At 41.7% G+C, this 281,647-nt stretch overlaps 2 protein-coding genes across 14 annotated transcripts in view; both read left to right on the forward strand.

Moving 5' to 3' along the window:
- Positions 1-1,233: 1,233 nt before the first annotated feature.
- Positions 1,234-208,401, forward strand: UNC13B (unc-13 homolog B). Of its 11 annotated transcripts, XM_015653377.3 has the most exons (41): positions 1,234-1,326; positions 27,863-27,892; positions 30,933-31,032; positions 34,935-35,052; positions 35,970-36,093; positions 43,855-43,925; positions 47,035-47,092; positions 64,642-64,864; positions 79,669-79,995; positions 81,892-81,982; positions 123,627-123,673; positions 127,970-128,048; positions 128,818-128,823; positions 129,769-129,843; positions 130,475-130,694; positions 138,412-138,639; positions 138,945-139,086; positions 147,816-147,985; positions 148,847-148,962; positions 150,800-150,963; positions 152,975-153,125; positions 154,117-154,185; positions 156,450-156,539; positions 157,953-158,087; positions 158,890-159,023; positions 159,936-160,021; positions 167,400-167,526; positions 172,100-172,196; positions 173,002-173,145; positions 173,272-173,349; positions 173,881-173,958; positions 181,076-181,164; positions 184,244-184,396; positions 186,285-186,408; positions 192,962-193,018; positions 197,444-197,524; positions 197,827-197,974; positions 201,308-201,364; positions 203,918-204,010; positions 205,073-205,232; positions 206,421-208,401. In XM_015653377.3, the coding sequence occupies exons 1-41, from the start codon at positions 1,305-1,307 to the stop codon at positions 206,704-206,706; spliced, it is 4,848 nt and encodes a 1,615-aa protein (XP_015508863.1). In that variant the 5' UTR covers positions 1,234-1,304; the 3' UTR covers positions 206,707-208,401. The 11 variants fall into 11 exon arrangements, with proteins under 11 accessions (XP_015508863.1, XP_033376305.1, XP_015508864.1 ...); XM_033520414.1 differs by lacking the exon at positions 201,308-201,364; XM_015653378.3 differs by lacking the exon at positions 128,818-128,823.
- A 25,121-nt stretch (positions 208,402-233,522) lies between these two features.
- Positions 233,523-281,647, forward strand: part of LOC107216205 (phospholipid-transporting ATPase ID-like) — an 85,692-nt gene continuing 37,567 nt past the window's right edge. Inside the window, exons 1-9 of one of the 3 annotated variants that reach the window (XM_015652928.3) lie at positions 233,523-233,787; positions 253,064-253,142; positions 264,850-264,908; positions 274,544-274,657; positions 276,769-276,867; positions 277,756-277,817; positions 279,367-279,439; positions 279,609-279,679; positions 280,748-280,830. In XM_015652928.3, the coding sequence (XP_015508414.1) occupies positions 253,100-253,142; positions 264,850-264,908; positions 274,544-274,657; positions 276,769-276,867; positions 277,756-277,817; positions 279,367-279,439; positions 279,609-279,679; positions 280,748-280,830 (604 nt within the window). In that variant the 5' untranslated portion in view covers positions 233,523-233,787; positions 253,064-253,099. Of the gene's footprint in view, positions 233,788-245,342; positions 246,101-252,766; positions 252,874-253,063; positions 253,143-264,849; positions 264,909-274,543; positions 274,658-276,768; positions 276,868-277,755; positions 277,818-279,366; positions 279,440-279,608; positions 279,680-280,747; positions 280,831-281,647 lie in introns of those variants that run through there. The other 2 variants (XM_015652926.3, XM_015652929.2) reach the window with 2 other exon arrangements.

The raw sequence follows: 281,647 nt of genomic DNA on the forward strand, positions 1-281,647 counted from the left end.
AGTTGTTCTAAATATTAATGGCATAGCAATCACATCATATGACATTTTGCTGTTGAGCTTCAATTTCAGAAATTATTTACTGGATCTTTTGTTTCGAACTAGAAGCACATTCTGCAGTGTTATGGCTATTTATAGTTTAGGATGAAGCAGCACTAAAAGCATTAGAGGCAATCAGAGAAAACTGCTAGAACTGGGCTCAAGGGAAACCACCTCAGGAATCTTTTCTGCAACAGGCAGCTGACCTGTGAGCTGCTCAATCAGAAGAGGATGCCAGCTTTGGAGGAGTCTGAGACAGACTAGATAAGCAGATATAGACTATATAAGAGATAGACTAGATAAGAGAGATGGACTGGATATTACCAACCACACAGACATACCAGGTTCTGGAAACCCTCAGAGCTGGTTGGCCATTGTAGCTGGAAGGGGACTGAGGGAGAGCTTTAGGACACAGTAATCACATCTGCTTGTCCTGCTTTTCCCTAAGTGTTGGCTTATGGCTTTTTCCACGTGGGGGGATACAGATGGTTGTTGCTGTGCATCAGTCGAGATTCTTCATCATCAGTTGAGCTCCTTCATCAGCAGTGGAGATGGGGAAGGGCCTTGAGGGGAAGCCATATGAGGAGTGGCTGAGGTCACTTGGCTTGTTTATCCTGGAGGAAGCTGAGGGGAGAACTTACAGCAGTTTTCCTCAGGAGGGGAAGCAGAAGGGCAGGCACTGATCTCTTCTCTCCTGTAACCAGTGACAGGATCTGAGTTGTGTCAGGAGAGGTATCAGTTGGATTTTGGGATTAAGTTCTTCACCCAGAAGAGAGTGGTTGGGCACTGGAACAGGCTCTCCAGGAGAGTGGTCACAGCACCAAGCCTGACAGATTTCAAAAGGCGTCTGAAGAATGCTCTCAGGTACATGGTGGGATTTCTGGGTTGAGCTGTGCAGGGCGAAGAGCTGGACTCGGTGATCCCTAAGGGTCCCTCTCAACCTAACACGTTCACCATAATTCTTAGGTTAGCACATCAGAACCGGTCCGAGCACAGGACAGGTGTGAAACCCTCCAGCGAACACACTTCCAGGGCGTTCTTCTTCCATCAAGTTCCCTCACCTTTCGGGAGTGAGACAAAAGCCTGGAAAGAAGAGAGGCTAAACAGCAAAGCCCCGTGCCCGAGCGCAGCCCGCCGGCTCCCCCTGACGCGTCCGTCGTCACTCGGCCCTGCCCCGGCGGGACGGCCCCGCCCCGGCTGAGGCGCCGCCGCCGCCCGGTGTCCGCGGGGCGGCATGAGGAGAGCCGGGGGCGGCTGCCGGGGCCGCCATGTCGCTGCTCTGCGTGCGAGGTGAGCGGGGCGGCCGAGCGGGGGGACACGCCTGGGTAGGGTTTGGCTTTGTCCTGGGTGAAGTGGGTTTCAGGCTCCCTGGAGCGGGGACGGGCGTGCCGGTGCCTCCCGGCTGAACCGCTGGCGGCCGCGGCCCGGGCCGCCACCTGCACCCCTGGGCGGGAGGAGCCGCATGGCGAGAGAGCAGGTGCGGGTCCAGGAGCGGCAGTCCCGGCCGGGGAGGTCCGGAGCCCCCGGAGCAGTGAGGAGCCGTGGCTGACTTTGGGAGTTGGCTCGGACACGAGTTGAATCGCCCAGTGAACGGCGCGGGCAGGAAGCAGGCTGCTGTCACTCCTTCCCTATACTCGCCTTAGAGCATGCATTGTTATTTCACATACATTCCTAATTACCTCCTCATCCTGCTATTGAGCCTCGTCCCCTTGCTGAACAGGTTGCGGGAAGCCGGCACTTTCCCTGTGCAATGGATTATATTTCTGTCTCCAGTTTCCTATTTCTTGCTGGCTTGTGCTGAAAAATAACGATAAAGAAATCCCCGGGGGGAAACCATCTGCCAGGGCTCACGCTACTGGGACGTGTCTCCCTGCACTGAACGCCGTGGTCACAGGGCGTCCCCGAGCGCAGCCGTGCCCTGCGGCTTAAAAGTGTAGTTTTAATGTTCTCAGCTCCTTTGCCAGGAATGGTAAAAAAACTGGTACTGCTGGCAGTTCAGCTCTTCTTTCACACATACACACGGGGTTATTGGTAACAGCTCCTTATCCAGCTGTTCGTCACCCTTTTGAGTGAAAATCCCTGTGTCGGTGATGGTGTAAGATGTCCAGCTAGAGCATCTTGAGATGTGCTATTCTGGGGAGAACGCTGTTTTTGGGGAGTGTTTTTCTGAATTAAGTTCCAGCCTTTTATTAAACACATGTGGTGTTCAAGGGCTTAGGAGAGGTGCACAAGTGCAAAGTTTATCTTAAATACGCTTTTAGTACACTTCTTTGTAGACTGTGAAGTGCAGACCTGTCCAGCCCATTTTGAGGGTTTTGCCAAAATCTCTTCATTGAAGCTGGGTCCTATTAGTTGAAGGATGCTTATATGTGTTACAGGTGGTTTTTTAATCTTTCTGATGGTTCATCCTCAAAATGTTTTCAGTGACCTTTAAATAAACGTGGGTTTGATACACTTGAGGCTGATTGTCTTAAAAAATGTATTTACACACTGTTCATGAGTAATAGTGAAAGAACATGAACTGAATGATTGAGTTGCTGAAAGTGTCTTCTCTTTTCAAGGTGCTTATTCTTGATCTGTAGAGTTTTTGGGACAAAAGCATTTCAGGAGCCTGGAGTGATGCACTTTTGTTTGATTTATTCTTTGGTGTGTGAAGAGCTAAAGAAGAAACTTGAGGTGGCTGGTGCCTGTGTGTGAAGAATTACTGTGAAAATTTTATCTTCCATTTCCATCTGCTGTGTGAAGACAGTAGAAGACACCAGCATTCATTTAAATAGATGATACTGAGCAACTTTATTATAAGATTGCAGAATGTAGTCAATTTACTAAACATCAAGAAACATGTTTTCTGAAATAGGCATGACTGAAAGGATGAGCTGATGAGATAGCTGATGAGTAGCAACCATCTAACATGAAATGGAAGTATGTTGAGGTAAAGCAGCCTGAAAAACAAAACAGATACCAGGAGCTGAGATAAAACAACCGAGGCAAGAAGGCGGCTTTATTGTCACTTTTTAAAAAAAGCCAAACAAATGCCACTTTTCTTGGTTCTTTTATGTTTTCACTGAAATGAACTGATCTTGAGACAGCAGTTAGTTGTTAGTAAGAAAGTTGAAAAAGCTGTTTTTTTTCCTATTCAAAATGGTACACATGTAAGGCTACATAGTAGTGTGGGGTTGGATGGTGTAGAGCTGAGACTAACAAAGAAAGACAATAAAAACCCTCATGGAATAAATGTAGGTGATTGGGATGCTGTTAATAGCATCTGGATTGCAGTTTTACAGATAAAGGAAAATGTAGAAAAAGCCCTAAATGTCAGTGTCCTAAGAAGCCTGGCTGTGAGAAGGATGGTGCTTTAATTTATTGATTTATTTTGCACCCCCCTTGAATTATGCACATTAATAGTATTTTAATGAATTGCTAATCTAAAACAGTGCTCAGTGTTTGTGACCAAACATGTCTGAGTGCTGCCTTTGTTCCTGAAAGACCAGCTAGCATATATGGCTTCTTGATGTCATGTTGAGTGCTACATTTTTTTTTTACCTTCTCGGAGTGCAAATAATTTTCTCTGTGTGTGTGTTTTTTTCTTTTTTCCCCTTTATTTGTTTTGATTTGTTATTTGTTTTATTTGTCATCATTTTGTTATGTAGCATTTTTTGTTTGTTTCTTTGGTGTATTTTGTTTTCTTTGTTTTGTTTTTTTCCAGGATTATTGAGCTATATCTGCCATAGAAATAGGAAGCACCTGACAGAAAATCTAAGCTCAGAGGAATTGTGCGTCTGGGCTTGTCTGCAACTGTTCAGGGGACATGTGAAATAAGCCAGTGGTAACGGGCTGTTGTAGGAGTAAATTAAGGGATTCTTTGGAAGCAGAAAAATATGCAATGAGTGTAAGTGAAGTGAAGGAGAAAAAAAATCCTGAATATTACATGATCGAGGCTTTTAGGAGACTTCTTCGTATTTTGATTCCACTGCTTAAGCACAAGAGAGGTTGCATACATTCCTGTTCAGAGCAGCTGTGTCTGGATTATGTCTGATAATCTTCTCTTGGCATAGTTTGCTTTATTAGTTTGCATTTAGTGTTGTATTTGAGAAAATAGCACATATTAAATCAAACTAATCCCAGGGAAGCAGTCTAGTTTTTCACATCAGTCTTGCATTGTTAACTTTTTTGGCTTTCTCTTGTAACTGTTGATTTTACCTCACATCTCAACTAGATAAAATTTCTTTTCCTGATCTTTCCTGTGTCCTGACTTGGGAGATGGGAATAACTGCTGTCTCAGCACAGCTTGCAGGGGTCATAGGAAAGGGGACCCTTCTAAGGCTGGATCACCCGGTCACTGGCTCTGTTTGTCACTGTCCTGACATATATACTTCATGCCCTTTCACTTGCTTACTTCTATTGCACCCTACTTTGTCCCCAGCCCTTGATGTCTCAAGACTGATGGTTCTCTTCTAGTTTTTCTCCTCTCTGCTTCATAGCAGCTTAAGCTGTGTCTTTGCTGCCACTGTATTCCAAACTGCTTGACCTACCTGCTTTATCTGATAATTATTAATGCCAACGATGTTGGCAGTGGGGTTCTTCCCTCATCCCTGTGCACGTGATCCAACTTAGTCCAATGAAGTCATAGTGCTTTAGTGTAATGTGCTCTTGTCTTGAGGCTTTACCCACAGTATCTGTGAGTCTGGGCTACCAGAGTTATGTTGGAGAATGACTTGGGTGAGCTCTTGCACTCTAGAATTTCAGGTTGGCTGCTGTGTGAAATGACACTGTCTGGAGGTTAGGAATGATATTTTTTTTGTTTGCCTAATGTGTATCTTGTGGCTGCTCTGAAGAATTAGAAGAGCTTGTGACATTTTTGTCGAAACAGCTGAAGTGTTGGAATACTGCTCAGAGAACTTAACCGTCCATCCCTGTATTGCCAGCAAAATTTGAGTTCCAGTACTGAATTGAACTGTGTTGACATCAAAGTGAAAGAAGCAAAGAAGGAAAATAGAAATGGATGGTGATGGTAATGATAACAGAAATTAAAACATGTTCAGTCTTGTGGAATACTTAGAAATACCTATACTACACAAGTAGTCAAGTGTCAGGAACTTCTCTTTAAAGGATTTTTCCCCACCTGGTTGTAATGGCCTCAACTTACCTCAGTGTTCTCTGTAAGACTGAATGCAGTGCTGTTGCCCTGAAAACTCAGCTTCTGAGCTTGCTGACATAGCTCTCTGAAGACTTTCCCAGGACAGTAACTGTAAACATAGATATGTGTACATTCTTTCTGTTACATGTCTTGTGATGGGCATCTCTCATGGCCAGTGCAGTGGGAAAGTGTTATCCTGACCATCCAATCCCTGGCCGTGGTCAGAAACCTATAAATCCGTGGAGGAAAAATAAACTCTGCTCTTTCTTTACCACACCTCAACCTGTGTCCATGTGATCTGTTCATCTTCAGCAGCAACACAGTGCCTCCAGTTTTCTGTTGTGACAGTATTCTGAAATGGTTGTAGAACTGAAAAAAGAAAACCCTGCCCATCTTTTTGTAGGTCAAAGTGATGAAAAAGAGAATTGGACATTAAAAGTACTAGCAGTAATACAAGGTTATAACAGTAGGATATTAAGATAACGTGATTCATTTAGAATTTGCTGTGTGACTATTATGAACTCCATTTCTCTAGTTGTCCTTAGTCAGGAAACTACCACTCTAGGTAGCTTGTAGTATTGGAACAAAAGAGAGAGCATTAGAAATTTGGGTAATAAGGCTAAGATAGAAGTGTTCTCTACTAAAAGAGCATTTTTGTTTTAAGAGTTAAGTTTGAGCTTTATAAAGCTGTAATTGGAGAGAACTTTGAAGATTTCTAGCTTTTTCTGTTTTTCAGTAAAACCTGCAAAACATGCTGGCTTTTGATGCACGGATGATCATTTGATTGCCTGTTTAAAATCCTCACTATTTCAGCTTTGGGCACTGTTACTGCAAGTTTCAACGAAGAGTGTGGAATCTACTTTTTAGGTATTTAGGGGACTACTTGAAACCTCCCTGTATTTTGCAGTGGGATGAAAGGTACAGAGATGCTCCCTTAATTTGAATAGTGTCTGCTTCCTTTTTGCTCTCATGGTGTACTCTGAGCTGAGTCCTTCAGTCTGGGATCTGCCAGGCCTAACTTGTTAAAGTTGTTATTAGCATACTCTTTTAATATGCAGTGAAGTGCTGCATTTAATCTAAATGCTGAAAGAACCTAATTTTAAACTCCTAGCAGTCCAAGATCTAGTTGCAGCTTACACAGCAGCATTGAAGGTCCAAGCAAATTAAACTGCATTTTTAATCCAGGACCTTATTTCAAATACTTGACTTGAATGTATGTGAAATGTGTATGTCTGATGGCAAATCATCTTCCTATAAATTTCCTTTGAAATTTCTTCTTGCATATTTTTTTTGTGCCTCGTGGTCAAATTACAGTGGCTGTTTTGAAAAAATATTTTAATCACTTAGTAAAAGCTGTTCTTGCAGCTCTTCCAAGAAATCTTGGACTGGAGGGATGTGTCTAATAACTCTTTCTCTGTTGCTTTTTCATTCTGTTAATACCCTGTGTGGTCTTGCAAAGAGATTTGGAGCTGCTGTGAAAGTGTGTAAGGTCTTCACTAAGTCTCTCTCTTTTTTAATGTAGAGTTTACTGATTAATACCTGGCATTTTCTTGGTGTGGAAGTGTATGAAAGTAGCTTGCTGTTCTTTCCTCTTGTTTGATAGAACGATTTCTGGAATCAGGAGTTTAAAAGGTTTCTCTTTAGCACTTGAATTTGCTTTTCTTTGCTGCCTTTATTTTCTGACCTTACTTCTAAAGTTTGTATAGTAGTGAAAATTACCTTTAAAGTTGTTCTGTTAGTCTCATAATTATTAAATAGAGAGCTAAAATCTGCTTTACTTGCGTTGTTGGTGTTTGCTTATCTGTTCCTGCTTTAGCGATGTTTGTGAAGAGCTTTGATGAAGTGATGTTTTGCTTGTATACTGTCACCTGTAAAATTTGGCAGATGCTTTCTGTGATGTGGATTCCTATTCCACAGGAATATATCCTGTGTGTTTGGATCAGCTCTCTTTACATTTAGCAGAATTTCAGGTGTATCTTCTTTTCTCTTAGGTCCTCCTTATACCTGAGTAGGCTGGTGTGCATAATTCTGCTTTTATTATTTGCCGTTTGACTGCCTTCTGTATCCTGCTTTGTTTTTTATATAAATGGCAAATACCCAGTTGAGAAGGAGTGAAATATAGCAGGCATTTGGAACAGGAAACACCACTGATCATGGCCAGCCTCTCAAGTGGCTATCTGTTGCTGTTTAAGTGGATACCCACCATATGATGTCATTTTACACATTATTGAGACACTCTTCTACCCTAAGTAAGTTGTGTGTCTCAAAAAATCACTTGTGTGTACAGTTTGGATCAGTCCTTCCAAGCCAGTGCTGACTAGTAGGCATCTTTTTTTTTTTATTTCCAGAACTTTAACTGCCTAGACATTACAGATATTTCTCTGAAATGCTCTGTGGTCTGTAAGTACCTGACCTCCTACAGGTGTGCTCTGAGTGTCACCTTTGGTGTCATACTCTGCTCTTTTTGGAGCCTCTTTTCTAATCTCTCTGGATACATTTAAAACAAAAGTCACTGGGCTACAGATTAGTGACATATGAGTTGCAGTTTTCTACACCTTCTGACTTTTATCACTTGCACATTGAATACTTAACATTATCTTCATTTGTCATGAGTTGGAAAGCACCTGATCTCACAGGTGCATGCTTCGTCCTGAGCATGGGGCAAATGTTTATTGGATGCTTAATGCTTTTTCACCATTAGAAGTTACATCAGCTGATGAGTTGGGAGGGCAGTATCATTGTTGGTGTTTTGTTTCTACCCAGATTTTTTTGGTTAAGTTTAACTCTCTTGCTTATCCATGCATTTAACTTCCTACATCTTGGGCCACACAACCTGTGTCAATACAGTTTATTTCTTGTATTTTACCATGGCTTTATAGCTCTTTGAGGTGGAATGGAATTTAGCTGTCCTTCTTGCTTTTTGGTCCCTTGGAAAGCACCTAATAAATGATTCCTGAATCTGATTATGACAGTTTTGATTTGCATTTATTCTTCTCATTCAATTGGTAGTAATTACTCTCAACTTCATGAAATAAACTCCCTCTGAAATGTCCCTTGTGTATTGCTAGGGATTGTTTTTGGACAGTGCATGTTGTATTTGATTTGATCACAGCTACTGTGGTTAACTATCATTTAATAGTTTAATACTTTAATTATTGTTTTATAGAAGAAAATTGGAGTGGTGATCCAAAATAGTTGTTCTACTGCTTAACAGTTACTGAGCTGGAATGCTATTTGCAAATTTTGAAAGAATTGAAGAAATACTGGCAGGCATACGAGCTCTTCTGCATTTCTTTGTTTAACTGTCTTTATATGAGTAATGCTGTCTTCCATAATGAGCAGATTTCAGCTAAATACATTATGAAATACGTTACGTGCATCTCAATGCATATAGATATATGTCTATTTCAGCTGGGAAGAAAGCTTCAAGTCTAATCCAGATTAAAAAAAAAAAAAAAGTTAAAATGAGGAATCTCTGGTTGATAATTTCATGAAAAGATGCAAATGTGATTTACTTCGTGCATTGTAAACAGCTGAGACATCTGTCACAGGCTTTCAAAACAGATTTCTTACTGTCCTTTTAAGTTATTTTCTCCATTATGAACTTAGAATAATTGAATAATTACACTTGAAAATACCAAAATTTTGAGTACCTACAGGTCTTAGCAGCCTTTCCCTTCTTGTGTAGCATGAGTGCAAGAGACCAGCTCTGGTTAGATGATCAAGTTAGATGATGATAAGTCCTCAGCTGAGGAATTCTTTTGACTGGTTGAATTTACTAAGCTGGTTGAATTTACTAAGCACCATATAATGGTCTGGATTCATGTTCTGCTGTTGTGGAAAGTGGCAAGGAATCAGAGCACAGCAGTGGCAGGTATGCAGCTTCTTTGATAGCTAGATGTGGCATCTTAAAAATGAAAGGGAATACTGCCAGCCTATGGTTGTGACTTAGTTTATGTTCTCTCTGGCATACTGCTCTCAAGTGCATGTTCATCTTTTTGTTGGGTTGGGATTTGGACAGAACTGTATGGGAGGCAAGTCCATGCATTCAACATGGAAACGTACTGAGGGAGGTTCAGTTTATGAAAACCTGCTGCTGAGAGAAAATTAAACTGGGGCAGTGTGACGTATGAATAAATGTTGCATGCCTTGCTTGCAGGATTTACTTTTGCCGGCCACACTTAAATGTGTAAAATCTTAAAACTGCTGGACAGGGTGCATGGGATACGAGCTGTGTTAAAGGAATTAAAAATCCTGATTTTGTTCCCTTTTGTATTGCCTGCTTCTGTGGAGTCAAAGCATTAAAAAACATAAAGAAGGTGTGGTGTTTCAGCAGCTTCGTGCTGACTTCAGGTTCTTGATGCTCTTCCTTGCAGTTGAACATACTGTATAAATGGAAAGTGAATTGGACTGGGATGCCTTGTCTGAAGGATAAGAGGAGGTGTTGTGTTCAAGATAATCACTAGCCTAAAACTGTTGGCGAGTTTGGAAAGAAATTTGGCTTCAAGCCTTGACTGTGTCCCTTTAAGGAATACTGGTTTTAACCGTATTACTTAAAGCTCTTGTGACTTAACTCTCTTAAATCTTTACAACCTAAATGCTCTGCTAAACAGACGCCAACATTTCCACCATGGAGACCTAATTATTAGGTATAAAATAACTGCAGAATTATCCTTCTGAGTATTGGCACACTTATATTTTCTCTGCTCAGGCCAGTGTAGTAATACTTGGCTTAAAAAAAAATCATTAAAAAAATAAAAATAACATGCTTTATCCCTTCACTTTTGGGTTGCTACTCTGTTCAGACAAAACTGCACCATATAACCAACCTGCTGTTGTCTTTGCTGGCATCTGCTGAAAGGATTTTGGATCTGGACCTAAGTGTGGCAGTCCATGAAAGCCTTCACGTTTCTGAGCTGTTGTGGCAACACAATGCTGCAGTCCTTGTGCCAAGGATTCAGGCATGTTTGGATAAGGCAAAGAGATCTGTGAAGGAACTGCATTACCTCGAACCTGTTCTGAAGGATAAGTAGGGCTTTTGTCCAGTGTCATTACCAAACTCCGTTTTTCCCAATCCTGAAGTACTGGAAGGGCAAGGACTACAATCTAAGGAAAGGCACACCAACTTCTGCTGTTCTGATGCTGAAGTTAGTAAACCACTAAAGCATAAAAAGGAGAAATGCATCACATATGATAATCTGCATAAAGCTGATGAATATGTAAATACTGAATTTCTAGAAAAAAACCTATTAGAGATGTTTTCCTTTCCTAAAGACTTTTATAAACTTCAGGTTTTCAGAAAATATCCAGGGACTTCACATTTTCAGTACCTGTGATTATTCACTGTAGTTATCACACGCTCTTCTGTTCCAACAACCTCAGTCCTTAGCAAACAAAGTCCTTGTGGAGTGAGTGTTACGGCTGCAATTACACACTGGAGAGCTACAAACCCTTGTGGAAATCTTTGGTAATTGTTTCTTCCTATAGGACCAGGAGTACCAGACACATGGTGCCAAGGTAGTTTGTCAGCTTTGTGTGAGGAAGGAATTTGACTGCTGAGTAAACTATTACACACATTGTAGAAAATTGTTGTTCCTCTTTTGTTCCCCTTCCAAATTTCATGTGTTATTCTTTGTTGTAAGATTTCTTGAAAGGCAAGCAGGTGGTGTTTTTCAGGAGATTGTTTGGCCTTTTCATGCTTCATGCGGTTCGTCTTTGAGAGTTAGAGAGGTCATAAACTACTAGAAAGCCAAGATTGCCTTTGTTTTTGGATTTGGGATTTCTAACCTTACTGAAATCATAATGCCATTTTGTAGATTAGTAGTCATGGTTTTAAATGAAATTCTCAATATTTTGTGGTTTAGACATCCCTCAATCTTGAGCTCCTGATCTGAACCTGAATTTGGAGTGTGTAACTTGAATTTGGCATGCAGCGTGGATATGGATTAGTAGGGAGGGAAAAATGGACATGAAACAGAAGTTTTATCTCAGCCTTTCCTACCTGGTATAACTTGCTGCATGTGCAGAATTTTATTAGATTTTGACCTATCAAATTAAGTAAGTGGAGTCTGTGTATGCTCCATTTTAGTAGGAGATTTTTTGAGGAGATTAACTGCTTAGAAACTCCATGGTTATAAGGCCAGAATGGATTGTTGCAATCATCTAATATGACCCTCTGTAGTACATAGTATTTTTTAAATATAACAACCTAGAGTCTAACAGAAAAAGATCAGATTCTGAACTAAAATTGATGAAGGATTTTCAGTTCTTGGCAATTTTATGTTGATTATCATATGTGACAAATTTCTGCTTTTTATGCTGAAGTGGTTTACTAGCTTCAACAGCGGAACAGCAGGTTGCCTTTCTTTAGGTTGGAGAAGCTATTTATGAAAGCTGTACTCCTTAAGGATGGGGAAAAACTGAGTTTGGTAATGTTTGTTACTTGAGTAGAGGCAAGTGGATGTTATATTATGTGTAATCTGACTATAATGACAAGTGTTTACATATTTTCCACAGTTAAAAAGAGATCAAGACATGCCTATTAGATCTCAGTGTTAAATCATTATATTGTTTCACTCCTGTTAGGCGGGAGGAGTGTGGTTTAACAGAGCTTGGCCAACAGACCTTTTACTTCTGTTATAAACTTGAGTTTAAAGTTACTGTTCTGTATAAACCTGACACTTTAGTTAAAGAAACAGAAATGTGTTCAGGCTGTGTTGGAGGAGAGTAGCAAGTGACAGAAGTTTTAATATATATGAGTTAACTCTCTGCATGCTTCCTGGGGGCTTGCATTGTATATTTCTTTTTCCTCACAGAATGTCAGGAAGAGCTTGTGTTGCAGATGAAATAAGGGTTAGCTAATCCAGAAATGACAAGTGCTACAGTTATATAAAGCAAACAATATAAAACATTTGAATTAGTAGTAGTAGTAGTGTTGAGTTAGTTTTCCTAGAGGTGCAAACACATTAATGTTATAAGGCAAAATGGGAAGGTTGTGACTAAAGTGGTGGGAAAGGGGCTGTTAGTTTAGGACTCAGAACTAGCCCCCAAAAGGTTATCAGGAGTCATGATCAGTGGGGTTTATGAGGGAAACAGAGATGTTGGAAGGGCTGCCCTACTCTAGAAAGAGAGGAATAGAGGTGACTGGGAAAATTCCACTGTGGTTTGGTGATGCAAAATTGTAAAGCAGCATTAGTGTGGATAAAAGAGAACCAGCTGGGCTGAAATTGCTTTGGGAAGAGCAGATAAGAGATTTTGCTGTGATAGCAGAAGAGATCTACTGCACGTAGTCCAGGATTTAAATGTTGGTAAAAATCTTGTAACATGGTTAGTGCAAAGTATTTCTGGGTATTCTCACTGTGAAAAACTGCCTTCCCACACCAGAGAATATATGCTGTTGGTCATGGCTGGAGTACAGGGAGCTATGTTATCTGAAAGTTTCACCATGAGATGGTGACTAAAGCCATAAAATTTGTGGAGTGAACACTAGATGTGATTTTGAGAGGCACAGATGATGCTTCAGGGAAGTTGGATATGGACGTGAACTTAGTTTGAAAGAGCACAACTGAAACTAATTTAAGGTAAACAGATGAACATGTTGGTTAGCAATTGTCAAGCCTCCAGGGAAGTTGAAGAAGCTTTTTGGTGAAGCAAGGAGGTTGGATACAGAGGAGGGTATGAAATTCAGGGAAGCTACAGAGGTAAATATTAGCATCTCAAATAACAGAAAAGGCTCCACCTAGGAAATTACCCCAGAGCTGATGATTCACCTGTTCATTACGTCAGGATATGCTGAGCAAACAGAGAACCTCTGAGAGGTGTGGGCAAAAAACCAGTTAATAAAGGAACGTGTATGTTGAGGATCAGGAAGTCCAAGGCTAAAGAAGGGGGTTCCACCTCAGCAGACAGTGTGGCATCTTGCAAATAGTAATAAAACTATTAATAGTAAAAAAAAAAAAAAAAAAAAAAAGAAGGTACTTTGGTCACACAAAAAAGGGAAACAGCCAGCCTCCACAGGGGGAGGAGTCAGACTTCTGTGCATGGGGACAGAGAATTGTGCAAAGATGGGCTGGGTATGGTCCCTGGATTGTAGGAATTGTTTCTTATGAAACTGATGGTGGGAGGAGGAATTTTAATACCCTGTGTTTGAATCTGGTAGTCTGTATCCCAGAGGGCTGAAAGATGCAACACTTAGAATCTGAACTCTACCCACAGAAGTTTAACTATGGCTACAAACAAGCAGTGGCATCGCCAAACTGGAGAGGAATGGATGTGGTTTCTGAAGATAGGCAGCAAGATAAAGGAGATGAGTGCTAAATGTGGGTAAATATGGGTCCTGACTTCAAAAGCAGGCAGGACTGTGACAATATGGGATGTTTAAAATAAACTGTTAGGAGAGAATAATAAAAATTTTATGGCGATGCGGAAGGGTATCATATGAAATGTGACATGAGTTTGTGAGATGAAGATTGTTCTGGGCTAGCTTCTTTTTTCTAAATGAAAGCATGCATCTATTTGTACTTCTGTACTATCTCATAAACCCTATAGCAGACTTTTTTTAAAAGAAAATTTGAATAGGCAAAAGACCTGTAAAGAGTATAAGGAGCTGGCTGTAGCAGAAGCTAGTCATGTTGCTAAGACTAGTGGGAGAAGCCGATGTCTTCCACTTGTACCAGGGCAAGAAAGAATACAAATGTGTGTGTCAAAGCTGTTCTTTAAAAAGTCCTAATGACATAGTAAATTTTGAAGCAAATAAATATAATGCAGGAAGGTCTCAGTGACCCCTGAGGAGAATGAGAATGAAAATGAGTTGCTGTTCTGTAAAAAAACTATACACTTAGAGGCAAATGACAAGCATTGCTGAGAAATGTGAAACTTGGTGAACGGAGAGATGTTGGGGAGTCCTTGTGTCTCTCTGCAGCATGCTTAATGGGATCTCTGACTTGTGTCCATTAAAAACATCAGGAAATTAAACATGGAGTGAGGGGAAAAAACAGAGAGGGGGAGCAGTGTTGACTTAAGATACAGAAGGTATACGCATGCCATTAATTAAAGTGTTTTGTGGAAGGCAGGAATGATTTTTAATGGTGTAAATGGTCCAGGTGTTGGGAGAAGCAGCATTAGAGCTGGTGATCCAAAGGACCCTTCCAGTCTTGTGATCCTCACTACACTAACTTCATTGTGATGTTAGTTACTGTTCTGACAACTAATTGCTATAGACAAACTGTATATTAAGGTCAAATTTTGATGTAGCATCTTTTTTATTTATAAATATTAATAATAAGGAAAAGAACCTACATGTGAAGGAAATTGCTCGTAGTAGATTTTTACCTAAGGCTGTTTATTTTCATTAATGGTTTTGATTCATATTTAACCTGGTGGATTTTCACCTTATTTTTTATAGAGGTCCAAATGCAAGCAAGCAGCATGGCTTTCAGGAGAACAGTCTTGGGCACACTCCTTGTAGGAGTAGTAGGACCTTCTTATGATTCAATTATTTGTATACATGCTGTTTCAAAACAAAAGTATTGGCAGATGAGTGCTAATGTGTTTGTGAGGCGCAGTCTGACTGTCCTGTTTCTGCAATTTGTGGGTGTTCCTCCAGGAACCAAGTATTGTCTGAGCAGGTTGTGAATGTGAAGATTAAAATCAGAGTGCCAAAGGTATAGTTTGCCAGCAGTGTTTTGTTACTAGGTCTCCTGTTCCTGCCTGGAATCTCATTCAGTAACATCATAACTCATACCCTCACAAGTTATTTTACTCTTTCTTAATTCTTACAGTCAAACTTATTTCTGTCTCCTAGATATTAATATTTTCTCTGGTTTGTGAAGCCAAACATATTAAGTAACATAACATAATAATAAGATTTTATTAATATTTTAGTTAAAATATTTTTTATGCTAGACCAGTCCTCCTTCATTATTTGGTGTGGAAAACACCAAATAATGTGCTGTTTTTCTTGGAAGCTTATAATTTACTGTAGCATGATGGGATGTTTTTGCTTAAAAAAAAAATATATATATATATATAAAAAAAATTCCTGAATCCACCAGAAATGTGCTTTTTCTTTATTTTGAATTTCTCTTTTGATGAATATGCTAGATCTCTGAAGCTGAATGGTGATATTTGTTAGTATCATTTTTTTGTCATGGTGCCTTTCAGGACAAGCTTGTGCTCAGTCCTGCTTGACAAGTAGCCGTGTTCCAGTTGGCTGAGTGCTTGCAATCCTGTAAGTTGAATCGAAACTACCAGAAAATAGACCAAGGCTGTGACTAGGTGGCAGTCAGTACTGGTGTGGTTAGTCAGCAACTCTTTTTCCAGGGTGCATGTTGTTTACACTAAGTCTGAACAGGGAGTGTAGAAATCTGAGTCACAGAGGAGACTCAGGTGACTTTTGTTGCAGGAGAAAAGCACACGCCAAAAGACAAGCACACAAGTGGTTTTGTTCTGTCATTTCTGCTCTTTCCTCTTTGCTTCCATAGTATTTGTGTCTTCTAGCTGCTGTTACCTTGGCTGAGACTAGGCTGTGTGATTTGACCTAATTAATCTGGCAATATTCTAGTAATTTAAGTGGCCTTTACCTCTGTGTACAATGTCTGAGCAGAAGCTGCATGTGCTTTCTGTCTTGGAAGAAATGATTTCTGCAGAGATGTACCTTTTTTCAAAATAAATATACCTCCCCACCCCCTCAAAACTGAAGAAACCAATTTTTCCATTCATCTGGTTTCTGAATTACTATTAAGTTTTTTTTTGTTACGTGTGGAGTTTTAAAATAATTTTTATTTTTGCTCTTTTTTTTTTTTTCCCCCACTGGCACTTTTGTGATAAACTAGTTGAGCTGTTGCTTTGTCATCAGTTTACCAGCTCAGACTGGCTCCTAGCAGACTTGATACATTATCAGTCTGTCTCTTTTCCTGCCTTCTGGTGCAAGGATATGGCTTTCATTATGCATATTTCCTTAGTCTTTGGCAGCTGGAGGCATATGTGAGTTGCAGTCTGTTTTGTGTAAAATTAAGTAGTGTGGGTTTTGTTCCCTTAATCAATTAAGGCATTTCCAGTAACTTAATATATTTCTGCCTCTAACTTAAAATAATGTATTTCTCAAGCTTGCAGAATTTGAAAGAAGGGAATATTACGCCACTAAAAATTGAAAGCCTCCTTTTCTACTCTGTCCAGGATTAGGTGTCTTACAAATTTAAAACTCCTGTAAGATTTGGTGGATGTTCATTTTTTTTTGATGATGAAGCACGGGTTCATGAGTAAGATGCTGTCTTTTCTGATCATAAAACAGTTAAAAGTTCAGGAGAAACCTTTAACCTGTAGGGAACCCCTTAAGGCAAAATGACCACAGCACACTAACAGAATGCATCTTCTGAGAGAATCAGACACACAATAACTTGCTCTAGTACACTGCACCCAGGTTGCTTTTTGACGAGTAGTATTAAGGCTGCAGGAGAATGTTGGAGAGGCGTGGCAGCTTGGATTACTGTTCAGTTCACCTCTTGGTTGGGGAACCAGGTCGCCTGACAGAGCTGTCTGTGTTGCCAGCGTCAGGAGGATTAACCTCTTATAATCTCTGTGATTTGAATAAGAGATTTTGTTCCTGTTCTCACTGCTCAGTTCAAAGCAGCTGCTGAGCAGAAACTTTGGTGGATCTTCAGAAATGTATCTGTGTTGGTCAGCTAAAAAAGGAAGAAATAGATGTTGCAAGGATTTCTCCTAGCTGTGTTTTTTAGGAACTGATTTAATTATTTGTAGGGTAAATGAATATAGGTGGATTTAGCTGTCCTCTGGAATCAGGGAAGCTGGCTAAGTCCTCAGTTTCGTTTTTGTTTGCAAGGCGTTCTGCTACACAAATAGTATCAAATCCACTTCTCCATCACCATGCTCTGCTTCCCCAGTCCCTTGGAGAGCAAACTTCGGACAAAAGCAGATTCTTGTAAGCACATCATAACAAAACTTAAGTCTGTTTGTTTTCCCACTTCTCAAGAAAAGTATAACTCATCCAGACCAATCAGTTGGAGGTGATGCTCACCTGCCTGTGCTAAGTCAGGCCAAAGCTAGGATTACTCAGTCAGCTAAGGTGTATGTGTTTGCCCTTGAGGATTGGTGGTGGTAGTAATAAGGTACTTAGCTCTCTGCTTAGAGCCCCACTTACAATTTGATGAGTTTTCTTTTGTGTGTTGTGGTTGGGGGGGAGGCTCTTCAGTTTTAAAAAAAGCCAGACTCTGTTTGCTGTGTCAAAGAGGTAGCAAAGCATCCTGCCTTGCTTTGATAATCCCTTTCTTCTTGACGCAGAGTGATATGGGTTTACTTGTGTTGTCTACTTTAAAACATCTGATACTGCTGTCAAGTGACAACCAATACATATAGTAAAAAGGCTAAACTATGAAATAAGGTGTCTGAAGCATGTATTCCTCCTAGGTTTTGAAAAAATAATGAAGTGGAGTTCACCTGAAATTGCTAGCACCTGTAAGCATTGATTATAGTGGTGATGGAGGAGATCTGGTGGTAGACCAGAAGCTACTTTGTCACCTCTGCATTCTAAGCCTAGAGGCATATTAATTTGTGGAGCAGCAACTCCTGTATCATCACGTCATGCTCTTTTCTGGGAACCACCTAGATGTTTGTATGGATACAGGCTAATGGGCTTGTTCTGCAGCCCTCACTCTCATAATATATTATCTCTCTTAGTACAAACTCCTGCCAAAGGTGTGGAAGGAGCCACTTGGTCTGCAGGGCAGAAGACATCTGCTTTGGGACCCAAGTGCAAGATGTTAGTGGTGTCAAAGTGTTTTTTGGGAACTCTAGCATCTAATTTGAGCAGTGAGACTGTCAGACTTAGTGAAGCAACTGATGTTTTGGGAGCAATGAATTACAAAAACTGACTGGCATCATCATGGTGCTGGTAGGGGGAGAGGCATTGACTAGAAGGCAAACATCTGTGGGAGAGCAAAAAGGGTCTCTGTGGCACCTGCTTGTGAAAATTCTTGTGTTACTTGGTTGTGGTTCTTCATGGAGAAATAGGATTGACGTTTCAGACCCTTTTCTCAATGAAGAAAACCATCTGAAGGTAGTTTGAATGCTCCACTGAGTCTCAGAGATCGGGCTTTTGGCTCAGGCCAGTGGCTGTTGAGGTAACTGCTATAGACCAAAGTGAAATTTCAGGTAGATATTAATATGTTTGTGGGAACATTATGAAGGAGCAAAGCACAGTTCTGAATAAGCATCTGGGGATGCTGATTCTTGCCTTGCTAGAATTAGCTTGTCAGTTTGCACTGAGATTATGATTGTTGCCTGTTAAGTTGAAAAGGTTGGGACAAGGTAAAGGGCTCTCTGCAGAGCAGCATGCAGGCTGGAGGCTCCTTGTACTCCAGCACTAGCTGTGGGGCTCTTGAGAGCTGGTGCAAACACTTTCTGCACGGCCTTTAAGGGTGATATTGAGATGCATTTTTGTAGAGGAAACATTTTTGTCTAAGCACTGGGTGGCTGTCATTTCAGTGAGTTCCAACGTGGACCAAATGATTGGCTTATGATTCTCGATTATTGTTGTAATTAACTGAAAGATGACTTGAACTCAGGGGTTTAATCTGTTTTGTGCTAGCTGGAGAAGTGTCCCAAGACTACCTGCATGCCAGCTGAGCTGGGGGACCATGCAAGCAGGAGAAGAGGGGTTAGATACACTCAGAGTCTGGAAGAGCATCTGCATTGATGGGAATTTCTGAAAGAGTGTTCTGATGTTGGGAATTCCACTCCTCAGTTGCCACCTTCTCCTCTCTCCTGTTCAGAGTTTTACCACACAAGCTGTCTGGACTTTTTCTAGTTCCAAGTAAATTTAATTTAAAATCTGGAGAATATTTAATGGTCTCTTGATGCTCTGGACTCACTGGCAGTGCAGATCTGTTTCAGAAGGTTGTAAAGTTCAAGACCTGTGTGTTCCAGTTTCTTTACTGCTTCCAGATTCTGATTCTAGCTTTCTTGGCTATATGGTTCATGAGTACTTCTCCTCCCTGCCCCCCTTCCTGGACAGAAAAAACAATAATGTCAAGCTTATTTCAGCTGCTCTTTATCTGAAATCAATTGAATGCTTCCTACTGCCTTTCAGGAAGCTTTTTCTTGGATCGGCTGTGAGTAAACTTCTTGCAGTTTCTATTGCAAAGCAGAAGTTCCACTAAGTGCTAATGTTTAATGTAATAAAGATTTGAGCTGTGGTTTACCAAATAGCTTATCAATGTTTTAAGCATTTTATTGTTACGATCTCCTGAGGCTTTTTTGGATAAAATGATCTGCATGTTTTAAAATGCTGGTTTTCACTTGAAGTACTGAATGGTCATGGTGTATTGTACATATTTTGGCAGTGTAGATCCTGTTGTGTGCTAGCTTTTTAATAAAATCAATGTATTTACTTAAAAGCTCAGAGATGAGGGGTACTTCTGGGTTTTGGGACCTGTTGTTTTGTGAATCTCCTCCCTCCCTTCCTCTCTGTGAACCCTGTCCTAGTTGCTCTACTTCAAATACTATTTTCAAGCTGACAAACAACAGCCTGACCTTGCATCCTGATACTATTTTCCTGAGAAATGCTGGTGTAAGAATTTGGAAGAGCAATCTGATGTCTGTATCAAGGAAGGAATCAGTTGCAGACCACTTTAGTTTTCCTTTTGCATTTAGTCCCATCACAGTTGCCTTCTACAAGTTGGATATGTAGTTTAAGTTCCATTTTTCCTGTTCTGCAGTTCCGTAGTAAAATTCAGTTTGTGTTTGAGACACGTTTCATTTTTCTGACCAAAACTGTTCGCAACTGCAGTCCCCGTATCTTCTGCAGCACTATTTTTATTATTTTTTTTTAAATTTCCGTAGTGTTTTCTTCACCTGTGAATTTCTGTTGGTGAAGTAGTTCAAGGAGTGTTCCAGACAGATGAGTTCTTCAGCTATGCACAAAGAAGAATACATGTGAAACCCTTCAATTCAGGAAGTTGAAAACCTGTGTGATATTAAGTCAGTGTGTCAAATCAGATCTGGTAACAGATTAACCTGTAAACAGGACCCAGATGTGTCTCTTAACTGTCTAAATCTGTTTTGTCATTGAAAGTGTTCAGAAGTCTACTTGCATTAACTGCCTAGTACATTAAACCAGTATAGAAAGTAAATCGTCACCCCTTTTGTTGCATGAAATACCTTTAAGAGAAGTAGAACCTTTTAAAAGAAGGCTTCTTTTGCTGATGAGGACTGACTTTTTTTATAAAATAACCCCCACAGCTAAACAGCTCTTGCCAAAAGATTTGCAAAGTTTATCTGCTCCTCCAGGTGTACTGTGAGAATGTGGGGAGTATGTGCAAATGCCAGAAAGGGTTTCCTACACAGTTTTTAAATTTGTTCTGTTTACATTATCTAGTAACTTTGATAGGGATGGAAGAAATGGAATGCCATGAAGCTATGATGCAAGCTTAGCTGTGCTATATACATTTACAAGGTTATCTGCAAAAGCTGAGTCGAATAGTGACAATATTTGCAGAAGGTATGAAATTACTTGCTTTATGAAGGGGATCAGACTGGATGGTTGAACAAAATAGCTGTATATATATCCTTAATTTTATAACTGGACCAGCACAGTGTATTAACTGTGGGTTTGCTCATGTTTGTGTAGATTTGCCGTTACATTGTCCTGCAAACTCTCCCAAGTTTATGTGCATGAAGTACTGGGAAGTAGTCCAGATATCCAGTCACTGTGCTGTGTTCCTCTGATGTTTATGGGTTATGGCAGTAATAGAGATTTAGACAAGACTGTAATATAGCTTTTTACCTATAAAAGCTAGATATTTTCTGCTTATGTTTCAATACTTTGCTCACCAAAATTCATGACATACAAGTGAAAATTCTGGCAAGAAACAAATGTTGGGGTTAAGTTTAGTAACCAGAAACAGGCAGCAGTATCCCCTTGGGACATAGCTGTGAGCCCCCAAGTTGTGGAGTGTCCGGACTACAGAAGGGAGCAAGTGGGTGCTGTCTTCAGCAGGTTGCGACTCTTGTGTGCATGCAAGGGCTGGATCTCAACAGATCAGAGTATTGACAGAGGAACAGGGGAACATCTAGTGAGGTTTGGCAGTGTGGGGGAGTCACTGGGATGTGTACATTATGTAGTGCTGAACCTTGAATGGGAATACTGAGTATGTGTCTCTTTAGCATAGAGATTTGGAAAACCCTGCAAGCAGTCACATGTCCCACCTGCTATCAGTCACTGTCCAGTGAGCAGGAAGGGTGGAGTGGTTGGTAGAAAGCTGATTGTTGGAAATTGTATTGTAAATCAAATAAACTTAGTAGCTTTGTGTGCCTCTGGACAGGGTAATGAATTTGCAGATCATCTGAGCAGGAAGATGCTAATTCATGTGAATTAGGAAGGATTCTAATTCATTTTCAGGACATCTGGCAATACAGAAATCTCTTGGGTAGATCAATTTGCTATCACAGACTACAGATTAAAAACTCTCTTTAGCCCACCCCCTTCCTGAGAAGAATCCTTGAGTCATGTGAGTAATGGATGGTTGGTGAAGGGAATGTGTCTTCCCTTTGTTTGCTGTGGTTCCCAAAGCCTTGGGAAGGGCAAGTCAATCTGTCCTGTGGGCATTCAGAGTGGTCAAATTGAAGAAAGCTCTTTGCTACATGATTGGAAAATACAGTATGTAAGTGCTTTGTGGTATATTGGGCTTTTTAATTTTTTTTTTATTTCTTCAAACTATTAAAAATTAATGAGCTTGTATCATGTCTATTCCATTTATTTTGGACTACTTATTAAAGCAGATCGATCCCTCAGTTCAGTTGAGGTAAACTTGGCTATCTGCGTTCCCCCCCAGTTGCCTCAATCAAAGAGGTAATGGATTTTTGAGGACTGTTTCAAGTACTACGTCAGAAAAATTCCGTCCTTAGAAGGAACCTTAGATCTTTGGGCACTGTTGAAAATCTACACTATTTTCCTGTTCTCTGCCGGTTACCAAGCAGAGTGGCATTTTGCAGTGGCTCTTCCTTCTGGCAGCAGAGCAGTTCTCTGATCAGCCCAGCCCTTCTTTCACATGAAGCAATAACAGAATGTTATCCCCTGTGTACTGTGAATTCAATCTCAGCTTTTAGGACTGTTGGTCCGTGAAGGTACCCACTGTGTTTTCATCACATCATTCTCAAAGAGAATGCTGAGGCATGGAGAACTCTCTTCCTGGTTGAGTGGAACAATGTTTATATGTAAACCAGTGGTTTGTTTTGCTTGGCAGAAAAACAAAGTATAAAGTAGTGAATGTAGCTCAGGTCCAGTGTCGCTGCAGACCCTGAGACTGCTGGAGCCTTGTATGCAGTAACCACCCCAGCTCTGCAGAGCTCTGCTAGGAGAACTTGGAGACCCTGCTCTGGGCACTGCAGTTGCAGCAGAAGCTGTTGGGGTACTGCTGAATGCTGGTGGGTCCCCTGGGACCTCATGTGCAATTATCCTTTCTCTGAGCTAGTTCAGGGAAATCTCTTCCTTCTGAACACAATTTAACTCTAAATGTATGAGGATGCAGTGGAGCCTTTCTTATTAGGCTTTTCTCAGGCCAGGAATATCAAGGTGGCTGTGTCACATTGAATCTTTGTAGCAGACTTGGAAAAACACTAAACTATCTTTTATCTAGCTTTTCCTTTCTTAGGAATTATGAAGGGAGGAGAAGAGCTTCATAGTGCAGTCAGTACTGCTTTCTGCTATGGCACTTGGAATTGCAGTTAATGGCATAACTGATGCTCCTGGGCTTTAATAGGGATTGTGTGAAACAAAATAGTGACTGATTTAAAATCACTGGTGAAATCACTTCATTGCCCCTGTTTCCTCCAGGCTGGAGCACCTTTTGGGTTCAAGTAGTGGGAAACAAAAGGTTTCCTCACCCTCAGGTGGAAGATGAGGGTGTGCAGAGACAGTGTAGTGTATGTTTTGATCTCCAGGGGAGGCAAACAGCCTGGGGAGTCTCCCTCCTTGGAGGTATTGAAGAACCCTTTGGACACAATCCTGTGCTCTGTGCTCTGGCCCTGCTTGAGCAGGGAGGTTGGACCAGATGACCCACTATGTTCCCTTCCAACCTGACCTATTCTGTGATTCAGTGAAAGGTCCTTGTGTGTCAGGGTGGGATCTCCAGGGACAGGGCAGTCCTTGTTAAAAGTGCCAGTCTTGAGCCATTTGCCAGCCTGTCATGTATTTTATCAGTGACTTCCAAGGAGTAGGAGGTGTTGAGTTTCTGCCTCTGTGATGAGGTACGTGTGCTATAACTCTTGGCGCAGGATTCAGGCAGCAAAATCGTTTCCAAAGACTGAGTTGTAGAAAATGAGGGGCACTGCCTAGCCATTGCATCCTTCACAGAGGGTTCCCCTTCCTCCTGCATGCCTGCTGGAGGGCACATGGGTGTGAATTTGGTGTGTTGACTTAGTCTTGGGTAGTATCAGCAACTTGCTGTGGTCTCTTACTTGTGTTGTTTAAGCAACCTTTGCACCTAGTGCTGCATGTTGCTGTACACTGAAGTCTGACCACCTGGAAAAGGTGAGAAAAGCAGAGTGAAATGGAAATATGTATTGATTCTGCTGTTCAGCTGGGGAAAGTTACTGTAGAAGTTAGAGTGCTCTTGAAAATGCATTAATGCTGCATTTGTGTTTCACAGGGACAAGGAAGCTATTTATCAAGTTGCTGATCAGGAAATGCATTTTGAAAGCTCTGCTTTCAGCACTGTATTTCTTTTTAAAAGTGGTAATTAAAACTGCGCCCTTCCATTCTTCTAATTTCTCCCACAGCCCCTCCATGGCACTTTATTGTCCCCTGCGAAGGGATGTAGGTTTTGTTCTAGTGTGGGGAGTGACCGGGTGATAAGTCATGTGCTGGATTTAGTTAGAATGTAATCTTTTGGCCATCTGCTCGGGCACTCCCTGTGCTGCATTCCTCTCACTTGCAAGCAAGTGTTAAAGGTGATCCGGGATGTACAGGTGTTCAGAACACCTGGGCTCCCTTTGACTGCATAAGACCATGTGCCTACATAGGAAGTTTGAAGAGAGTGTTTTCTGAGCCTTGAAGTAATTTGGCGTGCTTAATTTTAATTATCTCAGTGGTGTATGTAGCACCTGCTTAGAAAAACAAATAAAAAACATTTAGACTGTTTGAAAAAGATGTGGATAACAAGGCTTTCTTCTTAGAACTGAGTTTAAGAATAGTCTAGTGTGTACTCTGCTATTGTTTTTTCATCCTCCCACAGTGATGGGGGACATTTTTTTTCAATTTCTGGCTTGTGTTTTCCTTTTCTTGTGTTTGTCTTTAGAGTTTGTCTGACCCTCCAGTCCTTTGTTAGTGATGGCTGTAGAGCATCTGGGATCTTGCTGTGGCATTTAAAAAATCTTAGTTTAGTTTAGTTTCATGAGTTGCAGGCAAAACTTCCAAGTTTCTTTTTTGTGTCTTCATTAGAGTAATGCCAAAATGGTGAGAGATTCTCAGAGACAGGAAAAAAAATCTCTATGAATTTAATGTTTACATCAAGGTTTGTCTGCTTTCTAATAACTCTGTGGAATAGCTGTATCTCCAATATGCTCAAGTCTTTCTTGGAGATTAAATGAATATTTGTGTGCAGAGAGAGCAGGTGCATCTCTGTGCATCTCTTTAATGAAGTGCTTGCACAGGGCAGTGCAAAGCACTAGGTCTTGCCTTCCTTTCTAATTTTCTATAATTTTCATTCCTTCCTTGCTCATCCTGTGCAGTGGCATAGGATCAGCATAGTTCGATGTTTGCATCTGAATGGATGGACTTAGTGTGCTGTCCAGTTTGCTGAGAGCCATTTGAAACTGAACAGAATTTGACATCCCCAGCTGGTTTAAAAATGCTCATTCCCCAGAGACCAGGAGTACTGTGGGATAACAGAGTGAGTCAGGAAATACCTAATCTACACTGTTAACTTATATTATGTTTTTGCTTTATGGCAACGCAGGAGCAACTGTACCTGTAAAGCCTGGTCTTGCTGGGTGCTCTAGCGAATAGTTTTGTTTTGTGGTACAGGTTTTATATTATAAAAATTGGATTTTATATTGTAAAACTTAGATTTTATATTATAAAACCGTGCTGTTACACATGGCTTGATTTCAAAGTACTTAATGCTGCATCATGTAGCAATGGCTTCCCAGCCTTTGCTGTAACACTGAGTAAGTGATGCATCAAGTTTCTCTAGAGCTTCAGAACTCAACTTTGAATCCATCCTTAAGAGGCTGACGTAGAGGAGCTCTAACAAGAGAGAAGGACCAGGTGTAGATACAAAAGTTTTTTTAGTAGCGTTTCTTTGGAAAGCTGTGGTCCTTCTTGGCATAATGCATGGTGTTTGGTGCAGTGCATCTGATCTGCAGATTCCCTGGGCTGACAAACGGGCTGGGCCTTAGCCCAGCAGCCCTAGCAGCCCATTCCAGTTCTGAACTCAAAGAAATTCAAGCTCTTATGTGGGGAATCCTGCATCTCCCTGTCCTGGGAGATGATCTGGGAGCTGCACCTTTGCAATGCTTTCTGCACACCCCTAGGAAGTTCTTTCTTAATGGGCTAACAAAATAAAAACCTGTCGAAGTAACTTTTCTTGAGAACTTTTAGGACATGCTATGCAGGCTTACAGGTAGAGCAAAGGAATTACTGGTGAGATGAGACTCCCAGGTTTGTCATTCAGCTCTTAGTTATAAATTCCATTTCTGCAGCTAAAGGCACAATTTATTACATGCACTTTGCTAGAGTCATGGTGCTCATTCCTGGGAGTTGCTAAGGATTCCATTTTTGCCATGTGGGTCTGTAGCAGGCTTGTGATTGTTGTTTAGTCTGGCTGCTTCCCTTGATATCCCAGGGACAGCTCTTGCAGGAATCTCACACAGGTACCCCTCTCAGCTAATGAGGCAGTGGAGGGTTTGCTGCCTTTCATCAAAAGAACCTCTGAATATTTAGAGGCTGTGACCGCAGTGTACAAACAGCATCTGTCTCTTAGTTTGCCTGTTGCCACTGCAGAGGCTGTGTCTCTTCCCTGTGTTTGGGATCCAGTGGCCCACTCCAGCTGTTTTTATAGCAAATAGTACCACATTTCTACACTGGGGTTGCCTCTGCTTCCCAGCTAACAGTAGTTGAGCTTGTTAGAAACAGGGAGAGGCCAGCTGAAGCTTCCTGTCTGTCCCCTGCCTTCCTTTTTTTCCCCCGAGCACATGCACTTGTTTCTTTGTCTCCTGCCTCTTGCAAAGGACGGGAACGGGGAGATTCAGAGATAAGCTGGTGCCTGCCCACTCCAGGGCAGTATTTAATGGTATATCTGCTTTTGTGCGGTATGCAATGGAACCTAGAAAGAGGGTAGATTGTTCTGCATATTTTTCAGTGGTTAAACAAATTGATTTGGAGATTTAAAGGCATGTGTATCTTCAGTCAAAAATGCTGGCCCACACTATTGTATGTTTTGCTTGCGCCATTAGGTTCAGTGTCAGGAATACTTCAGGCCCTGAATCTGGGAGAAAATTACCCAATTTATTTTGGACCTAAAGGCTTGTGGCCTTGTCAGTCTAGGTGAAAGCTGCATCCTGCAATTAATAATGTACCTGGTGCGCATTTTCCTTTGTGTGAGCATCTACCTGGACTGTAAATGCTCGCAAAGGAGAATTTCTCAAGTAGCAAGACTGTTACCACACTCTGTTGCAGCTCTGAGTGTAATGATGTCAGGACTTCTTTTTTTTTTTTAATTGTTTTAATTTTTTAATGTTTTTTTTCAGAAATTTTATCTTGAAAGTTGGACACTGTGAGCCTCTATTAAGTATTGGCAGCTCTGTTTTCTGGACAAAACTTCACTGCACCAGCTTTTAAATATTTTTGCTCTCTGGAATATCTTGCTTCCTATCTTGTTAAATATGTTTTCTTCTTAGTGTTAGTTTTCCACTGGGAAAACTAGCTGGAGCCTAGAGATGTCTTCTCTTAGTGCTTACATGTAGCAATTCTAGTGAGGATATGAGCTTGCAAAAGGGAAATGTAAACAAAATCTCCCCTAGGTAGACATGGACCTTCTCCATCTGGTGAGATAAGAGCCAATACTGTTTTATGTTTTAACAATTCTATTTTTATATATAAATACTGTCCTGGAATTAAATTAAGAGAGTAGAGCTTGTAAAAATGACATTTGAGTTTACACTGCTGTTTGTTTGGCTTATTTAATTGACAATGTCACAGTATAGAGCTACTTGTGGAGCTGCAATTCAGGCTTGATTATTTTCAATTTGTAGTCTGTTATACAGTGTTAGGAGAATTTCTTTGTTTATAAAGAAATGTTTATTTATTGCAGAGTGTTTTGTAAGTAACTTTATAATTGAGGTGGTATGAAATGACATCTTGCTAAGCAGCAGTAACCTCTGGTTGCAAACGACTGGTGTTTCGATTGCTTTGCATTAGACATATCACATTGCTTTCCAAACATTAAGCCTGTGATTTTTTTTTTAAGTGCATCACTTACAGAGGTGCCATGGTCTATAAAGGAGTTTTTGTCTCCAGATCTGTTAACTCAGTGTGAATTTCCAGCTACCAGGACTGTGCAGGGGATGTTGTTCAGTTAATATGATGCACTGTGATGCTTTAACTCAAAGAAACTTCAGCAGGATAAGGTCACTGACAGTCTCTTATTTTGTTCTTTTCCTTTTTTCTCTTTACAGTAAAAAAAGCTAAACTCCATGGACCACCAGGTAAGTCATGCTCTACTGCTTGTTTGCAGCAATGGGGACCCCTGCTCTCTCACTGCTGTTTGTGCTGTTCCCTCCAGTTTTTGTTCACCTCATCTCAGTTTCTTCATGTTTTCCTTAGGAGTGACCTAATTTACCTTGAGAATCCCGGCAGTCTGAGTTAGTAGAAAACTTGAGGCTGTGACCTGGTGTCACAGTGGTAAGAAACCTCTGTCTACTCAACCTGTCAGGTTGATGACAGGTGATGAATGAGGAAATGTGTTCTTTACTGTCACCCTTCCCCACTCTCTGGGCCCTTCCATCTCATCCTGCCTCCATCCCTGCTCAGAACAGGATATGAAAACGTCCAATAAGCAGAACTGGTGTCTGCCTCTGTGGATTTAGTGCCTTCTCAATCCTGACTGGAGTTGCTGGATGGAACTGCAGAAGTGAATAATTCTCTTATGTGGCAGTCCGTGATGGCTGTGCTTGGAATGAAAACCCCATCTGCTAGGTTTTGTGTCTGTGTAATAAAACAAAAACAAACAGCTGGTGATACCCAGAATTTACAGTCTGGGCAACTTCTTTTCACTGTGGTTTGGAAGCTAGCAAGGAATCTCTTAGAAAGCAAATAGATTTATCATTTGAAATTTGATGTACAGTTTGCAAAAGAATAAGCACTTATATAAAATACTTAAAAATAAAAACTTCTGAAATAACATCTGTTCAAGTGTTTAGCTCTGAAACAGTTGCACAGCTGTATTCGTAATTTATTTGTTCAGCTTAATTCTTTGGATATAGCCATCCTCAGATTATGGCAGATTATGGCAGAAAACTTTGCAGGATTCATCTGATCTGTATTCCACAGCAGATCAAGATCTGTCTGTGCACCAACCTTTCCTTCCAGGGAAGGAAGACTTGAGTTCAAGGCTGGAAAGGAGACACTGTATGCTTTATCTCTTCCCTAAACAATAAGCCTGCTCACAAATGCAAAAGATTTGTCCTTTAGTCTAGGTTTAACTCGGGCAAGGTATCTGGCTTCTCTGACAAACTCAGTGTCCCAGAAGGATTCAGAGGGACCTAAAGAGTCGTCTAGTTCCATGCCATGGGCAGGGACAGCTCCCACTAGACCAGGTTGTCCAGTGCCTTAATCCAGCCTGGCCTCAAACACTACCAGGACTGGGCATCCACAACTTACTTGGGCAACCTGTGCTAATGTCTCAACACCTTCACTGTAAAGAATTTCTTTCTAATATCTAACTAAATTTCCTCCCTTTCAGTTTGTAATGATGATTCCCTATCCTTTCTATGGTCCCTGATGAAGAGTCCCTTTCTGGATTCCTTGTAGCTGCCTTCGGATATTGGAAGATTGCTGTGAGCTCTCCACACAACCTTCTCTTTGCCAGGCTGAACAGCCCCAACTTTCTAAGCCTGTCTTCATGGGGGTGGGGGGGTGCTCCACTCTTCTTACCAGCTTTGTTTCCTCCTCTGCACTTGCTCCAACACTTGTCTGTCTTGCTTATGTTGGAGATGCCAGACGTGTAAGCAGTAATCCAGGTGGGATGTCAGAAGAATAGAGGGGATAAATTGTGTTCCTCAACCTCCTGCTCATGCTCCTTTGGTTGCATCCCAGGATACTTTTTGGCTTTCTGGGCCGAGAGCACATGCTGCTGGCTTATGTTGAGTTACTCATCAACCAGCTTCATGAGGTTTGCACAGTCCCACCCCTCCAGCCTGTCCAGGTCCCTCTGGATGGCATCCATTCCCTCCAGAGCATTACTATGCCACACATCTTGGTGTCATCAGTGAACTTGCTGAGAGTGCCCTCAATCCTCCTGTCCCTGGCACTGCCAAATGTAATGGACAGTATCAGGCCCAGTTCTGACCCCTGGGGGACACCACTTGTCACTGGTCAACAGGTGGACAAGTCTTTGGGTGTAGCCAGCCAGCCAGTTACTTATCCACAGAGTGCTCCATCCATCAAATCCATGGCTCTCAGGTTTGAAGATGAGGATGTTGTGCAGGTCAGTGTCAAGTACCTTGCACAAATCCAGGCAGACAATGTCAGTTACTCTGCCCCATCCACTCGTGCTGTAGCTCTAGAAGGTCATCAAATCTGTCTTATTTCCCCTTTGTAAAGCCACATTGGCTGTTATATCTTTGTTTTCCATGTGAAATTTTGACAGTATTAAAATGGACTTGATTGATATCAAACACTGGGAATATATGCTGTTTGAAACTACTAGATAGGCCTGAGGTGATAACTCCCCATAAAAAGGAGTTTGTTCATTCTTGGATGCTGATATTCAAACTTGGAATGTGTCTGTGCTTTGCTGCTTTTGGTTTTATTAGCAAAGAGCAAAAACTAGGAAAAAAGTTCTTCCAGGATTTTTCTTCAGATTTGAAATAAAAAGCAAAACATCTAAACAGAGACTGTCTTGTGTAGATGTGAATATGATGTGGTTTTCCTAGATCAGGTTGGCTTCAGCACACTTAGCAATAAATCTGTATTTTTCTTCTGGCCCTGGCTGGCCTGTAAAGTTCTTTGCAGACTCATGGGTAGAAAGCTGAGTTGGGACTAGGAGAGCAGTTGGGTCAGAAGGGGAGATGATATGACCAACCCAACCTCCTGTTTGCATGTTTTGCAAGTTTGTTTTTCACACTGCTTCATGTTTATGATGGGTCCTGTGCCTTCAGGTTATCTGTTCTTCCTCTTGTCTGCGTTTCATACAGCATCATACTGTCTGTGTTCTTTAGGTTTTTACGCTGTTTGTCCCTGTCTCAATGCAAGTGAACAGTTGCGTGTTTTTGTTCATTTGTGTTTAGATTTTAAAAAAACCTATGATTGAAAATTTGTTGCAGGTGGAAAACATCTTGAACATTTGGCTTCTTAAACCGAGTGATATCTTCCCATATAAGCATTTCAACTTAGATGAATATTATATTTCCCTTATAGCATTTCAACCATGGATGTACTGTAGGAACTGGAAATGCTGCAGTGTTGCAGGTGATGTGATGAAAAAGGTATGATGATGGTGATAACATTTTGTGTCTCATTCCCCAGATAAATTCAATACGTATGTGACCCTGAAAGTGCAAAATGTGAAGAGCACGACGGTGGCTGTGCGAGGTGACCAGCCCTGCTGGGAACAGGATTTTATGTTGTAAGTATGGTGGTGCAAAGCATGAGGTGCTCGTAGTTGAGTCCTTCTGCAGCGCTGGTGTTCATACAGAGCTGCTAGTGTGTTTAGGATTTGAAGTGTTTGGGTAGGTAAAATGCACAAGTGTGGTGACAACTAAATAATTTCCTTTCCTGTTGTTGAAGGATGTGTGTAGTGGGATGTCTGCTGCTGCTATGGACTGGCAGTTGCCAGTCAGGTCTGTACTGAGAGGCCAAGTCTGAAGCTGAACTGGGAAGTTACTGCGTGGGTTGGGCCTGGATTGATGCTGTCCTTGTCCTGTGTGCACAGCTGTGCCTGTAACCTCGGGACACACACAAACACACCTACAACATAGCTTAGCCAAGGACTAAAGGCCCATAGCTGAGCTTAAATGGAGCTCCTGGGCGTGGGAAGAGAGTTGGGTGTCCATGGCTGGAGAGGCAGGTCTGGGCAATTAAGGGCTGTTGTTAGTGCACTGAGATCCTCTGAGATGTGATCCTGGTTACCTCAGTTGGGAACTGCTCCATGAGCAGCAGAACCAGTTCACACCAGCTTTTCCAGGGCTTCTGGTGCAGTTGGTGCTTGTGATTTGCTTTGGTTCTCGTAGACTTGACACGTAGCCAAAGATTTCCCAGTATCTTTTAGAATGGTGTTTTGTTTTTCGTTTTTTTTTTTTTCTGGTGGATGAATGATTTATTTATTATACTGCATCTGCTTCTGTTTCTGTAGCTTTCTAAGGAAAATTTAACTAAATTTACTAAATGGGAGGGAGTAATGTTGTGTTCATCTTATTGAGTCAAAGCTAGTGCTGCTGTTTGAGTGGGTTTGAGGTGTTTACATCGTGTCTGTAGTAAGAGACCTCCGTGGAATTTTGTGAATGTGTTCCCTAATCCAGCAGCAGTTTATTTCTCCTCAGTTGAAAGTGGGAGGTTGTTGCCTCAGGTTAAGGAAGTCACCTGGGTCAGTGCAGTATTTTCATCATAGCTGTACTGCCACCTCCCTTGTTTGGTGATACTCTGCTTCTGGAGCAGCGCAAGAAGTTTGTGCTTCTGCATGGACAGCCTGGAGCCTGTCCTTTGGCATCTGGTGAAACTCACACGCACCAGGAGCTGCAGAGCTGAGGAGACCAGTGCCAGTGTCTCCTCAGCTCTGCAGCTCCTGGTCAGACAGAGGCCATGGTTGTCACTATGTAAAACATTCTTGACTGGATAAGGCTGGGACAAGGAATTGAATCTATCCTCCAAGTCACATGCCCATACTCAAACTACTAACTCTGCTAGTGATTTGTGCTTATCCTGTGGGCAGGAGCTAGCTTTAACCACAGCCAGTTACAGAGGAGGCTTCTCAGTAGTGATTTAAGAAAGCGCTTGAATGTGTTGGATGAAGGCTCCTGTGACTGCTTCTCCTCCCTCCCCTCCAGCAGCTCCTGGAGCTGCACTCTGGTATCAGCTGGGAGCTTAGCTAGCATTCTATAAGGTCACTGAGACGCTCTGTAATTAGTTGCTAGGGAATATGGAAGCAGAATATTAGCTGAACTACCTTGCCATTATTCTTCCTGCTTTAGCCAGGCAACTCTACAGTAGTTCTGGTGTCTCCTCATAACAGAAATATTACATGTGGGAACGAATGTATTTTGCATGATCCTGTGTACAATAAGTTGTCCTAGGGGAAATAGTGCTGGTCTTCCAGTACTGCTGTTCTCTATTTTTTTCTGTATCTTTCTGGAGTTGGAAAAGGATTTTGAGCACAGCAGTTTTTTCCCAAGGGAAGGATGCTTTTATGTCTGCGCTGTGTTTACCTTTTTCATGAGGCATAGTAGAAGAACAGATCACAAGCAAAAAAAATACTTCCTGTCTATGTTTGTTGGTTTTGCTGCCAAACTCCTTGTGATACATAACCCTGCAGAATTTGGGGCTCTGGGGTTGTTTGAGATTTGGCTATTTACCAGACCAGTGAAGCACTTCAATTTATTCCTTGGGGATGTCTTCAGATTTTGAAAGAGCTTTAAAAGAATTGTGTATTTACTGTGTATTTGCAGGAAACACACCTCAAACAGTGAAAGTACCCACTGATGTTTATCAGAACACGGTGTTTAAATTTGTGTTGAAGTTGTGAGAAATGCCTTTATTTAAATCCTGTGTGTGTCTGGAGAGGGAGGAACACCAAATTTCAGTCTCAGCTCTTTTGTTCTTAGAAGCTGTTCTGCGTCTAACCAGAAGGTGGAGGAAGGGAGACACAAAGAAAATCAAAGCCACTGTACAGAAATACTTTTTATTTATTATTCTTACTGAGAATGGTGACCTGTCCTTCACAGATCTGTAGAGGAGCCCATTGGGTGTATCATGACCAGTGTCCTGCTCTGACAGTGTATGTTGGAGCAAAGTATGTGGTTTTACACTGTGGCTGAAAATAAGGGTATTTCTTCCTTCCCTTTCTGGCCTCCCACTGTTTCAGCCAGCAGTCAGCCAGTCATCATCAGCCTGCAATCAGATGAATATCAAGCAGGGTGAGGGCAGAGCAGTGCTGGTACAGCTGTTGGCCATCCTGACTAACCCTATGAGAACAGAGGATGATGGAGACTTGATTACAATATGCTAGCAGTAAATTCATAGAAGGCTGTTTAAGAGCTTGATTTTGAACTGTGGCAGACTGAGCCACTTAAGTATTGGACACTTCTAACGTCAGTTCCTGTGTCTCAAAAAAGATCAAAATCACTTGGATTTAAAACAGACATTTATATGCTTTACTGTACATGTGGGGTCTGTCTTGAACCTTGAAGATATGATGTTCTCTTTCAAGAACATCATCTCAGCTTTTGCAAGAAGGAGGCAAAGTTCAAGTGGATGCTTGGATTTGCAGCAGCATTTTTTTCTTTTTTTGGCCGTGATGGCAATCTATAGAAATAAGACAGAATTTTGCTTTTAAATTTCCTTGATTGCTGTAACATGGATGTATTTGGGCAGAGGGCAGCAGCACTGGCTGTCCAAGACACCTGCTTTTGGGAATTAACAGCTGCAAAAAAGAGAAACCCTGAGCTCAAAAAATTATGGGTTATGGCCTTCCTTCATGGTAAGTGTGAGACAGCTGTGGTATCAACAGTCAGCTCAGAATTCTTCTCTATTGTTTTTACCAATGTCTGCTGTGTATGTGTTAGGGTGTTCTGCAGTAGGTACATTATAAATCAGCATGCAGAAGTGAGGCATAAGTGCTATAAAACATTGAGAAGAAGCAAATTTGAGATGTGTTCTTTTGTTAATGGGAGAAAAGATGTTTGTGAAAACCTTCAGATCAGTACATTCAAGAACTTGCCACTCAGTGGCCATGTGGAGGTAGCTGGTGCTAGAGTGGAAGTGGTGCCACATAGCCATGAGCAATAGGTAGTGCTGCTGATGCAGCTGTGCTGGATTTGGGACTGTTACTTTTGGCTAGGAGTACCTTCACTCACAAGTAAGTATTGGCAAGTTTGCACATGCCAGAGTACACTTGTGTTGCTGTGCTGCCAAGGGAGACACTCACTTTGTTAGAAATGGGGTGCCTGATGACAAAGAACTTCTCACATCTGGGTTTTGACACCAAGTGTCAAAGTACACCAAGTGTACTTCCTCCTCCTGTGTACATAGCTGCAGAGATGAGTTCCTACTGGCAGTTCATGCATGACATAGTTCAGGGTTTTAGTTTGCACTCTTTGTGTAATTAGTATTAAACTGTGAATTACTAGAACCTGGTGTTCCCTGTATGAGCTGCCTCGGCCGCACACTTCCAGGAGCTCTCTGTAGCTTGACACAACTCTGTGTCAATAGTGAAATAGTTCACTGGTATGATCATGGTGTTAATGCAGAACATAAAACAAAATTTGATTGTATCCTGCTTTTTTCTCATCTGTGCTGCATTTCTTTTTCTTGCAGTGAGATCAGTCGGCTGGACCTGGGCCTAATTGTGGAAGTATGGAACAAAGGACTGATATGGGACACCCTGGTTGGGACTGTGTGGATTGCTCTGAAGGCCATTCACCAATCTGATGAGGTTAAACTGACAGAGAACCTTTATTTGCTCTAGTGTTCATAATTAATGTATTACAGATCTGGCCTGGTGCAGCCCAGACTAAGCTTCTCAGTAAAACTTCCACTTGCGAAGTCTGGGAGGCTGAGTGAGCAGAGAGTCTCTCATCACATTGGTTTTGATTTTGTAGTGAGATCACAACTGAGTTTAGAAATGGCTCTTTGGTCTCATTTCGCTTGTGTGGACTCAAGAACTAGGGCCTAATCTGCTAAGAAACGCAGACAAATGTTTGAAGTCTTAAGGACTAACTGCTTAGTCTGATGGTCAGATTGTTATGATTTACTTCTAAAGACCTCTGTTTTGTCCAGCTGACAAGATAGACCCAGAGTACAACTGCAGTGTTTTATTAGGGCATCTGTTTTTAGTGTTAGATGTACATTTTGCTAATATATATGGACAGAAGTAGGAAGTCAGATGTGCCTATGTCTGTAACTGCCCTAACTACTGAGCTTGGCAGCTTTTGCACCTAAGCATTTTTAGCTCAAATTTTAGGGCATTTACTTAGAAGATTATTGGGTTGGAGCAAGGAGAAATAGATTATATTTTCCATAAAAAGAAAAGAGTGGGGATGCCCTGCAGTGTGGCCATGTCTGGCTAGTACTCAGTTTCTCTCATTGTCCAGTCACTCCTCAGTCCTGCCTCTGAGGGTTTACTTCTGCATCTCCACTGAGAAGGCAGCATTTCTTTTTGCTGCTTGCCTTGATAGATGCCTCTGGGATTTTGAAGAAAAAAGCAGTGCATGCTGAATTGGTGTCATTTGATGTCAACCCCATGGATAATGCCCTAAAGCTCTTTTTGGACTGTTTTAGCAAAATGTGAGAGTTGGTGCATAAAGTTCTTCAGACTTCAATATTTGTTCACTTAAGACATCTGATTCACAGGAAGGTCCTGGGGAGTGGTCTACGCTGGAGGCAGAAGTTGTAATGAAACATGATGAAATATGTGGAACCAAAAACCCAACTCCTCATAAAATTTTGCTGGACACAAGATTTGAATTACCTTTTGGTGAGTGCATTTCCATAACTTACCCAGGGTGCTGACAGTGGAGAGAGAGTGGGAACAGCTTAAGATTTGTAATCAAGTTGTGTTTGTTCTCAGTTCAATGGAGGTCATATGACTGGTATTCATTTTTTGTTAGGCTTCTTTCTGACAAGGTCTGAATAAGTATGAAATATTTGAAAGTCCCTGAGTGCTGGAATATGTACACTAACAGTAGTTTTTCTAACAGTGTTTCAGGATTGTGTAGTCACGCATTTTTTTCCTGAGCAGGGAGAATTTGCTTCTTTGAACCTAGACAAATTTGGTTCTAGAAGAGGTTAAGTGTGTTGTTGGAGCTGTTCTGTGGTGAATGCATGTAGCCCTCTTAGATGTGTGCAGTTCAGTTAGTGAAACATTAATGCTTAGTGTGCTCCTGAACATTATCATTAGCAGAGTATATAAATAACTTAATGTTGTAAGAACTGCCTTTCTGGCAATTACTTTTGGTTGAAAAATACAGAATATGGAAAAGCAGCTAATTGGACCAAACTGATCTCAAGTAAAATTGCAATTTTAAAATTTTATTTTATTTAAGCAAACAAAAATAAACCCCAAACCAAAGAAACCCCCAAAGTAAGGCTGTAGCCAGAAGGCATCCTAGGCTTACATAACTTCTCTTTCCAGCTCTTGCCTGATGCTTCGGATCAAGAACATAAATTATGTTTTTGGGGTTTGTGCTATTTTTTTAATGCACTGAGCACTGAAGTGTTTCAAAGTGTTCTGCCATTGCAAGGCTCATCCCTCCCCCTCTCTCTGTTGCATCCTTTTTACTGCAAAGCTCTAGTCAGTGTGAGCAATTTGTATCATGCTCACAGTGAGTCTCATACTCTGCTTCCTGGTGCAGGGGAGGATGTAGGCTTGGCCCTGCAGCTGAACAGTCAGTACAAATTGTGTTTTGTGTTGTGAGTGCATAATCCCATGGATGGTTGTACTTCTGGGTGGGCACAGTATTCTGTAGATGCAGTGGCACTGCTCTTTAACTACAGGCCAGTGTGCAAAGGGGAAGAGTTACCTGACACCTCTGCTGTCCTGACAGCCGTCTGATTTTGGTCAGGAGCCATCTCTCTTAGCCATGGAAATATTCTGGTGTTCAACTGCTTCTGTCCATAGGAAGTTTATTAATGAAGTTACTTTTTATGCAAGAGGAGGAACAAGCCTGTTTCACCTCACCAAAAATTTTGGTTCTTTGGTAGAAGTGTTGAGGTTTCTGGGTGGGACAGAGCAAGCACACAGAGCTGAAGGCAAGGCTTGTACCCACTGCCTTCTCATCTGAATTAGTTCTGACATGGTTGTGAACTATCACTGCTTTAAAAGAAAATGAAGTTCTGATGTCTCCCTCTGTATTGAGAGTGTCCAAAAGAGAATTTGTTTTTTTCTGCTGTACATCTTATGGACTGCATTGCATTTTGAGGTACTTTTTTCAAGTCTAAGGAAACAGACTCCATGTAGACATGTTAGAACATCTGAATTTTAAAAATCAAAGTATTTCAGATAATAATGTGTTTTCTCCCTAGCACTAGACTCAGAGGAGTTTCTCTTTGTTTCTTCTGGTTTGATTTATACTATTCTAAATTTTTACATTTGGAGAAGTGGAATTTCATGCAGAGGAATAAATAAGTTAAAAGATTTTTTTTAATTCTTCTGTTTTTGACACAATGTAAAGCACTTAAAAGCATTTAAAGCACACCTCTTACTTATTTCTTTTCTTACTATGCCAAATACTGAAATAACAGGGGTTCTGCACCGTTGCGGTTTTTGTGCTAGGGTGTGAAAAGTTGTCTGCCTGTCCAGGGTTTCATAACGGCCAGGAAAAAATGCATGCATGAATTGGCTCTTCAAAGGCTGCTCTTCCCTAGAAGAGTGCTGCAATTTTTGCTTTGATCTCCATTTTCAGTCTGAGGTGGCATGGCAAGGTCAGAAGCAGGTTGAAAAGCAGGAGGCACTAAGGGTGCATCTTACTGCTCTGGAAAGTAGCATCTACCTATGTCACCTACTCCAGTGGTGCTTCCCCTCACACCATGACTGACTGTCTCCTGCCATCACCTTTGGGACAGAGAAGGACTCTGCACCATGGATTAGGCTCTCTCTCCTTTCCCAGGTACTGTGAGACTTGGAGGGGTGCATGGAGCTCACTCCTCTCCATCTCTCCCGATGGATTCACAGGTCAGTTTCCCTTCAGCTGGATGGCAGCAATATGGATTAACTCCCTACACATTAAGATTCTTTGTCATACGAGTTGGGAACTGCTGCTTTATCCCTACGCAGAGAAGTAAATGGATCACTGATGTGCTCTGGAAGTTATTAAGTCAGCAGCTGGGCCATAGAGGGAAGATTTTAGTAACAGCAGGTTTGGAGTAACATTTAGGAACATTGTGTACCATGTTTTGTTTCCCAGGTGAAGATCTCCTGGCTATTGAAAGTGCATGAGAACCTGAGTGGTGTGTGGGCTCATGCATAGATTGTGCTGTTTTCCAAGTTGGGTAAAACACTGCTGCTTGGAGTAGCAGCTTTAAAGAAACATCTGTTTGGCTGTGCTTTTTCTATCATTTCTGGCTCCTGTCTCCTTTAGTTTCACACAGGTGCAGTACCCCAGGTTATTCAATGTATTTAAAATATTTCATTGTATTTAGATGGAGCTTGAGAAGTTTTTAAGGATTTGTAAAGGAGAATAAATGAATTTGAAACCAGAAAAGCTGAAGTCCTTGATGTAATGATTGTGTATGCAAAGAGGTTTAGAAACTGGTTTGTTGTTTGCACTGTATTTATCCTGGATTAATTTGCTGTTTCTGATTCCACCTGATACATTCAAGATTCTTCCTTCCTGGTGTCTCTTCTTCTGGTACTCTGAAGACTGGCAGCTGCTAATGTTGAAATAAGTGCAAAATGTGCTGATGCTGAGAGTGGTAGTTTGTGATGAAGGCAACTTAGAGATTTTCTGATTATATATTTTTTTTTAAATTAAAGCTGTTCTCAAGTGTTTGCCAGGCTTGGAGTGTGGAAGCAGTTACCTCCTAACAAAGGCTGGTGGGAGTTTAATCTCTGCTTCTGGTGATAGAAGATAAGCTTTTTTGAGTTCATGCAGAAGTGAAACTTTGTCAATGGCCAGATCTGTAACAGGACAAAGGAACACTGATGGTGGCTTTCACATGTCCCCTGTGTGTCCCATTGTATGTTCCAGATGCAGCTGTTGCCTTGTGGTCAGTTAGTGTGACATCAACACATGCTGTACAGGGGAGGGCAGCTCTGTGGGCCCTCCTGTGTTGCACATCTCTGCAGTTCTGGGGACCAGGCTGTCATATGATGCTCTCTGCCAGCCCCATGTTATTGAATGTTCAGTCTCAGAAAAACAGGGACTGCAAATCCTCTACTACAAAAAATGTAACAAAGAGTGAGGATGGGAAATGTGAGGTGTTATATTAACCTGAAGGGTGAGAAGTGTTTTTGTGCTTGGTAGTCTATTAAAAATGGCAATAAACTGCCTTCTTCATGGCAAGAAGTGGTTGTTAGTCAGGACAGGTTGGAGCCACTTTGTTCTCTGATCGTATCTGTTCCCTCTTTGGAACAAGACAGACAAGGGAGGATACAGCTTTCCTTGGCTGGTTTGGAAAATTATCTGGTAGGGAGAAGGCGATCTTGCTATTATTGTTTTGATGCAGTGAGTGTGTGCTGGCACAGACTTTTCAGGATGCTGCTTTTCAAGTGTAAAAGTGTTCTGCATGATAGCAATTTTACTCTGTCCCCCTTTTTTAGAAGTGCAGTGACTGTGCAAATCCCTCTTAGGATGCAGTACTCAAAAATGCTTTTGGCTCCCAAACTATAGCAGTTTGGTTCTGTGCCAAGCAGTTTCTAGTTCATAATTGGAGTGAAGATGCTTTTAGTGTTCTCAGCACTCCCAGGATAGGAGCATGTTGATCTGCATCTAGCCATGAGGTGGGGTAAATGTGCTTTGTTATTTTAGTGTCTTGGGAACTGAACAGAAAGAAGAACTCAGCTCAGCAAAGTCATTTCACTGAGAACTTAGGAAGATGAGATACATTGGAAAAGGGAAGAAATTCGGGCTGGGAAGAGGGGAAGAGGGGAAGCCACTTAAATGAGGTGGAGAGAGAGAGGTTATCACTTTTGGTTTCAGCATTTCTTCTCACTCCTGCCAAGCTGGGTTTTGTCCCAGCCCAGGACTTGCTACCTTGGAAAAACTCAGAAGGAACAAGGTGATGTGCAAGGTTCAGGGCAAGGACCAGGAAACCTGAGAAGAAAAGCTTTAGGGCTTCAGTGCCTGGTTATTGCCAAGCTAGAGATCTCTAAGCAGGAATGCAGTCATGTTTAGCTTCCTGAGGGGTTTAACTGAGTGAAGTGGTCTGTATGGATGCACCAAATTCTCCTCTTATTTATTTCCTCATTCTGACAAGTCACTTTACTGCTGTGTGTCCATTCCAGGTGTTAGGGCAGTTATTTGTTGTGAGGAGCCTCACCTGGGACTTCCACCCACACCCCTGCTCATGTGCCCCGGAATCCCACATCAGCTCAGCTTGGAGCCTTCAGTCCTGAGTGATGCTGTGGGAGTTGCTCATCCCCCACCCTAGCCATTGCCATGTCTGTGCCTGCTTATGGACCCTGCATATTCAGGCCCAGAAAAACAGGACCTTAGAGAAAATGGGGTTCAGCTTCCAGCTGAGGATGGCAGTAAGAGTAAGGACAGTAAAGCTTGCAGTGTTTCTGTGTTGGTTTCAAATTAATAAGCACTGAAAGCTATTGAATATACCTGCCCATCTCCTTTCTGTTGTTTTTCAGCAATTTCGTTTCACTGACATGTGACCTTGCTCCTTGTGTTCACCATGCATGATGTCAGTGGAGTCCTGAAATCAGGTGGCCTTTCTCTGGACCAGTTCATCTTTTTATCTTTTAAGCAGAAATTAATGTAGTGGAGTAATTTCCATTGTAGTCAAAAGCTTAGTAGTGATGCAGTAGCTGGCCAGTGGATGTGGTCTTGCAAGGAGTCTGTGATCTCTGTGCTAGGGATTTCCACTCTGTGCGTTGCAGAGAAGCATCTTCAACAAAACTGCTGACTGAGGCAAAACACAACAGAAGCTTCCTCAAAAAATCGAAAATTCTATTTCCTTGGGATTTCTTTTGAGCAGGTAATTCGACTCAAGATCATAGGCCAATTGCTTCTTGTTTAAAGTTTGCTGTACAATAATTTTACTGATATTAGTGTTGATGACAAGAGTTTCTCTGAGATCGGGAAGATGTCCTTACAGCAGCTGTTATCTGGACAGTAGCTGATTTTTATCTCTGACTTGTATATGAAGCTGTTTCAACAGAAGCAGCAATCATGTAGTAAAAATCTGACATCTCTGTTTATGAACTGGGCATCTGGGCTGTAAGATAGAACAGTAAATCTAAGAGACCTTGATGCTCCATGATGCCTGGGCATGCCACTACACCATGGTGTATAGGAAGGTATTGAGGCCTGCCCTGAGACATCCTCAATGTCTGCAGTGCTGATGGTAGTCATTGCTTCATTCCTCCTTAGTCTTTTTAGTCTTGATTTCAGGCTCCAGATTTGAGTTGTTGGGCCTCTGACTTTTAGTCCTCATTTCATGAGTTTTTCTTCACTCATGAAGAAAAAGTGATGTCTTTCCAAGGCAATTCCATGGACTTTGCTGTAATTTTTGGATTTTTTCATGCCATTGTTGGAGTTTGTCCTCCTAAACCTCATCAGATTGTATACTGATAGGCATTCAGTTCACTGATGCCTTCTTTCTACATCAGTTCTGTTCAGATTTGCTTTGAATGCCAGCCCTAATTTGCACTGAGATTGTCTAATAAATCTGTGCAGCTGTGATCCACAGCCCTGATGATCAAAAACAAATACGTGTTTCTACAACTCTTTTAGTTAGGGAAGAGTCTCCCATGTTTCTCTTATTTTGTTTTCTAATAGGTTTTAAAAACACAGAAATGTACTGTACATCAGAAAGAGCAGGTGGCTTCATGTGCTTTAGTTAAAATAAATTTGGTGTCCCTCCAAGGAAGGAGAAATGGGTTGTCTTTTTTCTACTTAGTGCAGGTTTTTTTGAGTCAGATACTAAGCTTCCATAAAACTTTCTCAGGTGTGGAGTATTTTAACAACTTCTGTGGGTAAGGCTAGTTGCATAAAAATTCAGTGGTGTTTCTGTTACAAAGATGTGAACGTGAGTTCATAGTCTAAGGAAATACCTACTGCTGAAACTTGAAACTCCACTAAATCTGGCATGTACCTGTTAACAGTGGTTTGTGTTCTGTTATCTGCAGTGTTTGGGCTTGTTGCCTTTGTAAGATGATGGTTTGTGTGGCTGAGAGAGGACACATGTAGAACAGACATTCTCTCAAAGTACAAGAAAGGTCTTAGTCCTTTCCAAAAGCATTGTGGGTTCCAGCGGAATGCTCACCTGCCAATAAATCTTGTTTTTTTTTCCTGTGAGGAGTGAGAGTGGATGTAACTTTTAAAATCACCTTTTCATCAGGAAACTCTTAGAATTACCTTTTCATCTACCCCATCCTACTTCTCCCATTCTTGCCAGTGCATAACTTGATATATCACTGTGGTGGTGACCATGGAGTACAGTTCATTGCAGGGAAACAAACTTCTTGGCTCCTTTTGAGGCCACCTGAAAGTGTAAAGAGTTACAGGAGAGGGAAAAGCCAGCTGAACTGGTATAGCACTATCTTCCTGTCAGCTTGCAGGGCTGGTGTTTTTAGCTGGAGCACTCCCTCCATTTCCTTCCTCTGTGAGCTTTGAAGTTTCTGCAGTGGTGGAGATTAAGGCCATAAACAGCCAGATTTCAGAAGTTGCTACATTCAAGGATGTTGAGGGGCTAGAAAAAAGCCCAAACAAAACAAATCCAAATATTTATTTATTTTTTTTTTATCTTTTTCAATGTTTTCACACCACTCCATCCCTAAATAATTTTGTGTTAAGCTTTTCACAGCAGGTTATCTGCATCTCTGAGCATGTGCTTTGAAAGGTGAAATTTTGAGTGACAGAAGTCAATGCTTCATTAGGACGCTATATTACTTCAAAGTGTGAAATGGAAAATAGGTACCACAATAAAAGTGATAATGCTTGTACTTGCTGTCAGCTCTCAGGTAACTCTAGAAAGTAAAAATGTTCATTTCACAATGAAGCTGCAGTGTGGTGTAAAAGTAAGAATGTGCTTTCATGTGAATATGACTGCCTGTAACACTGTTTATTCCCTCAAAATATTTGGCTTATTGCTGGCAAAGAAATAAGAGATCATTTATTTTTTGGTACCTAATCTGTGTTACACCAGGTGTGCTATCAGTGTGCATAAGGTGTGCTATTCAAGGGCAGCCTTTTTTCTGCTGGGGTTATAAAAAGCCTTCAGAAGAGGCTCTTGTTATGTGTTATCAAACATAAGCAAGTGTATTAAAATACTGTTGTGAAATGGCTCTCCATCAAACTAATACTTGAATTAAGTGTGAACTGGTCTGTCTTTCTCTTTCCTACCTTTGTCTAAGTGTGCATTTGGTTAATTGTCTTTAAGCAAGAAAGCTGTGTAAGCCCTTGAACTGTGCTAATATTTACATTGTTTATTTTCCATCTGTGTGCTAACATAAAATGGTAAGATGGTCCCATTTCTTCAAAATCGCATGTGGGTTTTTTGTGTGTGATCTTTATGAATGCAAAGTTGCATGGTTAATAAGGTGGTGTGACTTACTCTTTTGACTTAGATATCCCTGAAGAGGAGGCCAGATACTGGACCAGAAAATTAGAACAAATAAATTCACTGGGAGATGATGAGGTAAATATCTAAATTGAAAGAATAAAGTATCCCTGAATGTCTTATAATTAGTTTTTATTCTTTTATTCTGTGATTAGGGTAACTACTAAATGTTGATCATGTACAAGTCTTCCATGAACTGCTTACAGAACTCTTTTTTTCAAGTGTACTGTTTAGTGTTAAGGAGAGAAATATTTTTCTCCATGTTGGAAGTGCTTGAATAATGTTTTGTTGATATGAATACATTCAAAGGAAAGGCAACACCATGCTTTACCTGAGCAGAGAATGAAACCATTTTTGACAGGCTGTGGTAGATTCTTTTTGCAAAATCAAGTCAAAAAGGACACTTTTTGCAGGTGACTGTTTCTTTGAAGAAGACAAAGCAAGATACCCGAATCTTTATTTGAACTGAGGACTGTTGGAGATGTTGGCTTTTGTCTTTATGCAGTTGTTAATGGCTCAGTTTATATGAATATTGTATTAAATATGTAGTAGCTTTGGTTTCTTGGCTCTAGTGTGTACTTGGCTAAGCAGCTATAAAATAGAGGTTACTTTATTTCTAAGAGAGACTGTTGCATGACTAAAATTTTGTTTACTGTTCATGCAGTTTGCAGAATAAGATTTAACATGTTGATGCCTGTACCAGAAAGTATTTAGAAAATCTCAATACTTATGTGTTGATCTGAACATCATTGAATAAGAACATAGTGCTGGTGAAGGTGACAGATCTCCTTCCATAGCAAGAGTTTCCATAGCCAGATAAGTTGCAAAATACTCTGACAATGCAACGACTTCAGATTTTTGTTTGGGCATCCTTCATCTATTCTTTTCTGTTCCTTATATGAGTGATTTGGTTTACTGTGCAGATGAAGGACAGTAAAGTGCATTTTATTTTTGAGTGAGTACAGACCAATATTCCAGTGGATAAAAAATTTAAATACTTTAGGGCAGCCTCTCCTGCCTTCCTAGAACTTTGAGAGCCTCTAAGAATGGATGAAAAGCTCAGTGTGAGTGCTGTCCTGTCAGTGATGCTGCTGTGGTTCCTCCCTGCTCCCGTGCTGGAGCAGCAGTTCAGGTACTTGAGCGAGGCACAGGTGCCCTCTAGTGCTTTACTGAGCTGGTACTTGCTGAAAGATATCCTGAACTTTCTGAGACTTCCCCTTTTCCTGCAGTGCCATGCATCTGCTTGCTAACTACATGCTCTTATCAAATACCAGTAACAAAGTAATATCTCCATATTTGTGACCTAATGATCTTAGATTTATTATGGATGTTCCCTGTGACCAGAGAGAAAAATACAAACCTGCGCAGGGCCTGACCTCAGGTGGTTCTTCTAAAGTTCTCCACATTTGTGAGCCACCCAGAATGGGGATGAGATTTTCCTTATGTGTTACCCTAATTGGCACTGACTTGTAGCTCATGAACTTCTGGAGCCAGAGGCAGTATCCTTGTGCTGAACTGCACTCAATGGATTTCTCTTTTGTGGATGCCAGTTTCCCTTTAAGTTCACCCGGGTCAGTTATGTTTTCTGCAAAAGAATTCAGCACCTTAATTGTGCATTGCCTGAAGCAGTATCTTAATTGCTCTGAGCAAACAAACCCAGTGTTTGAGAAACCAGCTTGAGGCAGGTTTGTTTGGAGAAATTAAATGACTGATCCTCATCCATCTAGTCTCTGCCACTCAGCTTTACAGACCTCACCTTTTGGGCTGCAGAATCCTGGCTTGCACAGTGTTTTTTAGCACAAAGCAACTTTATGTCTTTGTCCTCTTTGTTTTAAGTTCAGCTGTATCTCTGTTTGAGATGATGAATGAACAGACTAAAGCTGCACAGGAGCGTTAAAGAAGCAGGTTCATTTGGAGTTCATATGGTGTCATAGAAATGTTTTCCAGCCTCTCTTCCTACGAACACTTAATATTCCTTTTTTGCTTTGGGATTCCTGATAGCCATCGGGCTGATGCCTTAAAAAGAACAAACTGCTGACATTCTGGGATCTCTGAGGATAATAATTCAGAACCCACTGCTGTCCTGTGCTACTGAGATTGCTCATCAGCAGACTTCCTTTCACCACTTTGTCAACCAGTCAGTGCTGTGAGATCCGGCAGTTCTTGTTTTCACAGTCCTGATTAACTCAGTGGGTTGGCAGTTTGCTGATGATAAGACTAACCACCTTTCAGAATCCCTTGTGCATTTTAAGTAGCACGGATTGGAAGATAACTGCAGCGGAAGTCTGTGGGTTGTCACCTTCCATGCACAGAACTGGTCATTAATCCCTTCGAAATCCAAAGAGAGACTGTCTAGTGGCTGTGTTTTGCATAGGCTGCAGCACCAGCTTGCTAAATTTGCCACTTCCTTTGTTGTCAGATTTTTTTTTCCCTAGCAAAAACTGTTCTCATTATTTTGGTCAATTGTCCTAATTTTCTCATCTCTCTATGTAATACAAGATAGAAGAGAATAACAAAATAAAACCACTGGCATTCCCCATGGGAATGCTTTGATGTTGTAACAAACAGATTTATAAAAAGTCAAAGCTGGCTAATTGAAATACCTCTGTGTTCTTTAATTTAGTATTAAATTAGATGAAAAATTCTTCTCTTTGGATGTAAAGTGGATCACAGGAGACTTTGCAAGTGTTGGTTGGGCAAACATTGTTCTCTTGCCTTGCCAGGCACATTAATTACCTTACTGCTGCCATCTCCTACTCCAGAGTTGCTGTGAGCCCACATGAGTTTTGAATTGTTGAAGCTGTGCTGGAGTGTCTAAATGTGTAAACAGGCTTATTCCCAGTTTGGAGCTCTCTGTCAGACTGATACTGTGGTGCAGAGAATCAGGTGTTTTCAATGTCTAATTGGATGTCTCAGGATTGGTCATAGGGCCTGTGCTTGTTCTAAAGCAGACTTGACCCTAAACAGAAGTGCACTTTGTAATGTGATTTTGGCATGAAAAAAAGAGGAGACGTTTGTGAGTGTGTTTAAATACAGATATAATTGAGTATATATTACAGCAATTACAGATGTTCTACTGTGATAATACAAGGGATATTTTCTCTTATGTGTGACATGCTGTCATAGAGTTACCATTTGCTTTCTTCTCTGTCTATATTCCTTCCTATTTTTTTTTTCCTTCCTTTAGTATTCCTTTCAGGAGGAAGTCCAGAAGAAACCATTGCCCAGTGCTGCCTCCCAGTGTTGTAAGTTAGACTTAATTCTTCTCAATACTTTTTCCTCTTTCAATGTATTTTAATTTCCTTTTGTGGTTAGATGTCAAGTGATGGTACATCTGAACAACATTTTCATATTAGAAGTACTTAAATTTCTGAGCAGTTATAAAAGGCTGTGGTCCTCAAAATATTTCTCTGCAGTTTCTGATGCCAGGAAGTGAAATCAAGCATTGAGTCTTACACTTCCTCTTGTCCTTGTGTGCAGTAGGAGTAGAAAATATATTCAAAGTCACCAAGATTGTCAGGCCCTTGTAATATTTATACCAGTAAGAAAATTATGTCTTTTTTTCATGTCACTATATTATGCTATGTTCTGATAAAACTTCCTGTGCTAAATTATAATTTATTACTGTTTAATGAATTTGTAAGAGGGAGAAAATAGATGGAGACAAGTACTACTGCTAGGCTTTTAAAATGCACCAGAAGTTTGTGTACTTGATGTCTAATTTCTTCAATATTACTTTTCAATGCTGCGTTGATGGATGGAAAAAATATTTTTACTAATTTCTGCTTATCTTGTCTTGCATTTTTTATGCTTCTGAAAACATGGATGGAAAAATAACTTAGCATTTACTGTATCTGATGATCTGCAAAATTAGATTACTAAAACACTGCTTTTAACATACAATAGATGAAAGCTCAGTGATGTCTCTTGTGAATGTGTTATCTACTCTTGGCAACAACATTAATAAAATTCAAGTCTCATAATTTAAACAAATCTTTTATCCTCTACTTCAAATCCTTTAAGATGTGCATATTACACATTTCAGGCTGTTTATCCATTAGGCTGATTATAGGATCTCCTGAAAACTGATAACATTAGGAAATGCTAATTACTGTTTACCTTTCTTGAGTAGAATTAATTTCTCTGTGTACTATTGTTACGGTATCTTAAAAGTGTCTTTAACCAATTCTAGACCCTAACCAATTGTCTAGGAAATCTGACTGTGCTGTGTAGCTGGAATGTGTACAGCTCTCTACATCAAAGTATTCCAGTAATACTTTCATTCTAGTTCATTCTAGGTAACACTGAATGTGTCCTCCCTTTTTTGGTGGTGGGGAGGGAGTGTATGTAAAGAATAAAACAGTGGTTTTATGTTTGGTGGTGGTTTTTTTGGTTTTTGTTGTTTTTGTTTTGGGGTGGTTTTTTTTGGTTTTTTTGTTTGTTTTGTTTCTTGGTTGTTTTTTTTTTTTGGTTGCTGTTGTTTTTCTGTTATTCTGTTTTTGAGTTTTTTTGTATGTTTTGTTTTGTTTTTTAAATGGTCAAAAGGGTACAATTGATTTGTTAAGCCTATAAATAAGAAACATTTTGGGAGAAACTAATATTTGATTAAATCATACTAACATAGTATGCAGAACCTATAATGTCAAAAAATCAAAGAAAAACTGCTGTATGAATTGTCCAAGAAATTAATGTGTTATTTACTGAAATTATTTTCCTGTGTCTGTGCTCTGAGCTTTGCTTTTGTTTGAGGGAGGCTGGTTTGATTGAATCTCCTAAGTATTGAGAAAATTAGAGGAAATGTTTCTGTGTGGGGAAAATAGCTGCACCTGTTCCCACAGCAGGGTGCTTTTACATCCCCCTGTAGCTGGTTAATCCCCTGCAGAACCAACTGGGCTCTTGCAGACAGACACAATGAGAAGCAGCACTACAGCTGCTTGTTAACTTGTGCTGCTTGTTAACAGCCTGCATCTTGCTGGAAAGTGGCCTTTTGCAAAATTCAGTGAAGGCCCTGTGGTTTGAACAATTAATGTCACATAAGAATTAATATAATCATTCATGGGATTAAAACACTCATTAGAATGGATGTTAAACATTTCATAGCAGTCTGTTGTTAATGTATTTAATAATTTTCAATAAAGCTGATAGCACTGCATGTACTTTGGCTTGTTTACTGCCTGCAAGTATCTGATATCTATGAACATCTATTTACATGGAAAAAATACAAAAGAGACATTTAATATAGAGGTACTTTTGAAAAATGAACTCTGCCTGCATCAACTTTTGCATAAGAGTTGTCAGCTTGCCTCAGTACAGCACTGTCCTTTGAGACTCGAGAGTTCAACACAGAACATGCACAGATTGTATCTTTATTGAAAGCTGACCTGACCTTTGCATGTGACACAAGAGCTCAACCCTTTTTACATAGGAGCATGGTGGGTGTTCTTCACCACACTAAAACATATTCAATATGGGATGTTCTTACTTACCATGTGAGTAAATAATTTATAGGTGTATTTTTAGATAGAATAAAAACATCCTCAAGAACGCTTTGAAGATTCATCCAATTTTCCATCACATCATTTTTCATTTTCATCATCTAGATGTGCCAGATGAAGTATGGTCACTGTTGGGAGCAGGACACAGTCTGCTGGACAGCAGACTATTTATTTAGAAGGAGGAAAAAAACATGCTTGGTGTGAGAAGGTTTTACTCCACGAGAATGTTTTCCCAGTCCTTCAAAAAATACAAAATTATCTTAAAACCTGATGCACTATAAATCAAAAGTTATGGAAGACATTTCATGTAGCTTGCACTTAAAAAAAATAATTTTACATAACTGCATGTGCCACTTGTTCCCTGCTTAGCCACTCCAGCAGCTCTCAGAAGACCATTTTGATATCCTTGTTGCAGCTATCCTACTCCAGCAGGCTGGATCAGGTTCATTAATTAAGAAAATACATGTTCTTGCATGTTAAAATTAGATTGCACTTCTGCCCTCTTTTTCATCTGTACTTTCCACACATCTTTTACCTTTTCCAAACCAGCTTTTCTTCTGGTGGTATCCCACTTCCTGCAGGGATGCAGCTTATTGTATTATTTCTCCTGAGTAAAGGAGGGGGAGAAGGATGAAGCAGGGTGTGAGAGAAGAGAGGTGGCCCCATCTGAAAGCCAGACTCTGATCTGAGGGTGGGTTTTTGTCCCTGGGCATGTATGGGCTGCTGCCTTGGCGTGATGCCATGGGAAATCTCAGCCCACACTGGGAGCTATAATTTTTCCAGAGATTATTTAGCTTTCAGGCCCCCTTTCACAGCCTCAAATGCTGTTTTGTTCTTAGAAGACTCTGACCCATAATTGCTGAGGTAATGTGGGATTTGGGCTTCCTACCTATTCTTGAATGAGGCAGGTTGCATACACAGTCTTTCTAAGCCTTGCTGATTTTGGCACTTCCTGCCTCTTTCTTTCATTATAATTAACCATTTCATTTTTAACTTCCAACTGCTGTGCTTCCCTGTATATTCCTCCTGCCCCAGAAAGATCACATGTTTCCAGTTGATTTAACTTTCAGTGATTTCAAGCAATAAGCAAAGCACTCAAGTGTCCATAGGTCCAGTTTTATTTGCCTTTCTATTAAATGTAGTCATAATTATTAATGTTTTGATATGTCATTGTTACAAAACTGCAGCATCTCCATATTGGCTTTTACCCACAGCCTGAAATTAAATGTAAATTGTAGAGAAAGCAAGGTTTTGTTGTCTGGAAATGAATGCACTTTAAATTATACAGATTGAAAGCATATTATTTGATTACTTTGGCATTGAGTCAATAAGCTCTAAGTTATTTACTGTGAGGAGTTACAGATATGTTTTCTTGTATGCTCAAAATAATTTCTGGACACATAGAAGCCCATTATAATTCACAAGTGAGTCACACTGAGTATTTTAAATGCAGCTCCAGCTTGGATCAGTTACAGTGCAAACTGGGATGAGAAGGATACTCTGCATCTTTGCAGAATTGGTTTGGCAGATATCAGCTTGGTTAATATCAACTGCTGTAAATACTGCCCTACACCATTTGTCAGGGGGTTTACAAATCTGGAAGAGGGCATGTTTGTTCAGTATGATTGGCAAGAAAGATAACCTGAGTGCCACTGAATCAACCAGTTATGTCTGTCCTCTTAGCATTGACTGATAATCTTTCTGAAAATGCCCTATTATCCCTTTTCTGCTTCAGTGTTTTTGTTCCATTTCCTTTAGTCTTTTGCTCTGTGAAATCATTGGTTATCAAGGGTGTGGTGGGTGTTAACTTGTTTTGTTTAGTTGTTGGTTGGTTGGTTTGGGTATTTTTTGTTTCTTCATTTGTTTCTTTGTTTTGGTCTCCTTTTTTTTTTTTTGTTTTGATTTTTTTTTTTGTGTGTGTGTAATTTATTTTTTTTTGTGTGTGTGTTTTATTGTTAGCTTTGTTGTGCTGCTTTTTTATCAGAAGGAAAATTTTTTGCTTGCCTCTGGATGTAGGTTGGTACTGGCAACAAAAGAAGCAATGGCTTTTCATATACTGTTTTACCAGTAGGAAGAACCAAAGCGAGCCTGTGCTTGGTCTGCCATAAGACAAGAGAGAAAAACACAAGATTACATCTCGTAATGCTCTTTGGAACGTGTGTGTGCACATGCATGCAGGAAAAAAAATTCTACAGTTGTTTTAGGTACATAAGCAGCTTTTTATCTACTTAAAATCTGGCAAAATGTTTTATACACATTATAGGAATGGATGTCATTTGATGCCAAATCAATTTGTTTTGGTGACCCTTCTTTGCCACTGATTTGAAGAAATCAGATTTTGCAAAATTCTTCTAATACTTATGCATGCACTACTATTTGAAAGGTACCAGAAAGGCTGACTTTGAGGGGTTTCATTCCTGATGCTCACTAGTTTCCTTTTTGGGAACTCAAAATCCACTGGTACATTGGGAAGGCTTGTTCATTCCCCTGAAATGACTGAGTCTAATGCTGAGATGATGATGCTTTACATGGCACTGATGAGGAACTTTGTCTGCTTAACAGCCAGATGATTACTTTCCCTTCCCCTTACTCCCCAGCAAGCCCCCAAACACTGATTTTGTATTTGTGCTGTACTGTGGATGTACTATTTTCTGTTGCCAGTAATGTACCACTGGGTTGGGGGTATCAGGCTCTCCTGTGGGGTGAGCTGACCCTGAGGCAACAAATGGCAAGAGAATTTGCTTCTTTTCTTCTTTGGTAATAGTATATAAAAAAAGTGATCTGCTCTACCAGTCTCTCAAGGGCAGGCAGCATCAAAACACTTAAAAAGGCCAGAACATGCCACTCCTAATTGTTCATAGAGGTCCATGATCTGCGGTAGTGAGGGTCAGGCAGTGTTGTTGTCTTGAGAATGCTGGGAGCTGACACTGCCCTCCTTGCTGAAAAGCTCTGTGCTATGCATCAAGATTCTTGCTGGGTTTTTTCTGGTTATTAGCCTTATTCTGCACTTAAACAACAGAGGTCAGCAGCCACCTACAACATCTCTAGTCTGCACTAGTTTGGGAAAGGTAAGGAAGAAATCAGTGATTATTATACCCTTCTCAAGGGTAGGTGACATTGATCTGCAGTCATTGTAGTGCTGCAGTCATTGTATAGCTGTGCTTTAGTAAGAATAGGACTTCTGGCTACAGTGCAGTTACAACTCAAAAGACTGTTCAGTGTAAGTGTAATTCAAAACAGCACACATGAATGCCTTTATTTATTTATTTATTGATTTAAGCTAGGCCAAGGGAAAACTGCTTTAGTCCATACAAGGGGAACTATTGTATGAGCTTTTTTGTGGTAGTTTACTGATGGGCTGGGAAAGCTAGATCCTTAGCCTCTCTGCTTCTGGGTGACTGGCAGCTCCTGTTTCTCTTAGTTTAGGATAAATCCCCTCTGGGATACTTGTTTTCTTGTGGCTTTGTGGCACTCACTGTCTGGGCTGGCTGAAGGCATGACACATCTGCTGAAAGGAATGCAGATTCAAGGTTTTACTCTAAAAGTTTAATCTTCCTGCAATTTTAGGATAAAGCTGCTACTTCAGGACTGGATACGTCTAAGGAAGAGTACTCTGCATATGGAATTTAAAAATAAGACTACTGGCTATATTGGAAGATTATACAGTAACAAAGTTTCATGTACTGCTGAACTCTAGAGAACTCTAGGGCTTTGATTTTGCTGCTGATCCTCTAAACATGGTTTTTAATTGTTGTTTTCCTAGAGTATGGGCTGCATTCTGAAAGGTGGTGACAAGGAAATAAAGCTTTTACTTTTAAATAAACCCCAAATGTAAAGTTTTTACTGAAATGCTGAGCACTGCCAGTACTGACAAGTGTCTCTATAAGCAGTGATCAGACAAAGCAAATGTTCATTTAAACACTCTAGCTTTCATAATTTGTCTAGTGCTCTTCATGAAAGCTGCTATTTTTTTTTTTCTATTGTGGTTTTCTTAAGGACTTTAAACTTCATTAGTCATCATTTAATATCATAGCAGTAGGAGCAAATGAATTTGAATTTTGTTATGACAGTGAAATACAAACTTTTTAATTTTTTTAAGATTTTAAACTGATAGAAAAATGATTCTGCAACTTTATGCACAAGCCATAAATATGTGTCCTCCAGCAATGAGGCTTGTATTTAAAGTACAAGGTTAAAAATCAGAAGGAAAAAAGGCACCCAATCTTTCATCTCAGCTGGTGTAGGACATTATATTCCTCTTTGCTATTATGCATATATGTCATGTTAGGGGACCAACTGTAGTCTAAAATTATATCTCAGGAAGGGATATATAAATCTTCTTTCTGTGTTTAAATCTCTTAGCCAAATAATTTGTGTGACTTGGTAGCCTGGAAATTTGTAAGACAGCTGTGTTAGGCATCAATAAAGTGGTTGAAATGTTATAATTTTCCATTGAAGATAAAATTAGGTGGCACTCTACTGGAGCCATTTTACTATGGTTACTGATGACTTGCACAAGTTTGTAATAACTTAGTGGGTACACTTGATGATTTGATGGGGATTCAATCCCTGCTTAAATTCTCAGATCTCTGATTTTTTTTTAGCCAAAGTAAAGGTGGCCAGAAGGGCCATTTTGTTTAGGTAAATAAAAATCTCAAAAATTTAATCATAAGCTGAATGTGGTGATCTGGGGAGCAAGGAGAGCACTTCAGTGTCACACTGCAGTACCTGTCCATGTGTCTGTCAGATCCTTTTAGCTTATTTGCCTTTTGTGCTTTCTCATCTCCTTTTATGCAGAGGCCTTAGTCCTCATCTGGAGTGTTCCAAAACTGAGCTGGAAATGGTGGTACTTGTTATGAAACCTTCTTTGGCATCATGCTTGCTGAAAACTTGACTTCCTTCTAAAAAGCTATTCAATGTATGTTTTCTATTTTAGAAACTTACTCCACTAAAATACCACCTGTTTAGTTTTGGGAAGTACATTGAACACCGGAAGAATGTGGGTATTTATGGAATCTGAGATCTGTTCACATTTTGCTGAGGGTATTAGCCATGGGAAAAGGAGATTGCTTAATCATAGGAAAAAAAGGACTGACAAGAACATTCTGCAAATGGTACTTTATCAGAACCATACATACTATCTGGAGTTTAGTTTGCTTTTGTAAACTTACTTAGATGATTTCCATTTGTGCTAAGCATGGGGTGCAACAGGAGGATTAAATAATTCCCCAGAGTGACTATGAGCAGTGGTCAGCAGCAAATGATAATGTTCTGACAGGGATGGTAGGTCCCAGCCAGTGTCAGAGGCTTGTAAACAGAAATGGAACAAAATGGCACACAGACAAATTAGATAGCATTAAAAACTTGGAATATTCTGCTTTTTTTACAGTGTCCCTGCTGATCCAGGCTTGACAGTGTGAAGTGGGGAGGAGGAGCTCCTCCTTGAATAGTTGCATAACTGAGGCATAGAACAAGCATATGTTATATTCAGCCAACAGTGGGAACTTAGATGTGCTTTATAAAATGTGTTAATGACAAAAATGGTTTAGCTTCCAAGACACCAGGCTGCTGGCATTGCTTAGTCCTTAATTGGAGGTTTATATGAAACCTCATTTTTTGAGTACTGAAACTTACAAATACAAAATAATGTGATAACCAAGACACACACTGTTGGTATTTAAGAACACATGGAGTGACTAGTCTGACTTGTCTGTATCATGTATTCCATTGTTGCTGTTGTATGGTTTTGCAATTACAACTTTCCATCTTCTACCTGTCTGGACCTCATGTTTTTACTTTGAATTTGTACAGGTTTAAATTTCTTCCCAGAGGTGATCTGGAAGGGAATTTTTCTTAACGAATCATGGTTATGCATGTTACTTTTATGGAGTAGAAAAACAACTTGAAAAGGCTAAAAAGAAATTCTGTTTTCATTAACCTTCAAAATATCAAGACTGTCAGCCCAGGTCTTCAGCGATTATGCCGAAGGACTGAGATATATACTGCTAGCTCCTGAATCTTAAATGAAGCAGCATATGTGTAGAATCTTTAATAAATTCATATTTTTTCCAAAATGTTAGACACTAAAGTGAAGTGGGTGTTAGTAAAAACAAACAAAAGCAGAGTTTTGAGCTTCTGGCTGAAAATCCCTTATTCTCTGTTACTGCGTCTCTTTCTCTTTGCTCCTGCAGCATTGCTTTCTCCAATCTATAGCTGTAGCATACCCTGGTCAGCCAAACCCAGCTTAGTGTGAGAAAATGTGCAGGATAAGGAGTTTCTGTCTAAGGGCAGCTGCTCCTCTCCTTGCCCTGCCCTGCTTGGCATTGACTGCCATTTGCCTTAGGCATGGAGTGTCTGTGGGATTTTCATGCTGTTCATAAGGAACTTGGTGGCAATGAGGTGGACAGGTAAGTAGCTGGCTCAAGGTCATCACTGTCAGTTTGAGGACTCTTTTATCTGTGGGAGGTTTTAATGCTTCTCCTCCAAGGACAGACCTCATATCCATGAGGGTTGTCTTAGCATTTGGTGGTTTTCTCCTTCTTGCAGTTTGAAATGATGAGGAGTGTTATGCCAACCATCAGGCCATTTTCTGTCAAGGAAATAGTGGTTAGGAACATTCTCAGCTGGTTTCAGAGGTCACTCATTCTCTCCATGTAGATTGAGTTTAGTGGTTTGTGCAGAGGTTGGCAGTCTGGGATTTTTATCTTTGTGAAACCTGGAGGACAGATAAGCTCCATTTCCTCTGGGGTTTTTCTGATCTGCTTTTTTGTTTTTCTGTACCAGCTTTGGCAATTTATAGTTATCTTCTGGTGTTTCTTCTCCAGTTGCTCTGGGGTTTTACTGGGGTTTTATTCATTTGTGAATAATTAAATACATTTCACTAGCATGTAGCCTGACTGCAATAATGCCGTGTCACTACAGAGTTTTTCTGGATCTTTGATAGTAATATAAGCTGCAAATATTTGAACATTCCTTCCTTTGCCTCTTACTGTTCACTTGAGATACAGATGTATCAGATAATGGAAGGATGTGCTGGAGTTGCTATTTGTGTTAGTGTCTTGAGATTTTTCAGGAATGAGGTACACATAAGCTGTTGTACAACTTCTACATTAATAGGAAATGGTGTTTATTGGCAACTCTTGGTTACAGCAAATGAAAGCTTAGTGCAGAGCTCTGTCAACATCTCACTCTTTTTCCTCAGTCCTTTTCCTATGTCCCTCTATACTGTCTCTGCTCTTCCTGCCTCTGGTTTCCATGTCTTTTCTCCTGGTTGTCTCCCCTTTTCATTTCTTTGCTAGGTCTTTTATTTTTGTCGTCTTTGCCAGCTTGTTTGTGTGTTCTTTTTCCTCTCCTTCCCCCTTGAAGTAACACTCACACCTCTGTAAAACCTGGTAGTTAGGTTTTTTGTGGTTGTGAAAAACAAGCCTGAGGTGATAGCCCTTGGGCAGGGTCATACAAACAGTGCTGGGTGGATCCTGGCAGGTTTCTGATGCATTTGGATATATTTTCATCTTGCCAGCACACCTGGCAGAGGTGCATTGTCACTCTTGCTGCTGAGTGGCATCTGTTTTGTCTCAGGCTGTAAATTGTTGGTGCTTAACTTGATGGACTTCAGTTTTCCTCTCTTGTTAAATTCAGAACTCAGGAGAGGAATAAACCTTTTTTATACAGTATGGTGACTGCATGTGTTCAGCATTGTACCAGTGGTTCTTTCTAAATTAAATATAAAAATTGTCTTTCAATAGTTCCACTTAGGTGCTTCCTTTAATGACCAAAGCAAACATACATGTGGGGTTTTTTTTTCCCCTCTAACTACCACTATAGGAACCAGAAAGTAATGACCTATGTTTGAAATTCTACAAGATATAAAAGTGCCACTTGAACCTGAGCAATGCCTGTGCCTTTGCAAAGCACCACATGTGTTTGTCAGAGCCTAGTCCAGGGACCTTGAAGTACTGATGTGTATCTGAGGGACTGATGCTTTGTAGATCTTTTGTTCCTGAAGAGAAAGGAGCAATCTGGTTGAGCTCTGATGCATCTGTGTGCCTGGCTGGTAGCTAGAGATGGTAGCCAGAACAGGAAGCTCTTGCTTGTTCTCTGTCTGCATGTGATGAATTTGTGTATTGTCTTCTGCACTTGATGCCTCAACACTCCTGTAAATGTTACTTTTTAAAGTGTTTTTTACACTGTCTTCGAAAAATGGTGGTTCAGAAGCATTTTTTGGAGAGTTGCTAGTTGTGTGCTTTGCTGAAGTGCTTTGAGGATTGTATGTACTGGTCTGTTGCCTCCATGGTACTATGTATCACCTTGGGGTGACAACATGGGTATTGATAAGTATAAACTTTAAAGTCTTATAAACTTGCTGAGCAGCTTTAACATGAATTTGTTTTCACCTTCAATTTTAACATGGAAAGGTTTGCTTACTGTTGCAGAATTAACTTCATGGGTGTTTGCCTTAGAATGTCATGAGAGCCCTCAAGCTTTTCACCAGTGTGTGTATCTGCCTAACAAAGTACTCTTCACTTCACATTGTTTACATGCACACAGTTTTTCATGCTGTTATTATTAAAGTGATGCTCTCACCACTGGGCTAACTTTGTTCTGGAAAGGGGATAGAACTGGAAATGAAATGTGAAGTGACTTTTGCCACTAGATTTGCAGAATTTAGCCTGGAATCAAATACTGCTCTGAACTGGACTCTAGTTTCTGAGACATTGGCATATACTAGAGAATAACGGTGTTTAACTGCCTTTGCTAGGTTGACTGATAAGTATTTTGTCTACTTGTGTTAATAAATGCATGATTGCTTGTCAATTCCAAGAATTTATAATGATCTTAGTTTTCAGAATGTCTTAAAAATAAGCTGGACATGAGGAGTAAGCTCCAAAATAAACTTAATGTTGTGTTTATAAAGAAAAAAATCCCTTACATTTTCAAGCTCACAATCTATAAGGCATTTTAAAATACTTGAAAAGCATGCTTGTGGTTTGTTTTTTCTAAGCTTTCTTTTTCCATTCCTATTTTTTTCTGCCATTTGTGTTACATGCAGGCAACTGGAGTTATTTCGGATGGGGAGAGCAGCTGAGTACGTAACAGTTTGATTTCTTGCAAGCTTTCTGATCGTATAGTGATGCAGCATGCTCCAGTACAAGGAAAAGTGGAAATATTCATGCATATAGAATATCTGTTCTGTTGTATTTTTTTTTTACTTTCACTTAGTCTTCATATTTGTGTGGATGAATGGCTGTTCATTTCTTCACTTTTTGGCTTTGTTTTGCTCATGTTTTAAATGAGTTGCTTGTGCCTTCTACTGGAATTTGAGGACATGATGGTGGAACTGGACTATTATTCTTTTCCTGTAAAGGTGATTGTAGTCTTTTGCTCGTGTGTGTCTTTTGTGTTGGTCGTCATACCTATATAAGCCCAAAGTGTTTGAAGTAATGGAAAACCACAAGGCAATCTGTGGTCATTGTCTGACTAAGATATGGTGGGAATATATTTCAAATACTTCAAATAGGAGTAGATCTGAAAGAAGAAATGAGTGTTGCACACCAGTGGGGTCGTAGGTATCGTGTTATGTTCAACCTCAGTGAGACAGTATTGTGGCAAAAGTGGCAGGGCTTTGATATCACTAGTGCTGACCTGTTTTGGACAGGAAAAACTCAGGTACTGCAACTGTCTCTGATCTGTAAAGCTGATGCCACACCTGGAGACTGGCATGGTAACTTCTGGTTTCGGCAAAATTTTTGGTTTTTTCCTAGAAAATGTGCCTGAAAGAAGCTTTCCTTTCTCAAAGTGCTACAGATGCCAACAAGCAAGGCTTCTGCTCCAGACACAATGTATGGCTTCTACAGTATGTGGAACATACGAGGGTTGATCCATCAGTCTTAAAACAAAGGTGTTTGTTCCATGTGTGCAAGACAAGAATGAGAATGTTGCTTAGGGGAGCATGCAAAGAAATATCACTGTGGCTGCATCTAGCAGGATGGAGATTCTGCCTCGTGCTTTTCCATTTTTGGCATAATGGAATTTGGAGAGGATGCTCTTACTGCTTCAGAGACTAATATCCAGCTAATGTTACTGTGCATTTCATTATGTGGACCTGTTCTGCATTTTAGAAGTCTTCCACTAGTGACTTCCCTGTTTCTTCTCCCACAACATTTTTTGCTCTCCTTGTTCTCCTGTCTTTGATCAAACCTAAGTTCGTTGTGCATTGGCAGTGTCGACCAACTCCCTTGTGTTGTTAGTGTTGGATGTCTCAATTGTTTATTCTTAGAGGTGTGGTAGGATAACTGAGAGGTAACTAATTGACTTTTTTACACTGCTGAAAGCAAGACTAAGTGTCCAAAACAGCTTTATTTTCCATTTTTGGGTATTTGGGAGGGAAATGAGGTGTTTAAGCATTAGTCAGTGAGAGGTCTAGGAGGGCTGTGTATGTTTATTTCTCCTGTTTATCTGGAGACTCAATGTGTGGTGATTTTGCTTTAAAGGTACTTGTGTTCATGAGGCTGCCTCCTTCCCTCTCTTTCCTTCTTCCTTGCTGTGCTGTCTTCTTTGAAACAATTGAGCATCCTTACAGTTAGGCTTGGGCCAGTGTTACTGGTGTTTCCAAGTGAACTCCACTAGCTTGACAACATGATGAAGAACACACTTCTAACTGTAATGCTTAAACAGCAGTTGAGAAGGAAACAGCAGAAACAGCTTGTTGGTAGCTGGAAGACTTTTTCCAGTGAGAGCTTCATGCAAGAGGAATGATCCGAAGTAGTCCAGACCCTTGTCAGTTGGGCAGAGGGTGCTCTAGGAAAGAGACATCTTGTACTGCTGACCTAGTTTCATTTTAGGAAAGGGAAAGACTTGAAGGAGTAGGGTGGATGTTCAAGGGAGTCTTTGCACTTCAGCCTGTCAGTTCTTTTCTTGGCTGTTGAGTGTTTCAGCAGCAGAGTACTTTCAAGTGAGAAAAACAGGATTATGAAAGCGCTTAAACTGAAGACTTAGTATTGCAAACTTGCTGTCTTTAAAAATATGCAAATTTCTAATGTATTTTTAAACTGTGAGGGCAATACAATGAACTAATGACCTACAAAGTTGTATTCAAATCATTTCTCAAAGCCTAGGCTGTTTTAGCATATAAAGATACAGAAAACATCCTTGTGTACTTTTGAGATTTTTTTCTTTCCTTCTTACTACAGTGGTCCTCTTTAAGCTAGTGTGCATTTTGGTTATAGGATTTTATAAGGTGTACTTGTCAGAAGTGACCAGTGATTCAGTACATGATGGTGCAGTGGGATTGGAGACTTAATGAAAGAAGCTGTTGGCAACTATGATGAAAAGAAGTTTAAATGGATAACGAGTGGGGAAGGTGAATTAATTGCAAGACCCTTGGTGTGGAGCTGGCAGAGATTTTTGCTGACCTCAAAGTTACTCCTTTGGATAGTACACTTTATTTTCTTCTATCATTATTAAAACAGACAAAAGCTATGAAAAGCTCAGTGCTTGTTTTGGAGAACTTATGGGGGTTTTGCTTTTGTCCAAGATTTTTTTCAAGTTTCTCGAGGATAACTAAGTTTGGGGGACTGGATGTCAACTCCCAGGGGGCTGATGACACACTGTGCTAGAGAAGTGGGAGGCAATTTCAACTGAATACAACCTTTTGAGAGGAGCTCCTGCTGTGCCTTGGGACCTTAAACCAGCAAAACCACCTCAAGTGCATTCTTCCAGCCACCTGTAATAATACTGCTGCTAGTTTTCCTTCCTGTCCTGAGGTTTGGTTTAAAGAAAGCTGCCAGAGGCTAAAGGGGACTAGTTGAGCTGGCATAGCAGGACTGTTAAAGTGGTTTTGAGGTCAAAATATTAAAAATTATGTGTGTTCTACCCTGCAGCAGTCATTATAACTTCTGGGGGTGGGAGTTAGGGGGAGGAATAGCAGTCACAGAAGGTATCTCCTTCCTTGATTTTCCCCGCTCTGTGAAATCCTACTGTCTGATGTGACTGCCCCAATGGGTTTTCTTCTTTTGCTGCCTATATGCATGAATATTCAATAATGAAACACGAACAGCATGCTTCTGCCCTGCCCTTTAGCCTTACCCACAGCTCTCTGGGCAGTGGGTCCAATGACAAAGAAACAGCTTTCATCCCTTGACAGCTCTTGGGTATATGTGAAATTTTTCAAACTGGGGTAAAAAATTACTGTCTTTTTATGTTTATTTTTATGTGTCTTGTTACCAGTTTAACTGATCTCCCGAGACTGAGGCTAAGCTCCAACTTTGCTTGTAGAAGACTTGTTTTATCACTGGTTTGAAGAAAACACTACTTGAATTTATTCCACGATGTGTATTGTGAGGCATATTTTGCTGAAACATGGGCTGTAATGCCTCCATTTGAAGGGGCGCTGCATTCTCAAAGCCACTTCTGCAAGTTCTTGTCAGTCTCTTAATTAAAATTTAAGTGTCAAATATGTTAATGAATGGGATCATCACTATATGTTGGCATTTCAGAAAATGCTTTCTTTCAAAGGAAATGTGTGCTGTAAGCCACATATGGGCCAAGTTTTGATCAGGCTGAGCAATGTCTTCATTTGAGAACACTTCTGTTTAAAATAAAGTGAGATTGCTCATAAGGTACTTGCAGTTCAGCATGACTAGGAGTTTTTTGAGTTGGCTCTTATTTATGAGTCAGTTGAGGATTTCTGTCTGGTATTAACATTTGCGGATGCTGTTAAGTTCATGGGGCATACATGAGAGAAAAAACATGTTCCTGCCTCACGGAGCCTTGCATCCATTAAACATGCCTCAGGGAGGCATTTTGTGTTGTGACCTCAAAAAGACTTCCTCCTGCTAAAAATTAGTGAGAACTCTGAGAAATTCTGGTGTCAGCTTTTATAAATGTATATTTTCTAAATGTTTGATTAACATTTACACTAATCAGCTATTTTTGGATGTTGCTTAGAGATACTGTGGTTTATGTGGGAAATCTTTGATAGTGCAGAAGTGAGATGTAATGACTGGTTAACAACTCCAGACAGTGCTTCTGCAACAGTCTTGATTAATTTTGGAGTTCTCTGGCCTGTCAGCTGGTCAGGATAGCTGATCCATAGAAGCAGTGTTCTGTTTTCTTATAAGCATAACTGTGTAAGTCTTTGCACTCTCATTATTAGTGAGTCACTGGATTCAGATTTTTTCACCCAGGTAATTGTACTACTGATTTGTAATTTTTGTTATACATTTGAGATTAGCTAAATTGTTTATCCCTGGAGCTGTTGGTCAAGTAATTTTTACTAGATCCTAAACCTGTATTTCAGTTAGGCTGCCCTAAGCCTGTACAAGTGATCTGATGATTATGGAGCCACAGCTAAAGAACTTTCCATCATACCAGACTTACTTAGGCTTTACCTTAAATGACAGTTACATCTGATGGGATGAAGAAATTAGTTGAGCAGCAAAGTGAGGCATTAAAAGACTCTTTGGATCAGTGTGTTTTCTGTCCCAGTAGAAGTAATTATTGTTCATTAGATGGCAGTGGCTCAAGTGTTGAGCAATAACACTGACATTGCTCAGCTGAGTAATAGCTTGTTCTTGTGAAGTCAGTGTGAACCTTGTGATTGACAAATAGATCAGACCTTGCTCCACAGGCTGGAAGTTTGGTGCTCCTCAGTGGGGTTTGGCATATGAAATAATTTTTGTGTAGTAAATTCTGAATATTTTTCCTAAGCATTGAACTGTGGTAAAATTGATGGACACTGTGCTTTTAATAAAGCTGAGTACTGCAGCATGTGATTGCTATTCATTTCTATTCAATTGACTAGAGACTGACAAGAACCTTGCAGCACTTAAACTACTAAAAAGCAGGAGGCTTAACTCCATTTTCGCTGTGGACAATTAAATTGAATTGGTTCCACTTAAGAGTGTAGAGCAAGGCTTTTTCAAGCAGCCCATATCTTGCAGCTGTTTACTGCTGCTGTTCTTTTCTTCCATACACTTTAGAACTCTAATCTTACTATGTTTTGAAGGAACTGAAAAGATCACCAAGAACAAATGGTACCTCAGATTAAAGGAATAGAAATTGAGCTAGAGGTATGGGAAGCACCTATGGAAGAAAAAAAGGGTTCCCTGATGCTTCATTCCATCTGCTTGGAATTTCAGCACTTAAATGCAGGGCTCTTGAAGGATCTGGCATGTAAAGAGCCCTTTCACTTTATTGTTCAGCCTCATGATGAATGAGTGTGTAGGACACACACCATTGGATAACCTTCCAGGGAGGATTTTAATTTGATTATCCTTTTTAGACAGACTTGGTGGCAGAGAGAATGAATAATGGCTGATCCTTATTTTCTTTTGTTTCAAGCATGTTATTGGTGCACTCCACTGCCTTATGGTGTGTGTATTTCACTCTAAGCTTGCAAAGATAATCTTGCATCCTGCACAGCCATACACAGCTATATATTTTTGATACCTTACCTCACTATAACTTGGTATTGTCCTTTCCTGCAGGGTTATCAAGCAGAAGTGTTTCTGCAAGGAAAGGGACTCACTGGAAAGGAGCTTTTTCCTTTATGAGGGTTATTATTGGTGCTAAGTAGTATGCTTAAGCTGATTGACCTGTATGTGTTAAATGTGCAATTTTCCCCTTTGTAGTGTAATTGTTTATAAGCAGAACTGCTCTCCCAGTTCTTCTGATTTTCCTACTGATACTCTCCATTAATTTCTCTTAAGTTAAACTAATACTTCAAAATAAAAAAGAAAATAAAAGAAAAAAGAAGATGCATAAAAAAATTCCAGAAGCAAAAAGTTCTGGTCAGGAGTGCTGAGAAGAAAGGACAGTATTACAGCTAAAAGGTTGAATAGTTCAGAAAGAGCTCCTTTCCACAAAGAAGTGGTTTTTGGGTTTGTGGGGTTTTTTTCTTTTCAATATCTAAAGGTTCATTTTGGCAGCAGCAAAGTACCTGAAATTTTGAGTGCTGATGATTTGTTGTTGTTGTTTGTTTTGGTTTGATTTGGTTGGTTTTTTTTGGGGGGGGGAGGTTCTTTCATTTTAAATAAAGATATCTTAATCTGCTTATTAGTAATGCATAAAGAAAAATAAATTCCTGTAACAGGAAGAGAGAAAGGAGGGTGTGGATCTGATCACTGCAGATTGAGAGAACTGCACACTTGAGAGAACTGGAGGTTATAGACAGCTCCCAGATGGAGATACAGCCACAGCAGAAATAGTTTTTTTGTCATTCTTCCAAAACTAAACAGGCTCCACTGTCCCAGCAACGCAACTTGAGAGAGCTGTGCCCTTAAACTGCTTTTGTCTCTTAGCCTTTGAAGATGCTGACAGTGCTGTGGATGACCGGGACAGTGACTACCGCAGTGAGACGAGCAACAGCATCCCCCCTCCGTACCACACCACCGTGCAGCCCAACGCCTCTGTGCACCAGTTCACGGGCCCGGCTCGCCTGCAGCAGCAGGGAGTCTTGCGGGATTCCTGTGCTGACTCCCTCCAGAATTATGATCTGGATTATCGAGAGCATGTGGCTGTCAGGTGAGTGCTGTTTTATGGGTAGCTCTTCTTTCCCTATTGTTTTTCTGCTGCAGGCCATGAAGGTACTGTGCTGGCAGGGGAGGGCAGATCAAGGGCTCTTAAAAGTCTTCTGATAGGAAGGTGCTATGTGTGTTGTTGACGCTGGGATTCTGCTGTGAACCAGGAAGAACTTGTGAGGGTATGTATTATGCCAGATCTGGCAGTTTAGGGAGTTACCTTTAAAAGATACTCTCAGCTTTAGGTCATTTACTCTTGATTGTACTTTCTCTGTACTCTCTGAATACTATAGTAGTGGGTAGTTGCTTGTTCTGGTACCATGGTGTAGGTGTGCCTCCCAAGCCAGTGAAACACTTTCTAGCAGAGTTATCCTACTGGGAGCTTCTTTCTTGGTGCAGATTTATTTTCTCTTCTGGACTAGCTCCAGTTCTATTAGATCTGCCAAAACAAAGTATTCATGAGGAAAGTCGGTAACAGATTAGTTGAGGTTTTTTTCCTTCTGTTCCTGTTATCATACAAGACTGTTGAATGGTGTGCTTTCTCTTTAGATTTACTTTCAGCTGTATGAAAGATGGTTTGTTTGCTCTGAAATTTTTTTTTACCATAAATCAGTAGTTTCACAAGTATTTTTAACTTGTAGAAGTATTGAGCATTGCAGCACTAACTTACCAGGATCAATGGTTGTGAGCTAGAGCTAGCTGTGCAAGATGAAAGCAAAATATTTTGGACAGTGCTAGTCAGCTTGGTAAGAGTTGTTCTGTGGGACAGGCTGAGCTGCTGCTTCTGCCTTTGGTGAGGAAGGAAGAGGGAACTACTTTAGCAGTATCACAGAGGTGCAGTTTTATTCGTATTATAACTGATTTGTTCTGCCTTACCTCCCTTGGTGCGAATATTCTTGTTTTCTGAAGCCTGAACCTAAATTCAGTTATTGTCTTGGGTGGCTGAGGCTAAGTTCTGCAATTCTTGATATGTGGATCATTAATGGGAAAGGGTGAAGTTTAATGGTAACATCTAATGTCGTTACTGTTACCGAGGTTTCAAAATTAGAAACAAATGTGCCAACAAAATGCATTTACTGCAGTGTGATGTGTCATTCCCAGTGCTCTATTCCTAGTTCATTAAATGTCTTATATATAAGCAAGTTATTCCCTTTCCCATGTGAGTCTGTGCTGCTAGCTTGCAGTGGTAAAACTGCTGAAGATGTAACTGAGAAGATGAGATGAGGCTTTTTCTTTTTGATCAAGCTGAGCTGAACAGTGATGTTGGATGCCCAGTCAGGGGAAGCCAATGGTGGTGGCATAGTTTTGGAGTTGTGTGATTTCTTGGAGTGGTGTTGACAATAAAGGTGGTTTTTCATGGCTCACTTTGCTTGGAGTCAGTCCATATGTGAATTTCTATCTGTATCTAAAAAATAAATGTATTAGACCTTCCAAGAGCCACTGCTGGTTTGAATTGTTAGAGAATAGAGAAGCTGGAATATATTTCTTTTTTTCCCTCTGATTTCCTTAAGGTGTTGTTGTAAAAGGATATGGACTGATACAATCTACTAAAAAGTTGTGAGCTTTGTAGTTTGCTTTGTCTAAAATTACTTTCAGTCCAGAAATGAAAATCCTCGATGGTGATCTGAGCACTCCTGTTCCCATGTGCATTTTCCACATGCCCAACAAGATTCTTTGCTCCATATTTAATCTTAAAATATGCAAATAAGCTTTCTAAAGAAGCTACGTGGGATTCTCTTACTTACCAGAAAGGTATTTCTAACAAGCTGGCTGAAAAGAAGCATGTGGGTAGATCTTAAATATTTTCAAAACAAAGTTGTAGCTGAGCATTGCAGGAACAAATTGTATTTGACTTTTGTTCCTAGCAGCTCTCAGTGCTATGTACCAGGCAGCCACATGATGAAATCAGTGTTCCTGGCAGACTGCAGCTGATGGTTGCTGTGAAAATGAGGGCTTGTAGGAGGCTTTCCTGGGCAGACCCAGAGAACCAGACAAGAACTTGCTAAAACCTGTCTGGAACTGGGCAAAAGGTGGTCAGTGGCAAAATGCCTCCGTTGAAATTGTCTGTTCTTACACCTGGGTTTTCTTCTTACAATATATGAATTTGGATGAAAAAGATCGGCTTCTCTTTATTAGCTGTTACATGTGATCATATTCATTTGGTAGAAGGAATGTATTTTCTTCCAACCTTTCCTAAGGATGACAAGCAATATTGTTATTTGTCCTTGGAGTGTGTTTTGCTGCCAGCAACCAGTTTGGCTTCAGAAGGACAGACATCTTTCCCTCAGTTCTGGTTTTTTTTTTGGTTTAGTCTTTGTTTAAGCACTAACTTTCCTTTGCAATGCTTGTTTTCCTAAACTGTCCTCCATACCTCCCCAATCTTGCTCAATATGATAGCATAGAATCCCCTGTGAGAGGCCACACTGACCTAGAATATCCACATCTGAGTCTCTAGATCTGTCAGATGAGTGGGTTACCCTCTCTGTACCTGTCTGCCTGTCTTCCTGCTGTTGCTGCTTTGAAGTGTTCCTCTGGTGCATTTCAGGTGATACTTGCTGTTTGCCTCAGCTGATTTTTAGATTTGTAGTAGGTGAGTGCTGGGCTGATGTCTTTTTCCTGTCTCATGTGTTGGGTTTCTCATCATTATTTCTAGTAAAAGGGCTGCTTTGTAAAAGAGCAGAGGAAACACATAGAGGGAAAGAAGCTCAATTAGAAAGAGAAGTCATTTTCTTTATGCCTAAATTAGTAAATTTTTTGGTTCAGTGTTTACAGATAATGGCTCTTGAGACATTGATGAAGCTCCATTGTCTTCAGCTGAGTTTTGGAAAGGCTTGATCCAGTAACTGTGGTGGCCCTGGGAAACTTTTAAAAGAAAATTATTTCAATTACTGACTTAAAATAGTGAGCAAGAAGTGTAGTAAGTGTTCTAAACTGTGTATAACAGGACTCGTTTAAAGTAATGAGCATCTTTCCAATTGGTATAAGGTAGCAATACTGTTGGAAATGCAGCACTAAAGCAGCAGTAGAAAAAGCAATGACCCATCTCTCTCTCAGGCATACCCCATCTGTATCCTATGCTGGTGTGCTCCATGCAGCTCTCTGGTGAAGAATCTTGGATTAGCAGTATCCATAAAATGCCCGTGTGACATCTGTCTTTTCCCTCCTCTGGCACTCTGGGGACAGGAGCACACATGCCCTCATACTCCTTAGTTCTCAGCAGTGGGTTTGATATGAGGCAAAGCTGCATCTTTCAGATGATAATTTTTATGTTTTTACATCCACTTTCTACCTGTTTGTTTGTACATAGATTGTCAGAAGCTGTCCTTATGAGGTTTAGATCAAGAAGTTTCCTTGCTATTACTCTTGAAGCTGCTGAACAATTGAGATAATCTTACTGACCAAGGGATAAGAATTAATCCCAAAATCCCAAAGGTCATTTCCTTGGATTCTAGGAAGCATCAGATTGTTTCACAGCTTAATCCATTTTTCCACAATGTAAAAGTATAAATTGCTGGATCTGTTCAGATGCATTATAAATGGGAAGTACAGATCTTGAAAAGCATCTGAGGCTTATGATGGGCTAATATCCAGTGCCAGTGTTTTGTTTTACTTTCTAGTCCAGTAACAGCTCTGAGAATCTTAATTTTGTGTTGGTCGAGGTACCTTGAGGCCGTTAGCTGCAGCAAGAGCTCTCCCAACAGAAAGGAACAGTGAAATAGCTGAAACTCCTCTTGTTGCTCATCCCCATGGTTTGCATTTTGTCCTCTGTCCCCACGTGGCTGGAGTCCAGAGACTCTTAAGTGTCCAGATGAAATCTCTGCTCTGTAGCCACCCTTGGGAGATACAGGGTCCCTGTGTGCTTTATGAATACTGCAAAAACAAAGTCTGCAGTCCAGAGTGATCGAAATGCAGGCACAGCATAGTGGAATGGTGCGCGTGGGCACTGCATCTCAAAGTAGTCCTGTTGCTGCAATAAATTACTTCTTCTCAAGCATGCCTAAAAAAGCAACAGCAGAGTACTGGTACAGCCAAGGCTGTGTGCCCTCACTTGATCACAAAAAGCTGTTCTCCCTCAAAAAGGCATTTCTAAATTTTGTGCAGACATAACCGATGTATCTCATAACCCGTGCTGCTTCTTTTGACTATTTGATTGAAGTGTAATGGTGGTAGATTGGCAGGTTTTCAATTTTATTATTTCTGAATGTTTCTGATTCTAATTTTAGTTTATTTAATGCATGTTTCTCCATTGCTATTTTTTCTGTCCTTCCTAGCTTTTTTTAAAACTGTTGTTTTTCCCTTCCTATTTTTTTTCTGCCTATTTTCCTTTCCCTCCCACTCCCTTTATTTCTCATCTTAGACAAGGATCTCTAGCTAGAAATGAAAGAGTCAGGATCGTTCCATTTGACACTGAAGATGGAGAAGAAGAACAGGAGAGCTACGAAGAGCTAGGAAAACTATTAATAGAGGATTTCTTAGAAAAAACTCATAAAACTAGGAGTTGGCATGAGAAAAACATGAAAAAGATGCAAACTCTCTCAAAAAGAGAAAATTTAAATCACTTTGAAAGGTCAAGGTGCTGCCAAAATGTGTGTCTGGAGTCAGGGTCTGTAGATGTCCCTAGATATCCTCAGGAATATGATACAATTGATAGAAGAAGGAAAAAGAAGCTGCGATACAATTTTGAAGAGAGAGAACGACTAAGCCTGCAATGTAACGGAGGTTTGCAGTTTCCTGGGGAGAAAACAGTTTATTTCAATGGTGTGGCAGTTAGTTCTGAACCCATTGATGATTTCCCAGTATATGACAGAGTTGGAAAATATACCTGTAACTCAGAAGGTAAAGGGTTGCCTGCTTATCCAGTCCTGCGTCCATACAAAAATGGGTTAATGGTAAAAAGTGGCAAGTTGCCCAACAAACAGGGGATGAACCATGAGGGCTCACTTCACCTGAGTAAGATTGAGGACATAAAACACATGAGGATGCTAGAGAACACTTTTGTGCCCGTTGATGTCCTTGAGGAATTTGACAGCAGTGCTTCTGATGAGTTCCAGTACTCTCCTGTTTCAGATGATGAAATGGGGGAACTGGCTACACTTTCAAAAAGATGGTATGATTCTGACATCAGCCATTTGAGAAACATAACTGCTAATTTCCCTGAAAATACAGGCTCACAGTTAAAAGCTAGCTCTGATAAAAAACATAAAACTAAAGAGAGCAAGCATAGTCATCCTGTTCAAGACTTAACACTGTCTCCTGTTGAAGAACCCAGTGAGGAGTACATAGACACAATGGATGAACTTCAATGTCTGGTAGAATCAGTCTCTGAATACTTGGCTGAAAAGGAGGAAGAAATCAGCAAATTTGGTACATTGCCAGAAACGAAAAAAAAAGTTGAGAATGTACCACTGAAGCAGGATAATGCTGATAATTCAGCAGAAGCTAAAAAGTCTGAGCAGACCAAACATCTTGCTGCAGAGGATAGTACCAAAGGCAAATCTGAATCTCTCCCAGACTTGTCAGGTGTGAAAAATACAGTGAATTCCCTGTTCAGCTCTTTCACGGAGAAAGTGGGTTCAAGCACAAAGCACCTCACAGCATCTGTTGAAAAACTTGTGTCTTCCACTCCAGAGAATACAGAAAACAAAAACTCATCAGAAGGTGGACTCTTGAATGTATTTACTAGTAAGGCGAAAAGCGAGAGTTCATCTGGAGGGGCAGCAGATAGTAAATCTGATACCAAGTTCTCCATTCAGTCTTTGCTGCCGTCCCAGGTGAGCGGTGATAAAAGAGCCCAGAGCACAAATTCCAACAAGGCAGAAACCACTGAGACAGACAGTAAGGCTTCTGTACCACATCCTCCCCAGCAAACACAAGGAAATTCGGCTGACAGCCAACAGAACCAGCATTCAGTTGTGAATTCAGTTCTAGGCATGTTTAATCCTTTAAAGATCTTCTCTGACAAGGAAGTGCCAAAACAAGAAGTCACAAAAGAGGAGCACACCAAGGACAGCCATGCTGTGAAAGTTGAGGAGGCAAAAAGGAGCGAAACACTGTCTGGACAGGTGTCTACCAGGACCGGCAGCACTGTTCCAGAGGCACAGAAAAATGAGGCAAGAAGCGAGGCAGAGGTAAACGCAAGTAGCACTTCTGTGTCTTCAATCTTTGGAAGGCTTACAAACTCAGTCAGTTCCTTCAGTCTGAAGGCCAATTTTGATGGCCTCTTGGCTCCAAAGCAGCCAGATGTGCCACAGAAGCAACCAGATTTGCATCCTATTACAAGTCAGCCAGGTGCCACTTTGGTAGAGGGTGCACCTAATGCCAGGGAGCAGCCTCCTGCAAATCACTCAGAGGATCAGCATCCTGCAGGCCATGGACTGGCAAACAAGCTAAACAGAGGTAATGTGGAGCCTAAGTCACAGCCTCAAGGTCAGGGTACAGCATCTGAAAGCTTTTTTAGCCCACTCAAGAAGTCTTTCAGTCAATTTTTGCTTCCTTCTGCTGAACAAGGGAAGAAAGAAAGTACATCTGAAAATTTTAAAGACCATAAGTCTGAGGAGGATATAAGACAAAATAGTTCATCAAAGGAAGAGCACTTATTTCCTTTCACTGGAAAGCTTCCTTTTATCAGTGGGCTGGGTTCTTCAGCAAAGCAGGAACAGAGGAATGAAAAGGGAGGCTTTATGTCATCGTTATTTAAATTTTCTTCTGCAGAGAATCTAGCACCTACACAGGACCAAAAAAGTCATCAAGGTTCTAGTGGCAGTTCTTTTCCTGAAGGCAGAAAGAGTAATTCAGGAAATGCTGTTTCAATAAAATCTAGCTCAGTTCCAAATTTATCAGACAATAAGGAGGAACTTTTACAGAGGAGAAACATGAATAAAGAAAACCTATCTACTGTCCAGGTAAACCGAGAAAAACACCAGGATAGTGCCTCTGCTACCCTTAAGGCCAAAGAAGAGCAACAGAAAGCTAAAAGTGCTCACGAAGAACCTAGAAATGTAAAGGGAGGACTGATGATAGAAGGAGTAAGTGCAGCAGACTTAAGCAAAGGCTCGGTTGAATCCACCTCTTCAGCCAAAGGGCCAGAGGCTCCAAGTGCAGATGATACTCAGAAGAAGCACACAGCTGGTTTTCTTTCTGGCTTTCTTCACATTTCTTCAAATGAAAACACAGCCAATAATCAAGACTCGACTGCTAAAAGCGAGGGTGACAGCCAGAAAAGCGCTTCTCCTGGATTATTTTCTGGCTTATTTAGGTTTGCCTCAAGTGAAAACTTGTCTGAATGTAAGCAAGAGAAGGCAAAACCAAATTCTCTGGGCTTCATGAAGCTTTTTGATAGAGGTGAGGATTCAAGCTCTGAGACAAAACCCAGTAACTCAGGAATAGCTTCTGACAGTCAAAGCAGCACTGGAGAAAAGCAGGAAGCTTCCAGCTTCTTAAAAAATCTGCTGCCAAAACCAAAGGAGAAGCAGGATAATGTGAAAACAGCGGAATCTTCCACTACCAACCACCCCTGCAGTCCAAGAGTAAATGAAATAACTGAGCCTCATGTTCCCCATGGTGGGCATCCTGAGGCCCTAAATCTCCAAGCCAAGGTACAGGACTTGTCTGGAAAGCCTGTAAATAGTAGGCATATTCCTCACCCGGGTGCAGAATCTAAAGTTCTTCCAACTCCTTTTAACGAAGGATCAAGTGAATCTCTCAATTTGACTAATAAAAGCTATAACCCTACAGAGCAGTACTCAGCTTATCAGGAAACAAGGAGCCATTCTAGCTTTGAATGGGAATATGAAGTGGGGGGAATGGCTGACACTCATGGAATAGCAGTACCAGTTTACTACGTGTTAAACCAGAACCCTGTTCTGCCCCCTCAGTTCTTGGAATGGCCTGAAAATGATGTGGTAGTGAATCTTTGTAAAAAGGATGGGAATGCAAATGTGATGGATTGGCAAACTAATGCCAATTTTGATGGACAGAGTCTAGATTTAAGTGCGATCTCATATGAATCATTCGATCAATTGATGTTTCAAGACATTTGTTTGGAAGAAAATGATGCATGGACTGCTGATTCTCTCAACGAAAGTTACAGTAACTTTCCACCCTTTGAAAGAGATGGCAGTTACTCATTTGAAGAGTTGCCCATGGATTTGAGCTACTCTTCTGGCTGTGATGGAACGATGTGGACACTAATTGACCAAGAGACTTTAAGTATGGATGAAGGCTTAATGTACTCATCCTACAGCCAGGAGTATCAGGAGTGGATAATGATGCTTGAGCAGGGTGTGTGGTGGCCATCAGAAGATGGTGATTGTGGATACTACATGTACAGTGACAACCAGTATGTGTATTCCCTGCTCACTGATCCCACTGGACAGTATGTCTACGTGTGTGCTCCTGAAACTTACTCCTACATGGACTGCTGGGATTATAATATCCAGATGGATACCATTCCAAGAGCTATGCTGGAAGACAGCACAATTGCTGTTTGTGGTTTCAAAGTCCCTCTTGGCAGTGAAGATGAGCTGTTTTGGTTTGCTGAAGAAGAGTGTCTAGATGACTATACAACAAATAAACCCCTGGATTTGTCAGTAGCTTTGCAGAGGAGTGACCAGCTAATGAACATGAATTTGGAAACTTTTTCACAAATGTTTGAGGAGTCTATTTATTATCAGAGAGAGCAGCCATTGGACTTTTCAGGTTATAAACTTCAAAAACTCAAAGTAGATTTCAGACCCGAGAAGGAAACTGTGAATCATTCAGAGGAGCCTCCATTAACCCTTGATCTCAGAACACATTCCAGGGCAGCTTTCAATAAATCTCTGAGTAAGGAAGTCCACACCAAGGAATTCGATAAGGCTGTCCCAGTGACAACTTCTGGGAGTGGGTCATCAGGATTCTTTGGGTTCCAGCTGTTTCAGTCTACTACTAAAGCTGAAGAAACTGCAGCATCTACTGAAGGAGTAACAGAAGCAAAAAAGACTGAGGAAGATAAGAAAACTCCAGTGAACAAAGTTAGCTCCTTATTTTCTGCTTTGGGTGGATTAATTGGAAAGTCTACAAGCCCTGGCTCTGAGACATCAGAAGGTTCTGCCTTGAAGAGAGCAGACACACGGTCAGTATCATCAGAAAATAAGACTGATGTTTTGTCACTTACGCCAAATAAAAAATTGGATGAAGAACAAGCAGGTCAGAAGTTTCATGTTACATCAGAACCAAAAAGAAATACTTCATCAGAACTTAATTTGGAGGCTACTAGAAATGAAAAGCCAGAATTACACCAGACTGAAAACATCCATGTTAAAAAGCCAGGACTAACAAGATCTCCTTCTATACTGAGTCAGACTCCTACAGATGGGAGGCCCGTACGAGAAGAGAGACCTATTAAAGCAATACCAGCTTCCAGGCGTCTTGAAAGGCATGCAACCATTAATGAACCAAGTCAACCACAGCCAACTCAGAGCCAATCAGCCACTGAGCCTGAGGAGACATTATTTAAAAGCGCTCTGAAATTGTTCAGTCTTGGAGAAGATTCTCCTGCAACCTCAACTGCCAACAAACCCCAGTCTTCTGGATTTTTTGATTTCTTTAAAACACAAGTAAGTAAAGTGCCACAGCCATCACCAGAACTGGAGAAGAGGCAAAGTAATAAACCAGAAGAGGTGAAACAGCCAGAACAGAAGGAAAACTCTGGCATCTCATCTTTATTTGGATCCCTCGGAGATCTCTTCAAAGTGGAGTCTGTGTCTTCTCAACCAACCTCAAGTGCTACAACTCTGCCAAAACCCAACAGCAGAACTGTGGCTGAGCCAAGGCAGAAATCTGAGAAGTCTGGGGGTCTTCAGAGTGCCAGTATGCCATGTCTGTCCTCCACCCCCAAGGAAGGGGTGAAAACAGAAGGCATGGACAAGCAGGTCTCTCCTAGCCCCAGGGTGCAAGAGAAACAACAAAGCAAAAAAGCTGTAGAGGAGTCTCCTGAGAGTAAAAAAGTGCCTCCTGGAAATGTTTCACAGAAGCCAGTGAGCGTAGGTCCCAGAGGAAGCCAGTTGGGACAGCCAGCTGTGCAGCAAAGCAGCACACCCACAGTCACACCAAAGCAACAGGGAGGTCATGCAGGAGGCACAGCTAATCGGGCAAAACCAAAGCCAGACCAGACGCCCAAAGAGTCGGGTTTCAGTTTGCCATTCAGCTTATCTGATATTACTGCTCCGAAATCTCAGCCAGCCAGTAAGAGCCTATTCTCCTTCTTCACTGGATCAGATGAACCAAAGCCTTCAGCACCCGCTGCTGCTCCTGCTAGTGGGAAGCAACAAGAAACAGAGGGGCTGTTTCATCTGCCTTCCTTCTTCTCCAGTGGTCCAGCTCCTGACAAGAGTGTACCTCAAAGAAGTACTAGTTTTAGCTTCTTCAGTTTGACATCCTTTTTGGATGAAAAGCCACAAACTGCTCCAGGACAGGAAAAAACACCTAAACCAGCAAACTCTAAGCCACCAACTGCTCCTAGACAGGAGAGTAATACAAAGCCAGCTAAAACAGTGAATGCTAAACCACATATGGAGCAAAGTGTCTCCACCAGCTCTAATGTGAAAACCAGCAGTTCTACCAGGCAACGAGATGCAGACATTAAAAAAGAAGTTGATATTATTGCAGCAGTGACTGGAAAACAAATGTCTAATGACCTTATGATCCCAGAAAATAAATCAGAAAAGCTGTCAGTGGAAAATGTAGAAAGTATTGCTGTGGTAGCAGAAGAGAATGGTTTAGAAAAGCTTCCACAAAGCAATGGAGAGAGTGACTTAGGAAAACTTCCACAGGCCAGTGAAGAGGGTGGCTCAGAAAAGCTCCCACCAGCCAGTGAAGAGAGTTGCTTGGAAAAGCTTCCACAGACCAGTGATACTGCAGTAACCAATTTGTCTGCTCCTGGTCCTTGCCTTCAGACTCCCACTGTGCTGGAGGGTTCTCAGGACCAGCAGAGTATTTCCCCAAGGGCAGAAGAAGATGCTTTGGGTAATAGGGAGAAAATGGACAGGGTTGCATTTCCTATTGATGAAGGGCCTTATTCTTCCAAAGAGCAAACTTCTGAGAAGGTTGATCATAGCACGGCCTCAGGTGATAAGATGGATTCCCAGGGTATAAATGACTTAAATATTATGAGTGATATGAAAAATGAAGTGGCCTCTGAAGGACTACGTGTACAGAATGAGTTGCCAGAACAAAAGGTACCTGTACAAACTGACAGATTACAAAGGGCACAACAGCCACATGTTCCTCCTAAAATGCCAGAGACACCTAATTTGCAAAGCAAACCAAAGGAACCTGAGAGTGATAAATCGGTTCTGGATTCCTCAGTTGAAATGTTTTCAAGTTTCATGACAAAAATGAAACCACCTAAAACATTTTCTGGTTTCTTTTCTCAACCTCAAGGTACTGCCCCTCCACCTGCACAGAAGAGAAGCTCCTCTTTCTTTGGTTTCTCATCCCTTCCAAGTGGCCCAGCACCAGCTTTTACAAATGACATATTCGGCATCTTCAAAGGTCCAAAAGAATCTCCAAAAGAGATGCCTCCAAAATCTGCCCCAAAACCTCAGAGCACTGGTGTGAAAGATGTCACTGGGTCTGTTCCAGCAAAAGATTCTAGGGAGCCAGAAAATACAGCTGCAGCCAGAGAGCCTAAAGGAGATGTCTCTACCTCAGTGAAGAAGGATGTAGTACCTGTTTCAATAGAAGAGAACTCCACAAAAGAGTCTGCTATGAGAACAGAAACTGAGGAGAAAAAGAGCTTGGAAACCTCTAAAGAGGAACCTTTGAGTGCCACTCCAGAAACAGTCTCTGGTGAGAATGAAGCCCCTGAGGTGCTGCAGCAGGAGAGTGAAGCACAGCCCTCTGAGGTGGTAGATACTCAGCCATGCCAGCCTGATCTCAGTGGTGTAGTTGATACAGTGCAGGCTGAGGCCACTGACCAGTCTGGCATAGGTACTTTCCAAAGAGATGTGGGGCCTTCAGGTGTAGAAGAGGAATCTGCTCCTGCAGACAGAGCAGCCACTGACATCTTTCACACTGGCTCTGCTGATGAGCTTGCACTGGAAATAGAAGCCCAAGCTAACAGGGCAGACACAAACCTTTCCCAGTTAGATAAGAGTGCTACTCCAGAATCAGAGCCTGCTGTTACAGGAGATCAGGCCAGTGCTGATACTGATCAGCAGGACTTGATCAGTAGTAATGATAGCAAACCCACAGCTCCAGCTGATGAGCCCAGTGTTCATCTGCCTGAGCTGAATGAAGAGAAGACAAGTGAGGTAGAAAAGCAAACTGTGGAACAGGAAAAACATCTAACAACTGGTGAGGTGCCTGCAGAAGGGATTGCTTCCAAGTCTGACTTGAAGAAACAGGGTAAAGCTAATAATGTTGCTCCAGATACAAACAGTAGTAAACCGGTCTTTGAAATACCGAACATACCCAGTTTGCCAAAATTCGGCTTTATGTCATCTTCTGATAGTGGAAAACCTTTTGGGTCATTCTTCTCTCAACAGCCATCTTCTGTTAATAAAGCAGGAACAGATGAGGGTCTCGTGTCCAGTTTTAAGAAACTCTCTATGTCTCTGTTTGAAGGAGGTGGTGAGGAAAAGGTGAGTAAGCCAGAGAATGTCCAGGGAGCAGTATTTGGGAAAAAACTAGATTTCTCATTTCCCTGGCAAAAAGACATCAAGGAGACCTCTGCCAAAAAGGAACCACATGTACCACCACAGGCTTTGTCAAAACCAGATGACAAGGTGTTAGGAACAGTCAGTTCAGAAGAAAACTCAAAATCTGCAGTCTCGGATCAAGTGACTGACACAAATATAGAAGTGAAGTTGTCTTCAAAGCAGCCTGATGCTGAAGACAATGAGCGTTCTGAAGAGCCATCTGGTGCAAGCACTGTTGATGATACATCCAGCAAAGAGCTGGGAGAGAAGCTTGAGAAAGAGTCAGAAGATCAGCAGAATGTGATTTCAGGTGAACTTCAAAAAGAAGATCAGGCAGAGGAGAGTGTGACAGACAAGTCTGAGCAGATAGAAACTGGGCTTGATTCTGCTCCTGAGGAAGCAGTACTGCATCCTGACACACCGGCTGCGGATCTGCATAGTGTGGAACAACTGAAAGAGAAAAGGCTAGTTACAAATGAGGCATAATAAATGGGATTTGACCATTTATAATGCATTGCTGCAGCAGTAGAGAGTGGCCTTGGTGTCTGATGTTTGTGGCTCAGTCCCAGTCCCCTGCCTGTTGTCAGTGTTTGTGATGGTGGCTGTCACAGACAATGTGGCAAACTGCAGTCACTACTTACATACAAGCCTTTAGACCATTTCTCACCTTTTTCTATTTCTTTTCTGTAAGTGTTACTGAATTTCCCATGTTCATATAATGTGTCCCACTGAATGAGATGTTTTTAGTGATAATTTCATTAGCCTTTCAGAAGTTACAGTCTTTGTGTGTTAATTCTGCTGCACACAATTCGCTTTGATTTCTTTTTTAGTGATGGTAATACTGTATTTGCTAAGAAAAAAGTAACAGGTAGAATGTATTGGTAGGGAGGAACATTTTGTCCTCAAAATGCAAGGTAGAGGTTTGAAATTTTAGAGAGCAATTTAACTTGCTGATGATTCATTATAAACCTACTTCGCTTCACTTCACAATATTGAATATATGAAAACACTTTCAGAACTATCAGTGAAGGTATTCTAATGCTTGGTCTTCCTAAAATCAGTGCAAAATTTATTTCATGCAGTTATGAAAGTCCCTAGAGGAAGGTACTGGTATTTCATGAATGTAGTTAGTCCCGTGCATGTGCTAAGTTATAATTGCTCTTAAAAATCAAAACAGAGACCTGGTAAACTTATATTTAAGTATATATATAATTCTGTGTAATATAATTGAAACTTGTACCTCTGACCATACGGTTGCTACTCTGCACTCAGAGAACTTCCTGGCTCCAAATTCTTCTAGGACTGCAAGAGAAAAATACAAGTGTTGCTTAATTCTTGGTCATAGTTTTCCTGACTGCATGAGAAATTTCCAGCTGCTTTATTTTCTTGGAGGATTCTAGGAATTCAGTCCTGAAAGTGGTGTCTTGAATCACAGAGGTCACACCCCTGTGATGCTTTTTATATAAAATAAATTACTGAGAAAGCTCCTCTGGAGTGAGACATGTGGCTTTCATTTGGAAAATTGCTTCACTTTTGTAAAATATGTAAGTTGAAGGTCGTGACAACACATATTTTATCACATAAATCATCACTTGTAACATATAAAAGTAAAAGTAATATATGAAAGTAAAGTTAACTTTATTTTTTAACAATAGTCATCTTAAATGGATGTGATAAAGACCCCAGGTGCAGTAAAACTGCAGAAGACAGAAACACTTTCACTCTGAATTGCTGTGTTTCCATTCTTATTCCTGTCTGATTATTAGAATATCTTCACTGCAGTTTTTAGCTGATGTAAGGTGAAGCAGTAGTTGGTGCAAGACCAATGTATAGAGATCTATGAGTGTATGTGTATATATAGATATATATTTATATATACAAAAAAAGCATATATGATCTGTATGCTGGTAGACTGGGTAAGAAGTATTTCTATTACCTACCAAACTTTGGAAGTTCACAAGTCTATATTTACATAATAAACATAAGAATATAATAGTTAAGTATGGCTTCACAGCATGCCTTTTCAATAATATTTAGTGTCCTTCCATCAGTTTTTCAGATGTGCAGGTTGTTTTGTGTTTTTCCAAGCCACTGTTTTTTTCTGATGGACTGTCTTATTCTCTCATAGTCCTGCTGGCAGTAGTAGATACGGCTCCTCTTGCAATGTCAGCCAGGAAAGCTCTCACCTTAGTGAGCTGGAACATTCCCATGAAAGTGCCCATGGCTCTGAGCAGGAAGATGATCACCAGGAAAGGCAGTCAAGTCACTCTTATCACAGTTTGAGCAGCTATCAGAAGGACGGTCAGGCGTGGCTCAAGGAGCAAGAGGAGCCTTATGGCAAAGGAGAGGAGGAGAAGGTCTGCAAAACTGAGGAAAAGCCTGCAGACCATTCTGCAGCTAAGTTACCTCTGGAACTTGAGAAGCCCAAGGATGTTGATGCAGGAGTCCAGATGAGGTAGGTGAAACTATTACCTATTTATTTTTAACAAGTTTAAAAGAGGATTCTTTTATTTTCTCTTTCCCAGGGCAAATGATGTACCTTGTTCTTCCAGCCTTTTCTTACAATGGAGTTGATGTTGCTGATCTGTGAAACATCTGTTGTAGAGGACAAGTTACTTATGGGACATGGGCTGAGTTGAAGCTGTGTTTGTCTTGTGTGTAAAGAGGAACACTTGCTTAAACTGTGGTTTTTTTGTGTGTGTGTGTGTAAAGAGGGACACCACCTTGGAGCTCATTTCCTAGATTTTCTTTTTCTGGTTTGATGAACATACTCAGGCCCCAAAATATCTGCTTCTGTTGCTCATGTGGGATCAAGTTTGTGCTTGAGCTACAAGATTACGTGTTTTCACGGTCAGAACTTCACTAGTTTCATTCTTGTGTAGTAGACTACTGCCATTAGAGTTAGTGTTTATGTAGTTGTAGGTTGTAGAGAATTACAGCATGAATAGACATGTTGCTCTGACTCACTGTGACAGCTTTTCTTGTCCTTTTACTTTGGCTTTCCAAGCTGTCAACAGCATTGAAAACAGGCTTAAAAAGTATTTCATCTGAGTTTGGGGGAGTGGAGTACTGGGTTTTGCACAGGTTTTACAGAAATTTCAAATTTCACTCCTTAAATTTGGGAGTGACATTTTTCCTTGAAGTAATCACGTCCTTGCAGCCCCTGGATATGGTTTTACTTTCATAAGTATGAGGGAGTTTTTTAAATCTGGTTCAGTTTGATCCATGGGAAGATGTCTGCCTGTCTGTACCTTTTGGAGGGTACAGCTGGTGCCACTGTGCTTGGATGATAGAATTAACTACAGGAGTTCATGTGTAGGCAAGCCTTACACTAAAGATGAAAGGAGGAAAACAAGACGAGAAAAGTGTTGAACTGTTTTTAAACTCTGATTCACTTTCCTCTTTTCCTTACAGAGCAGCAGGAGTCTTGTCCCAGAATGGCTGGCCTATATTTGTTCACAGGAAAGGTTATTCACATAGTCTATTTCAGGCTAATTTAGGCATCTAACTTGGATGCTCCTGCCTCACTGGCTCCCTTTCTCTCCACCCTCTGGCAGTGCTCTCCTGTCTCCATGGAGTAGGCATGGAACTGAGCTCTGAGTGTTGATCCCTAGAGCTGACCTGAGCTAGACCTGTAGCATGGATGTGTGTTGGTCTCATCTATGGGGTTGTTTTATACAGTCAGCAGAGTGGGGTGGGTGCTTTGCAGGCAGGAAATGGTGTTTGTTTTTGTGATTTACACCTCAGCAACATACAAAAGCACGAAGGCAAAAATCCCAAGGTACCACTAGGTATGGGATTGCAAGATGTACTGTGGGGCACTGAGGTGGAGCGTTCCTGACAAATCTGCATGTCCTCCTGAAAAGCTGTAGGAAGGAGTGAAGTGACAGATGTTCAATGCACAGGGGAGTCTCATGGCTGAGCCTTGTTGCCAGTGTTTCCACTAAGGAGGGGCTATAAATTTGTAGCGGGAGGAGTAGGAAGGAGCAGTGGCCAGAAGGGAACTGCAACAGGCATGGTGATATAAAATATTCTTTCCACCTCTTTGTGTCTGTAATTACAATACCATTGTGTTCCTTTGGCTTGATCTGGTGTCATAGACTGCTTTCCTGATGTCCGCACAAACATCATCTTCCTCCTGGGCTTGGACGGTCTACAGGTCATATCTCTCAGCTCATCAGTTTCCAAGGTGGCTCCTGAGTTTAAGGAAACCTCTTCTTTAGCCTTACAGAACACATGAACAGATGTGCCTGTTGGTTCCTTCAGAGTTGAAGCTGTAATTGCAGTATGTGCTTGAGTCTTTGATGGTAAATGTCATTCATGTAGTGATTTCCTGTTTCTTGCTTTCAAGCTACCAGGGTGACATCGAGCCACCACTGTTTCCTCCAGCAAGAGCCCACTGGATTAGAGCCATTAGCAAAGTCCGACTGCAGCTTCAACAGGTAGGATGGAGTATTGCTTTGCTCCTTTTCTGACCTGCTGTGGCTCAAGCTTTCACTTCATCTTCATTGTAAGACACCTCTTCCGGTTTTGATGTTTTACAGACAAAAGTTTTTTCAAATTTATTGTGTAGGACTGCAGCATGTTGTGATGGTTTTAGAGCTCTCTAATTCTACCAGACATTTTTAACATCATTGTGTGGAAATAGAGATGAGTATCAGAAAAGATGCAGAAGCTGAAAAATGAGGTCTGAATTTGTAAATAATAATAATAATAATAATAACAATAATAATAATGGTCTAGGACTTAAATGGTTTGAAATGAAGACTTTTCCTCAAGGCAACTCGAGGATAGCTTGTTAATTTAGTAGGAGTTATCTGTATTATTTGTCGTGTGAAAATGTTCCTTGGGAAACTTTGCATCAAATATTTTTATATATACTTATTGAAAGTGGGTGTATAGTAAGTCTTGGTATTTCCATCTCATGAAAGTAAGATTTAAAAATATATAGTCTTGATTTGGGAAGTCAAAAGGAAAAGGTTGTGACATTTTCTATAACAGTATAAACACTCTTGTTTTAGAAAACAGCGTTTAAGAACGAAAAAGTTGGATTAAAAAAAAAATTCTTATGGTTTTACCCATCTGTATGCCCACAGAAAGATAACATATGGTGTTCATGTTCCCCAGATTTTGCCTGCTACTCCAAGTGCAAATTAATATATTTCACTTAGAATTACTGCTTTCTTCTACAGATTACTTGTTTTGTTTTTGTAAGAGATTTTACAGTATCACAATCAGGAGTTTCTCTTATGGATTTTTTACAAATTTTCCAGAGCTGATTGTTGTTGTTTTGCATCTGGGGAGGAAAAATAGTTTTTTTCTGTTATCTGGATTGTAAATGCTTTTTCATCTAACAATGGCTTTGCTTCTGAGCAGAGAGGATTTAGATCAAAACTCTAAGTATGGCATGGAAAATGAAGAACACTAGTATTTAAGAAGAAATGAGCTTCTGCTATGATTTTGTAGAGTTTGCAAACAGAACAGTTTAATTCTGTGCCTTATGGAAAGCAAGTGCACAGACAGAGATTGAACAAAAACTGTCCATGGATCTCTCTCTTTCTGAGTGGGTAGAAGGTCCATGAGGTGGTTCAGCATTGTTTTGTGATTCTGCTGAATTGAAAGGATGACATGCTTTGAGATGATTGCTATTGAAACAGTAGTTTAATTTTTATAGCAAAATGTCATTATGTACTTTGCCTTGACCACTGCTGACAACTAGTGATCAAAAATTCCCTTAAACCAAAAAAGGTAGGAATTGGAGCTTTCCAGGAGTCTGCTCTGGGGCTTAGCTGTCTTTTGTGTCCAAAGATGTTTTCCTTTCCTCTGCTCTAGGTCTCTCTTGTTCCATATAAAAACATGTCTCATGATCAGAACAAGGAATACTGGAAGTAAAGGGCTACTACAAAAAGAGGACAAAGCCCCACTTGTTCTTCTTGTATTAATGATCCTTTTCTTTTTTGTGTTTTCTTGCCAGGATTTTTAGGCACTCTTCCATCAGCCTGGCTTTTTTTTTTTTAATTCTATCTCTTACTAATTTCTTTGTTTTCCCTGAAGTGCAGTGTCCAAAGCTGAATGTAGAAATTCAGCTGAGAGCCTGCTCATATGTACCATATAGCAACCAATTCTCCTGCCTGTGGTCTTGACATCCCAAGATATACTGGCTATCCTGCTGTGATAGTGCTTTTTTTATCACAGGCCATCACTGATGCATAGTTAGCCTTTTACTCTTTCCAGAGCAGATATTCCATCTGAGAAAGGGTTTTGTCTGTTGTTGCATAGTCTATCTTTGTGTTGGATTACAGCTGAATATGGCTTTGCACTTGTTACTGTAGAGTTTGGTATTTTTTTAATTTTGTAAGCACTTTGTTGTCTGTCTCTTCCTTATCTTTTACATGAACAAATCATTCAAGTTGTCTGTGACAAAACTCTGTGGTACCAAAGCTGATGTCCTGTGTGCTACCAGAGTTGCCTGAGGGATCTTGCTTGATCTTTGAATTTGGCAACCATGATTATAATTTTTTTACCAGTATGTTTGCATCCATTTTAATAGCTTCATCCAGATCATAGGGTATAAAACTTCTATTATTCTCTATACCCCTTGGAATAATTTAGCTTGTCATAGAAAGAAATTAAATGCATTTGACACAGCTCTACTCTTGATGAAACCATACTCACAGTTATTTCTCTCCTTTTCATGTTCTAGAAGATTTGCAAATAATTTGATTATTTGTTCCAGTCTTCAGTCCTCGGGAACTGGTGTGTGTGTGTGTGTGTTTGTGTGTGTGTGTGTGTGCATGTGTGTGTGAAGTTAGTGCTTTTATAATTATCCAAGGCTTTCTCTTACTATTTTTTAAGCTAAATACTTGTTTTGCCTTTCTCAAATCTTCAAGTGCATTGCCTATTTCTCAAGTTCCTAGTGATTATCAGTGCTGCAACCTGTAACCTATAACCTGAGGATAAATATTTATCAGAGCCATCTGACTTAACAGACAGATAAGGTGATTATTTCTTTCATATTTTTTTTTCTTTACTGTAGCCTCTTTTTTATAACTTTCTAAACCTTTTTCCTTTAGTAACTCCTCAATAATACAGTATTAATTCTTCAGCTGCCTGACTGCACTTGTCGCTTTCACTGAAGACCTGAAGCAATTAAGGCATCAAATTTCCAGCCTTCTTAATCACGTGACAATACCTCTGTCTTCCTATGAATGGCATCCATCTTTTATTTGTCATATTGTGTGTTCATTGCTAGATATTTAATTCTGTGCTTTAGATTCTTTTCCTGTGCAATCATTTTTGTCTTTAAAAACTTCCTCAGGAAGAGAGTTCAAGCCCTCCTAGAGGGCAGAAGGTTTCTTGAATAGGGGAGGTTCTGATTTTTGTCTGGTAATGTTGTTTCATTAGCTGTTAACAGTTTCCTGAGCTCTCTGGTCCTTTAAGCTTCTCTCTCTTGAGCTCTGCACACTGCACTGACTTCCTGAATTTTTATTAGTTTGTATTCTTGAATCGCATAGTGTTTTCTAGCTTGTCTAGTTCATTTCCTTCTACGGTATCAGGACGACTCTCGCAGTTTCCTCAGATGCATTTGCATTCTCATTTCTCTCTGCACTTATGCTCAAATCTAGAAGAGCATCTTTGCTAGTTGCTTTCCGTGCAAGTTGAGTCATCAGCTTGTTCATAGATGTTGTTTGAAAGTCAGTGATACAAAGACAGACTTTCAGATGAGGATTTTAAAGGTCCCTGTGGTGATAGTCTAAGCAGGTGATTCTCTTGGCAGCTAGAAAAGATCATGTCTCATTTCTCTGGTCACTGTGTTAGTTTCTTTCCATCTTCTGTCATTACCTAGGAGCTTTCAAGCTTTTCATCCTTGTTTGTTCCAGCACTTCAGAGAGGAGGCTATGTCCGTAGTGTTTGAAGAGGTGTCCCCAGCACATTTCTGTGTTCCTTTTTCTCCATTTGCCATAACATTTCATGAATACACATAGCGCTCCACCTCACAGATTTGAGGGACTGGAGTCCCATCACATAGATTACTGAAATGATTCTTGCAACCCTTAATTGTTAATGATCTGACTGAAATTTGAAAGAATAAAGAAAAAGTCCAAAAAAGAAAAAAGGCACCCAAGAAGTTTCCATACGTGATGTGATTATAAATCCCCTGAGCAATTCAGCCTCCTACCTGGGAGAAGATTAATATTCATGTGAATAATGTACATGCATCCTACATTCTGACCATGAGTCAGAGAAATGTAGTATTTTAATTAAGACTTGACAGTTACAAAATGGCACAGGAATTTGTAACTGTACATGTTAAAAAAGCTTTGTTGTAGCATGCACGTACGTTTTGTTCTTCACTTCTGCTGTTTTTCTTGTTCTCTTTCTCTGTGAAGAGGAAACTTAATTATGCCAGAATCAACTAGGGTTTTCAGCCCTGCAAGGAATGACTCAGTAATCCTCACCTTCACACTTAGAACTTCGACTACAAAGAGGGATTAATTGATAGCTCATCTGCTGCAGTCCCTCAGTGGGAGCTTCTTTCCCAGAAGAAGAACAAACACATAGCTATTGCATCTTCAATTTGAAGCCCTCAGTAACTGAAATAGCCTCCAGCTAGGGACACAGCTGTGTGACTTCTAAAATGATAGAAATTTGAATCTGACTTTTGTATAACAGAAGAATTGGCAGACCAGAGAAGAGCAAAAATTCAGCCAAATCATCAAATTACCTCTCATACCAACTCTTTCATGTACATTTAAGTACTGGAAGAGGGTATGTGATCTGGGGTTTTCTCCACTGATACTGAATTTGTTGAAGTCTGATGCATAATTTTCCTATTTTATGTCAGCATATTAAATACATGAGTTGACTTGTTTTTGTTTCTGAACCAAAGTAACTGGTGAAGTGTTTTCTCCTTTTTTTAATAGTGCGCTTTTATACCAATTACTTAGATTTAACTCTTGTCTTTCGCCATTGAATGTCAATAGTCTGTTCTTTTTGACTGATACATTATCAGCTCGTATACTGAGATGGCAGATGTAGTTCATGACAGTAGTTTTCTAGAATATCATGATCACCTGCAGTAGTGGAGAATAAGCGAGGTTTTCCTTTACTGTTACAGATACCCAGTCATATCCTTAGTCTGATTTTCTCATGCTCTATAACTTTACCTCTGATCAAGCATGTGCAAAAAGAGACTGTGAGGGTCTCAGGGTTTTAAAGCCCTGGTCCTGGATGGGTTCTGTGTTACTGATTTTGTAGTGTGAAGATCTCTTGATTTTGAGAAAGCAAACTCTTGGTGCAAAGCACCACCATTCCCTTCATAAGCAACAGTATGATGTCCTAAGGAGTCCTTGCTGGACTTAAACTCATGGTGAAGAGATAAGCAGGGTCTGGTGCCAAGTTTTGGTTGCAACTTCGATTGTAAGTTATCTGCCTGTCCCTGTGTGATGGAAAGCAACCCCCACATGCCAACCCAAGCCCTCTGATCAGTAAAACCAGGTACTGTGCACCAGCCCGTTTGTTTAGTGGAGAACAAACTGTTTTGAGCCAGTCAGGAAAAGGCTGGAAGCTGTCCCTTTCCACCTCTTATGGATTTTGCAGTCCATGCAATACTTTACTTTTGGCATTTTATTTCCCTTAAGCTTTGTTGCCTAGGTGTCTCTTTATCAGTCCCGTGAAGATGAGTAAGCTCTGCATTTTCAAAGCCTCCCACGCAGTGGCAAAGAAGCAAACTGAAGCATTGTGACTCTAACTGATAGTTACTAGAAACTTCTCTTCATGCAGAAAAAGTACATCTCTAGTTAAATATCTTCCTTCTTTTCTATCTAATGATCTGTGAAGGTTGTCTTAACCTCCACCAAAATACCAACATTCCTGATCAAGTATCCTAAGGATCAGTTTTGGTGGGGATCTGTGGAACATTCTTGTGGTCATGAATTTGCTGTTCCTACCCTCAGGTGGAGATCCTGCTGGTCAGGCATGATCTGGGGTTGCTGCCAGCGGTCCTGCAGACGGTCTGCTATGTGTTGGCTGTGGTAGTCAAATCTTTCTCCAAATGCAGCTTTTAGATCTCTTAGGAATTGCACGACAATAGTTACTTAGAAAGCATTGAAATACAAAAGCACTGGAGACTGTCTCCCCATACCATAATCTTGGTTCTCTCTGTTGCATCTGAGTTTGCAGGCTGGCAAGTCTTGTGTGACTCCCCAGAACCCTTTGTGCCTTTCCAGCGGAAGCTTTTAGTGTGGGGTGATTGCCTGGTGCTTGAACAACTTGTGTCTGTTGTTGCCTCTCTGTCAGGAATGGTTCAGCTGATGGGCTGTACTCAGACAAGGAGAAGGTTCTTTCTTCTCAAAGTGTCTTAAACAAAATACCTCCATATTCACATCTGTTTGGGATAAACCGCATTTTTATTTATCCTTTCTAAGATTCTCTAAGAACTACTATAATTTCTTAATGTGCTTTACAATGAATGTTGTGTTAAAGCAAAGTGATAATTATTTGTATGCACACACCAGAAAATAGTGTTGTGCCTTCATTAGCTGCTGTTGTGATTTTTGAGCAACTATTTGATAACCTTGCCTCCAGTGGAAAAGATCAGCAGCCTTTCCCCTTTCAGAGCAGTTAAAAGAAATTCTCTCTTGTGAAGCAATGTGCAATGTTTTCCATGATGACCACAGCAGCTGGGAGCCTGTTCAGTTGCTATCAGGACTTTCTGCAAGCTTCTCTGAACATATCAATATACTGACACTCCTCTGCTAAAATCCAGTTTTGGTGTTGATGATATGTATCCCCTGGTACGCTGGGCAATGGTCCCCTTCAGTTTTCTCCATATCTTCTTGTTGCTGATTAGGAAACACGCCAAACAAATTCAGGGGGTTTTGCTTCTCTAAACTTGTGTTGTAAACATTACATATCTGTAAGTCAGAATTGTTTTGAAGCCTTTAAATGGGAATCCAAGATTAGTTTGCTTTTCTTCCAAAGTTTATTCTATTTATTTCCTTAAAAAAGATGTTTGTGCAGCATCTGGGATACAATATGCAAACAATGGTGTGTTCCACAATCCTGTGCATCTCCTTCTTTGTGCCAGTACTGCACATTATGTTCAGGTAATCCAATTTGGCTGAACTCTGTGCTTTTCTAAGGTCATAATGGCTCTAGCTGTGAGTAGACTGTCATTATACCTATTAAATTTTTTAAGGTAGGTATGTCTAGAATAAGGAATTAATAGGACTCTTGTTCCAGATCTAAATACTGAGTGACTCTGAAATTTTAACCTGAGTTTGCCATGGTTTTGCCAAAAGTGCACTGACTGCTAAGATGTAGCTGTCCTTCAGGGAATGACTCTTCTCTGCACTCCCTCAACTGTTTGGACGTCTTAGACCAGAGAATTAGTCTCATTCAAATTTGTTATTACCCTGTACAGCAAATTTTGACTGGGACTAGTTGGTGTTTTCAGAAGGAAAAGGTATCTTAGTCATCTTTCTTCCTCTCCATGCAAGTGTACCTCTGCTGATAAGAGAGCAACATGTGGGTGGCAGCAGTGTACTGGTGATAGATAGACAGATGACCTTTGTCTTGAACAACTCCTAGATTCTAGGTAAGGCTGTGTATCCATGAGTTCTGCCTTTTTTTCTCTGGCAACGTTTCTCTTAGGCTGTCAGGTCACAGCAGTTTCTGTGGTGCTTATGTCCAGAAGTGAACTGAGTGTGTCAGGCTGAAGGAGCTATCTGTGTGCACATAGCTCATCCCTCTGAACTGGAGTAAACTACAGTTGGCTCTTTTCTCTTGTCTGATGCTGCCCAGCTTGCATTCACATTTGTACCAAGACTCTTCCAAAAACCTTTTTGACCAAGTGATTGCCTTTTCTCAGGACCTTCTGCAGTGGTGAAACTTCCAGTAAAAATGAAACCCAGATTTGTATGAGGTGTGGACCAAGTCCTCTAAATAGTATATTACTAAAGGCTGTAGAAGAACACCAGAAATTTTCTCACAGTTCAGTTCCCAGTTCAGGAGCTGGGACAACCATTGCCACCTTACACAAAACTCCCCTCTTTGCTCCTTTTGGGGATATAATAGCAAACGGAATTACAGCAGTGTGCTCTGGTATCTGATTTGGGATGGGGCACAGAAACCTGTGGTGTCCTGATCACCTCAGCAGGACTCTCATGCGTGGTGCTAATCAGGAAAAACTGTGAGAGTTGCATCTGACACTGGAGTAAGCCAGTTGCTTCTGCTCAAAATAGGGGTGCAATGGGAGAGGTGGGTGGGGGGACTCCTACCTGCCACATACGCAGCCCTTAAAAATAGCATTGACTGTTGGGAGAGCCAGACTTCACACTCTTTATTTTTAAGGATCTGTGTGGGAGGAGGGGATATTTCCCAGTTCTGTGTATTACTTGAAGCAATCTGTACAAGAAATGCTGCACCAGAGAGATAGCAGTGGGCTTCAGCTTACATAGCACAAGAGTTGAAGAAAAGATGAGCTAACCAGCACTGGCTGATAGCATCATAAATGAAACAATATTTATTCATGCAATGTTAGCAAATGCATTGAATAATATCATAACTTCATAGGAAAAGCCAGAAGGTCAGAAAAAAGGGGCTAGGACTTTACAATTTTTTAGTTTAGTATTGCTTTTCTTTCAGTTGTTTCTTGTTTTCCAAGCTGTATCATTACACAACGTGTTTAGATGTAGGGCAAGGTTGCCTGGCATGCTTCTGAGACAATTTTTGGAGTCATGTTTGGGTTGTGTAACAGAAGTCTTCCAGTACTGTGCATCCAGATTGAAGTAAGGTGATTGGTTTGTTACCACCCATTGTAAAAGTGGTATTCTTAAGTCAAAAAGCTGTTAATGTTGTATAATAAAATCCTGAGGACATCAGTACTCCAGTTCTGCATGGTGCTACATAGTATGTAAAATTGAATCATAGAATTGTAAGATGGCTTTCATTGGAAGGGACCTTAAAGATGATCTAATTCCAACCCCCCTGCCATGGCCAGGGACAGCTTCCACTAGACCAGGTTGTAAAGCCTTGTCCCACCTGACCTTGAACACTGCCAAAGATGGGGCATCCACAGCTTCTCTGGGCAACCTGTGCCAGTGCCTCACCATCCTCAGTAAAGAATTTCTTCCTAATATCTAATCTAAATCTACTCTCTTTCTGTTTGAAAACATTTTTCTTTTTCCTGTCAGTCTTGAATAGTCCTTCTCCATCTTCCTTGTAGGCTCCCTTCAGGTACTGGAAGACCACAGTCAGGTCACCCTGGAACTTTTTCCAGGCTGAACAATCCCAGCACTCTCAGCCTATGAGATCCCTATGATCCATCCCTCTGATCATCTTGGTGGCCTCCTCTGTGCTGGCTCCAGCAGGTCCCTGTCCTTCCTGTGCAGGGACCCCAGCTCTGGATGCTCCAGCTGGGTCTCAGCAGAGCAGAGCAGAGCAGAGGGGCAGAATCCCCTCCCTCCCCTGCTGCCCACGGGGCTCTGGATGCAGCCCAGGACACATTTGGCTCTCTGGGCTGTGAGTGCCATGGCTGGGGCATGTCCAGCCTCTCACCCACAGCACCCCCAGGTCCTTCTGGGCAGGGCTGCTCTGGGTCTGTTCATGCCCAGCCTGTGCTGATACCGGGGGCTGCTCTCACCCAGGTGCAGCACCAGCACTTGGCCTTGTTCAACCTCATGATGTTCCCATGGGCTGCTCCTCGAGCTTGCTCTGGATGGCATCCCATTGTTCTGGTGTGTCAGCTGGAAATGGAGTAGCATTTTTACTTTCTGCATAGAATTCAAGCAGGTGTGATAATAGCAAATGAATGCTGCCTATTAGGATGTTGTTCTCACTGAGTTAACTCGTACTGAGTTAACAATGACTTTCTTTGCATCCAGATTAATTTCTTGGTATTCAAGTGGGATTTTTAAGCCATATGATAGACCCACACATGCTGTCCATTGTCTGCTCATATGTAGAGTCTGGGCAGTTTTGTGACATTGTGGAGGACCAATCAGATGAGACAGATTTGAGTCAAACTGTGGGTTTGTTACTACTGCTTTGATGGGTAATGGCTGACACTTTCAGAAGGGCTTTTCAGTGGATTCCCATTGGTTTAATTTGAAATCTGGAGGTGGTAAAGGTGAGACCAGTTCTTCTCCTTGGCTTTTGGATCCGTAAGAAAAGGCCTGCAGCCTTTCCTGGCAGTCTGTGAGCTGGGTTTGTAACACACCTCCTCTGCTGAAAGGCACTTGAGAACATTAGTGTATCAATATCTGTTCTGCAGGAGAAATTTCCTGAGGTTGTTGACAGCTCTATCCTTTGTGTGCTGTAAAACTAAAGATACTTAGGCATAAAGCTGGGGTGACATCCCAAATGTAGCTTGAGATTCTCATCTGTTACTCAAGTGTGCAGGTACCAGATGCTGGAAGGGCTAAGGCAAATCTGAGTGCCAGTTTACTGAGGTGCTCTAGGCAGGGAGTCTCTTGCTGACTGTGTGGTTTTTGCCTTTGGATTTGCAGAATGATGTGATACCAGGTGAGCAGTGGTGCTGCCCCTCTGGACTGTGGGAGTACGTGCTCAGAACAGGGGTATGTGTTTATGCATAGGATCAGTAAGAGAAGGAAGAGCTGTTCTGCGTAACTATAAACTCCTTTAGTCTGCCCTCTCTAGTAGGGCTGTAGAAATAGTCAAGAAAGCCTTACTGCCTGGTAAATGGGAAATTAGTAAAATTAATTGTGTTCTGCTCCATGGCACACTGTGGCAAACCACATAGGCAATAGGTGTCTTCTGTCTGTGTTTCTATAATATTTCTGTTATGACATGTAGGAAACCAGAAAATGCTTTGAAGAAAGTGGGGACTACTGCCAACATCAGAGAATACAAGTTGGAGAGGGGACATCGAGGCAGCCCAGGGAGGGAAGGTGCTGAGGTTGTGTGAGATGAGACCAAACAAGTATGGCTGAGCTTAGTAGACTGGAAACTGAGACCAGATGTTGCTGCCATGTACTAATAAAGCATGTGAGTAAATATTGGCAAGTTTACAGCTATTTAAGTGAAAGGTTAATGTTAGCACAAGAACAGAAGGGCATAGGAACCGTATCCAGGCTAGAAATCAGAAGGTGATTTTTCTAATTCTTAGTGAACAGGTTTCAAATTGGTTTCTTTGCCCTTTCTAATTAATTTTAAAACAGGTCTTTTTATGAATGCTATTATATGACAGTTGCCTGTGGGAGCAAAGAATAGGGACTTCATCATCCAGACAGCCTCTAAGTAGGCTGTCAGAAATGTCGATGGAAGCACAGCCTCCATCACTGTTCCTCATAGCATTGCCTCCCTGTGTTCACTGTGCCCACCTCCCTGCCTTTGCTGTCAAGCTACCACATTGCAGGACCCCCTGTGGGTTTCCAAACACAAACAGAGGTGTGTAGGAGAGGGTTTTGCTACTTAGAAGCTCTCACTTAAGTGAAATTGTGAAAATCATGTTGCAGCCCTTTCTTGGGTGGTGGCTTTTCCATACAGTTGCACAGCAGATATTAAGGATGCTAGGCTGTGTGAGGGGTTTCGTGAAGAATGGGTGTTCTTAGTGACTCATTCCTGGTAATGAACCTGTCATAGATACAGTTTTGTTTTCTGATGAATGTTCAAGTGGTAGTAGTTCAGAAAATATGGTATAGTTTGTAAACAGGTTTGTTCTTAAATTAAATTTTTAGAAATTCCCCATGGGACTTCAATTTCTTATTTAGGCAGTAAATTGCAATTGAACTCATAGTCATTAAGAGTTTTTTAAAAGCTAGCACTTGAAAATTATTTTATAGGAGACCTTGAAAAGCAGTAGAGACAAAATCAGAGACATGCACTAAAAACGATATAATAGAGCTGTCCATCTAGGAGCTAATTTAGATAAATCAGTTCAAGGCTCAATTAATTTAGTCTCTCTTTGGTTAATACTTTAGATTGTTGCGTACAAGAATATTTGAAATACAAATAGAAATTGCTTTATGTGAAAGATCAGTTTATTTTAACCATGTCTCCATCTGGGTTTTATTTTTGTTAATGAGTCAATATTCACCTTGTATTTTAAGATAGCAAACACATTTTTGAGAAACTGTTATTGAGAAACTGAGAGTGCTAAATTTTAGTGCAATTTATTTATATTTTTCTATTTTTATTCAGTGTATTATGTTAGTGCAGCAGATTGAAATGCAAGCAAGTTTTTTTGTGGTATCTCATGTAACAGTTACTTGAGGGATCCAGTTTTGTCTACACAAATACCTATAGATTGGCTGGTGTATTCACTCTGAATTTCATTATGCCTAATTTAAGGAACTCAATTTAAAGCAAGTGCAACTCTCCTTCATATTTTGTGACATGGATACATGTTACTTGTCCAAATTATATCACTCTATTTTTAGCTCGCAGTAGTAATAGCTTGTTAATGTACAACTGTTTACAGCTGCCAGAATTATCCCTTTTTAATCTTGCCTTTACACCGATTTCTCTGGGAGGGTGGAATGTTTTCTGTGACCTAGGAGCCCTGAGTAGTGGCAGCAGCTATTGGAATGACCCCACCATCCCTGCTCAGTGTTTTGAGTGTGTTTTGATCCAGCTGTGCTTATTCCTCCCATTACAGACTTTTCCAGAGGGGCTAATTGGCCTCTCAGTGACTTGACTCAGGTTAGCTGTGTTATCAAAGCCTGGTTTCTAGTGCAGTTTTCATTGTCTTGCAGAGGCTTTCTTCATCCAGGCATTTTTATTTTTTTACGTTAAATTTCTTCCTCTGCCCCTCCCAGTTAGCAGAGCAGGCTAACTGGATTTCCCGAGTCCCTTAATTCAGGCCCAATGTGAGCCTGTCAAGTGACTTTACTGGAAGTGTGAAAAGTGTGTCTGAGTTTATTAATATGGGGGTGGTTGCTGGAGTTGGCTTTGTCAGGCCTCTTATGTGGCAGTTCTTTTTTTCTTGTTCAGTGTCTATGTTAATGGTGTCCTCAGAGAATGGCAGAGGCTTGTATGGGGCTCATCACAAGTATTTGTGGGCCATTTGGGTTCACCAATCAAGTGCTGCTTTTTGCAGGGAGTATAAATACACAAGATTATTCCCACCAAGAGAAAAGCATATTAATTAAGCCAGGAGACCTAAAGGTGAAGGTAGGGTAGTAAAAAATGTTTTCTCCCTACTTTTTGAAAGCTGGGCATATGTAGCAATGAGAAGGAAAGTGCTGGTAGATGACACAACCTATTAGCAGAGGTAGCTGGGCGTTGCTTTGTAGGATTTTTAGTTGTTATTCCCCTGCCATGTTATTACACTACGCTGGACAAGCCACTGTGGCTTTTAAAAGAGTTTTTCCATTTCCTTGCTCTCAAATCCATGAATTGATTTCTGGTTATTTGAGTTTAGATTCTGGAAATGAGTTATCAGAGCAGTAAGTGAAGTAGCTGGAAAACCAGACTTTTTAGTGCTTGATACACTCCCAGCTTAATTACTTTGAGAAATGTGGGGTTTGTTGTTCTGAGATGAGTGTTCAGAGAAAAAGCTCTTGACCTGATACTGCCCTTGCTCTTCAGTTGTAATGGGGACTTTTTAACTTCACAGGTGTGCTGTCAAAACACCAATTAAGCTTGAATTACTTTAGTAATATGGTGAGGAGTGCCCCTTAGCTCACTGCATGTAATGGTGATGTAACTGCATGTAATGATAGGGCCTGCTTGTAACAGAATGAGTAAAGCATGCCATCATGCTTTGAGTAACATCAAGGAAACAATATTAAGTAGTTTCTTGTTCAGTGAGCAGAAGGACACACTCTTCTAGCTGAGAAAGGGGTTTACCTTTAACCAGAGAAAGAATTGTGGAAATTCATATAGAATGCTACCTTGTGGGATCTAGGCACTTACTTCAGCCAAATCCCATTGTATTGGACTGATCTTGCAGAATGCATGGACAGTTCTGTGAGAGACAGTTTTCATGTTCTCACTGTCAAGCTAAGGTAGGAAAAACTCTCTCTGCAGTGTTTGAGCTAAACTGTTGTGGTGTGGGAAGCAGGGTTGTCCTGCAGACCGTCTATGGGGAGTAATGTACCCTCACACCTCTTAGCCAGCTATATGTATTACCATGTAATTTCCTTCCTGAGGTAGGCTCTGAAGGATAAAGAACAATCAAACTGAGATGTGAAGAGATTAACTAGACCATCTATCTTCAAAAGCACGCCTTAAAAATGTGTGTGCGCTCGTTAAAACCTTCTGGGACAGAGATTTTTTAGCTTCCCTTGATAATCTATGCTTACTCCTGATTAAAAGCTGTGTCTAACCTAGCTTTCCACTGCTGCAAGTTAAGTCTGTTACTTCTTTGTCTGTATTTACAGTAGAAATGCTGAATGGTTTACTTCCCTTGCCTCAGCCAGTTCAGGTTGTTATGTCTACTTGAGGTCTACATTTCATATCGTCTGCAACCTTTCCTTACCAGGTTTCTTGATCAAAAAAGCAATTACAGCTCCAACTGAGAGTATAATTACAGGATTTTCTACCCACAGCACATGTCTGTGCCCAGATGCCTTTGCATTTTAGGGATGCTGATTATTTAATTAGATGTGCAATTAACGCATTGATTGTAATTTTCCAATTTTGTAGGATATCAAGTCCTTACATTTTTGATGCTGTTAGGAGGGAGAGACATGTAGTTTAAAGGAGGAGGCAGCAGAGGGAGAGTTTTCTCTGCTGTAAATGCTTCCTTGCTGCCTGTTGACTTAAGGTACTTAAGCTGACTCCAGACTAAAAACCAGCATAATAATTGGTGATAACTGTTTCCAGAATGGGGGCATCCAGCTGGTTAAAATTGTTGAGTCATCTGAGTTGCAGAGGGCATTATTTTTTCAAGAGCCCATCTTCTAACGGTACTTCATAATTAAAAGTAGAGAATGACCATTCAGCTAGAGAGTGGCTTCTGTGCTTTCAGAGCAGCCAAAACCCAGGACAAGAGCTTTGCAGTTATCCTGATGTTTTCAGCAGTACATTAAAGAAGGTTTTCTGTCTGTCGTTGCTGGGGCACAAGGAGACAACATGCTTCCCACAGCCTGTCACCTGAAACAGCTCTGCTTTTAAAGTCTCATCACCCTGATTTTGAAGGCTGGTGTGGGCTGTGATGAGTGGGACTGGCATTGTCTCGGCAGCAGCTTCTGAAGGGAGCGTGGTGTCTGGGAGCCAAGGCTTGTTTGTGCCCCAGCATGATTGGAGCCTACTGAATGAGGAATAAAATAGCTTTTTCTGTGAAGTATGCAGAGCTGATAGTGTTTGGTTTTTTTCTATCCCAAAATCAAAAGGGCAAACATCCTCATCAAGAAAAGAAATTAGCACCTGCATTTAAAGACTGCCTCACATCTCTGAAGAAAGACATTGCCATTTTGAGTAACAAAAATGGCTAAAAACAAATTAAATAGAGAATAACAATAGGAGAGTTTCTAACTTTATTACCAATATACCCTTAATGACTTTGCACCTTAAGACTTCCCATGTGAGACTCAGATCTGTTCAGCCTCTGGAGGAGTTTTCTGACTGATGTGGAAGCGACAGCCTCAAAGGGAGAGATGGGCGAATGCATTGCAGGCAACTCAAAGGTCTCTGATTACTCCCTGCCTAATCAAGATTGGCCTAAACTGTCGAGACGTAAAGTTTGTGGCTCTTAATTATTATTGCAGTGGTGATTCATTTTTTTCATTAACCTGACAAAAATCCTTCTTTTTGAATCTTACTACATTCTTGGCCATGGAAATACTCTTCATTCTCAGATATTCTCCAAAAGTCTTTCCTTCTGTTTGTTCAGATATGTTGATATCTCAGGGTTCAGCAGATGATATTAACATATAGAGTGTTAACATCTTTCCTATAGAGATGAGTCAGCCAGTGGTTTGGTCTTAGCCATTCACAACAAATGAACTGACGTTGCCTGTCTTTGTAACATAAAAAGTCCTAATACCTCCAATCTGTAGCATTTTTTTCAATGAACTAGTGCCATTGTCATTATCTTTCTATAAAGAAAATAATTCAACTTGTATGAGAGGAAAGAAAATAACTTTTTAGAGGGTGAGAACTTTGGAAACTTTGGGGAAGTTTGGGTAAGTAGATAATTCCTGCTCTTTCAATGTAATTTCAGGCCATTATCAGTTTTCATGGTGCTCAAGGTGCTGTGAGAGGTACCTGTGCCTTTCTTCACTTGCAGATTTGTATGTTGCCCTTGGCTTAGCCTTTCCTAGATGGAAAAGAAAGCCATTAGTGGTTTGAATGGCGCTTTAAGTTTGTTCTTTCGTCTGACAGCAACATCTTAAGTATATGTTTCATAAATGTGTTCTGGAGCTACTGTAATTACAGCAGCATCATTGAAAGGGCAGTTTAAAATACCTGAGAATATACAGTCTCATCTCTTCCAGGCTCTGTCTCAGCAACACTGCTTGGCTTGTGTGATGCACAGCTCCTCAGAGCTGGTATTCATTGAGGACAGCTGCCAAATAGCAGGAGGTCACTGCTTTTTCATTAACACTTCATCTTTAGACTGCTGATTGATTTAATCTTCTTGTGGCTTTGAAGAAGATAAATAAAAAGCTTATTTCCACTGCTGAATAAGGGGACAAACTTTACACTGTGTATTTGAGCTTGTGAGGTCTAGTGCAGCACTGAACTCAAGCTGCCTTACTGAGAACTCTGTCTTAAGGGAGATGCAACAGGCAGTGTCACCTGGGAGAGATGGTTCTTGTATTTTTACCAGTGAAATAAAAAACTTGTTTTAGAGAGCTCTTGGCTCAGAGATGTCTGAGGCCATTTGCGAGATGAATTAAACCCGAGAATGAGTTGGGCATTTTTCCCTGCTGTTCTAGACAAGTATTTCTCTATTGAGTTTTGTCTCTTGACTTACCCCTACCTTGTTTCTTTGTTTCATCTCTCTGTGTAACATTTTTTTCCTCTAATATCCTCTAATTTCCATAGCCATTCATTTTTCTACCTGCCCCAGACCAAGAAGAAATGTTCTTGCTTGTCTTCCTGCAGGGAGAAGGGATGTAAGGGATGAGAGGGAGGGGTAGGACCTGTGCTCAAAGAGTGCTCATTTTCCTTTGGTTAATCCACTCGTGCTCATGAAGGAATTGCTTACTTTTTACAATTTTATCAGCAATTCAGTACTTTACAGGAAGTTGGAATGAAATAGATAATGAGGATTAAAAAAGAAGAAAGGGTAACGTATACCTCGCAGACATCAAAGCATTTGGCCTATATAGCTGAGCTAGGTTTTATCAGTTCTAATAATTCCCTGCTGGCTCAACCTAAAATTGAAATCTGTTGGTGAATTAAAAAATTGCAGTAAGAAGTATTTAAATTTTTAAGTGGAAGTTTATTTCTCTAGTAGAAAGCAAATAACTCAGTGCTCTGAGCCTTAAGGTAAAGCATACACTTTCTCATAGACTTCTTTATATGCAAGTCATGCCTATTTTACGCATGAAATTATCTTCATTATTTCAGAAAAAAAATCTTTACAAAACAGAGTCTGTCTCAATATCCTGTGCATTAGGCAAGGGGTTCTCCTAAGTATTTGAAAGTGCCATCTTCCTTTCTTCCGAGGGCACCTGTTTTTTTTATCTTTTTTAGCCACATTGTGAGCTGTGGTAAGGGCAGTGACATTTCCCAGCACTTCCTTGCTCATGACCTCCTTTAGTTATGTCCCCTGGCTCTGTCTAATGAGACTTGCTCACTTTTTCCACGTTTTTCTCTCCTGTTCCTTTAAGACAGCCGTGGGAATAATGGGATTTTATGTGGCAGTGTTTGGAAATTTGGATGGGCTCTTTGCATCTCAGGAGCTGTGGCTGGAGCATTGTGTTTGACTCCAGTACATTTTTGACTTTGTTGTGTTACTGTCTGGTACTGATGTCTGTGGGGATGGGCAAAAGACCAAGGAAGAAAAATAGGAGGGACAGAGGCAGTGGTGGAAAGATGACTTGGCTTCACTTGTAGTAGGATCTTTGGAAAGAGTAAGGCATTTAAAAGTCTGTGATGCTGTCTAATGGATACTTCAGGTGCTGTAGAGTGTTAATGTAAATAAAAAGGTGTCTGATGGATACCTACTATTTTGTTTTTAAACTATGGCTATGTAAGAGACCTCTCTCAAGATCTTTCTCATCTTACTCATAGGCAGAGCTTTGAAGATTCTAAGTGCTGTTTATATTCTGGATTGCATTTTATTTATACGACTGGGCAGTCTTCATCCTTATGTGGAGGAATTTGATGCAGAGCTTTGACTCTGAGCTCAAGGGCTATAATTGCTGTGTTTAGTAGAATCATTCCTATTGCAGTTGGACTCAGTGCTCTCAGTTGGGCAGCAACTCTGCTTTCCTGGCAGAATGCAAACATATAATGAGATACTCAGGGTCAGAATCTTAAAATCCTTTAAAGCTAAATCACTTCTCAAAATCTGACATATACTCCCTGCCCTTCCGCAAGGGAAAGATCAAAATGAGAGGGTGTTCAGGGGGATGGAGGGTATGACTGACCACGAGGAACATCAGCCTTACAGAGGATCTGAAAAGTGGTTGGTGGCATGATTTCTGTGTCTGGCTGAAAGGGGCAGCTCCGTGGCTGCACATAGAAAGAACAGGGATACAGGGTCACCGGTGGTGCTGCTGAAACAAAGGATAGAGAACTGTGACATTAGTCTATATGTGAAACTTGTTACCTAAAACAAACAAATGAACCAGGACAGTTACCAGTTGGCACTACAGCAAGGCACTGGGATGGAGCTGTGGGAGCAGAGGGTTAAAGGTGCCAGGAAAATATCCACTGTGGTGAGGACGGGGAGCACAATGATGCTTGTAGAAGCAGTGGTGAATCAAAGTTGACATTGGTGTAGGTAAGATATTGAAGGGGAAGTATCGTTCACAGCAAGGCTGGCTCACGAGGAGGTAGGAGGTATTTGAACAGATGGGAGGATAGTGGCATTTCCACAGCTATGTCATATAGGCCTCTTCAAAATCCCACCCCACACTGTGAAAAGACACTGTTTTGAAAGATGCAGTGAGTTGTTCTTGAGCAACACCAGCACTCACACAGTGCCTTTAGTGCTAGAGGCAGAGAAACAGTATTTGGGAAGGAGGTGGGTGTTTGTGTTGGGTGCACGAAGAGCGGGGACAGGATAAAGGGAACATTTGTGGGAAGGAGAATGTGAACATGGATCAACTGGCCAGGGAGGTTTTCTTAGTGGCAGTTTGTTGGATGTCTCTGGAGCAGGCTGTGGGGCAGATAAATGGTGCCTTTAATTCAGGCACTTCTTACAGGATGAGTGCCTACTGCTGCTCATTCCCAGGAGAGAAGTGTCAGTACAACGTGAGTGGATCTGATTCTGTGCACAACATTTCTGCAGTCATTCTTTTATGTAACAATGTGACTTTTATTTTTGGGAAATGAGAGATCAACGGGTGTTCAATCCCCCACACTTGTAGCAGAGCTGGTACTAGTCTTCCTTGGAAACTGGATTCATTTCAGCAAGGGCATAGCTGAATCTTGTGGGTTAGTTGGGGGGTGAACAGGAGAGATAAAAATAAACCTCCATCTCAGAGCCGGGCAAAATATCTTCTTGGAGCCGGTTAATTATATTGAGTCCTGGGCTTTTTCCCCCAGCCCCCCTTCTCCACAGTCCCGCAGGATGCCAGAGCGTTTTTCCAGCAGAGATCCGCTCGCTGCGCTGCACTGCCTGCTCTCGTAATGCCAAAGGAGTGCGTTTTGTCTTTAGTCAGATTGGCTCCATCAGTTCGTATTTCCTTCTGAATGGATAATAAAGTGGAGAATCATTTTGAGGCGAGGAGTGAAGCGGGGAGGCTGCGTGTGTGAGGAGCTAGGCAGTAGGCAGCTGACGAGGAGGAGTAAAGTAGCTGCACAGCTTTCTCTCTGCCTCTGAAGTACAATATTTTCTGTTGAGTCACATCTGAAGAAAAGGATGAAGTTTTAACTGTACTTGGTACAGCCTGAGAAAGGGAAAAGATGCACTGTGGTGGGGAACTAAAGAATTTTTGTTGAGGGATGCTCCTGGAAACCAAAAGGATTTCTGCATTTTTAGCTTTTGCAATCATTAGCTTCTGCTGTTTTTTGCTTTTTGGATTTTTAGTAGCTGTTTGTATTTTTTATTCCCTTCAACATGCCTTCAACTTTACGTGATTTCTCATCCTAGTGCTGCTGTGGAACGGGAAACTCTCGGTGCCTTTAATGTTGCTTTCCCTAATACCTCAGATGGGACACCAAGAATATGTTGATAATCTCCATAGTGAAAGTTCATTATCCGGTGAACCTTTAACAACATTAGGAATCCTTCAGGACTTGTATTTTCTATGAGAACAAGCTATTGTATTCTGTAGTTTTCTATTAATTCTATAGATTTCCTTTACATTTTAGCCTTTTGTTTTATTTTGAAGCAGCAAGGTAAGTGAATGATTGGAACAAATGAAGTGCCTGGGTATAAACTGCAAGTAGGCAGCAATCAAGGAGAATTGCTCTTTATTTTTAGAGTGGGCTCTCTGTGTGCGTGTGTGTGTGTTTACTTTAGCAATACAATAGCTCCATTGGAAGCTGACTGGATTTAAAAATGTCCTTTGTAAAAACAATTTACACTTAGTATGTTCATTTTGTAGGCTCTAGTTTTTGTTTTCACCCATTAGACACTAATTGTAGATTTCTTATGACTGGTATAATTGAGGTTGTGTCTGTTTACTTTTCATACTTCTCTGTTAGGAGGGTTTGTATCTCAGCTGGAATTTGACATCAAAATCGCTAAGGGAAGAAGAGTTAAAGGGAAGGGAGCTTGGGGATAATTTAAATTTGATCGCTTGAGAAACAAATAAGTTGAAGTAATTAAATTACTAGTTTGATTCTTCCTTAAATGTCATTTAAGAAAGGAGCTTCTTTTGAACACAGAATATTTGTCATTGGCCTGATTTCTTGTGCTGAGAAGCTTGTGAGTTGATGAGATGAAATGACTGGCATGCAGGAGCGATGAGGATGCTGTACAAGCTCGTGAATCAGAGCAGATGGTGTGACTGTTTTCAGATATCTTTTTAGTTTTCACTCCATTTATATGGGCAGGTTTCTTTTGCTAATGGAGCAAGCCTTTCAGGGATAAACCTAAAGACTTAATACAGAATGCTAAGGTCCTCAGACCCCGAGATGAAAAGGAGAGAGCTTATAGAAGTAAAGCTGCAATTTTAGCCCAGGAGGATTTTAGTTGCCACGTGCTACGTTTTAATATCATGAGCTGTAAAACCCTAATTATTCCATTTGCTGCATACGGTGCCTGGCTGATCATTGCCAAATGTCTGTCCTAAGGGAGTTCAGAACAGGTCAGAATCAGTGAGTAAGATTTTGTAGAACTAGTCTGTACTAGGGCTGTGCTCTCTCTGCCCTGACAACAGAAGTTGGGTCTCCTAATTCATCACCCTGTACTGGTGAGTGCTGCCTGTCCCTCCCCTGCCTGAATGTACCTGTGAGCTGAGGCACTGTCACCTGGAAGATCAGCTCCAAACATCCTCTCTGAGTCATCAGAGTTTAGAGAAAATCCTTACTGATGAGTGGTTCATGGTGGTTCTTGTAAGAAATGCAGGACTTGGAGAGTTCACACTATTGGTCCAGCAGTAGTTCAGCACTGGGTCTTAAGTTGGATTGCAAGTAGAAGAGAAACACAGCATGTTCTTGTTTCTGTTAGTCTAGGCAGCACTCTTAGCATCATTTGGCATTTTCATAACAGTGCATGGAAACGTTATTTAAGCCAGAGGTACTGTGTTTATACTGCCAGTGTTGTCTGTTTTCTTTCTGGTTAGAGGTAGCTGAATAATTAGAAACCTTTCCCCAAAGTCTGGCAGACATTTCTAGAGTTTTTATCCCATGGCCAGCCAACTTGTCAGCATGCCCTGATAATTTTGTTTCAGTTCTTGGAGCTCTGTTTCCTTTAAACAAGAAGTTGCTCCTTGATCCTGGCCCATGTGTTCAATATAATGCTTTGTTCTTAGGATCCTGATTTGGGATAAATCTGTTTTAAGAAGCAATTAATGCTTTAGGTTGTCATGGGCAAGCCATCTACTGATTGATTCAGCTGTGTACAAAACCCCCATGCTTTGGAGATACTTGTTTCAGCGTACTGCTGGACTTAATTGTTTACCCATTGGCTCCCAAACCGCTGATGGCTGCTGCTCAGGCTTTGTATTTGCTGGAAAGGAGTGAAGTAACTTTAATATAAGATAGACAGAAGCAGCTGTGATGTCTATTTTCAGTAGTCAGTTTTCCCTTTTGCCTTTTCCTCAGCACAGGGTTGCCTCAGAACTAGGCAGGTGCTTCAGAGTTAGCTTGCTGCTCACCAGGCATGAGCCTTTGCACTGCCTTGGTCGTCAGCTTACAGCCTGTGCCTCCGTCTGTGCTTGGGGACAACCCCTATTTCTGTCTCTGGATGCCGTCTTTTCCTGGCTGCCAGGTGGTGACAGACCTCATTTGTTACTGCAGGCAATGCATCGCTGTGCCAGGCACTGCTGCCTCCAGCCTGCAGGAAAAGCTGGGATTGAAGGATGCAGAGGGAATAAGCATGTTGAGGCACTGAAGAATGGAAGGGCTGCCTGGTGCTGAGGAGCCCTTCAGGGGTTTCCAAGGCAGCTGGACTTAAAGCCTGGACATCTCAGGTGCCTCTCTATCTGTGCTCACTGAAGGATGCTGTCTGTATGACAGACATTAGTCCCCATTTTACAGAAAGCTGAGACACACTTAACTTCTGGGGTGTCCCTTAAGTTTGTAGAGGGTATTAAGGAGTTAAAGGAGGAGGTGCTGTCCTCATTCTACTGCACAGTGATACCCTTCCATTACATTAGTTTAATTTAATGCTGTTTCGCAACAGAAGTTTTTACATTGGTGAATGCCATGAACCCACAACACTTTAGTGGGTGTTTTACCCTCAGAGTTTTTGATTTTTACTGTTCCTTTACTTAGTAGCTACCCTGATAACTTGCTGATGTGGCAAAGTATTACTCAGATGTGTTTTTTTCCCCTCGGTCAGCTGGCCTTTTTGTAAAAGGTGACAAATAACTGTGATGCGGGAAGTGCAGAACTGTGTTATATGCACTTCTCCCTGGATCAGTTTTCTGCCCTGAGGATGACTGGCTGACCCCACCTGACCTTTTGTCACTTCTGTGAAACTACTCTGGAAAGTGTGGGGTTTTTTTTCCACAAATGTGTGAGGTGTGAAGGCTGACTGTCATTGATACTTTCATTGAAGTGTTTTGTCATGCTTTTTGCTTAGTTGTATGGAAACAGATACAGGTATAACCTGGAAAATATATTTGAAAGTTTTTAAAAACCCAAGGAAGTTCTACAGATAGGGCTGGGATGTGGTTTTCAGAGTAGTGCAGTAATTCCTGAACAGGAAGCGTTGAAGCTTGGCAGCAGAGGGACTGTGAAAGGCTTAGCAAGGGACTGAGTAATAGTTCTTCTCCTCGCGTTGTTTTATGTAAAATTATTGCCATCCTTTTGTAACTACAGTCTTTTTAATGGCATGAGTGTATTTCTTCTTCAATCCACTGTGGAGTTCCATGTGTCTCTTCTGCACCTCACTTTCAACCTAAATGTCCTGAGGTGAAGGTGTTTCTCAGCAGTATGTTTTGTTCTCCAGCTATGCTGCTTTTTACCCAGGATTGCTCAGCTCAGTACCTTGTTGTTCTAATCATCCATGCTAGGACTCAAAAGTTAGAATTTTTGTTAATTATCAGAAGAAGGTTTGAAGAAAGACACATTCTCAGCAGCAAAGCAATAATGCCATGTTCAGGTATGATCCAACCCGAAGTTAATTCTAATGGTATTAATTAGAAAATTGCAGGCTCATCTCCAGAAGTCAAACAGCAAAACTGATGATAACCCTTCATATCTCTGTGAAGCCTTGTTAGGATTTTTCAGCAATTATTGTGTTTAAAAATGCTATAATATTCTCAGGAAGAGTCAATGTTTCAGCATGCTGAGTGCTGGGGCGATGTTGCTATGGCAGCCTTAGCCATGATTTCTTTCTCTTTTAAATGCCAAAATCTTTTTCCCCACAATGTCCTGCATTTTTGTTATTGGTATTCTTCATGCTTAAATGGCACTTTATAAAGTAACAAGACCATTTATCAGGCATTTTATTTATTATTGCTTTTCCTAGTGTAATTGCTAGTACAGGCAATGCAATACCACTTTGTGTGGACGATACTCAAATATAATCTAATCAAAAAAATCAAAAAGATTTCACTCAGTAGAATGAGTCAGTAGCCAGAGAGGCTGCTGTGAAGTGTTTTTCTGATCACAGTTAATTGTTTTTATATCCCTTGCTGGGTTCCTTGAACATCACATCTACCCTGAGGTACCAGCACCTTCTAACATGAATGATATTGTGGGCTAAAGATGTCTCAGTATTAACCTTAGTGTGATGAAAACCAGATAGCCATTAATAAGGGGTGTCAGACATCAGGATGAGCTGCCCATGGGAGTGGTGGATTCACTATCCCTTGACACATTTCAAAGACATATAGATGTGGCACTCAGGTATATGGTTTAGTGGTGGCCCTGACAATGCTGGGTAGATTGTTGGATTTGATGATCTTAAAGATCTTTTCCAATCTGAATAATTCTATGATTCTATAAGATAAATATACCTCATTTTAGCAGAATTTTTGTGCTCTCACCCCATTTTCTTCCACCAGACTTCAGCCAGCCCACTGCAGTGTGGGGTAGTGCTGAAGGCTCACCTTTGTTTTGAAACATGCTGGTCCAGAGTCTCACAGAACTGAAGATGCTACTCAGAGGGGGTTGCAGTCACCTCCCTTCTTCCTGATGAGACCCTGGCTCTTTGTTTTATGCTGTAAGCATAAAACATGGCTGAACCCCAGCTAATGAGCAGAGATAACATAATTGCATTTTATTCCTTCATGGGATTTCTCATGTTCTTTTTTTCTCATTCATGGATGCTGATTGATGATGACATGCTTTTACTCCTGTTGTCATGGCAAATCTGTATGTCAGAAAGAAAAGTATCTGTTGTTCATGTATTACAAGGCTGTTTCAGAAGTGTGTCCAGTGACAGTAATGTGAGTGACAAGGAGATGTGTGGTGTTTGTGGAAGCTCACTTGTTTCCCCTCTCTAAAATCCTAATATGTCAGCTTTGTCTTCATGGGAATGCAAAAGAGTTCAAACATCCCCAAGTAAAGCAGCAATGTACTCCTCATGTTGAGCTTGAGCCTGGCTCTTTTTTTGGAAGTTGGGGAACATAGAAATGATGGTGACTGTGCATGCTGCTCTCCTGCACATCCAGAGACAGCTGCACTGAACTGAGCATGGAGTTCTGGAAGGAAATGACTGCTAACAAGGCAGTCAGAACAAACCTTGTGTAGTCAGTGAAGGCTTGCAGCATCTGGCAGGACACCAGGATCCAAATATTATTTCCTTAAGGACTTGATTTCTTGTTATGTGTTAATGTGACTCCTGGAGTGATTCTGGAAGAGAAAAAGACTTTGTCAGGGGTTTGCATCTAGTTTAGGTTTTGTTCTTTTTCCTGGGTGAACCTGCACTAACTTTTATTGTCACTTCACATGTCGGTGCTACAAAAAAGCACAGCTTTAACACAGACAGCATGAGAAACATAAGGGACCTTTATAGGAGACACGCTGCAGAGCACCTAGTCTGGAGTGTGGAAGGGGACAGAAGCACACACACAGCCCTGGGTGGAGAGGAGGGGGAAAGGATGTGGCAGACACTTTGGGACCAGCCCACAGAATAAGTAAGTGCTCAGAGCTTCAGGTCTGAGCGTGGGCTTGGGGTGGGGAATAGAGGGAGGAAGTCTGTGGGAGAGGGACAATGAGGGCAATTCTCTTACTTGATTCTTGGCATTCCACTCAGTGGGCAATGATTTGATCTCTGGTGGTAAACAGTGATTTCCATTAGTTTCCACCTACTGTAGAGAGAAGTAGAAAGGCATCCCCCTGAGCCAGAGCTGCTGTCCATGTGTTCTGCTCTGGCCTTGTTCCCAGCCTTGGGGGAAACAGTTTCTGTCCTCTTTAGGGAAAGATAGAAAGGTACTGTTCGTATTTGATGAAATCAAAGTTGTGCTTTTGAAACTCTCCAGTGAAGTAGATATTCTTGTGTGTGTTTATGTGTGTATATATATATATATATATATATATATACACACATATATACTCACACCTATCTATATACATATACTACAAATACTATCTATAAACAAAAATGACAGCATTGTACTGTTTGCACTGAGTTTCCAGCTTTAGAACCACTGCAATCTTGCAAGTAAGCATTCAGCAGGAAAAAGTGATTTCTGTAAAAAATTGCTGCTTTTGAGTGTTGTAGCAGAAGGGGAAGTGAGAGTGAGCTCTGTCTTGAATTGTAGTTTTTTTTGTTTTGTTTTCTTAACTAAAGTGATCATTATGCCCCCCTGCTGCCTTGAGAGCTGCATTCAGAAGGAAACACGATGAGCTTTCTGAGGAAAACCTTGAACAAGTGTATGTCGGCTTTTCTTCTAGCACTTGGAGTTCAATATGCTGGATAATATTTGACATGAGCATTTCTGTGTGCTACCCTCAAGCAACCTGTGTAGGCAGCCACAACTGTGGAGCTCTTTTTGTTGGCTGCCATTGAATCCAACTGCTTACTCTCCAAGGGTTCACTTCTTGCAGCTGATAAAGGGATGATTTTTTGATGTTAAACATCAGTTACCCACTCAAGTGAAAGTGGCTAAACTGTGTAAGTGGTAGAAGAAGAGAGTCTGAGAAAATATTCCCTATGTCAGCCCTTCTTTATGAGGAAATAGTTAGATAAAAAAAAAACAAACAACCAACTGCTTTTTCTGGACCAATGGCATGAAAATTCTAGAAAATTAAAACCTACTTTCTTTAAATAAGCTGGCAATCAATCTCACAGAGAATTTGCTTAGCCTACAAAAGGGCAGGTATTGCCTTTGGTATGGAAGTTCAGCTGAGATGCTTGATGATGGGACTTAAGCCTTAAACACAGATGCAACCTCTTTTATAGCATATTAATTAAGCTCTTATTATAGAGATTGGTACTTGCAATGCTGCTTCCTCGAGATCAAAAAATACTCTCTCCCTTCTTGCCCACAAAGTGAAACAATAGAAATGAAAGACAGTTATAGGTCTTAAATAAAACAAGAATATGAGAAAGATTATATGCTTCAGGCAGCAAGACCAAACTGAATCGTAAAATACACTTGTGTTCTCCAGTGACCTTGCCTTCAGGAGGATCCTGTGTAGGTCTCTTGTGTGCCCTTCTCTCTGGAGGAAAAAACTGATTGTATGTTTATTAGTAAGTATGGCAGTAAAAGCACATGGAAGTTTAAAGTTGTTAACATGGTGGGGGTCTTTTGTTTTTATTTTGCTCTTTATAGAAGGGATTTAAATCAGCTGCAAAATCTCCAGAGCTGGAGTAGAAGTGACATGCAGAAGTTCCATGCTGTCAGCTCAGCTTGTTTGTGCATATGCTGAGTGTGGCACATTTAACTGCAGGTTAGCTTGGGAGCTTGCAAGCTTTCAGATTTTTTTTTGGTTTGGTTAATATTTTGGATTTTTTTTCTTTCTTTTACTGCTTTGCAGCAAAATATTAAGATGAAAATACTAAACTAGCAGAGGGGTTTTACTCCTAAAATCTGTCATCCAGTCTTCTTGCCACTTTACATCACTTGGTGCAGTTCCTGTGGGCTAGCTGGTACTGTACCAAGTTAAATTTGATTTCTGCTTTGGTTTAAAGAAAGAAAGGATGAAGATTGTGAATTTGAAAGGAGAGGAAATGTGCAAGGATAGAATTTATAATGTCAGAATTTTTTTGGGGGGGAGCTAATTAAATCGCACAGTGCACACTTACCAGGAGCTCAAACTTGAGAGTAATTTGCAAACCTGGTGGAAAAACAGCCACAGAACTTCTTTTTGAATTTGACCCTTTTGGTTTGTTTTTTTTCACTCTCTTGAATAGAAGAGGGAGTGAGGAACACTTATTCCAGCAAGAACCTGATCTGGGGAGGTGGCCAAAACCAAGACAATGTCTGTACACTTTAAATAACACATCCTCTTTCTGTCTCATTTTATGTGTGTGCTGGTTTTAGGTTTTTGGGTATTTTTAATTCTTCTGCTTAAGTTACCTCGGATTTTTCTATCTGAACCAAACTGTAATTTTTTTTCCCCTCTTTCGGTAGCTGCTTCATGACAGAATAAAAACTGGATGCAAGTTGTGCATTGGGAAGTGATTGATGTATGCTTGTGCAGCTTGTAGCACTATGAGAAACACAGGTGCAGCTGATGATGTTTGCTAGAAGTAGATTGAAAAAGCAAGAAAATGAAATTTCACTTCTGCACAGAAAACCTGTTGTAAAACTGCAGGGCAGGAAGCAATTCCAGAAGCAAAAGCTCCATTTGTTTCTGCGGGACAAAATGAAGAGGCTTCTTCAAGGCCAGGTAGATGATAATTCAAACCACGCACATCGCTGCCAGCTCTCCCCGGTGGAGATTGAATCAGACATGTTTGTTTGTGGAATCAAGAGGAGCTCTCCAAGCACTGAATTTTCCACGGCTGGAGGGGACTTTCATCAGGATGGAGGACATGATTCCAAGGGAGTCAGTGAAGTGTGTGTTGGTGAGGTGGAACTGAACTGGGGTGGCTATGTAAAAATACCATGTTCAGTTCAGCAGAAAAAGAAGGACTTGCAGGGGAGTTCTTCTGATGGTATCACGCAAACCTCTTCTGAAATAAGGGGCAGAGTGTCTGAGGGGCAGGACCTTTCTTCCCTGAGCATTACCATGAGCTGGAGAGATGCAGCTGAAAGGCAAGGGTGCTTTCCCCAGGAAAAGACCATTGCATACAGGAGTCGAAGAAGGCAATCAAAAGACCGCTCAGCTGATGTCGTAGATTACATTGTTAAAGAGCTACAGGGAATAAGTCGAATCCAGACAGAGATTGCAGAGCTCCGTCAGCACCTCACCTTGATAAAAGGCTCTGTGGATGAGGTCTCCAGCTGTGTAGACACGGTCCTGAGCGAGATAGAAGGCCTGCAAGGTGGTTCCAGTGGCAAAACCCAGGGTACACATGCTCGAGAGCCAAGAAGGGAGGTACAGAAGGAAGAACCAGTGTTATATTTTTATGGCATCCCAGAGAAAGATGGTGAGAACACAGTAGAGCTTATCTGCAGCTTTTTGTCTGAATATCACTGTTTCAATGGTATTCAGTGCAGTAAGTATATAAAAGATGCTTATAGGTCAGATATTGGTACAGGCAAGCCATTAATGCCAAGACCAGCGGTTGTAAAACTTGTGAGTTGTGAACAGAGAGACTATATTTTACAGAAATCTGTTCTTCTGCAGAGCTCAGGGGTCCGAATTGCTACCAGTGAGGAGCAAAAGTGGCAGAAGGGCCAGAAAACAGATTCAGTCTCTTCCCAGTCTGGCTTCAAGAAAAATAATCAGAACTCAGTGAATCCTGATGGAGCTCAGAGAACTGATGTAATTGGGCACCTTCAGATGGACTCATGCCAGGTTAAGTATAAAAGCACGAGTAGGAAAGCACAGTGTGAAGGGGAGAGACTTGATTCTGTGCAGAAGTCAGCCTTGACCAAGAAAGACACCTTGACACCTGAAACTGGAAAGGAAGCACAAATAAGCTGCAGTGAGCAGCCTTCAGATGATGGAGACATTTGCCAGGCCCTTGCTGAATCTCCACAGATGGCCAACTCACCTAAATCAGGTGATGGAAATCACTGCTGCTCATCTGACTCTTCAGGCCATGCAAGCCAGATGTGTGCTTCAAGTAATGGTAGTGAGCAGAGGCTTGACACTAAAAGCATCACTGAGAATTCTTCTTCTCTTCTAGAAAAAGATGAGGGGATAACCACAGAAGAAATTGAAACAGACTATGATAACTCTTGCAAATTTACCAGTGCAGAAAAAGGTGATGTTCAAAGAGAAGATGTTTCTAGTGGGGTGACAACCATTAGCTATGATCATACAACAGATGAAATGGCTGACAGTAGTGACAGCTTGAAAGATATGATCCAAATGGACCTCAATGATCAAGATCCAACTGATCAGGTCTTTAGGGATGTCCTAGAAAATTCCCAGTATTTCCTTGACCACTCCCGGGACAGCATTGATCTTGTAGACATGAAGTTTTACACTAATAAGCTTGGGAAAGCTATTCACCACTTCAGGTCTGCTCTGCAAGTGGTGTTCCATAAACTGGAAACCAGTGATTCTGAAATCCTTTTGGAAAATGATAGTGGCTTACAGATGGATGATGACAACACGCTTATGCTGACCAGTTCAGTTATGGGTGGCAGCTCTGACTACTTTGCAGAAACCCCTCCTAGTCAGTCCTCTGAGGGCCAGGCAAATGCAAATGTCAACAGTGAAGCATCTGCTCAGATGCAATTTGTTCCTTCCGGTCTTTCACATGAGCCTCCCGTTTCTGGTGTGCTGCCATCATCTGACTGTGAAATCCTTAGTGGGCAGCAGTTACCTCCTGGTGAGCATGGAGAAAATGGGAACCATCCACCTGACCCAGCAAAGGAGTGCAGGCCCATGAGCCTTGACAAGGTGTGCGCAGAGACCATCTACCTGAACAAATGCATCAACAATTTCAAAAATGTGCTGAGGGAAAAGAGACAAATGCGTAGGAGACTCTTAAAAGAATTAGCACAGGAGGGAAACTGGATTTCTGCTGAGGAGACAAATTCAGGTAAAATGAAAAAAAAAAAATGTTTTTAAGGAGATGTCAAAATCTAGTATTTGTGCAGCCAGCGGCCAACACTTCATTCTCTGGGTGAACTGTGAACATTCTGTGAGTTTATTAAAAGTTGTGAGCAAATAGCTTACAATTTCATAACAATGTACAAAGACTAGTACATGCACTGTACAACAGTACAGACAAAACCCCCTAAAATTTACTGTGTAATACACTGAAATGCCAGTTAGAAAGCTTCACCTTTTTTTTTTTCCTTTGAGAGAAGGAGATTTGCAGTGCTTCTTCAAAATAGCAGGTGTTAAAGGTTTTTCGTCATAATTCGTGACTTGGTTTCTTGTTAAATATAATAGCTAAGACATGTGATAACAAAGTGTGCATTTGAGCTATAAGTAGCCAGATTTGCAGTTTCATGAGTTGAGTGCATCTAGACTTTAAGTGACTCTGTCACAAAGTGGGAGTTCTCAGTGTTTAATCACTGTTAAATGTTATCCTAGTAGAGACCTTTAAAAATAATAAATAGAAATAATAATAATTATAATAATAATAGTTTAAAAATTGGAAGGTTGAGACTTGTATTTTGGTATTATTTCCATAACTTGTCCATGAGATGGAATTTTTTTTGTTTCTGGGGAACTACATCCCTTATTTCCAGCACAGATTTTGAAATGTGTGACCACAGCAGATGTGAGTTGATACAGTGGTGGAGCAGTGTTGCTAAACCATTTCCTGAGGCTGTGGGAGATAGAGCTGACTGGCATCTTTTGATGGGACATGTTTTGACAGCCTCTGTTTGGTAAAACAGAACCTGAAGTTGAGGTGTAGGTCCATCTTCCCCCTTCCTCTCCAGGCAGTGAGAAGGCTTTCTCAGTGTCATTTCCATGAGTCACTACAGTTAAGGAAAGAGGCTTTGTTCCAAGAGTGGAAGTTACTTTAACTACAGCTTGCAATCTTCACATACTTGTGAACTTCCTTGTATCATATACTGTGTTCACTCTTCTTGCAATCATGAAAGTTGGTCAGAATGATCAGTGGGCTCCTCTCCACACTAAAGGAGTCATCTAGTGCCAAGTGCTTTTCCAGTGACTCTGCTTTCACTGTGAAGAAGCAATCTGTCAACCCATATTTGATTTCTGTACCAGTCATCTCTCAGTTATGCAGATCATAAAGCTGGTAATCAGCTCTCTGCTTTGTTATTTTATACAAGGTCTTTAGTACAGAGTTGGCTCAAACAGTAAGGTTTTAATGAGGGAAACACTGGGATTAGTTAGTAGGCTTGGCAGAGATACCTTCTTTTTCTTTCTTTCTTTCTCTTTTTTTTTTTTTTTTTTTTTTTTTGGATAGTGTTTGTGTGGTGCTTAAGTCCTGGACATATGTCCTAATTTTAGAACTTGAGGGAACAGACAGTGGTTTGGATTAGCATGTGCCACAGTACAGCAGAAGTACTAAAATAGCCTGTTTCTGAATGTGAGAGGAGGCTGCTCATCTCAGCAGAGTTTGAGCAGCGCAGGCATATTCACAAGACAAGAAGTAGACAAAACAAGTGAGGAAGAGGAACAGAGCTGTGCTTTGTACCTTAAATCTGCCTCCAGGGTGAATTGGGATTTCTCGTCATCCCTGGTTTAATTCTCTTGAATTGATGTGGCAAAAAGTTGGTGGCACTTGTGTGCCACTCCCATAAAAGTTGATCTATAAGGTAGATTTGGCAGTTGAAACTATAAAAATAAGTGTGTGATGAAGTCACAATGTAGGAAATGTGCTTTGAGAGACAGAAGGAGTCAAAGGTAGTAGAAGGAAGTGGATGAAGGATAAGAAAAGTGAGACCCTGGGGAAAATACACTAAGGATGCTAGGATGCAAAACAGCCCAGACCCTGACAGCTAGACAGGGAAAGAGTTGGAATTAGATGATCCTTAAGGTCTCTTCCAACACAAAACATTCTGTGATTCTGTGACTTTCTGAAATAGTGTTGTTTTGGCATGCATTTTTCAAAAAAGAGAAGCTGCAGTTCTGTGTCCTGTTTCAATGTACTCAAGTTTGAACCAAGCTTTTATTTCTTTCCTTTGGAAAAAGCATCATACCTGGAAAGCAGTGGAATATTGTTGGTTTGCTTTTTTGCCCAGCTGTAGATGAGTGTTTGTGTCTTTAAAAACATGATTTGTTGTTAATAGCCTTTTCAGTTCCCAGATAAGGTCCACTGAAAACCCAGTTCTGCAGCTTTTTTTTGTTTCTGAACCTGAACCTCACATTTGTTGGAAAGTTCCATTCAAGGTATTTTCTTAAATGTGTTTGGCAGCAGCCTCCAGCAAAGGAATGGAAGATAAGTTTGAAGGTGTTGGTAAATATGCATGTTTTGGTGAATCAGAGATGATGCACTGGCATAAAGGTTTAAATTATTTATAGTTGAACACAGATGCAAATTACCAGAAGAACTTGGAACTTGGCAGATGCATATAAATAATTGTTGTGCTTAATTGAAAGTCAAAAGAAAAAAAAAATAAAAATCCCTGAAAATCTGAGGAAGCTTTTAAAGTTTGAATTTGAGAAAAAGAAAAAAAAAAAAAAAAAAAGTGTAAGTGAAGATGACGATAGTTTGAATTTGTTTGAAGTAAAGCCCTGAAATGCTAGAGATTTTAAGAGATTTAAGGTTACTGCTCAAAAGTGAAATGGTGAAAGAATTCTGTGATCGGGGTTTAGCCAAGTTAGTCACCATTGATGAAGGTGTGAATGCACATGCTGCAGTGAGACACAAGATGTTTAAGTCTGTGTCTGCAGTTACTCAGAGCTTTGCCAAATTTTACATTTGGCCTGAAACTGTCCCTAACAGCCTTAAACTGATGGGGCTCAGAAATCAAAGATGAATACGGATTAAGCCAAAATGGCTTTTTATGTTTTGGTTTTTTTGTTAAATTACCCAAAAATTAGTCTAATGCAGGAGTTATTGCTTTGTGTTTGTATAAAAATAAGTTTGACCTATATTTGAGAAGCTCTAGTGCCTTGAGGTCTTAAAATTTGGCAGTGCTAGCCTGTGTCAAGGAATTCTCTGTGGAAAATCAACCCCAAATGAGCGGAGAAAATACGCTTTTGAAAAATGTGTAGTTTGCATATGCTTACTGGTGGCTTGCTACTGTTGAGCTGTTGCATTGCCAGAGACTCCATCTGTCCTCAGTGTTTTCCAGCTGGGGGCTAAAAGCAGGGTTTCCCTGCTCAACGTGACTGAGAGCTGCAGCAGACCTGAGAGGGGACATGAATCCAGGTCTCCTGCATCTTCTGTACTTCAGGACTCCACGGGAGAGGCCAGGAAGGAATAGTGTTCAAATACAAAGGAATAAAAAACTCAGGAATGAGGTGCACCTGGATGTGCCTGAGACACACTTGAAACCACACCAGGGACCAAGTCAGGAGAGATTTGGCTTGGGTTGGAAGGGCTTGGAGTGACTGTTGAAAAGATGGACAAAACCGAAGGACTTGGTGTGGAATTTTATCTGTCTAGGTGAGTTTTTGCTTAATTGAACAGGACAGACAGGAAGAAGGTATAGAAGACTACTTCAGAGGAGAACAGTCAGAAGAGTCCAAACATGTTCCCATATGAGTCTGGAAGGGACCCTAAGTTTCCTCAGTTTCTCCAGGTCAGCTGGTCTATGCAGAGTGCCAAAACACAGCCCTTGTGTCACACTGTGGTTGTGCACTGCTTGTGATTTCTCCTCCATTAGCTCCAAAGGAGAAGCCTGCAGGGTGGTCCAGAGGCTTTCTTCCCTAATGAGCATCCATGCAGGAACGTCTTAAGGTGGAAAATAGGATTTTTATTTTAGCTACAATCCAGCACTTCGTTTGCTAAAGTAATTTGACTTCTCCTTAGCGATTAAGTTAAAATAGCTTCTCTATTTTCCTGTCTTGGTGATTACATGTCTGTAATTACACCCATATAGACAGTAACTTCAAAAACTATTTTTGCTTTTAAACCAATTTGAGTGTCTCCTGTTGCCATGAAGATATTCCTTCCCCTCCATCTTTCATACACAAATGAGTAATATGATTCTTCTTTGCAGATAGAGAATTATCTGATTGGAAGACTTAAAAAATATCATGTCTGTACCGGAAGTTTTGAGTATGACTCTCATATAACTTTACTAGCCTTGAAATTGCCTATCCATAAACATGAGATTTAGTGTAGGAGGCTTCTGGATTTTTTTAATTTTTTTTTTTTTTCCTCAGAAGAAAATTGCCTAAATGTATAAACCCAGAAAATATCTCTCTGCATTATGATATTTGCAAAGGCAAAATGTGTTCCGTGGGAGCTGCCAGTTTCCTCGTACCGGGCAAAATGTACAGGGAGTGAGGAAGGGAGCAGGGGGGATGTTTCAGATGCTGGGATGCAGGCAGTGGATGCAGGCAGTGGATGCAGTCTGGGGGAGAGGGAGCAACTTCGTTCCTCCTTATAATAAGTACAGGGTTTTTTCCCCCTGTGTGATAAATGGCAGTTCCAATTCCATGTTAAGATTACTTAAAATTCTTCAGTTAATGAAACAGGAATAGTAATTCTAAAAAGAGTTCTCAAAAGCATATGTTTTAAATGTGTGGAGTTATGGGTGAAATTTGATGAGTTTAACTTGATGTTGTCTGTTAGAGATGAATTGTCTGATGCATGTCCCAGGAGGCACATGGGAAAACTCTCTGCTGCACAAACGTGTTATCAACTTATGGCAAACCTTTATCCCAGTTTCTGTAAAAATCTTTTTTACAGAACTCATGGCAGAAATCTGGTCTACTAACTTTTGTTCCTCTCCGTCTTCTCTCTTTTTTTTTTTTTTTTTCCTTTTTCTTCCTTTGCAGAAGGAGGTAGAGGAGAGCTCCAGGTTGTACATGTTGTCCCTTGTAACCAGCATCTCTTTCTGAAACCCCTCTGTGTGCATGACTCGTCTTCCTGTAGCCAGTTGCTCCTGCTGAGGCACCAAGATTCAGTTTAGCATGTCATGCTTGTCTGAGGCATTGTTAACACTGTGTATGAGTTAAGAGTCTGTTCAGTGCCTATGACCTTGTACAAAGAGGAAAACATGAATGCTTGGAGTGATCTCCTCCCTTTAGTGCTCCGTGGGGTGCGTGTGTGATGCGCAAAGGCACCACGTTAGCAGAGGACAAGTTGCTCATCCTGTCTTTTCCAGTCTTCCTCTTTGTGGATCTTGTTTAAACCAAGTATGTCCTTATTTTTCTTCAGTGATTTTATTTAATCTCATTTCATCTCTGTCTGGCTCACCCACTTTCATCAATTAAAGTCACAAGTACACCTCTGGGCTGCAGTGGTGAATTTAATCAAACCTGGATGCTGAAAGATGTCTGCTGCAGGTCCCATGCCTTTTTAGGTAGTCACTTTGCTTTGAGCAGGGCCCTATGCCCCATGGGAAGGGCAGAACTTTCTCCTTAATACATACAGTTATTGTCTTCCTAGTCGTGAACTGGCTACCTCTCTGCCCATTATCCTGTGGGCAACAGGTAACTTTCCTCCTAGGAGGATCTGCAGAATTGTTTTGTTGACTGCTGTGTGCTTTGTCAACAATTCTGTTACCAACTGGATCTCACATAGAGAAATTACTGGCTTTTGAATTCTCAGCTGTTTTATTTTCATGACTCTGTGCTATGTGCATGCAGTGCCTGCTGTGTTTCCCCCTCTCCTGTAGTTGTATAAATGAGGCAAAACTGGCTTGCAGGAGAAGCTGAATCTCGCACAGGTTTTGGGCCTCCATGCAGATGTCATCCTTTGAGTCTGATGAATTTGGGTTTCTAAGCTTTGTTGGCTCTTATATCAGCAGTTATGTTTCCTTCTTACTGGTAAATATTTGTCAATTAATGCTTTTTCAGGAATGCAGAGATAGCTGGTGTCAAATATCAGTGTTAAATTCAGTCCCCTTTTGGGTTCAGTGCAAAACCACTGTAACCTCCTTCAAACTGTTCATCTTAGCAGCTGGAAAAGTGGTACTGGATAATACATCAGTTGGAAGGAGCTTCCTTTGGGGCTCTTCAGCCTTTTATTAAATAGATGCTGTTGCAGAATACAGAATGAATTTCAAATAATCCATTGACTTGTAGAAGCTTGGGATTCCATGTAAAATGTAGCATACTTGAGTGAAGATGTTGAACCACAAGAATGACTGGTTTAATTGGGAAGATTTAGTTCAGTCTGACTCTGTTAATGCCACTGAAGAAATGCTCTAATTAGGCATGACCAGAAGTTAAATTTAGTCAGTGAAACAGTTGCTCCTTGTTTTAGCCTGATTCAGATTAAACTATATCTAGCTGAGGGTTTTGAGGTTTGATAATAAAACATGGTATTTGAAAACAAGTTAGGATGATTTTCAAAACAAATAAGAAGTCATTATTGATTTTTTTTATCTGTTTAAATAAAGCAGCATAAAGCAGCTTTACATGTTTTACATCTGTTTTATATTTTAAGAGGATAATGTGCTAGACACAGTACTTAAATGTGATGGAAAATTACATTGTTTGGAAGCCTTTTATGTGGAGAGCTAGATTTATATGGAGGGCTAACAGATCTGTGGATGTTCTTCCTTTCCCTTCTTCCTTTCTTCCTTTCCCTGCTGCTCTGACTTTGTGATTTCTTATTTTATTTCTTTTTTTGCCCCTCTGTCCATTTTATGGACTTTCACTCCTACAGAAGTGCATAATTCTTTGTTCTGTCCATTGAAGTATCTTGTGTATGAGAGAATTTGCAATATTTTAAAATTGTAGCTTTGTTAAACAACTTCTCAAGGTACTTGTAAGTCCAGCTGCTGCTTTTCCTGGGTAAGCAAAACTCCTGTTGTTTCCTTTTCAGGAAGAAAAAAAGCTTCACCAAACATTGCCTTCCCTATGACTGAATACTTTGCCTTAAGTGACCATGTCTGTTGCCTGGTTTAATCTGGGACCTTGCATTTATGCTGCTTTGTCACTTACATTGTTTTTCTAACTGGTTCTTGGTTGATAAGCACCTTTAATTACTTGGAGAAGACCTTTCAGCAGCTGGTTATGGTATGCTTTAGTGCGAGTGAATATAGTACAGTATAGTGCAGTACTAGGGGTGACAAGCACGTCCCCACTGGAAAGGATTTGTAGGACAGTAGGTATAAAAATGCCATCCAGAGGCATCAGAAATTTTTTTAAAAATCAAATAAGGACGTGATGATCTGTTTTATTTACATGTTTGTTTCAACATGGTTTCAGTGCTCCCATATGTGCTTGCTGGAGATTAAAAGAAAATTAAATTTCAGATTCAGTCTGGTGTGGCTGCTTTCAAGGGAAGATCAAGTGACAGAGCTGTGCAGAGAGGGCCATAAGCCAGCAAAACACTTTGACATGCAGCATGTGGATGACAGGGTGTTAAATGTATCTGCCTTCCCTTAGCCTTCCCATTTGTCCTTGGGAAGGACAGTGCTAAAAACTCCCACAGTTCTTGCAGTGCTCTTCTCACCTGCCTGTTGTTTCTGCTGCTTGCCTAGGCTGCTGCCATGGGCTGAACTTGAGGAGACCCATGGCTGGTGACAAGTTCCAGGGCAGCTGCTGGAGCCCTGCTGTGTCCTGGAATGAGTGCTGCCTTTGGAGACTTGGAAACTCACCAGCTGCAACAAATCCATCTGATTGGACAATATTGGTGTTTGCTTTCTTTAAATGAGAAGGGATACGTGAAGAGGCCCTAGCCCCAAGAGGGGTGTAAATTTTAGATTACTTTGTTTAGCTGGTATTTGCTGGGGATGTCTTAAACCCTCATGCCAGCACATGTAGCTAGTAGAGCCTCTGATTCTTTGGCTACATGTGTCAGTGCAAGAAGGGACTGCAGAGGACTTCGTGGTGACTGCCAAAGTGTGATATTATGCCATTTCCTTTTATATAAACCTCCCAACTTAGTTCTCTAGAACTGTTATTGTTTGGTGTCTGCTTCTCCTTTTGAAAGGCTTCAACAGAGATGTTGTGAGACACCTTTGAATTTTCATCTTCTGTTTAGCTGCTGTTCTTCCCATTCAACTGCCCATTGAACAAACATAGGAAAAGGTTATTTTTGCTAGAATAAGCAAGATGTTTTTTTCTTCTCCTTCTAGGATTGTGTTTACATCCTCCAGCCGCATTTGCCATTTTCCTTTGTGATTTTTTTTTTTAATTTGATACAGAATAAAAAGACTCAATATGCTTTTCTGAAGGAATCTTGACAACATAGTACTAAGGTACTTTTACTTCTATGGAGACATTTCATTGAACATACTCTATGGATTATGTTCTCTTCCTACCTGGCTAAATCATAGAGGCTTATGGTCAGCCTGATGACTAGAACTCAAATCCATTGTTTCTTGCTTTTCTCCACTGAGGAACACCTTGTATACAGTCAAATGCATTGCAGCCTTTGAGGCCTTGACCTTGCCATTTTTAGCATGATTAATCCTCCATTGTTGCAGTATTTACTGCTGTCAGTTCTTTCTACTGTACCTATGGGTTCAGTGTCAATAATTCTCCTGGGTTTGTCATTTCCAGATTTTTATCAGCAGATCCTACTTACTCCCACTAGCTTCCTTATTGCGTTGTCCATGGCTGGCTCAGTTACAGTTACTTGTTTATCCACCTGAACGCTCCTTTCTCCTCCTCAGCTTATCCGGTCTTTATTAACGTCACATGGCACTGCATCAAAATGGTTTTTTTTAAAGGAAAATTCAGTTCATAATTAATTTTATGGTTAGAGAAAAATAGTTGCTTTGTAAAACAAGGCAGAATGTTTGCAAAATTGGCTGTGCCTCTGTTATATTTTTTCCTGTTTTTCAGTAGCCTCCATCTTAATTCTTTTCTTCAGGTTTGCTCAGAACTATTTCAAGCTTTTGAAGCCAGTAGTGGTCCTACACCAGTCTGGATCACATTTCTGTCCTCCACACATACACACACACTTTAACTATGGATACTACACTGGCTCTTCTACAGTCTCAAGGCATCAGCCTTCGTTTGATGGATGTCAGGTGCTGGTTGTCTTGGCATTTTTTTAGGGAGAAGGCTGCCTGGGGCACATTAGCTCTTTACTTTGCTTTCAGCAGGTGATAACTCCTGCTTTCACACAGCCATCACCTGCTTTGGCCTTTCATCGATATTGCCACTTACTGAAAACTCTTTCTTTTGTTTTGTGCTTTTATGCCCAGGTGATTTTCAATCTTGACCCTAGAGAAGCTCTGCTTTTTAATTTATTTTTTTATTTGCATGTCTGAAAGGCTTGGTAAAAATAAATTATATTTTTCCTTGTTTATTTGAATTATCGGGAACTCCTGGCAAATTTTGCTTTGCATATCATGAATCTGGGACATGATGTAGGTTTGTTTCTTGCCCTCCCCATGTCTACATTCCTGGTTGTTCTCGGTTGACCCATGGTTGCCTGTAGGAAATTGCTTAACTGTAGGTAACGGCTTTCCCTATATCCTTCCTTCCCCATTTTTCCCAGATTCTTGACGCTCTTGTGGTCCCCAGTCTGCAATGAACACGCTGTTTTGTGGTCTGTTGATGTCTCAAGTATCAGTCACTTCTATTTCTTTCTCACATAAAATGATTGAGAACTTTGTTACTGGCTCCTGCCAGTCAGTGTTGCCATGTTTGTGTTTGTCATTCTCTGTCATTCAGCACAGCTGAGCCATTGCTGTCAAGCTCAGTCCAGTAAGAAACCTTTGTCCATTTTAATGTTGCTTTCTAACCACAGCTCTTCCAAGTGTTCAGATGCAATGATAGAGATGTCCTCCCCTGTGTGCTCAGAAGGATCTGGTTGCATTTACTTTATAATATCTTTCTTGACCAGCAGTTGGTTTGGATCCCTCTGGAGAAAATGCAGATTTCAGGCTGAGGGGTTTTTGAAAACAAAGGTTGATGGATCCTGGTGTGCTGCTGCAGCTGTGGGGAAACATGGTGGGACTGGTCTGTGGGTCTGCACCCCTTCCTGCTCTGCAGGCCTGTCTGATCAGGTCCATTCCATTGTGGATAACATCATGCTGTTCAATCTGTTTAAATATAAAATAATAAACATTACTCATATATAGTTCTTAAATCTGCCAATTCCCTAATTTGTAGGACTCAAAAATACAAAGTTTGGACATATGCTTCTGAGCAAGTTGATATCTCTAAGAGAACTCCTTTTCCTTGGTTATTTCTGCTCTTCTTGGGAGTCTTTGTCTGTCACCTGTGAACAGTGTGGGGTTGCACACCTCACACAGAGCACAGGTTGGAAAAAAAAAATAAAAAGAATTTTCTTCTGGGGCTATGTTCTTTTATTTTGTATAAAGTTGGATGTTATTTCCTGACTCAAGCTCCTTTACTTTTTTGAATCTCACCTTGTGAGTTCCATGGCTGGAAATACTTTCTTTTTCACTGTGTGTGACTTGCAGCCTCTTTTTTCTCTTGGCAGATGTGATTATCTGAGGTTGGAGTTTTAGCTATTAGCACTGTGACCTGCTTAGTCCTGTGTGAAAGCCACATTTCCTTCAGGGGGTGCAGGAGAACATATGACCTGTGAGCTGAAACAGGGGTTTCCAGTTTTGGGTAATAATTTTCCCCTTATCCAGAACCTGTTTCTTGCAGGTACATTGCAAGTGTTCAAATGCTTATCACTTCTAATTAGTCCACTCAAGATCTGCAGAACATCACTCTATAGATGTACTCTTAGTATGAACATAAGAACATGGTTTGAATTCATAAATATGAATCCCCAGATTTTCAGTCTGTGACGTTTTCCATCATGCTGTGGGTTCCCAGTTGACCTGAAGGTGGTGGCCCTTGTTTCATGCCTGTTAGATATTAAATACTTTCAAATAAGTGAGTGGAGCTGTAATAGGACCTCTTTGCTTAGGAGACTAGAGTCTGCACTTGGGCATGAGCAAAGCTTGCAAGTGTTCATACAGAGGCTTATGTTAGTCTGTCATTTGTGCATTTTTTTCAAGGACTTTTAATTTATAACATCTTCATTATGATCACATTCATGTTAAGTGGTGACCTGTAGTAACAGGAGTTTTCCAGTAACTCATTGGAGCTGGAAAAAAATAAAAAGTTTGTCTTCAAGACTGCCTTTTGAATGAGGAGTTGCACTGAACAGGCTCTTCAGGTTCCAGTCCTGGCTGTCCAATGAAATTGCATAGTCTGTCTGTGTCTGTATGACTTACCCTGGCATCTTGGTCATTGGAGGTGCTTGAAAGAGTTTCTGTATGCATTTGCCTGCATGCAGTGTGATCTGTTACCCTTTCTGCAGAATATAATACAAACACTTTTTCTGTTTCTGTAAACTAAATTCATGTTGGTTTTTTTCTTTCCCTTCTCACACTTCAGGGCCAAGATGAGGCTGATCCATCAAAACCACCCTGGCTCAAAGGAGGGTAAGTGGTATTTTGAGACCTTTTACCTCTGTATTTATAATTAGAATATACTTTAGAGGTCTGCAGTTTAGTCTAAGTAAAAGTAGCATTTATGATGTTTTTAAAATAATCAAGTGGCCAGACCTCACAGAAGGCCAGGCTGCTGCTGTATTTTAGTCTCTTCTTAAGCAGCTGGAGGTGGGATATGCAGCTCTTCCAGACCTGTGGTTAAGAACAAGGGTTGTAGTTGCAGTGTATAATTTATAATGTGTTGGTGGCAAGTGCTTATAGCAGAAATATTAAATAATTGCTACTAAGTGCCTCAGAGTGGTCTGGATTAAATCCTGTATCCTGGATGAGTCAGTGGTGGCAGCAGAAGGGGGAAAGAGTAGCTCTGAAAGAGTGCTGTGTCTTTTGCTCTTAGAAGAAGATAGGCTTGGGAAAGTCTTCTGAATTTGCAATGATTTCTTGTAGTTAAAACTGCACTAACTCTAGAAATTATTGCAGTTTGTATTTTTAAAGCATTGCTCATCATGCCTGTTTTGCACAGATGAGAGTGAGCAGGTTGTGCGTTCTCTCCACAGCACACTTCTTGCAGCACATGAAGCAGACAAATTCTGATTGTAATTTCAGCATGACTCTCTGTGGTAATAGGTGCCAGCATGGCAGTTTCCCTGGGATCCTCTGGCAAGAAAAAGACAGTGACGCATTTTACAGGTTATGTGCCTGGTACATGATCAGGGTGATTCGGTTTGGTGGTGGGGCACCCATTAGAAGCTGTCAGTCAGCAGCAAGATTTGCCCTGAAATCTCAGTCAGACATTGGCTTGCTACATGCTTAAGTTAATTTTGGTACTACTGAAAGAAACTGCCCTAATAAAACATGAAGTTAAATCTGAGTTTCATTACATGGCTTTCTGCTGTTGGAGTCATTGTTCTGTGGTGTTGATATTCCCACAAAGCGTCACCTGCGGATGCCTGGAGCTGCCTAGCAACCCCCTGCTTTTCCCAAGGAACCTGGGACTTAGTGAGCGGGCTGCTGCAGAATTGGCAATTTGCAGGAGCAGGAGGCAGTGATTTATTGTAACTATAAACAACACCTTCTCCTGCTTTAACAAGGAGACAATGTACTTGGTTTATTGGTTCATGCACACCAAATTATTTCCTAGCCAGAAAGGTGGATACACCTCCAGGTCCTGAATTACTTAAACATGTGTTGCCGATTTGAGGCATTGTTTGCCTCAAATTGTAATTATTTTTCTTTTCTATGCATGATACAAGTAAACAGTCTGGCTAATGTAGTTTTTACAGAAGTTTGACATACTCACTCATCCCATGCAAGGGATGCCCAGACAAGGTGGTTGTGGGTGATAAACTTTTAGTTCTACCCTTAGCCACATTTTTGCTTATTAGCCTCAAATTACACTAAAGCATTTATGTTTGGAGTTTTTCTTTCAATGGGAAGATTAGTGCTGTGGTGTCCTTTGAAGGAAGTAGTCATCCTCTGTCATTGCAAACCACCTTAGCTGGCTTAGATTGTCAAGATTTAATGGAAGCCTGTGTGTGATACAGCTTGTGTTAAAAGATGAATACATGCTTCAAGCAATTTTCATTTACGGTATAATGCAACAGGAGCTCCCTGTAATCACTGGCTTTGGAGATACCACTTAAAAAAAAAGGTATAATTGGTATTATGGATCAGTCTCTGTTGTAGTATCTCATATCTATATCTTTTATTTATTAGTGCAAATTATCTTCTCATACAGAAATGCTATTCACTCCTCAATACAGCTCTCCATAATAATGCTATAAATATTACATCCACTGCAGAGGAGAGTTACCCTATTACATATAAAACTACACTGTGTATATTTGAGACACTGTCAATTCTTCTGTCTGTACAAACAACTGTGAATTTATTATGTGAGGTAGCAATTGTGCTTGAATAAAGGGACTGAGGTAGCTGAAAACACAACACTTTTGAAAAATAGGAATCGTTGAATTTATTTTAATAATATTAACAAGCTAAAAGCAGGTCATGTGGGTGTGTAACTGTAGGTACTAGGACACCTCTCTTCAGTAACAAACACAAGCATTTTTTAAATATGTTTGTCATCCTGGCTTGCCACTGGTTCTCATGAACCTCAATCTATCAAAAGTATTTTGCAACAAACCAAGTTGTAACTAGACTTGTTTCTCAAGCACAATAATTTATATAGGCTCATCTTGAATTTATAAAGCATGCAATTTTAATGTTCTTCTTTCCTGGGAAATGTCAGAGTACCACAGTTTCCTTTCAATTAAATTAGAAAAGAAATTTGAAATCATGTAGGGAAAAACTGTTAGCAGCAGCATTAACTCTGGGGTTTTACTTGAGATAATTTTGTTGCATCTTTTCAGGTTACACACTCTCCCTTTTGATTTTATATATGCTTTCATAATTCAAGGTATTTACACAAACCCTTGACACAAAGTTTATGAATAAACTGTGTTGTGGTTTAAGTTATCCTGGGATTCTTTGCATCATCTGAGTAGTCTGCTATGATACCTATTTTACCCCAAAACAGTATCACCAGTATTGGAAAGGTTTTGTAACATAAAGGCAGCAGACAAATGTGGCAATATGAACATGTTTCTTACTTCTCGATGTGGGTGAGATTTTTCTATAATAAGTCAGAAGGAACTTTTGCAGTATGACTTGGTCAAAAAGTTTTTCTGGAATTCTCTATCAGAAATTATGATAGCCTGTAGTAAAAAACACATCATGGCCTTGCTGTAATGATTTCCAGTGTTGGAAAACTGCACTGTTGGAAAACTGTGGAGCTGACATGGCTCTTGCAGTTACACATGACTGCTCACCTTCCCACCAAGCTTGTTCAGCCAGCAGCAGCTGTCAGCTCAGGCATGGCTTGGACACCTCACCCTCCTACACCCCATCAAAAAACTGAATTGTATTATTACAATTCTGTCACATATTTCTGTTATAATGGACTGTTTTCCTCTTTGTCACAGCCTCATGCTAGGCTGTGTTGCGACATCCTTGTCCATCCTCAAGCTGTAGTATAGGTTTGGTCACACTGGATGTTTTGTTGTTTGGGAGGTTTTTGCCATTGGCTGTATTTAACGGGGCTTGAGTAGGCCCTGCTCTCCAATGGCTGCAGGTTGCCTCTTGTCATTTATCAACCTCACAATTTTCATGTCATGTGTGAATTTATAGTGGCAGTTTGATTTCCTAGATTGTTTCCAAAGGTAGTTTTTATGGCTGTAAGAACAGTTTGTCCCATACTCCTTTTTCCTGTAATTTTCCTGCAGAGCATTTTGACTGTACCAAATCAACAAAATAACCAGGCTGAAATTGCCAGCCAGTTCATCACACAAATACCAAAACGTGTAAGCCAGAGTGGCAGGGAGTGAAGACAAATGGCTAGGGATGGAGAGGCAGAGGGTTCCTTTGCGGTCTGTAATCAAGAAGATGACCTCTGAAACCATATTCTTAATGTTAGCAAGGCCTGAGAGCTGAGTGGAGATGGGGGAGGGTGAGAAAGACACTGAGAGGCACTGTGGATTTTGCCTGCTGGTCTGGGTGTTCATTGCATGGGGGAAGCCACCTGCAGCAGAGAGAGGTGTGTGCTCAGTTTCCAGCTTTAGAAAAAAGCATTATCTAAAGTCCTTAGAGATGCATTTACTGGGGGCCTTTAAGCTGGACTAATAGACTGTCTTCAACTGTAGGGTTACATCCATGTGGTGTTAACAGTAAGTGGCAGGATCCAGTTATAATTATCCAGGCTGGTCTCATCAGGAGGGAAGTAGGTTGAGGTGTTCTATTTCATCAGGCTCTGACTTGCTGGGGTAATCGCCCTTTTGCTCCATTGTCACTTGTGCCAGCAAATGCCACCTGACACATTGTGTGTACAGGTCTGCATGGCTGGAAATGCTGAGCACCCTGAATGGTCTCCTTTATAGAAATAAAAATAATATATTTTCTCCTCCCATGTCAGGTTTTTCCTAATAATTATATGGGTCTCAAGGGCTGGTATTAAGTGTGTTCTAGACCAGGATCAGAAGATGGGTAGTAGCATCCTTCCCCTGGGCTGATCCTCTTCGACTTGCTCCCGCCTAACCACCAACACCAGGCAGGAATATATGGATAGTTGCGTGTGAAGAAGATAAACACTTAATCGTTTTTAGCATTAACTTTACACTTTCTTAAGTATAATCTTCTGGCTGTTTTTCTTCCTCCAGTAAAACATCCCCTTATTCACCCCTCCCAGCCCTAAATTAATTAGGTTGTTTGGTTTTTTTCCTCCTGAATTTCCAGGCCTGCAGGTGGTCTCTATGGCATTGATAGCATGCCTGATCTACGCAAAAAAAAGCCAATTCCACTTGTCAGTGATCTGGTAAGAGATTTGTTTGTTTCTCTTCTGCCACACAGCATTTACACAGCTGGCTTTAATTTCCTGATATATGGGCACATTCATTGTCACTTCAAGAAGCTCAAGTGTTTTGTTAAATTAATTCTTACGCTAAAGGGTTAGGAGTATGGCTTGAAAAGTCTGAGTGAGAATGAGCTATGGTTTTGTAGAAAATTTCATTCATTTGACAGAATTAGGTTATTTTTCATGTTCTTTGTCCTTTACACAAAATATTTGATTGTTTTTAGGCCTGCATCATTTTTAAATGTTTTGCTAAAAATCAAGTACCTTAGGGAAAGTTATAATGTCCATGTGAGGTTTGGCAGCTTACCAGAAGGCTGGAATTTTAGAGGATAGATAAACGAGCATATGTGCTTGGATTTTAAAAGCTATTTGCAATATTGCCAGTAGACTTCTGCACCGGGGAAGCATGAGAACCAAGTGAGTAATGAGGACAACTTTCATATGCTTGTATGATTCGGTGAAATAAGGCTTCTGCAGGACAAATGGTTTTCTGTTGGTTGTATTCAGTACACGTAGCGATTTCATACTTGAGAGAAATGCTGTAACAGCTGAAAGACCAAAGTTTCTATATCCTGTAATTCATGTGAAAAGATGCATACAATTTTGTCTGCCAGCTTATGCATGGACAGCTTTGTATGTGTCTAGGTAACTGCTTGTATCTTAAATCTTTGCAATAATGGCATTAACTTGTGTTACTTCCTTTGAATGCATTCATTCTCTCTCTTCACAGGCCATGGTAAGTGGAGGTGAAGACTATTGATCAAGTCTTCACCAGAAAAAAACCCCTTAGTTTGTGTTATTTTCCCCTCTACTTCTTCGCTTTTTGTTTTGAACCTGCAGTATTTCAGTGAATGCGTATCCAACGCTCTCTCCTGCTCCATCACTGTTGGAATGAACTTTTCTGGTTTCTCTTGAAGCAGCATAAAGCAGAACATAAATGGTACAAAACTGATAGAGTTGGATGATTTCAAAGCAAATGCTTCTATCTTTAAATATCCTTCCCTGCCCTCATGTTACTGGATTGGCTGCAAAAATCCCTTATATGCCACTGTGAGGTGCTGCAAAGACAATGCCCAGCAGCTGCAAAGCGTGTTGCTGTCATGTGAAAGGCAATTCTTCCAGTTCATGGAAAGTTCTTCCAGTTCATTGTGTTCAGTGATGGCTGATGAATGTGATACACCATCATATTCAAACCTCCGCTCCCAACTCACTCCCTTTTCTTTTATCCTTGTTGCTTCCAACCTCTTTACTGTCACATTTTGGGGTGTTGTATGTTTTGTAAAGCTGATGAAATAATCTCCTTTTGGATATGAATGAAGTTAGATATAGAAAAGCAAGTCTGTAGTAGTGACCTCAGTAGAGGTAGACAGTAGAAGGACTACTGTTGCTACCAGAACGTAAAAGTAAAGATGGGAATCCAGGTTTCCTTGGTAAGTCTTTCAGAGAAACAAATAGACATTTACTAGAATGAGACTGATTATGGACAGATGGAAACAAGTTTGAGAACTTTCAGAGTATACATTTGACTCCTCTGAGATTGGAGCAGTCATTTAAGAAACCAACTTAAATGCAGTAGATTGCTGGTTTTGTGTCTGGCATGACAGAGCTCACATCTCTGGGCATGTAATGCCATTGCACTTATAAATGTTGGTGATGAATAACAAAATGTCTTCCTCCCTAGTCACTGGTTCAGTCCCGAAAAGCCGGAATTACCTCAGCAATGGCTACTAGAACATCTCTTAAAGATGAAGAGCTGGTAAGTGGGAGGGTTGCCTGACTTCTCTTAATTCTCAGTAATCAAATGAAAGGGATTAGGCTCTCTGAGATTCAGAGCCAGCTTCACAGATATCAAGAAATGTAGATGCAAAGCTTCCTGTTTGTTTCAAGAAGAAATCAAACACATGAAAATAATATTTAATTTATCAATGTAGTCCTGGAAAATGTAGATACACAGAATCACAGAATATGCTGAGTTGGAAAGGCACCCATCAGGATCATTGAGTTCAACTCACTGTCCTTCATAGAACACACCAAGAGACATCATCTGTCTTGATGGTGTTGTCCAGACACTTCTTGGAATTAGTAAGCTTACCATTTCCTTCTGTGCTATTTGCCATAAGAGACAGTGTGTGAAACTTGCTTTATTAAAGTTATTTCTCATCCACAAATATTAATAGTTGTCTTCCAAGTTTTCTAATACCTGAGGAGATATTTTTGGAAGGTGTGTCCTCTGACACCACATGTAAAAATTTGATTTATTTGTCCACCTCAAATATGTAGCTTTATTGCGGTGGTTATGCCTTTTCCTGTAAAACTCTTGTGTTAACCAACAAAATAGTCTCAAACACCTTCCTGGATATTGGTTTACATATGCTCTTGCCTTTCAGAAATCTCATGTCTATAAGAAGACCTTGCAAGCCTTAATTTACCCCATCTCTTGTACAACCCCACACAACTTCGAAGTGTGGACAGCCACAACTCCTACCTACTGCTACGAATGTGAGGGGCTGCTGTGGGGCATCGCACGGCAGGGAATGCGCTGCGGGGAGTGCGGGGTCAAGTGCCACGAGAAGTGCCAAGACTTGCTCAATGCTGACTGCCTGCAGAGTGAGTAGTGGCCAGTGGAGTGTGGCTGTTCCAGAAATTGTTGCCAGAGTCTTCCTAAATGTCCTGATGATATCATAGGGATCAGTGAAGCTGCAGTGATTAAAGTGACTGTGTGTTTTTTGAAAAAGTCCCACTGGGCTAGACCTACCCCCTGGGGGCATAAACAGCTCCACTGATGCAGAAGAACTTTACAGCATTGTGCTTGATGTCTTTTAAAAGAAGATTTAATTCTTCACTCTTTCATGTCTGTTCATTGGTTTTGGTTGATTTGTTTTTTTGTTTTGTTTGCTCTCTTTGTGTCAGCTCAGGTTGTGTATTTGCCAGCATATCCTGCATTGAAGTGTGGGTTGGATGAATAGGGTATGAGGCTGAATGATGTGACATTTGTTTTGCTCTCCTGCCCTGGTATTACAGTCAGGTTGCTTGTTCCAGCTGTCAGTCTGTGCCACTGTTTCAAGTTTTTTAGGCAGCACTGGGTTCCTGCTTAGGGTAAAGTGTCCCTGGGCTTAGCTTGGATTATCTGTACCAGCAGCAGCCTGGGAAGGCATTTTGTCTTTTCAACAGTAGGTCTGCTCTGCTGAACCACTTTAGAGATCTAGGGCTGAGTTAACAGAGATGGTGATTTATATACGAAGGTGTTGTTTGAGTATATGGGCAGTATTTAATCTTCCTACTAGTATTTCTGATTATTTTGTTGGTGTGAAAACTAAGTATACAATTGAGTCATCTCCTCAAGGAAGACTGTAACTTTGTAGAGTAAATGCCACTGTACACAAACAATGGACAAGTTTAAAAGGAATTTGATTAAAGGAGGGGGGAAAGAGAAAAAAGTACTTATTTAGGCATCTGTCTTGGTCCAGTTGTTTTTATTTGCTTGAAATACCATTTCTTAATTCAGTCTCAAATTTATATTCCTGCTTGAGAGAAAAATATCTCAGTCTAAGTAGAATAGAAATTTCTTACATGTGTGTTAAATCTTGAGTAGGAAGGTGTGTCTGTTCTCTCTTGCGTTTCTTGTCCTTGTAGCTTGATGGGCTAAGTCTAAAGAATCAGAAAAGTTTATGAAGTATGAAGGGACTTATTTTAAATTCTTGTCAGCAGTTCTAGGAATATAAGTCAGATCTTGTGTCTGCCTTAGGCTATAGTTGTTTGGGAAAGCCAAGGCTGAATGATTCAGCAAGGGATACCAGTGAATCATAGGTCTTTTGTTTTTTCTTACGACTCTTCTTAACACCCCAAATGGATATTGTTTATGCTTGTATTTTTGATGTGTGCAGAGTCTTAAATTTGTCATAGTTAGGTCTAGGGCTATTTGCAATGGCTTATTTGTAAGACACATCTGCTCCTGGCCAAAGGAGACACCTCTGTCTAGAATCTAGCGGTTCTAGATTTGTCTTTGAGGGTTGGGAGATGAGTTTATAGCATTTGAACGGTTGCATCATTGCCACCTTGGCTTTGTTAAGACTTTTCTGTGACTAAGCAAAGAGCTGTGCTGTTGCATTTTGTCCAGGAGAATGTAGTTTGGTTAAAGCTCAGTTTTCTGTCACAGTCTGATGCAAAGGATCAGTTCCTGAGAATAACCTTTTTATTTCTGGAGTTCACCAGAACTCTCAACTAACTGGTAATTTTCAGTATTTGAGGTGAAAAGCTCAAAGCATCCGGCTTGATTCAGATGCATACCCATGATGCTGTAGTGTTGCAAGGGAGTTGTGATATCTCAGTAAGGAAGAAATCTCTGGAGAACAGAGGAGGATTAGGTTTGCACCAGCAGCAGAGAGAAACAGGCACAAAGCTGTTTTACAGAGCAGTGGTGCTGAAGTTGAAAACAGCAAGGAAGAACCTCTGTGTTTGTAGTCATATTAATGACTTAGAGGAGGTATGTTCCTGCAGAGGAGGGTTGTGGCAATCCATGTTCAAGGAGGGAGACTTAGATGGGAATGGGTACTGGAGAGAGTTCAATAGTAATGGGAGTAATATGAGAATGTTGAGAGAGAGAATGATGTAAGATTGTTAATCTTTCAAAAGAGAGGCTTGGCAGTCTGGGGCAGGAGGGCAGGAATCATGCTGTTTAAAAAAAAAAAACCAAAACAACAAAAAAACTGTACTAGGTCTGTCCTAATAGAATGTTTCTAAAGTTTCTCTGCGTTATGTTGCAGAGTCCAGGGCAGAGGTGTAGCACATCTGCACGTAATGCACCTGCTACAACACCGCACCTGCTACAACACCGGCTTACTCTTACAGTTTACAGATATCTATGTCTTAAAGCCTTTCTGGGCAGTAGATACTGTTTCACAGCTGGCAGCGGTGGATCTGTGAATTGGTTTAATCCCTGTTTGAACCTGTTTATGCTTATATTGGGGAAGAGGGAGATAAGCTACTGGGAGACAGATGATCTTTTTAAGCTTATTGTTAACAAAAGAGAAAAAGGTCTGAATTGGCTGTGAGAAAATTGAAGGTAGAAGACAACTTCAGTGATTGAGACTTGCTGAGAACAGGGAGTCTCTGGAGCTGAGACTCTGAAGAACCACGAGGGAAGGTTTTCTTGTCTCCAGTTGTAATTACATAATCTTATGCAGTGAGCTGTAGGATGTGATGATGGCAATACTGTGTTTTTCCAAAGAACAGAAGAAACAACTGGCAATTACTTTTCATATATGGCAAAGCATTAAGTAAGAACTTGTTATTTTATTCAGGGGATTGCAGATGTTTTCACATTTTATTTCAAAATGTAAACTCAGGATACTTCATCATGCAGAGTTACAGAAACAGAGAAGAAACAACTGAGAATACACCAGGTTTAAAATGTGTGAAGCATGTAGAAAGGTAAAACCCAACCAAACAAAAATTTTACTTACTGAGTTACTCATAAGGTGTCCAGAATCAAGGAATAGAGACTGAGCAGTCTGCAGGGTTACCCATTGTGAATATGGAGGGTGTCATTAGTTGGGGTAGAGGTATAGAGGAAGCTGGAGATGGTAATTGTGTAATGAAAAGATAGAAAAGACAGAGGATAGTGGTGGGAGTTGGAGAAGGGGGTGAATGTGCCTCTGGAATGGGAAAACAATGGTAATCAATACTAGAAATGTATTAAAAGGCAATTCCAGGCAACTATGTTCTTTGCTTCGATGTGTTCATGCTAAAATTCTTCTAACTGGAGCCCAGTGAGCCAGAGGAAAATGGAGAAGTTTAATTTCTTTTTACACATATGTTTGAAGAGCATAGTCTGTACTTGAGGAATGAGAAACAGGGTGTCTGGGGGACAAACAACAGTTTAGAGATCCCATAAATTCAAGACTGAAGTTTCTTGTATACTGAACTCAGCAGGGATTTTTTCCTAACAGAAGCTTTATTGTTGCTGTTGGCAAAAAACCTAAAATATTCTCAGGATATGTATTCACTTATGTCTATTTAGGGCTTCCAGAAAATGTTACAGAGAAGTAAAATGAATTTTCAGACTGGTAACAAATACAATTGTATTGATTACACCTTGATGCCTCAGGATATATATTCACTTAAATCTGTGTAAGTCTTCCAGAAAATGTTGCATTGGAGTAAAATGAATGTTCAGGCTGGTCACATACACTTTTCCATTGTTTATGCCTTAAAATTTTGGGTAGACACCTGGGGTTTTATTCCTTAGATTTAGAATGTGCTGTTTATCCATTTTTCATCTTTCATACCTTTCTGGGGAAAATAATTCTCCAATTCTTTTAGGATTAAGTTTGATTATCTCTTCTGAGGGTATTTTTCTTAGACTCTATGTTTTTAACAAACTTATTATCTGATATACTCAACAAATTTATCATCAGTGTGGGACTGCACTGGTGTGCATTCAGCAATGCTTTGTTGCAATTTGAATCAAAACACATCTGCAGACTGCTTCAGCAGGGCTTTTCCATGGATTGGTGTGTCTGAAGTGCAATAACCTGGAGTCAGGCAGTGTGTGTACTGCAGCCTCCTGGTTCATAATGTAGGTACTTAGGAGCTATTATTCTGATGATAGGGCACTTACCTTTTTATCATAAGCTCTTAAATACTTGTTCAAGGGACAGTGCTCTGTTTTCAGCCATCTGCTATTCCTGGAAGTAGTAGAAATCTCTGCTGAATGGGTACCTTTCCTTTCTTACTTGACAGAGAGTGGATAGAGGGATGTTCTTTAACCATCCCCATGGCAGGCAAAGCTTTTGGAAACCGAGTTTTTATCTCTTGCCTTGAGCATTGGTGTAGTACTAACTGAGTTAGAGTGGGCTGGGCAATTCTGGTATCAAAGAAAGTGTAAATCTCGGGCTGGATGTGTAGGAGACCAAGGAACAAATGCAGAGAAGTAATTAGGAAGAGGGTGGAATGGAAGGACATTATGTGAGCAAGAGCCTGGTAAGAGGCCTCTGCAGTTCAGGGCTAGCTTTTTCGTTTGATGCATTTTGACTCAGGACTGTGAGGCAGGTATGATTGTTGCTTTTTGGAAGAGAAACTTGTGTGTGTTGTACTCTGAGTTCAGAGGCTACAGTTCTGAAACTTGAGTCAGTGAGTGGGGGGTTAGTCAGACCAAATAAGTCAAGAGCTAATCATCTTGGCTTCTGAATTGAATGATGGTTAGACACCATGGTGATGAACAGTTATTTGCTCCCAGAGTTCTATGTAGGAAAATATTTGCACAGAAGGAAGAAGGATACCTTTATTTGAGACTTGAATATCTATTTTAAGTTTCAGGGATATGTAATTTCTAAGCATTATCCGCCTACTGAACAGCTGCCTTCTATCCTAAAGTGTTGCTTTCTTGAATTCTTCTTAAAGCATAGAATAACAGTATTGGTGGCTTACTAATTGCTGTATCAATACAATTCCCAATATAGATATATTTGCTTTCTGTTTCCAGTCATAAATTGACTAATAATTCAGTCCTAGACAGAAAGGAAAGCCCAGAACCTGTACACATTACTTTTATATTCCAGTGACTTTCTATTGCCATTCACAGGATTTGAAAAGCTGATCCATTGACCAGAAACCTCTTTGCAACTTAGAGAAACACAGTCGCAGTCCAAGAGCAGGAAAAGCACCCTCTGCAATTCAAGTATAGCGACATGTTTTTCTTTTAAAAACACATACATCGTAGTTAATTAGTCCCCCAATGGCTGTTTTAGAATCCCTCTTGGTTCTGTACCAAGAAGCAAGTATCAAAATTTAAAGAGTGTGTTGTTGAGACAGCAGAATAGACATTCTTTTAGTCATGTTCTTTGTTAGTCTGTATTTTTAAACAAGGTGTCTGTCTGATTCAGGCTTTTGCCCTGCAGTTCAGGAATAATGGAGCGGCCTGGGCAAATTACCTGGGCATAGTGGGGAAGCAGTGTGGATGGAAGTGTGGGGTTTCCTCCGGAGTCACAAGGCAGAGCCAAGTCTTGGGGGTTACTAGAGGGCTGTAGGGGTCTGTGTGTCATGGCATGAGCATCCTGCAACCCAGAGTGCCCTGGACTGCTGCTAGGTTTTTGCAGAGGCATAAATCCACTGTGCAAGGTCTCTGGAGGTTGTGAGGATGTTTAACATGTTTTTAATTAGAATTCCTCCATTTGTCCAAATTTGCGTGCTAAAGCCTCATTTGATGCTCCTGCAGTGCTTGTATTAAGGTGTGTTTTAATTTGGTTCTTAATTTCCTTGAAGTCAGAAAGGTATGGGCTCAGTTGATTTCTTTAGATCATGACATATCTCAGAATTCCAGCTAGGAAAGGCAAATTGTTCAGTTTGGCCTTTCCCAATTTCCCAGTAATTTTCTGTAGTTCTGCATATATAGCATAGAGTCCATTTCTATCCTCAGGAGAGCTAGTTCTGTTAAAGCTGAATAGCACTTTTTATCTGAAGTTCAAAGCATAGCCCCTGGTATCATTTCAGTTTCATTTTCCTTTAATAAATGTAAGGTGCATCACCGGTGAGTAGAAACAGCAGGGGCTGTGTAATTAATTCCAGTATTTTTGATTTCATTTCATCTTTAGCCAACAACAGGAAACTCTGGGGCATGTACTTTTTATTGTACTAAATTAAATACTGAACATCAGGCCTCTAGCAAGAAAAATTAAAAAGTACTCAGGTAATGTAAAATTAAGGCTTGTTTAACACCCAGGCCATTAATAACATGCCTTGGTATGCAGTATCCTTAATGAACTTCTGACACTTCTGTTGCAAATTGTTTTTATTCTCTTTGGCTATGTACTGCTGGGCTCCTCTGTGTGTGTATGAGTTCATAGGACTCTTTTCATATTTAGTCACTACTTGCTGAAACAGTTTTGTATGCAAAACTGTAATTCCTTATAGCAAGGGTTCAGATATCATATTTGCCCACTTCTGGAAGAAAATAGTTTCATGTATCTTTGTGATTGATTACTCCCTTTGCACACACCTTGCACCTGCTTTAATACATATTTTTAAGGTTATTTAATATTTGGTGAATATCTGAATAAGGATATTTTTCCTAGGACTAAGCTTACTTCAGTTAAACTATCCTGGAGAAGAAAAACAAACAAAAGTATATTACATTAAACAGAAAGGTTATGATTGAATGTGTTCACTTTCAGACTTCTGTACTGGTATAACTTAATCTGACTTAAGATCATAATTTGAAATTGCTCAGACAGTGTATAGAGAGACTGTGCAATCCTGAGTTCCTGCTTTTCATTTCACACCTGAGTTATCTGCCCTGTTAGCTCGCATTGGTGCTTTTATTGATGCATGTCTCACATCTGACACAGTAGTCAGTTTCTAAATTTTGACAGTAAAAATGACTGTCAGAATTGAGTAGGAAGTATTTGGTGGTGGGAGTAGTCTTATCTCATAATTACATGTACTTTTAAACTTCTTAAGAGGTGTGCAAGCAACCAGAGGCTTGTCTTTTGTCAGATGAAGTTGGCTATCTGTGCAGTTGTAGACTCTGTGCCTGGCCCTTGTGTGTCCAGCTGCTGGACACTGTAGTAGCACTGCATGCATATAATGGCCCAAATTTTGAACTCCTGAGTTTGCTATCTTATGGTTATTGTGATAGTTAATATACCTGAGCAGTTCTAGAAAATAACTGATTGTCTCCATGCAAACTGATAAAATAGAATGGCGTCCAGAGGGGCACTCTGTGTTTCTGCAGGTTGATGCCTGATCCAGACAGGGTGGTTCCAGGCAGAAGGAGGCATAGATTAGCAGCAAATGACTCTGAGCTCAGCAGGGAGCTTTGTGGCACACAATTTTATACACACGGTAGAAAATTCCAACAGTTTGGACCCATCTGAGCTTCTCTTCTGTGGTGCTGAATTGCAGCCCTGGGACAAACTCATAGGTACTATCTGTAATGGAGGTCCTATGTCCCCTTCTCAGCACTAGCCTAAGCAAGGATTTCTTTATTCATAGCAAGGTGATGAGAGCAGAGGCCATGCTGATGCCTGCTGTTAATTTAAGAACCTCATTCCTGGGTGTTCCTTAGCTGTAAGGATATTAAATCAAACTGTTGATAGGAGGGCAATCTGATCCCAGATTATAGAGGAACTCCTCCTCAGCCTCTATGTGGTCCAGGTTCTCAGTGTATGTTGGAAGAGGGGGATGGACTGTAAATGGACAGTATCAGGATCAGTCACCCATCATGTGAAGGGTAACCTGCAGCTTTGATCCCCCTGTCCAGATTCAGTGAGACATGATTTTGTGTATATTTGTTCTTGATGACCATTGTGTATTTTCTGGTGCACAGGAGCAGCTGAGAAGAGCTCGAAGCATGGAGCTGAAGACCGGACCCAGAATTTCATCATGGCCATGAAGGATCGCATGAAAATCCGGGAGCGGAACAAGCCTGAGATCTTCGACTTGATCAGAGATGTATTTTGTGAGAGCAAAATGACACATGCTCAGCAGATGAAGACAGTGAAACAGAGTGTGCTTGATGGTACCTCAAAGTGGTCAGCAAAGATCACAATCACTGGTGAGTGGGAGAGTTACAGGTTCCCTTGGTCTCATTTGGGAGCCTCAAGTAAGAGAGTTGGTGTGAAATTAAAACAGAGAAGAAGGGCTCTGACCTCTGTGTCTTTCTGCCGAGTGCACATACAGGTAGCTGGTGCAGATAGCCCTGTAGCAGGCACCATAGTGCACCGTGAGCTGAGGCTCATCAGAAATGTTCTCATGAGGGATAATCCTGTTTCTCTGACCATTATGAGCTGCTGCTTCATGTGGTGGCTGGACACATTGTCTTGTTGCAGGGTGGTGGTAACCCTTCTCTTTTCGTTTCAGTGGTGTGTGCTCAGGGTCTGCAGGCCAAAGACAAGACTGGGTCCAGTGATCCATATGTAACTGTTCAAGTGGGTAAAACAAAGAAGAGGACAAAAACAATCTTTGGAAATCTGAACCCTGTATGGGAAGAGAAGTTTTACTTGTAAGTGCTCTGACAAGGACTCTCAGTCTCATGTCATGTTTGTATGATTTGTGCTTTGACAGCTATGTCTTCTCTCTCAGTATGCATTCCCACATCACCTGTAATCTGGGATGGTTCTATTTTTGCTCAGCATTGTATGTGTGGAGGATTGACATCTTTAGCAATGTACATAGTGCACACCTATTTATCCCATCTGTCTTCCTTGTGTATATACAAATTGTCTGCTTTATGAACACTTCTATACGGATGTTCCTAGAGAATGCTAAACAGCAAGGAAAATATTTAAATCAGCAGCTATTGTTTCTGGCTAAAAGAATTCCTTGTAATATGAGAGTAACATTTGTGTAAAGGACTAAGGAAACTTCTGTGACCTATGTTCTGGGACCTGTTATTGGTGTTTGGCAACCAAATTTAAAGGTAATTAGCTTTCAGTTTTCAGCTTTTCAGGTAATTTCAGCCTTCAGTGTCTGTGACACCAGCAGCCTCTTATTTCAGTTTTGGAACATCAATGTAACAATAACTCAAAGGAGTTATTGTTACAAGAGATAGCTTCCAAAATGACCAATGTATTGATGTCTAAATTGAAAGGAAAGACTGGAGGCCCAATTCTGTAGATAACAGCTATGCTCAAAATATATTGTTCCGTCCTGTTTTTATTGAATAAGTAATCAGTACCCTCAATTTGTCATTGAAGATGTTATAAACTGAAGTGGAGATATGAAATCCAGCAGCTCTTTTCTGAGGATCCTGGGTGATCTCATTCAACATCAACAATCTTTATTTCTTTTAATGTGTAAGGTATTGCATTGTAACATCGGCCCATCGGTCTCCTTCCTTTCTTTTCCTTCCTGTTCTTTTCTAAACTTCTTGAGGGGAGCTTTCTCTGCAATTTGTGTTTTAAAATCAGTTTTGTATCAGCCCAGCTTTGTCTTTACAATGTGCAGTAGAAAAAAACCTATTTTTAAGTAGTTTTGAACTACTCACTAACATCAGAAAAATCCTACTCCTATTTCGAGTGAGCAAGTCCCTGTCTTTATTTTTAGTTTAATCCAAGGTAACATTTCTGCTTGGTAAGTAGTAAGAATGCTTAGGTGCTGTTTGGATAACTCTAGTCACAATAGCAGCAAGTCTGTGTGGGAGCCTTAAAGACCTTGATTTACCATGCCAAGTAGTTACCATGGTATTTGCAGTGTGCTCCCTTCTAATTTTAGGAGCTGCAGCAAATACTCTGCTTAAAGATAGATAGCAGAGTGTGATAAATGTCACCATTTTAACCGTGACACTCTTTAGACTTAATCGCCATGTCTGTGATTCAGCAGATAAAGTGCTCTTGGGCATTAGCATTGATGCTACTTTCTGTCTTTCCTGTGGTGGCTGCCTTCCTTGCCTTGGAATAGCAGGAGGAGATGAAGGAAATGAGCAGAGTCCACACTGATGGCTGGAGAGTATTCAGTACTGCAGTCAGTGTGTTGTTCCATTAGTAGATGTCGAAGCTCACCTTCTGCTGAATGAGGACAGAGTCATTTAGAAGTATGTGCAGCACTGGTTTTCTACACACCCATGTTTCTATTTTGCATATATGGATCTTTTTTCAGCTTACAGCTCTTCAAGTTCTAAAATTTTCTAACCCATAATCAAATGGAAATTTAAATCAACACATTCAGGCCCAAAATACCCATTATAAACCAGGCTTTTTTAGAAGAGATTGTCAGGTCAATCAAGAGACTGTCAAATTTTAAAGGGTTGGATGAGGAAATGTCTTTGATTCTTAGAATGAGGCTAATATCTTGTAGTGAGAGAAAGGTGTGCTGGTAGTTACTGAAAGCCTTGCAGTAGGCATATGAAAGCTTTGGTGTTCAAAATGGTTAAACAATTCACAAGGAGCAAGATGTGTAAGTAGAGAGGTCAGGTCAGTTACTAATGTATCTCAGCAGCGCTGGTTTGGTGGACTTGTTTGTAACTGATGTTCATTAGGTGCCTAGTGCCTTCCACATGATCACAATTCCAGTGTGTTTTCAAAGGTTATATGTAGAGCCAGAAATCTGTGTGCATCAGTTATGAGAATTATAACACTCTTATTATAACCATGGCATGAATGAGGACACAGATGAGTGACACAGTTCTTTCTACAAGCTCAATAAAGTTTATTACAAGCAGCTGAAATAAGTTGGAAAATTTTTATGTCTCTGGTAGCCTGTCTTTAATAGGGGGTTTTATATTTATTTATGGTGATTGATAGAAAAGTATATAAACTTAAATATTTCTCTCTAAAAATGGCTTTGATAGTTTTCCATCTATTTTGAGAGAAAAATACTGTGGTAGGTTTGACCCAATTCTAATTCCAGATTTAGAATCATATTTTAGAAAAGGCAAGGTTGAAAATGCTTTGGGTTTCCATTATAAGTGCTTTTTAGGTCATCACTAGCCTGTGTAACTGTAGGCATCTGCTTAGATTAATCACCAGTTCTTGCAGTGTATTCATGTTGCCTGAGCAAGCAATTTGCAGGCTGTTTCTTTCTGAAAGTTATCTCTTTGTATATTTGCATCTATAGCTTTAGGAAATAGGTTGTTACATAGAGTTTTTTGTATATTTCATCAGCATTTGAAGACCTTTGAAAACATAAGGTGTTGATTTTTCTGCTCTGTTCAAAGTGTTGTAGGCTTGATGCAGACTCTGCATATCTGGTGCTTGGCAGCAGGAAGCTTGGTGGAGGACTCCAGCCACTGCTGCAGCACAATGTTCTGTGAACATGCACTAAGGAAACCCCTGCTTTTCTTTGGTTTATATCCCCTTCTGTCTCATAGTATATCCCAGTTTCTTTACTCTAGTTGTGGTGAGTGGGTTTACAGATGTCCTCCTCCATTTGCTGTGTACTTTTCTCCCTTGTGCCCTCACCTCTCTTCCCTTGCCCTCAGCTCTGGCTGGACAGAAGGCAGCATGTCTCCTGCCTGCATCTGGATTCTCAGTTGTCTGTAGTGGCTGGTATATGGGAGCCAGCTGGCTGTAGGCTTTCCAAGGACAGCAGGTGGTATGGGTTTCTCTTCTCCATTTAGCTGTTGTTTTTCGACAAAACCTGTTGGAACATAGAAGCTTTCAGTCATAGACTTCACAGCAAGTCTGCATAACTCTTGCTTCCTTATGAAGTGGTCCAGTAATATGAGAAGAAAGCTATTTTGCCATATTCAGTGCAATTAGAACAAGACAGTAATTCTTCATTTAGACATGTTTTAGACTGTTAGTAGAAATTACAGGGTACCTGGAATGTTTTTCTTCTTTAAAGGCTGAAGCTGAGCATCCATTTGTATGGGTTACAATAGCAGACAGTGCTTAGGAAGATAAACCTGACCACAGGGCAATTTCTGTTTTAAAGGAAGAGCTCTGAGGTTGTTTGGAGGCTGCTTATCCATACCTTTTGTTCAGGAAATGCCATTGTCCTTAAAGACTGTGAATACTAAATGTTATTGCTCTTCCTGGTGTAGGTGCAGAATTATTTGTTCATTTTAGAGTAATATGCCCTTGGAGTTGTATGGTCTGAGTACAGCTGTGTCTAAGCTTTGAATGGTGGATATGAAGTCATTGCCTGGAACAGATTACAGTATCTCTGAACAGGTTGCAAAAGGCATGTTATTCTTTCTCACTGCAGAAGAATAAATTAGTTAAAATGAATGCAGGGCCTCTTGCTAGCAGACAGACAGTATTTTACTGGGATGTGCACAGCTCACGTGATATACATACCTGTTAATCCTTTGGGAATGGTGCTACTGCTCAACTAACCACTGGCTGGTTACCCAAAGGCTTCTGTTTGGTTCCACAGTTTTCCTTTCAGCTGCTGAGCATGTTGTCAAGCTCAACATCTTTCAGTTATCCCTGTGATTACATGTACTGTTCCAAAGCTGTATTTTAGACTTCCCCTTCTGAGATAACTGTGTTTATAACCATTGTAACTCTCCCCCCTCTGACTGCCTTCTCTGTGTAGCAGGGGCCAAACAGTTTGTCTTGATTTCTTTAATCTCCAGGTACTGCAAACGCTGAAACTCTGATAATATCTCATTTGTTTCCCTGCTCATTTACCAACATGAGACTTAAATCTGAATGCAGACCTGATGCCTAGTGGCAAGCACCAGCTGGAAAGCTGAGTTAATGTAGCTAGTGATGTAAAATGCAGAATCACTTTATCTGCTCTTTGCAGTTAGAAGAGCTGTACCATTAATTTGTCAGTTGGTGTTGTAACATTGGGTAACAGCAAATGATTGTTCTTGTTCTCCTAAGAAAAGAGCTTAATGTTAGAAGAAAATAAGTGAAAACTCATTTCTTTGTTCTGAGACAGCAATAATGGGCTCTCAGGGCATATTATTGTGCTGTCATGCTTAACTTATAAAGAACTGAGGATTTTCCTTCACTCCTCTTCCACTGATTTTGCCTTTGGTGTTTTTTCCACTGTCCTTTTTTCTCCCTAAAAGAGGAGTCTTGTCATAATTTAAAAATGAACCTTTTCTGAGAAGTTTTTTGCCTTCCATTCCCACTGCAGTTGGTCACAACTGAGCTGCCATTTGGACCCTGCAATGTTTTGACCCTTCATTTGAACCACACTGGAATCCTGCTTTTTCAGCTGCACCATTTCCTAAACCAACTTTTTTTCTGCTCCCCCTCTGTATGTTGTTGAAACTTTTTACTGGTCTTTATCGTACTGGTTGCTACAACTACTCCTTCCTTTCTCGTTTTCCACAAAAGCACTTCTTTTTTTTAGGCTTTGCTCCTCAGAAGCAGAACTGTACTCCTCAAATGATCACAGGTCCTAAAATCTTGCTAATCTGTTCTCTCCTTTGCATTTTCCCACCTCCTGTACTCTCATCCATTGTGTCTGCAAGCAGCTCTGCACTTCTTTCTTTCTTTCTTCTTCTCTACAGCTGAAATTTATGAAATGTCCCCCGCACTGGACTGTGGAACTTGACAGGCTCTTCTTGAGAACTGTGTCAGCAGAAAGGAAACTGCTCACAGAATATGGACACACAGACATTCACTAGACTTTTTGAACCATAAATATTTTGTATAAAAATATTTTATATAAATATAAAAATATAGTATAAAAAAAATACAAAAATACAATAAAACTACTAAATTTTGACCTCTGTTAAAATCCTTAAAATGTTGCTTCTTCTGGTCCTCTACTTTCCTTGTATGTTCTTGCTTAAATCTACATGTTGTGTTTTGTCTTTATTAGCCTGTCAGCTCTCCAGGGTAAAATTGGCAAATTCAGAGCAAATATTGTTGGGTTTTTTTTTTTCAAAGAATGACTCATTGGTTCAGAAGTAATATTCCGGTCATTTTTGGACACTTCCCCTTTTTCTTTCTCTCCACATTTTAAAGGAGATGAGGCACTGACAGTGACCTGTCCCAGACCCCTGGCATCATCCAAGTACATCTGGCCCAGACTTTACAGGTGGACAGAGATCTCAAAACTAAGAATCACTTCCTACAATTTTTTTTCAGAAGTTGGAGCTAGATTAAAGGGATACAAATTGCTAACTTCATTGTGGGAGGAACTACACTGTAAATTCAACAGTTGCTTGTTCTGTTTAGCCACCAGTATACTTAATTACTGTGTGTGTGGGCATGTCACTGTGTGAGCAGACCAGAATTAACCACAGCTTCGTGTGCTCTCGTGCTTCCCCTCAGCTGGGCATGGGAAGAGACCCAAATATTGACGGTGTAGGGGATTGTGTGGGTGCTGGGTCTTCGGTGCTGTGTAAGACTAAAGGGGAACGTGGCAAAATAGATGGAGGTAGAGAGTGGGATAGCGAGCAAGTTAGCAGAACCAGGCTCAGCAGCTTCCAGTGCAGCAACGACTGGCTTCAGGCAGAAAATCTGAATGGGGGGAAAAAAAAATCTGATTTTGATTTTTCATATAGATTTTGTATGCTGTTTCTGGAAAACGGTACTTCATTTGGTAGCTTGAAGTGTAAAAGTGAGTTCTATTATAAAAATGGCACTACTCCAAACACTGAGACAATATGGATAAAAAAAGGAAGGGTTTGAGCCATGTACATAGCAAACCTGGTTTCCAGTCTCTTGCTCTCTGAAACTGATCTGAAAGTATTTGGTAATTTCTTCCTTTAGGTGGGGTCACAGACTGTTTCTTTTCTCTGCATCCTCTTGGGAAAAGCTGTGAGAGCTCAGCTTGGGAAGGTGGACAGATATATATATATGTGCACACATTGAAATCAAGCTTCATGAAAGCATAGCAGGAAGTGGGGCAGGCATCTTGAGAAATGTGCCAGATCTTACATTAATGAGGGGGAGAGCTTGTAGCAGCAGAGCTTGTTTGCCGCAGCAAACAAATCACAGTGTCACTGTCCCAAACTGGAAGCTATTTCTCATTAGTTAGAAAATTCTTATGCATCATCAAGCCCAAGTCTTCCGGTGTTCATGATTCTGTTTTGGGGTCCTCACTGAAAAGTGGACTGGTTTTGACACAACTGTGTTGCTTCACCAAATCAAGGACTGTGGTTCCATAGACTTAGATGTTTGATGGTAAGCCACCAGCATAAGGCTTTCAGCTGCAGGGAGCAGGTGATAAAGCTCACTCTCACTCTGGCATGGGACCAGCACAAAGAAAGCAAGCTGAGCAGTCTCTTAAAAACAACAAAGAAAGGTGTGGTAAAATAGAAGCTTTAGTAGCTCAGTAAGTGCTTTGGAAGGTTTCCTGTAGGATGTTGCAGTGAGTTATGCTGCTGTCTTTGCGTGAAGGATGATAGCCAGCCACCTCAGGAGCGGGGGATGATGCATGTGGGACTGCTGAAGTTAGATTTAGTTTTGAACAGTGAATGTTTTCCTTAAGGAAAGACCACTGGAAGCAAAGAAGGAAGATCAAAGTGGTCCTAGCAAAGAGCTGTCAGCCAGAAGGTGATGTTTGAAGAAGTCAGGAATTAACTTATTGCTGCTTGGTAAATGGCTCTGTGCACCACTTGTATTTTGAGGCACCCCTGCATTTTTGAGCTCTGAGCCTCTGCAATACTGCCAGGCTGTACAGTAGTGCACCATGTCAGGAACAGAGGATTTCTTTCACATGCTTAGGCTGTATTGGTAGCAGATATGGCAAAGCACTTGGATAAATTTGAGAGCTACAAAGAGCAGCTACAATATCAACCATTGCCTGCTTGTGAACACTTGTTTGCATGGTTTTGTTGGGGAAGACATTCTTGAAGTAAAGGAGGCGGAAGAGGAGAGTGAAGATAGGAGACAAATATCAAACTTCTTTTATTCTGAACTCTAAATACAGATTTGATTGCACAGCAAAGGCAGGGAGCAGCAATGGCTCTGCCTGTGATCTGAGCTGCATGGAATTGCCTTTAACCTTGTCCATATAATTCCCAGCTATTATTCTCTACTGGAAATATCAGTAGGAGCTGCATGGATGTCTGTTAAATGTTGTCCTGAATCACAATGGCGCAAGAGCCCAAATGGCTTCTTGGCAGAGAGCATGCTCATACCAGCCACTGCCACATCCTATTGACCAGGCTTAGCAGAGCTCTTCTGACCCATTTCTTCTTTCTCCCTGTTGCTTAGCAACAGATGCAGCATGCTAATGTTAAAAAGGCTGGAAAACAGGCCTTCAGCAGCAGTTGCCTGTTTTCATAGGTTTTATTTGCTTGAGGATAGACATTTGTAGTGGTTATGGTGAGTAATCACCCTTGTCATGGTCTCATATGAGCGTTCAAATTGCTTTATTGCATGCCCTGTAAATGAGCAGAGCTGTTATAATACGGTTCTACCCACTTCTGGCATCCAAAAGCTTGTTTGGATCTACAAAAGGTATCTGAAAGACCTGAAAAAGAGGAAGAGTCTGTAAACCATGTCTGTGCATTAAACTGGAGGGTGCTGATTCATGAAACAGTAAACTGCTTCTTTTAATGGAAATGTCTTTATTGATCTGCCCAGAGCACAAAGTATCAGTCTAAGCTGTGAATAATAGGCAGAATCAATTCTAGTAATTAAATACCAATGTTCTAACTACTGTATCACACCCGTTCCCCTCAGGCAGTGTGGTGTATCATCTGATTGTATTGTATTATGCATTGATACACTACTGCTGTGTGACTGTCTTGAAGTAAGAGATCTACCTCCATCTGAGCTATTTATCCTTTGTTAGAAACCAGCACAAAGGCTGTTCATCACAGGTCTTCACTGTGCTAACCTAGAAACTGCATAAAGACAGGTGGCCCTTACAGCCTTCAGCTGAACAGGAGGCCATTGATAGAGAGAGCTGTTGAAACCAGTTAGATGCTGATTGTCATTTTTGGCGGGGGTGTATGCTGGCATTAAGCAGCCTAGCTATCCTCAGGCTTCTGTGGGCTTCACAGCAAAACTGACAGCTGTGAGAGAATTCCCAAGTTCTGTGAGCTGCTGCTGAGAGTGAGGACAAGCAGCAGAGTCACAGCCACTTGGGAAGTCAGAAGTTGGTGGCTGAGGTTGGGGCAAGGGCGGTTGTTCAGCGTGCATTTGGAGTGCATTATCTGCCATGTCACAGGAGCATTTTAGAGTGCACCAACAAGTTGTTGTGTGATTCATATCAGACACTCCACTTTTGAATAAATATGCATTGTTTACACTTTGCTAATCAACATCTCTCTGATGTTGGAGGAGTAGGTCAAGAGGAATACAGAGCATGTAGCAAATAAATGTTGGCTGCATTGCACACTCATAAAATTACATTTTCTCTTGTTTGCAGTGAGTGCCATAATTCCTCTGATCGGATCAAAGTGCGAGTGTGGGATGAAGATGATGACATCAAGTCTCGTGTCAAGCAGAGGCTGAAACGCGAGTCGGATGATTTCCTGGGGCAAACAATCATTGAAGTTCGCACTCTGAGTGGAGAAATGGATGTGTGGTACAACCTTGGTGAGCAGGGCCTTGAGAAAATGTGTCGTGTTGGTCTGGGAATGTTTGAGAGCACTTGGATGTGTGTGGACTTTTTGCAAGGGAAGAAAAGTTTACATGGTTTCAAGGGCATATGATACTGCTGTAAAGCTGATCTCAGTTAGAAGGGAGTGTAGTATGTCAGAAGGTTGATGTTTTTTTTCTGTCAGCCATTGAAAAGTAGAATGGGAGAAATGCGTGGAGCAAGATTCTATTCCACTTCTGCTGGAGACATGTTGTCCAGTGTTCTTTTTCTTGGTGTCAACACAAGCATTTTATCAGTCTGTAAGAACATCAGGTGCACTGCACTGGGCTAATAAATTGTTGAGACCTTTTCCAGTGACTGTTGTAGAAAGTACCAACCAGCAAGCGACCAGATGGTGGGGAGTTGATGGGCACTATGGAACTGTCATCTCTTAGGAAATCCAAAATCTTCTTCCAGCAGCTCCCAGGAGTTCAAGGCTATGGTGAGGTTAGGGACAAATTCCACATCAATCATCTGTTCGCAGAAAAGGAATATGTCCTTGGTGCTTCTAGTTCAGCTGACTGAATCCATGACCCTGTAGCACATTTGAAAGCTTGTAGCACATGGCAGAAAGGCTGTCTTATGTCTAAAAATGTACATAGTTCTAATTAAGTGTGTCATATTGAGGATGTATCATGGCAGTTGTTTTGTTGATGTCTACTTAGTATTATGCAGTGTTTTGAAAGAAAAGAGAAAGTTTTCTCTGTGGTGACTCAGCCCAAGGTTCCAGCAGTATTTTTTGCCAGTGTTGTCACCCTGAGATGGCTGTACTCTGAACATGAACAATGCTTATAATTGCTGATGGTTTTGCCTTCTAGAGAAGCGAACAGATAAGTCTGCAGTGTCCGGGGCTATTCGCCTGCAAATCAGTGTGGAGATCAAAGGCGAGGAGAAAGTGGCTCCCTATCACGTTCAGTACACTTGCCTTCATGAGGTAAGAAGTGGGGATGTCTGTTCATTCTGGCTATTGAAAGAGCAATTTTCTGACCTTTATTTCCTTGAAATGTTCCTCCTTGCACTAGGTGAGCTTTCTTTTCCCTGCCATGCAGGCCTGGTAACACACTGAATCATCAAACCCACATTTGTCAGGGAGGCAAAGGCAGCTTTAAGCTGTTTCCCTCACACTGGGGACTGGCTGGCTCAGTCTGTCCCACTGTCACAGCTCTGCTACTGTCAGGCAGAGATCAGGCTTTGCTTCCACTCAGAGCCCATGTTGAGTTTAAGGTGGAGAAACCTCTGAATTTCCTTGAGGGATGTTTCAACGTGTATTGTACCTCTGTCTTTTTTTAGAGGAAGCATACTAAAATGCATTATGAATAAATTCTGATTGAGAAGGGAGTCTCTGTCTTGGGCTATTGAGTGATGCAGGTATTGGTGGTATAAATTCTTTTGTGCTGCTGCAGTGGTGTATAGTTATGAACAACTGCTGGGGAACAGGGGATTAACCTGAGGTTTCTGGGTACTGACCTGTCTCAGGATGGACTGAGCTGGACAGGCAGTGCTGCAGAAGTTGGAAGAAATCCAAAGATGATTTGTGAGAAAGACTAAAGGAAAAACCTTGTCTTGGAGAGATGCCCAGTCTGTCTGTGTCAAAGAAATGGCAGACAGCAGGATCAGTCTCAAAAGTGCCGGAATAAGGAGGAGTAGTCAGAGCCCTGTATACAAAAATATCCTGAGGTCAGTGAGGGTTAAGCAAATTCATTTTACACAGGGAAGGACAGTTGTATCAGAGGGGAATGTTCATCTACAGGAGCAGCATATTTATCCAGACACTGAGCTGGGTGAGCTCTCTGGTGTCTTCTGGCCTTACCAGGGAGCTCTCTGCAAGATAAATATGAGCCTCAGAAAGTAGGCTTCTTTTAGTAGTCTGTGTTGTGTCCTCCAGTTCATATTTACTGTTTTTTATTTCAGTGATAGCTACTATTTGGTAACCTGTTTTGGTTTTATCCTTTGAACATGCATGATGGCTTGCTGCTCTTTTTTTTTGCAAATAGGTATCTTTTCAACTATCACCTTTTTTTCTTTTGTGTATTATAAAATGAAGATGATTTACAGCAAGAATAATATAATCAGGAAAAATAGTACTGTAAAGCAGAGTCCCCTAGCTACTAATGAGATCATTAGACTTTTGCATCGCTTACTGTAGGGAGCCAGCTGTCTGAAAGACTGATGAATCTGTAAGGGACATGGATTTGAAGATTACTGAGAAACACACTGAGCTGCATGTGCAATTTCTGCATAGCAATGGTAGCTGAAAACTTCTGCAGTGTTAGATAAAGTGAAAGGTTATGTTGAATAATAATGCAAGTGTCTAGTTGTTAGGGGTGATCTTAAGGGTATCTTTTTCAGGAAAAGAAATCTGTTTGGACTGTTCTGTATAATAATTACCATGCTGATACAGAGCTGTTATGTCAGCTAGTTTAAATAGCTTGTCCAAATTATGGCATTTTCATTCTGAGGACAGAAATGCGTAGGTTTCAGGAAAACTAATTAGTGTATGGTTTTAGTGCACTGAAGCACTCTTCTGCATCGTTCACATTGTCTGCTAGGTAAAGCTGTAGGTACGCATGTGAAAAATTCAGCTATGAGATTCTTTCAGGAAGAAAAGAAGGTAAAAGCAGAAAATACAGAGTGGGCAGGGGAAAAAAAGAGGAGGATAACAAAGAAATCTGTGTTAGTGCCTCCACCTCAACAGTTCCACACTCTTCATGAATCTTACTTAGTGGCTTCAGCAGCCTTGCATACCAACTTGTTCCTATTTTGTTTTTCAGAACCTCTTTCACCATCTCACAGATGTGCAAGGGAATGGGGTGGTGAAGATCCCTGATGCCAAAGGAGATGATGCATGGAAGGTGTATTTTGATGAGACAGCCCAAGAGATTGTGGATGAATTTGCGATGCGTTATGGCATTGAGTCAATATACCAGGCCATGACGTAAGATGCATTTCCTGTGTTCCTTAGTGCAGATAATTAGTGTAACTAATTGATGTAACCCTCGCTGTTTAGCAGATGAAGTGTATCAGTAATGGAAAGCTGGGCAGTGACTGCTGCTCCTTATGGGGCTTACTGTGAATGGGAAGAGACTTCCTGTCTTTGAGTCACTGGTGTCCTTAAAGTCTAGAAATTATTGTCTACCGTTTCTGTTTTGAGACTCTTGAGTCTCTCTTTGAGAGCTCTTCTGTTTAAAAGGTGTTGCTCAAGGTTCTCACTGAAGATTTCTGATAATACAAGAGCAGATGAGGTTTTGTGGAAGCATTTGTCCTACACGTCTGTTTTGGCAAGTGTTACAGTCCTTTGAAGTGAGTAATTTTCCAGGTGCTGCTGAAAGCACTTACAGAAAGTTTAAGTAATGGTGCCACTGATTTGTCCTCTTTGGAGCTAGGCTAATGCAGTTCTGTATCTTCAAAGAACTTTTTCCTTGTCACTATACTCTTACTTGGATTTGGGATTAGTCATTCTTCCTCTTAAAGACTAGTATTGCTATGCTTAGCTCATTTCTTATTTCAAATGTAATATAAAATGTAGCAGACAAAAGTGAACTTCTTCACATTAGAAGCTGGAAGTTTTGGGTTACGGGTCCTTAGATAAGTTATGAGCTGTACTTACGTCACCTTGCAAGCAGCTTTTCTGTCTATTGGTTTAAGCCAAAATGGAAAAGAATTGGCAGGTTTCTGTAGAGGTCTAGTCTCTGTTTATAGCAGGGCTAACTTGGAAATTGGACTAGGCTGCTTAAGGATGTGAAAAATTTTCATAGATGAAGGTCTGCCACCTCTTTGATGAGATCCTCACTCCTCACAGCTTCTCTTCTTAAAGCTAAACAAAGCCATTTCGTGTGCTTATATTTACCCAGTGCCTAAATGACCAATTGGTACATAAATGTTATGTAACAAGCATGGTTTTAAACTTGAAGAGGGTAAATTTGGGATAGGTAAAAGGATGAAATCTTTTACAGTGAGGGTGGTGAAACAGTGGCTGGATAGGCAAGGGTGCTCAGAGAGGTGATAGATGTCCTATCCCTGGAATATTCAAGGTCATGCTGAATGGGGTTTTGAGCAACCTGGTGTGGTTGAGAGGGTCCCTGATCACTGCAGAGATTGGACTAGATGACCTTTAAAGGTCCCCTCCAACCCAAACTATTCTGTGATTCTATGAGTCCCTCAGGGAGAAAGTTACATTTTGAAGGTAGTTCCCAGATCTAATCTGAGAACTCCATGAGTACTTCTGCATAAAAATGGTCCGTGTTTTCTGCCTTCTAGAATGAACTTCCCATTTCTCATGATATAAGACCTCTTAATCTCCGATTTTTTAATTTCTTTTTTTTAGGTCTAACAGATTTTTTTTTATAATTTTTTTAATCATTTCACAAGCCTGGATGCTCCTAGCATAATTTGAAGATTTCCTGGAGGAGGGTTCCTTGCATTTAATGATAGAATGGGAAAATGCAAATGAGCATGCACACTTCATCCAGGCTGGATGGGTTAGCCATAGGGAATCACATATCAATGCAGCACAGAAATACTAGTGTGTACTCTCACTGGACATTAATGCTTTCCAGCTGCTGCTGCCTCGGGAGACCTCAGAACCTGCGTCTGCCTCAGGCAGCAGCAAATCGTGTCAATTTCTTTCTGTCAGGCTTGGTTCTAGGAATTGGCATCAGGACCCAGGGCATTGCTAAGTCATGTAGTGTTGGCAACAAATGGCTGAGAAGCTGTTTTATGATCTGGAAATGGCTGCAGTGAAGGGATTTCTCTTTGTTTTGAGCTGTTGTCTAGATGACATCTTTCTGAATAAAAACTCTGAGATGCTGGAGTTCTATAAAGTGATGAAACGTAACTTCCATCTGTTCATGGTGCCTGCCAGCAGAAGGGGTCTATTAAAGGGATAAAGTCAAGTCGTACTGCACAAAAGATTACTAGAATGACTTAAATCACTGTCCTTTTTGCAGGCATTTTGCATGTCTCTCCTCTAAATACATGTGCCCAGGCGTGCCAGCTGTGATGAGCACCTTACTTGCCAATATCAATGCTTATTATGCACACACCACTGCCTCCACAAATGTGTCTGCTTCGGACCGCTTTGCAGCCTCCAATTTTGGGGTAGGTTTGTATGTTTGGTGAGGTTGCATAGACTTCTTAAATTTGTCTAGAGTGCTTCCAACCTTCAGTAAATAACTTGTTCTGTTTAAGGAACATTAAATTTATGAGGAGTTGGAAGCAGTGAAACTCTTCTACACCAGGCAGAGAGCATGGGTTTATTGTCTTCATCATCACACATTTCAGATATCAATCAGTGTAATGCATTGTTTATTCTTTGTGTTCACATTACAGTGGAGCACAGATGGTATGGAATGAGCAAACAATACTAGCTCTACATGTTAGTGCTGTTGGTAAAATATACCATGTGATGTGGTAATTTCAGAACTTTGTTTTTAAAAACAGCTACTGCTTTAAGAAAAACAAAAAAGCAGCACCACAAAAGAAGTCAATCTCCTTAACGGTTAAAATGTTTTGCATATAACTTGTGGTGGAGTTGAGCATGCTGGAAAAGTATTTAGAAAAGCTCATGCTTCCCATCAGATTGAGAATGTATTAATAGATTGAGGCAGTGTTCACAATGCCAAATCAGAATTCAGTAGAGAGACCTGACCTCAAGAAGTTATGTCACAAGAAGCTGTAGTACTTGTCACTTAAATAGATAAGATCATAGAGCTGTATCATTGCTCTGAATTAGACCCTTTTCTGCCTGTAATATATTCATCTCTGAATAAGTATTTTCTCTCAGATACAAGTTTAATGTAAATTGCAGAAGGAAAGTCAAAATAGTTTCTGTTCTGCCTCTACTTCAGGGTGATAATGGAGTGTTTTTCCTGACAGTTCTGATGTTTCACAATCTTCAGAAATAATTACAGTTTACAAGTAAATCCAAGAATCAAAAGTAAATACTGTTTGCACAGTGCCATGTATCCATACTGCTTTCTTCTGCTCTCATGAGATCTGAAACTGATTACCTGATACCTTGCTGCTTACTCTGAACATTGATTGGACAGTGGTGATATGTGAATGTTTATTGGTGTTTCCTGCTCAACAGAAAGAACGATTTGTGAAGCTTCTGGATCAGCTTCATAATTCACTTCGGATTGATCTCTCAATGTACAGGGTGAGTGGGAATAAACAAAATCCTTTCAGGTGTTCTGGTGGACATAGGGGAAACACACCATATGGTTTTCTCTTACATTTCTAACTTCTTGCATAGTTTTAGGTGTCTTAAGGAATTGTCATGACAAGCTTGTTTCTCAAATGAGCCATTTTCTTTTCCTCATGGATAGAACCTAGACCTTTCTTTTTTAATTCTACTGTAATTTCCTGAAGATTTCTGAAATAATTTGAGCATTGTGAACTGTGCTAATCTCTGATACTTGCCCAGAAGTTTCCAATCCAAACTGGATTGGATTAAATAATTTTAATTACTATTGTCAGCTACTTTGGGTATCATCTTAAAAAGGAAAATAGACTTTTCTCCCCTGCTATGAGAGAAATATTTTAGAGCACCATGTTGTCACTTATTTTAGGTGTGGCAAACTCAAATCACAATGTATGGTCAGGTTTGAGATCCCCCCACTTCAGCAGATTGTGAGGAGATGAGTTTCAAATGTTGGCATTAGTCCAACAGGCTTCATAAACCCTCCACTTTATTTCTTTGCTACTCCTGAGTCTGTATTGTCTTATCACGTGACTTGGCTGGTTTTTTTCCTTTAAATTCTTTGCTATGTTATTTCAATCAGTGACTAATTCATTGAAAATTTTGAAAGCGGTCACAAAATGTGAGCTTTGATTTTATTTAGTTATCCACTTCTGATTTTAGCATTTACCTGAAACATGGAAAAACATACAGAGGAGAAAAACACAAGGAGATTAAGAGAAGTGCATTAGGAGGACAAAACAGACAGGAAAAGGGGCAAGGTGCAAAATAAGATAAAAGGAATATTGTGCAAAGAGCTATTCTAAAGCTACATTACTAGAAGGAGAAGGTCTAAATAGAACCAACTGATCCACAGAGTAGCAGAGGGAAAATTACCAACCCATGATAATAGGAAGATGTAGCAGTGTTGCCTTTTTAGTGTGCTTGGTGTTCAGTAAACACTGCTCTTTGGTGGCTAATGCATCTGAAATGTGCACAAACAAGTAAGATCTTACATAAAGGACCAGGGAAGATTTGTGGAGTTTCAATAATATAGGTGTAATGTAATTGATAGTATATATTCAGAAATGTCTGAGCATTATGGGAGGATTTAGTAATTATTTTAAGACCTCTAAAGGACAGGTTAAGTTCTGAAAGAAAAGGTGTTAGTTTACAACTTTCCAGACAGGAGATGGCAATTTATATACATCAAATGGTTTATATTTAGGTCTTGACCCATGGAAGTCTTTGATTTTGATAAATACCCTGAGTTCCAGAGAGTCCATATGTGGACAGCTTAACTCTAAAGGAGAGTTGTCTCAGAAGGACCATCTACAAATGACTGCAAAGAACATCAAATTGTCTGCAGTGGTTAGCTAACTGCAGTAATACTCAATTACTACTCTCAAGAGACGGCATATTTTTCTGCAAGTCCTCAGTAAAAAGTGGAAACTGTTCCCCTCTGCCCTTCTCACTTTCATATCTAATAATTTTTGAATGTGCAGATGTGAAGAGACTATGTGAAGAGAAGGTTGCCCCTGCTGTTTTACTTGCAGCAAAACCAGTCACATCAGCTTGAATGTAAGAGCATGCTGAGGAACATGAATGCTGTTAAAGGACACAGATCCACAGGACACAGTGGGAATGTAGGAAAGGGCACAGTGCCTGAGGTCAGAAAGAGTTCTGTGCAAGAAGCAAAGCTAGCTGCATTCAGCATATGTATTTATGTATGGCATTTCACAGTATGAAATGGCTGGTTCCAGTAGTGGCTAGTTCCAGTACCACCTTATGGAAACAGTGCTAGTTTTTCCTTCTTGGTCTTGTTTATTTCTCTGGAGAGGTGTTGAATACACCACACCCCTTGGCATCTCAGAAGAGAAGCTAAAAACGCAAGCATCGAGTGCAGAAAGGAAAGTGCTCACATAATCAGAGGCAAAAGGCCAGGGCTGCCAGTGGCGAGGCTGTTCCCATCCTGCTCCTTCTACAGCTGAGGAGACCTTTCCTGCCACCAAGGGCTGTCAGTCTTCTGGTATCCACAGGCTTTACATTTATATGAGAAGCTATTTAATTAAGCAGATAAGCTTCTGCAGCAAAAAGGCCTTATTTATTAAGCATTGTTTTGACTGGTACAAGCTTCTTGAGCAGGAAATGTTTCCAAGACAGTTTCCTTATTTAGCACATGCTTGAAGCCTTGCATGGATCTGACTGTGCTTTCCAACAGGATTTCCCTTTTCTGTCAACAGAATAACTTCCCAGCCAGCAGCCGTGAGCGGCTGCAGGACCTGAAGTCTACAGTGGATTTGCTGACCAGCATCACTTTTTTCAGGATGAAGGTAGGGATATGGGTGGGGATGGGAATGGCATCTCTGCAGTTTTTTTCCCCCAGAAGTTGATTTCCCATTTTCAAACCATTGTTTCATGTTGTTGTGATTTAGACACTTAAGGAAAACGGAAATCATCTGCTGACCATGTACAAACATCCACATTTTGTCTTTACTTTTTTGTGTTTTGCATTATGAAGATGTAAATTTCTTTTCTCATATTATTTTTCAGTCATAAAGATGGCACAACTCTCTCCCACCCTCCCTTGCAAAAAAAAAAAAAAGAAAAAAAGAAAAAAAAGAGGAGAGAGAGGATTAAAGGAAATTGTCTAGCTTTAGGAAGATAATTCTCTTTTTTTAACAACATTAGGAAGGTTTGTCACTACCTAGGAAATATTTTAGAGTTTCTCTTGTAGAGGATGAATTACTAAAATGGGATGGTATCTCTCAGTAGAGATCTAAAAGAATTGTTACGAATGCTAATGTGCTGGTTTCGTAGCAATGTGTAATGAGATTATTTTATATTCCTGATTTTAGGCTTCTGAACTCTTTTTAAAAGATTACAACCTAATATTCTTGGCTAGTACATGTCACTTAAAAATTTTTACCTTATCAAAAACAAAGCAAGTGTTTAATTTGAGCTACTTCAGGAAGTGCTTAAAATTTTACTCCTAAATTATTTTAAGACATTCAGACAGTCTGTCTGTGTTGGAAGCTTGGTTTATAGAAATTCCCCAGAAAGTTTAGAGGTGCTGAAAATAGCAAAATTGTCAGGTATAGTTGTATTTGCAGGGTGACAATTGCCTGTCTGTTTAGTGTAAAATATCCCTGCAGCATTTTTCTAAAACTGTGTAACAACGAAATAATGAAAACAGCTGCTGTTGCAAGAGGAGAAGGTATATTCAGTTGGCATGTCCCTAAGGATTCTGGTTGCTTTAAAATTCAACAAAGCTTGTGATGAAAGATATACTTAATGAAAGTTTTTTGTATTTAAAGGCAGATGAGTGGTCCTCAGCAAGACTTTCCAGATCAGATGTAAATTGCTCTGCTAGTCTATTGCACATTCTTCCAATGCTGGGGAAGATTTCCTGCAGGCTTTGTAACAAACTCCCATAAATTCAGCAGAAATTGTGTATTTGGCTCAGATTATACACATATTGAGCCACATGATCTGGGGAGTCTACCTTGGCACATCAAAATCTCTTTTATGCTTCAAATGAGATAGTGAGGAGATAGTGGGGAGATAAGTGTTGTCACTGCTTTTTTATGCCTGGGGAGAGTGACCCGTTTATGGTTTCAGGTCACAAGTTGCTGAAAGCAGATCCACCAAGCCCTGAGTGGTTTCCAAAACCAGGTGATGTGTCCTTTTCCTGTTTGCTATATGAACTGTGCTTTGTTTGACTCTCTTTGTTGTCCCCTTGCCAGGTCCAAGAGCTGCAGAGCCCACCCCGAGCCAGCCAGGTGGTGAAAGACTGTGTAAAAGCTTGTCTCAACTCCACCTACGAGTACATTTTCAACAACTGTCATGAGCTGTACAGTCGGGAGTACCAGACAGATCCTGTGAGTAGCTGATAAGCAGGCAGAAATCCAAGTTTTCTGATTTTCTTAAGATAATAACAAGAATACTAATTGATACAAAAAGCCAGCGCAAACAAAGTTGCATGACTTGTTATCTTTCAAATGCACAGAATTCATAATCAATTAATGAGCACTAATTAGTAAGGGGAGGATGATAATTGTTTTACACTAACTAATTATGATGTGTTTTGCCAGCCTCAGCATTTATTTGTGAAAGAAAGGTTTGATGTAGCTTTGAGCGAGTAAAAGCCAATTACAGCAAATGTAGGCTGATCAAGGAAACTGCCATTAGCTTATGTAAACTTCAAGCAGTGAGACTTTGCCTTGTTCTCAGGCACCCAGTATCCTGCACTGGGTTTAGGAGGTGCCTCTAAACACAAACTCTTCTCAAATGTTTGAGAGCTCTACTGGTCTCTCTGTAGTAATGCACACACAACATGTCAGCAGGGATGTAGTCACTAACCAGGTGCCTAAAGAGTGAGTATTTGGAATAGGCTTAGGGCAAATGATGTCTCAGCAGGTGTCCTGGAGCCTGGCCTGCAGCTGGCATGGTAGATGACAAAACAGGGATTGAGGGATTTGAGGCCACCAGTTACCAACATGGTTTGTCATGTTACTGTGTTTGGCATTACATCAGACGAGTTGCCAGCAGTCATTAATAATTTTAAGCTCTTCGGAAGAAAGGATCCCCAGGTGTTCTTGGAGTTTTCATGGTGATCTGCATTTGTCAGCTTTTTCTTTGCCCTTACATTTTATGCTGGTTTTCCAATGGCTTCCTTCTCAGAACAAAACTCAGGACCTTCCTGCTGAGGAACAGGGCCCCAGCATCAGAAACCTTGATTTCTGGCCCAAACTCATCACTTTGATAGTTTCCATCATAGAAGAGGACAAGAATTCTTACACCCCAGTCCTGAATCAGTAAGAATCCTGTGTGTCATGTATGGCTAATGCTAGTCTGTGTGTGCTCTGCTTTATTTGTTAGACTGCTTTCTATCTCTTCTGTCACTTGTGCATTTGTAGAAGTACTTATCTTGTCTGTCTGTCTTTCTGTCTTATCTGTCTCTGTCTATATAAATAACTTTTTGATGGGGATGGAAGAGTTTCAAAAAGTTCAGTTACGATGGCGTTCGAGCACAAACACCCTGATTATTACAATCCTGAACTCAGGGATGCACCTGAAACTGGGGTGAGAGTTCTTTTGGTTTTTTCTGATGTTGAGCAGTTCAGGGGTGCACATTAATGCACACAGTAGTGCTGTGGTGCCTTACACTGTGGTTTAGGAACATGGTGTTCAGTGCAGCACTGGGAGATTGCATTGGGTGGAGTTTGCGTAGCATTGGAAAGGACCTACCTGAAGTATGTTTGTTTAGCTGGTGGATACCCCTCCCACAGTCCCACAGGGCAGAGAGAGATGGAGATCCTACAAGGTGTTGCACACAAAGACCTGGATTATGCCCTAATCATCATTGATCTAACATGATTAGCAGTCGCCTATCAGCCTAGTAACCCTCAAAGGGGAGAAGGAAAAAATGGACAAGGAAGGGGAAAAAGGTGCAAGGGCACTGAGATCGTATTCCCAGAGTGACTGCGTGCACCTCTTATAGGAAAGATGTGCAGGACCTGTCTTTTTGAGTTAAAACAATTTTTTCAGTTTACTAAATCTACCATGGAGTCCAATCCATGATCTGTAATTTTCACCTGGTGCTTTGTCTAGGGTGAAGGAGGCATCTGTAACGTTGAGCTTTTCAGCTTGTAGCATAACTCAGAGCTAAATAAAGAAGAGCCTTTTGCTTTGACACATGCCAAAGCCTTTTCCAAATGTCCCCTCAGGTTTCCTCAGGAGCTTGCAGTTGGAAAGATCAGCGCAGAAGTGATGTGGAGTCTTTTTGCCCAGGATATGAAATATGCCATGGAAGGTAAGAGAATGTCTCACTGCTATTAGCTGCCTTGTTGCTGCTCGCTTGTTCTCCTTCTGTTCAGTGAAAATTAAGTTTAAGCTCATGAGCAGCACCACTGATTGGAGCAGGGATTTCTAGTGGTTTGTTTGTGCACAGCTGGTTTATGGGTCAGAACTGAGATCTGCATGAACTGTAGACCTCTATGTCAGGCTGTGTTGCAAGCTGTTTATTGACATCCCAGCTGGTTTGAAATCAGAAGTTCCCTTTGGCCTTGAAGTTACAATGGCTTGGATCAGCAGTCAGCAGCAGTTTCATCTTCCATTGTACTGTGGTAGAAAGGGTTGGAGAAGTTGATGGACTCTGGGTTGTGCCATGGCTCTAGTTCCCTGGATAATACAACACAGGTTGTCTAAGCCATTGGCAGAAAGATGTTAGAACATTTCCTGCTGCAGACATCTTAATTTCAAATTAGTGTTTGCATAATTCCACCTACTAGTAAGGAAGAAATTTTACCATTTCTGAAAATGAGTTAGCCATGCAAACGTCCAGAAAGGAATTCTTCTGCTTGCAGTACTCTTCTGATGGCTAGTTTCTGAACTTGATTTTAGTTCTGTACATTGATTTTTGCAATCACACCAACCTTTCACAAGTCTTAGAGAGCATCCAGCTCCCACTGTCTCTGCAGGTTTTGGCTTTGTATCATTCGTAAGGTGAGTCTGTGATAAAACAGAAGTGCCAGTGCTGTCTGTGGCATGCTAGCTGTATTTATATTCCAGACCCAAGTCAAGTTACTGCTTCTGGCCACTCAAAAAATTTTGCTCAATCCACTTGTCCCCACTTTGATCTGAACTTACTTACAGGAGTGACAGCCAATTTGACTCTTCAGATTACTAGGAAAAAAATGCTGCTAGTAAGAGAGCTGCCTGCATTTTGTTCTTTGGAAGCAGTCTGTGGGGTTGCTCTGTAGGTGGAAAAGATTGACTCCATTTGTTTTATGAATCTCTGTCAGTACAACAGATGCAGAGACTGTGCTGTTGGGGGACAGTCTTTGCCAGGTGTAGGCTTGAATGCAGGGCTGGATGAAATGTTCTCAATTCTGTGTTAGGAACTTCCTATATATGCTTGTACCCTACAGTGCCTTTATCATGTGAGGTCGAGCTCATGTAAGAACAGACACTGGGAGGAAGGACTATGACCTACTAACTTTGTTGAAGGGTCTCTTTTATAGTGACTGTCACTGCTTGCTTATGTGTTAGAGATAAGGCAGTGGTGAAAATTTAATGTACTCTTTCCCTTAAAAACTGTTTGCTCCTGCAAACCATTTGAGCTCCCCTTTCAATTTTGTCCTTATTTATATAGGAGGGATGGAGCACCTCTCCAATGAAGAAAGACACAGAATTTCATTTGTTCAGCCTCCTTGGTGACCTAACCTAGGGTACCTCAAGGGAGCCTACAAGAACAATGGAGAGGGGCTTTTTACAAGAGTGTATAGTGACAGGGGGAATGACTTCAAACTGAAAGATAGTAGTTTGCAATTAGATACTAGAAAAAAATTCTTCCCTGTGAAGGTGCTGAAGCACTGGCACAGGTTGTCCAGAGAAGCTGTTTTTGCCCCATCCCTGGCCGTGCTCAAGGCCAGGTTGCATGGGGCTTGGAGCAGCATGGTCTAGTAGAAGGTGTCCCTGCCCATGGCAGGGGGCTTGGAATGAGATGGCATTTACAGTCCCTTCCAACCCAAGCCACTCCATGGTTTTTCTACTCCTGTGTGCTCTCCTTCAGGAACTTACATTTTCCTCTCCTACATGTTACAAGTGCCCTGTCTTCCTCCTTTATGTGCAGCAGTGAGAATTGCATGTCTCCAGATATAGCTGCTCACTTTCCTTTACCTGTTACATCCAAAATGCAGCTGTAAAAAGGTTACAGATTGCATGACTGTCAAAGGGGACATGAATTTTTTAATTTTTTTGTTTTAATTTGTTTGCTGGTGCCAAGATTAGCATAGTCTCCCAGGTTTTCTCTGTTCATGTCTCATACCATGTCCCCACTGATGACTCTGGGCTTATTTTACCTTTTCCTGACATACTTCTGGTCACTTGTGAGCTTCTTAAGACAAGGATTGGTATCAACCATAAGTTCCTCAGTGCATAGTAAATACTTGCTTAAAAGAGCATCCCTCTTCAAAATATTTTTTGGTGACAAAAGTTGATACAAATGCAGCTGGTGGATGGGATTTTGCATTTTGAAAAAAAAAAAATAAAACTGCATGGTAATTTATTTGTAGTGTAACTGTTCAAGTTCTCCCAAGGAGGGTTGAACAGTGATAGAGTCTGAGTTAGGATGTGTCTATTCCAAATATATACTCAAGAAATGCTTAGGGTGCAGAATTCTATTTGAGGCAAGTGTGATTCCTCACACTGCTTTGCTCTCCAGAAACTTGTGAAGATAACCTTTAGAACAAGCTCTACAATAATTCAATTACGGGCCTTACTACATATATTTTAAATACAGATGATTGCATTAGCTCACACTGCATTTTTATTTTTTTTTAAACTAGGGAAAAGGGAATTAAAGGAAACTGATTAAATGATGTGTAGGATGATAATTAGATTTGCCAACCTCAGCTCTTGGCTCTGTCATTTCTCAGGTTTAGTTGATGGTTTTTCTACCAGTTAACCTGCACCAAGAGTTTCATATTCCTTTTCTCAGTTTGTGGCATAATCCCTGGGTACATTTCTTGTCTGCTGTGAGATCAGAAGCTCTCTGCAAGGAAAGCTAATCTGTTTTTTGGAGACACGTGCCCATGAGTACAGCGTATAATATTTGCCCCTAATTTTCTTTGTGGTATTTTCCCTTATGTTCTCTTCCTAAGTTCTGGATAACATGAGCTCATTCACCTCACCAAGTGGTAAGTTGATGCTCTTTGATGGAGCTTGTAGCTGTGAGTAGACAAAGACTTTCATCTGTTACCCATAGTTTTAGCACTTTGGATGTAGCGTGTAACACTAGCTTTAGTGTTCTGTAGATTTTATGCCTTCAATAAACAGACCTGCAAAGGAGACTTGGAAGACCATACTGCTGCTGTAGAAATGGAGGGTATGAGCTGTAAGGAGATTTTAGAGTAGAAAGAGATCAGACCTGCCTGCGTGAAACTGCCCTCTCCCTCCTTTCAGCCTAATGCTTCCACACTGCTCTCCAGTAGGCACGGGGGAAGAGACTTGGGAGGCTCAAGTGGGAGATGGCTTCTCTGAGCTGGAAAGCAGTGCCTGGCTGCCTGAGTTGTTTTCCCTTTTCCCCATCATGCTTCTCCCAGCTGGAGCTTACCTCCATATGCACCATGCAGCCTGTGCAGGAGAATGCATAAATCCTAATTTATCCCTAGCATGTTAAGGGCTTCAGATCTGGAATTCGTGCCAGCCTGTAGATGCTGCAGCAATATGTCCTTTGGGCACCTTCTGAAGAGCTAGATTGCTATTGTGTAAAATGTTCAATCATGAAAATGGAACACCTATTCTCTGTGTAAATCAGCAGCTGGTAGCAGTAGTCTCTGCTGGCAGCAGTGTGTTTGACTGCTGGATCTTATGCCTTTGGCTGTCCAAAGGAGACTCAGTGTCTGAGACACAGCAGAAGCTCCAGGATCTACCCCACCATTTTCTCTCACCCCCACAGGACTGACTTCCCAAGGCACCATGCACAGCAGACCCACCCCTTGCCTGTTTGCTGGGTCTTTGAGAAGTGTCCCTTGTTCCCTATCAGCCCAAGCAAGAGTACAGGTCAGATACACGTGTTCCAGATTTGGTAGGCAGGCTCATGTTACCCTGGAATCACTGTAGGGTAGAGGACGATTTTTCAAGCCATACAGTTGGCTCCACCCCTGAGACGCTGCCTGGTGCTCAAGCAGCTGGACAGCCTCTCTGTTAGCACACTAGATGTAGTTAGTAGTTTTCTCACTGGGCTCTCTGTAACCTCTGTCACCCAGAAAGCACAAACACCCCAAGCAAAGAGTCTTCTGCTCTTCCTTTGCTAGGAACATTTTGAAAGACAGTTAATAGAAAATCAACGTCATCCTTGACAGCAACATTTCATCTTCGTTTGGACACATCAGTATTAGGAGAGCTGCAAATTGGAAACATCTCTGATAGGAAAAGCAACTGAGTAGACTTGGCAGGCAGAATTGAAATAAATCATTCTGCCACTTTCTCACTTCTAATAAGGAGAAGGGGATCAGAGGCACACACAGACGCCAGCTATCTAAAGTGTTGACACTTCAACAGCCCTGGTACCTATTAGAGTTTCTTTACAGAAATTTGGCATTATTTGCTGGAAGTTAACCCATGAAAAATAGGCTAACAATCAAGAAAAAAAAATAAATCTGTGACTGAAGAGTGTGGTAGAAGTCCTGTTCTTAGCCTGGAAAGGAGAACTGGACATAGTACTAGAAAGTGTGCTACTAGTCAGCAGTTCCTTATTAATGCATAATAATATAGCCTTGGTGACTCCAAAAGCTTTTCTCCATAGGAGACTATTTGCAGCTGAAATCTGCTGAGGAAGTGTGGGGGACTTAGAGATCTGTGTGATCTTTTCAGGGTGAAACACAGCAGTTGCTGCACAGTATCTGTGTGCTGTTCTGTTGCTGCTGTTGCTGCTACGCTCTATAAAAGCCAGCAGATTATAAAGCAGAAGAGAAATGTTCTAAGACTGATGGTTGCCAGGATCTTCACTTGACTTTTTCTAAAATGAGTTTTCAATGTATGCCTCTGACTGATGTGTTTCTGTGTCACCTTCAGGTGGTCTTAAAAACATTTCCACTTACAAAGGAAGCAACTGATCAAAACTATGTGGGGTCCATTGAAGGGGGAGGGTAGATGATGCAAGCTGGGAATGAGGGAGGTTTTGTTGGCTTTCTTTGTTATCCAGAACATTTGAGATGTTCATTCTTGTCTTTTCTCTGTCACAAGCCCCTCCTTTCTTTCGAATACGTAAAGTTCTCTTTTATGGTGGTAAGACCTCTCCTATCTTTTAATTTTCTGTGATTTTTCCCTTAGTGTGAAGTGTCTCCTTTAGTGCCTAGATGGCCAGGTAGTCCTAGTAGCTGTACTTGGGTTTATGCTTCTGTGGCTGCTTTGTATCTTCTACTTCTGCAACTTAGAAGTATTTTAGATGCAGGAAAAGGCTTGAATTGCTTGCTTTTAGTGCATTGTTTAATTTTGAGGAACTAAATTTAAGTAATTTTTACATCCAAGTCAGACTTTTCCATAGCAGGAACAGCACTTTCCACATGTGGGAGCAGCAGCTGGCAGCGGCACACATCCGAGTTAATGAAGTTATAATTGTCCATCCGTTTCCTCACTCACAGGGAGCAGAGCAGGCACAGTCATTGCTCTGTTTATTTCCAGTTTTAGATCTGCAGAGAGAGTTCTCATTTTCTTCTACCGTTGGTTGAGGGATAGCAGAGGGTCAGCAGTTCAGGTGCTTCATATACTCCTGCTTTCTTAGTGATCAAGAAAGAGATGAGGTTATTAATGTAAAACAGGAATGGACTTTACACAGTTCCCTGTGGAGTGAAATGGACCATAGTACATGTAATTTGTCCATTGAACCATCACTCCTGAGGATTATGTCTCTCAGATATTGGGCATTTTAATCTCTTTAAAACAAAGATTGGGTTTCTCTTTCATTCTTTTATTCTTTTGGGTTTTTTGAGATTGTATCTGTTTGGGTCTGTGGCATGTGAACTAGAAGGAAATGTGTATTACACTGTTACAAAACCTTGCAAAGAAACGACTGGAACCTTGAGCTGCTTGACAGTTGTCAAGGTTTATGGAAAAATTTTGCATGAAGATTACTCTGGATTTTGTGTTTTCAGTTGAATAATTCACACTTGATTGGGACTTCATTCTTGTGCATGTTGATGAAGGTTCAGGAGAGATGTGGAAGTTTCTCAATGTTTTGAATTACTTGCACGAATTCACATTTACCTGAAAATGGATAATCTTGTAAGATAAGCATGCCTATCAATTAACAAGCTATTCAAAGTTGAGAAAAATACTCCCTCTTTTTAACATAGCTGAAAACTGTCCGCACATGAGCAGTGATGCCTTTGGAAAGTTACATCTGTGATGAGGTTTCCACATTAAAGGTAGAAGAGTCTAAAGTCAAATACAGGACAAAAACCTGAGTCTAAGCCAAAATCACGTATGTTTTCATATAATATCTCACATTGTAGTCATGGAATAGCAGCTTGCTGTGGTGCTACAGTGAACAAAGAAGCTTGGCACAAAGTGAATTCGTGCTGTGAAGCTTGGCAGAAGAAAGAGGTGGATGCAGACAGGAGGTACCTGGGGAGCAGCAGTGCAGAATTGATCACCTGATGATGCAGGGTCACAGTGCAGGCAAAAGCCAGCTGCTGAGTCCTTATATAATGAAAAAGGAATTAATTTCAATATATTCATGGAAGATTTTGAGGAAAAACTGCAGTAGAAGGATCTGCCTGTGTAAGCACATGAGGGGTGGGAGAAAGCATTTTGCTGCTTTTGGAAGAATTTAGCAAATATTTTAAATAAATAATTGTGAGCTGATCAGAGGTGGGAGGGAGTTGCTGAAAGATGGTAGTGTGGATGTAGGCTGTGAAGGGCCTTGAGAGTGAAGACCATACATGTCTTCTGATGAAGGAGAGCAGTGAGCTGTAAAGATGATATCTACCAAAAGCTGAGTCTGATTATGGCCAGTGCTTTAGTGGTGTAGGTGTGTGGGAAGGGTTGTATTGTGGAGGTATGGGCATTATACGTGCAGAAACTGCATTTTCCCAACATTGGCTAGGTACAAAAACATAAGGAAACCTGGCAGGAGGAAGAGACTCAGCAGCAAACCCTGCTTTGTTGAAGAGAAATACTAATTTCTCCAAATGAGAGCAGGGAAGGCTGTATAGCTTGTTTGATCTAGCTTGAGTCACACTGTCAAACTCTTGGTGCTCTCTACTCTAGTCTCAAGGGGATGTAATGTAACATGTTGGTATTGCCTTCGTTTATATCCAAGAATGAACAGATTTGCTCGCCTTGATTTTTCCCCTGCAAAGATGGAGTCTCAACTGTGATTAGGTTAAATGAAAAGGCCATGAGAGATTGCTCTGTTTCTATTGCTTTGACAACAAAAAAATGTTCAACAAATGGAAGTATTAATTAGAGCTACAGAAAAAATCTCCAGAGCCCCAGTAGTCCCAACATCCAAGAACTCCTGCCTGCTGCCAAAATCCTGTGTTATGAAGACTTTGCAGCTCTATAGATGCTTCACCCTCAACACTGTTGCATTCTGCAGACATGCTTCCTAAGTCCTTCCTGTGCCTGGTGTGGTGACAGTGGTGAATTCAGACCTAACTGCTTTTTTTCCCCCTTCCTTACAGAACATGAGAAACACAGACTGTGTAAAAGTGCAGACTATATGAATTTACACTTCAAAGTGAAGTGGCTGTACAACGAATATGTTCGTGATCTGCCTGCCTTCAAGGGAAAAGTGCCTGAATATCCAGCGTGAGTGTTTTATGTCTCCTGTAGTAAATCCCCACTATCTGTTTCCTTTTGTTACCTTGTTCATAGGGTGGCCAGTTGGTTCTCCTTGGCTGCCTTCAAGATACATAATTTCTTACATTCCAGTTTTCTGTGTTTATGTGCATGTTTGTCCCCTGTGGTGTTCTGTGCCACTGCCCCTCACCCAACTCAGTCCATTTTTCTACAACACCTCCCAACATTTCCAGAGTTTAGCAATGGCATGGACAGACTTTAAGCTACTCTGTGCCTTCAGTGTGGGCAGTTCTTGAATAGAGGATAATAGAAGATATGCTTTATGCATATGTACTGTATGTGGCTGTCATATGTACACACACAGAACAGGATTTGTAAGTAAAGATAATGTTTTCCTTAGTAAGAAAGGAAACCTTAGTAAGGGTGGCTTAATTGGAACCACCAGATAAGCTGTCGCTCTTGACCTCTAAGCAATTGTTTGCAACTTCTAACTTAAAAAGAGCAACAATAGATTTCAGACCTGGAGAAGGTGTATGAGACCAAAAGGTTGTCTGAGAAACCTGGAGATAATACTGTAACTAGTCCCACACCTGCTTCATGCAACAGCAGCAGGTATTCTGGGTCTTAGCAGTGTTTTAACTGGTTTTCAGAAACTTGCAGTAATGTTTGCTCCACAACTCCTTTTATTCTGTGCTTCGCTGTTACTCCTCCACTGGGTTTTGGGAATTTAACATAGTTTTCACCCCCTCCAAATCTTTCTTGCTTCACGTTTGAGCTTGTTAAAGGCTGCACATACAGAATAAATTGTTCCTGCTTAACAAGAATAAAATGCTTTGCTTGTGCTTCTTTATGGCCTTCTGCTACTTCTTGTTTGTTCCTAGCTTTCCTTCTAAGTGAGGTTTACTCACCTCTTTCCAAACAATTTGTATCTGAACATAACACTTGGCCTTAAGTACTGATGTTTCATCTAGACCTTGCCAAGCATTGCCTTGCAGGCAGCGCTGCTGCTTTCATGTGCTGTGTTGACAGCAACTTTTTCTTTTTTTTTTTTTTTAAATTCAGAGATTTTGCTGACTGGTGGTGCTCCTGGTAGGTCACTGGCTGGTCTGCAGACTCCCCCAGCATTGTGCCCCAAATTGCTGTTCCCACCCTGTACATGACTGTTACGTGCTGTCTAAATGCAGCACTTTGCCCTTCTTGACAAACACATTTTTCCTGGACTGTGTTTCCAGTTTGGCACTTTGAATTCTCTTGCCATGCTGTTGTGCATGCAGTCCCTCAAGCCTGGTACTAGCTGCATACTAATCAAACTTGAGGCAGTTGGGCATAATTGCTCGGTGTGGGCTGTGGGCCTGATTAAGAAATCAGGTCAGCAAGTGAGCAGGGTGCTGGAGTGACAGTCTCAGAAGCCCCATTCTCTTTGCTGTGCCTCTGAGTCAGGGCAGTCTCATGCAAGCCATCAGATATTCTTAATCTCTCTTTTTCTCCTGTGTAATCAGGATAATGATGCTTGGTTTTGTTCTGCAGTCTGTTCTGCTCTGCTGGCCGTTGCAATAGAGCTTCAGTGCTCATGTGTATTTGCAGCCACTGGCTTTGTTACTTCACCCTCGTATTTCAGTACAATAGCCACATTGTCAGACACAGGTGATGTTTATCTCAACTGTAACCTTCACCTATCACAAAATATCCCCTTGATATGAACTGTCCTTTAATTTTTTTCATCACAAGTATTTTTAACCTCAAAACTTCCTTAAACAAAGGAGTCTGCACATCAGGTTGGCACATTGGTAAACTCCTTAGATGAAACTAAATTGCTGCTGTCCAGAGAATGGTTGGGCTGTCTGTCTACTTGTCAGACAAAAGGCATAAATTCACTTTTCCACTTTATAAACTCTGAGAAACCATGTTTCTGGTAGCCTTGAGATATGATTGAACAGAGTACAGGGTCCAGAGTGTTGAAGTTTTTAAACTCCCTTTATTTTCTGAAGCTCAAAGCATACAGCTATGTAACTAGGCATGAAACTTCAAAACTTCCTCTCTGCCAGCTAAAAGCTGTGAAGCGTCAGTTCCTGCAAAAACCCAGCCTTTTAGGTCTCTAAATATGTTCTATGCTTTGTTTATATACTGATCTTGGCATGCAGGTAGCATTTTGGCTGTACTGAAGCCTACCTCCTCTCTGGTGAGGGAAAATACTCTTTCTTTTGAGATCCTGTTGACTTATTCTGGCTCTCTTCATCAAACAGTATTTTTTCTTTCACTCATTGGAACCCTGCCTGTCTTCTTACCTTGGCTTTTGCCAAGGCACAGAGATTGTTCCTTAGATACCCACAGCAAATGAGCAAGATGAATTCACCTGCAGGGTGCAACCCTGATGGAGCCTGGCTCATGGCCAAGCTGAAATGGTAGCCTTTTGTGTTACCTCAGTGTTGTGCAGCCAGTGGAAGTGAACTTACATTTAGTCCTGAAGCACTGCTGCCTTTCCCAGCAGGCAGGACTGAAGTGTGTTCTGTGCAAAGCTTGTTTGGAGAGTTTGGCTGTGCCATCTGAGCCAGGCTGTGCTGACCCCTGTGAGCACAGAATGTCTCTGAAGCAGCACCGTGAACTGCAGCCGTGAGTGCTGGTGTGTGAGTCATTATAGTGTTTGCTTCCTGACCAATAATTGAAACAGATGAGGGAGAAGATATTTGCCATATAGCACTTTGAAGCTATTTCTGCATGAAATCAGATTATTTTTATTCATTTTTGTGCTAGATAATTTTGCATACTGTTCTGGATATGTTGCCTTCATAGTCCTTGGAGTCCCCCTGACTTGCTCAGCAGCCCAAGACCTGATAGTAAAATATTATAAGAGGTATTTGGCCTAAGATAGTTCTAGATTTATATTACAGCTCAAAACATAGTTTGGCCCTGAATGTACACGTGGAATCGAAGTATTTATAAATAATTTGCATCTCTCAGGTTTTTCTGTCAGACAAAGAACAAAATTGAGGCTGGCTTTGCAGATGTTCTTACAGAATTTTCTGATCTAAGTGGTTCATTCAACATTCATAGTAAACCTCATCATGAAGGTAATGGTTTTTTTTTTGGAGGGGGAGCAAATACACCACTCCCACCCACCCAACACTACCATTTTCTCTGCCACCTTTGCTTAGACAATTTGGCAAGACAGTTAGGTATACCTAGGCACTTGATTTTGTGTAGCAACATATGGTATCCATAAAAATGGGCAGTGTTCTCAACAGCAAATGGCCATTTCTTGTGAATGTGGTGCAATAACTAAGGATGAATGATAATCAGGAAGTTGCTCTCCTCAGAGTGAAAACTGTGGTTTCTGATATATAAAAGTAATCTTCCCTGCATGTTGACCTGTGGCATGTGAAGCAGTCAGCAGCTCACAGCCTGGGAACTGAGAAACAGGTGGAAGGTGTATAGTTGTTTCCTTGTAAACTGCCTGAGTTCCTTTCTAAGGCTTAAGCTGTTTAAAATACACTATTACAGTTTAAAAGAAAACGTTGAAAGCTTGAGAAACTTGCAGCAGACTTCAACATATGCTGACTTTTAGGAGCCTGAAGTGCCATTCAAAAGGAATTCTTCCAGAATATAGGAAGTCCATATGTCTGTGACAGTGTTCCACTGTTGCTGTATGTAATAAATAGGGCTGCATAGACAGGTTGCTGTTGGCATTTTAACACTGTGTCAGTTACAATTTCCAATATTAGCATTGATGTGCTTTATATTTCAAAGTGTAGAGATTATTTAAGGCTATCTAGTATGCTCTGCCTGTGAATTTGCTCTTGATCTCCCTCTCATGTCTGGCACATGCTTTCATGTTCTTTGCAAACTCAGCCCACAATTAGCACAATCTCTATGAACACAGCTGCCTGTGCAGAGAAGGCTGTGCTCTGTAAAGCTCATATAATAATCCTTTGTATGAACTAAATTACACATGGACACTTCTTTCTCTTGTTTGTGAACGCTGTTTAGTAATATTTGAAATTGAGATTGGCTTCAGCTGTGCTGTGTTGGCACTTGCATGCAACAAACTCTAGAGAGACATTTAAATAAGGCTGTAAGTGCTATGTTACTGCTTAAACACAGGCAACAAAAACACACACACCCCCTTTTGTACTGTGTGTGTCCCTCGGAGCAGAGGACAGAGGCACCAGCTGTCAGATCCCATCGCTGGAGCTGCTTCTCAGCTTGCCTGTTTTCACATTGCCTATTTGCTACACCAAAGCGAGCAGCAGGACAGGTGCCTGTGGGTGTGGAGGTCTTCCTTGTGTTCTCTGGCACGTGGATGGAAGGGGAAAAAATGACAGAGTGCTTTGAGGTGAAGCAAAGTTAAATGTGGCTCTCAAGGGGGAGGGCCTAAGGAGGGGGGTATCAAGAAGATAAAAGATAGGAAGAGGGGCAAAACCAGCTGAGAACCAGCCCAAGTAATGGTACAGGCCTTGTTAGTTTGTGTAGGGGTGCAAGCATGTTTGCAACATCTGACATCAGACATCTGACAGTTTTCACAAGGCTTGCTGGGGTTGGGGTACTCCTCTTCCTGCTGTAACTTGCTGTCTTTCCTCCCCTGCAGATGGTTTGAGCAGTTTGTGATGCAATGGCTGGATGAAAATGAAGATGTTTCCTTAGATTTCCTGCATGGTGCTCTGGAGAGAGATAAAAAAGATGGGGTATGTAGGTCACTCTGAGTGCATGACTTGGTGCTACATCATTCAGTGCACAGAACCAAATAAAACACTATCAATTCAGCTGTCTTGCAAATGGAGATTGTGGTTCTTTTTGCTTGCTGAACAACTGGGAAACTCATTTATTTTAGTACTTTACAGGTCACGGAGAACTTCTTAACAGCAAGGTGCATATCATTCATTTTTGTCTGTTCTGCTGCTGTTAATCTGTCAGCCAGTGGCTTGGTGCTCTCTCAGCTCTCTCTGTTTGGAAGAAGTAATTGAAATTGAAAATTGAGGCACTTTGCATGTACTTAGTCATGCAGTGAGAATGTGACCTTAATCCACTGACAGACCAATCTTACTCTTAATTTGCTGAGTATTGCCAATGAAGAGAAGAGCTTTCCTGTTATTCAGTGAGTGTTGGCACTGTAGTCTGTGATACTCATGCAGCATTCTGTTTAATAGCTAAATCTAACAAAAAAAATTAAAATAGCTCCTTACTCTCTCCTTCTTTCCTCATTAACTGACAGGCAAACCACGCATTGCATTAAGGATCTCAACATCATGGTACATTTCCCTGATGCTTGTCATGATCATAGTTAATGAAGGACAGTAAATTTATAATCCAAACAAAAAAAGGCTCTTTATCTCCTCTAGGCCTTCTAAAGAGTTTCTGAGTAATTCTGAGGAAGATGTAGGTTTTGGTAAAGTTACCCTGCCTTCAATGCAATAGTTGATGGAAACTGAAACTCTGAATCATGATATTTCAAATCTTTCCATTTGACAATGACTCTTTGTACTTTTTCAGTTCCAGCAGACGTCCGAGCACGCTCTGTTCTCTTGCTCAGTGGTGGATGTGTTCACCCAGCTCAACCAGAGCTTTGAAATCATTAAGAAGCTAGAGTGCCCAGACCCTGTTATTGTTGCCCACTACAATAGGAGGTTTGCTAAGGTAATACCCTCAGCATTTAGATGTTTATCTTTTCTTAATGGGGTGAAGGACAGTATGTTGGTTCTTCTTTCCTGCTTCCTGGACTTCTCCAAGACAAGTGACAGTGCTCACATCTTGTCTTCGCAGACTATTGGGAAAGTGCTGATGCAATATGCTGACATACTCTCCAAGAGCTTTGAGTCCTACTGTTCCAAGGAGAAACTGGTGAGTTATGCTGAGCTTTCCTTTTCCCCCAAAGAATCATGTAATAGTCCTGATGAAACCAGTCTCACATTGCACTTGACCATGGTGATGATATATTTTCAGTGTTGTTTTCATCATCATTTGGATGCTTTTGAAGTTTGAATTCTTGCTTGGACCTAAAATAAAAACAGGTCCTGAAGAAAATATGCAGGGTTTGGAGGCTGTCAGGTCCCCTTGAAATTAGCTTCCACACTGCCTATGTTGTGTGATTTAAAAAAATAAAAGTGGGCTCAGGTTGTTCTGTAGATCTGGTACTTAGAGAGGTCTGTTCATCTGGGTATTCTGCAACGGGGAACTGAACATACCATTTCAAGCTGAGGAAAAATTGATTTTTTTTATATTTGAGTGCTGAAATCTGTGCATGCCCTGCCTCCTGTGTAACTCCTTGGACATGGTGATACTTGGGGAGGGGTGTTGAGGCACAAGGTCTCCCACTGGTGACAGTGTGTTGGCATCCTGAGCAGTAACAGTCACCTGCTTTTGTCCATTCAGCCCTGCATCCTGATGAACAACATCCAACAACTGCGGGTGCAGCTGGAGAAGATGTTTGAAGCCATGGGTGGTAAAGAGGTAAATGAACTCAGAGACTGAGTGTTGTGTTTTTTCTCATTCCTCCTCATTGTTGCTGGGTTCATTTTGGTTGTTGCTGGGTTTGCATCATATTGGTTCTGGAAGACTACCGCCATGAGGAGAGCCTTATGATGCCTGGCACTGTAAGTGTGGGGAGACAGCCATGACTGAAGGCTTCCCAGCTAAATCTGTCATCAAATGCAGGAGCAAATGTTTTGGAGCACAGAATAGCATAGAAAAGGAAAGAAAAGATTGCTTATTCTGCTCACATGGGTGTGGCTGATGGAGGTCTCAGTACTGTGTGGACATTGAATCATTTTATATGGCAATAAATGTGAGACAGCACCTTTAGCATGAAATGTCCAATATCTAATACATTACAGGCATGCAAGTGTCTTCTCATGTTTTGAAGGATGTTCAGATGTGTCCATTTGTTACAAGATGGTAATTTTTATAGAAATAATGTTTTACTCCCCCAGGGCACTGTTTTTGTTCTGATGTAATATATGTATCTTTTTTTTTTTTTCTCTTCTTTTTGCATTGCTTTTCAAGATTCAGGAAGATGAAGAAAAGCCTGCTGATGCTGATGTTAGGAAAAATTATTTTCAAGTGCATTTTCTTTGGTTGTGTTGTGATAGAGTCTGTGCTATGACCTGTATGCCAAGAGGAAAGTCAGCTTTGCTGATGGACAGCTCAGTTTTTGCCTGTATTGCTTTTCTAAATCTTGCTTGTGTTCAGTGGCAGAATTCTGTGAAGTGTCAAAAATCTCAACAGATAGATTTGCCCTGTGAGGCAAGGAAAACTGCTCTCATTCTTTCACATGTCATCTCAATAATCCTAATTTCTGAGTCCTGCATCAAGAACTAGCATTTTATGCTTCCTGCTGTAATGGCAGCAGTAGCTAAAAAATAATTTTTGGGAAAAAATAAAGTTGTGATGAAATATTTGTGAAGTGGCCTATAAAATTTTAATGCCCGTGCATTTAATTCCTTTAAGGAATCAATTTGCTTCTATTTTCTTTAGTGGTAGCCATTAAATAGGGTTTCCCTATATTTAAAGTTGAAAGTATCCCTTGATACTGTATTAAATAAATGGAGAAAAAATTTGTTTCTTGAGGTTGTTGACTACTTTCCCTAGACTAGATCTCTTTTCTGCGTTCTGCCCTTTAAAACCTTCCCACAAGAGGTGGAGGTGAGGTAAAAAAGGGGTAATGAACCCACTATTGCTCCTGTACTCTGGAATCAAAAAACTGGAAGGGGAGAGGAACCCTGACAGCAAGGAGTAAAACAGGAAGAAATGTGGCAAACACACTAGGAAGCAGATTTTTGGAAATTATTTTTTTCAATTTTCTTTTCAAATGATGCTTATTGCACTTCATAGGGCTGCCACTGATCACCAGAAATAAATTGTGCTGTGTTAGGTGCCTGCATTATCTGCTGTCCCTGGGGGTTTCCTGCTTGGTGACTGTGTAGTACATTGCTTCTTGACTCGAAAACTGCCAGGTTCTATGTTTTGCTAGAGTAAACAAGGTCTTGTCCTAGTTTGAGTAGTCTTTTGGCTGCAGATTGAACCTGACAATTGGGTAACAATAGGTGAGACAGCAGTTTTGACAATAGAACTTACTGGAAATGCATCTGTGGGTTCTGTCCTCCTTCAGGAAGGACAGTTCTTACTTTCTGTGGCACATTTGTTCTATGGTCATCTATACATGACACAGTACCTTGCGCAAAAGTAAGCATTATCCTGACTAGCCTATCCAAAAATAACTTCCTTGGGAGAATAAGAAACTAGCATAGTGGTACACCCTGGTCTTGAACTGTTCAACTTCTTGTGTTCTCAAAGGCATTCTTGAGAGCCAGGTACCAAATATTCCATTGTTCTGTGGCAGGTATCTTACTTGTGCTATGTGTGCAGCCAGACCTTGGGGACTGGTTTCAGTTATAATGTGCTTGTGGCTTTATCTGCTTCTGATTCCCAGATCCATCTCGATCTGCATCTGTAGCTGTAGCACTGCACAGCTCTGGAAAGCTCTGAAATATTGCTGCTATATGGTGTTCTTTGCCAGTAGATTCAGGGCACCCCCCGAGGGAAATTCAGGTCACTTACTCCCTTTTGCAGAGAGGGCAGTTAAAGGACAGGGCTCACCTGTGGTCATCCTGCAGTATAGTGGCATAGTGTGGAACAGGAGTGCTTGCCCAATATTATATATTGAGATTGGGTTCCTGCATATAGTGTCTTCCTTTACTCTCTCATGCAGCCACTGCCCTCAGTGAGTTATGGTACCTTTTCCCCTTACTTTTCTTGTTCTTTTCTGAACTATAGTACTCCAAATAGGGCAAAAGTTGCCCAGAATCTCTGGGTTTAATGTGTCAACATCATGTGGTCTGTGAACATTTCTAGTCAGAAACAATAAGGACAGGAGCAGAGCTTTAGGGAGCTCTGTTTGGAGGGATTCCCTTGGGTCAAGGCAAATATATATATATATATATATATATATATATATATTACACAAAAATACGTAAATACACATGCATACACAGAGAAAAGTACCTTAAATAAATTATAGGAGTTATAATTATTACTTTTATTTCCCTTCTGAGTTGTATTGATCTCATGGGATCAAAACAACTTCATCATGACTCAGGAGCATTCTCAGACATCCCTAAAGCATGTTTTGGAGAGGCAGTGTTTATGAAGTGGCAGATAGCATTAAAAGTGTAATGAATAGTAAAACTGGGAGGTGAGTCCTGGATAAAAACTGTATGCATTAATACTTTTGGAAACCTTTGATTCCTCTGAATCATCTCCAATACACCAGCAGAGTAGAGATTATAATTTAGTTCTCTTCTGGAATGGGCTACGCACAGTCAGTTCTAGTGTTTAGGCTAGTGCCTAAGCAATTATTTAATTGTTCATACTTTTCCTAATAAAACCTAGTGTGACTTGCATTTTCTACCACCTCTGTGGCTTTCCAGCAGACTTCAGCCTGCAGTCCATTATTTTGCTTAGCTTTTCTTGAGTACAGAACTCATGGCAGTGAAATTAAAAGGTGCTGTACTGCATTGCACACTGCTGGAGTCTAGATGTAGTGTGAAAGACTGGTTTAAAACATTTCTACAGCTTTTTACCCCAAGGGAAGCATGTGAGGTGAGTATCAGAGACAAGCACTGCCTAGGGAACCCAAGGAGTTAGCTGCTGAGTAGCAGCATATTGTCATCATACAATTTTCATGCCTTTGGTTTCAAGCTAATCTTCACAATTAAAGCTTCAGGAAACTCTCTCTTAATGCTTAGCCAGGGTTAGCCCACATTTTAAATCCTATGTTAGCCATCTGAATAACAAATTGCAGGACAGCTTAGAAACAGCCAAGGCTTAAATAGGAATATTCTCAAAGGATTTGTGGTATCTAGTGTTTGCTCCTCTTTAGCATCCCACATGCCATAGCTAAGGCTGTCGTAATATTTGAGAAGTTGGCAGCCATTGTTTGAATTTGGTGCTCCATGTTTCTTACTCTTGAATCCTATAGGAAAGTGGGGAGATGCCTGAAAATTCAGTGCACATCCCTAAAGGGGGTTTGGATCTGCTGAGCTCCCACAGGCTGGTGGAGGGAGGCAGAACAAAAATCAGTAGCTTCAAACTGGAATCAGATGAACTCCATGACTTGCTAAATCTAAAATATGTTAGCAGGGCATAATTCTTAGCTGCTAATATGCCAGAACAGACCTGATGATTTCACTCTGCCTTTTATAGATGGAAATTGATTAACATCTTCAGCTTTCTAGAAGGCAAGAGTCATGTCTCTCCACCTACACCACCTACAGAGAAGCCTTCCAGTTCTGGCCACTCACGCTTCACGAGTGTGTGTAGAAACCAAGGAGGAACTAATTACGTCTCATGGAAAACTTGGAAGCCCATCAGTGTAAATTCTTAGGCTCAGGGGTTTTGTTTCATGCATGAGGAAAGGAGGAGAAGATGATCCTAAATTCAAGTTGATAGCTCTTCAGTATAAATGCCACCAGTCAGAGTAGCAGAGGACTTGAGGTTCCAGCCCTAAATGGGTTCAGATGAGACTTTGAGGCACAGATTCTCTCAGAAGCCAAGTCTCAAATATTTTCAGAAAATTAACAGAGACTTGAGTTCTTCCCTGAAATTTAAATACAGGATTAGCTTTTCCATCTTTGTACCTCAGTTTTCAGCATCACACTTCTAGCCTCAGACCCAAAACTGTGGCTGTGCCAGCCATTATTTCCACTGGAATTGAAACATTTGCTCAGAGATCAGAAGCCACTTCATTGTGGCTACTCTCCCGTGTTTTGCACAGAGAACTTTTCTTTCTTCCTCCGAATTATCTCTCATACACCCACAGAATGGAGATCATAAGCCTGCTGAGCGAAATGGTGTGGATGTGACATGTGGCAGTGACCCAGCTGCCTAATCCTGTTTTCTGCTGTACCAGCCAGATTTATCATGCAGTCCAAGTAGCATTTCTTGCTATCAGTGATAGCTGATATGCTTAAAATTCATTGACTGAGCAGCAGCAGCAACACCATTGTGGGTTCATTTGAGCACTCTTATCAGTGCTTTACCACATTGGCCAAGTTTGCAGTTTATACCATATGCTGCAGTAGTCTGTAACTGATAGATTTATGTGTAGGAAACAGCAGTACACACCTACCAGCACCTTCCTAATGAACTTATATCACACTCAGATAATTCCCAAAACTTTGCTTTAGAGCCAAAGCAGGCCAATGCCTAATCATTAACCATCAATAATGTGTTAGGTGGAGTTCCTTGTTCCCTAGTAGCAGTTCTCAGAAAACAACAGCTTTTCTAGCATGACAGGGGACATTGTGGATGCTGAATCAGAATGCTTACTACCAGGGTTTGGCTTCCTGAGGATGAGGCTGGGCACCTCAAAGTCAAATCTGGGCAGCTGTCTTGCCAGTTGTACCCAGAGAGCTGTGAGCTGATATTCTGGAGGAGTGAGAGTTCCTTACCACAGATACTGGAGCTCATCCCCTTGGCAAAGCATTGTGTCAGCTGTCTCTTCTTGCAGTACTGGGACAACAGCGCATCTGCTGTGAGGATGATCAGTTTGCACTAAGGGAAAGCTTAAAGGTAGCCAGTGAGCTCTCCAGGCCACCTCACAGTAAAATGAATCATTGATTGCACAGTTTATGAACCAGGGCAACAAGTTCTTGATCCTGACCTCAGGCATCCTCTAGGCTGTGCATCTGATAAATTATAAAGTAGAAGTAAATAGTGAAGAATAACTGTCTTGTACCAAATTCTTCTGGGTCGTTTATTTTTGGGGTTTTTTTTTTGTTTGTTTGTTTTTTATTATTATTGTTTTGGGGGGTTTTGTTGTTGTTTGGTTGTGGTTTTTTTTCCCTGACTGAAAAAGCAGTTGGGTGAAATGTTTTGATGAATCATGAACTGGTCCTACCTCAAACCTGGCAGAAATGGCTGAAATCAGAGGGCAATTCAGTGCCATTAATACTAGAAAGCAAATCAGGCAGCTTGTGACTCATTGTGCCTTTACGCAGTAGGAGGGAAGGATTAATGCAGGGGCAAGAGAAACCATCACCACCAAATGCTGTTTTTATTTTGTTACCTACGAGCTTGGCTAGAATGAATGCTGATTGGCATGACATTAGCTTCCTTCTGCCGTCACAGAGCACAAGTGTTACAAAGATAATAGGAAAAGAAATTTACTTTAATAAGAGAAAAATAATCAGAGGCAGCAATGCCTAAAGTTACGAGGCCTAAGTAATCATCATTTGCTTGGTTGTTGGTTTTTACTTTAATTACTTTTAAAATTCTGATCCAGAAGTTTCATTAGCACAGGTTCAAATGCGTAATAGAGTCAATTTTCCATGCCAGCTTACAACAGGAAAATGAGTGGATCAGATTCCAAATCCCCTAAGGCTTGGCTTTTTCTGACAGATGCTGAAGCAATATGAAAAGGGCTTCAGCACTGATTTTAGAGGTTGGAACTCCTGTTGTGTTCAAATCCTGTATAGATGGATATACCATAAAAAATCTAAACTGATTCTTAACCACAGTACTGGTACGTGGTTCATTACATTCCTAAAGAGATGCTTTGCCTTAGAGGAAGCTTTTTGTTTTACAAACATCTTGCCTGCCTGTATATACAGGAAAATCTGTTTTACAAGTTACTGTTTATGAGCAAATGATCCCAAAGCATTCATCCTGTGTTGCTATGTGTACACGCAGCTATGTTGCTCAGAAGTGGCTCTTTTGAGGCTGGGAGGGTGATGGCAGCTGGAATACAAGACACTGTAAATCATGTTTAATTTAAAAACAGGTGGCTTTAGGCTGATAAGAGTGGAGGAAAAATACTTCCTTAGAAAACTTTCCAAGGTGTCAGCAGCATTCATGTAGTGCTTGGGGAACTTGGCTTTTGTTTTCCTCTGAACACTTGTATACAAAAAGCTGTCTGTTTGCATGTGAGAGCAGAGCTAAGTTTGCTTGATACCAGTAGCTGAGATTTTACTTTCCACAAATGATCAACAAGAGTGCACAACAGCTCCTGCCATGATACTGTGGCCAAATTTCCAAAACAACTCAGGTCAAACATTCGGAGAGCAGTGACTGGGTCAATCTTCAGTTGAAATACTTGACAGCAGGGTGGAAGGTGAAATAGCTTCTTTCAAGATCTTGCATGGAGAAATGCACAAGTAGTAACAGCTAGTCTAAAAACCCTGTGTCCTTCTAGACTCAGAGGGGTGAAATGACCTGTGACCTCAGGGTAAAGCACAGTACTTGATGGATTCTCAGCTTAGATACACTCTTGGCCACAGGGAGTTCATGTTCCCTTTCTTCCTCAACTTTACAAACATCAGGAAGGATATTGAAGGGTATAGGAGCCTGGGGAAATTACTTGCTGCTTTTTAGGCAAATACCTGCTGATGACTTCACAGCTTCTGTAGCAGCAGCAGCAGCAGGCAGTGGAGGAGAGCATCCTACCTGGCAGAGTCCAGTGGGGATAGTTCGCCTGCTTATTAAATGTAGCCTCAACAGTGAAGAGAAGCACTGCAAAGGACAGTGGATTTCCCTCTGGGTTCAAACTAAATGCTCTTTTTTTCATCCACAGTTGGATGCAGAAGCAAGTGACCATCTCAAAGAGCTCCAGGTGAAGCTGAACAATGTTTTGGATGAGCTCAGTGCAGTGTTTGGTAACAGGTCAGTACTAAAAGGTCCTTGTCCTTGAAGCATTTCTTCCTTTTGTCTAATCTCATTTAGTCAGGTTCGAAAGAAAAGAAACTCCTGTGAACTGCATTACATTTTTCTTTTTGTTCTAAATTTGTGGCCTTTCAAATACAAAGATCATCTAAAGAAGTGAGAAAAATTTTTTAAGTCTTTCTCTTCTGTACTTCTCTGCTTGGAAATGTAACATGGAGATCTCTCAACTGTGAAATGTATTTGAATTACACGGAGTGATTTATTTTTTTTCAGTAAGTAGTGCTTGTCAGTAACAGAATTGCATGCTCCTTTACTGCTCAAAAAGCAGTTTCCAGCTTAGCGTTTATGAAGCAACATTCTTGTTTAAACATTCTGCTCTAAATGTATGAAACAGCTGACTGATTTCTGATTGTTAAATGAATACTGGAATAAGAAGGAAACAGGTTTAGAATTTGAGATTGACTTGTTCTAAAGCTGCTGCTAATGCAATCTAGTGTTTCAAGGAGCTCTTTTAAGTATTGCCACAGTAATTGATGGCAATTAGGTTTTATTGTAAATTTTGTTATCGTCTACCTGAGGATAAAAATGTGCTCAACTTTGTAAGACTTTTGTAGTGAACTATAGAGCCTGTCAATTAAGTGAAATCTAAAAATACAAAACTCCTGACTGATCTTTGAAAACAACCACTTCTCATAAAAAACTCTATTAATTTCATGTTGTGCTTTATAACAGGATTAATGCAGTCATGAGTTGTAGTGTAGCTTAAACATGGGCAAGGCAGAGAAAATTGTTCCAACTTGGCCTGCCAGGGCTAACAGGTTTGCAATTCTTATGGCTAAAAAATCATAGTGGGATTTGTCAAAGACTGTTTGGATTTCAGCACACAAAGCTAAGCAGGGAGATAAGTGAGCAGTTCCCATGGCCAGTAATGGATGCTACACTAAGAAATGGAAAGACTCAAACTGTAGCTGAATGGAATCAATAAAGTTCATAATTAGAGAGTGACTGAGAAATAATGATTAGGGAGGTGATTTTTTTTTAATCTGAATATTGTTTCCATGGTGTCATTGCTACAAAATAATTAGGAGACAATCTTGAAATATGATAATATGATTTAAAAATATTATCCAGTATCAGCATACATACTGGGGAGTGCTTTAGAGAGATGAGCCAGCCAGAGATCCAGACATTCAGATGTCTCAGGTGCTTCATTTATTCATTAACAGTCTTAGGGAGTGAAAAGCAGAGCTGAAGTGTACTGTATAAGCATGAATCCCCTAAAGGATATAAACTTAGTAGTTAAGGCAGATATCCACAATACTCTGTACAGTAAACAGTTACTTTTTCACCTCTGTGCACACCTGACACTGCAGATCTAACTCTTCTTCATCTGTGTGAAATTAGTAGTATCTGATGAGAAGGCAGCACATGTCCAGAGAGCCTCACTACCCTTGTGCTGAGAGAGGATTTTTTCTGGACGCAGAAGCATTTTCTGCTTTGAGAGAAGATAAGTCTTGGAAGGGTTTATCCTTCATGCAAGGCTAGCTGCTGTTTTGTTCTTGGAGGCTGTAGGAGTGAAGGAAGGAATTCCTGGAGGAATTAGGGAGCAGCAGGCCCTGTCTGACAGCATAGGTGAAGGTTTTTTTATAGCTTGCTGCTGCCAAGGGCTTCTGTTAAGCTGTACATCTACACAAGCTTCACTTTCAGGTGAACTTGTTGCCACAGTAACTGATATATCATTTTTCATAAAATTGGCAACCATTTTGAGTTATATTACTTTTTATCTATGAAGGCATTGTTATTTTCAATCCTTGACCTGGGGGTTTTAAAGCATCTTGAAGCAAGTTCCTGCAATTGATGAAGTGATGGGAGAGCTGTAGGGTGGGACTGGCCTGTGACAGAACAGAGATTGTTAATGGCACAGAAATTTTTTTAAGCTCTTTCATTTGATGTGGCTTAGGTCTCTGGTTAAGCTGACATTGCAGCCACAACTGAGTGGTGCAGGACTGTTTCTGTTAGAAATAAGGCAGGTGGGAGACATTTCTGGAATTTTTCCAGTATGAGGCAGCCTAGAATTGAGCAGGAAGGACCATGAGGCTACAGGTGGAAGAGCAGGAAAGGTGACCAGGTGGAAAAGGAAGGTGAGAGCTATGGAACACTCACACCCAACCCACAGGTGTCCCAGTGGCTCACACACAGAAGTTCAGGTCATTTATGCAGTTGTAAAGCTGGCTTCAAAACTTTTGTACATCCTCTTAAATCTTTACCCTAGCTCCCAACAGTGTCTTCTCCTCCTGGTTTCAAATTTCTGTGCCCTTAATGGATAGTTAAATGTCACTTGTAGTGCCTGTTGTTAGTAACTGTTCTTTTAAATGTCAAAGCATTTTCCTTTGTTTGCTGAATTGATTAGTTGTCAACTCTGCTGATCTGTTCATAATTTTTAATCACTGCATTATTTAATTTTGAATTTCCTCTTAGCAGGAAGAGGTAGAAAAGTAATTGTGCTTTAATGCTTTGTGTGTCACTTCGTTACAGGGAGACTGCACTTTGCACAGCTGAGTCCCACATCCCAGTTTGACACTTGCCATGAACTGTATGGCAGTGGACTGGTTTAAGCTGGTGCCTGCCTTCAGGCTGTCTCTGTTATTTTAAAGACTTAAGCTATGATGGGGCATTACTGGATTTCTGCTGATGGACTCCTGGGTGCTCAGAGCAGGGCATGCATTGTGTCATTGCTCCGTGTGATATCCCAGTCTCTGTGGTGGAGAAAGTAAAGGTTTCAGCAGGGTGCTTTGAGCTAAGAATAACAGCATTTCTTGAAGTCAGGAAAGGATCATTTCTGGCTGCAATATGAATGAACAAACTCCTCTCAAATATGCTGGGGTCTCATTTTCAGAGGTGGTCAGCTGTTTGTGGGTGGTGGGCATAAGGAACTGGAGAGTATCCCCCTTAGTAACAAATACAGTCAGGAAAAGAGCAGCAAGTCTCAGGAATGAAAAGTGAAACTGATGAAATTTTTTATGTTGTATTTCTGCCACTGATAGTACTGTTTTTACTTTTCTCCTTCCTATCTGTGCAGCTTTCAGACTCGGATTGATGAATGTGTCAAGCAAATGTCTGATATCCTCTGTCAAGTGAAAGGGACAGCAAATTCTGCTGCTAATGCCAGAAACACAGTTGCACAAGATGCAGATAATGTCCTGAGGCCACTGATGGACTTCCTGGATGGAAAGTAAGGCAGTGTTCAGATACATGAACACATACAGTTCATTGGATTGGAACAAGAATGAGGCAGAGGGGAAAATAGCTCCATGTTCTTGGATTGTTACTGAGATTTCCAGTCTCCAAATTTTCAAGAAGAATTAATAGCTTTTCTTCCAATATCTGCCTCACAAGCCATGGATGGGCTCTTCAGCCTTCATTCAGTGCCAAAGCACACTCTCAGTTCTTCCTGCCTCTGGCATTTATAGCAGTCTGCAAAACACACTGCTGATCAAGTAGTGAAAAAGACTGAAATTCTAAATTTTCTAGCTGCAGGTTTTTTTCCTGTGGAGATTCACTGTAGCCAATTAGCAAGCATATTGCAAACAGTGCTTATGTACATATTGATACATACTGTACATAGTATCACAGTCATGTCATAGGTGTGTTCTAGTCCTATGTGCTGCTGTTCTGACTAGCAAATAAGCATCTGAACCATGGGACATGCACATGATTGATCCATTCCTTTAATTAACTGTTGCATTAATAACATGCAGCATATTTCAGCTGGACAATGACAGTTAAATGTTCAAGCCAAGTCTTGAACTGCAAAGAGAAATAGTTTTTAATCTTTCTGCAAGTTAATGCTGATGCACATCAGTTCTTCATTTAGTAAGAGATGGCCAGCAATTTTCATAATAAATGCTGCAAGAGATGGGAAGCTTTACAAGTTTAAAATATAGGGGGTTTGGTTGCTCTTAGTGTTGATTATCCCATCTTTCTTTTGGGTCACCATGTACTAAGTCATCTCTGCAGCAGTCATTACATCTAGCAGCCTTCGCATTTGATCGTTTTCCATGCATGCCTTCATGAGTCTGGTAAAAGCCATATTCCTTTGTACCACTGGGAGTGTGGTATGCTACAGGCTTGCCATCCAGCTGTGGATGTGTAACTTTGATTATGATAATCCACGCTTGAATTATTTTCTTCCCTCCTTGACAGAAGGAGTGTATTTTTCTAATGCCTCCTGCATCCCACCCACCCATGTCAGTTCCGTCCTTGTTTGGTTTTGTTCATTTACTGTTTAACCAGCTGTGAGAGAAAGGGAAGTTGGGAGATGTTACACAATAAAGAATCAGCTGTCTGAGTGCTACTGGCCACAGAGTTCCTGTTCTGTAGCTCTCACAGTGGATGCTGAAGTTCAGCCAATGTTTCAAAGAAGATTCTAGCACTTTTTGCCCTTTTTTATAACCTGTAGAATAATAAATAAAAAAAACCTAGGGAAATAAAGCTCCTTGTGTTAGAGCAGATAAACACATGGCAGGTGATTGGTGAATGCAGTCACAACAAAATATGGAGTTGTCTGATAAATATTTCGGGGTGGTTTTAGAGGTGAAAGATTTAGGTACTTCAGCAGCTTTCAGAAGCTGTGCAGGAATTTCTGCAGAACACTCTGGGAAGTATTAATTTAAGTATTCATCAAAAATCATATATAGTATATTACTATAGTATAGTAATCCCTTGAAGCTTAAAAACTATTCTATATTAATAATTTTTTTTTTTATATACTCTGTAAACCAAATACATCTTCTTAAAGGAATCCTTTTCAATGGTACCTGCTCTTACTTGGATTATATATATTATTCCAAACCGCCTATCACCAAGTAACACCTTCAATCCCCAGGTTAGTAAACAGAAATTATTGACATCAGAAATGTCAATCATCTGGTTTGGCCAATGTTTTTAGTGCTAGAGCTCCAAGGGTGACAACAGGCTGTGTTTTCGAAAAGCAAAGATTTTTACCCTTAAACAATTGTTATGACAAGCTGCTTTGGATAGGGCACTGAATCTTCCATATGTAGCTCCTTTTTCATTGCATATTATACTCTTTGAACTTAGCTCTTGCTCTCTCCCTGCAGCCTGACACTGTTTGCGACTGTGTGTGAAAAGACAGTGTTGAAACGGGTGCTGAAAGAGCTCTGGAGGGTGGTAATGAACACCATGGAGAAGCTGATTGTGCTGCCTCCTCTTACAGACCATACGGTAAAGTATTTTATCCTTCCTGACTCATACCAGAAAGTGTTGCCATTGCCTGTGTAACTCATACCCCTGACCTAGTGAGTCATCCATCCAGGTAAATTTGTCTGCATGTAGCTTGCCTGAGGATGAAAAAATACGTCTGTAACTTGGTAAAGAAAGAAAACATCTCTATTTATGGTAGGGTTGCAAGGTATAGAGTATGCTCTAGAAAAAAAAACACAATTCAGAATCCATGATCCAAAAGGAGTTTCTGTCCAGTGTATCAGTTTGCACTGATTAGTGTTGGGCAATCCTCTAAGGAGAGATGTCTGTGTGTGTGGGAATTATGGAACAGTTAGTCTTCATGGCCTTAGGTCATGACTTGTAGCTACTTTTGCTGAGTCATCTATTAGCCAGAGTGTCTCTCTATATAAATGTGGTTGATTTGAGCTTGATTTTTAATCATCCATCCCCCATTTTACCCCGTGCAGAAGGCTTTAACATCAGCATTGGCTGGCAGGATTTCTCTCTCTGTGATGCTGGGGAGTTGGAAGCGAGTCCAGATAGTTTTTCTTCAAAGGCAGTCTTTTGTATAATTGTTCAGCTGTGTGGACATGCTGGATGGATATGTGTTGTGAATGTAGTGATGCTTTTAACAATGGAAGATTAACTCTTCCCCATTTGTGAGAAACCAGAGAAACTGATTAAATGTCAGTCATGCATACCCAGCTGCTCTGGGGGATGACACTCAGTTGGAGGAAGTGTGAAGTTTGGGCTGTAACCTCATTATTTACAGATGATCCAGAACTTCCTTTCATCTTGCCGTTAAAGTGAACTTGCAGTCTGTAACTCATTTCTGCAGCCTTACTTTTTTCCCAATATTGGGTAGAACAAGAGTGTTTTTCAATGTCCAGCAGTTCCCTCACATATTTGAACTGGGCTTCTTGGGTTGCATTGTCCAGGGAAATGATGCAAACCTGCCTCTTGCTATAAGTGTTTCTTACTCTGAGAGGGAAGGCCCTTGTCTCTGGCCTCGATCATGATGATTTTAAATAAAACTGTTGGGATGAAGTGCGCTGTCGTACCTACAACCATGAAATTAGCATGAGGTGTAATTTGTTAATGACTGCTTTCTCTGAGCTCACTTTTGGAGTAATAATTTCTGTTTGCCTTTATGATTTGTAAAGAAGAGAAAGAAAATGAATTTAGGAAGATGAAATTTCTTTGTCTTAATTGCATTGCTTTTAAAAAGGAGTCTTTGGGGACAGGTGCTAAAACCGTGTAGGAGCAGCATTAACATGACCCATTTGGAATGGAATCAGTGAGATCAAGGGCTTAGAGAGAACTAGGGAGGAGCTGCTTGAGCTTTATACTTTCTAGTTTTGAATTTCAAAGGCAGAGTAGGGGAGTGATTCAATACTTGTATCATGAAGGATGCAATAACTCTCACCAGCCAATTCTTCTAGCCTGCAGGATGTTGCTATAAGGCACTTAAAGATTTTTTCATAGTTTCATGTTGCCATCATTTCAGTTTCAAATTGAGAAGCAAATTGAAGTCTCTGCTCTCTTGTCTGATACAATGCAAAATGCTCATAGCTGGATTTTTTGGTGTCTAATTAGTTGTATGGTAGCAAGGAAGCTGAACTAGTCTAAAGTAGAACTGAGTTGCTCTTCCAGAAGGACAGTTTTGAACAATGCAATGATTAAAATGGCCTTGTCTGCAGTCCTTGAGCAGGAAACTGGTGGTGAGGTCAGGTGAGCTGCAAGGATGAAGAGCTGCTTCCACTGTTCTCTGGGGCATAGCAATTTATTCTGTCACCACCAGATTTTCATCATTCCCAGCAGTGAGGGCTAGCAGGGCAAGGCAAGGCAAAATTTGGGGCTGCCAACATGGGCCGAAGCAGTACTTTCTCTTTGCTCTTCTACTTCTGTGCCAAGCTGCTCTTATCTAATTTGGTTTGCTATTTTTTTTCCTTGCCTTTTTTTTTTCTTTTTCTTTTTTTTTTTCTGTTTTCTGAAAGCCCATCAGACACAAATAGCCTCAGGCTACTGTAACACACTTTCCTCCCAGCCCTCAGCAACTGAAAGCCCTAGTGGTGCCCTCTCTGTGTTTGAAGGACCACTGACAGGGATTTTCATCCTAAAACTCATGTGCAGCCCTTAAGAAGCAGGAGATATTCATGGTAGAAAAGAATCTCTTTTATGGAATATTTTCTCATCTTTCCGCAAAACTGCAGGAGTTGTGGAAGTCTTTTTGGTATAGGTCATAGAAAGCATATTCAGGTAGAAGGTTCCTGTCACCCTGCTGTTTGCCTCACCTGTCACTTGCATGACCCTGCCAGTGTATGGTGCTTAAATACCTCTCTCCAGACTTAAGAATTTCACTTAAATTAGCTTCTGGAAGTTTCTGCTGTATGGGGCTCAGGTGAGAAAGTGTGAGCACTGTGAGAGATCCAATGGAGACAAGGCAACTTTACAACCTCCCACTCTGACCATTTTATCTGAGACTTCTTCATGCCTTTCAGATGGGTGACTTCAACTTCTCTGAGCACACTCTGCCTGTGGCTTTGAAATTAGCAGCAATATGATCTCCAGTAATTCACCAAGTAATTCACACCTCACTAATTTTAAGATCCAGCATGTAATTAAACACCTTCTGTCTTGGTTGAGTGGATATACACTCTGGGAATCCATATTTTGGGGTTCAGTGCACAGTGCTCAGTGATAGTAACAGATTAGTTACACATTTCTTTCTCAACTGCTTAGAATGAAACTGTACCATGCCACTGGTGATAAGTCAGGTGAGAGAAGAAGTGCTTAGTTTACACCCGGGATTCCTCGGGAGCCTCTCCTTTATTTATTTCACACAGTACACTGTAGCCATTCACATGAGGCTCTGTTTGTGTTTGCTCCTGCTATGCTTTTTTCTGCTTTTCAGACTAGTGACAAGTAGAAACTAGACTAAATGAGACCATGGTCCAGGATAAGAACTAGATTTTCTTTAAGCTGAGGACAGAATTTGCATTTGACTTTCAGGCTGTTTTTTCAGGCTCATATGCCTGAGCTGTTCCAGAGCTACTCTGTGGTGGAGTAGATTGTGGCTTTAAAAGGTTTTCTGAAACCTTTCTTAACTTCTGTTAGTTTACATGAATCCTCTCCCTTGTGCTAGCTTGGAGCAGAAGAGTTCAAGGCTGCCCCTGTGATGAAGAGAAAAAGCTTTCTTAGCCTTTAATAAAATTATGATGAACTGCATATGTCCCCAGTTCTTTGTACTGACAGGTAATTATTTTCGTCTTTTCATCCCCACTTTTAAGCTTATTTTGTCAATTTTTGTAGTTCAATACACCACAACAACTAAAAATAGTTTTATCTTCATGTGTGCTAACAAAAATTGCCAGATACAATAGAGTTTTTAAAACGAACTTAAATGCTGTTAAACTGTCAGATCTCATTTTTGTTGAACATAGGAATTAAAAAAATATGGGAAATAAATGAGATGAAACTTCCTTTCACTGTTACGTCTCAGAAAAATAAGCATCACATATAATATGGTTTCCAAAAAAGGATTGGAATCAAAAAAACTTGCAGTAGGCTTTTGTTCCCTAACTTTGTCAGCTGAGCAGTAGGACAGTTAAGTTTTAAGGGTTTGAGTCACTTGGAGTATAAATCAATGCACTTCTGCTGGCTTCCAGCAATTAGACTTCACTCAGCTGATGATCCTTCTCTACATGCTTTCACTGAAGGGACAAAAAAGCATCAGATCATTAACAAGGAATTTAAAATCTCTGTTGTGGTCTATAGGTGTGTTTCTTGTTTCTGAGGTGTTTAGGAAAGTACAACTAACATTACAGAAGAGCCAGAAAAAACAGCATAAAGGTCCACCCCCTTTCCAGCTGTGTTTGCTGCAGGGCTAGGCATGATTCATGATAAGGATTTAATTTGTCCTCATATTCTATCCTTGACATTTTAATCAATTCCTTTGTGGGCAGCTTTTCTCAAAGCTACCTGATAATTTAAGTTCAGTTGTTCTCACTCTCTGGCACAACTGGAAAAAGTGCAGTCTGTAGAGCTTTCTGGTACGTTTTCCATGCATAAATAACTTTCCTGAGGAGTATGGCATCTTGTTTACAAGAATGCCATTTGGCAGAGGAAGGAGCTGTCCAAATTTTCATTAGATGCTACCAGCATTGATGACAAACTCAGTGTAACAGCAAAGTAATTTCTCCTTGCAGACGAGTTGGCAGAGATTGTCACTGATTGACGAGGATTTTCTTAGCGTGCAAGAACTGGGAGTTATCTGAACAGCTTTGTTCCATGAAGCATATCCACTCACTGGCTTTTGCTCAGCGTTACTGACCTGCCCTCCTTAGAAGCATGAGGCAGCAAGACTATGTGCCTGGGCTGGTCAATGTTGCTGTTCAAATGTATATTAAAAAAAGTGTCCAGTGAATGCTGAAAATACTGAATTAAGAAAGGTTGATGTTACTGTGTTTTGAGACTATTCCCTTTTTCAAAATTCCAGATATAAAAATGTTTTGGTTTTTGTTTCCTGCTTGGTCAATGGATTCAAAATCTTTAAATTTTAAGACCTGTAAGTCAAAAGAATTTCATGGCAAATTGTACAGAACAGCAGGCACATCTGTTTTTTCACCAGCAGAAGCTGGTGAAACCCTGTATTCTGGTCAGTTATTTCACATGTGAAATCTCTCTGTTGCTGCTGGTGTGCAGTCATGTTCAGCCCTGCTTTCGTGGAAATACATGGAAATGTGTGCTCTTTCAGATTGGAGAGCTGTACTCTTCAACACTACCCATTGGACACTGACAGAAAACAAGCTCTCAGTCTCATTTCAGGAACTTTCCTTTGTAGATTCATTGTGCTTTCCTGCACTTTCCCTTCCACCTCTGCCAAAAGTTGTGAATTTAATCATTTATCAAGGGTTTCTGTTTAGCTACAAAATCAATAATGTTCATTCTGTGTCAGTTTGTATTCAACAAACATAAAAGGCTGAGAAACAGTGACGGTTAGCTGGTGGTTACAAGTAGAGCAAATCAAGAGGTGATCTGTGGTTTCAGTTGTAGAGTCTTTCAGCTTGAAGAAATTTCCAAAGCTGGAAAAACGAAAGAAAAGCCCTCTTCATCTTAAAAATTCAGTCTGGGCTGCTGTTTTAATGGGCAGAGGGTGTCAAGTTGCCCTAGAGCAAGTCTCAAATTTTCCAGTGTTATATCTCTTAGCTGCCTGTTTTTCTTCTGCTACCCTAGGCAACAGATATAGAGACTTTTTGCTGAGGGGAACTTTTAGAGGAGCTGATGTTCATTGTAATCCTTTAAAAAAAAAAAAAAAAAAAAGAAAAAGAAAATCACCAGTGATCTTTGCAGTAGTAGCTAGTTCCCAGGGTCTTCTCTGCAAATCCCTGTGTGCTATAGTTCTTATTCCATAGAGTACTGACCTAAAGGGCAGTGAACAAATACCAGGGAAGGCAGCAAATGAAACCTGAGGGACACTGGCAGGGGCAGTATAATAATTCTGGGTTTACATCTTGCATCATTAGAGTTTGAGGTATTTTGGGGTGGGCATGGTCAAGGTTGTTGTGGTTAAGTGAGAGGGTTAAAGACTGTTAAGATAAGAAAGGATAGTAATGGAGAGGGAAGGAGAATGGGATTTACTGGACACCTTTAGTTCTTGCAACCAGTAGTTCTCATACAGGATGCTCCATCCCTAGGAACATTCAAAGCCAAGTTAGATGGGGCTCTGAGCAATCTGACCTAGTTGAAACATATTTTATGTGCTAACATTTATTTTCCAAATGCCTAAATAACCAGTTGGTATGTAGGTACGTAGTTTTTTTTAAATCAGAAGAGGGTAGGTTTAGGTTAGATAAAAGGAAAACATTTTTTACAGTGAGAGTACTGAAGTGCCTTGAAGCAAGATTTCCTGTCACTGGGGTTCATCTTCCCTTTATGTTTCTTCATTGGTTATACAGCTTCAACAGGTCACAGTAAGGGAATGAGAGCCATTGGCCAAGCTCTAGGACATTTGAAGGTGATTCTGTAGTGTTCACTAAACTTTGGCAATCTCTCACCCCTAAACAGCTGAGGTCTAGTTTTGTTTATGATCTGATCTGTGCTTAGCCAAGCCATGATGACTGGGCCATACCTCTATAGATGGATTCTCATCATCTTCGAGTTGTGTGCTCTTTTGCTGCGGCCAGTCTTTGCAGTCTTCATGTGGATTTAGATGTGAAATCTAAAGGAGTGTTTGGAGATGGCCTTCACCCCAACCCTGTGCAATCCATTTTAAGATTCATCCTGTATAAGTGAGTGGCTGCTGTAAGCAAGGGTGAGCTGGTTAGCACAAGACATTGTGCTCTGAAATAGCTCTTGCTGTGGTATCCACAGAAATGCCAGGTTTGTACTAGGTAATAAATTGGCAAGGAGTCAAGTTGTTCCACCTGGCCTTGGGGTGGATATGTAAAGTTGCTGTGAACTAACTTGACTTGCTTAAAGGGCAAATATGTGAAGCTTGTTTATAATCTTTTTTTCCCCCCCCTCCTTTCTTTTCTAACTTCTGCAACCATAGGGCACACAGTTGATTTTCAGTGCTGCTAAGGAACTGGGACACTTGTCAAAGTTGAAGGTATTGTCCTGCATGGCTTGTGTTAATGTCCCTGTGTGTAAGCATGGAAGTGTGGTAGTGCATAGCATGTCTTGTGCTTCCAGTGGTTTGTTGCTGAATGCAGCTGTAGAGAAATGCCTTTAAATGCCTTAAATGTGCTTAAAAATGCATTCTACTAACATTAGCATAGTGCTTAACATTAAATCTTACTGTGTGTTTAATCATCAAAGTAGTTTTTCTCTTCTGTATACGTGGTGGTAAGTCTGGTACATTGATTTACAATGAAACAAAATAGATTTCTCAATATCTGGCCAGCTCCTCCGTATCCCCATTTATAAAAGGGAGTTCCTAATGGTTGGAAAGACACTTCTGTTAGCTGTGGATGAATTACATGGACTGTTACAAAAATAGCTGTTGCTTATGGAAGAGAGCCTGTGTCTGTAAATTCCTTCTGCGTGGGCTCCTGTCACAGGCAAGCTGGCATTTAGCAAGAAGGCTCTGTTGATGTGTTTTGACAGTGCATGACGTGACAGTGCATGACATGAGCATTATGAAGTGCACACCACCTCATCATAAGCGAATCAAGCACTAATTCAGTGATCACGACAAGAACGGTATGAAAATAGTGACGCCTTAAAGCACTCAGCTTGCACTGTGTGCTGTGGTTGCACTTGTGCTGCACTGGTGTTGTGCAAGAGAAGGAGGTCTAAATCTGAAGTGTCACAGTGCACAGTCTGCTGTGAGAGAGATGGAGCTGGACCTGAATTCTGTGTCAGAGCATGATCAGGGAGATTTTCTCAGTGCCAAGGACTTTCTCCTAAGTGATTATTGCAGTTTCAAAAGGAATTTGTCCCTTCCAGTTTTCTGGTTTTGTCTCACACACTAATGCAACTGTCTTCATAAACCTATGTCCCTTGCCTCAGATACATTTTCCATACATATTTATGTGGCCAGCTCATTTAAGGCAGTGTTTATCAGCAGTTCTAGCAAGTGATCAGGGCATGCAGGTGTGTCCTTAGATGTGCACCTGTTCTCCAGCTACATTTTGAGGCTGGTACATAGCAGTTAATAGTCACCTAGTATAAACCTCCAAGTGTGGCTCCCCAGGGGAATAGCTGTCACTTGTGCTGAGTGATGGCCTCATGCACTCCCACGGGCAGGCTGTCATCCCTGGTGACATGGTGGCTCATGAGGATTGTGTTTCTTTCCCTGCTTCCTGTGCTTGCAATGTTTTGTGTTGCTTCCATGGGAAAAATGGGGAGAAGGAGCTTTGTAGTCAGCCTGGGAGAGTGGCAGCTGAGCCACAGCATCCAAATGTGACTCCTGTTTCCTGAGTTTTCCCTTTCTTTTGCAAAAGCATCAGCAAGGACTCATCATGTTGCAGAAAATAAACCATCTCTGCCATTTCATCCTGGCGTCTGAGGGCAGAGCTCTGAATTTGCTGTTTCTTCCCCTAGGTCACAAGGACAGTCTGTGAGTTCCTGTGGTTTGTGTGTGTCCTTGGACATGGCAACTGAAATTCACTGTTATTTTTTGCTTGTTCCATATTTTCTCATTACTGGAATTTCTAAGCATATACAGGGCGCCTTTTGCCAGGAGTGGTTTGGAAGCTTTGCTGGTTTCCATTTGCACTGGACAGTGAAGGCCATCCCTCAGCAGCAGCCCGTCTTCAGTTCAGTTACTGTAAAGCTTAACTTTGGGTGACTCTGGACTGCATTTTTAGAAATGCATGTAATCATGTAAATCAAGCAAGCCCTGGTATGTGTTCAAACTTTTATTTGCATATAGAACTGCAGGAGTACAGGTACACAGGGTTTTATATGTGGCAAGAGAGTCGTGCTCAAGTGTGAAAGCACCTGAATTTTGGAGGCCATAAGGGAAATGATACTGTGTCCAAAAACTTTCAGTAGAATGGGAGTATTTTAAGAGTCCATGTAAGAATTGTAGATGTTGTATTTTTTTTCCTTTTGTTTTTGCAGGCACATACAAGCTAACAGGGAAGGCATGGTTCTTCAGACCCCCCCTCCTCTGCATTTTTCAGTTCCACTAAAAGCCTGGGAAAACTATGGGATGGATTTTAAGCTTTATTGGTCTTAAATAGAACAGGGAGAACAGAGCCCTAGTGAATCAGATAACTCAGCTGAAAACTGAGACTGACAGACCTGACAAGCACAGGCTCTCGTCCTGATGACAAATCAATTTCACAGTGTATTTTAAAATGCTCAGAAAGCCAACCATAAACCTGGCTTCTTGGTGCCACATATCTGCCTCCCACTTATTATCAAACTCTTTCTGCTCAGTTTGCTTAATAGCCAGCAACTGGAGCAGGGAGCAGCTGCCTCTTCTCCCTTGTGCTGCCCTCAGGATAAACAGCCAGGCTCTGACTGCAGAGTTTCTTCTGAAAATACCTGTGGAGAATACAAGGATGAGTCTGAGAGATCAGGAAAAGTTTGTTGGGTTGTTTGGGGTTGGTTTTTTTTTTACTTCTTCTGCTTGAACTTGCATAATTATTTGATGTAAATACTTGTTTCTTGCTCCTGGGAGGTGGAAGGTAGCACAGTGCACAGTTCTTTATAGGAGCAGTGTGGGATTTGCAGAGGGCAGGTATGCACAGGAATGACAGTCGTGGGCTCTTCTCTGAGTAGGTGCAAATATTACCAGTCCAGTCTCTGGGTTATTTTTACATAATGTGTTGAAGAAAATGACACTGGGAAACTCAGAGAAAGCAGTGATGTGTTGCTGTGCATTGACAGCATGGACATGGGTGGACTGGGTGCTCAGTGGGGCTGAATGAGCTCTGTAGGTGTTTGAGAGAAAAATGCTGACCACCTGGTTTCTGTAGCAGTTGGGGCAATCTGGCAGGAAGGCCTAGAAAGTCATTTTAGCAGATGTGAAAGTAGCTCTGACTTGGGAACACAGCTACCCTGACTAAACTGGCCTCTCCCATGAATGTGGCCTTGGGCTCTGGCTGATTTTTGCACTTAATTTGACTGTCAGACAGAGAAAAGAACACTTTACCCTCTGTGTACTGACATATCTGTGTACTGAAGTGTGAAGCCACATCATCTTCAATTGAATTACCCCAGGCTCACACAGAAGAAGGGGGAGAGCTATTGCTCCCCTCAGGACAGCGTATCACAGCAGAAGGCACACTGCAGCTCACTGAGTACCATGCCCCTGCACACAGTCCCCAGACCAGGGACATCCTGTGGGGGGGAAGATGCACATTGAGGCACATCTCTGCTAGTCAAGAAAGCAAGGTGTGATCTTGTCTGAGAAACTGACAACTTGAGAGGCATCTTCTCTGCAGTCCAAGGCTTCACTGTGTAAAGTTGATAGCCAGATGTCTGTGAGAAGTGTGGCAAATGCCTTGTGGCTGCCCCTAGACTGCAGAGAGCCCTGTCTCCATCAGGCAGAGATGGATTGCAGTGGATAATGAAAACAGCACCAGGCAGTTTGAAGAATCAGCAAGCTGCAAGATAGCCAGCAGGTCTGTCCTGTGAAACACACACATGATGCCACACACTATACGTGCTTTACACAGAAGCAGTTGAGCAGATACGTCTCCTGGAAAGTGTCTAGGAGGCCTGTGACATATTTAAAGTAGGGAAAAAGAGTCTTTGCCTGATTTACATGCATCTTTTTAATGAATATTTTAGAACCCAACTTGAAGTCAACTGGCCTGACCCTCCAGCTGATCAGTTAGAATATGGGTTTGTGCAAAGCTTTGACTTCCTAAAATATGCTGTTTTCCCCTGAGACCTAGACTAAGCATCTGAGAGAAACAGCTTAGTGAAATGCCAGAGGATGGCACATCCTTGTAGTCAGCCAGGAGTCTAACACGAATGTGCTTCCACTGCAGAAAAGGGAATTCTTTCCCAAGTGGTTACTGGCTTTTTGCTGTCAGAGTTGGTGGGTCTTAATGGAAATAATGTCTTCTTTTAGCAAACCTATTTTCTTTAATTTTTTCTTCTTTTCCAAAAATGACAGAATGAATTAGTGACCTCTGTAGTTGGAAAAGTTAAAAAAATCCACAAATGACAGACATATAACAACTTTGACTAATGCCTAGTTCTCAGAATTCCTTGATTTAGGTGGTATCTGGGGAGTTTTGTTGTGACTTTTCTAGAATGATGGTGGCAGGCAGGCTCCTGTTTAGGTTTTCTTGAGACACAAACTGTGATTTTAAATTGTCACTTACCTTTGTCCAGTTCTTTCCTTATTTACGTCTTCTGTGCCTGCAAGAAAGAGAGAAAATTCCTTTATTTCCAAGTTAAGCTGTAATAAACAACTCTGAGAGACTCCATTAAACATTCCTTGAACAGCTGAATTAATGCTGCCACCACATAGATACAGCATGAATCTGGAGAAAGTGGTGATACTGGGCACTCCTTTTCCTTTAGCCTGTGATAGCACACTCATGTCAAATACAATGGTTGTTTGCAGGATCATATGGTGAGAGAAGAAACCAGGAGCCTCACTCCAAAGCAATGTGCTGTTCTGGATCTGGCACTGGATACAATCAAAGTAAGTGATTCCATTTCTGTCCCTGCTGTCACAGTGATAAAGGCTCTGAGTGAATACTGCCATGTTTGTGTACACCTGAAGAGGTTCAGGGGACTGGCTGCTGGGAGTCAGCATATTCATATTTAAGTGCTTTGGAAGAGGAATGCCATAAGCAGTTGGTACCAGCTGGTCTAAGAGCTGGGTTTCCAGTACAGAAGCTGTTCTGTGATTTTTTCCAGCTGTTTCCTATCCATACACACAGCTGCACGTACATGTTGGTTGCTGGTTTCAATTCTGCTCAGTACCTTTCCTGTTTCTCTTAGCAATATTTCCATGCTGGTGGGAATGGTCTGAAAAAAACCTTCTTGGAGAAGAGTCCAGACCTACAGTCACTTCGATATGCTCTCTCCCTCTACACTCAGACCACGGACACTCTCATCAAAACATTTGTCCAGTCTCAGACTGCTCAGGGTAAGACTCTTTTGTGTTGGCAGAGTTCAATGGAGCTCTTGGTTCTGTTCATAATTTCTCTCCCTTGTACTGCCAGTTTGTAGATGCTGTTGGCAGTAACATTTCTGAAAGTGTGACAGTTTGGAGCTTTTGAAACTGGGAAAGAGGGAAAGGGGGTTATTTGCCACTCCATGACTACATTTGGAGAGAGCAGAAATATGTGAAACATAAGGCCTGGGGTGTTTGTGGTCTTTTTTTTCTCTGCAATCCTCACTTAACAGTCACGTTTCATGAATTAATGTGGGTGGGTGGCTTAAGCGAAATTTGAAGTTACTGTACTGAGGCTTGCACGGTGGTGTGAGGCAGCATTTCAGCAAGACATCCCTGCAGAAACCAGTCAGTTTGTCACAGGCCTGTGTCACAGGCCAGCTGCTGGCACAGCCTGTGTGGCCCTGACTAAGGCTGACAGCAGTGTGATGAGTCACGGAGCTACAGGCTGCCTGTAAAGGGAGAAGTCTCACAGGAGAGCAACAAATGCACTGTTTTGTCTGTAGCCAGTACAGGGTATGTGGGAGCTAGATGATTACAGATCATCACAACATATTAATAAGCTGCTGGGATGGGTCACCAAACTGTTTGGTGACTCTCTGAGAAGCCTTATGGCTTAGTGGTGCTGTTTCATTGAATTTGGACGGGTAAACAGTTAATTTCATTGCTTTCATGTGAACATCTCCATGTGATTGTACAGAATAATTTGGTCTGTAGTCAAGAACCTTCACTGGCTGACTGTGAATGTCACTATTCTCAGTTAGAGGAGACAGATGCTACTAAGGGTCGGGTCTAAACAAAAACTGGTAATTTTGTGTTTTCAGGCTGTTTGATTAAAAGCCTTGCATTAAGCTACTTCATCCCAGCAGCAAAGTCATACAACTCCATGGCACGTCTTTTTGCATGGGGTCCTTTTTCTTTCAATCCTTCCAAGCCTGAGAGAGCTGACAACCCCCAGACTATGCCAGCATGTCATCACACTGAGCCCAGGATCAAGGGGGAAGCACTCCCTAGCTCACATACTTTCCCTTCTATGCAAATGAGGCTGCTTGATACTGGCATTCCCCTAGCAGTATAGAGTTCAGAGATTTTGTGAGCAAATCAGGGCTTGTTTCTAAAGAGGAAAGTTTGATTTTTTTTGGTGGGTTTTATCATCAGAAGAGGATACTCAGAGGGGACCTGAAACTACCTGAAAGGAGGCTGTGAGGGTTAAGTTGGTATTTATTGCCATGTCTCAAGAGAAAGGATGAGAGGAAATGGCCTGAAGTTGTTCCAGGGGAGGTTCGGGTTAGATACTAGAATTTATTTTTTCATTGAAAAGGTGGCTAGACATTTGAATAAGTTGCCCAGGGAGGTGGTGAAGAGGTCTACAATCTCTAGAATCTCTAGAAGTGTTCAAGACATGTCTGAGTATGGCATTTGGGGACATAGTTTAGGGTTGATTTTGGTGGTGCTGGATTAACAGCTCAACTAGATGACTTTGCAGGTCTCTTCCAGGCACAATGGCTCTGTGATTCTATGATCTCTGCTTATAGCAGCACAGTGTAGTCTTCATCATGTTGAAACATACTGCATTAAAACACTGAAATTAAATAAAATATCCTTACCTTTGGGAGAATGGTCCTGTAGCTGTGTCCCAGCAGAGCAACGATGACATCCAGTGGCCAGACAGGTCAAAGACTACTACATCCACTCCAGGAACCTGGCTGTTGCCATCACTTACACAATCCACATTTTGATGGTGAACTTGAGTGCACACTTGAGGGCTTGCAATCTGTGCTTTCCTGTGCACATATTTCCCATTATATATTCAAACTATGAATTAATTGAAGCAATTTTTTAATGTGGATACTGTTAAATTTTCATGCTGAGCTAAGGTAAAAAAGTGCAGTAGTCCATACTACAGTTAGGAGTACTTGAAATTAGAGAAAGAAAAGTGCTCCATTGAAGTCACAAAAGTGACAAATTCGAAATTGATATGAGAAAGTAGCTTCATGCAATGCATTATTTGACTGTTAAACCTCACCGGGGGCAAGTATTTGGCAGCAACACAAAGATAATGGGGAGATTATCATTACTGCTCAGAAGCAGGAATATACAGGGTTGGCACAGAAATGGGTGCATGGGTATTTATGTATTTTTTAAGAAGCTTAGAAAGAATGAAGCTCTGGCTTCAGGGCATCATATGCACATGTTACAAGATCGTCAATTAAATCTCAAAGCTGACTGATGACATTTCTTTGTGACTTACTCTAAGGAACTGTAGGGAACAAGTGCTGGGCATCCTAGGCCACTGGTCCAAATCATTATCTTATACGTTAATAGGCTTGAGAACTTTGGACCCTGTGTGGGGAATAAAGATTTGAGCTATGCCACCTAATATCTACAGAATCAGTGCTGGGATATCTCTGAGAAAGGCATGACTCTGATCTCTTCTCTGTGCTGACCAGTGACAGGACTTGAGGCAACAGCCTGAAGTTGTGTCAGGAGAGGTTTAGGTTTTATCAGAGGTTTTATCAGGAAAAGGTTCTTCACCCAGAGGGTGGTTGGGCACTGCAACAGTCTCCTCAGGTAAGTGGTCACAGCACCAAGCCTGAGTTCAGTAAATGTTTGGACAATGCTCTCAGGTAGAAGTTGTGACTCTTAGGATGATCCTGTGCAGGGTGAGGAGCTGGACTCAATGACTCTTGTGGGTCACTTCCAACTCTGCATATTCTGTGATTCCCTCCCAGGTCTGGGGCTAAAGAAGGACTTTACTTGCTTACCCTTGTCATTAACCACAGCTGGGTCTGGAGAGCTGCACACGGGTTGGAGGGACAGAAGGGACTGCACCACTATTTACAGCTGATACCTGCTTACTGGAGCTGTGTGACTGAGGGTTCCCTTTGCATAAGTGTCACAAGCTCATGGGATGACATGGCTCCATGCAGTATGATTTAAATGCTGTTTGATTCTCTTACTTCTCTGCTCAGTGGTTGCACCTTCCAGTTTGTGAGGTAGCTATTGCTTTCCTTTTATTACTGACTAGGCTTCTATGGTACTGTGCTGCTCAATGTTGGCTCTGCATATTTGGATCAGAGCTCTAGTTTTTCTAGCACAAATTCTGTTCTCTTTTAACCCAGACTATGCCTTACTTTCAGACAGCCTTTCTCTCCAAATCCTGGAGCGGAAGATCTAGGAGAATATTTTGTCTGTTAAGAGCTAGTATATTTGCCTTGTGTTTAAGTGACATTGCTAATTGTGTTGTAATTCATACTCTCTCTCTTTATCCTGCTTGCTTTCTTGCCTTTTGAATTCATGTCTCAGTGCATGATGGGAAAGGTATAAGGTTTACCGCTAATGAGGACATTCTTCCTGATAAGGGTATGTTCAAGATGAATGTTGTTACCATAACAACATTACCCAACTGCCTTGCTTTTGAAGTCATCTTGCCCATGCTCAGAAACCTTTTCCAGAGTCCTGTTCCTTGTAGTTTCCTTGTAGAAGTGAGCTTCCACTGAATGCTTGCATCCCACAGACTGAGCCACAGGTTGTGTTGTTTAGAAGTCTGTACCTTGCCTGAGAGCCTGTTCCCAAGCTTGAGATTTATTCATGGGATGTGAAAGCTGTCCTGAAAATCACCTGGTGTTTGGGCAGTGCTGCAGACTTGTTTTGCTACCCTTTACCGTGGGGTGTGTGTTTTCAAGTCCTGGGCTTGCATGCATGTGGTCTGCTGAGAAGGGCTACTGTAATACATGGGAATGTTGGATATGCACTCAAGGTCATGGCCAAGCTTGAACCATCTGGCTTGAAGGGTTATCTGTTGAAGGTATCTAAAGGTCTGGATGCCCAAGAGACCCCTAAATATTAAGTCTTGCTGTGTTTCATCTTTTAATTTATTTTTTGCTGTCCAAAGTCTTTTTATTATCTCAGGTGAAACACATATATAACCCATTGCACGAGCTCAGTTCTGTAGTTTCACCCTTCAGCATTGCAATACCAATGAGACTTTCATGTCAAGAACTAAATCTGCTTGTCACTAAATGTACAAGTATGTGTATGCACACAGCTGTACATGCTCAGAAAATTTTTTGTTGGCCATCTTCAAAGTAGTTTTTTGTCTCTGAAAAATTCAGTTCATAGAACAAGATTTTTATATGAAAAGACAAGAATAAAGGTAGGGAAAAGAAACTGTAATATGAGTTTTGTCTTCTTCAAAGATAATGGGATGATTCTGCTCTCATTCTTCTGAGGCATCAGCTTTTCTTTTATAACCTACTAAACCTACAGTAAAGATCAATAAAGGCCTGAATGTTTGGTGGTTGTTGTGGATGTGGCCATTACATACTGTTGGTAATTCTGCCTGTTCCTGTGGAAAATTACAACGGTGTGACAAACCCACACCATCAGATGGATCAGGTCAATAATTAAGCCTACCAGTTTTAAAGCTCTGTGCTCATATACAGGGGAAAAAAAAAAAAAAAAAAAAAAGCAGTATTGCCCATCTAATCGGGGAGGAAACAGTACATTCAATACCATATTTGTTGCAGCCTAAAGATTGTTTAATGTACTCAGGTGAAGAATGAGATCCTTACCCTGAGGTAATGATTTGAGGTTCTATTTTAGTTTGTCGGATACTTCTGCTGGTATATTAATGTGACTTTCACAGCCTACAGTTAGTTCTGTGGCATGTAATTTTCCTCAGAGAATTGCACAGGTTGGCATTTAACCTCTTGGTTTTTAAATTAGTGTTTTTGCTGCCTGCAGACCATTCTTGTGAAAGTTGACAAGTTAGATCAGTCTCATCAAAATGCTTGTGTAATGATATCCTTCAATCTCCTTATCTAGAATTTCAAACAGACCAGTTTTTCACTTAGTAATGTATCTTAACCTCAAATTTGACAAAATAACTGCTATTTATAGGAATTCAATTACCCTCTAGGTATCTCAATTACAACAGCATTGCTAATTGTCAAACTGAGGTCAGGCAGTTATCAAAGAGAAAGTCAAATCAATCTCACTCTCTTATCGAAACTTGATTTTCATTTTGCAAAGTAGTCGTTTTCTGTAATTTACATGACATCTTAATTTTATTACCCAGAAAAATGTCATTTCCACATATTACATGATGATGATAATTATGATTAAAAGTTGAAAAGTTGAAAAAAATCATAATATATTAATTGTAAGGTTCATGAGATCTCCCTCTTTTACGAGCATGGTATCTTTTCCTTCTGAAGCTGCACCTTGTTAATTGATAAAGGGAAATAAGAATGCAAATTGTGAATGCTTCTCTCTCATCATTTTTGGTGCACAACAAAAATGGGATTGTCATCATCCTCCAAAGGGAACCAGATAAACAGTCAGGATGACAACTTTTAGGTGATGTACAACATGCAGAAAGGTTCTTGGAGGGTGAGACTGCACTGTGGCTCTGTGCATATCACTAATACCTATATATATATATATATATATATTTTTTTTTTTTCCCTACATTTCCTCTGTTGTGTGATGTCCTCTCCTCCTTTTTCGTTTGTTCTTGAGTTTTTTTGTCCTCCCTTCTTCCCTGAGCAGACAGGAATGCCAATGCCCAGCACTGGAATGCCTGCATGTATACACAGTAGCTTGGCAGGAACCTCTAAAAAAATCCTTGCTCCTTGTGAAGGTCTGCTGTTGAGTATTAGACATTTCAAATTCTTCAAAAATCTTCACTGGTGTTCTCAATAGGATGCAATCTTTGGTGGAGTGGAAGAAGTGTTGGTGTTTATGTGTGTTGGGCATGTGAGCCTGATGTTATCTTGCATTGCTGTGACTGAAAATCTGGCTCTGAGAGGTGTGCTGTGAAAACACCACATTGTCTTCCTGAGACCATAAAGACTTGTGCCAAAGACCAGTAATCCGTGTGTGCATGGGGGTGTGTCCATTTTCTTCCAACAGGCTCCGGTGTGGATGATCCTGTGGGAGAAGTGTCCATCCAGATCGACCTGTACACCCACCCAGGAACTGGGGAGCACAAGGTCACGGTGAAAGGTATGGCAAAGCACGTGCTGCTGCTCAGGCTCGCCAGGGCAAATCTCCAGCTGGCAGTCAGGGTATTTCTGTGTTAGCTCATGGGATCTCAGGCCAGAATTGTTTTCTCTGTTTCACATCAGGGACATGCAGAGAAACAGCAAATGAGCTTGTCCAGCCAGGGACATGGCAGTGCACAGCCCAGTTGTTTATTGGCAGCGATGTATGCAAGTAAACAAAAATCAGATGATGGCTCTCACCAGGCGCCACAGTTTAGTCTGTTCTGCAGAGAACAGGGCAGGCTGATCTTGTGAAACTGCTCAGTGTACACCCAGAGATTACAGAGCCAGTGAGAGTTCAGATGCTTCTCTCCCCCATCCTGAAGGCCACCCTGGCTCCTGAACAGTCTCTCTGGAAATAACCAAAGCCGTGATTCATTCCAGGCTTCCTTTTCCTCCATCTCCTTTGCTTGAATACAGCATACTTAACTACTTCAATTTCCTCTGAAGATTTATATGAACAGTTCTTCAGGCCTCTCTTCTTTTACACTGAAGTGCAAAAGCTGATTTTCAGAGCTATTTCCTTTGCTTCAGTCTGTTCCCTGGAGTGACCTGAGATAGAATGAGAATTAAAAGCTAATAGTTGTGGATCCTGGTACCACCTGCAGCTCATGGGTTTTGTTTGTCTTACCTGCAGTCCCACTTTCCTTTTCAACAGAGACTTTAACATTGGCCTCCAAAATGCCCCTTTTTTTTCTTACCCGACACACAATGGTCATATCAGCATGGAATTGTCAGGGCAGCCTGCCCAGAGCAGCAAAAATGGCTTTTCTTGGGCTTATTTCTAGACAATCATGGCAGAAGTTACATACTGTCCCAAACTTTAAACTCCCTTCACAGAACTTAAACTAGATAAAAAAGCATATTCCTGCATTACAAAGTGGTCCTGCCCATGTGTGCTGTGATACTGTGATGTTTTGAGTTAGAAACAAGAAATTGAAAGCAGGGCAGAACTGAAGGACGTCCAGAGCAATGAGTACAAATGAGTATTTGCTGTAAACCAGGTTGTGACTCTCTTTTCCAGTTGTGGCAGCCAACGACCTGAAGTGGCAGACATCTGGCATGTTCCGTCCATTTGTTGAAATCACCATGATTGGGCCCCACCAGAGTGACAAGAAGAGGAAGTTCACAACCAAGTCAAAGAGCAACAACTGGGCTCCAAAGTACAATGAAACCTTTCATTTGTAAGTGTGAAAAATATCCTGAGGATCTGGCATGGCAAATGCAGATGCAGGGGGACAGATAGGGTTTTCCAGAGTCCCCAGACAGCCTGCTCAGAGCCAAGAAGCGTACATGAACCAGTAGCTTGGTACTGTCTCTGGTGTCTGGGCAGAAAAGCTGGATTATGGTAGCTTTTGCTGCAGGTGGGATGCAGAGGTTTGCTCTCTACCAGCAGTGTCCTTTGGCTACCTTCTGAAATGCTCTGTGTGTCCTATGAGCACATTTTACTGTGCTCTGTCATTTTAATGAACTTCGTATTTTTTATTGGAAGAGTTGAGGCTAAAAGTTCATTTTTATTTATTTCTTAATCTTAATGTGTGTTTTTATCCCGATTTGACCTGTGGGACATGCTTTCGGAACTCGTTTCCAAGGATACAGCCCTTGCAACTGATACCAAGTTGCACTGCTAAAATTGCTGTGTTTCTCTGCATCGAGTATTGATCTCTTCTTATTTCATTTTCTTTCATTATTACAAGGATATATTCCTTCTTGGGAGGCTTAACAGAGGGAGCTGCAGGCTTGGGCACTCTCAGCTGTACATATAAAAATGAGATGAGGAGAACTGACCAGCAGAAGGCTGTAAATGTCTCAGGGAGAAGGGAGTGTTCATATAATTGTTCTATTGTCTGAGGAAAGGCAGGCTTCCTCTCAGTGAATAGATTTTGTTCCTTTTATTCTCTTAATTTTAGAAACATCAGAAGGGTTGGGGATTTATTTTTATTAGCTTTCACATTAATGGAAGGTCCTGAATCTTTAACAAAGACTTCATCTAATTAAAATAGTAATTCTGAAATGAAGCCACACTTAGCAGAAGCAGAAATGTTTAAAGTCATGAGTTGAAAATCTATTAGCATGGCTTTAATGTTTCCCCCTCCTCTCATTTCACAGTTTAACACACACACAAATACACACAAGTTGCAAATGCAGCTTGAAAGGGGTTGCTTGTTTTCATTTCTTCAGTAACCAGGTTTTCTTTAGCTGCTATAAATTGGCAAAAATGCCCACATGCTGCAGATTTTACTTCTCTCTTTCTGACCAGGGTTTTCTGTAGAAAGGAGTTTTCTGTGACTTATCAGAACCCTCCAGTCAGGTGCTGGCACCTTTGTTTTTGCAGTCCAGACACTGTAAGTGAACTTGTATGTCTTTTTCAGCATCCTGGGGAATGAAGATGGCCCCGATGCCTATGAGCTCCAAGTCTGTGTGAAGGATTACTGCTTTGCCCGGGAGGACCGGGTTCTGGGGATAGCAGTGATGCAGCTCAGAGACATAGCAGACAAAGGAAGCTGTGCTTGCTGGTGCCCCCTTGGGCGTAGGATTCACATGGATGAGACTGGACTCACAATCCTGAGGATTCTCTCTCAGAGAACCAATGATGAAGTTGCCAAGGAATTTGTGAAGCTGAAATCTGAGTCCCGCTCCACAGAGGAAGGCACCTGAGCTGAGCTGTGTAATGTTCCCTTTCCTCTTCTGCCTTGTGCCAATATGTGCAAGTGTTCAACAATTCTTTTATTAATTGCAAAAGGGTTTTTTTCATGTTGTCTTTGTCAGCTCCGATAGCGCACCTGTGCTGTATAGGAAACAAATCCATCAATCTGATGTGAATTATTTATTTTTTAGTAGCTGGGTAAGACACCGTAGAGAATGAGACAATCTCTTCTTATTTAACATGTAAATTCTGCTTTGTGTATATAAATTATTTTATATTGGAGGCTGGAATTGCTGGGTTTTGTTGATATGCAGCACTGTGATTTTATCCTCTGAATTTGGCAGGCATTAAAAAGGTTCTGCGTAATCACACTACGATGCAAACACAACTGTGTGGAAATTGGGAGGAGATGATTTGGGGGGGTTTGACAAAGCACAGTTATCTCTCATTGAATTCACGTACTGTGGAGCTGCCTGGGGATCTTCTGACACAGATTATGCCAACATGATAAACAGACACCTCAAAGAAGAGGTTGCAGATGGCTCTGAGGATGCACACCGAATGAATGTATGTCCATGGGTGTGCTGCTGTGAGCGCAGGCGAGACCAGGGCCACAAGCCCGGGGTGGGGCCTGAGATCTCGTAGCCAAAAGCTGCAAAGGCAGCGCACCAGGAGCAAGCTGCAGCTGTAATTAGCTGGTGTGTCTCGGAGAATACAAATCCCCACGTGCTGCTGTGAGTCCCTGATGGCCGTGGGGGTGCTGTAAGCTGCTCAGCTCCGTAAGGCACGCTCGGGCTGCCGTGACCGACACGGTCGGGAAGGGATCAGCGTTAGAATTGTAGAGTTAGAGCCATTACAAATCACATGGCTGCTATGTGCTTTTTCCACTTCAATATTCTTTTGTTAGTGTTTGACAGAGGATTGGATAATTTAATATTGCAGGCTTTCTGTAGCATTTTATTACCCTGGAGTAGCTAAGACCATTCCTCACTATGAACCCAGAGATGGTGGCTTGCTTGGGAGAGAGGAACACACCTCCCCTCTGCGAGCCCTCAGTCTGGAGTGCTGGTCAAGGGACAGCACGTCCATTTGCTTCTGATCTTGGAGATGCTGTTGGCCGTGCTGTGGTTGATCCATGCTGATTGTTATTAATCTTATGATACCATTGAAATATTTTTGCACTGTCTTAAAGAAGCATCCTGCTTTTGTTTTCTTAAAAAACAAAACACTGTCCTGAGCAAAGTAGTTGCAGGGAGGTCAGAATTTCTGACTGAAAATTCGTAAGCAGGAAGGTCTGGAGTGGTGATTGCACCTGAGGCATGTTTGTTGGAGGGTTTTTATTGGGGATATTTTTGCTTTTCCAGCTGCCCTTGTGCTCTGGAAAGTGCAGCTGGAACAAGCCAGTCCTTGCCCATAAAGTACTGTAATACTGTCAATAAATTCAAGGACTGCATATTGAATGACTTTTTTTTTTTCCTTTCTATTTTCTCTGACACTTGTGTAGCTGTATGATGTGACTCCTGTATTTCATGGGCCTGCTTGTAGAGTTCTGAGACAGTACATCTGCTTTGTTCTTGTCCATGGTGTGTTATAATAATGCTCTTCAAAACTCCACGCTATTTGTCATGATTTTGAATCACTGTACGTGCCATTGTTATGAGAACTGTTAGTATGGTCTTTAATAAACTCTTTTAGCAGCATTTGGACTTGACTGTTGGACTGTAACTGTGATTGGGTTTCCTAAATCTTGGAGGGCAGAACCACTGCAGCATCTCTGGAAATTATTCAGGTTTAGTATGTAGATTTCTTTAGTGCTTTAGATGCCTAGCAAGGAGTATGAGTCAGACAGTTCCCCCCTCCTCCATGGTGCCTCTGTCTGGGACATCTTTCCCTGAGGTCCTTGGCTTCAGATAATACTCTGAGACATCACGGAAAAGCATAAAAAATAGCTTACTTACTTTTTTTTCTCCTGTCTGGCCTTTAAGTCACATTTCCTTTGTACTCAGGGTAGTCTCCTGAAGGTGCTGAATGGAAAGACTCAGAAAAGGCAGTTGGATACTTCAAGATAACAGATGAAGAAAAATAATTATATACCAAACTTGATTCATAACTTTCAGCCTCTTATGAACATTTATACTCTGTAGATGGTGGTATGCACAAGAGATGAAAGAATAAGCCTTCTTGATGTCAAATAAACTACTCCCCCTCCTCATTTTTTGGGGATTCTGCCAGTTTCCAGCAGACAAGGTCAGATAACTTAGAGACTCATATTTCATGATAACATGGGTCTCTGAATTTCTGTGATCTGAAATGCCATTTTTTCCTTGGTTAGCATATGCTTAGCAACAGAGTCACTTGGGACACAGTCCTGAAGAGCAAAGGAATTGGGGAATTGGATATTCTTCAGGAGGTGAATCATAAGGCACAAAGCAGCAGCTGGAAGAGAGAGCTTGGGCTGGAACTTAGAGAAGAAAGGGAAGTTTCTGACCCTGAAGAAGGGGCAACTTGGGACAATAAGAAGGACTTGTAATTGTGGGATTACTCTGGGAGAACATTGAAAGGGCCAGAGCACAACTAGAACTTAATCTGGCTACTGCCATATAAAACAGTTTCTATAAATACATCAGCCACAAAAGGAGGGCTAAGGACAAGCTCCATCCTATATTGGGTGTGATGGGAAACATAGCTAAAAAGGGTAAGAAAGGCTGAGGTGCTTTATGCCTTCTTTGCCTCAGTGTATAATTGTAACACCAGTTCTCAGGGTACACAGCCCTGGGAGCTGGAAAACAGCAATGGGCAGCAGAATGAAGCCCCATGACCAAAGGGAAATGGTGACCTGCTGCACCACTTGGATGCACACAGGTCTGTGGGCCAGATGGGATCCAGCCAAGGGCACTGAGGGAGCTGGTGGAAGTGCTCACCAGACCTCTTCCCATCATTTACCAGCAGCCTTGGCTCACCAGGGAGGTTCCAGCTGACTGGAGGTTGGCAGAAACAATGTCTTATCTATTAGCAGGGCCAGAAGAAAGATCAAGAGAATTACAGGCCTGGCAGCCTGACCTCAGTTCCATGGAAGGTCATGGAGCAGATCATCGTGAGTGCCATCATGGACACACACAGGAAATCTGGGGACCAGACCCAGGCAGCGTGGGTTTGTGAAAGGCAGGTCCTGCTTGACCCACCTGACCACCTTGTGTGACAAGGTGATCCGTGTACTGGGTGAAGGAAGGGCTGGGAATGTGTCTACTTGGGCTTCAGGAAAGCCTCTGACACCATTTCCCACAGCATCTCCTGGAAAAAACTGGCTGCACTGTTCACTGTGTGAAACCAAGCCCAGGGTGCGGTGGTGAATGGTGCTGCATCTAGTTGGTGTCTGGTCACCAGAGGTGTCCCCCAGAGGTCAGTGTTGGACACAGTCCTGTTTATCTATTGATGATCTGGACAAGGGGAATCGAGAGCAGCCTCAGCCAGTTCACAGATGGCACCAAGCTGGGTGGGAGTGCTGATCCTCTGGAAGGCAGGAAGGCTCTGCAGAGGGATCTGCACAGGCTGGATCCATGGGCTGAGGCCCGTTGTGTGAGGCTCAACCAGGCCAAGTGCTGGGTCCTGCCCTTGGCTCACAAGAGCTCCCTGCAGCTCCAGGCTGGGACAGAGTGGCTGGAAAGCTGCCCAGTGGGAAAGGCCCTGGGGGTGCTGGTCAACAGTGGCTGAACATGAGCCAGTGTGTGCCCAGGTGGCCAGGAATGCCAAGGACATCTTGAATGTATCAGCAATGATGGGGCCAGCAGGATCAGGGCAGTGACTGTCCTGTGCTGGGCACTGGTGAAGCTACACCTCAGCTACACTGAATCCTGTGTCCAGTTTTGGGCTACTGGGGTGCTTGAGTGAGTCTAGAGAAGGGCAAGAAGCTGGGGAAGGGTCTGGAGCATAAGCTGCTCCAGGTGAGGAGCAGCTGAGGGAGCTGGGGGTGTTTAGGGAGGCTCAGGGAGGACCTTATACCTCTCTCTAATGACCAGAAAGGAGGGTGTAGACAGGTGGGGATCTGTCTCTTCCAGGTAACCAGTTGACAAAGGGATGGCATCAAGTTGCCCCAGGGAAGGTTCAGGTTGGATACTAAGAAAAATTGTCACTGAAGGGGTTGTCAAGCACTGGAAAAGGCTGTCCAGGGACATGGTGGAGCGAACATCCCTGAAGGTATTTAAAAGGTGTGTTGATTTGGCCCTTGGGGACATGTTTTAATGGTGGAATTGGCAATGCTGGCTTAATGGTTGGACTTGATGATCTTTGAGGTCTTTTCCAATTTAAATGTTTCTGTGATTGTACAATTCTTATGTAATTCAGCTAACTCAAGTACAACTCAAAGTCCTGGTTTTGTCATGGGGAAGTTGCTGAAGTTGATGGCATATCCTGCAAGGTTTGTAGTTTAAAGCATGACTTCAAAACCCCAATTCAATACCTGGTCAGGTGGTTCAGAGGTTTTTCACACAGAATTCCTGCTTCTCATCACTTCAGCAAGTGCTGCAGTGGAGAGACCAATGCAGAGCAATTCAAAGGAAAAACGTGCTGCCTGTAACCATGGGAGAAGAGGCCTGGACAGGGCAAGTGGTCTGGCTCTCAACAGAGGCCAGAACCCAACTCTGCTGAAGGTCTTGCTTATCCACTAGTCTCACACTTCTCTTGCCATCCAAGCTTGAGAGATTTTTAATCGTAGCATCAGTTTCCACAAGTTTTGCTTTGTAACATTTGCCTAAAATTATTGCCCCATCTTGCTTCCTTTCTTGGGTTTACAGTAATTGTGATGCTTTGAGATTTTTCCTTTCTGCCTGAAAAACCTTGCAAATCTGAGCTGCAAATACTCTGGCTTCTGCTGCTACCTACAGCAACAATACTGTGGCGTGCACATGAATGTCTTTACTCTGAGCATTCCACAAGATAACAGCTGGATATAGGACATACCCTGTAAGTATTGTACATGTAATAATAAACAAATTAACAAATAGAATACTTATTTTATGAAACATGCTGGTGAACCTGGGGTAGAAATGGCTGCCTTGAGTTGGAAAAGACTGTTCCAAAAACGCTGGGAAAGATGACAGGGAGAGCTGCATGCTGGAAGAAGGTGGGTGAATTCTGCCAATATTCTCACAGTTCTTTCCCAGGAACTTTCTGTGAGGCCTGTGACTGGTTTCAGATCATGAACCTTGCCTCCAAGAGTGGTTACTGTCCAGAACAGCTGTCCAGAGAAGAGTAAGAACAAGGTAAACTTAATGATGTTTTCTTCTGATGCTCTTTGGGCTGCTGGTGATTTTTATCTAGCGGGCTATTCCTGACTCCATGATTCCTCTCTAATAAAATCCAAACTGTTTCCTATCACCCTTGTGCAGTTCAGTGGATTTACAAGTTCTTCTAGAACATGACCTATCTCCTTTTATTTTGCACATGATTCCAGTTAATTGATATTAATTGATACTAATTGATTGATATCCTCCATTATTTTATTCAAAGAGATGCTAAAGTGCTTGTCCTCCTGGCAATGGAGATTGTCCATCTCTCTTACACCCCCTAGTCATTGCTCTTTGGGGTGGCAGTGTCCTGGTTTCTTTTTCCCCAAACCTTTGATAATCTTTGTCCTTCTTTGAACCTTTTCCATTTAAATGGATCATTTCTGAGCTGTGAGGACCAGGAATATGAGGACCAGAACAGCATTAAGCATGTAAAATGTGGACCAGCTTCAGAAGGAAGCCATTTGAGGATAAGAGTCTGCTCCTGATCTTAAGAGCAATGGTCAGTAGTTAAAAAAACTTCCATTTTTCATCAGAGGATGCTGTCAGACTGCTGGGAGGAGCAGAGATGGTGCCAGACCTTCCCACTGACATTGAGACCTTTTGTAGGATCCCAAAAGGGGAAGTTCAAGAGGTTGCTGCAAATTGGGAAGTTAACCTGAGAAAGAATGAAGTTACCTGATGAGAACTGGCGAATGGTTGAGATCTTTTGACAATCCTTTAATTTCTAGACTACTAATATTTTAAAATATTAAATAATTTTGTAGGAATAGAGAGAAAAAAAAAAAGCCTAGATTTTTTATTTCAGAGACATTGTGATCTTTGGGAAATGACCTTCAAAGCTGTGGCTAACTTGGGACTGTGACATCATTAGAAAACTTTGCTGGAGGAGTGAGATAATGACTCAAAGGAATGATGTGTGCTTGTGTGCACGTGGTGAGGATAAAAGGTCCATATAGGAAAGGATGTTGTGTTTCTGGGTGTGTGATGGATGAGAGCAGAAACCCAAGGGCAGGAGTGGGAAGAGTGGTTTATCAGCCTTCCTGGAAGAGATTAGCAAATTGATGGATGGAGATAAGAAGACTGGGAGTGACTAGCATAGACACTGAGAAGGCATATGGCACTTGAAATGTGGGATTCAGTTTCTGGACAGCATCAGGGAGGGAGTAGGCAGTGGAGTGGCAGTGGATGGGTCAGGCTGTTCGTGGGATTTCCTCCAGACATGTCATCTTCCTCCTTTTCTGCTCTTAAGTTCTCATTTCCTCCCTTCTAGAGAAATCTCTGGACATGGCTCTGTGAACATCTGCAATAGCCTAATGAGGCTGGCAATGTTCCCTGGAGCTTGGTGGAGCATTCACTGTGGGTCTGAGCCCTTCCTGAGGACTGTGGCATATAATCCCTGAGACTCCTCTTTTAAACTAGGAGTGTGGATGCTGGAGGATTTTTTTTCAGGATCTCATTTCTCTGGTATTTTATCTTCTCCACTGTTGACTGAGTTTATGTCCAGTGTAGAAATACTTGTTCTTGCACAATGTTTTTTATAACAGTAAAGTCTCCTGGTGTTTGGATAACACTGTCATCTTCACTAAGCTTTGTTTTGCTACACCAGACGAGAGCTGTGTTTTTGCTCATAAGCAGCTCTCTCCATTTCCAGTCCCATATGCGTAACTTCTTTTTGCTTCTCTAATGTACAGCCCCTCTAGCATCAACTTCCCCAGTTTTAAGTACTTCTCCTTGTCAGTCCCTGCCTTTGTGGACTCCTAATATTTCTCTGCCCATTTCTGTCACTCCATAGTCCTTTCATCAGGAATTCCTATGTCCCATTGTATTCAGTGCAGGGCTTTTGAGTCCATCTAGATTTTAGCTTTCAGATACGTACCTAGAAATTTAGTTTGCTCACCCACAATATATGGGAAGATTCAGGTGGCTCACAAATGACACTGAATGCCTCTTACTATCACATACTTATTCCTGCAAGCAGGCACTGCTCCCATGTCATCTCAGAAATAATGGAGCCAGTTTTCAGAAATGTACACCTTGAACAGGTTAGAGTTGAGAAATCACTGATCAGAGCCAAGATTAAGCTGGTTCTGCACATTCTACCTCTGCCAGATCCATGTTGCATCTCCATTCTCTTTCCATCCCTTCTTTTACTGTTATTCAAGACTTCTAAAGCCTTGAATGCTGCTCAAGTCAGCTACAAAAGTCAGAAGTCACTTGGATATGGCATGTATTTTGGACAAGAGCTCCACCATCACAGATTAATAGACCCCCTCCGCCTTCAGCTCCATGTGTTAGTGTTACCAGAAGTGCAGTATGGAAGGGATCCTTTCCTGTGGATGAGGGGAATTTGAGCCCTCTGAACTTCCAGAGACCATAGCAGCACAAAGTATATTCTCTTTCCTTGTTTTCTGTGTCCCTGTTTTCTGTTTCTGAGGCCAAGTCCTTTTGTGGGACTTCATCATCTGCCTGACTTTGCCCACCTTCTTCTGACCAAGTGCATGTGAGAGGAAGGACACCAGGTTCCCTTTGAAACCTGTCCCTCAGTCACCATGACCACAAAACAGGCTTTAGAGTCTGAAGAGAGTCCCCAGGAACAGCCTTACACCAAAACACCAAGGAAACCCTCTAGCAATCACACCAGCAAGCTCAAAATCTCAAGAAACCATGATGACTTATGAGGAGAGAGCAAACCAGAACAACAGCACTGCAACCACCTTTGTAAATTCCTCTCTCCTAAATGTGTCCAAGTCAGAGAGGGGCAGAAGAGCAGGCAGGTGAAACACTGTGACATCTGTCAGTCTCACCTGGGGACCTCTATTACCACAGTCTTGCATAAAACTGAGCAGCAGCAAGTTTGTGAGATGCTTGGGATGATTCCTTTGCACATTTTATGTGTTGCAAAAGACACTGAGAATCAGAGCAGTTGTGCTCTGGGAAAAAAGAGCAAGGGTTTTTGGCAGTCAGCAGGTGACAAGAAGAAGTCTAGAAGTATAACACTGATTATTTCAGTACAATATAAAACACTATGTGACAAATAATATAAGCATGTTGGAAGTTCAATGTGAATACCACACAAAATTTGGACCTCCAAGCACTCAGGATGTCCACAGGCCTGCAGTACTCATCACAAACTGTGTCAAAGACTTCTTCCAGCTCAGTAATTCTTTCACTTTGAGACAAAGGCAATAGCTCCAAGTTCTGCCATGGCAAAGTACATAGTGCTCAGTATCTCAATCTTGCACCTCAAAGAACCTTTATATTTTCCTCTGTTTCCTTGGCAAGATTAACTCAGATGGCCTTTAACGTGCTCTTATTTATTTGATTTTGCTTTGTGAAGTCTTTTGTTGTTTCAGAAATCAACCCTACTTATCCTTATGTATCAACTGCAGGTAACTATTCACTGGACAATAGCGCTTTTATGAGTTACTTTTTCTAGTATTTTTGCTTCTTATTGGAATTAAACCCAGAATAACACCTCCTTTTATCATCTCTGTCACTGTGTAGTGACAAAACCTGTCGGCTGTCAGATCTGGTAGTGCCATGATTAATAGAAGTCATTCACTAATTGTTGAGATGCTGTTTTCCTCTAATGACAGCTGTCAGCAAAAAAGATTTTCATCTATTTTCCATAATTCTGATAATGAGAGAGCGCCAACCCTGTGAATGAACCTACAGGGAGGTGCATCTGAATTAACTGAATTCTGCAAAGAAAGAAGAGCTCTTACTGCCTGCTGTGAATCTTTTTTTCTCTTCCCCCACCCCGTCCTCCGCCCTTGAGATGCTCTTTCTCAAGGTTCCCTCATGACCCACTGGTATTCAGCAAACTAAGGAACATAAGCCTTGTCTGTCAGCATCTCCAGATGCAGAAAATACAATTTACAGTGATTTTCCTCCTTCCTAATCACAGTTAGAGGTGCAGAGAGGTGTGTGGCTTTGGCAGCTGGAAGGGGTGATGAAGTCAAAAAGCCTCCTTTAATTTAAGTTGCTGATAAACGTGGTCAGTTTATCCTTCTCTGGAGCACAGCAGCTTGTCAGGCTGCAGGTCCTTATTTGGAATTATTTTCATGTGCTTGGAGTCAAGCCTAGGTCATCAGTTTCATCAAAGGAGGAAGTTTCTGAGGATGACCATCACAGATGCAATAAAAACACAATAGAAACCAAGGTTTTCTCTCAAAGCTTGGCAGCAGCAATAGCTTATTCCCCTGTGTGTGCATGTATTTATGTGCATGTGTGTAGTTTGAAGACATAAATACCCTCCATGTTTCAGGAAAGCTCCTTTTGAAAACCCCACTTTTGAAACATTTTCCAACAAACCCATGCAGCCTTTTACAAATACCCTCAATCCCCATGTGCTACAGATGTGAAGTTTTTGGGGCATTTTTCTCCTCTTTTACTCCCACTGGAAGTAGCAAAAAAGCCATGAGCAGGAGCAGGAGACTGTGGCCAGTGCTGGATATGAAGCTACTGTATTACAGCTGATTCCTGCAAGCCACCCTTTCCTGACAACACCTGATGGCCCTGCAGAGCAACCCTAGCACATTTTCTGCAGAGGGGAGCTTGCACTCCAGCCTTGACACTGGGAGCAGGAAAAAACCTTTCTTGTTCTTTCAACTGGAGCCCAAATGAACTAAACTCCTGCCATTATTCCCCAGATGAAGGAGGTTGTGAAGGCTCTTGTCACCACATCAGTGCTGCACACTGTCAAATCTGAAAGAGACAAGTTATGCAAGAAAATAAAGGAAAATCTCTGTCAGAGGAAGTTTTGCTTCACAGATTTGTAGTCCCAGTGACTTTTTGAGGAGGGGAGTGCTCTTGAAAAAGGGAAAACATGAGTGTGTCAACCCCAGGATAACAAACCAAACCCCTCCCTCTGGGTCAGCTCACAACCTCATATGTTCAAATGGTTCCTAAATTTCTCAGCTAGCAAAAGCACAGACTCCCATAAGCCAGCAGGTACAAGCATTATCCCACCCATCTCCATCTCGCTGAACAGCTGGTCAGAAATAAGCTAAAACTAAATGCAGGTTTCCTTTTCCTACATTTCTAGTGAAGCAACTGAGCTGATCTTACACACTCCTCCGTGGTTTGTAGGCACCTCAAAGCTTCCCTTTTCTGAAACGTATCGTTGCTGCATGTCATGGTTTGGGAATGGTATTCCACAAATTGGTAGTCCCACTTAACAGAAAAAACAAAAACCAAAAAACAAACAAACAAAACCCCACCACAACAAAAACAAAACAAAGCAAAAAACCAAAAAAACCCACACAACAAAAAAACCCACTACCACTCACTTCCACCCTCAGTCCAGCTGAAAACACAAAACACAAAGGGATAACAACAATTTACTGGGAACAGCAATGAGAAAAGAAAATGAACAGTGACAATAATAAAAAAAGGTGTGGGAAAAATAAATTATTTACATGGAAAGCAAAATACCCATCACCCAAGGCTTTCTCCTAAATGGAAAGGAAGATCCTTCTTCCTGAAAGTGAATGTCTCTTTTCCCCACCACTGGCAGTGACATGAGGAGGTAATGAATTCCACAATGTCTTGGCCATGCTCCTCCCTCTGATCCCGGCTGGAACCAGGCCCACACATCTCACTCAAATTCCCAGGATCATACTGGTTAATGGATTTGGGATCAAGCAGAAGTATTCTTTCAGGTCATGTAGACTGGAGATGCGGGAGGTTTCCACCCAGCTTGTTTTCAAGTTTCCAAGCTCCTTTGTTATCCCTGTCCCAGGTAATGCTTTCTCCATGAAAAGGCCTTGTCTGCAGGAGGCCTCTCAATTAATCCTGTGGCCTGTAACGATCAGGTCAGCTCTCTGAGAACAAGGTATTTTTGTCAATTAGTGGTTTGGGTTCTTACCACTTCTCATCTACACCCAGCCTGTTCCTCATAGCATCTGATCTGACTAAAGAGCTCTGCAGAATAGGAAACCTAAGAAGAAATTCTTTCATTTCCCCTTTTTTGTAAGTGTTCCCAAACAAACAACAACAACAAAAAAAATGGTCACCACTCTACAAATCTGGGAAGCAAAACTTCCTACAGCAGGAATTTTGCTTTCATTTATTTTGTAACTTGTTGCTTTTGGAGAATGGATTTGATTTGGGTGGATTTCTCACCCATTTGACACAGGCCTCTGGGAAGCCTTTGGGGCCCCATAGCTTCACAGGTTTGTCATTTCCATGGAACAGGTGTTTTGCAATTATGTAATGGACTACTTTGCAGAACTAGGATACTTTGTGAGGATAAATTTTTTTCATCCAATGTCAGGAAAGCAAATTTTGTTTTCTCTATAGCATGGCAGCATAAGCAGAATTCCCACATACCTGCTAATCCAGCATGCCCAAGCCCTGACCCACTCCTGGGCCTTAAGCCAGGACTAACACATCCTTCATCACTATTTAAGGTCCCGACTCTCTTAGGATCCAGCCCTGGGCAGGCTGATACTGCACAATCCAGGGCTGTGCAGACATAAAGGGATGAGATCCTGTGAGAGCTGTGGTTTTGCTGGCCCACTGCCACTCCAGCCAGCCACAAGCTTCTCCCTGCCAGGTTAATTGTATTGCTTTTCGTCGGGGTTAGGTCTGGCAGGGGTATTGCTCCAGTACACCACAATGAGTTTATTAATAAAGAACTTGGAACAAAGGCTCATGAGACATGATGAAAATCATGAGAAATCATGACTGTCTGGGAAAAATAAAATGATAGAGTGTTGCTACATATATATAATTATTGGTAAAGTAATAATTGTTAAAATAGCATTAAGTGCTATTCTAACAGAAGAATAACACAAACTTGTGTAATTTTCATGCTGCCAGGCATGCTGACTTTTCTGGCTCTTCAAGACAGCCTGCAGTGGTGCCAAGGCTGTGCAATCACAGTGTGTATCCCTGTGTTGAATGCTTGGCCTGAAATCAACCACCAGAGCTGAATGCACAACTGGAAGGGCAGCTCTGCCATCACAGAATCATAGGATGGTTTGGGTTGGAAGGAGCCTTAAAGACCATCTTGTTCCAGCCCCCTGCCATGGCCAGGGACACCTTCCACTAGACCAGTTTGTTCAGAATCCCATCCAGCCTGGCCTTGAATATTTCCAGGCATGGTCTTTCAGGGTGGTGAGAGATTACAGGTAAAGGCAATGCCCAGTGGTGCAGGAGCTGGTATGCACCCATGATTTATTCCTGGAGACTTGGAAAGGCTCCCAGGTGATCAACTGACATAATCTTTGTGAACTGGTCACTGCAGTTAAACAAGGGGGTGACGCAGTTCTGCCGGAGCCCAGGGTAGCTCAGGGACACTCCAGCTTACTTTGCTTCAGGAGTGGGGAACAGCCTGGGTAGGGTTTGATCCCAGAGCTGAACCTTTTGAGCTACAAGCTCAACAAAGGCAGGGTAATGACCACTGTCAGGATCAGGTAAAGGAGGAGTAGGATGCTCTCTGTTTGAGCCTGGGGTTCTGTTTTAGCAAGTGACAGATTTCCCTGCCACTCTCTCCACAACAAAAGGGGTTACTGACCAGGACCGGGACTTTAATAACGGTGCCCCAGGAACGATGAATTTTCACATAAGAATGGGGTGGGTTCAAAGCGTTAATATCCCTTTGTCTGATTGTTAGTTGATTAGGGAATTCTTCTGGCTTAAAGGGAATCCCCAGCAGGCAGGTAGGCATTGGATTTTCTGCTGTTGTTGCCGACAGGCAGGTGTGGTCCTGTCAGAGGGTCTCTGCCTATGGAACCCAGATATTTGTCCTGCATTGCGGGACAATCCATGCCTCCGAGAACGTCATCAGGATGGTGACAACAACGAAGACCCACACAGCAGTTGTCATGCTAGGGGTGGTCTCTCCCTAGGGGTGAAACAAAAGAGGAGGGATTAAAGAACATATTAAAAATCATCAATAAATGAATTTAACAGTGGGAAATCAGGGAAAAAGGGGGGACTCAGCTCTCCTTCTCCACTAAGGTGCTTCCTATCTGGGCTGACAGCTACTACATCTGAGGGTCAGGTGGGATGCTTGGGGACGTGCAGTTTTACCTACTCTTGTGGGATCCACCACAGTCCCTGGGGTGTGGACACACAAGCATACCTGTCACCCTGAGAATCAGACCTTTCAATATTGTTTTCATAGTTTCTAGCCACTTTCCCAGGAAAGTAACTATAAACATAGGTGTTTATACATTCCATTAAAGATATGCCTTTTGATGGACATCTCTCATGGCCAGTGTGGTTGGGAAGGTGTTAACCTGACTATCCAGTCCCTGGTCGTGGTCAGAAACCTATAAATACTGAGAGAAAAAATAAACGTTTCTTCTTCTTTCACCACACCTCGAGCTGCGTCTATGTGAATTGTTTTGTGTCCAACAGTGACACATACCCATGACCCCACGTCACCAGCTTATATGGGCCCTCAGTCTCACTGCTCTCTGGGTCCTGCATCAGAACAGGTGGGTGTTCCTTGGAGTTATGATTGCCTTGAGTGGGGAGGCGTCTGACTAGTGGGGGATTGGTGTTTTCAAATGAGCAGTTTAAAAAATGATAGTGAAGAGGGCCTTACACAATCTCCCCTGTGGTGTTGCTTCTCTGCTGCTCTCCCATTGCCTTTCCAGGACCTGTTTGAGCATCTGATGGGCTCATTCAACCACAGCTTGACCAACTGGGGAGTGAGGGATGCCACAGTTATGTTCAACTCCCCAGTCCTGCAGGAATTAGTTGAATCCCCTGGAAATATATGCAGGGCTGTTGTCAGTTTAAATTTCTTTAGGGACCCCCAGCACTGAAAAGGCTTGCAGCAGATTGTCAATTCCATGTTTACCTTTTTCCCCATGTGGGCAGAGGCATATTCTGCATACATAGAGGCATACATAGACAGCTCCGGAGAAGGTGTCAATGAAGACATGCACATATTTCATGTGGCCAAATCCCAAAATGTGGGTGACATCAGTCTGCCATACTTCACAGCTTCCCAACCCCCTTGGTTTGACTCCAGCACCCAGTGATGGCATTGCTGAGCGTTGGCTGTGGGGGCATGTGGCCACAATGGCTCTGGCTTCATCTTGGTTTAGTCTGAGCTGCTTAACCAAGCCAGGCACATTTTGGTGGAACATCTGATGGCTCCACTTTGCCTGTTGGAAGAGGTCAGGAAGCCTTGCCAGCTCAATGGCGGCTGCAGCCAGGGAATCTGCCCCATTATTTCCCTCCGCAGTCGGTCCTGGCAAATGTGACCTCACATCCATTATAAAATAGGGATGCTCTTGATGGGAGATTGCATAGAGTAATTCAAACAAAATCCCGTTTGAGATCTCCTTCAGTACAGCATTTTCATCCCTTGCAACCACCCCTGCTACATGTGCTGAATCAGTGACCAAATTGAACGGTTCCAGGAACCTCTTGAAGGCTCTAACTGCTGTGGACAACTCAGCAATTTGAGGGGACCCCTCAATATATTCAACATCCATCTCCCATTGCTGAGTTTGGGGATCTTTCCAGGTCATTATTGACCGGCGGGAAGCTCCAGACATATCAGTGAAAACTGTTAGGGCCTTGAGTGGCTTTCAGCTTTTTTTTTTTGTTTTGCTACCAATTGGAATTTAGCATTAAATAATTTATGGGCAGGGGCGTGGACAGAAATTTGTCCACTATAACCTTCTAGGGCAAGCTGTAAGATCTCAATGCCCCTCAGGAGATTCTTAAACATTTCCCTGGTCAACCTCTCTGGGGACATTTCATCTCCAGAAAGGCTGACTGGCAAATGTCTGCATGTGAAGTCACAACTGGCCAATTCAAGCAATCTTGTTCTAGCTTCCCTGACCAGCTGTGCCATCAGTTCCTGTGGCTTCATGATATTCTTGGACCGCTGGTGACTGAGGAAGACCCACTTGATGATCAAGACTGGGTCCCTTTTGTCCTTGTCCCACTGAAAAATCAAACCGTGATAGTGTGGCAATTTTCCCATCAAAATGAATTTGAACAGCAACAATAGGTTGCACTTACGTGCCTGTCTCCTTTCCAAAACTTTCTCTACCTTCTCCAAAGCAGTCCTTGCCTCTGGGGTCAAGGTCCTTGGAGAACTAAGCTCCTCTCCCCCTTTCAGTAAATTGAAAATTGGGGCTAGATCATTGGTGGTAACTTCTAGCCTGACCCAATTAAAAGTCCCACACAGAGATTGCAGGTCTGCTGAAGTGTTGGGATCACTGTTAAGAGCCAATTTTTGAGGAACAGTGGTCCTCGCAGTGACCTCCAGACCCAGATGCTTCCAGGGATGCATCCTCTGGACTTTTTCCTCTTGTAGAGTGAACCCTGCAGTAAAATTAACTCAGTGCTCAGGGGAAGGTAGCACATGGAATGGTTTCTCTGCAGCCTCTTTTATTTGTTCTAGGACCAGTCTAAGAATCACCCTCGTCTGATCCTTGGCCTGAGCCCATTCTCCATCACTGCTCAAGTGATCCATCATTATAATATTGACAATAGTGTCCAAGGCGCCTCTGGAGATTTGTAAGAGCTCAGATCAGAGGGCCCATAATGACCTTTTCCATGCCTCCTCCCACAAAAGATACTCTGATGGGGAGAGGAGGCATAAAAACGAATCTTTAAGGTCGTATGGGACCCATTGGTTGGAGGAGAAAGTGGCCTTGCATAGGCCTTTGAAATACTCACTCCCCCAACCAAACTCCTGGGCCTTACAAAGCTCTTTTTTGCTTTGATAAAAGGGCTCCCACTCTGGGTGCACACTTCCCTGACCACCAAACATAACCGGAGCAGCAAGAGGAAGGGCCTGCCGTTCCAGGTCCCACTTCCCTGGCTTGTCATGTCCGGCCCCTGGAGTGTGGGAACCGGAAGGAGGGGCATGGGAACAGGAAGTCCGAAGGAGGTAGGCAGAGCTGCAGGAGAAAGAGGAGGGGTTGGAGGCAGGGCAGTAATTTGGAGGGGTGGGGACTCTCAGGGAAGCAAGGAGGTGGAGCCAAGGTGGAAGAGGAAGAGTCTGAGGGAAGGAGAGGAGGGGCATCAGGAAGGCAGGGGTTGTGGGGAAGAGGGCGGAAGGGATTGTGGGGAGGAGATGCACAAGAGAGGGGCTCGGCCATGTGGTCGCCGCCATCTTGTGCCTTCTGGGCGCCATTCTGGGGAAACGGGAGGAGAGAGTGAATGGGGAAACTGAGGTGAACGAGGGGGAACCTCAGAATGAACTAACTTGGGGGTTTGAACTGGGGTACTGAGTTTGAGGAAAGGGTCCCTGACAGTGCGGCCATCACTGCTGGATCTAGGGTGCCAGGAGAGATGCGGAAAGCCAGGGACAGCAGGACTTGCCTGAGTGCCCTGCACAGAACGGTCTGCTCTGTGTGACTCCCGCGGCATAGAGTGAACATTTTAGGAAGATGGGGAAGGGATAACCGGGGCAGAACAAGTTAGTTGTTTCTCATTTCCCTCTTTTTCAACTAAAGTAAGCCAAATCAACACAAATCCAAATAAGTAAATTTGGATGCAGAGGTCTTCCCTTGATTCATTAAATCTGTTAACTTCACCCCCACTCTGTTCCAAAAACAAATGGAGGTGAAATCAAAAGGAGGCACCCAGGGTAAATGAAGAAACAACCAATGTATAAATCACTTTAACAATCCCTTAGAAAGCCATTTCTCCCCCCGCCCCCACTCTCAAGGAGTCCCACAGCTTGGTTATATATCCCCCTCTGCTGAGCAGATAGTCTGGCACCCATCTCTGCAATGATGTTCCACTCTGCTCAGCAAACTCCACCTGCAGCCACAGCAAAAGCAAACTCAAAGAAACAAAATAAGGGTCTGGAGAGCAAACCAGGAGAGCACACCCACCGCCCAACAGGGGTCTCTCCTAGCCACAAACAACACAATCCCCCCACTTGGGAGATACACAAGCCCTCCGGACAAGGGTGCTGCAGCTGCAGTCTTGATCTGGGAGGTGATCCTTGGTGCCTCCGTCCCCGAGAACGTTGCTGCCAAAGATGCAGTCTGCTCACACTGGGGTGGCCGACACTCAAAGAGCTATTGTCCACTCCTCCGTGGGTTCTTGGCCTGTAGGGAGGCCCCATGCTGGGCACCAGCTGAGCCTGGGCTAGCTCAGGGACACTCCGGCTTACTTCACACCAGGAGTGGGGAACAGCCTGGGTAGGGCTTGATTCCAGAGCTGAACCTTTTGTACTACAAACTCAACAAAGGCGGAGGAGGAGGAGGAGGAGGAGGAGGAGGAGGAGGAGGAGGCTCCATGTTTGAGGTTCCAGGAACAGGTTTATTGCCAAAGGGGATCAGGGACACAAGAGCCCCAAGCACTGCTGTGCTCGGGATTTTATACATCAGCAACTCAATGGGAGGGTACAAACAAAGAGCCAATGGGGAATTCAGGAGGGGGAACGAAGGCATGGGATTACAATGCAGGGACCAACAGGGATGATGGGGAGGAGAGGACTGGTCACACAGGCCCATGGGGCCTCAAGGGTTAAGGGATTGACAGGGAGGATCCAGAACAAAGGGCAGGGTATGAACAAGGGGTAGGGGCAGGGTAGTAGTGACAGGCATGGAAGGGTCTGGAATAAAGGGTTGGGTCTACAATGATGGACATGTCAGGGGAAGATACAATTCTTAGGGGTAAACCAACTTGGGAGGAACAGGGAGGAGCACAAGAATGAACCATAACTGACAAACTTAAACATGCAACTACGAATAAACTTAAACACTCACTGCAACAAGGGGGAAGGAATCCAAGCCCTCAAAATACTGTCCTTGCTTTGCCAAGGTCTAAGCACCTTTCCCATGAGACTGCAGGAGAGGCAAGTCACAGTTTTGAAGTGAAAGATAACACATAAATGTGTGTTTGTGGGTCTGAAGCAAAGGGCAGTATATCTGGTGCTAGTATTTCACACTCTGACTCCTGCAAGAAAATAAAAAATACCCCAAAGCATCTCAAAAGCATATCTATCCTTGGATATGAAGTTCAGAGTAGAGCCTGTTCCAAAAAACGTCACATCCAACCCAAGCCATTCTATGATCTCCCAGGACTGACAGTGTCCAGAGGCAGTGGAGAGGGAAATTGGAGTGATAAGTAGAAAAATAACTTTTCCTTCTCCTTTGAAGTCTTGCAGACGCGGTGCTGAAACCAGCTCTCTTGGAAAGCACAGCAGTTCACTGTGTTGTAAATTCACGTACGCTGGGGCTCCTCCAGAAATCTGCGAGCAGAGAGTGGAGAGAGATCAAAGCCTTAGGTAAGTAGGGCACCTATTATAGTGAACATTTATCTTTTCTTGAGAGGAGATGGGAGAGAGCAGGAAGTTTGATTATTTTGCAAACCTAAACCAAAAGTTTATTTCTGTAGTTGGGGGATATCAGAAACGTCTTCACAGCGGTTTTGTATTTGCATCTCTCAACATTTGACGTTCCCAGCATGCAAGGAACATACTCAGGAACTCTAAAAACATGTAGGGAAAAGGGGAAACAATCCTAAAAAGGTATCATTGTTTAACTTACACCCCTAACAGTTTAAACTCTGCTTGGGTCTATGAATGTTGCAATTATTTCTCTTGTTCTTATTTGTCAGATAACATTTTTCAAAAGCCTAAATCATATTGCTGGGTTAAACAGAAGCTTTTAGGTATGTTTGTGATACTGCCTTAACTCAAATTGTCCTGGGAGGAGATGGAAAGCTCTTCACATGCTCAGAACATGGGAATATGTGAAAAGTCTTAGAAAAATATAATTCCTGCCTAGTTTTTCCTCCCCAGATCTATCCCAGAGTCTTGGCATCTTCAAGCACCTCTTGGGACACATCAAATTATGAAAACCCAAAATCTACATAAGGTTTTCAGTAAAGCAAATCTGGGAAATTTGAGCAGTGTGGTATCTTGTTATATGGTGGATGCAGGTGGATGCAGGCTGCAGGTCAGTTTCAATGAGGGCCCTTGGCACTGGCTGCCTAATACTGAAGGTTGGAAACAGCCACCATGCATAGAAAATACAAAACATTTGGCCAATCCTCAGTTAGCACATAGTATGTTAGCTTCATTTTTGACTTAACCTGGGACAGAAAATGGCCCTTAGTAACTTGTTCCACAAAAGGAAACTCAGTTTCATGTACTCTGCTTCACCTGTCACAATGAGGTAGTGTTTAATGTTGTATTAAAAAAAAAAAATCTTAGTCATTAAGCTTCTAAAAATCCTTCACCAAAATTTCTCCTCTGCCATAATGGTTATTGGTAAGTCTGAGTCTGCTTTTGTGGGGGATTAAAACTGGATGCACTATGTGATTGCATATGGGATACGTTAAATAAAAGTGTTTTGTGATGTTTTAGAGTTCCCTGACCAATTCAGGGTGGATAATGCCAGACAGACATATGTCAGACATCACTTGCAATATATTTTTAATGTTTTCGTTGTAGAAGTTCATGTGTTTTAAACAACTTCAAGCGTAACATATATTGTGATCTTTGCTTCTTTGTCCCTGTTAGGCACATAAGGTCAAATTCTAATTCATGATCCTGTAGTAAATTCATAGTCCTGTCACATTAATGATGTTACCTATGGGCCACATTGATGATGTTAATTGTGGATCATGTTAATCACAGAAAAAAAAAAAAAAAAAAGATTTTTCAATCAGAGAAAAACTGAGATGAACCTGAGCAGAAACCTTGCATAAGATTGACTTACCTCTAACAAAATCAGCTCTGAACAAGCTGTTGACCCCAATCTGAGATTGAATTTCACCTTTACTGGGGCAAGATTTTATTCTGTTACAAAAGCTGCTATTTTGTCCAGATGCCTCTCATGACTTTTAATGTTCATTTCTTGTAATGTTCTCTACATTTAACTGCTGGTCAGAGAGCCAGTTCTCTTTTCTATTCAGCCATGACTGAAAAAATCTCACTTTTTCCGGAAGCCCTAGCAATTGTTGCTTTTAAGGTTATGTCACTGGTATTCTCACAAACTGCTGGGAAACTGAGACTTTTCACAGCAGCCAAAGGGAAGTAGGGACATGAATCCTCTTGAAATTCACAGGAAGGTGACAACCACACTATAGCAAAAGTTAAAATGGAAACCTTGGTCAGGAGTTCTCATGACAGCAGTGGGTTGTAGTGACTACATGACCATGTGCTGCTTTTAGACTCAGATTGTGGCACCCGTTCTTTGCTTAACACCTCTTATTTTTAATTTTCCATCATGATGAAAGCATCAGGGAGTCTGTTTGTGCAACAAACATCCGACATGCCTTAGAACAAATCAAACTGGTACTAACAACACCAGGGAGGGCTGTCTGAATCCTAATCAGGAATAACAAACCCATTTCTACAGAGCTGTCTCTCCCTGGGGTCTTATGCTATTCCTTCATATGTTTCAGAGTGAAAGGCTGTTTATAGCCCCATTATAACATGTTTAGCATTAAATGTCAGGAAGCATCTGCTGGCATATTTCTCAGTAGGAGACTTCTAAATTCTGCAAGTGAGTTTGGGTAGCTGTCCTGAATATACATGGGAGTTCCCTCCAGAGATTTAAGTCATGTCTTTGAAGGCAAGTTAATGCTGCCTTATTGCAAATATTCTTTGTAGAATAGGGTTCTCAGTAAATGGTCAGGCTGAATATTCAGCAGCAGATATTTTGTTCTTCCCTCATTTCAGTAACATCCACTCTCTGGCCCATGTTGTAGGCACCACTGGGAGATTTCTACTGCCATTATTTCTGCTGTGTGTGAAGGCACACTCCCATGGCACACTGATTTCAGTCATACTGCTGGTTTAAGGAGTTACCCTCTGCCTAACCCAGCATCACAGTTCATCTGACGTGAATTGTGATGTTGCAAGCCTTTGTGAGACCCTGTTTAGAACTCAGTGCTAAAAAGATGCTTTCAAAACAAAAAAAGAAAGAAAATTTGGAAGCCTTTGGGTCTGATTTGTCTGGCAATCACTTTAAGCAGACATAACCAGAGCTTACCAGTTGTCACTACACTGTGCAGACATTGCTTTAATTGCCAGTGAGTCAGATCATGGATTCATAGAATGGTTAGGGTTGAAAGAGATCTTAAAAGTCATCCTTTACCAATCCCCTGCCATGGGCAGGAACACCTTTCACTAGACCAGGTTGCTCAGAGTCCTATGCAGCCTGGTCCTGGATACTTCCAGGGACTGGCCACCCACAGCTTCTCTAGGCAACCTGTACCATGGCCTCACCACCTTCCCAGTAAAGAATTTCTTCCTAATATCTAATATAAGCTGAATCCCTTTCAGCTTGAAGCCATTCCCCCTTGTCTCCCTTGTTACTATATGCCCTTGCAAAAAGTCTCCATCCTGCTGGCTCCCTTCTGATGCTCAAATGCCTCTATCAAGTCACCCTGAAGCCTCCTCTTTTCCAGGCTGAACAACACCCACTGCCTCAACCTGTCCTCACAGCAGAGGTGTTCCATCCCTCTGATCATCTTGGTGGCCTCCTCTGTGCTGGCTCCAGCAGGTCCCTGTCCCTCCTGTGCAGGGACCCCAGCTCTGGATGCTCCAGCTGGGTCTCAGCAGAGCAGAGCAGAGCAGAGGGGCAGAATCCCCTCCCTCCCCTGCTGCCCACGGGGCTCTGGAGGCTGCCCAGGACACGTTTGGCTCTCTGGGCTGTGAGTGCCATGGCTGGGGCATGTCCAGCCTCTCACCCACAGCACCCCCAGGTCCTTCTGGGCAGGGCTGCTCTGGGTCTGTTCATGCCCAGCCTGTGCTGATACCGGGGGCTGCTCTCACCCAGGTGCAGCACCAGCACTTGGTTTTATTAAACCTTTTGATATTCCCATGGACCCAACCCTCAAGCTTGTCAAGGTCAAGGGGGAACACAGAACATCAGGGAGGTTGCACCTTCTGGTTAACATACCCATAGAAACTCTTCCTTCTTTTCTTTGTGTGCCTTGCTATGTTCAGTTCCAGCTTTGCCTTGGCCTTTCTTACTCCATTGCTGCAAAACCGTACTTCATCTCCATACTCTTCCCAGATCACTGCCCTTACTTCTACTGCCTTTGCATTTGCTTTCCCTTTAGTTTGACCAGTAGTTCTTTACATAGCCATGATGGTTTCTTACCTTCCTTGACTGGCTTCATTTCTAGCTCTTTTGCTTTATGGGAGATGTCCTTAAAGCTCTGACAGCTCTGTTCCAATCCCGTGTCTGTGGCAACCCCTTGTCTCTGATGCCTGGCAGTGTCCCAGGAATCTCCCTGAAAAACTGGAACTCTGCTTTCCTAAAGTTCAGGAGCCTAACTCTGCTTCTTACCTAATCACATCCCTCAGGACTAAAACTCCACCAATGCATGGTCACTGTGGCCCAGGCTTCCTCCAGCCTTGATGTCCCCAATTATCTTTTTTGCACTGGAGATGAACATATCCAGTACCACATCCCCTCTGGCAGGGCTGTCTACTACCTGGCTCAAGAAGTTATCCTCCAATCCAGGAGTTTCCTGGATTGCCTACAGCTCCCTGGTGCTACTTTCCCAGCAGATGCTGGGGAGGTTCAAGTCCCCCAGCAGGACTAAAGCCTGCAAGTGTTATGCCTTCTGTAGCTGGAGCAAGAAAGCTTCAGCAACAGGCTCCCCTTGATCAGGGCCTGCAGTAAACACCAGCCAAACAAGATTCCCTTTGTTTCCTCAGTCTCTGATTCTTACCCACAGCCTTTCAACTTGCTCGTGACTGCTCTTCAAAGACAGCTCTTCAAGTTCAATCCACCTCTTGATGCAGAGGGCAACCCCCCTGCCTCTCTTTCCTGCCCTGTCCTTTCTGAACAGCCCGTAGCCATCCATAGTTTTACTCCAGTCATGGGATTTGTCCCACCAAGTTTCAGTAATGACCACAAGGCCATAGTTTTCTAACACCACACTGGCTTCCACCTCCTCCTGTCGGTTGCCCAGGCTGTGTGCATTGGTATAAAGGCACCTCAGCTGGGCTGCCAGCCACATCACCTTCCCAGGGCAACGCCCCTTAATTCCTGTGAGATAATTTCCTGGTGTTTAAGTGCAATACTGTAAGGGAAACAATCCAATAAAAATTAACCTTTTTTTACGTTTTGTTTTTTTTTTTTAATTTTTCCAAATCAGCTTCCAGTCTCTAGATGGGAGCAAACAGGAGCTTCTGGAATGGGTTTTGTGTTAAAGTGGATGTCCCATGAAACTGGCCTGATGGTTTGTAGGAACGTCTCTTTGTTTGCAGGAAGTTCTGTGCCAAACCATTCTGAGATTTCATGTCTATAAATCAAAAGTGTCCATTTCTCCTCACACATTGTTGAGACTCAGTTATGTACATCTGACCACCTGTATGGTCTTTGTGGCTTGCATGGCAAGACCTAGTGAAGGAAAAAGGGATAGTCCTTGCCCAAAATGTTGAATGAAATCATGTAGTTGATGACTGCATTTGTGTTTCAGGACCCATTCTTCCATTAGATTTTATCCTTCCTTTTGCATATGCAGAAGGGACAAACTCAACTACCTGCTACTTCATCTGTCAGTTGAAACAAAAATTCTAAATCAGCAAAAAGCTGTTAGACAAAAATTCGTAATAACAATTTTGAGTCAAAATTTGGAACGTATTGGGAATTTATTCACCATAGACATGTTCAAAGAAACAATTTTCAAGCATTTATATACAGTGTAACACCCAAGATTTTTTTATAGACACTCCCAAAAGTCTGCCCAATTTATTGCATCATGGTATAGGTGTTTCATTTATTTTAATTACTACCAGAATATCTCATCTATCTTTGTGTAATGAATAACCAAAGTTTTATCCAGTTAAACAGTGCTTTAATAAATTTACTGTTGTGGTTAGACCATTACTATTGATTAAATTTTCTGAGGTGTACAAACCCATGAAGTGGGTCCCTTACTGCACCTGCAATGCATTAATCAAGTTTTCTGGGGTGTATAGACCTTTGACTCCTTAACTTTCTCTAGGTATCTTTTTTGTTCTACGACATCTAATTCATCTCTAGCTACATGATAACCATTAAACAATTCTTTACTGAATTTTGTTCTTCAGCTATTGATTAAATTCTCTGAGGGCTATTGATCCATGGAGTTCCTTTCTGCAGGTGCTCTGAGGTAATTTCTCAGGGTTTTCCACTGACACTCAGCCAACACAGATTTAAATCAAAACCAGCTAAAATCACTATCAAACATCCCTAAACTAATTAAACATAGTTCACTACAAAATTTTTAAAGGGTCACAAAACTCCTGGCAAACCAAGACATCACTTCCTGTCACAACGTCATTCTAAATTTGCTTATCCCAGGATGTCTGGTGTGCTAATTGCTGGCAGGATGAGCATCCACAAAAATCACGAGAGGTCTGTCCACTGCCATGCCCCTTTCCCAGCACATAACAGCTACAGGAGGAAGCCACAGCACAGCAGGATGTTTCTAAGGCAGAAACCGAGGGTGAAGAAACTCCTTCCTTAGCTCTGAACAAACAGACTGAATTCACAGAGCAGGAGAAAAAGGGGTTATTGGTGCGACACACAGACCACAAGATGGGAGAAAGCGGAAATGCTCCCAAAATCGTTGTATTTTGCAAAGGGGACAACTTTTGAAAGAACTGCTCTGGAAGAAATCTTCTGGAAAACTGCTGAGGATCATTAAGGGAAGAGCAGATCATGTAAGCAGTTCTTGTAATACAGCTTTTTATCAGGCAGCAGCATGTCTTTCTTTTTCCCTTAAAAATTGCATCATTCTTAACCAGTAGCTTTTTAACTCCAAACAAAGGGAGTTTTCCAGCAACAAAAACATTAATCCAAGGCTATACTCTCATCTCCAAATTTTAACCATTGTTAATTTGAAGTTATTTTTACTTAAGTGGCCAACATAGCACATACAGGAAAGAATTGTAATTTTGTGTATCCTCCAAGTCTAATTCTGAATGCTATGTAAAAGTTTTCCTATCAGCTCACTGACTCATAGCTGTAGTGCTTGGAGGCAAATTGCTAACAGGAGAGGCTGTCAAATTTCAACTGCAATCTCTGGCACCTTTTTCTCTTAAGAAGACTTGTTGCAATAACAGTATCGTGAACCAATGCAATAACTGGAAAGTCAACAGAAAAAGAGTTTATTCATTTGTGGCCCACAGAAATGTGATTATTTCCATTTTGGGGAGAAAAAAGTTGTATTTCACAGGACTTTAGGACAGTCTCTGCCTTTGTTACACGAAAGAGACTTAGAAATTCTCATGTTCTGAGGCATCACTGGTGTGTCTCTAAATACCTTGTAGCTGGCAGTGTCTCCTACTTGGTCTGTTGATGAAGTGAAGAATTGTTATTCCTTTTATGAATAAGGAAAGACACGCACATCAGCATTTACTAACTTGTCCAGGATCTCTCACAGATGTGAGAGGGGATCTGAGTCTCATTTCAGTGTTGCTCGGGCTGTTATCCTTTCTTCTTTAGGTTTTGTTCACATGACTCTATTAGTCATAACCATGGTCTGTTATCTACTGGGAGATCTTTAAATAAAATTGTAGTATTTCGCTGCTATGTTTGCAATCCCATCTGCTGCTCTGAAGGCCAGAGAATAGATTTAGTTTGAAAATGGCTGCAGGGAACAGGGGTACTGATGAGTTTCTTGTCAATAACCAAGAACAGACAGACCAAAAACCCCCCCCAAACAGATAAAGTGGTTAAGGAGGTGTGAAGTACCTTTTAGAAAGGCTTCTGATTCAATAACTTAGCATATTGTGAAGAATGTAAAAAAAAAAAAAAAAAAAAGTTTCTTTGGGAAAAAGCTTTATCTACTTAAACCTGACTCTAATTTGGAATTTCTCGGGCAGAAGATATCATTTACCCTTAAAGTAGGTGGCAAAAAGACCTTAAAGGAGCAAATCACAGCATGTGATTAACATGAATTAACAAGAATTAACACTGGAAGTTTGCATTATCAAACAGTAGAAAGTATGCAGTACTGGTGTTGCAGATAAGTGTCATTACTTAGACAATTTAATTTTATTGCAAGTTTTCATATTGCATCCTATCACTGCTGTACTTGATAGCTTTTTTAGATTAGTTCTGTCCCTTCTCTATCTCAGATTTATCTTTTTAAACCTTTTATTTAGTCTGAAGAGGGCATTGAAACAAAAAACTGTGTCAAAAGCTGAACCTATGTGGTTTTTTTCCTCATAAATGGAATCCAGAAACACGAATCGAGATCCTGTAGTACATGGCCCCATAAACTCCCCAAACAAGCAACTAGCCCACAGAAGTGGCATGCATTTTATAGGTCCTTATGGGAGGCAGTGAAATGTCTGACCCGTAAGAAAGAATATATTTGTGACTGAAATTCTCCGAGTGCTGTCCAAGAAGACAAATCTGCTGACTGCCAAAAGTTGAGCTCAAGGTCTCGCTGTTGCTTTAGCTGCAGGCAGGGTGCACCACCGGGTTTTTAGGCTGCATTTCTCTGAGATGAAATCCAGAGTCCTGCCTGTGGTATAAAAACCTTTGTAATACCTGTGTCACACCCGAGTCCAACGATCACTTGGTTTTTATTTACTCAGTGCTACACGGTGCCACGTTCCACCCCCAGCCTGGGGAACTTTGCCTTTCCCCTCGCCGTCCTTACCGAGGGCACGGAGCACACCGAGACATCCCTCAGCTCCTGGGCCGGGTTTGGATCCTGGAAAGCGTGCTGTCCCCTCGCCAGCCTCTCCTCCCAGCTGGGGAGAAGCCTCGGCGTGCTCGGCCGGGGAACCGTCCCGGGAGCTTACAACAAGCTGCGGCTCTTTGCATGGTGCTGAAAGCGATCCCTTCTGTTCGTCGTGATCAACAGCTCCAGGTTGAACACGAGACACAGAACAGCCAGGTAGGACAATTCCTTGATTTCTTCTCCTAAGAGAAAAACGTTAAAACTTGCATAGAAGCCCAGATTTCAGCTTTTTGTTTTTATTTTTTTTTGTTGTTTTGCATACTGGACTATTACTCCATCTGTGAATATTATTTTTCAATAATGAGACTGGTGTCAAAGCCTTCTGCTTGTAGTGCCAGCCCCAGTGTGTCAGCAACACTCAAAGCTATTGCAAGCTGGGATCACAGAAGTGTGGCTCTAGTAAATCTCTCCAAAGTCGGTGGGTGGGAAAGCACATTCATTTTACTGGCTTTGGATCCAGTCCCCTCTTCTCTCTCCGTAAATTTCTGAAGGGAGAGCTGGGCTTCTCTGCGAAAGGTGTTTTAAGTTGTCCTTGTTATCATTATTGGCAACTGCATTTTAATTTCATAATAAAGACATGAAATATAGGCCTCCATCGTGAAGGGGTTTGCATTGGACCTGACTGTCTCTGCAGGAGATGTGCTCTCTCTCAAACTGGTAGATGGGCCAATTAGCAAGTTGTTTTCGGGCCTGTCGTGTGCTAAGTGATAAATGGTGTCACTGCCTTTAAAACTGGAGGGTATGAGACTGGGATGAAGTATTTGCACCACTTGTTTAAGACCCTTATATAGAAATAACAGTGTTAGGTTTGTCCTGGACAGTCTTTTCTTAGCATAGTTATTTTTGTTTCATTAAGCCAGTATGTGACACACTGCAAAGTCAACTCATGGATGCCCAAAGACTTTGCAAAGTTTTTCCTAGAGGAAACACATTCAAAGTATCTTCTGTATTGCTGAGAAAAATCATCCCTTCACCTCCAAATCCTTGCTTACCTGATATACTAAGTCCTCCAGTGTTTCCTGATGTCTGGCACTATTTTGATTCTCATCCCAGGAGTAAGACACTTTAGCATGTATTCAAGGAGGATTTTCACCACAAAACATTGCTCTTCTCTCTCTGCCCATGATTATTCAGTTATCCTGACACAGGCAAAAGAAGTCCCATGAAAGCCAGAAAGAAATCTAGCTAAATGAGGGGAAGGAACCTTTTTGTTTTAGCTAAAGCAAACTCGCAGTGATACTTAACTTTGCAAATACTAAATTACTTCAAAAACAGTATTGAAAGCAAAGGTTAAAGCCATGTTACTGGTGATAAGAGGCACTCTCTTTATTTCTCAGCATTAACTTGGTTGCAAAGCATCAGAGGAAGGTAACACTGCAATTCACAGTACTGAAGTAACTGTTTACTTCCTTTTCAGTGGATGGCTTATTTTCCTTTGTGATAAAAGCTCCCTGTGGATCTTTATTTAGTCAAATGTGTGACTTACTGCACTTTAGCTTTGATTCTAGGTGTTAGCTTATTCATGACCTACACGCAGTTTTGCATTACTGAAAGTCACTATTGCAGGCTTAAACAAAACAAAAATCATTCGGAGGAAGGAAACAAAGATGTAGGCTAATTTGCTGGTATCACAGTAAATCATGCTGTTTGATGACAGTATAGGTCTCTTCACATCAGCCAGGAAACAACCCTGACAGTTTCACTGGGAATAGATTGTCTCTATCAGAGAAGACAGATGCCTGGGTTATGACCAGGCAGTCGGCTGTCTGTGCTAGAGGGACGCTCAGGACTCACCTTCTACACAGTTAGATTGGCGGTGTTTAGTCTGGGTAGCTGTCCGGCCCCTTACACTCATAGGCCCAGTCTGGGACCCATAAAGGTTTGCACTGGCTGCAGGAGGAGCAGGATTTAGGTCCTTGCACACGTGTAAAGTGGTGTAGAGGTAAGAGGGAAAACCTGAGACTCACGCAGCAGGAAAGTCAGAGGTGAGTTCTGCTCTACTGTCTGTAGATCTGTACCTAATCTATATCTATATTTAAATATTTAAAGGTGATTTTCACGATTTAAAGGTGGAATGTTCTGATTCTGCCAGTGCTCCCAGTGCCACACTCCAAGCAGGAGCAGTGAAAGGGTTGCAGACAGGGCTGTGATCCATAGATAAACAAGAGGCCTTTTCCCTTTTCCTGACTCACTCCAGGTGCCTGTGCAGCTCCCTCCCTGCCTCCACAGGTTAGGAGTGTTCCTTCAGTGTTACTCTTTCATACACTACTTCCTTCCTGCTCTGTTGTTTTGGTGGGTCTGAGTTTACTGGGATGTGCAGCTACTGCAGGTAGCAATTTCAGTGGGAATCTGGATTACCCACAATTTTAACATTTAGACCTCCACTTGCTTTCCCCTGCCCTTCAGTAAGAGCTGCAATGTGCAGTTTATACTGGTGAAATGTTCCAAATGTGTTCCCTACCAGCCATTTCACTTCTTGGACAAACAAGACTTTGTTTACTTTCCCATCTTAAATGTACAAATTTGGCTTTAAAGGAATACAAAAGATACAGGTGTGAGGGGAGTCAGAATAATGGTTTTGCTTAACTTATGCATGTTTGCAAGAGAATGATATTTTACATTCCAATTAGGATTGCTCTCCCTTGTCTTCTAGACCCCTCCACCCTTCCAGCCATATCCTCTGAGTGATTTTTTTTCCCCCAAAGGCTCTGTCTTTGCACTGATTGGGAAGGCTGTATCCTAAAGGCTGTTCCCCCACAGCAAAGCCACCCAAACCAAAGTGCATCTCTTCCCGAGCTGCTGAATTTGTAGGAACTGTTATGTGGGCATTAACTGGAACTGATGCTGATTTGTATTTATTTGTGGGACTGAAAACCATGACTACTCCAATTAACATTCTCTCCAGCTCTACCTGCTGCAAGATCAATTGATGCCTCAATGCCTGTGTCAGACTTCCCAGGTACCTTTCAGGAACCTCCAGGCTCCACAGGCATCCCACATTAAATTCAATGGTTTCCAGTGTTTTTCCTTACTACTATATCCATCAAGCAATTTGGTTTGTCTTTGAATTTATTTCTAATTCTAGGGCTGTTTCTCTTCATCCTGGTATGTTCCTAAAGTGAATTCTTTTGCCTCTGCTGCCTGGCCTTCAAAGCTCCATAAGTGCATTCATTTCTTTTTCCTTTGACTCTTCACGTGATGTAAGAACTTCCATGGAGGCCTCTTCTTTCATTAACAAGCAAAAGACTTGAAACAAAACTCAAAACCTTAACAAAATTGTAGAAAACTTGCAACATCAGTTGCAGACTGAAACAAGTTTCTAAGAAACTATTCATCCAAAAACTTTCCACTACATCAGATATTGATTAATGAAGCAATATACACTTTGGTCTATTTAAATTTCATGCCTCACTGGTGTGGTTGCCTCATGTCCCAGGCATTTTTGGGAGTCTCAAGGTATAGCTGTATGAAGCATAACTTCACCACATGCTAGAGAGATTTTCTAGCTACAGCTGGACACCAGGCACTACTTTTGACTTTGTGTGCTTGCCAGAGCAATGATAATTAAATCTCTGGATTGCCACCAGTTTTATTTCTGATTGACCCTTGCTACAAAGTTGTACTGCAAGTCGACTGGCCCAGGCAAATGTACTTTTCTTTGGTTTACAAACAGCATTTTTTCTCAGCATGTTTTTGCTGGACTAGTATAAATATGCTCTTCCCAAATATGCTCTGCAAACTCACTTGGGAGACTGCCTTTGACTATCCCCTTTGTGTTTAATGCTGTTTTTTTCTCCTATAGCCAAAACAGCAATCTGATTGTAAGAAAAAATTCAATTCCTTGCCTGGGCAGACACCACCTGTTATGCAGATGGCATTCAAAGAAACACTCAGACCTCTGTCTGACCTGTTTACATCTCTGTGCCATCCCCAGAGCTAATCCAGTCTTGCTTTTCTAAGAGAAATTATGACTTTCATTTACTGACACAAAGCATTTATTCTGTTCTGATTACACCATCTTTACAAAGTCTTTAGGGATTACATGTGCTTTCTAGTACTTGGCTTCACCCAGGGAACTTGGCCAGATACTAACAGTCCTTAGAATGCATTTCTGCTTAACTCAAGCCCTGTGAATCTTTGCTGTCAAACCAGCCTAAGCAGTTACATGGACAGCTGGGCAAGGGGACACAGCTGCCCAGTGTGGAGCTGGGCACAGGCAGAGCATTGCAGAGCTCTGCTTTTGAGATGCGACACATCAGGAATGAGGAACATGTCTTTGCCAAGGTTCAAGGTTAGACTCATAGAATCAGAGAAGGGTTTAGACTAGAAGGACAGTGAAATCATATCTTTCCAGGCCCCCTCCCATGGGCAGGCACACCTTCCATCAGACCAGGTTGGTCAAAGCCCCATCCAGCTTGGCTTTGAACACTTGCAGGGATGGGACATCCACAGCTTCTCTGGGCAGTCCATGCCAGTGTCTCACCACCCTCACAGTAATAATTCTTTCTAATACCTAATCTAAACCTACTCCCTTTCAATTTAAAGCCATTCCCACTTTTTCTATCACTGCATGTTTTTGTCAAAAGTTCCTCTTCAGTGTTCTTGTAGGTTCCCTTTATGTGTTAAAAGGCTGCTAAGAAAGTTAAAAAATGCAAATTTGGAAATAATGGAACACAGCACAAAAAGGAACCTAAAATAACAAAACACACTCTAGAGACTGCCACATTTTCTCTATTTCTGTACTAATCCTCATGCAGTTTCCACCTCTCTTTATATTATTTTAAACTGGGAAATCCTGTGATTATCCAAAGATTATCAATCTCCTTGTGGGGAAGAGGCACCAAAAATGGTTGAGCTTTTATGCTTCAGTGCCACACCAAGATAAAGGACCATGGGTTTTGTGGGTTTTTTTACTTCCTTATTAAGAAAACTACTTTCTTCATTTCTCCTGACTAGGCATTTGGTGCTGCACTGTACTGCTGGAACCTTACTTCATTCTCATTAGTCCCAGAGTCTTTGATTATGGATTTTTTTTGGTGTGTATCTTTATTAGCACATTGCCAGCTTGAGGCTGCATGTCATTGCCTTTTGAATATACACCAACAAGACCTTGATCACTCTATCAGGAACAGGAAATGCTGTCTCTTCTTATGGGGCCCACAATTTATTTAACCTATAAACAGCATATGAAAATCAGAAATGACAAATCAAAATGACAAATGGTAACACTGGGAATAGGGTGTTTAAATACCTACCTCCCTTTTTATGTATCTCCTAGTTTTTAAAAGGATCTTCTGTGATCCTGCATCATATCCCAGCAGCAGAAATGACAGTGGTTAACCTCAAATGAGTTACACACCCAGCATCCTTGTGGCTGTGTGCACTGCACATTTCTCACTAGCTTAGCTGCTGCTTTCTTCATTGGGTTCTCCTAACTGCTGGGTGAAGGGCATGTCCTCCTTAACTCTGCCATCACATCCTGAAGGTCCCAAACACCCAGCAGGTTGTTCCTCTCCTTCATAAGGCTGCAGAGATTCACATGCACAACTTCTATCTCAGTTAACAGGAATTCACTGCTTAAACACTGACTGTCCATGTGCATGGAGATGGGAATAATACATGTCTCTGCTGTCAGCCAAGCAAGTGCAAAGGAACATGCATTCTGTTAAATTCCTGGAGAACAGATGCAGGAACAATATAACATAAATTAAGCTTGCACTGAATAAAAGCAAAGGCTAGCAGTGCTGGGATCTGGCATGTGCTTTGGCCATGCTGGCAGAGCTGTGAATATATATGGCTTATTTACTGCCAAGGTGGTGCTGCAATTGAAGTGCAAACTGTTGATTAAAATGTCATGTGGTTTTGTTGGGGAAATATCCAGGGAAATTAATTGTTTTATGCTTATTTATGTCATATGGTATTGGCACAGACATTTTAGATCTTTGGTTAATTACCTAAAGTTTGATGTTCCAGAGGGAACCCAAGTTCTTTCTTATCACTCCCTGGGCCTTGTTTTATATGATGGCTATTTTTTTTCCAGACCATGCTCTTTTGCCACCAGGCAGGGGCTTCCTTGTTCTTCTCAAAGTTCACAGAACTTGAGTTCTGACAGGTTAAGGAGCCAAATCAGTCCCAATCATCAACACTACAAATTATTGTAGCACTACAGTATTATGCTCCTGTGTGCTCTCATCCCATTTTGAGATCATGGCTCAATGGAATGCTGGTCCGGGTGCACATCCCTAAAGTGAACATCACTGGGTCACCCTCAAGGCCCTGTGACCTCTCTGAAGTGGGCCAGTTTATCATGATATAGCCATCAAAAACTGTAATATAGTAAAGACCTAAACACAGAATTATAGAATTATTTGGGTTGAAGGGACCTTAAAGATCATATTATCTCCAACCTCCTGCTGGACAGAATGCCTTCCACCAGGTTAATCTAGTCAAGCCTTGAACATGTAATTCAGTAAATAATACTAAAATATATATATATTAAAAAAAGGTAGATACTAGGAGTAATTTTGATACTAGGAGTAATTTTGTGGCGGACAGCAAGTTGTCTCCATACTTTTCCTGACAGGATAGATATAATTGTAACCTAGAAAAGAAACAGTAGAGATACACATGCATACAGTATGGTCACTCTGGAATTGAGGTTAAAATGCTTATGAGCATAATGGATGCAACATGCTAACTGTGACTTCTCTCAGAACACCACTAAGTCTTTCATGGGATGGATAACTGATCTTCAGAGCAATATGTAATGAAACCATGAAGAACTTAAAGAAGTAAATCCCATATCTCTTGGCCGATGCTGTAGGGAATGCAGAAGTGATCGACTCCATGCAGATCCAGGGACTTTCCATCCTTTCCACACATACCTGCTACAGAAAAGTGTGGAAGATTGTGGAAGTCTCTGTAAAATGTGGAGGCTTGGCATGGGTTGGATTTCCTCTGTGTGTTCAACCACGGGGTCCCATCGAGGGGTATTCTAGTTGGTCAGCGGTTTGAGCTGCGTTTTTTGATGTGCATCTGAGGAGTGGGCAAGTGACAGCGTCTGAAGTGTCACCACACACGGCATATGTGTTTGTGGCAGCTGCTGCCTTGCCAATAGCAGCCTTGTGCAACACCCCTCTTAAAAAGGGCACTCTTGTTAGAGGTTCTAATGAGATGGGCTGCCGCTTTGCCCTCAGCTATTGATTTTTTTTCTATTCACGTTCGAGTGATTAGCTTTTAACGAGCGCTCCCAAGCATCCCCCTGGGATTCCCCTCGTTTTCACTGGTGATTATTAAGAAATATGTGTTAAATGCAGTGTGGACACCTCTGGTGTTTGCTGCAGCAGCTGATTAATCCCCACCCTTTGCCGGTGCAGCCTGGCACGTGCAGTGTCCTGGGCAAAGGCAGAGACACAGATTTTTATTCCAGGAATGTAATACTGAGACAGGAGTATCTCCATCAGCTCCCACCAATGTCTGTGTCCATCAAATCACTCAGTTTCTCACAGGATCACAGAGAATATTTCAGGTACATAGGAGATTTTTCTCTTGCAACAGCATCTTCCCTACCAGAGCATTGAAACTTTTGGCCAGGAGGGAGTTTGTAAACACAAGATCCCAAATCTGGTGGGAGGTGAACTCAGAAATAATGTAGCCTTGCATCTTGTTCCCTGCAGAATTGATTGTCTTTTGCACTTTTTTCTGCTCTTCAGTGTAATCTGAGTGTCTGAACCTGGGTTTTTTGACCAAAATGTCTCTGCTTCATCTTGTAAAGGCTGCAAAGGTGACGTCTGAGAGACATTATTTCAATTTCTATTTTAAAACATCAGATGGTATCACATTTGTAGGGGTTGGTGTTAGGAAGATGAGATCAATAGTTGCCAGAGCAAATTGTTGCTTTCTTTTAAAGACAAGAGTCTGGCCCTTTTTTGATTTCTAATGATTTTCCTTAGCAGGCCACTGTTTGTTAAGGGCTTGGCATAGTGGGCAAGGGGCATTGATGAAGAAAAGGCAAAAAGGCATCTCTATCCACACACCCATCCTTCCCTGCTGAAGGTAAGCGGCACACCACCATATCCTGATCAGTATCACTCAGGTTATTCCACACACACTCACAGAAGCTATTTTCTGACTGTTCTAATATGGCATGTACTGGGACAGCTCACAGCTTCTGGAGTAACTGGTGAAGCATGGGAATACTTCTGTATGAACCTGCAGTGCTAGAGCTGCACCTCAGATTATACCCAGAGAGAGGGATGCATACAGGTAGGAATCCAGAGCATCCCTTCAAATTGGGCTAATTTGGAATTCTTTGGAGGAGTGGTAAAATGAGTTGAGCAGAGTAGCTCCTCCCAAAAGGCAAGGACAGCCCTAGAACAACTGACATTACCTTCCTCTCCCATTTCATTTTCCACCCACAGGCAGGTCATGATAACAGGAACATGTAGGGTTTAGTTTTCCTTTCCTCTGCAGAGCTGTGGTGTGTATTCTGCTAGTAGGACAGTTTGATCTGCCACATCCTCCACAGGGATCAAGGATACTCTCAGTGCACTTCACATGTGATACAGCGTATTTTGGGACCCTTGGTTGTTTGTTGTTCACCTTATGATTGTGCTGGTTTTTCCTGGACAACAGGAATTTACAACTTGGATGTTCTCCTTATAGCATATTTTTTTAAACAGTTCTCTCATATCCAAGGTGTGGACAGTAATGTCCTGATTTGTTCTTTTCAGTCCTGTACTTCTTATGCATCCTATTCTGACTTTTGACAGAAAGAGGATGCAGAAAGTCTCTCATAGGAAAATGGCCATCTGACCACTTGGACCCATTGCAAGTGCTCATAACAGGTGTTCCAGGTGCCCCACATGAAGTAGGCTACTTACCCCTCCCCTACACAAGGAGCTCCTCACTGGTCAGGACTAGTGGAGAAAGCTGGGACAAGGAAAGCATAGGCTGTGGCAGGAGATTTAGCCATCTAAAGCTAACCCTTGGGGGTTTGTGAGGAAGCCCTCCAGTGCCACATAGAAAGGCTTTTCTGGAACAGTGACTGGCATGGGTAGGAAGTGAGCAATGCACTTGTGCTGTTCTGGGAGATGGAGATGAGACTGGGTAGGTGGAAATGATCCCTGGAGACTGCATTGGCTCTGGGTGTGGGGGATGAGCCCAGCGTAACTCATCAGAGAGTGGTACCATCACTCATCTGCAGCGTGGTACCACCTGTGGCAAAGCAGGTCAAGCTTCAAACCTTGCAGTTCAGGAATGGCAGACTGCAATTTTAAGAGAGTAAGGGAAAGTAAAAACCGTCAGTGCACCTTTTGAAATATACTGGATCATTGGGAAAGCATCAAGATGACAGTAATTTTAAAAATTGCTTTCATAAGGAGAGATTCTCTCAAGGACTGGCATTTGGTTTAAGTCTACATTGTGGGTTGCTCCAGCATGTGCTTCACTTCTATTTCTCTCCTATCCTCTAGTTCACTCCAGATACTCAAGGGCATAATAAGACATTCAAAACATTACAAGGTCACCAGATATATTTGGCTTCTGGGTGCTCCTGAGATGTTCCTCTGCTCTGTCAGCTTTGCTCTTTGGAGGAAGACCAAATCTAATCTGGAGAGTGAGTTTCTTTAAAACAGTGAGGCTTCAGTTTTGCATCTTGATCATAGTTGAAATGCTGCAAAGGCTGAAGGACTGGAGGTGATCCAGATAAGTCCTTGGAAAAGGTCTTAATGGCATGCATTTAAATCCATCCCACCCTAGTTAGCCCTCTATGACTAGTCGGCATTGGGAAAGTGGAGGATTCAAAGGTGAAGGAGCGTGGTATGGAGGAGGCACCTGGCCATGAAGACAGCTTGTTTACTGGAAAAACTACAGATTTAACTTCTTCCCACCACTGTGGATCATGGCAAATGACTGCTGCCCTGTTGCATCTGTCCAGCTGAATCTCTGCCCAAACCGTGCTGGCTTCAGGACACACCCAGACACCCTTTATACAGGAACTGAGATTTTGACAAGTGCCACTGCAGGCAGCAGTGTTCCCTCACATGTCTGAAAATCTGCAAAGGAGGATGGAAATCGTGTGGCGATTGGGAAGATGCTATCCAGGGAACAAAGTGTAAGGCAAGAGAACTGGGAGCTGAGTTCATAACCCTGAGTCACTCCTGCCCTTCTGAGTGCTTCCCTGTGTGTTAAGCTTCCCTGCATGAGTAGGTTCACTGGAGTCCATAAGGAAGGCATAGCTGAGGGAAAAAGTCATGGCCAATGAATGTGAGGTGTATTTCAGTGCCAAGAAAAATCATAAAACAGCCTACTAAACTCTTAGCTATTTTAAAGTCCAAATAAGACACAAGGTACGGTGACTTTATGGTTGGTTCCACTTGTGTGTCAAAGGAAGGAGACAAACCTAACTCTAGGAAGGAAGAAATTACTGTGGCTGAAGTCAAAGTGGTAACAAACAAGTATAAAGTCAGCAGCAAAGAAAGTAGGAGTAGTGTAGAATGACTCGTAATCAAACATATCAAAATGTCATGAAGAAAAGCAGATGAAAGTTATAAGAAGGAGGAAAACTCTAGAATGAGGCAAAACCAAGGGGTTCTCGAAATATGTAGAAGGACCGAAATTAATCCAGATCCTTGTACTTTTGCTTGCAGGAAAAAATGTGATACTTGGGCTGTTGCTGTTGAAATGAGGTGTAGGTGGTGAGAAAATGAAAAATGGCTAGTGCAGAGGGAATTTCTTCTCCAGTTTGATGTTGTCAAGGTCATAATCATCTGAAAATGACCTGAATCTTCAGGAGATCAGTCCTATGTGGCACCTCCCATACCGGCTGTTTGTTTGTATGTTAGAATTAGGAAGCTAATTCAGCGAGCATTGTCTCAAATTGGTGTAGCTTGGAATATCCCTGAAGTCACAGCAGAGGGCACAGACTCTTGTTCTTTCAGAAATTGCTTATGGTGCTAGTGTCCTCTTCATTGTCACTCTGTTCCTCAGCCTTCATGACCAGCACTGGAGCACTACCGCTGCAGCCTCCAAAGTCCTCCATACCTTTCCTCTTGACTACAGAGGATTTCATTTTGTAGAAAATACTCTGGCAAAGCCTTGACTCTTGTGTTACTATTATTAATCAGCTGATTAATGCATTCAAGTGGGTAGGTGTGAAATTAATTTTAACAGTGTTAATGAATTTCCCTGTAGGAAAATTCTGAAGTTGAAGGAAAAAACAGACACAAATACAGGTTAAAGTTTCTTGTGTTGTCACAATACATGGAGATGCTCCTGGCAGGCATTACTGTGAACATGACTATGTAAAGAATATGGTGCTTTAAAAATACTTGCAATTCACAGGTATAGGGGAGCTAGAAGTGGATTGAAGTTGTGGTTGCCTCAGTTTTGGTCTGGAGATTAGAGCAGCTGGCAGGTGAAATGACAGGGCACTGGCATACAGGAGGACACTGTACAGTGAAGGGTCCCACAGCTTGGGAGAAAAGGGGAATGTTTGGTTTGTTGAAGGTGGGAAAATGGGGTGGGAAGGTTGGAAGGCTCAAGAGAGTGCTGGGGGGCTCTCATGAGGAGGGTCAGTGCAGTCAGGCAAGTGTCCCAGAGGGCAAGGGAAGGTCATGCTCTCGGGATGAGCAAGCAATTCGGCGCCAAAGCAATCCTCTGGGTGGCTGGAGGAAGCTCGGTCGTTGAGTTATGCAATTGTGCTCTATGAGGCTTTTCTCTGCACAGTTTTTGCTACTCGTAACTTTGGAAAGTGGGTGAGGTGGAGCCTTGGGATCAGCTTGTAGGACTGTGTCTCTGTGTTTAAGGAGTCCTGACCAGCTCCAGTGTTACGCACACAGAGAGAGGGGCTGCTGCTAGGAAATGGATCTCTTCCCAAGTTCATCCTTTTTGAAAGCAATTTGATATGTTTTACTCTTTACTCACTTGCTTTCTTTTTGAAAGCTTCCGCGTCGGCAGGAGGTAGGTAGAGTGAGCAGCTGTTGCCTCTGGAGTTAATTTGGGTTCCCCAATCCTAGGTCCTGTGCTTTTCTGCTTTACTCTTTCATAGTTTGTAGCAGTGAAGAGTTTTATTTTTAAGGGAGCTACTACACTCTCCCTCTCTACAGGAAACAGAATATAAAAAAAGAAAAGGGGAGGAAAAAAAAAAAAAAAAAAGAATTCGGCAAGGAGCCAAACCCAGTGACTGAAGTAAGAAGTAGGGAACTTGGAGTAAGTGTAGTTGCCGGGACATTGTATGTCAGAGCGAGTCAGCGACGGATTTTAAGGGTGCCGGAGAGGACACGCGATGCCCATCTCGCAGCGCAGATAAGGTTTGCGTCCTTAGGTGAATGTCCTGGCGCTGCCACTGCGGGCGAAGCTGTCGGTCTTGGGAGGGGATAAAGCTGCGTGTAAACGAGAAGAGAGGAGTGTACCGGAGTGCTATGGAGGGCAGCAACTTTGTTGCTGTGACTTTTACAAGCCTTCAAGGGTAAGATTTAAAGCTTTCCTTCCGCTCTCTTGTTTTTCCTGACAGTTTTTTTTTTTGGGGGGGGGGGGGGGGGGGGGTGGGAAAAAGGGGCAGAAAGCCGTGGGGTTTTTTTTTCCAGACGCGAGAGTTTTGCGGAGCTTAATCAAAGCGCTCGGGGTTGAGCTTTTCCTACGGGCGAGCTGAGAGACGTCTGGGTGGAGTGAGCTGAGCTGTGCACGATTCCAAGCAGCAGCAGCAGCAGCAGCAGCCGCCCGGGGAAGCTGCTATTGTTTGTTTCAGAGGGATCAGACTGCGTTTCTCTTTGGGAACCCGCTCCGCCACAGCTGTTGATCCGTAACTTGAGCGTCGTCGCAACTAACTTATCCAGAGGAGCTGAATGCAGTTTTTTGACTGCCATCCTGGTGTCAGTTTAAAGAGTGCTTTAATGAAGACAGATGGAGGATGTTGGATCATTACTTGAAGACGTGGCAGATAACAGACTGAGCCTGTTTCCCAGCAATTACAGCTAATTGCATTGGCACATTGGAGTGTAGGGGTGGGAACGCAGAATTTCTTGGGTTTCTCTATGTATGGATTGGAAAAGCACCAGAAAATTACTGTAGGGCTTGCTCACCTCATCCAGGATACCTCTTCAGGTATGGAAAAAGCAGGGAGGTTTCAGGGATACTTTCAAACTCTTTACACGGAGTTAGTAGGTTTAAACGGGAGGCTACATTACTCTCATAAACCCTCATGCCAGGAGTGACCACTTACAGTGCCTTAAACTTATTCCAGGTTTTAATTCTGCCAAATCTGATTTCAGTTCTGAAAAAGAGTAGTTTTTGGATTCAAAACACACATTCTGGTTGTCCACCGTGCAGCTCACTTTCTGTGTTTGCAAAGCAGGGAGTGGTACAACACATGCTATTCCCTGTTTTGCTCTTGAGGTATTCAAACACAAGAGGATGTAAGGAGGGGTGGAGAAATGCAAATAGTAATAGTATTTCAGTGCTGAAAGATGATTAGTACTAATTAATTCTAATGGCTGAAATTATTTAGTCTGCTTTTGGTAGGGAAAAGCAAATCCATTGTTCTCTTTGGAACCAAAATTTGACAAATTTGACTGAAACAGTTAGTACAGCTGTAGCTCAGAGGGGTCCCTTGGCCAAACATGCCTTTGTGTGGCACATGGCAAGGTCAGTTTGTGCCAGGCATGCCAGGCCTTTATGCTGCTCTTGCCAGAGCCTTGGCAAACACTGCACTGTGGTGTCCTTCTTTTACAACACCTGTGAGTGGATGTGACTGTCCAGCTCCAGCATATGAGATGTGGCAATAAAGGCATGGATAAAACAGGGAGTTTGAGGACCTGATGTATTTTAAATCCTTAGTATTTTCTCAGATGTGCCTCCAAATCCACAAGTGTAAAGTGATACATATTCAAAATTTAGGGACTGAGATCTCGTATTTATCATCATTACCCCACTAAGAGCAATGAGCAGTGAAAACAGGAAGTTTTCAACCTTTTTTGCCTTGATGCCCAGTGCTTGGGATCTATTTTCCCATATGTTGCTATTGGCTGGATATTTAGTACTTTAGCCTGAAAAGTAATAGAATTCTAAGATCAGTGGGTATTTGTGATCGTTACATCATCTAAACACAAATTTTAAAAACACTAAACTTTTGTGCAAAAACTGACTTGACCTGAAAAGGTGAGTGGAAGCAGGATACGTTTTCTGAATTTATACCTGCACAGGGTTGTTTAAAATTTTTTTGTGTGTATACATACCACAAGATATTCAGTGGAAAACGTGACTGGAGAAATCTTGTTCCTCTGACTAATTTCCCTCATTTATTGGTGCTTGCTTCTCATCCTACAGCACAATTCACTGCCCCTCAGATCTGATATGACCACTGCTTGGGCAGGAATTTCAGTCTGTACTGAACTACACCCCATGATCTGGATTAAAATAACCCTTCCAAAAATGATTGTATTTAACATGGATCATTTCACAGAGTCTGGGAATTAAATGATAGGAGCAGAGACACCAAGTATATTCTAACTCATATTTATCATTGAATCTGATGTATCATATAGCTTTGTCCAGAGGAACAGGGCCAGGAAACGAGACGTGTTTTCCATCCACAGCATCTGTTCTGTATTCGTCCAATTATGCCATGCCTTTTCTCATTCTGCCACTCAAGGCAGGTGGGAAATGCCTCACTTCTGCCCCGGTTTGCAGTACAGCCCTCAACGAACCTTTGCAAAGTCCACATGTTGGAGCTCATGGCGACTTACCCCTCCTGCAGGAGGAGCTTTGCAATTGTGCTCTCAAGCCAAATCATTGAATGGTGGAATGGTTTGGGTTGGAAGGGACCTTAAATATCATCCTGTTCCAAATCCCCTGCCATGAGCAGGAACACATTTCACTAGACTGGGTTGCTCAGAGCCCCATCCAGCCTGGCCTTGAGCATTTCCAGACATGGGGCACTCTGGGTAGCACATGCCAGTGTCTCACCACCCTCACAGTAAAGAATTTCTTCCTAATGTCTAATATAAGCCTGCTCTCTTTCAGTGTGAAGCTATTCACTCTTGTCCTGGTATTGCATGCCTTGCCAAAAGTACCTCTCAAGCTCTCTTGTAGCCTAAGAACTGAAATTTGCTCTAAGATCTCCCCAGAGCCTTCCCTTCTCCAGGCTGAACAATCCCCACTGTCTCAGCCTGTCCTCACAGCAGAGGTGTTCCATCCCTCTGATCATCTTGGCGGCCTCCTCTGTGCTCACTCCAGCAGGTCCCTGTCCCTCCTGTGCAGGGACCCCAGCTCTGGATGCTCCAGCTGGGTCTCAGCAGAGCAGAGCAGAGGGGCAGAATCCCCTCCCTCCCCTGCTGCCCACGGGGCTCTGGATGCAGCCCAGGACACGTTTGGCTCTCAGGACTGAGTGCCATGGCCAGCTCATCTAAAGCTTCTCATCCACCAGCTCCCTCAAGCCCTTCTCCTCTGGTCTGCTTTCAAACCGTTCTCTGCCCAGCCTGTACCTGGGATTGCCTCGATCCACCTCGCTTCTGTCTGTCTTAAATAAGGCAGAATTTAGTTTGTGAGAAAACATCACTTCCCTATTCAAGACCTGTCAAAGCAGCTTTTCATTGTGGATATTGAAATACCCAGAGCTCTTGATCAAAGTGTCAGTAGCCATAAAGCAGGTAGATTGTCTTTGCAGACATGTAAGCAATGGAGAGACAGTTCATAGAGTCTGTAGGTACAAAAGTGTTCTATGGTGAGAGGGGATAATTTATTTGTAGCTTATACCCCCAATTCCCTGTAAGTGAAGAACTGGGAATTTGAACTTTAAATAATTTCTGCTATAGGTCCTGAAAACACAGGGAAGAAGTATGTCCTGTTAAGCTGAGAGGTTTGACCTGCATGAGTGCTCAAATACTCTGAGCCCCAGTTGATTATTGAACAGTGCAGAGTACCTGGGTAAAAAGAAATGAAGAATATCCAAAACTAATCAAGTGGAAAATAGAACAACAACAAAGAGTCCAGAAGGGCTGACACAGGCTGTGGAAAGCAACCAGAAGAGACTGAAGCAGCACTTCACTTTGCCTGACCATAGCTGGTGCCAGGGAAAATTAACACAAACAGGAAATTGCCTTTTTTCTAACTATAGAATGTTTTTTGTGTGTTTATGGGTTTTTAATTAATTCAGGAAAAGGAGGCCATGAAATTGTCCTACCAAAATTTAAGAAGCACTTAATGCCACACAACAAATGAAATATGAGAACTTTTTTTCCCCTATATTTTTTTTTTTCCCTGGAAAGCATAAAGAGAAATTAAAGCTGTAATTGAAAAATAGATATGATAGAGTGATAGAGAGTGATTGGAGGCTGCTGACCCATCATTGCAAGTTCAGAAGGGAAACGGTATCTCCGATTGAAAAAAAAGGAAAATAAGGAAAACTGAAAAGGAGCATGAATTTTGATTAAATGTGAAATCTGTGGGGGGAAAAAAATACCCTGAGGGAAGTTGTTGATAAATACAGGTGCAAAGATGTTGGACCATGCAGGTAGAATTAAGAGTCTAAAATAACCCAAGAAAAAAGACCTGGGTCTGAAAGGCAGGGAGAGCCAAGGTCAGCCAAGAGAGCACATCTGTCTGCACGAGCTGTGATAAGTGAGACAAACGGGAGCAGTACCTGTTGCTCCACCAAAGGGGACAACTTCATCATTACTTCCTTGTGTTTCTTTTCACACTGGCAGCTGGTGGTCAATGAACTCTTAGACTGAAAGCAGACACCTGGAAGTGTGACAGTGTACTGTCACAGAGGGTGTGTGAGCAGTCAGCACAGAAGCTGCAGTCCTCATGAGAGTGCCTTTCCTTTGTAAAGAAGTATGGGGATTAGATGTGTCAATAACAAAGCAGTAAAGGAACATATTTGCAATATTATGAAAATAAAGGGTACACCTCAGTGCAACAGGGGTGTGTCCAGCCCTTAATGCCATCATCTGTGTGCCCATTGAATACTGACACATTTTCAAATTACATTGTGGCTTGGGCAAGTCAGGAACTGAGTTTTGCCTAGAGGATCAGGTCAGCTTGGGAAGGATTCATACATAACTCCTGGATTTAACTAAGTGAGCAGGTACGCCAAGTGTGGTGGAAGTGACGTACTGGAGAGGTAAGTGGTACAAATGGATGTGGCAAAGTTGTCTCCCACTTCTGCCCTAAAAGGCAAAGTTATGTGGGAATTGAAAGCCTATATGGGTATTTGTGCTGGCCATGATGGTAACTTAAATTTACTGCTGAGTGAAGAAGTTCAATGCATGCAATCCTTATTTAATGCACTGAGAAGCTGTGGGAACTACATGCTTTCCATATCAGAACACTGTATTGTTTTTTTCAGTCTTCTTGTCATGCTGCAGAACCACCAGAAACCAGGGTTAAAAGAATCACAGTAATTAACAAAAGCCATGTGTTGGAGCTGAAGGAAGTTTCAGGTTTTTGTTTGGAAGACGTGAAAGTCTATTGTTTGTTTCATGTTATTACTGCTGAAAGAAAGCTTTTAACCACCTTCTCTTTTCTACTCCCCCCAAAATATAAATATCCTTTTTTCACCCTCTGCTGAAATTATATGCCTTGTCAATTAAGTACACAGCTGGGAGAGGTTTGGTAGCTGGGGATTGTTTTTCTAAAATGTTTGTAAAATACAGGAAGATCCAGGGTTCATATGGATCATGTAATCATCAATATTCTGATTTTAACCAGTTAACCTTTTGCATCTTTGTGCTGACAGTGAACAGTGGCTTTTGTTTTTCTAAAATGTTTTGCAAATACAGCAACATCCAGAGTTCATATGGATCATGTAATCATCAATATTCTGATTACAGCCAGTCAACCTTTTACATCCTTGTGCTGCCAGGATTACCAGATTAGTGATTATCAGATCTGTGGCTCCTGATGCTTTTGGAAATCTGAGGTCTTTACCTCTATGTGTGTGGGGAGTGTGTCTCTTCCCACCATCATATGGGGAGCTCTCTGTCCTAGTTAGTAGGGTTTTGTAGGACATTATAGTAATTCTACAACATGGAAGAAATATGTTGAAAGTGGTAGACTGAGATCAGGGATGGAAAGTAAGTTGGGTCAGCAGGGTCAGGAAAGCTTTAGGTTGTGACATTGCATATTTTAACTGTAAGTGTTTTGGCTTCATGGACAGAGAAATTCTGGGGAGAGGTAGTACCAAAGCATTTGTCATGACGAGCAGAAAACAGTGGGATGAATGAATAAAGGAAGGACATCTTCCAAGTAGAGTGGGCACAGAGAGGCTCCCAAACCCCTCACTGAATTAAGATGCATGCAACTGTAGCTGCTAAATATAGCTTTGCTGGAGCATCTGGAACAGAATTTTGACATATGGATGGATTGTAGAGTTTTCCTTAAAGTTTACATTTATTTTCTGCAAAGACATGAAGCTCAAGCTTGCACTGGTGGTGTTGCATCAGGCTTGTATTTGGGCAGTGCCATAGTCTATGTTCTCATATACATGCTTCCAAAATATGATATATTTGCTATTCCTGTCTCCTTAGGCACTCTTGCGCTGCACAGATAGCATAGGATAAAGTGCAAAAACTACATTCTGTCACCTAGAAAACTTGTTCTGGATAGACTGTGACTCTCTCAAGTGGCTCAGCCTGCTTCACTGACCACTTAAGCAACTGGTACAGTGTTCCTGTTGATTCAGCTCCTGGTCACAGAGCAATGCCAGCTTTTCTCATGTTCACAGATCCTCTAGGTTGTCAGCACCAACATCACCTTCAAATCCTTTAAATAAACTTGTCTGATAATTGGGACACTGAAAATTTCACTGCCAGCCAGTTTTCATGTGATTGTTTTTAAGTGCTCAATTCCTCTGCCTATCAGGATATATTCAGGGCCTTAAATGCTTTTCTGGTGCCTGGCCTTAGCTTCTGAGCCAGGTAGTTTGCAGCCAGTGGGGGAGAAATTTTATTCTAGTCTGCCCCAAACATGCAGGATGACCAGCAGTGGACAACAGTGTGAGCCAGCACGTGTTGAGCAGAGGCGGATTTACAGGAAACCAGTGCTTCCCGCTGCTTCCTCCTCTTGAAGGAGGCTGGTCTTGCTCTGGGTAGACACGCAGTTCCTCGACCTTAAGTACAAGCTCTGGGTCTGTATTTCTCATTTCCATATAGCACCAATGTAGTGGAATATCCTTTTTAGTCTCTCCTCCACTGGCTCCTTCTTTGTGCCATGCCAGGAGATGAATTGATCAGCATGTCCAAGGTAAGGATGATGCACTGATGCAGTGAAGCCTGAAAACCTAAGATTGTTTTCTATTTTAATTCATTCTAGATGATAAACTGTGGCTGTTGGCCACAGTGCTTAGAAATTTGTTTCCTCTGTTTATTTGGCATAGAATTACATGTATGTGCTGCTGTATATGTTGTGAATTGCCTTTTCTTTTCTCTTGCAGAATTTCCATGGAGTTGGACTAAAATAAAGTTTTGGGATGTCTCTATTTGGATTAAAATTTGGAAAGAAGAAATTGAAAGGTGAGTGTGGTCTGGTAATGCCATTGTCAGGGGACCAAAGGAGCATAAATACAGCACATGTGCAAGTTCTTGAGCTCCTGTTTGGGAGCATGTCTGGCCCAGAGCAGGTGTGGGAAGATACACTTTCTTTCCTTTTCCTGCATTTCATACTGCCTTGGAGGAATGTTGTGGACTGGGTGCCAGTGAATGGGGGCACATCCGCAGCAGGATCAGATACAGAGTTTGTGCTCTGTAATGACACATGACTGCCTTGGGGAAGTTGGGTTTTGGTGGTTTTTTTATACAGGAATCCTTTGTGGGCGTGGGTGCATGAACAAGGCACAGTGCAAAGGCCTGATGCAGTCTTTGGATGATGAAATGTACTAGTGCATCTCAAATTCTGTGTTAGCTTTGAGCCCCTCATAAGAAAGACTTTGAGGTGCTGGAGTATGTCAGAGAAGGGAAAAAAAAGATGGCAAAGGGTCTAGAGCACGAGTCTTATAAAGAGCAGCTGAGGAAGAACACCTCTTAGAAAAGCTCTTAGATAAGTGGGAGGTGTTTAACTTTGAGAAAAGGAGGCTCAGGGGAGACCTTATTGTTTTCTAAAACTACCTGAAAGGAAGCTGTAGTTAGGCAGGGATCAGTCTCCTTTCCCAGGTAACAAGCAACAGGACAAGAATAAATGTCCTCGATACATCAGGGGAAGTTCAGATTGGATGTTAGGAAAAATTTCTTCACAGAAGGGGTTTTCAGTCATTGGAACAGGCTGCCCATGGCAGTGGCGGAGTTACCATCCCTGGAGGTGTTAACAGATGTGTAGATGTGGCATTCAGGGACATGGTTTAGTGATGGAGTTGGCAGTGCTGGGTAAACAGTTGGATTTGCTTATCTTGGAGGTCTTTTCCAATCAAAACAATTGCATATTTATATTGTATGATTATATTTTATGATGGCAGTGGCCCAGATATTCCCTCCAATCAGAAACAGGAAGAAGAGTAAATTAGAGATGTGCACCCTGCGACACTCAGTGTGCAGTCTCTGGTGGGGGTCCAGGTCTGCAGACATGGTGAAGAGGGAAAGTCTCTAGCCTTTCCTTTCAGGGTGTTCCTCTCTGTATTTGATGAATGTGGAATTACTGCCCTACTTGTATTTTGACAAGAAATTATTTTCCAATCTCTCTGAGCTCAGAGGACTGAACAGCTTTTTCCCAGGGGTTTATTTTTGCAATTGTGCTGCTATTTCCCCTTCCTGGACCAGGGCAGACTGTGAGCCCTGGTGTTAAGACAGGGGCATCCGTTTGCTTCTCTGACAGTCCCAGGAGAGGAGGTTGTGCTTGCTCCCAGGGAAGGATCTCTGCCAGCCTCAAATCATTTTTACCCCAACTTGGCTTGGCAGATGGGGGAGCACAGGTTTGTCTGTGAGCCACAGTCCACCCAGGGCACCCCCACGTGTAAAGCAGTAGCTGTTCAGATTATCAAAGAGATTCTGTTGCTATATTAGGAAACTTGTGTTTTGCCTGAGCCTGGGCCTGGGTTTTGGCAGGGAAGGGTTCGGCCCACTCCCCCCATCCCGTCCCTGCCCCACCCTCAACCAAGTATTTGAGCAACTCAGATCTTCCTAGATAGAAATCCTATATTTTATTGGGAAGAATAATTTCTTTTCACCTATGATCATCAGTTCAAAACCAATGAAGGCAAACTGGAAAAAGTTCAGAGGATAAAGGAAACAGGGGTGATCATGGAATGAGGAGCTGCCATAACAGGAAGCTGAGTGTTTTCTCCTCCTCTTGTGTTTTTAATTATTTTGCCTTGCACCCCCAAAGCTGTGATTGCTCCTTGCAAACATTTAACTAGGCGTAAATGCCAGTGTTGAAATGATATTTTAATCCAAGAGTTTATAAGTCTTTGTGTTTGTAGAAGGGACTGTGCTGCCTGAGAGCAGGGAACATCACTTGTGCTTACTTTGGAGGGGCACTACTGCTTGTGGAAAGACCAAAAATTTCTATTCCAAAAACAAAGCTGGATGATGTTTAATCTTGCTGAAGGGGCATGCTCATGATATGACTTTTATTGGAGGGAATGGATTACCTCAGGCATCAGTTGCTGGACCTGGCATCAAGTCTGCTCCCATGAGATCCAGCATTTCTCCTCAGCAAGGCATGGTTTCCACACGAGCTGAGGTGCAGGTGAAATATGATAGGTGTAGTTTAAGAGGAGAGGTTACATGGTCTTAAGTTTCTTGGAGATAAGGGTTGGCTTTTTATAGTCTCAAGGTCTTTACAGTAGTTATCAGGGGTGTAACTAAAACGCAGCTTGTGTTGACACACAAAGATGCGTGGAGGAAACCAGCTGCTGGATAATGTTGGTGAAGCTGTTCCAGCTGTTCCAGCTGAAGCAGGGAAGAACACCTCTTAGATAAGCAGCAGAGGTGTTTCTATGGAAAAGGTGCCTGAGATCTTTTACTGTGAGGTTTAACCTACAGCGAACATGGGTGGAACAGAGAGGAAGGGGGGCACTTCTAGTTCATTGAGTGTGTGGAAGGTTGGAGATGGCTGATAATTGTGGAATATCTCTGTTCACTGGCTTCCTCCCATGGCAGTTTAGTTCAGCATTGGAGCTTCATAACTCGAGGACAGGGATAGGCAGGTACTGTCCATGAAAAAATGGGAATAGAAAGTAGGGAGAATTCAACTACACAGATGGAAGAGCAGTCATTGCTGCAGTTTTGTCTCCATAAGCCCAGCCTCAGGACACAGTTGGAGGAGGAAGAAGGTGGTTATACACTGAGGTAGGGCTTTTGGAAAGCTCCTCTGGGTTTTCCTTCTTGCTGCTCACCAAGGCAGCTGAACTTGGAGCAGTCAGGCAGCTCTGGGCAGCTCCTGAAGAAGGCAGCCCATGACTGGCACTAGAGGACCTGGAGCTCAGCTGCCTTCTGGGATCCCCATTCTGATTCAATAGGAAATGTCTCACCACAATAGATATTGAGTATGAAAAATTTATTTATTTTTACATAATTTCCCATGAGGGAAATAACTGTGAATTGAAAAACTTCTCGAAGTTTGTTTTAGAGCTGTATTTATTTTTATGATTTCTTTGCATCACTTCCTATCACAGTGCATTGCTGTTATTAATAACATGCAATTGTGTTAAATTGTGGTATTTACCAGCATGTCTAGGAGATACTGTTTTCTAGTAAAGGAAATTATATGTGCCAGCCAGTCACTGTCAGACTAGTTTTCAAAATAAAAACAAAAGACTATTTCAGCTGGGTTTTTTTTGGCATGCTAATACTAGTCAAAATATTGTTAGCTACTATCAGAAATGAAACCAGGACACAGAGTGATACAAAATTCTAAACCAGCTGGGAGGGGGAACAGGGGGAAGGGAAAGTCAGTTTTTCAAAATGAAGAATAGACAGCTTCCACTGCCAATATATTTAAAAAATGTATATTTCATTGAATGTGGACTGAAGTGGACTGAAACAGATATGAAAATATGTAGATGCTTCTTGAGAATAAATTTGTTGCCAGGTACTTTTGAGACATGATGAGTCCCCACCTCTGCCCAGAGCCAGGGCAGGTGGCTGAGACACTGCCAGGAGTAGGAAAGGAAGAAAAACCAGAACTGGTGTTATTTCAGGAGATGGGAAAAGGAAGATGTGAGTCAGCCTATGCCCCTTCCTAAAAAAACTTAAATGGGAATATTTTCAGGTTTAAGATTATCCAACACTTCTTCCACCTGTGCCCCGAGAGTACTATTTGACTGCAAGTGTTGTACACAGTGGGCAAATCTGGGGCATCCTTTTGGAGCTGTCTTTTTCTTCTTTTTTATTATGGTGATAATATAAAATGCTGCTTTTAGTAAAGGGCATGGTCTACCACTGAATTTTATGTTATTATTAAAAATTTACTAGACCTGAGGCAGGAAATATTTCCAGTTCACCCTCAGGGTTTTTTATTTCAGACCTTTCATCTGCTGTATGAAAATGGAGGTCAGTAACTCACCAAAGTGGGCCCTGCCCTCTCTTCCAGTAACAAAATAATTTGGCTTTCTGTACCAGGGATATATGGAATGTTTTACCTGTGTGAGAAATTCCACTATGGATGGTGTTTGTTTGATGCTTAGCAGGAGGCTGAGCTCAATACTGGTCACCAAAGATACAGTCCATGACCACAAAAGTGTATTTCTTGTGTTTTGTTTCTTCAGGAGGAAGGAGGATTCTTGTTTTTATGAGGCAAAAAGACATAATAAATATATTTATTTAATAATGGAGGGACAGGAAGGATGAAATAGGGCTAAACCCATTGATGATGGTGTCCCTGTAAGGTCATGATTCATGCTTTTTCTAAATTAAATGCCTCACACTGAGCACAGTCTACTCCATTTCTGAGATGAAAATGCATGTGATTGCCAGCATAAATCTTCTCCAGGCAGGGCAGCCAGAGATTCTCCACAGAAGAGGGGGCATCTGCACATTAAAAATGTGTGGGTTTGTAGCATAGAGTCCAGGAGAGCCCCTCCTGTGAGTCAATAAAAAACCACATTTGTTTGCCAGGCAGCTGAACGTGTTCCTGCTCTGAGCTGGGCTTGGCTCTGACCTCCCTCTCCCCATTTCCACCCCACTGGTTTCTCACTGCTGCTGCTGCCCCAGCCACGCTCGCTGAACCCTGCCAGGCTCTGGCTGCAGTTCAGGGCAGGGATGGGCTTTGGTTTCGTGCTACAGAGCAGCAGGTGTGCAGCACCGGTTGGGTTACAGCACGAGGGTGACACTCAGGTAAGGAGGGTCTGACAAATGTCCATGTCCCAGACTGGTGGTGAAATATAGATATTTAACCACTATGACCCTCAGTCATACTGCTCTTTGCTTTGCCCATGCATCCTCTGATCCGTATGGGATGATGAAGCCTTCATGTAAAGATCCCTGGCCTTGGTTTTGGATGATTCCAACAAGGCACTGCTGTGTTATGAATGTGAAATTCTATGGTATCAGCACTATAGGAAATAATCCCATTTTCCTTACCCCAGTGAAAGGGACTCTACCTAGATACAGTACCTGCAAATCAAGACACTTGTTGCATGGTTCTTTCACCCCAAATGATTGCAAAAAAGGGCAATTTTTGCTTTAAGGTGCAAGGAGATTTTAGCTACTAGCTTATATAATAACCTCCTAGGAGAAAAATGTTTTGGTTGCCTAACACAGTATATGATGACTTGCCCTCTCCCATGGAGTTGCCTTTCACTGGAGACTGTAATTCTCAGTTTTTCCTAGGGGAGGATAGAGGTACTGACTCACCATGGCTGTTTTCAGTCTCTTGTGCATGTAGAGGAGCAGTCCAGCAAAGACCAGAAAACGTCTGGGATTTGTCTGCCTATTAAGAGATGCCTGATCTCCTGGATGCTGGCTGAGGTGGCCTTAGCTGAGAGGTGATACCAAAAGCTGGGCCACACGTGATGATGAGGAACCTGAAAGCAGGGACAACAAAAGTGAGGAGGGAGATGGGCCAAGGGAGACGTAACAGGAGATACCTCATGAGGTGTGTGGCTAGAGGGGGTCTTCTGGGACTGCTTATAGCCTGTTGAAGAAGAGACCTGAGTTACAGCCCTAGTAGGGTCAGTTCCCCTGGAACCAGGACAATCTGTTACAGCTTTCACAACTTGGTAAGGATAATAGCTTTGCTAAAAACAACTCTGTAAGGGAAGCTGGGAAGATGAGTCCAGCTCCTGGATGCCACTCTTTGTAGCTGGTCCAGGGCAGAGTTTTTGCTCTTGAGGTCACTTGTTTAAAGGGTGGAGGAGAGATTATTATTTTTACAGAGTTTATGCTGTCTCTGTTCTGTTGTCAGGGTTAGTTACGCAGGCACTCCCCTAATTGGGCTGTGTTCATTTAGTGCATGAAGTATCAGTGCCTAGTTTGTATAGGACTTGGCAAAACCAGGCAGATCTTAACCTCCCATTTCTTGGAGCCACAAGACCCAAGATCCACAAAACTTTTCCAATACCCAGTTGAAATGCATTCTCCTCTTGGCAAATGCTCCTTAGCATAAACCAGAAACAAATTTCCAGGCTGTCTGACCAGATATTGAATCTAACCTTTTGCAGGACTTTTCCATGCAGCAGTCTTAAAGTAAGAAGGCTGGTGGACTGGCCAGATACATTTATAGCTGATTTTTTGGCATGGGTTTAATTTTATTAAATACAGATGTTATTCTGAGGTTTAGCTTCTAAAACTGTCTGCCTGAGAAAACAGGCACTTTCCCAGTGACTTGGTCTCAGTGGTTAGACCAAGAACTGGGCACTAAGCCATATTTATGTACGCCGAGTTTCCACTGATTAATAATTTAAAATAGTTTTCAGTGGCAGTGAAATGATAACTTGGAGCACAAATACCATTCCTTCTTTCCAGTGAATGCAATTTGCAGAAGCAGAACATTTGACTTAGTTAGAGATATATTAAAAAGTTTCAAGAAATTAAAAACTTCTCATCTGATATCTGTACAGCTTCCCCCTCCCTTTTTCCTCATTGCTTTTCAGAATCAACAGGGCATGATAAGACACGCATGCTTGGATCTACAGCCAAAAACCCCTGAGTTACGGTTTCCAGTCAAAGCTGGTACAGTGCTTGACTTTTCTTAATTTTTGGTTTATTGTAATCATCCAAGAGTCTTCATTTCTGTCCAGACTGTTCCAGAAACAAAAGAGAGCTACGTGGCTTATGATGGTGGAGAACTGCTAGATAAGGAGGCACAGCAGTAGGACCTCACAGTTCTCAGCTGGTAAAAGCCACTGAGGCAGTGTTGCCCTGTGCATGTGGTCAGAGTGGTTCTCCTTTGGTGTAGCCAGAGGACAGGAAGTTCTCCTTGATGATGTTATTAGATAGGGTCCCTGTGAAATTTATTGTGGTTTTTCTTGATTTAGCCAAACGTATTGGCTGTTGCCCAGCAGGAAAAGTTAAATTCTCTCCACTAGAAATTAGCCTCATATTTTGGTCTTTAGGGACAGTGCCTCTGAGAGGGATGGATGGCTATGGCAGCCAAAGGCTCCATTCAGTTTTGAACCAGGTTCACAGTTACCTGGGGCCTTAAGAAAGGGGTTATCACACAAAACCTGCCCCTGGGTGCTGTATGGGAGTGCAGTGCATTGATTCTCATTTCTGTTCTGTTCCATGTCCTACTGACTCATGTTTCTATGCCATCCCAGAACTGTTTGCTGCCATTAATGTTTCTCACATAAATGCCATTTGGAGAGTGCATCTCTCGGTGTTCTGAGAGGCTTCTTTCCACACTGGGGCACATATAAGTGTCAGCTTTTTTCTAGCAGCATTTGAGACTCTTGAGTTCAAATCCGTGTGTCAAGTGGCTCATCCCTGACTGCAAATACGCTGGGGGCAACCTGAGAAAGGGGATGGCTTCTTGCTCCCCCAGTGTGCCCTGGGAAGAGCAAAGGAGCTCAGGGCATGTTCAACTGTTGCCTGCAGCACTTGGATTTCCTTTTCTGCATACAAAACAGAAAGCCGCTGAGGACTTCAGAAGCTGTTGTGTGACACCGAGGCTCTCTAAAGCTTTGTCATCTGTTCCTATTTACATTAACACCATTTATCTTTTCTGTGGCATTCCTTCCAGGACCAGACTTGGAGCCCCTGAGGAGGGGATAAGGGTAGCACTTACTGTATGGCAGGAAACAGGCAGGGGTTGGGAAGTTCTGTTTTTTACAAATAACTTTATCTTTCATCGGCTTTGAGAATACTGTTGCTCTCAGGAAAGTTCCTGAAGGAGCACACAACACAATAGTTGAAGCCCGTCAAGTCTGGACCTCTTGAGCTCTGCTTCTGTTTTCCTCTGAGACACCCAATAAGTGACTCTGATCTCTTGTTACTTTGTTCTACCTATTGTGAAGATAAGAAAAAAATCGTCCGAGGAAAGCCGTGATGGATTAAGCACTTTAAAGGTATTGAATGAAGCCCTGTGGTTGATCTGAATCATCCATTTGGGGCAGATGGCAGGTGATTTCAAAATGACTGATACTGTTAGATGTGTGTGAAGAAGGAGAAAAGCACATTTTTCTAACATAGCTTTACATTAGTGATTAGAGGGCTTGATGGAAACAGCCCACAGAGAGAGACCAAAAAATGGCGATCTGAAAAAGGGCTTAAAAATTAGGGATGCTGTGTATTTCAGGGTCATTGAAGGAGAAGGGCTAGCTCATCAATGCACTGAATAGCTTAGACGCTTGCTAATGCAAGAGTGAGCAAACAGGAAGAACTAGATGTCTTAACACATCATTAATAGGTGTAACAGACACGTGCTGTGATAACTCATGAGGCTGGAATATTAACAGAAAAGAATAAAATAACTCGGTATGGTTAACAGAAGTTTTCCTTTTATGATTGTGTGGTCTGAAAAGCAGCTTGAAGAAAGAGATGAGCAAATCTCAGATCTCTTTGTAATGCTACAAGGTAATGAGCAGGCACAGCAAACCAAGAAGGGCAGTCTTTTGTGGGGAAAAAAAAAAAGAAAAAAGAAAATATAGTTTTCTGAGAGGCAGGACGTGGTGGTAAATGAAGAATTCTGTCTCTGCAGAGGCAGGGTTGGAGAAAAGTGTAGAGGAATACAACCTACTCAGCTGGCTCAGTTTTGGTGCAGAGGTGGGTGATTTTTTGGAAAGGAAAGGAGGTTGTTTCAGAAGTGATTCCCTCCCAAACAGAGTGAATGGGAGGAGCTGGCTGGTCTTCTGAAAGCTGGAGGGAGTGTAAACAGGAATAGTTATGAAATGATGCAATGATACTTAGGAAAAAATGACAATATCAAATTGTTTAACATTGACTTCAATAAATATGAAGAACTAATAGCTGACACCTTGTGGGAAGGAATCCTGGGGTGGAGGGAGAATTAGAGCTGTCATTTCCTTAAATAATTGATATTAAGGGCACATATATTATTAATTGATATTAAGGGCACATATATTATTAATTGATATTAAGGGCACATGTATAAGTTACCAACTTTCAGAGAAAGGCTCAGAAGGATAAGTGAAATGGTGAAATCAGAAGCTCCCCATTTGCTTCAGACAAAAGAAGGATGCCTCTACAAGGTGGAAACCAGCTTGCTTTATCCAGCACAAACAGTGTGACAAAGGCTCAAAGTGAGAAAATGCTATAAAGGACATAAAGGGCAATAAAAGTTGTTCTGTAAGAGTTGGGGTCTCTGGGGAGGCTCAGTGTAAAAAGCCTAGCAAATAAAGCTAAGAAATCAGAGGGGTTTTTTTGGTGTATTTTTTTTTTTTGTTTTGTTTTGTGTTTTTTTTTTTTACCCTCTAGACATCTAACATAATACTTGCCAAAAGCAGAGGACAAAGAGGTAGGTTTTGGGCTGGAATAGAGAGAATGGTTGACTGGGTAAGGTAAAACATGCCCTGGAGCAGTTCTGCCTTTGAGAGTCTGGCTCACAGGCAGGCAAAGTTCAGAAGACTGGGAAGAGAGCAAGCACAACATCCTATCTTGAAATGGGGAAAAAGAAAAGCTGAGCAATTATAGATGTATTGGCTTCACTTGAGTAAAGGTTAAAACAATAAAGCAAACCACTTGAAGGTAACTAGGAGTGTGTGTGTGGGGAAGAGATGCTTAACAGTCAGCAGTCCCAAAAAACTGCATCAAACCAAAATTAATTCTGTTTTAGTGGTAGCTGGAGGGCTATTGAAAGAGCCTCAGATAGTTGCCATGTATCTTGGCTGTCACTTGTAGCATTTTTACAAGTAAACTGGAGATACATGCTCGAGATAAAATCACAAAACAGTGAGTGCCAGATTTTTCAGAAAAAAAGAGACATTAACAATAGATATTGACGACTGATTAGGAAACTTGAAAGATTCATCAGGGTATATCCCATCCTGAGTCTAGTATTCAATATTTACTTCTTCATCTTGGCTGTCAGAATAAAGAACACAGTACATCTGTGAATAGCACCATGCTGGCGGGAGCTACAAGCACACTGAAATAGGATTAGAATTGACTAGTTGGAGAAATAGTCTGAAAGAATTTGGATGCAGTTCAGCAAGGACAAATGAAAGATTTGCATTGCCTGATGAGGCATCTGGCTCTGCCAGAAAGGATCTGCCAAAATGGATCATATTCTGTGAAGCCATCCTCTGTGTGCTGGTGGTGCATAAGGATATTACTTTAAATCACTCCTGGGTGAATTCTTGTGCACAATATGCATTATCTGCAAGGAAAGTTGCATGTGCCTTGTGCCCTGTCTAGCTTTGGTAAGGCCTCAGCTGCAAACCATGGCCCATTTTGGGCATCAATTCAGAATGGGCTGAACTAGCTGTGAAGCCCACTGGAGAGCACCAAGAGTGATGCTCCTATGGATGGATTAATGCATAGGTGACTGAAGAAATGGGAGCTGCTTACCCTTGGGAAGGCCAGTGTAAGACATAACAGCCCTCAGTATGTAGTGAACTTGGAACACATGATCATAGCATGCTTGCACAGAACAGCTCCAAGAACCACACCTCATGCCTGAGAGCACTGTCCAAATGCTTCTCGAACTCTGTCAGGCTTGCTGCTGTGACCACTTTCCTGTGGAGCTGTTCCAGTGCCCAGCCACTCTCTGGGGAAGAGCTTTTCCTGATATCCAACCTAAACTTCCCCTGACACAACTTCAGGCCATTCCCTCTGGTTCTGTCACTGGGTACCCAGGGAGAGATCAGTGCCTGCCCCTCCTCTTCCCCTCCCGAGGAAGCTGTGGACAGTGATGGGGTCTCCCCTCATTCTCCTCTCCAGGCTGAACAGACCAAGTGACCACAGCTGCTCCTCATGTGGCTTCCCCTCCAGTCTCTTCACCGTCCAAATGACCATCCTTTGGTCTCTTTATAATAGCTTTTATACCTTTTGTATAATGTGGTGCCCAAAACAGCACACAGCACTTGAGGTGAGGCTGCATCAGTGTAGAGCAGAGTGGGACAATCCCCTCCCTCCACTGTCTGTACTCTGCATGCTTGGCAAGTAGCACGATGAACTTAGGGGAAGCAGAAAAACACCCTTGATCTTCCCAGGAGAAGACAAAACTTCTTGAAATCGGAGTTTTATGTTAGATAATGCAGGGAAAAACTGCCCTAGGGGAAGGAAACTTCAGTCCTGGAATAGACAATTGAAAAATAGTCATCACTGGAGCTTTCTATTGTCATTTTTGGGGAAGAGAAGCAAGACCCTGCCTTGGTAAAGGACACATTTGATGACCTTTTGATACCCTTCCAGTAATTTTTGGTTTCATGGTAGCTGTGGTGATGGTGTCCCATCAGTGGGATGATGATCAGAAATGCACCTGTACTGGAAGAAGGGCACTGGCTGTAGGCTGATTGCAACAGCTCCAGAGACTTCAGGGGGAAGAGAAGGAGCAGGGCAGGAAGAGTGAGCACCACTAGCTGGGAACTCCTACCCAGAAATTGAACAACCTGACCAGGCACTGGCATTGCAGTGAGTGGTGGGTAGAGGAGACTTGTTATATGGTGTTAAGAGTGTCACAGTGCACAGTGCATTGTGTCAGTCCACAGTGCAGCCACCCCAGGTGTCACCAGCCACCCCAGGTCGTGACACAGGGCTGCTGGCCAAGGGCTCCGATTCACTGTGTCACTCCCTTCTTACAGCTATGCTTGCACTTTCTGATGCTTCATTCACATCTGTATTGACTTTGCTTATGCTCAAGAATGATTGATATGTTTCCTTTTCTTTGCAGAGGAAGAGAGACAACTTCAAGCGAACAACCGGGATTTTAATCTGCAGTTTGAATATGCTGTAAGTAACCAGCGTATGTTGTTTCATGCAGATGTAGTCACAGATGTAGCTGCATCTGCTTCATGTCTCAAGTGTTTCAAAGGGGTGAAGAGAGCTGCATGCCAGCTATAGCTCTGCAAACCAGGCAAACACAAGCCTCAGGAACCATCGGAGGTGGATTATTGCTGAGTCAGCCTGAAAAATGGGCAGCTGAAGGAGATCCGATTCTGGAAAAGCATGACACAGTGACTTTGCACACTTCCAGAAAATTATTTGTGAGTCAAAGCATTTGCAGGATCAGGCTCCAAGGCCTTTTAATAATGGAGTTTTCTGTGGAAATTTGTCTCCATTTAAAGTAAAACATGAAAGGAAATGTGTCAGTTCCTCAGCTTTTGCAGTGAAATCATCTCTGTCAGGAAGTTTTTGAATCTGGCCCTTGTGGCTTTCTGCCAACTTTTCTGCAGGATTCTTAACAGCCTACTTAAGTTCACTTTGTGCCGTGAAATCTGTGATTCCGAAGTGTGCCTTGACACAGACTGGCTGTGTCCCAGGTCTGCCAGGCTAATTCACCTGGGAGCCCCTGGGCAACTTGATTTCCAAACCTTTTCTGATGCTGTGTGTGGAGGAGAGCTAGCTCAGCCACTAGATCTGTCCTGCCTGCCTGCAGGGACATCCCCTCTGTGGGGCCCGAAGCTGCATTCTTTCAAAGTGTTTGCAGCTGCCAGTTAATACCAAAGTGAATTTTATGAATTTTTGTCCTTTGAATATTTGAATTCAGTAGTGAAATTAATCATTCAGTTATTCGGGAGCCCATGTTTTGGTTTAGGAATATCACAAGTATTTTCTTGGCAAGAGGTGAAAAAACTAAGCATTTTAGAACACACTAATTTCTTGTGATGGAGACAGTCTGACTTGCCAGCAGGTTTGACTGATGGCAACATGGTGGTTTTCAGTGGTCACTTTTCACCCACAAACTATACAACGTGGGTTAGAGTCCCAGGGTCCAGAGCTGCTGCATGAGTCCTGCATATGAAATGCACGGAAGTTAATATATGTGAAGTACTATGCAGAATGAATGTCCTATCAAGACTGGTGACTTGCACACAGCCTGTCAGTAGCCTGCTGGGGTGGGTATTGCCGCTACATCTGATTTTGTCATCTTCCACTGAATTATTACTAAGTGCAGTAGCGGGACAAGAAAGTAGGAGGGAGATGGGCAGTTACGTCAGGGTAGAGGGAACAAGCAACTCTTCTGGTTCCACACCTAATTCTTTGAAAAGGCGTTCAGAAAACTGACTTTGCATGACACTGCTTCCCAGCTGATTGCCTGATTGTGCCCAAGGGTTTGCAAATAGGCGTAATTAAGTAGAGACTGTGAGAACACTTCAGAATTTCCATAGGTCTGTGATTAGGTGATAAAGTGAATGCAGCCAAAAAGCCAGCTCAGTATAATATGTTAAAACTTGGCAGTGAGTTTTGGTAATCATGCCCCTCATTTTAGTCAGCTATGGCTCATGATTTCTGGAGTCCTGTATAGACTGAGGCTTAGGAAATCCAGGAAACTGCCCAAAAAGAGCCAAGCCTCAAAGTGGTGAGTGGATGGTGAGGTACTAGCAGACTTGAGGTGGTGATGCAAGAACTGCCCTAACTGTACAGGGCTGCACGTCATGTTCTGGGCTGCTTATTTCCAGTAAGTCCTCGGAAAAGTTCCGTTTATTAACCCCACATTCCTATGGTGTATGAAAAGAATTAACCTTTCTCATATATTACTTCAGATCCCATGCTGTAGATTGCTGATGAATGTGGAAATGACAAAAAGGGAGATAGTCTCCTGGCATCCTCCCATAACATATCCATGATGCTCCTGAAAGTTTACTTTTCCAGGCAAGGGCTAAATTTGGGTACCTTCCTCACATTCAGATTTTCCTCATTATGGTGGGGTTGCACTGCTAAGCACTAGGATGTGGTTTAGGGGGAAGGACCACTAAGATCCGAAGGAAACCAGCCAATACAACAAAGCTTTAAAAGTATTTTAGACAGTGAAAGTTGTAGGAGTGAGGTTCAGATTTCTTAGTAACTTAAGGCCACATTAGCCATAAAACCTATAGAACAGGTTCTTGTAACAAAGCTAGGTGAGACGGCAAATGTTTTTTTAGGGTGAGGCAGTTGCTGAGAAAGGCCAATAAGGAAAAAGAAAGGGAAATGCAAACCTAGGTGTTGTGTATTGACTTACTGCTGAGGCCAGGCTTTATGTCCCACCTGGTGTGGAGATTTGAGCCTTTCACTAAACAGACAGTTTCTATTATGTAGAAATAGATCAAAGGTATAGAGTTTTGTCCTTCCTTATCGCAGTGAGAACAGGGAAGTGGGAAAGTACAACCAGAGGTGGGTGTGTTGTCCCTGAATATCCCTATTCCTGGTGGGACATTGTCCCTTGCCAGTGCAAAGTCTCCAGGATATCTGTGAAGGGAGAAGAGAGGAAGTGATAAAGACTTGAAAACTCTGTTGTGTGTGGAGTCTGACATCAGCTCTGGCAGCTGCTGAAAGGTGGCCCTCCTGGTATGAAGCAAGACTCCCAAAACGCTCAAACCAGCTTTGCAGGAACGTGGTGCTGTGCCGTGGAAAACCCATGTCTGCCAGTGCGTGCAAGGGCATGTCCAGCTCCATCACACTACATCTTGCAGGAGACTTCAGAGGGCAAATTCCCTCCCAGAGCTGTCAGAAAATACAGGAGATGCCAAACTGCAGGGTGTCCCTGCCTGCCACACTTCTCCAGCCATGAGGCCTCAGTAGCTGAGCAGAAGGGTTAGAAAAATTAAACTTTAAGACAAAGTGTTGTGCAGTTAACTGGAAGGGCTGAGTGTGAAGGTATATACACTACCCACCAGCTCACAAAATTAGTTAGGAATGACTCAGAAACCAAGTGTGAATGAGTGGCATGAAAAGGCACTTAGAGCAGCACAGATAAGGGCTCAATATAGGTCAGTAAAAATGAAAAGTCAGATACTAATCCTGTGTTTATTGACAATGCAGACAGAAAAGAACCTTTTCTGAATTCGGAAAGAGGTTTGTCTGTGTAAAGACTGAAATAAAGTGGAAAGCAGGGTGGCAGATGTGGTATAGCAAGATTTAAGGACTTTAGTCCAGTTAATTTGTCTCCATTCTCCCCAACACAGCTACAGAGGGGACAGCCTCTGTGTGTTCACCACGATGGACTCTCCATCAACACTCTGGAGAGGAAAATCTCTTCTGAAGGCTTTTAATGTTTGCTCTGATCCTAGTTCCTTTTTCAATTCTTTGCTTTCACACTGGAATTTAGCACAGCTGCACTGGGACGTCATGAAGGGCTGCAAAAACAACTTTGAAACTGGCTTTCAGACAATAGGAAAGGAAATGCAAGGCCTATGAGTCAATGACAAATTTCATCTTGGATCAGGACCCAGGGTCAAACCAGCATTCTTTTATCAGGACCAACAGCAAGGGGGCTGCTTGGACTTGGGTCACCTGATAAAGTCTCTAGTCAAATAGGAGGGATGTATATAACTTCCTATAGTCAATACACATTGCCCTGGGCTGGATCAGCAGCTGGGTTCTTATCTCTCTGAAATTTAATTGGAGAGCAGGGAGCTCTGGTAGTGGCTCAGACTCTGCCCCACCTCCTCTGCTTGCATGCTTTGATCTCGAAGGCAGCCTGGTGGGTGATCCTCCAGGACCTTATCAGCATGGTCAGGGCTGTGGCACCAGCTGCCCACTCTTCCTATCTCAATCTGCAAATGTTTCCCAGTGTCCCTCATGCTCAAGGCTGAAGGGAGTGTGGTCTGATGAAGTGAAAAGTCGTCCCTGGAGGAATAGCTACAGCATCAACCTGCACTGCTCCTTCTACATTTAGTAAGGTGTTAGTTGGATTCATCCAAAGAGCATTTGAGGCACTGTTAGGGAGGAGTCAGAGTGGGGCTATACTTCGAGAGGGGGGCAAGCTGGAAGTGGAGACAATCCCAGATCCAGATCTGCCAGGTCAGGCAGAGCTCTCACTGTCCAGGGTGCAGTCCTGCAGCATTTGGCTAGCAGGGACAGGGCAGGATGCTGGTGATGGCATCCATCCTGACCATTCCAGATGAGGTGAGGTGATGAACCAGGTCTAGGGCCCACTTAGGGAGCCCAGGCAGAAGTGGCAAGAGACAGGACTGAATACAAATCTACACCAGAGGTCCAAGGTCCATCAAGGAAGTAGAGCTGGAGAGATGTATCTGGGAAACTAGGACAGATGACAATCTGGAGATGGGGACTACTACAGAATAGTTCAGGTGAGGATAGAAGGCTCATGGCTGAACTTAAGTGAGCTCTTCAGCTCTGGACAGGGGTTGTGGATGGAGACACCAGGTGAGGTCCTAAGGCCCTCAAGAAGCACATAAGATTGAGCCGTGCCAGATGTAGTAGTCTTCAGTGAAGTCCATAGACTCCTTTGGATCAAGTCCCCCACTCTTCATCAGATTAAGTCTCGTGGAGAGACTACTCCTACTGCACTGGTTGGGAGTCTTGTTGTGTGAGACCATAATGAAAACAAAACAGTGGTTTGGAGTTTGTCTCCTTTGCACCACTCAGCAGTGCTCTTCCCTCTCTTTTCTCCTCCTGCCAGGCAGAAGCTTTGGGTACTGAGCCAAGCCAGAGGAGAGCACAGTGTTGTTGAAGGGGATGAGTAAGAGACAAGACCTTTAGGTGTTGTGCTTGGCTTGTCTGTGAGCAATGACATGAGGTTGTCAAGCCATGTCAGCCCTGTGTCCTCCTTTGCACCACCATGACAAGGACACTCACCACACTGATGATTAACTGCTCAGTAATGAGGTGACTGAAGGAACAACACAGGAAAACACAACCAGTGATCACGCTTTCCTACAGATTTTCCTGGAATACCCAGGAATGTATGTGATGAGATCCTGGAACTCACTTCATTAGTGCTATCAAGGGACTGTCAAGGGGTTGCACATGTATGACATTCCCGTCCTTTTCCTGTTTAAAGGAAAGAAAAAAAAAAAGGGAAGGGGTGAGACAAAAAAGAAGAAAAGAGAACTGTGCTTTTGTGCTTTGGAAATTGACATTTTTATTTCTGGTGTTTGGCCTGTCTGTTACCCCTGTGAGTTTATTTTTTTACAGGGACTTTTACAGGAACCAGATTAACACCACCACATCCATTTGGCCTTTATCAGTCTTCTGTTGAGCTGGGGTTACTGCCTGCCATCAGGAGGAATAAGGCAGTGAACTTGGGAGTCTGAAAACTGATCTGGTCTGACTGTTCTGTATTCTCTGTGAAAACAAAGCCTTGGTGGCACCATATGCGCTGTTACATGAGTTTATTAAAATTTTTCATGAGCACATTCACAGCCCAGTGGTCACATTTCTGCTTATGGCTTCTGTGTGCTTTCCAATGGCACTGCTGCAGTTTAACAGAGTGCCATGGAGTTGCGCTTCTGTCACTTCCTTGGCAAGACTACCTCAGAAAAACACCTGGGAAAGAGATTTTTGCTGCTCAGCTGTTCCCTTGGTCTGTGCTACACAAGTACCAGGGAAATTGCAAAGTGTTGTGACATAACACGTCCCTGTGGGGTCACCAAAGTCTTGCTGAAATTTACTTAGGGCTAGGCTGTCCAGCTGCTGGAACTATTGTGTCTCTGAGCCAGGGGTATAAATTCAGAGGGTCAATGCCTTGCCATACCCTTTAGACACTGTAATCTAGCCACAAAAGCATCACTGTCTCTTATTTCCAGTGACTTTTATGGCAAGGAGATGATTTGTTTGCTCAGCGATCTAAGGTAGGAGCCATCTGCTGAGTTTTGCTTGCTGTTGGACGTCACAAGCGGGCTTCTGAAAACACCCCCAAAGTAACAGCTCATCCTCCAGATCTGGACTTGTGTAACTGTGGAGAGATGAGCACTATTCTTAGGGACAGCATTTTGGTGGAGTCACACCTCCAGGAGGTGTGAATCTAGCCCCTAAAAAGAGCAGATGAGAATAATCCCTCACCCACAGACAACATTGCTCTGGTGTCAAGTTTTGCATCTGGAGAGCTTCAGGCTGTGGGTAACCATGCTCAGACCTGCTCATTTAGGACATAGGTGCATGCAGTGGCTGCCCTCGGACAACCAGAAGTCTAGGGCAGATCAGGGAGTAAATGTAAAGCTCCTCATCCCCATCTTTCTGCTAAGCCCATAGAACTGCTGGTCTTAGCTGTTGATTTTTATGAATCTATGGGAAAACCAGGAGTTTCAGTAAGGCCTCTCAATACCTAATTGCTGTTACAAAGATTATTCCTCTCCACAATTTTTCTCTGTGGGAGTCTCCTCCACTGAAGGCAGAGTGTGGGGACAGTGAGGCAGATGATGTGTTAGAGGCACTGCTTGTGAAATAAATGATGGCTGCATGTGGGCTATTAAATGCACTGCAGTGGTGCAGGCTCCCATAGCACCTCGGGCATCCCAGAGTCACGCTCTGGTCCAGCTCTAAAGAGTGACAGTTTGATGATGTTAAGCATCACAGAGGAAGATCAAGAGCAGGGGCCAATTGAGATTTCCCAGTAGCTGGCCAAGAGCCTGAGATGTCAAAGCACACAGCACTGTAGTATTGCCTGAAAACACAATCAATACCTGAGTGAATTGGGTTTGTTCAGCCTGGGGAAGAGAAGGATTCAGGGTGACCTAACTGTGGCCCTCCAGTACCTGAAGGGAGCCCACAAGAAAGATGGAGAGGAATTTTTTATGTAGCATGTAGTGGACAGGACAAAGGAATGGCTTTAAACTGAGGGTGGGTTTAGATTAGATACTGGGAAGAAATTCTTTACTGTGAGGGTGTTGAGACACTGGCAGAGATTGCCCAGAGGAGCTGTGGGTGTCCCATCCCTGAGAGTGTTCAAAGCCAGGCTGGAGCAACCTGGTCTGGTGGAAGGTGTTCCTGCCCATGTCAGAGGAGTTGGAATGAGATGATCTTTAAGGTCCCTTCCAACCCAAACTATTCTATGTTTCTATGATTATATGATACCTTGCAGAGTGTTTCAGCTGTGTCTGTGATGTGGAAATGCAGAGCTTTAATTTGGAAAGGCTGAAGTTTTCTCTAGTTTGTCGTTATAATTTGCCATTGATATGCCTTTGGCCCCTGAGGTCCATGAACAAGTTACGTGTTAAACTAGAAATATTTATAGTAATTACAAGTTCTTTTTTTTTCTGGTGATTAATTTTAATTACAGTTTCTAGAATAATGAGAAGATCCATGGTAATATTTTCTGTCCTTATCCTCAGGTCTAAAGTGCCCTAGTGTCCCAAAAGACATTATGTGCCCAAGAATATCATGATTCTAAACAGCTATGGAGAAAAACACTGGTTATCCAGATTCCTGCAGTTAAGCATTTGGAAGCTGTTATGTCTGGCGTTTTTACTATGCCTAATGGCAATAGGAAATAAAATGAATGGCTGTGGTTCACTCAATGATTTTCCTGACGTAATTAATGGACAGAAATAGAAGGCAGGAATTGAAATAAACCACTCCCATTCTTTACTTATTCCCCTCTGAGATTTTTGCAGGCAAAGATCTATAAACTTCATCTGAGTGTTTACTGAGTAGTTTTTCCCATGTTATAAGTGACCCTCTGAAATCTGTTGACGCACAAAGGTCAAGTCCCCAGCATTTACTTTTTCCTGCAGCAACAATTTTCTGTTTTTTCTTTAAGTAAGTGGTCATGATACTTTTCCTCAGACTAATGGGCAGATTTATATATTTAGATCCAGCTTTTATTAAAAAATCTGCGAGACTCTGTGCCTGATGGACAGTCTTGTCAAGCAATTTAGTTCCCAGTATGCTGGGTTTGCAGAGGATGCTGTTACTCCATTGCTTCTGTTTCAGCAGTGTCCATGGAGCCTGTCTGCAACACATCCACAGTTAAGGATTTTGAAATAAACCAAATTTAACAATATGTCATGGCATAGACAGAGTTAACCACTCTTGCAGGTAGCTACCTGATACCAGGAGACAGGCAATATTGTGTAAATGATGATCTCTGATAAATGTCTTTTCTTGCTGGAATGCAGTAAACAAGAGGATTTGGATAGCTCTTCTGTGAAGGCTGTTTTAATTTCTGCCCTTTTAGAGATTTACTCATTTGGCTTGTCCAAGGGATAAAACATGATTTTAATGCTGAAGAACATATGCTGTACTGTGTGTTTGAATGTAGAGAAATCCAGTAACTGCCTAAAATGGAATAGCTTCCCCCACACATACCTTTCAGTGGTAACCTGAAATAATTGGTTTAGTGCTGAAAACATGCTGATACATGTCAGGGCAGATGTCAAGATCCTGGATTAATTCATGGATAAGAAGTGGTCTGTGATTCATACTCAGTAGCTCCTGTCCTCCCACCAGCTTAGCAATATCTAAAGGCTATTACAGATACTGCAATCACCATTTTCTCTGCTGTTGAACCATCATATTTATTATGGAATTCAGGTGTGCCTCATATCTGCCTCCCTGTGCTGTCACACCTTAGGTTCCTTGGAAGGGGGTTAATGGGCATTGTCTGGAGAGCTTCTAGGGGGAAAATTTAAGATGTTCTCACATCTTATGGGATTCATCCTTCCAGGACTAAACCTGGACCAGGGCCTGTTAAACATCACATGAAAAGATGGTCTAGCACACCTGAAAACTAAAGGAAAGCTGCAGCTGGAGGGTCAGTATGATGGGGTTCAGTATGAGCCTGTCTGTCTGGGGGCAAGTATTGGACCAGACTGCTCTGATGTTTGGGGAAGAAAATACCCAGTTCTGCAATACCAAGCTTAGGTCTTTCTGTGGTTTGCAAAAGACAGGCTGGGGAGCAGCCACTTCTTGTGGCTGGAGGGGCTGTCCACAGTTAGAAAAGGAAACTGGAAATAGGGAACAGAGCTGCAGCTTGCTTACTGAAATGGTGAGTTCTTGTATCAGTGACAATGGTTCACACAATGCCACATGCAGGTGATTTTTGTGGAATAGAAACAAGCCACCCGTTGAAACTGCTGAGCTGAAAGTTTGCTGAATGAGATGAAAATGACAGTAATAATAATAGTAGTAATAATAATAATAATAATAATAATAGTAATAATAATAATAATAATAATAATAATAATAATAATAATACTGTTGTCATACTCTGCTCCTGGGAGGATGTATACCTCCCATAGGGTTGTCCAGCCAATGGGTATTTCAAAGCATCAGACCAGCTACAGATAGTTGACCTGGCATGCATTTTCCACCCCTGCTTTGTAGATGCTAACAGCAAAATTGTTGTATTCTGGTTACAGTTCTCAATTTTTTTTTGTGCACTGTGAAAGTAAGGAGACTATTAATAAAGTCTTAATTATTAAGTATTAATAAAGATGTTGTGAAAAACTACATACAAGTTTATCTACCTGCAGCAACACTGGCAAAAGATGAGCATCATGTTTTCACCCATTCCAAGAGGAATTCTCTGTTTATCCAGATTTGGCATGATTCTTGGGGGGAAAAGGAAATGCTTTTTGAGCTGCTGTTGGAAACAATACTATTGCTAAATATAAGCAAGTAAGACAGAGTTGAAATGTGTTGTGCTGTAATTTTGTTTCCTGTTTTACCAATCCTACTTATTTTCTTTTTTTTCCCTACAGAACAATTCAATTAAAACATCGAAATATAATTTCTTCACTTTCCTGCCTCTCAACCTGTTTGAACAGTTTCAGCGAATAGCAAATGCTTACTTCCTTTTCTTGCTGATTTTGCAGGTAGGAAATCACTGTCCTGTTTCCAGCAGATTGTTCTCTGTTATCAAAGCCAGTCTATGTTTGACAGGTGTAATGAAGTGCAAGCTATATTCCTGGTGTGAATTAGCATCTTAGTAAAATATTACAGAACATAGAAAGTAGGGCAGAGAAAAGCAATTTTCTCTTTTACCTTTGGATATAAGGGTTTGAACTAAATGAAGGGAAAAAAGTTAATTAGTTTCCAACAAACTGTGCAACTTTTTCATGCCCTGCCCAACTATGCCTTTATGTCTGCAGGAGCACCTGAGTGCTCCTGGCTGTCCTCAGATTTGCATTACTTTTTCATCCTGTGGTATAAAGCCAAGTTGTCTCTTAGCCATGGATTTTAAGGTGAATTCCACAGGCAGTCACAAAGGAAACAGCAAGAAGGACACCACATTTGTAACCTGTGGTGCTTCCCTGGGAAGGAAGGAGTTAACATCAGGAAGGCTCAAGGCTGTGAGTAGTTAGCATAAAGCTGGGTATTGCTGCTCCCTTCTCCAGGGTGAAGAAGGTGTCCAGTATGGAGTGTGCCAGACACTGGCAGCGCTGTTGAACCCTTTGGGTTGTAATGGCATTGAGTTGCACTTTGCTCATCACTGTTGCTAATGATACCCTGAAAGCTGAACACACTGGATAAATTGATATCAGGATTTCTGCCCCTTTGCACCTTGCTGTGTACTCTGCTATTGTTGAGTCATATCAGAATACACATTACCAAAAGAAGGGTGTAATTTTTATTATGTTTCAAGCTTAATGTTTTAAAGATGACCCTTTCACTGCACACAGATTTGTAAAATAACCTGCTTCAAATGCCATTTTTTTTTACAATTTCAGCTCAAAAAAGCATAGGTGAAATGTAGTTAAGCCTTCAGCAAACCATGTATGATCTGTTTTGCTTATTTATAGGGAATGAATTTTTGAGATTTCAGTGCATGTATATTTTTCAGGAGAAGGTTACTTTTCTGCTAAGCTTCCTGCGTTGTTGTACTGCACTCTAGCTGTTTGTCTGTCAAATTCATAGTATTTCAGAGTATTTGCCTTAAATTATTCCACTGTGTGTTTTGCTGGGCCATCTAGGGTTGACTATATATAAAAGCACACAGCTCTTTCTTTACATCAAGGTAGCCTAAAGAGGGCAGGCATTAGTCTACCTATTCCTCCGTTAAAATATTTTTCCTCACTCCATCCCTGTGGGACTATTCCTTCATCAAGAGTGGATGTGATGGGCAGGCTGTGGGGATTCTGTCTCCCTCTCCTTTGTCACAGAGCAGTGGGATATGCATTTTCCAAGGTGGGTGAGAAGGCAGCAGTTGCAGCCTGTACAGCTGAGCAGGGCTGTGGTGCCTGTAGGATCTGGGCCGTGACACAGCATAAATGTCAACTTCTCACAAAGTACATGGAGCTGACACTTCCCAGATTCAAACTGAGGGACACACTGATGCTGGTTTCACGTTGCTTCCATCCCCAGTGGTGTACTGCTAGAGGAAAGGGAAAACTGTGGGGGTGAGACATCTTCCTCTGCATGACTGATGGCATAACAGAATCACCCTCAACTCTTAGGTCGTCTCGCTGTTAAACATGCAGGAAACAAAAATTGCTGTGTTGCTCTTGGGAGAGCAAGGTCAGCCCTGGCAACAGCTTGCATTGCCCATTGATGTGAAATTTAATTCAGCAAAATGTGAAAAGTTACTGAAATAAAGAACAGAAGCTTTTGATGGCTCTGCACAGCTGGTTTTGCTCAGATAGTTTTGAGTCCCTCACAGCGGGCTTGCCCATATCAGTACTTCCAAAGAAATACTCTGGGGACTTGGCAATCTTAATTCTGCCAACAACAGGAAGGAGTAATAGCAACCCACTACACTTTCTGACAGCTCCATTTTTCTAACTTAAATTATAGCTTTTTTTGTAAGGAAAACATGGGTTCCCTGGCTCTCCCACCTTTGTGGGATATCATATCAGGATGGAGCAACATTTCTGTCCTTATTCTATATTCAGGTATCATAGAAAAATGTTGTCTGCAGCTTGATTAGGAAGCAGTGGTTTTCTGAACTGGCAGGAAATGTCTTAACTCAGATCTTTTCTTCCCACAGTTGATTCCTCAGATTTCCTCACTGGCCTGGTTTACAACAGTGGTGCCCCTGGTGCTGGTGCTGGCTGTATCAGGAGTCAAGGATGCCATTGATGATTTTGTAAGATCTGTATTTCTGACCTGTTCTTTGGAGTTGGCCTGTCATTCTTCAGTAAATGAAATAAACTGCTTAAACAGAACTGGGGGCAGGCACTCAGATGGGGTCTGAGATTAAGTCCCCAAAATCTATAGTTTGTTACTGAAACAGGAGCTAAAATTTCCAAATTGCTGAGCAGCCCAACAGCTCCACTGACTTTCTCTGACACTGCTCAGCATGTCTGAAAATGTGGTCACTCATAGATATGTCTGGATGCAGGCACAGAAATACTTTCTTAGGCTTCACTTTGGAGAACACATCCTTCTGTCATATAGCACAATGTAGGTGGAAAAAAAAAATTTGGTAGGAAGCAAGTGCTCAGCCCACCTGTGACTTTTCAGACTTGTTCAACTTTGGCCAAAGTCTGCTGCCATCAGAGCTAATAGTCAAAAGCCAAATTGACTTCACAGAGTGAGATTGGACCTTAGTTTAACATCTGATTTACTTTCATCATTAAAATAATTTTGATGTTCAAAGGAGCAATACCAGGACAACTGTAGCCATGTTCCATACGAGAGCAGAGGAATGAGTTTCTCTAGTGTTTATGGATTGAGGTGGGTGAGAGCAATGCCAGTGGAGTCAGGGCTGTGCTAAATGCTAAATGACGTGTAAGGATCTACCCTCCTTCTTCTCTCCAAGAGCAAGCCAGGTGTTGCCTGTTGCCCTTTGCAGTCTGGTTATGCTCTGTGTCACTGCTGTAAATGTGCACTGGACACTGACTCAGTTGTGACACTAATCTGCCGGACCCATTCTGCCAGCTGGGTGGAAACCTGAAATGTTAATGAACTGCCTACGGCTCCTGTGTGTTTGGTTTCCTGGAAATGCCTTTTAACCTTCTGATCTAATTTTCAGAATCGACACAAAAGTGACAAACACGTCAACAACCGCCCAGTCCAGGTCCTGATCAATGGCATGTAAGTGCTTTTTGCTGTAGTTCTCACAGGGAAAAGCATTCTATTAGTAATATTTTTGATTCTTTCTCTGTGTGTGTGTGATTTTCAAGGATCACTAAACAATTTAAAATTGAATTGTGTTTCACACCACTAGTTCATCATGCAGTTTTGGACTATGTACCTGTTTAATGAACCCTAGACACAGTACCAGAGTCTATGCAGACATTATGGCTGTGACCTTGTGCTGCCTAAAACTAGACTCTCTCTGTTCCTGGGTGTTTATGTTCAAGTAAGAATTTCAGAGTCTTGTATTATTTTACTCCTTAACCCAGAAGTAACAAGCAAAGTGTCCATTTATACTCATAGGATTTATTTCTCATTAAGCAAAACTGGGCATTATCAACAAGATATTTCAAATTAAGAAGCTGGAATAGCTCCCTCATACACTTCATTATACTTTGAATGTGTGTAGTACTTCTGGCTTAGATGTACCCAAAACATTTCAGCTGCGTGCTCTGGACATTGTAGTGCTAGCAGTGTTCTTTCCAGTAGAAAAAAACAGCAGAGGTTTTGGCTTTCGAGGCAGACAGATGTGCTGTTTACTTGCAGTTCCATGGAGTCTAGCTATGCATAGGACACAGCTGTAGACAGCTGTGAAGTCTTTTTTGACTTCTTTTCCACACTACAGATAGCAGTATGTTGTGTAAACTCCAGTGGATGACCAAACAGTTAAAAATATAAATGGAAACTGAAGAATAGGGACATAGTTTTTTATGCTCTCTGCCAAGTAAACCAGTTTCTTAGTTTATTGTGTATTAGTTACTGTCTCTAGGAAACAAATTTTGACACAGAAATTTTATATTTTTTGCCTTTTTCAAATCCTGGAAACCACAGATCCTGTTCAGCTCTGACCAACACTAAATAAGCAAGATTGAACTGAGTTCAAGCTTGAGCTCCCAGTCCTGTTTTGAGACTGATCTTTCTCACCTCTAGAATTTGAATATACAGCTATCTTGTGAGTGTTGGTGCTTGCAGTTTGGCTGGCTCCCTGTGTGCACATCTGGCTTAGTGCTGTGAAGACCAGTGCAGACATGGTTCAGACCGGCAAGTGCACAGCCCAAGCACTGCACTGGCCTTCCTGACAGCTGGCTACACTTGCCCTTAGTACCACTCATAAAACCTTACACAATCTGCAGTTTTCCTAGATGAAGTGTTTCACATGAAGCAGAGGGGTTTTTTTGAGGCAATGTGGCCCTTCAAGAGAAGGAAGGAAGGGAGTAGTCCGTGCAGAGACAAGGACAAGGATAGGGCATATGGACTGTGGTGCTCTTGTGGAGCTTGTTCTCAACCCAGCATGGGTCAGCCCTAACAGTGCTTTTATTGCTTTTTACTGCTTTCTTTTTGTACTGTGGTGGTCCTCCAGCTTAGTATGGATCAGGAGACATCATGGCAGGCCCTGCTCCCAATTCCTGATGGTGCCTACAGTCTGGCTCCAGGAGCAGAGCTAAGTTCCCCACTTTCCCAAGTGGCATTTGCTGTATGTGCTTACTTACTAAAGGTTTTCTTGCAGGTTAAAGGAGCAAAAATGGATGAATGTCCAAGTGGGGGATATAATAAAACTAGAAAACAACAACTTTGTGACAGTGAGTACCGTTTCTCTCTATCCTGATCACAGTTAATCTCTGCCACTCTTACCACTCACTAGAAAATCAGTGATAGTGATGATGTGGCAGTATCCACAAGCAGCACTGCTCTGCAGTGCCTTCTGACTGTGTGAAATCATGCCAAGTCTGTCTCTCTGTCTGTGCCCAGGCTGATCTCCTGTTGCTGTCGAGCAGTGAGCCACACAGCCTGACATACATTGAGACAGCTGAGCTGGATGGGTAAGTGAGCCTGGCCCTGGCATGCAATCACTGCCACGTTCCTGGTGACCCTGGGTGCTGCAGACTTACCTGCAATAACTTGGGTAGCAAGAGTCATGATATGTAGAATAAACTTTGGGTAGATATCTTGAAAATAACATCTTTTGTTGGACATTTTTGCTTCTTGAGTGCAAATGTCATGTGAGGAGGGGACTTTGCTTTTCAGTGACAGTTCTTCTGACACTGAGAGTTAGTGAGATACATGTTCCTGCAGTATCCCCAGCAGAAGCTGTTTCTTTTCTTTTTTTTAGTAGTTTCCTTGAGACAGATTATCTGGGTGAGATAATCATAATGAATAACTCTGGTAATCTCCTTTGGACTGCTATAGAATAATACCAAAGCGAGCACACAGCCAAGGCTTCCAAATACTGCCCATTCCAGGACACAATTGGCCACAAAACCAGAGGGCTGCAACTTGTATTAATTGGAACAAACTAGACCTGACTCATCTTTATGACCCAGTTTGCATTACCTTTTCTACATTGCCCAGAACTAGCAACGCTCTAAAGGACTAAGCAAGAACAGAGATTCCAAGAAATTGTATCTCTCCCAAGACCCTACAGACAGCCCTTTGGACTTTCCTCATCTGATTTCTGCTGAAAATGGTTTTGTAGTTTTCATACACACAAGTGCCACTTCTAAGAGGCCCTGAGCAAATGCAGTATTCTTTTGACACTGCATTTCCAACTCCCTAGCTAACTAGTCCCAGGACTGAAGTAATCTTCCAGATCGGAATACCATGAGAGAAAAGATTCAGACCTCTCATATATGCTTAGATACCTTGGGTTTGAATGTGTCATGGGTGACAGGATAGAGAATACGGTGCTCTGTGGTGAAATTAAGAAGATAGAGCCATTTCACCTTTGGTGCCTATACCCTTTGGCCAGGTGAAACAGACGTGTGGTATCACAGTTCATCAGATGTCTAAGGAAGAAGACTGTCCTCAAGAGCAGAAGTGATTTTCAAGGAGAGCTTTCAGTTCACCTATGACTTTCAGTTCATGTTTTTGTCTTATATTGTTTGTCACAGTGAAACAAACCTGAAGGTGAAGCAGGCACTGACAGTCACTGCAGAGCTTGGAGAAGATCTTCAGAAGCTGACAGAGTTCAATGGTGAGTATAAATGGAAAATTCACTTTCCAGATGATTTGTCTAAAATACAGAAAGTGGTTGGGACTCTTCCTTCCAAGCTGTCCTCTGCCCCTTGCTAGGTTGTCTCTGGAAACAGTGCCAGCAAAACAGAACAGGCACTCTGCAGTCTGTACTACAGATATCAACACCACATGTAAAGGAAAAGGTCTCTCTTTGCTTGCAGGTCTTGATGCCATTGATGGCTATAACCTGACACTGCATTGGTGGCAATTCTTCTGCATGCACACTTTCCTTTTGTGTCTGTCTGCACATGTCGAGGCTACCCACCTCAAAAGCCAGCACAAGAGTTCACATAACTGCACAATGTAAACTGTTTTCCCAAAACCTTATACTTAGTTCTGGCCTCAAAACATCTTCACACCGCACTTTCACACTGATGTAGCAATGCTGATGTACTGATTGCATTTATCTTCTGACCAGTGACACTTCCCAGACACCACACAGGCCTGAGGTCTAACTGCACACAGGACAGATGACAACTTCCCAGCCTGAAGTCTCACTCTGAAACCTTTCCTTTCCTCTCTCAATGCAACAATAAAGACTGAATTTTAAAATATCTAAAGGCAAGCACTATAGATGTGCTTAATAGGAAATATGTAATTTCTCTGTGCTGTTTACTGTATCAAATGTAGGGTAGGGTAGGGTAGGGTAGGGTAGGGTAGGGTAGGGTAGGATAGGGTAGGATAGGATAGGATAGGATAGGATAGGATAGGATAGGATAGGATAGGATAGGATAGGATAGGATAGGATAGGATAGGATAGGATAGGATAGGATAGG

This window comes from Parus major, chromosome Z (assembly GCF_001522545.3).
Source record: "Parus major isolate Abel chromosome Z, Parus_major1.1, whole genome shotgun sequence".
In the NCBI taxonomy this organism is placed as follows: Eukaryota; Metazoa; Chordata; class Aves; order Passeriformes; family Paridae; genus Parus; species Parus major.

Bases quoted from the DNA above. Each gene is read 5' to 3' on its own strand.
- UNC13B (XM_015653370.3), top strand. From the start codon at position 109,872: ATGATGTTTGCTAGAAGTAGATTGAAAAAGCAAGAAAATGAAATTTCA. The intron at 173,146-173,271 runs GTAATACCCTCA...TTGTCTTCGCAG, and splicing joins ACAATAGGAGGTTTGCTAAG to ACTATTGGGAAAGTGCTGAT. The intron at 204,011-205,072 runs GTATGGCAAAGC...TCTCTTTTCCAG, and splicing joins GCACAAGGTCACGGTGAAAG to TTGTGGCAGCCAACGACCTG.